Source organism: Amblyomma mixtum, chromosome 6 (assembly GCF_055824585.1).
Source record: "Amblyomma mixtum isolate Tamu chromosome 6, ASM5582458v1, whole genome shotgun sequence".
Taxonomy (NCBI): Eukaryota; Metazoa; Arthropoda; class Arachnida; order Ixodida; family Ixodidae; genus Amblyomma; species Amblyomma mixtum.
In genome coordinates this window covers 43,565,896-43,851,826 of record NC_143017.1, presented here as the reverse complement: position 1 = coordinate 43,851,826, position 285,931 = coordinate 43,565,896, and the positions used below count along the sequence as shown (strand labels likewise).

The 285,931-nt window shown below is 50.2% G+C and overlaps 6 protein-coding genes, 1 long non-coding RNA gene, 19 other non-coding genes and 1 pseudogene across 26 annotated transcripts; 18 read left to right on the top strand and 9 right to left on the bottom strand.

Annotated features, from left to right (window-relative positions):
- Positions 1–13,307: 13,307 nt before the first annotated feature.
- Positions 13,308–37,848, bottom strand: LOC149338884 (uncharacterized). Its single transcript, XM_089550823.1, has 4 exons — positions 37,654–37,848; positions 21,945–22,252; positions 16,304–16,652; positions 13,308–13,400 (listed from the first exon to the last, which is right to left on the bottom strand). The coding sequence occupies exons 1-4, from the start codon at positions 37,846–37,848 to the stop codon at positions 13,308–13,310; spliced, it is 945 nt and encodes a 314-aa protein (XP_089406949.1).
- Positions 30,536–30,619, bottom strand: TRNAL-CAG (transfer RNA leucine (anticodon CAG)). Its single transcript has one exon. It is a non-coding gene; the product is annotated as a tRNA-Leu (tRNA).
- Positions 37,849–42,797: 4,949 nt separating the features above from the next.
- On the bottom strand, positions 42,798–42,881 carry TRNAL-CAG (transfer RNA leucine (anticodon CAG)). Its single transcript has one exon. It is a non-coding gene; the product is annotated as a tRNA-Leu (tRNA).
- Positions 42,882–46,299: 3,418 nt separating this feature from the next.
- TRNAL-CAG (transfer RNA leucine (anticodon CAG)) lies at positions 46,300–46,383 on the bottom strand. The gene has a single exon. It is a non-coding gene; the product is annotated as a tRNA-Leu (tRNA).
- Positions 46,384–62,111: 15,728 nt separating this feature from the next.
- On the bottom strand, positions 62,112–205,844 carry LOC149338872 (uncharacterized). The gene is made up of 4 exons (XM_089550822.1): positions 205,832–205,844; positions 205,092–205,156; positions 184,110–184,417; positions 62,112–62,406 (listed from the first exon to the last, which is right to left on the bottom strand). Exons 1-4 carry the CDS (start codon positions 205,842–205,844, stop codon positions 62,112–62,114), a joined length of 681 nt encoding a protein of 226 aa, XP_089406948.1.
- On the top strand, positions 69,298–69,370 carry TRNAK-CUU (transfer RNA lysine (anticodon CUU)). Its single transcript has one exon. It is a non-coding gene; the product is annotated as a tRNA-Lys (tRNA).
- Positions 69,449–69,521, top strand: TRNAK-UUU (transfer RNA lysine (anticodon UUU)). Its single transcript has one exon. It is a non-coding gene; the product is annotated as a tRNA-Lys (tRNA).
- On the top strand, positions 69,601–69,673 carry TRNAK-UUU (transfer RNA lysine (anticodon UUU)). The gene has a single exon. It is a non-coding gene; the product is annotated as a tRNA-Lys (tRNA).
- Positions 69,752–69,824, top strand: TRNAK-UUU (transfer RNA lysine (anticodon UUU)). The gene has a single exon. It is a non-coding gene; the product is annotated as a tRNA-Lys (tRNA).
- On the top strand, positions 69,905–69,977 carry TRNAK-UUU (transfer RNA lysine (anticodon UUU)). The gene has a single exon. It is a non-coding gene; the product is annotated as a tRNA-Lys (tRNA).
- On the top strand, positions 73,511–74,699 carry LOC149338876 (uncharacterized). Its single transcript, XM_089549997.1, has 2 exons — positions 73,511–74,551; positions 74,677–74,699. Exons 1-2 carry the CDS (start codon positions 73,546–73,548, stop codon positions 74,697–74,699), a joined length of 1,029 nt encoding a protein of 342 aa, XP_089406123.1. The 5' UTR covers positions 73,511–73,545.
- On the top strand, positions 81,128–82,552 carry LOC149338875 (uncharacterized). Its single transcript, XR_016283768.1, has 3 exons — positions 81,128–81,222; positions 81,484–81,638; positions 82,134–82,552. It is a non-coding gene; the product is annotated as an uncharacterized LOC149338875 (long non-coding RNA).
- TRNAL-CAG (transfer RNA leucine (anticodon CAG)) lies at positions 195,773–195,856 on the bottom strand. The gene has a single exon. It is a non-coding gene; the product is annotated as a tRNA-Leu (tRNA).
- On the bottom strand, positions 199,228–199,311 carry TRNAL-CAG (transfer RNA leucine (anticodon CAG)). Its single transcript has one exon. It is a non-coding gene; the product is annotated as a tRNA-Leu (tRNA).
- A 598-nt stretch (positions 205,845–206,442) lies between the features above and the next one.
- Positions 206,443–211,255, bottom strand: LOC149338871 (uncharacterized). The gene is made up of 3 exons (XM_089550821.1): positions 211,223–211,255; positions 210,214–210,533; positions 206,443–207,060 (listed from the first exon to the last, which is right to left on the bottom strand). The coding sequence occupies exons 1-3, from the start codon at positions 211,253–211,255 to the stop codon at positions 206,766–206,768; spliced, it is 648 nt and encodes a 215-aa protein (XP_089406947.1). The 3' UTR covers positions 206,443–206,765.
- Positions 211,256–225,192: 13,937 nt separating this feature from the next.
- On the top strand, positions 225,193–225,265 carry TRNAK-UUU (transfer RNA lysine (anticodon UUU)). Its single transcript has one exon. It is a non-coding gene; the product is annotated as a tRNA-Lys (tRNA).
- A 1,391-nt stretch (positions 225,266–226,656) lies between these two features.
- TRNAK-UUU (transfer RNA lysine (anticodon UUU)) lies at positions 226,657–226,729 on the top strand. Its single transcript has one exon. It is a non-coding gene; the product is annotated as a tRNA-Lys (tRNA).
- A 503-nt stretch (positions 226,730–227,232) lies between these two features.
- TRNAR-UCU (transfer RNA arginine (anticodon UCU)) lies at positions 227,233–227,305 on the top strand. The gene has a single exon. It is a non-coding gene; the product is annotated as a tRNA-Arg (tRNA).
- Positions 227,306–227,383: 78 nt separating this feature from the next.
- TRNAK-UUU (transfer RNA lysine (anticodon UUU)) lies at positions 227,384–227,456 on the top strand. Its single transcript has one exon. It is a non-coding gene; the product is annotated as a tRNA-Lys (tRNA).
- A 76-nt stretch (positions 227,457–227,532) lies between these two features.
- On the top strand, positions 227,533–227,605 carry TRNAK-UUU (transfer RNA lysine (anticodon UUU)). The gene has a single exon. It is a non-coding gene; the product is annotated as a tRNA-Lys (tRNA).
- A 5,636-nt stretch (positions 227,606–233,241) lies between these two features.
- Positions 233,242–234,291, top strand: LOC149338865 (uncharacterized). The gene has a single exon (XM_089550374.1). The coding sequence runs from the start codon at positions 233,242–233,244 to the stop codon at positions 234,289–234,291; it is 1,050 nt and encodes a 349-aa protein (XP_089406500.1).
- Positions 234,292–234,372: 81 nt separating this feature from the next.
- Positions 234,373–234,445, top strand: TRNAK-UUU (transfer RNA lysine (anticodon UUU)). The gene has a single exon. It is a non-coding gene; the product is annotated as a tRNA-Lys (tRNA).
- Positions 234,446–234,522: 77 nt separating this feature from the next.
- TRNAK-UUU (transfer RNA lysine (anticodon UUU)) lies at positions 234,523–234,595 on the top strand. The gene has a single exon. It is a non-coding gene; the product is annotated as a tRNA-Lys (tRNA).
- A 79-nt stretch (positions 234,596–234,674) lies between these two features.
- TRNAK-UUU (transfer RNA lysine (anticodon UUU)) lies at positions 234,675–234,747 on the top strand. Its single transcript has one exon. It is a non-coding gene; the product is annotated as a tRNA-Lys (tRNA).
- Positions 234,748–238,635: 3,888 nt separating this feature from the next.
- LOC149338861 (uncharacterized) lies at positions 238,636–239,639 on the top strand (annotated as a pseudogene).
- Positions 239,640–239,735: 96 nt separating this feature from the next.
- On the top strand, positions 239,736–239,808 carry TRNAK-UUU (transfer RNA lysine (anticodon UUU)). The gene has a single exon. It is a non-coding gene; the product is annotated as a tRNA-Lys (tRNA).
- Positions 239,809–247,998: 8,190 nt separating this feature from the next.
- On the bottom strand, positions 247,999–274,805 carry LOC149338859 (uncharacterized). The gene is made up of 3 exons (XM_089550820.1): positions 274,064–274,805; positions 271,397–272,291; positions 247,999–248,024 (listed from the first exon to the last, which is right to left on the bottom strand). The coding sequence occupies exons 1-3, from the start codon at positions 274,790–274,792 to the stop codon at positions 247,999–248,001; spliced, it is 1,650 nt and encodes a 549-aa protein (XP_089406946.1). The 5' UTR covers positions 274,793–274,805.
- Positions 274,806–285,931: the final 11,126 nt, after the last annotated feature.

Below are 285,931 nucleotides of genomic sequence, written 5' to 3'. Positions count from 1 at the left end.
CTGGGTCGATGTGCTTCATGCGCCAGGGGTTGGGTATGCGTTCGTTTGGAGCAAGCGTAACGTGACCGACTGGCTGCGGGTTAATTTCTTATCCGGGAGGGGAAACGCTCGTCTGCCTAGATAAAAGTGTTTAGTGAGCTCGTTGTACGTGAATAAGTGATCCCTGAACTCGATATGTGGAGTAGCGGGGGAAACCGGAGGGACGCGGCCGATGAGCCCTCGCGCCGCCTCGTGTGCGATCTCGTTGAGATTCCGCAGGCCACCCTCTAAGCTACCCATGTGTGCCGGGAACCATACGATGGAGTGATCGGTGATGTTACTTCTGCCTAAGATTCGTAGCGTCGTCTTGTCTATTCCGCCCTTGGCGAAAGCTCGAGTGGCTGCTCTAGAGTCGCTGTACACAGTTGTGAAGCTCGAGTCTTTGAGAGCTAGTGCTATCGCTGCTTGTTCAGCTACCTCTGGTTTCTTCGTGAAAACTGTGAGCGAGTTACGCGTTCGCCTGTGTCCGTCGACTACTGCTACCGAGTAGGCATGCTTTCCCGGTATGTACGCTGCATCCACGAAAGCTGGAAACCTTGCCGCGTCCGCAGCGAGGGCTCTGGCGCGGGCGAGTCTTCTTCCTTCATTGTGGATCGGGTGTACGTTTCTTGGGAAGGGGAACACTTTAATTGCTTCTCGCACGACTTTAGGTAACTGCAGGACGTTGTCCCTTTCTGCTATGGTGTTCAGGCCGAGCTTGACGAGAATCTCTCTGCCCGCTTTAGTGCTTGATAGGCGTGCGATCTGTGCCGTGTGCTGTGCCTCGATGATTTCGGCAAGGGTATTGTGCACTCCTAGCTGTAAGAGAAGATCAGTGGAGGCATTATCGGGAAGCCCCAACGCTGTCTTGAAAGCTCGACGTATGTGTACTTCGAGCCTTTTCCGATGTACTTTTTTCCAGTTGAGCATCGCAGCCACGTATGTGATGTGACAGAGTACAAAAGCGCGGACCATTCTAATGGCGTTGTCCTCGCTCAATCCCCTGTGCCTATTCATGATGCGCCGAAACATCCGGATCGCGTTTGCAGTCTTGATCGTGATACTGTCCAACATTGCCGAGTTGGACCCGTTGCTTTCGATGATTAGTCCTAGAATTCGTATTTTGTCAACCGCAGGTATGCGATTTCCATCCCTGTCGTATAACTATGCATGGAGTGGGGTGTCTGCGCCAGTCGTTGGACGGGCGCGCTGGTCTTGGGGGGTGGTAAATGAGCAGCTCCGATTTTCTGGAAGAGCAGCGAAGTCCCATTGGGGCGCGATGGGCCTCGGTAACCGTGATGGCTTCTTGCATGCGAGCTTCCAATTCCGCATCGCTGCCACCGGTGCTCCAGATGGTGACATCGTCTGCGTATATGGTGTGCTCCACACCAGCAATTTCACCCAGTGCGCGAGAAAGCTTTGTCATCGCCAAGTTAAATAAGAATGGTGAAAGTACTGAGCCTTGTGGTGTTCCCTTATCGCCCAGTTCAAAGCTCTCCGAGACGTGCTCGCCTATCCGGAGAGTGGCCGTTCGATCCTCCAGAAATGCCTTGACGTAGCGGTAGAAGCGTGTTCCGAGATTGTGGTCAGATATGGCTTTGAGAATGGCTTGATTCTGGATGTTGTCAAAAGCTTGTTCCACGTCGAGTCCCAGCAGCGCCTTGGTGTCTCGTGTGGGGCGATCCAACATACTTTTCTTGATTCGTAGCATAGCGTCTTGCGTTGAGAGACCAGGCCTGTAGCCTATCATATTGGAGGGGAAGTACTCCGTTTCTTCTACGTATTCCGATAGTCTATTAAGTATGACGTGTTCGGCTAGCTTTCCTAGGCAGGACGTTAGTGGGATGGGCCTTAGGTTTTGTAGGCCCAGCGGCTTGCCTGGTTTTGGGATGAGGACCGTGTTTGCATGTTTCCATTCGGCAGGAAGATGGCCAGTTTTCCAGGCTTCGTTGATTTGTTGCGTTATGAACGTGACCGAGCTGTCCTCTACATTTCGGAGAGCCCGATTTGTGATACCATCAGGGCCTGCTGCAGAGTTACTGTTGAGTTCGTGAATTGCAAAGTGTACTTCGCTTTCTGTGAAGTCCGTATCTAGCTGCGAGTTTGGGGCACCGTCATAGTTCTCCCTTTCTAAGGTACTGGGTAGCCCCGATTTAAGCGGTAAGTACCGTTTGGCAAGGTCATCCACAAGGACTTCGGCAGCAGTGGTTTGCTTCGCGCAGTGTACTAATTTACTGAGCCTGGTCCGTTGCATAGTTTTGGACTTTGTTCCGTGTTCGTCGAGGAGGTGTTTTATAAGCCCCCACCCACTCCCTCTGCGTATTTGGCCGTTGAGGGAGTTACAGACTTCGTCCCATTGTTGTCTGGAGAGATCCACGCAGTATTCTTCAATGGTCTTGTTGAGTTCGGCAAGTTTCCTTTGTAGTCTTCTGTTGAAACGTTGCCCCTTCCACCTGGCTAGAATGGAATGGTTGGCTTCGAGAAGATTCGCTAATCGACTGTCCATTCTCTCTACCTTAACGTCCGTGGTGGTGGTGGTGAAAAACATTTATAATGCAATAAATATTTACAGAGAGGTGATTGGGGTAGGCCCTATTGGCCCTTTCCCCTAACAATACTAGGTGGAGCCATTATTCCGGGGCCCCATTGGCAAGCAACGCCGCCCGCGTCCGGTGAACCAAGGCCTTTTGGGTCTTTAGGTCCTGACAGCCGAGCAGTGCCGCCTCCCAGTCCTCTCTGGTGGGGTTGGGGTTGGGGGAGATAGATGGGTTTGACTGACACGCCCAAACCATGTGGAAGGTGTCAGCCACCTCCCCACAGAACTGGCACGCGCCATCAAAGGATGTATTGAAATGTTTAAGCACCGCCGGGCACAGTACAGTGTTAGTAAGAATTTTGATGAGGAGGCGCTCGTCAGCGCGATCCAGACCCTTACAAGGGGCCGGGTAGCGCCGGTGCTCCTCCTTGTAGTAATCGGTGATTTGTTTGAATGTAATGGCCAGATTGTCTGATTGGGAGTACCCTTCCAAGGACAGGGAGATAGCCCGGGGAGAGAGTGCGCGGGCGGCCTGATCGGCCTGTTCGTTTCCCTGGAGTCCCTGGTGACCGGGGGCCCAAATCAGGTTGCGTGGAGTTGGATCTTCAGATCGACAGCTATATTCCAGTATGCGCCAGGCAAGCGGGGGAGCCCAGCCCAACTCGTAGTTCCGACAGGCCCCTCGCGAGTCGGTGATGATGTGTTTCGACTTGGGAGTAGTGAGAGCAAGAGCAATGGCAATCTCCTCCGCGTGTGTTGCGCTGTAGGCTTTGAAAGTGAGCCCGTTGACTGTGTTTGTGTTGTGTACGACTGCGGCCGTGTACCACACCCCGTGGTGTGGGCCGGCAACGTCCACGTAATACACATGTTGTTGGTTACCATAGTATCGCGCCAACGCTTCCGCGCGCGCCTGGCGACGACCGCTATGGTCTTCTCTGGACATGTTGCGGGGAAGGGGTCGGACCCGGAGGGCGCGTCTCCAGGGTTCTGGCACTCTCTCCCTTTCCTCAATATGGTAGTCATGTTTGATGTGTAGCCGGTCCAAGAGGCGGCGACCGGACGTGGTCTGTGCAAGACGCGTGTATTGGTTGACTAAGTGGGCCTCTCGAAGCTCCCGAAATGTGTTCACCACGCCCAAGGCCAGAAGTCGCTGGTTGGACGTGGTGACCGGGAGGTCGAGAGCCCGCTTGATGACTTTCCGGTGGATGACCTCCAGTTGGTCATCATCATGTTTGCGCAGGTGCAAGTAGGGGGTTGAGTAGAGGATTCTACTCGTTACGAAAGCATGGGCAAGCCGCAGTGCATCCTTGCTTCGTAATCCGCCCCGCTTGTTGGAGACCCGGCGGACCATGCGGCCCACCTGGTCTCCCACCGTGCGAAGTTTGGCTAGGGTGGTGTCGACTCTGCGTTGGTGGTGTATGAAGAGACCAAGGACGCGGATCTCCTTGGACTCCCGGATCGGTCCCGAGGGGAGACTGATGCAAAGCGGTATTGTGTCCCGAGGGGAGGGACGTATGTGCACAAATTCTGATTTAGACGGGGCGCACTGGAGTCCGCAGTAGGCCGCGTAGTCGTCGGCTAGGGTCGCCGCGGCTTGCAGGCAGGATTCCATGTGGCCCAGGTTACCTTGCGTGGCCCAGATTGTAATGTCATCCGCATAAAGAGCGTGATGTATCCCGGGCAAAGAGGACAATTTGGAGGGAAGATGAAGCATTGCCAAATTGAAGAGGAGGGGAGACAGGACCGCGCCTTGAGGTGTTCCCCTCGAGCCGATGGTGTATGGCCCGTGTTCCGCATCTTGTATGCGTATGTAGGCTTGACGGTCTGTAAGAAATTGTTTTATGTAGTTGAATGTTTTGTGGCCACAGTTGGTGTTACTGAGGTGGTCCAGGATTACTTCGTGTTTGACGTTGTCGAATGCGCCTTTAAGATCCAAGGCCAGGACCACCTTGTCGTTGTGGGGACATTCGACAGGATCTAAGATGTCGTGGTGAAGCTGCAGAAGTATATCCTGTGCAGACTTGTGAGGGCGAAAACCGAACATGGTGTCCGCGAAAGTGTGCTGTGTTTCGAGAAAATCGGGCAGTCTGTCGCGCACCATCGTCTCCATCAGCTTGCCGACACAAGACGTGAGGGAGATGGGGCGAAGGTTCTCCACATCAATAGGTTTGCCGGCCTTCGGAATAAAGGTCACGAGAGCCGATTTCCAATCGAGAGGGAGAGGAGTCTCTCCGTCCCAAATGCTATTTGAGGAGCGCGGCGTAGGCTGCGTCGGGAAGGTTGGCCAAGAGCTTGACCGTAACCTTGTCGCGCCCGGGTGCAGTGCCCCGCTTCATTTTGCTCAAGGCCGCCCGGAGGTCGTGGAGCTGGAACGGCTTGTCCAGCTCCGTGTTCTCTTCGCCTGCATACGAATACGCCGCCTGCCGGGGGTCCTTAGTGGTGCACAGGTAGCGATCCCTGAGCGTGTGCGCTAGTTGTTTTGTCGTTCCTGTAAAGTTGTGCAAGGCCCTATGTAATTGGCGTTGGGTTTCCGTGCGTGTTTGTATTGGATCGATGAGAGCGCGGAACAGGCGCCACGTGTTGCGGCCAGACATCTGGCGAGCAGCCGCGTTGCACCGGTCCACCCAGTTAGTGTCGGCTAGCTGAGTAGCATATTCCGCTGCCCATTGTGTGAGTTCGAGGATGCGGTTCTTTAGGTGCCTGTTATGTTTCTGTTTCTTCCATCGCTTCGTGAGGCTGCGACGGGCCTCCCAAAGGTGGAGAAGGTGGTTGTCCACGTCTGTTTGTGTTTCTGTGAGCTGTATCTGCTGTTCGTGTTGTGTGAGTGTAGACGTGAGCGATCTGGACCAGGCGTTGTATCCCGACTGGAGGGGGTCTACAATAGGTAGAGAGGTGCGGAAAGTCGTCCAGTCAGGGATACGAGCTTGTTTTAGTGGGAGTTTCAGGGCACGCATGTAAATGGTTGTGTTGATTATACAGTGATCACTACCTAGAGTGTCCTCTGTATTCAGCCAGTCGGCATGTCGTATGTTGCGTGTAAATGTGAGGTCCGGGCAAGTATCTTGTTGAATGGAATTGCCGACACGTGTTGGGTTGGCGGGGTCAGTGTGCAGGGTGAGTCCAAGTGTGGAAAGAAGTTCCGCAAGCTTCCTCCCACGCCTGTCCTCCCGGGGGTATCCCCATACCCCGATTACGTCCGTGGTAATCGTTCGTTCTGAGGCTACGATATCGGCTTTGAGCTGCTTGGTCCAGCTCGTTATCGTTTGCTTTGTGGTTTCTCCGGATGAGTTGGATCGCTGCGTCCGTACTGCACGAAATTTGTCCCAATCGATTAGCTTCAACTCCCTTTGCCTCTTTCCTGGTATCTCTGCATCAATTCGGATAATATAGTGGTCACTGCCAAGGTCGATGCCCGAGTTGTGCCAAGCGCATTTCTCTAGGCCCCTGACGAAAGTGACGTCCGGTGTGGTGTCTCGGCATATGGAAGTGCCACATCTCGTTGGAGTTTCCGGGTCTGTGATCGCTGATTTTAGGTGGAGATTTCAACGCCCCACACTAGGCTTGGGGCTACGCGTATCCCTGCTCTCCATCTTCTTTCATATTAAGGCGAAAGCCACTAATGCCTCATCGTTGTCGACAGAAGGCTGTCAGCAGCAGCTTGCCAGCATGTCAGCAGAGGTCTCACGCTTTTGACTAGCGTCCACTGTGATATGTGAGACAGTTACTGCGTAATTTCCGTTCCTCAAATACAATTTTCGTTTTCTTCATTACGGCCCGTCTTTCTCTTTCTTCTTCCACTCCCACTTCCTCCCTTCCTGTACGGTGCGGTTCAGGTGTCCATCGAGATGACAGAGAATTGCTGTGCCATTTCCTTTCTTCAAAAAGCGTTGCGTTCAAAAGGCAAGGCATCACGCCGAACGGATAGTGGTGCTATTTGGACTCCTTGGCAGCGCTACAACACGCTGTGTCGTTCCACTCCTAAAGGCGAAGATTAAGCGTCATTAATTAGCAGTCTCTCATGCTCTCTGCAAAAATCAGAATTATTCGTCTATAACCCGAACTAACTCCGATGCAAGCACAACTGTAAATTTGACATTAAAATAGTGGGGAAAGCAGTTCCAAAGGTAGATCAAATCAGAATCTTAGGGATATTTATTCAGGATAATGGATATAACGATGGGGCCATCAAAATGCTCGAGGGATTTGCCACGCAAGCTCTTGGCATATTTAGAAGGGTCGCGCTGAAAGGACGAGGCCTGAAGGAAAGAAGCTTGCTTAAGCTAACCCAAGCATACGTAATAAGCCGCGTGAGTTCTGCCACACCTTTCTTAAACATTAGGGCGGAGGAGAGGAAGAAACTAGACTCATTCATTCGACGGCGCATAAAGAGGGCCCTGGGCTTACCGCTTTGCACCTCCACAGAGAAGCTCCTCTCTATGGGAGTGCACAATAGCTGGGACGAAATAGCGGAGGCTGTCAGAATTTCACAGCTCAAAAGATTAAGCCGAACAACCACTGGCAGAGCAATACTTGAAATTGTAGGCCGGCAAACAGATAGGGTGTGATGTGCACACCACATTGGTGAGGGATTTTTGGAACGCGGCGTGTCGGCAGTGGTGCGTCGGACAGCGGAGCGCCGTACGTGCCAGCCCCGCGTTGCGCGTGGGCGCGTGCGAGTGGTGTTCGCGAGGCAGGCACGTGTGGTGGTGTTAAACATTTATGTACAGGTATAATACAGGAGGTTATGCATGAGCTGACCCAGAGTGGCGGGCGTATTTGTTCTCGCTTCGGCGAGCACGGCTTCGGCCGCTTATCTGTTTTTTTTTGAGCAGCGTCCGCTTCGGCGGACGCAGTTGTTGCTGCGACGCGCGTCTTTCCTTTCCTCTCTCTCCTTCCTCTGATCTTTTAACTCTCCTCTATCTGCACGTGGCAGCGGTGGTGGCTTGGCTCGAGCCAGTAGCAGGCCCGTGCAATTTCCTTTTCATCCTTCTCTCAGTCACAACAACAACAACAACGAGCTGACCCAGAGGGGGCCAGCCCTTACAAATACTAGGTGGACGTCCCTAGTTCGGGACCCCAGTGGCATCGGCCGCCGCCCAGGCTCGCGCGACCAAGGCCCGTTGGGCCTGCAGGTCAGAGCAGCCGAGCAGGGTCGCCTCCCAGTCCTCCCGGGTTGGGTTGGGGTGAGGGGGGATAGCAGGGTTGGAGGGGCAGGCCCACACCATGTGGTAGATGTCCGAAGACTTCTCCGCACAGTGCGGACAGCTGCCCGAGAAAGAAGGGTCGAAGTGTTTCAGAGCTGCCGGGCACAGCAAAGTATTAGTATACAGGCGGAGCAGAAGCCGCTCCTCCGCCTTTGACAGACCTTTACACGGGCGGGGATAAAGACCATGGCCAGATTGATAGAGTAAAACGATGTCTTTGAAGGTGTAAGCTGGAATAAATTCGAGTTCCTGATCGTCAGGGTCGGAGGGGAATGTCCGGTGAGAGAGCGCGCGGGCGGCGGCGTCAGCTGCCTCATTTCCCTCAAGGCCCATGTGAGCGGGAGCCCAAACGATACGCCGGTGCGCGGGGTCACCGGTGTAGACGCTGTTTTGAAGAATGCGGTAGGCTAGATAGGGTACCCAGCCCTGCTCGACGTTCCGACATGCCCATTCGTGAGCAGCCGGATTTTATATTCGGCTCCCTACCTCCACCTACGCAAATGCGATGAGAATGCCTTAGAAGTAGTTCTCCGCAAGATTTATAAGAGAGCGCTCGACCTCCCCATAACGACGTCCAACAAGCGTCTCAGGAGAGCAAGCTGCCGGGCTAGTTGGTGAAGCATGTTAAATTGAATTCAGCGCAAAAATACAGACAAGGGACAAAGAGAGACACACTGAGACGTTCACGAGCGCTAACTACCAACTGTTTATTCATGCGGAAGTACAGGGGATATATAGGAAGGGAATGAAGAGCATGCGCGTAGCGAGGTACAGATAATGCACATCCGTCAAGCAATCGAGTTAATCAAAAAACGAATCTAAAAAAGCACATTCAGATGAGTATATGTGTACCGACGTGTCACTGACACAACGTTCGGACAGCTTTCTGATATAATAAGCTTCTAAAACGAGCCTTGCCTTATCATTACCGCTCTTGCCAAGAATCGTGGTCTTCTCTAATCCCGCCCTACATTTACACGAAGCAAGGTGCCGCACAAGATTCACATTCGTGTCGTTATTTTCTATGTTTTTGGCATGCTCCCGTAGCCGGTCATTAATACAGCGGCCAGTTTGGCCAACGTATGAAGCCCCACATGAGAGGGGAATGCAGTACACCACACCTATTGCACCTATTGCACCTATTGCACCTATTGCACGATTCTTGGCAAGAGCGGTAATGATAAGGCAAGGCTCGTTTTAGAAGCTTATTATATCAGAAAGCTGTCCGAACGTTGTGTCAGTGACACGTCGGTACACATATACTCATCTGAATGTGCTTTTTTAGATTCGTTTTTTGATTAACTCGATTGCTTGACGGATGTGCATTATCTGTACCTCGCTACGCGCATGCTCTTCATTCCCTTCCTATATATCCCCTGTACTTCCGCATGAATAAACAGTTGGTAGTTAGCGCTCGTGAACGTCTCAGTGTGTCTCTCTTTGTCCCTTGTCTGTATTTTTGCGCTGAATTCAATTTAACAAGCGTCTCCTCGGTCTGGGGATGACCAACACCTTTGGGGAGTTACGAGAAGCTCATCTTAACAATCAATACTTGCGCCTAAGCAAAACACCTGCGGGGAGCCGCCTTCTGACCCGCTTACACATATCCTACGCAACACATACAGAAGAACGGGTCCGCATCCCTGAAGCCTGGCGCTTTGCACTCCAGGTGCGACCCCTTCCGAAGAACATGACTGCAGACACCCATGATGGTCGCCGTCTCGCGCGGGCGGAGGCTATTTCTCAACAATATGGCCATAAGCCAGGTGTCTTCTATGTGGATGCGGCCGGCCCACACCATGGGGGTTGGTACACGGCGGCCGTCATCCACCAAAACACTACAGTTCAGGGCCTTACTTTCCGTGCCCCAAACATTACATTTGCGGAAAAGATCGCCATTGCACTGGCCGCCGCAGATCCAGAGTCCCGAGTCATTATTACGGACTCCAGGGGCGCCTGCCGCAATATTGAGCAAGGGTATATTCCAGACCGTGCTTTCAAAATTCTCCACGCATGCGAATACACAGGGTTTCCGACCCATCGTACCATCGTGTGGGCTCCGGCTCATGCGGGTCTTGAGGGGAACGAGGCAGCAGACGCTGCCGCCCGCGCGCTTACTCACCGGGCGTCGCCTCATCCGCAGCCTGATCCGGAATTCAATTTCAATCCGGCCATCACCTTTAAAGAGATCACCTCTCTTTATCAAAATTTTCATGGTCTCTATTCCCTGCCTTTCCCTCTCTCTCTCTCTCTCTCTCTCTCTCATGGTCTCTATACCCCTCCCTGTAAAGGCCTCACCAGGGTGGAGGAGCGCTGGCTTCTCCGCCTCTATACCAATACTGTACTGTGTCCGGCAGTACTTAAGCACTTCAATTCTTCTTTCTCGGGCGCGTGCCCACACTGTGAGGAGGAGTTTTCGGACACCTACCACATGGTGTGGGCATGCCCTTCCAATCCTGCCTACCCACCCCACCTCCACCCCACTCGAGAGGACTGGGAAGCTGCCCTGCGCGGCTGCTCCGAACTCCATGCCCAACAGGCATTGGTAGCCAGAGCCCGGGCCGCTGCGGAAGCTACAGGGATCCCGGACTAGGGATCCCTCCTAGTGTTTGTAAGGGGCGGGCCCTTCCGGCTCGCCCCATCGACCTCTCACTGTAAATAGAAATAAAAGTTTTCCTCCTCCTCCTCCTCCTCCTCGCGAGTCGGAAATAATTGTTTTTGAATTGGAATCAGATGCAGCCAACGCAATGGCGACCTCCTCCGCGTGTGTTATGTCACGGGCTCGGAAAGTAAGGCCGTTCACTGTTTTGGATTGGTGGACGACTGCGGCTGTGTACCATCCCCCATGGTGGGGGCCTGAGGCATCCACGTAGAATACGCCGGGTTTCCATCCATAGTGGCGGGCCAGGGCTTCCGCCCGCGCCAGGCGCCGGCCATTATGGTCCTCACGGTTCATGTTCGCGGGAAGAGGGCGCACGTGGAGGGCGCATCTCCACTGGGATGGAATACGTACGCGCTCTTCCATGAGAGTGGTATGTTGGATGTGTAGCCGGGCAAGGAGGCGGCGACCCGACGATGTCTTCGAGGGACGTGTGTATTGGTTAGTCAAGTGGGCTTCCCGGAGCTCCCGAAATGTGTTCACCATGCCTAGGCCCAGGAGGCGCTTGTTGGAGGTGGTCACGGGGAGGCCTAGAGCCCGCTTAATAATTTTGCGGAGGATGACTTCGAGTGAATCCTCGTCTTGCTTCCGCAGGTGTAGGTATGGAGTCGAATATAGAATTCGACTGGTTACAAATGCATGCGCCAGCCGCAAGGCGTCCTTACATCGTAACCCCCCGCGCTTGTTAGAAACCCGGCGAACCAAGCGGCCCACCTGGTCCCCCACCTGACGGAGTTTGGCCAATGTTGTTTCTGACCGTCTGTCTTGATGTATAAAGAGCCCCAGTACCCGGACTTCGATATTTTCAGGCAGGCACGAGGAGCGTAGAGCTACGTGTCAGCAAACCGAGGTGTTGAGGAAGACACCGTAGCACAAGTCTGGTCGTCTAAGCGTGGAAGTAGCAGCTGCCGGACGTTGGGTTCGAGGTGCCAGAGACCTTGGATCACCGACGCAAGACCATTAAGCCTCATTCAAGCATGGAGGTGGCAGCCGTCAGCCTTTGGGTCTGTGCTGCCGTGGACTCCTCTTGAATCTACGACGCAGGCTTACTGCGATCGCCACTTTGCTGCCACGGCTTCCTGGGATAGGCTGCACAAGCCTACGGTGTTTGCGGAACGCTGTCAACAGAACCTGGCTACAGTTTTCCTGCTGCAGCTGCTCAGTTCTTGGGGGCGGCTGACAGGAGTTCGTCAGCGTCTCCCGTATCCAGCTCCGTTCCTCATCTCCTGGCTCTCTACCATCGCCTTCCTGAACGCAACGCCAGCGACGCATCGCAATTCGCCAACCCGCGTCAGTAATACCTGCAAGGCATTCCCGCACCACCTGGGACACTTTGTAGCCGGTGAACTCTCTCCTTTTTATCTGTTGTGTTTTACGCGTGCCTAGTGTGTGTTTTCCTTAGTGTTTTCGCTTCTTCTATTGGCTCCCTTTCCTTTAAAATATAAACACGGCTTCGTTTTGCTTTGTTTGATTTCTTTGTTCCTTTCTTCGAATCTGCACGTGAAAGCTTGCCCCTTCACCAGTCGGGGACGCGTCACCCCGATTCGCGACATAATGCAAGAGGCGCCCGTGTGCTGTGCGATGTCAGTGCACGTTAAAGATCCCCAGGTGGTCGAAATTCTTCCGGAGACCTCCACTACGGCACCTCTTTCTCTCTCTCATCTTTCACTCCCACCTTCCTCCCTTCTCTTACGGCGCGGTTCAGGTGTCCGCCGAGATATGTGAGACAGATACTGCGCCATTTCCTTTCCTAAAAACAATTTACCAATTTACCAATTTATTTACTACGAGCCAAATCGAGCATTCGCAAAACTGCCTAGAAATTCTAATCATTCCTCCACTCCTTCGTAACATGCATCCCATATTCAACATTGAAAGGAGGGAGAAGAGAGCGGAAGCACTAATCAGACGCTTCAATCCGACGGACAGCAAGTCAGTTGCGTACGTGGACGCGGCAAGTCGGGTGCGGCGGTCGCCTCAGTGGTCGATGGCCGCGGTGCCCCCGTGTCGGCAGCCACCATTGGAAGCCACAACGAGGAAACAGCTGAAGAAGTTGCGATAGCGCTCGCTTGCGTTGGAACGGAAGCCAATTTTATAATTAGCCATAGCAAAACGGCCATCTATAATTCTGGAAAGGGTTGGGTCTCGCCGAAAGCGGCAAGGCTTCTGGCCAGTAGACGGCTAAGCATAAATATTAGCCTAATTTAGACTCCCGCCCACGCATCCGTTCCTGGCAACGACGCGGTTCACGAGTTAGACAGAGCTCTCTACTTCCGGGTATCTGTGGAGCCGCCCGACTGCCGGAACGTGGACGAGCGTCTGCAAAATTATACGGAGATTGTCAAAGCTATATACTAAAGAGGAGACTGTGGCCCCCACCGGATAAAAGTCTAAACAATAGGGAAGCAACCGCCTGGCGGTGCCTCCAAGCTGGGAACTTCGTAAACCCGGTCGGGGCATATCATGTTCAGAGAGATAACAAAGAAAACGATCAGTGCAAGCGCTGTGGGGCAGAGGGACCCTCGACCGCAAATCTGGGAATGCGCTAGCTCCCCAGTGGCTAAAGCAAATATAAATTCTAGATAAACCTGGGAAGCGCTGCTGCGGAGCGAGGCCCCTGTTCCACAGCAACAAGCAATCTGCCTGGCGGAAGAAGCCGCGAGGAATCAAGACCGCTTCGCCTGCATCTAATCGCACAGGTCCCGGCCCCCGTCACCCAGGTCTGCGTGTTGGGGACAGGGATTTGGGGGCCTCCTTATCTGGTTGAAAATAAAGATATCATCATCATCAGAGGCAGTCAAAGAGGTACGGAAAACGCTTTCGCCTCTACGCACATTGGACAGTCAAAGTGCCCCTTGAATTTTGCCTGGCGGATCTTTAACCCCGTAGGCTAGAGCTTCTCAATACTTGGAAGGAGCGCGAAACCCTGCTGCGCTCCGGGGACACTGTCGTGCAGACCATCTCTACTGACTGGGCTGCCAGCCTAATGGACCGCAGCAACACAAACGCTTGAGTCGAGTGGGGGCATGAGGAGGCCCCGGAGCCTCCGTACTCCCAACTCACCTGTTCGTTAATAAGTTTTTGACGACAACGACAACTCCACGGCCACGTGCTTGAAAGCGGGATTTAGGTGGGAACCGTACTAACCCAGGGAGCCAGTTATGCTCCTTTCTTTCCTCAAAACCAACGGAAGTGGGGGGGGGGGGGGATGGTTAGTTTGGCTACTGAGCCGCAGTATCCGAAGTGCCGGCCAGAGCGCGCGCTTGTCCGGCGGTAAGTGCTGTTGTTGTGACTGAGAGAAGGATGAAAAGGAAATTGCACGGGCCTGCCCACTGGGTCGAGCCAAGCCACCACCGCTGCCACGTGCAGATAGAGGAGAGGTAAAAGATCAGAGGAAAGAGAAAGAGGAAAGAAAAGACGCGCGTCGCAGCAACAACTGTGTCCGCCGGAGCGGACGCTGCTCAAAAAACAGATAAGCGGCCGAAGCCGCGCTCGCCGAAGCGAGGACAGATACAGCGTCAATGCCGCCTTTTATATTGCTTTATGGAGGGTCGACGCTTTCTTTTTTTCAAGGAGGGGGGGGGGGGGAGGGAAGGGAGGGGGGCCCACGTTAGCTGCGACACGCTCTTTGCTCGCCGCGCATCGGGTAGCGTGCGTTTTCCGAATGCGGAGACGAGTTTGCGCCGGATCGTTGTTCCTTATAGCCGAGGCGTGCGGCCACGGTTGTTGGTTTTATCTGAGGCGGAGTGCCGTAGCCCTAATATAAACTTTGACGGTAGGCTGCACAGCATTCGTATAAGTGCGGCTGTTATAAGTGGACTCGACTGTACAGTGGTGACTCCTGCGCTGAGATAGGGGCGAATACTAGCTTTTAACGCGATACCAAAATGAGTCTTGTTCAGCGGAAACTATGTCGTCATTGTCGTCCTCGGCGGCAGCGGCGGCGGCGAGAACGAAAAATTCCCAAAGCAGGTGGCCCATCTGCCCCATAGGTTATGTGACCTTGTGATATCGTCATAACCTGCCCACCGTAGCAGGTGGAAACCGGCCAGCTGGACTGTGAGAAAACTGCCCACCATGGCAGCTGGTAGCTATGTGATTGATTGGTTTCCGGCCAACGTGGGTCCCACAAGCCCCATATGTGGCTGTGTTTGAACCAGCCACCTGCCGGTGCATTGACCCATGCCTTAACTGCGGCGCCAGTAGTGGTACGAGGACTCTCGGCGATGTACGAATGCAGTTAAGAATCACCAAGTCAGCGTTTATGGGCATGCTGCCAGAACATCGGGGACAAAGGAGGAGGACTTGCATGGGAGGATTCTCTAACACTATCTCTCTGTACTCTTTGAGACAGGTCAAGTGTTATGTGATGGCGAAAGAGTGGACATCACCCTTATCTGCGAAGTGATACGCAAAATGGGACCGAAGCCCCTTAAGGAACCTGTTAACACTGTCACTTCATAACCTTAAGGCGGAGCTTAAGTGTCCCATCTAGGTTTTCTCTTTCGTTCATTACCGATCTTCACGTGCTTCAACCAGCTTTAGGCGAGAGCATAAGGTGCTCCTTTCCTGAACTCTCACAAATCGGAACAGCGCAAGAAAACACAACTGAGTAACCAAAAATTCAGAATCGGCAAATCCCTACGTTATTCTTCTTTCCATGTATGGCGTATATTGGCAGGTAGGGAAGCTGTCATGGCTCAAGCTGCTTCGCCAAAATGCACTGAAACCTATAAGGACGATCAGCACCACTAGACCTCCAAAACGCCCTCCACAAAAGGGAGAACGATATTACCTCGCCCTCATACCTCCCTCTTCGCGGCTGGCTAAAAAAAAGTAAGCTGGCACACCTAAGCAAGATAATTGCTAATACAGGATAGGAAGCTCGCATACATATGTGTGCACTACATGTGTTAGCAGGAAGTAGCGTAGCCATTATCAGGCTCCGCTGCGGAACGGAAGGATGGTGGTTAGAATCCTATCGTGCAGAAAGATTTTTTTTCTGATCTGACTAGAAATGCGTGACACCTCTGCTTACAACCTTCTGTCGACAATGATGAGGCATTAAAGGCTTTTGCCTTAAAATATTTTTGAAGAATGAATCTTTCCAATAACGGCTCGCCACTGGAATGCCCTAGCTGCTGATGCTGTTGAATGTGGAAGTGTGTCATCATTCTCCCGCGCGCTTTCTATGGAACGTGCTCACCCTATTGTTACTTGCTTAAATCTTAAAACGCTTAACACACTATATCATAGAGTAAAGAAATGCACGCTAGCGCCATCACATATAAATAAGGTAGTGCACTTATCAAAACCAAGAACCTCATTTATTTTACATTGCATATGAAACTCCGCAAGCAGTCTGAAATTTATTTTGTGCTCAAAAAGCTTTAGAATGTCAGCATGGCAGCAATAGCAGCAGTCCGTGTATGAAAGAAGATTTAGCCACAAACTACAACACATTGCTATTTATAAAATTGTCGTTGGACATAAGGTAGAAAAATAGTTCTAATGCCCAGCCTATCTATCGCCCACAGTCTCATCAGGCAAAATTTTTGATGCGTCGGCAATTTGTTCAAACCAAAGCCATATCGCCTCAAATATCTGGGAGCAAGCGAAGGGCTGAATTCTTCATCGGTGCTTCCCCTCCTTCAGCTACCATGTTTTTTCCGCATACTTGTCTTCCATCCTCGTCGTATCCGGAGAAGAGGTGAAAGTACCATTCATGCCGCTTTTCACCACAGGGGTTGACTTGTTCTGAAGTGGAGCAGAATGAACCCGCTGGCGACCTTCATCCTGTTTTGAAGCGAGGACCAGCCCGGAGAATGGAAAATATCCTGGTCGTCCAAGTCCGAAGCCTTCTTCGTTCCACCAGACAACACGTACCGGAATGGGAGCACGCGAACTAGCCAGCCCGCTTGCGTTGGCCAAAGGCCTGCGTTGTTCGTCGCTGTGGGCGATAGATACAGGCACCGCTTCTGCTTGTTGCGGATGGCCAGCTGTTCTGGACCTCAGCAAGTCATGGCGGTTTCCACTTGAAACTGTGGTACCACGGCCAGGAGTTGCAGCTTTCCTGTCGCTGGCAGTGCCGTGTTTACCAATGTCCGAGTAACGACCGTCAGTGCTTTCCTCGCTGCCTGTCTCCCCGGAATGCAGCGTGAACACCAGGGCCAAGACGCCGACTGCTGTGAGCGCCACAATGAGGATAGACAGTCTCACGAGCCACATGGGAGACCTGCGATGACGCAGTGGCCTGGATATAGCCTAAGCCAGAAAGAAACAAATGTGGCATGGGTTGTACCCCTTATATAGAGTAAATACTTCTACACCAATAGGTCACAAGAGTAACAGCCTTTACTCCGTGAAACTAGCTTCAAAGGCCCATAAGCCGCAGTTTGTCCCCACAAGAACAGTTGGACTCCGGCACTATGAGCTGTAGTTTGCAACACTCCATCCATTTTCTTGGCTGATAGCATGTATGCGCTTTGGCACTATTCTCAGTACCTAAGCTATTAGCATGCTACTGTCAGCAACGAATGAAACGCAAAGAAAACTGAGGTGGAAACACAAAAACACCAACTTATTAGCTCCTAGAAAAGAAATACAAGCTAGGTGAAATAACACTTCTGAAGAACAGTTTTCGCGCCTTCGAACTTAAAATAACCTGTGCTAGTATTGAGCTTCTCCTGGCTCAGAGCTTCTTGTATTGTTGTTAGTTGGTCAGTTTTCTCTTTCACGTTTCATTTCTTGCTGATAGTACAGTGTTGATGAGCTGCCGAGGTGGCCCAGTGGTTATGGTGCCGGGTTGCTGACGCGAAATACGCGGGTTAGATCCCGGCCCCGGTGGTCGCATTTCAATGAAGACGAAATTTTAAACGCTCGCGTACTATGCGATGTCAGTGCACGCTAAAGAACCCCCTATGGTTGAAATTTTCCGGAGCCCTCCACTACAGCGTCCCCCTGGACGTTAAACCCCATAAACCATAACAACCGGTACGGTGTGGACGGTATGGTGTAAGGAGTGATTCGGAGCAGAATGATACGGCATTACGGTATGGTATGGATGGCATGGTATGACATGCTAAGGAATGGAATGGTGGAGTATAGTACGATGCGGTGTCGTATGATATGGTATTACGGTATAGTAGGGTACGAATGATATGGCATGGAATGGTGTGGTAAGGTAAAATATGGTATGATATGGTAAGGTATGCTAAGTTTAACGTCCAAAATCTCTTTGGGAGGCCGTCCTCGAGGTCGCCGGATAAATTTCGGTCACCTGAGTTTCTTCAACGTTCACTGCCATGGCGAGAAAGAGAGAAAAAACTTTATTAAGGCAAGTGTGTTGACACCCCTTGGGTCCCTGGACCACCGCACGGTCCGCACTGTACTTCGAAACGTTCATTTGGTGTTTGTTCATGACCTCGGCACCCCGAATCACTGCAGCAAGCTCCGATGTCGGGTCCAGAGACGAGAGCACGACCTCGCAGTCCTCCCAACTTGATAACGCAGGCTGTCCCTGCGGGGGAGGATCAGCAGGGCAGCCGAAAAGGATGTGGGAGAGTGTGGCGTGAGGGTCGCCGCACAGGGAGCATGCAGGGGAAGAGCCACAGTAGTGAGATAGCAGCTGAGGGGATGAGAGAGAGGGGGTCTGGAGGCGTCTCCAGAGGATCTGTCGGGAGTGGGTAAGGGAGGGGTGTGGAGGAGGGTAAGACCGACGGTCCAAGCGGGGCATTTGCGTGAGCTCTGCAGAGGTGTGCGCCCGTTCTCTCGAGAATCCCGGATCGAGGCTGTGCTGAGCCAGGCAAATCAAACCCCGGGCCAATTTATCGGCAGGCTCGTTTCCTGGATTCCCTGAGTGAGCCGGCTCCCACTGGAGCTCTACCCTGCGTGGTAAGTTTTTGGCGAGATTGTTCAACAACTCCCAAGCAGGGGCTTGAATCCTGCCTCTCACGGCGTTGAACAGAGCCGTTTTCCAGTCGCTAAAGATGTAGTTTGCATTGGAATGTAGAAAGGCTAGGGCGATGGCGGTTTCCTCTGCCTCCTCAGGCGTAGAGCCCGAGGGAAGGCGGTGTGGGAGGAACTGTGCTAGGGCTAGATGGTAGCCAACTGCTACAGCTTCATGCGTTGTGCACGCGGCGTCTACCCAAATGGCGTCCTCGGCTTGTCCGTAATACTTGCGAAGGGCCATAGCGCGAGCAGTGCGACGAAGGATGTGGTATGGGGATGAACGTTCTGAGGAAGGGGTTTAACAACGAGGGGGTATGAATGTATCGAGGAATGGCGATAAGGGATGACTGATTAGCAGGAATCTTGATGCGAAGGTAAGCGAGTTTATGCCTACCAATTGCGCTCGCGGCAAGTCTGCGTCTGAAGGTGCGCGTCTACTAGTTGCTGAAAGATGTTATGCATGCCTGGCAAAGCACACACATCGGCGTGCTCGCAATATGTCGCCGTTGTAAAACGTCGACCTTGGGCTAAACAACGAAACACTACAGCCACCAAGCGACCGCGGCTGGCCTAAAGGTTTCTTCGGCCAGGAATGCAACTGTGGAATGAGACACAGAAGGTCCTAATTCACCTTGTATCCACCCTCCTCGCCCTATATCAATGTGAGTTCCAGGCACTTCATTTTGATGACCACTTTTGTCTCAGGTTCCTTGAAAAATCTGAGCAAGCTTCAAAAAGGTTTTGGCCAAAAAAAGACTCTGTTGCATAAAAGCAATGGAAAAGCTAGAACCTTAGCCAAAAATTGCGACCGAAAAGAAAGTAGCCTCACGATATCAATGAAATTCGCAGGTAGTCGTGGTGTACAGCTCAACTGCTCTTGCGGCGTTTCGCTGCCGATATCCCCCCCCCCCCCCCCGCTCTCAGAGAAAAAAAAAACATGCGTCGGCCTTTTCGTGTACGTTCAAAGCACAGCTCTCAGTTATGTCGAGACTCTTTAATGAGGCATATCGAAAAGCCCACTGCTTGGATGTAATGAGCAAAATTCTATAAAAATTATTTATTGCCATTGTAACAATTTTTATCCACTCCTGATTTGAAATCTAAAAGTAGGGCTTCCGATCAGAGCTTGTAAATGCCGACGCCTAACAGTTTTGTGAGCCATGCGGCTGCTTGCAATGTGTTACCCAGGGTTGGTTTCTTAATATGGTCTATTTTTACTCTTTTCAAACCAAATCAAATCACCTTTATTTTCAACATTTTTACAATGTTGACGGTCTCCCAGGAAAAAAGCTGTAGTAACAGCTTGACGAGGCCTGGAAGCCGGCGGCAGACAGCAGTGACAGCGGTACAATAAAAATTACACACAAGATACCGATTGCTATTACACACGGTCACACACATTTTATCACGGTCACATTTTATCACAGATTTACAAAAATAAGAGGTGAAGTAAATTAATCAAAAAAGATATTGAGATGTTATACAAAAGCCAGGGTTAACATGCACATAAAACTGCAAAAAAAAACGATAATTGCACATATGAGAGGTTAAACTACCATGTGTATGTTTTTATTGAGGAAGTTACCATTTTACGCCAGAAACAGCAAACACGGGTCACTCCAGAAACATTGAACGCAAAATCTTACGGGTTATTCGAGCGTTATTAAAACTAGATAGACTGATCTGATTTAGTAACACTGGCACTGTATAGCTTAATGACTGGAGAAGGTAATTAGCACGGTGGTGTGGAATCAACCATTTTTCAGGGGCACGTGTTTTCGAAATATTACAGCGCAACGTTGCACCTGAGAGTGAGAGAAGGAATTCTTTATACATTTCGTTAGCAAAATAAAAGTGGTAGAGGAGGCGGTAATTATAAAGAGACTCAATATTAATGACATGATGCTGACGAAATAGCGCGGCTGAAGGATGTAATATGGCACATTGTTTATGCAACGCGTGGCTTTTTTTTCTAGACGAAGAAGTGTACCGACGTTTTTTTTTTTTGTAGTCGTTCCCCATACTAGTGTGCAATAGTTAAGGTGTGAACGGAACAGTGCGTGGTAAACTTGTAGTCTAATGGACATCGGGAGGAGGTCACGGGTTCGAAATAAGGCACCTACAGCAGATGAGAGCTTTTTAGCCATTTGCTCAAGATGACTGCAATATGTCATCGTACTAGAGAATATGACACCAAGTATTTTATGTTCTTTAACGATATCTATTTCATTTCGTCCCAATTTTAGCTCACGACTAGAGGCCAAGCGTTTGTTCTTAGGCACAAATAAAATTGCTTATGTTTTCTTTCTCTATTATTTTTAAGCAAACCATGTTCTTGAAACCATGTTCTTTGTGTTTTAAAATAAGTACTTGTCTCATGAGCAGACAACGGATGGGAAAACAGGGGCTCGTTACGACATACATGACGAAAGCAAATAGTCACCGCAAACAAGAATAGAGGATGTTATTTTTTTCAACTTGTTGTGCTGATTAATTAAAAATATATGGCGTAAGTATTTGATACCTTATAAAAAAGTGAAAACAAAGCACAAGAAAAAACAACCACATTTCGCCGGTGGCCTCAGAAACCACGACCTCGGAATTTAGCGTCCAGTACTCTACCCACCGAACTACGGCGACGACTGCCCAATTTTCTGCTTTCGGGGGTATTTACGTGCGGTTTAACCGAACCTTGAGAATGTTCACCAACGCCACAGGCTTTCATAGCGGCGGACATAGTACGCCCTGTAATATCGCGAGTGCCACGTAGGCGGGTGATCGACCGGTAAGGGCGGAAGCTGTGCGAGAACCACCTTCTCATACCTTTGGCATCAAGAATGCCAGAATAGAGGCCCTCGTTAAGTACTGAGCACACAAGGCATGGGAAAAAGAGGGACTCGTTACGACATACATGACGGAAGCCAGCAGTCACCGAAAGTAAGAAGCATGTTGGATTTTTTGAAAATAATGTGGCGTTAATCAATGCGATAATAATACTGTAATTATTTGAAAGATACTTTATTAAAAATTCGAGGACCGAAGCAGTGCCGTCAAGGCTGCCAGATTCGAGGCAGTCGTTAAGCTATTCAGCAGAAAGGAAAGGCAAAATAGGTGTTCGTTAATACAGGATGCACTACACCCTCCCTCATAGACGAGAGTGGCGCTGATGAACACTCTCAAAGTTCGATTATTCTACGTGTAAATACCCCCGCCAGCAGAATATTGAACAGTCGTCGCCGTAGTTCGGTTCGTAGAGCACCAGACGGAAATTTGCACGTCGTGGATTCGGACCCTATGGGAGCCCCATGGTTGTTTTTTGTTCTGCTTTGCTATCCATTGTCTTTACGGCATCAAATCATCCCACTATTAATTTCTAATTAGTCAGCACAACAAATTGACAAAAAAACACATCCACTATGCTGCTTCGTTGCTATGACTATCGGCTTCCGGCGTGTTGTCTCATTAGATACTTTAAATTCGCTAAAGCGAATGCAAGGCTCCCATTCATCTTTAATCTACTTAACGTAGGGCCTAAAAATAATTCAAATCAATATATTTCGCTTGGATCCCGACTCACCAGCGCCGCCGCTTCGGATTTGCTGAAAGTCCACTCGTACTGCGCGAGAACGCGTGCGTGCAGTCGTCCGGGCTCAGACTGGGCGATGAAAAAGTGCGCGAAAGCTGACTTCTCCTTTCCTCAAGCTTGTTGGAAATCACCTCCGGCGAATCAGCTCGCCGATCCCCATAGATGGCGCCCGTAGCCGAAGGTTCGTCCTTTAGGACAAGGGCGGCTTCCGGGCTCTCGGTAAGCGGCATCTCTTCCTCGTCTCTAGCAGTCAGCGGTACGAGCTCGGAGGCCGTGGAGCGGCTCTTCTTGTTCTGCTGCTGCAGTAGCAAACAGAGAAATGAAAAGCTGCATCATCTATGTAGACAAATCGGGTAGACATAGAGATATCGTGTTCTACCATACTCTAGCGAATACCGTCAATCAGCTTCGACCTTGGAGCCTAAATCAAGTCGCAGCAAAACTACTACTTCCATAGCAATTCTAGGTACCACTTCTGTCAGAATATGTGACAACTATCACTATTACTTACATTACTCCCCGCCGCGATGGCTCAGTGGTTACGGCGCTCGGCTGCTGACCCGAAGGACGCGGGTTCGATCCCGGCCGCAGCGGCTGAATTTCGATGAAGGCAAAATTCTAGAAGCCCGTGTGCTGAGCGATGTGAGAGCACGTTAAAGAACCCCAGGCGGTCTAAATTTCCGGAGCCCTCCACTACGGCGTCCCTCATAGTCTGAGTTGCTTTGGGACGTTAAACCCCAATAAACCAACCAAACTTATATTACTCGTGCACCTTCGACACATTCGAAGCGGCATTCGTTCAGTAATTAATAAGGGCTACGTATAAGAGCTGAGTTTCAGAGAGAACGCTGGTGCATGGTAGCAGCTCTGTAGTTCGAGGCAACAAGCACCCTTAACTTGCCACTTGCAAACTCTGCTGTGATAGATCCATCGTGGCAGATAGTGTCACAACGAATAGCAGCAAATTGAGAAAGTAGATTGACTAACAGCCGCAGTTACTTTGCCGTAGCAATGTCACGTCCTTTATATCCCTCCTCTTCCCTCTTTCCATAACGCACTGTCTACCCCCGCTGATACCATTTATCACAGCTATGCTGGCAATTTGGATCCAGGCGGTGCCGTTCTTGCTTCGTAAAGACATTGAGAACAGCTGCAATTAATGTTAACAAATAAGTCTAATCACTGTGGCGTCATCAAAGGCGACGAAACATTTGCGCGCATTAAGCAATAATGTGACGGTACAAACGACTGCAGAATGTTTGACAAATGTTCACATGCTACCCTACAAGCCCATGTTATGCTGGGCCTTCAACTAGAAGCAAGTTCCAAATATATTCCTATTAGTGCAAGTCCGCTTCGAAGAAACGATTGACTGATAAAGGAGCTACCGCAGGGTGGCTGCTGCGGCAGCCAGACTTTCTATTTGGAGTACCTTACGGCCCAAATTAATACAGGCATATTCTGCAACATGACCAAGCATTTTGTCTCGACCACTCGAATATTGCGGCGAAGAAGTCTTACCATTCTGCGCTGTCTTCTACAGCTACCAGCACTGAGAGATGTGCTTAGAGAGCTGTTCTCGAGACGGCTGTGCCCCCGGAAAACGGCGCCCGGATGCGCCAGTGCTGCTTCTTTTTCTCACAGTTGCGCCACCTGGAGGGAGGAAAGCGATTTTAATCCTGCGCTCTGATCTGTAGGGGCATACCGCCACAGGAGACACTCTTATGTCGTAGTGTGAATATTTTTATTGACAACCTTGAACCTTTCTTGCATAAAAACCCATCAAGCATGGAAGAAATAAAAAGGAAACTATTCCGGTCTCATTTGGCCATCTTAACCTCCCGTTATATTTTTAAACTAAGTGGCTCCACAGATGCATTGCAGTAGCCTAATTTCCAATTCAGACGTCCAAAAGGCATATCGCCAGAATGTCTGCGTATGCGTAACAGTTTTCCCCAGAAACACCTACATGGTGATTTTCGTCAATAACCATCTGAGCATGATGCCTAAACCAAAACGCGCGCCTAAGAAGCGTTGTAAATAGTTGCCTCTGATTTTAGCGTAAAAAGGGTAGCAAAAGAGGAATAAATTGAGGATTCCCACTGCAGGCTGCGCGAAAGAAACGGAGGCTTATCTATTAAAACAAAACACTTTTCCAGGCATGTTATTTATTACAGTGCACCGATGTTCTATTTATAGAACCTTGTTTTTTACAGAATTTTTTGTATTTATAGAAGAAGTATTTATAGAACTCTATAAAGCAGCATCATATCAATCTGACTACAATGTTATGCCAAGAGTAGCCGCCTGGGGTTGATGCTAATGGAGCTCTTATCCGTTCTCATCAAACACCTAACTTTTTTACCTGGTTGAGGTCACATAACGGGAGGTTACGATAATCAAATCCGGCATGATAGAGTAGCTTGTGGCCGATACTGATTGGACCGCATCTGCAATATCCCGCATAAAGGCGCGATCATCCGCAAGGCCTCAGCGTTGCATGCAGATTTTACAGAGAGACGGTTATTTAGAAAGGAAAGCATAGAACTCCACCTGATTTATATTTATCGCTCTCGGGGTTTGTCATTATTTGTTCTCATCGAATGCTCGCTTTTTCGACTGGGTAAGATTACAGAACTGAAGGTCGACACGCTATGGGTTGAACCGGATAGCAGAAGACCTCACCTGCATCATCCCTCATGACAGTGCGAACAAGCCTTTGATTTGAACATGGCGTGGCGCTTGCGAAGAGAGGTTAATTTGGAAAAATGCATCATATCCCCCTGATATTATCACTTTTGTGGCTTAACCTTATCAGTGCTCACCAAATGCCTTCCTTCTGTAACTGTGTATTGTAATGTAACCGAAGTACTGGAGATTGGAGTCCCGTATAACAGGCCGTAGGTTGAGACGCATAACAGATGACTTCACCTGCACCATGTCGCAGAACAACACGACTATCAGCATGTTCCGAGCACAGCACGTAGCTTTTAAAGCAGACATGGAGTAGTTAATTGAATGCCATTCCATCCTAGTAGTTTTAATACTTTTGCTGAAATTTTTGACGTAATGAATTGCACTCCTGGTCTAGCAGTTTCCCAATCCGTGAATTAATTTTAAACGCTAACTTAATATGAGAAGCAAGAAATTGCTTTTTGAAACTACTTTCATAAAATGGACAGTTACTCTTCGTGTCGTAAAAGCTAACCTATCTTTTGTGCCGCGATAGGCCCAGGGAAAGCAGGAACGACGCACGGGGAGCCTAGGCCAGCGCAAGGGCAGCAGTGCACTTGTCACGAGTACCTACTAGGCAGCAGCGGCAGCTCGCGCATAGCTGTGTTACAGACGCTGTTATGCCGGGCCTCTGGCAAGTCTACGTGGTGTCACCGTTCACGGAAAGGATGCTGCTTGCCTCTGTTAATATGAAAACATTATATGGCCGTAAATTATTCATTTCTGTGAACTGTACTAATAGCTCCAACCTGCTATTCTTGGAGCCTCTGCCATGTCTCCTAATGCTTGGTCTCCAGCCTGCTTCTTTCCTACCTTGACATGGAAGTCACCCATCTGTACAGCGCCCAATGTTTTCGTTTTGCTCATTCAAAATTCCACGTCTTTATAGATGCTTTCTACGATTCCGAAGAGGAGACCAAAGATCTCATTGAGACACGTCAAAGATTGAAAGAAACAAATCCCAACTAACAGAGTATAACTGGCAGAGCTATAAAAGTTAATCAATAAGCGCAGGTTAATTGAGGTAAGAAAGTTTAATATGGATAGAATCGAGCATGCTGTAAAAAACAGAGGTAGCCTAAAAGCGGTAAAATGGAAACTAGGCACAGGCAAAAATCAGATATGTGCGTTAAGGGACAAACAGGGTGATGTCATTAGCAACAGAAAAAAGATAGTTAAAGTAGCCGAAAAGTTCTACATATTTTTGTACAGCAGCCGAGCGCCGTAACAACTGAGCCATCGCGGCGGGGAGTAATAAAAGTAACAGCGGTAGTTTATTTATTTATCTATTTATTTACAGATACCTTACAGGCCTCCAGGGAGGCATTGTGTAAGGGGGGAGCAATAAATATGTGCAACAGTAGATGGAAAAAAACAAAAATGCGTAGAAACAAACACTTTTACGTTCTAAAAGTTGATTACAAATTATCACGACAGTACAAAATACATGCAGAAAAACATTGGATAAAAAATAGAATATAAATACGACATAATAGTAACGCAAACAAAAAGAGCATGAGCAAATACACAGGAAGGCAAATGGGCTGATAAACAGGGTGTGACAAAAAAAAAAAAAACAGGCATGACTCGGGCAGAGAAGACCTGCTAGGTGTTATCGATATAATGTTTGACCAGATGATTATGAAACGTGCCGTGGTTGCGCTGCGATGCAATGCAGTGTGGAAGATCATTCCATAGACATATAGCACGTGGGAGCGGAGAAAAGTTAAAGGCGTGAGTACTGCCATAAATGCGCGTGTAGCTGAGGTTATTGTGCGATCTCGTTGATGAATAAGAGGGTCGTTGCAGGTGCGATAAAGGTGACTGAGTGGCATGGATTAATTTGTGCAAGACAAGACCTGTAACACCTGCCTCAAGGACATGAAGACCACGAGAAGCCTGCATAGCATGTACTTGCAGGCACGTGGGTCTATTTAAGGCGAAGGGGGGGGGGGGGGGGATATGGAGACGCGTCCCTGCTCCCTGTGGTTGGCTTCTCCGCGATGCACCCTTCCAAGCCTATTTAGTTACCTTAACTAACAAGGGAGGGCGCCGGTGTCGCCGGAACACAAGCACCACGGATGGCGTAATTGCTGCGCCCGCTGGGGAGACGGTCCTCTTCGGCTCGGGAACGGGGACGCGCGCTGACGTTCACGCGCGACGCTCCGCTCTTCGCCGGCGAAGTGAATGGCGAAGCCTCGTGGGAAGGAACGCTCTCCAGAATCTCCTCCCGCCCAACCGTGGAGTAGCCCCTGCCTTAGCGTGGGCGAACATTCGCTCGTAACCGTGCTCGTGTTGGTAACTGGCGTAGTTTGTTGGTAACGGGCGTTATTTTCGTTGTAGCAATAAATGCCTTGTTTGTGTCAGCCAGAGTGTCAATCCTTTGTTCCCACACAGGAAGGCCCGCCGTGGTCGGTGTGCGCTCGGTAGCGTACGCGATCATGAGGTGGGGTCCAGGCGGTTTTCAATTGGGTCAGGCGCGGTTAAGCGGGGAAAACGTATTTATCTCCCTCTTTTAAAAAGCTCACAGTAGTTATCGCGGTATGCTTTTTGTGTGACATTAAAACACCTGAAATGAGTGCTATTCAGTTATAAGTGGCCATACAGTAAATTGGTGCAAGCATAACAAAAACAAAACTTTCGTTCAATATTGAAGACATCTGGCATCTACGCTACAAACAGGAGTGGTTGAAAGTACACAAGGGTATGCTTCAACTTTTATACCGGTCTAAATTTCAATAATTCTCATGCTGTTTAATGATTTCCGGAATACACATGCTGCAGATCAGCTGCGCAGCAGCTTGGGGAACAGCAAGCAGAAATTGCCTGGCTGAAAAATGAGAATGAATCATTGAAAAGGCAGCTAGAAGCGGCCAAGAACATAGCTGGTGAGAATTCTGGGATGGCTTCACATTCAGTGTATTTAAATTTCTAATAGCGGCATGAAACATGCTCTTGCAAATAAATCTTTCAGAAGCGTGCATTTTTATCTGAACGTACTTTGAGTGGTTTTTTGCTCAGAGGCGTATGTGTGCACTGGAACAGTCTGCTGACTCTTGATCTATATACTTCACGGATACAACTGTTCTGTACCCTAAGCGTACGTTTGCATTGTTGCAGCACGTCTTTCGTTTGAGTTATTTGGTTGTAGCGTAGCATAATTTACTCAAAAGCGTACTGGCGCGAAAAGACGGAGACAAAAGCAACACAAATTCGCAAAAGTGGACTGCTTTTTCAGGATGAAACAGGCATTAGCTGTGATGACATTTTAACACTTTTAGAATTTTACCTTTCATCGACTCTCGTTTTATTCAACCATCAGTTTTATGTTCAGAGTCATGCCGTTTGCATTGGGTAGTCTCTTGCCCCTATTTTCAGTGACATATTTTTATCGTGTGTTGACAAACGTGTTAATGACCACCTTTGATTGATCTCAAAAGTTGGTATGATATTCAGGTAAGTAGATCACTATCTAATTGTGCTCAACAATCATGTATGTTCGAAAATAAGAACCATTCCTAAAAACATAGTCACCAATTGCAGCAGCGAATCTAATTGTATTTTTTTCAGGAAAGAAGTTCCCCACAATCATAGCCTGCAGTTTCTTGATTTGCAACTTCTTCTTAAGCAGGATGGCCATGTATGTCGGTTCTAAACCCCAGATCATGCGCACATTCCAAGCTAGTCAAGCGAGGAATCTTTGCGAGATGTCTGAATGCAGTCCTGAAAAAATCTTGTGATTATGAGATGGCACACAGCTTTGATGCGCAAACAAAACGCCTTCACCAAGCTGGGTACCCAAAACACCTTATCACAAGTATTTGTGAGAACCTTCTCAAGAAGCGCAAGCCAACGTTGAAGTGTGATCACGGTCAAAAGAACACAGAAAATCAAAAACAACCGATAGTTGTGATTTCGTGTATTCATCGGCTATCGCACAATTTGAAGAAATTGGCCAAGAAATATAAAATCGATGCAGTGCTATCTGTTTTCGTTGGTTGGTTTGTTTTATTGGGTTTAACGTCCCAAAGCAACTAAGGCTATGAGAGACGCCGTAGTGGAGGGCTCCGGAAATTTCGACCACCTGGGGTTCTTTAACGTGCACTGACATCGCACAGTACACGGGCCTCGAATTTCTCCTCCAAAGAAATTCAACCGCCGCGGCCGGGATCGAACCCGCGTCTTTCGGGACAGCAGCCGAGCACTGCTATCTGTTTTGTGCAAGCTGTCGCGTATTTGCACCTTTAAAAAAGAAAGCCGTGTTAAGCAATGCAAAAAGGATCACCACATTCTCGCCACTGAGTGCACAGCTGATATTGTGTGCGTGGTACTTCTAAGCTGCGGCCACAAATATATCGGCCGGACTGCTCAGTGCCTCAACGAAAGAGTCAGGCAGCACAAGATAACGATAAAAAATGATTACGGCAGTCATACGGCCACTAACAGCAAAAGATGCAAATGCTGTCCGTGTTTTGAAAACACATGATTCATTGCGAGGTACAAAGACAGATTAGAACATCAAATAATTGAAGCATATTACATCCAGCAAAGAGGGCCTATCTGCGTGAGTAAGCCATCTGGTTCGCTGCCAGAAGAAGATTAGTTTTTTTAGTGGATCATTGCAAACGTTGTACTGCTTCTGTTGTTTTGGCAAGTATATCTTTTCTTAAGCCACTTTTTATCTTTTTTTCTTGTACCGTTTTGCTTGTATCTTTGGCTCGCGTGGTTATGAACTAGCTTTTCCGAACAATTAACACGAAAGTTGGCGAAAGTCCTGTCTTGTGTGTGTTTGTCTCCGTCTTTTCGCGCCGGTACGCGTCTGCGCAAATTATGTTTCTTACAATATTCGTGCTTAGTGGATGTAATGTTTTCTCTCCTACAGCAGCGTATATTCTTTGGCTCCGACTGTCGGCACTGTGAGATCAAGGTCGTCTCTTTATAAGCACGCACCGCGCAGCATGTTTAGCACTGCCATTTCTATTGCTTAACACGTATATTTCCCTGCTTGAGTTTCCACACTTGTGTCTCTTTTTGATTACTGATTTCATTTGCCTATTGCTCATTTTGTGCTGGTCCAATTGGCTCTAGACTAATGCCTGCAGAGTAAAACCAATGCCAGGAACTGAAACTCAACTAGCTGCGGAGGCTTCTATCGTTGGGCAATTGAAATGTTTACAGTAAATGATTAGCCTTAGTCGCGATGTTAGCCTCGCTCATCGTGGCGCCTGAGATTAGCAGTAAGGTGTTACTAGCAGTTAATAGAGGTTAGCAGTAGCTGGTAAGAGTGCTCAAGCTCCTGACAGCACCTTCCTTGATGCTAAGTGAGTGTTGTTCTCACTACATGATTTGCCAGCTTGTTTTCTGAGGTGTGCTCATATACCACCATTTTAACAAGGTTGACACATGAATGAAATATTTTGCAAATAAATCTAAGAGTCATTTGCTAACATGTCATATGATATCGCGAGCGCCTTTCTGTTTGAAGAGCGGTATTCATAAAAGCCACGAAGCAGCAACTGAGACCTCTTTCAGAAACGAATCGCTTGTATGTGCCTTAATTTTGATCTTTCACGGCTTAGGTAAGAGGAGACAATGAACTCACAACACATGTGTTACCATTTCAGAGCAGGTCGCATGCGAGAGACGCATCTGTAAAACAATCTAAGACTTTATAAATTGAAGTGGAGAATGGAAAATCGCAGAATACTACATTCAGCGTGCAGTGAACGCTATCGCTTCTCCTCCTCGCCACAGCAAATGGCGTGGAATATGGGAGCGCTTTTCTAATGTTGCTATTGCGATGAAGTAGCGTTGCGGAAAATATTAAATGCAGGCAAATAAAAAAAATATGTCAGAAGTGGGATTCGAACCCACGCCCGGAAGACCGGACTGCGACCTGAACGCAGCGCCTTGGACCGCTCGGCCATCCTGACAGCACGGAGGGCGCGGAAATTTGGCACTATGTCAAGGTTGTGGTCTTTCAAAGAATACGGTTGCCTGGCTGAATAGTCACTGCAGGAATAAACAGACTGCTAACTCGAACGTAATGCTGGCTGCTCTAATGAAGGAAAGGCAGTAAGCGCGTTCGTGTATTCCACACATGACCGCCTGCTGTGACATGTACGGTGGTGGTGGTGGTGGTGTAAAACATTTATTTATACTATATACAGAGGTATTGCTTGGACCGTGCCTGAAGGGCCCGGCCATCACAATCACTAGGAGGGATCCCTAGTCCGGGACCCCTGTGGCCTCCGCTGCGGCCCGGGCTCTTGTCACCAGGGCTTGTTGGTCCTGGAAAGTTGAGCAGCCGAGCAGGGCAGCCTCCCAGTCCTCTCGGGTGGGGTGGGGGTGGGGTGGGAAAGCAGGATTGGCAGGGCATGCCCACACCATGTGATATGTGTCCGCAAACACTTCCCCACAGTGTGGACACTCGCCCGAAAAAGCCGAATTGAAATGTTTGAGCACTGCCGGGCACAGTACCGTGTTGGTGTAGAGGCGAAGTAGCCAACGCTCCTCTGCCTTATTGAGGCCTTTACAGGGGGGTGGGTATCGGCCGTGAGTGTTTTGATACAGGAGAGAGATCTCCCGAAAAGTAATAGCCGGATTAAAATCAGTAGCCGGATCAGGCGGCGAAAGAGGTGATGCCCGGTGGTTAAGCGCGCGGGCGGTAGTGTCCGCTACCTTATTTCCCTCTATCCCCGCATGTGCTGGGGCCCAGATGATGGTGCGCCGAGTTGGGAAATCCCGGTACTCACATCTGTGTAAAATTTGGAAAGCACGATCTGGAATTTGGCCCTGTTCAAAATTGCGGCAAGCTTCTCTTGAGTCGGTGATAATGACTCGGGACGCTGGATCCGCAGCTGCAAGTGCGATAGCAACTTCTTCCGCGAATGTAATGTTGGGGGCACGGAAGGTGAGGCCCTGAACTGGGTTGTTTTGGTGGACAACGGCAGCCGTGTACCAACCCCCATGGTGTGGACCTGCCGCTTCCGTGTAAAATACCCCTGGTCGAGCACCATACTGCTTGGAAATGGCCTCCGCTCGCGCGAGGCGGCGGCCATTATGGGCATCTTTTGTCATGTTATTGGTGTAGTCAGTAGCACGGTGCATCATCGCGGTGCCTGTGACGTCACGTGTGCGGTATCTTCAGGTGCGTGTGTGTGTATCTCGAGCAACACGGGGTCGTTCGAGCTCCGGGACGCGGGACCGTTCTAGCTTTCGGACCCGAGGGTGCTCCGGCTCCACGAGCAGCGGATGTCCCAGCTCGGAGTCCTGGTCAGACTGTCCCGGCTCCGGATACGACACTCGAGACCCAAAAACCCATTGGGCCCACCCGTGCGAAGACGGAACCCGAGCGAGGACGGTAAAGCGGTAAACTTCAATAACAATTATCAACATCTGCCTGACTACGCCCCCTGTGGGGCGAAGATCTTTTCCGTATCTCTCCAATTAACCCTGTCCTATGCCAGTTCCGGCCACCCCCTACCCGCCACGTTTTTGCTCTGATCAGCCAATCTAACTTTCTGTCGCCACCTGCTCCACTTGCCTTCTTTTGGAATCCATTACGTTACTCCTAAGGACCATTGGTTATCTTGCCTTCACATTACACGCCTTTACGAGCCCATTTCTCCCTCTTGTTTTCGGAATGAATGGCATTAACCCGCGTTTGTTTCCTGACAAACTCTGCCCTCTTCCTTTGTCTGAACGATACACCTATAATTTTTTCCATTGATCTCTGCGTTGTCCTTAAGCTGACGTAAGCCAACGCTAGTATTACTATGCTGCATAAAGCTTCGGTTTACAACAAGAACCCTATTTTTGGAAATTAGTAGCCGCCTTCCTTGAAACACCACTCATGGAGATGCAACATTACTTCTAATACTGTCGCATTCCACTCGTAAGGTAACCTAAGCACCCGCACAATTTTTTTTCATCTTTTTAAGGAAAAAAAAAAGTGTTGTGAGCGAGTTTCGATCCTTGTACATGCATTCCCTTCTTGGTCGTGTTTTGTTTTTCTTTGTGTATCTAAAACTATAATTTGAAGAAGACGGCAGTAATTCCCTATTGTAACAAGTTTCTGCAGCATTATGGAATAAAAACTGTCGGAACCACAGTTTCGCAGTTTTTCGTTGCTTCAAAGGTAACTCTTTCGTGCGTACAGAAACCTCTAGATTCAGCCGACAAAACTAAGAGAGATGTGATTTTGATACCCTTAGACCCGAAGCAACAACATATTTTCTTTGTACCCATCTAGACTAGCCCCACCGCTGTGGCTCAGTGGTTACGGCGCTCGGCTGCTGGCCCGAAAGACGCGGGTTCGATCCCGGCCGCGGCGGCTGAATTTCGATGGAGGCGAAATTCTAGAGGCCCGTGTACTGTGCGATGTCAATGCAGGTTAAAGAACCCCAGGTGGTCGAGATTTCCGGAGCCCTTCACTACGGCGTCCCTCATAGCCTCAGTCGCTTTGGGAAGTTAAACCCCAATAAACCAAACCATCCAGACAAGCTACGCGGCATGCCATTCCACAAGCAACATTGAGTTTCCAGGCTGTTATCATAGGAGCGATTCGTGCCGCTCCTGTTACGCTTTCCACTAATCACTCCGGCAGCGGTGGTGGCGGAGAGCAGTTCGTAACCTAGCTGCTTCTTACAACTAGTCGCAGGTTCGTCATGGGCACGCTCTTCTAATTCTGGTTTTCGCTCTCGCTACTGCCATCTCCGAAAGTGCAGGACACTGCGTTTTTCCTTCTTCACTGCCGCATTATAAGTTCCCACTAACCAATGCAGAAGTCAAAAAGGGAAAAACGAATGGATTACAATCAGTCAATAAATCAATCAAATTCTTTTTTTCTGTCTTTTACTCTTGCCGACCTGTCAACATTGAAGAAAAACGATTGGAAGGGGGAAGGGGGGAGGGGCGGAGGCTGGAGTAGAAAACTGCAGCAGACACCATTGGAGCACCAGCTGGAGCGTCGTAGCGCAGTCATGGCAACGGTATCGAGAAGAAAAAAAAAGCTTCATGCCCCAATGGGATTTGAACCGCTCCCAGCAAAAGTAAAGCCACTTCGTTTTCCGGTGCCTCAGGCAACTCGACAACCTCTGCTGTCCGTGGCTTGGATTGCAGGCACATGAATTGTTCATTTTTAGCCACCAGTTCCCCTCCAGTCACAAGGGTGTGCTGAAGTATTTCAAACAGAAACTAGCAGGAGTTTCCTACCCCTGGGGAAGCACCGGTCCGCCATCCAGCGTTTCGGCAAGGGATTTGTCTTCGTCTGGACATAGCGTTCATCACAATATACTAATCTCTGATTTCCGCTGGTCCTAGTGGCACTGGGCTTACGTCTGCTGTTTAAGACCAATGCCAGGAACTAGAACTCAACAAGCTGCCGGGACTTTTATCCGTAGGGCAAATGAAATGTTTAGAGCAACTGATAAGCATTAGTCGCTATGTTAGCCTCGCTCACCGCGGAGCCTGAGGTTAGCAGTTAGAGGCTGCCAGTAGTTTGTAGTAGTTGGAGAGAGTGCTCCGTTCTTGATACGAAATCAGTGTGGTTAACATCACTACTTGCTTTGCCAGCTTGTTTTCTGCGGTCCACTAATAAAACGCTCTTTTAACAAGGTTGATATATGAATTAAATATCTTACCAATGAACCCAAGAGGCATTCAAACCTCCACAGGCCGGTATATCCTAGACTCCCTCGGAATCATAATACCGGCCAACGACGCAACCTTCCTCGCCATCCCACGACCCCTAAACCGTTGGGGACTTCAATGCTCCAAGCCTACATTGGGGCTACCACTTTGAGAAGGCCAGAGGACGCAAGCTGGCGGAGCTCATCTCCACACTTCATCTTGCACTCCTCACGGATCCGTGTTGTCCCACACGTGTGGGCAACTCGGTTACGCGAGACACATGCCCTGACCTGACTCTCGTTACGAACACCAGAGATGCTACCTGGGAGAACCTGGGAGAGACTCTTGGTAGCGATCACTGCCTTCTCCGGGTTACTCTTCTGGCGAAGGCGGCTCGCAAAAAGTGGGGCCACACTAAATTCACCGATTGGCATAAGTTTCGAAGAAAAGAGATACCTCCCGTGCTCTTTTCCGGCGGATATGCGGAGTGGGCAAAGCAATTAGACACAATACAAAGACAACACGTCACGACACTTCAGACCACTGAAGAGATCGCTGCAGTGGACAATCACCTCCTGCACTTGTGGGAGGCTCGCCGGAGTCTTACCAAACGGTGGAAGAAGCAAAAGCTGAATCGCAAACTTAAGGCTCGCATTGTCGACCTCACGGAGCAGGCTGCGGCGTATGCTGCCCAGCTCACCGATTCAAACTGGATAGAGAAGTGTAATTCGGCAGCGCGTCAGATGAGCTCGAGAGGAACATGGCGCTTCTTTCGCAGTCTCATCGACCCCACTAAAATGAGAGGGGAGACGCAAAGACAGCTCCGGCGGGCTTTGCACGGGTACCAAGGTACGACGGCTCAACTCGCAGACACCCTGTGCGACAGATACCTCTGCCGCATAGAGGACCCAGTTGGGCCCGAGTACGAGTACGCGGGAAAGCCGAATCCCGACATTGATGCCCCTTTTGAGTTACACGACCTTAAGGCGGCTTTAGCTAAAATGCGGCGAGGTACGGCTCCGGGTAGGGATCGCATAACAGTCAATCTGTTGGCCAACCTCCCAGATTCGGCCTACCTCCACCTGCTAGTGTACATTAACCAGATTTGGGACGGGCGTCCACTCCCTCCCGAATGGAAGACCTCCTTGGTCACTTTCATCCCTAAGCCAGGCAAGGCAGTGAATACTGACAACCTGAGGCCCATCTCTCTAACCTCTTGTGTGGGCAAGCTTATGGAGACGATGGTTAGGGATCGCCTCTCTCCACACATAGAGACCAAGGGCCTCTTTGCAGACACTATGTTCGGGTTCCGACCGCATATGTCTGCGCAGGACGTCCTCCTCCAGTTACACCGCTACATAATACGACCAACTGCCATGCGCCACAACGACAAGGCCATCCTTGCCCTCGATCTTAAGGGGGCCTTTGACAATGTTCGTCATAGCAGCATCTTGGCTAACTTGAGTACCACTGATTGTGGGCGTAAGGCATTCACATATGTAAGAGACTTTCTCTCGAAGCGTCAGGCCTTCCTCAAGATTGAGGATGACGAATACGGACCATACACGATGGGTACACGTGGTACACCCCAAGGGGCGGCCTTATCGCCACTTCTTTTCAACATTGCCATTATGCAGCTTCCCCACCAATTGGCCCGGGTGGAAGGCATTCATCACGCACTATACGCGGATGACATAACAATTTGGACTACCGAAGGGAGCCTTGGGGAAATGGAGGACCGCCTTCAGCGGGCCGCCACCATAACCGATAGCTACGCTATCGGCTGTGGTCTCCAATGTGCTCCCGCAAAATCGGAACTTCTGCACATCAGATCCGATCCTAAAGACAACACGAGTTTGCAAATCTCTCTGACGGGAGGCCCTGTCAAAGAGGTCGGGGAGCTCCGCATACTAGGTCTGTTCATCCATAACAGGCTCAGCCCGGAATCCACTATTGCCAAACTCAAGCGCGTAGGCGAACAGGTCGGACGCATGATCCATCGCGTTTCTAACAAGCGCGGCGGGTTGCGAGGCAGGGACGCACTTCGGCTCGCCCATGCCTTCCTGACCAGCAGGATCCTCTACTCCGCTCCCTACCTTCGAACTACGAAACAACAAGAAATAAGAATAGACACCATCGTTAGAAAGGCTACAAAGCGAGCACTGGGCCTCCCAGTGGCCACCTCCAATGCTAAGTTGTCGGCGTTGGGGGTGATCAACTCCTACCAGGAGTTACGGGAGGCCCACCTCGTGAACCAATATACGCGACTCTCGCAGACGGCATCCGGGCGCCGCCTGCTAGACCGCTTGCACATCCAACACGAGTGCACTCCAGATGAGACGTGTCGGATTCCGGAGCTATGGCGTCACAAGCTCTGGGTCCCTCCACTCCCGCGCAACATGGACACACATACACACGAAGGCAGACGAGAGGCGCGCGCTCGGGCCCTCGAACACCAACACGGATCCAAACAGGGTGTATACTACGTTGACGTGGCAGGGCCGTCGCCCAATGGATTCTACACGGCCGCAGTAGTTCACCAGGATCAATGCGTTAACGGGCTGTCCTTTCGAGCTCGAAATTCAGCACAGGCTGAGGAAGTAGCCATTGCGCTAGCCGCCTCGGACTTGAATTCGAAGGTAATCGTGACAGATTCGCGTCGAGCCTGTCAACACTACCTGGCTGACGAGATTTCACCTTTAGCTTACAGTATATTAAAGCGCGCAGTGACGGAATCGGACCCTTCGCCCAAACGCATAGTTTGGACTCCAGGCCATCAGGACGTTAGAGGTAATGAGGCTGCGGACGCGGCTGCCCGAGCGCTTACCTACCGGGCACCTCACCCAGGCTCTTCCGGCTCGGAGATTGTGCAACCGCTTCTGCGGTTCAGAGAAATTCTGGACGACTATTGCGAACGCCATCGGCTTTTCCCGGTCCCTGCTAAGGGCCTGAGTAAAGCTGATGAGCAAACTCTGAGGCGCTTGCAGACCAACACTCTGTTGTGTCCTGCAATAGTGAAACATTTCGACCCCAAAATTGATGGGCGCTGCCCTCACTGTGGGGAAGTTTCCGATACCTTCCACATGGTTTGAGCCTGTCAAAAGAATCCTTCCCTTCCCCCCAATCCTTCCCCTTCCCGAGAGGCATGGGAGGCAGCCCTGCTCAACTGATCGGGGCTGGAGTCTCAAAGGGCTCTAGTCCAACGGGCGCGAGTAGCGGCCTCGTCCAGCGGGGTCCCGGACTAAGGACTCCACCTATTTAAAGGGCCATTTTTGGTCTGCAAACTCTCCTTTTGTTTATTAAAAAATTTTCACCACCACCACCACCGTCCCACCATGAGCAGCGCCGCAGAGCCCTTGCGAAGGCGCTCCATCGAGCGTACGGCTCCGAGCCGAACGCCGTATGGGAGGACGCTGCCTGCACGGGTGATAAAGCGAGAGCAGGCTGTGGTGGACTCCTCTTCATCCACCCTCCTCACACTTCCTCTCCCCACAGACACCTCTCCAGAGGCTGCAGAGGAAGCCGTCATTGCACTTGCTTTCACCCGCACGGAAGACTGGTACATTTTAACTGACTCTAAAACTGCGATTCTAAACTTTGCTCGAGGTCCAGTCCATGTCCCTATTTTTGGCATACTGGATTCGCCCGATGCACCCCCCCCCCCCCCCCCCCCCCATGTGGAGCTGATAGCGATGCCTCCGCACTACGGGAATCCCGGAAACGAGGCCGCCAACCTTTCAGCCCGAGGTTCTTTAAACCGGGCTCAGGTGGCCTCGGATCGAGGATTCACGAAGGAGCGAATGGACTCATTCAGCGAGCTGACGCAGGCATACAGAGCCTCACGCCAGCTCTACCACCCGTTCCACCCCTCCATAGATAGCAAACACGCAACACTCTGGCGCCGACCACAAACACACACTCTCTCCTCACCCCTTACCTTAGCTCACTATCATCCCTCCTTGCCCGTTCTTGCTAGCGACCTATGTCCAGAACACTTCGCCTTTTCCTTCCACATCCTTTCCCTGGGAAAGGGCCAATAAATTCCTACCCCAATCACCTTTCTGTAAAAATTTAATTGCCCATAAATGTTTTTCACCACCACCACCTGCCCGGCTGACCTTCCACCGCGGGACCTAGAGAACCTCAAGATCTGGGAGGAGTGGGAGACCCTGGTGCGCTCGGAGGACCCGGCCGAGCAGACAATCGGCACCGTCCAGGCTGCCAGTGTTATGGACCTTAGGAACATAAACGCTTGAGTACAGTGGGGTCGTGCGGGGACGCTGGGGCATGCCCCGAATTCCTCTTATAGTGAAGTTTTTTCTCTCTCTCTCACAAAGTAGTCGGGAGCCAGACAAGCGCAAAAATGGCATCGAAAGTATACTGCCTGCATTGCGGGCCTGAAAGAAGCTAGGCTACAACTATAAGACGAACAACTGGAAATAAAATAAATGCGTCACACTTTGCTGCATAACAAATGACCGTGTTTAATGTAGCCGCAAATAGACGCAACGGGGGGAAAACAACCAAAACTAAACATTGGACGTAGCAGCAGAGAAACCAAGCTGTAATCAAGTTTAACCGCACTCTTGTTACGTACAACCTGGTCTAGCTGAGCTAAGCCACTGCCATTTTTTTCTCATATAGATTATAAAAAAAAAAATTCAGGGGGGCACTTTGTTGACCAAAGTGCGGTGAGCGAAAGCCTTAAGCTCAGTGTTGCTGCTTGTGTCACTGATGTGTGGTTCTTGGAACGCTGCCAGGGAGTACACAGAACGCCACCGTCCATTCGGCTGCACACCTTTCTCGACGGTAAATTGGTTTTTGGGGAAAGGAAATGTATCTCTCTCTCGCATATCTCGGTGGACACCTGAACCTCGCTGTAAGGGAAGGGAGGAAGATGGGAGTGAACGAAGAGGCCGTATTAGCTAGACGCGCCTTTGTTCATCCCAAACCATCGAGGTGGCATGGCGGACTGGTTGGCGTGCTCGTCTCGCACTCCGGAGAGCCTGGTTCGATTCCCCAACTCGCCCAGTTTCCTACTCGGTTTTATTTATTTATGTGGTCCTAATTGGTCTATACCATTGTTCTAATGTCATCCATCAACTGCTCGCCCGAAACCTAACTGTAACGTCGTGGTCTGCCCCTGGAGGTTGGTCACCCCGCTCGCATCACTTCAACCTCTTGCTCCAACATCACATACCATTCGGCCTCCCCCGCGGTGATACTACGCTGTTGTGCCGCCTGTGGCTGGGAGTGGCGTTCACAAACGCCTATTCCCATCTGATCACAATGGCTGACTCTCCTGCGTGTGACCAGTGCGGTTGTGACGAAACGATCAGCCACCTCCTCTGTGACTGCCCTCGTTTTGAGCGAGAGCGCGGTGTCCTAAGTGTTTCTCTGCTCCGCTTGGACTCGCGTCCTTTAACAGAGTCTAACGTTCTGGGGCCTTGGACTCAACCTTCCAGACAACGGAAAGCGGTGAAAGCGCTCCTGACTTTCTTAAGGGACTCGGGGTTGCATTCCCGCCTATAATCTTTAAGTTTTCAGTGCGCGCCCTCTGTCCCTGTGACATGGTGGTCGCTGGACACTTAGAAAACTCATTTCCTTGCCGCTCTTTTTCCTTTTTTTCCCCTTTGTTCCCCTCCCCAAGGGAACAAACTTGGGGAACAGCAAGCAAAATTTGCCTGGCTGAAAAATGGGAATGAAACCTTGAACGGGCAGCTAGAAGCGGCCAAGAACATAGCTGGTGAGAATTCTGAGATGGCTTCACATTCATAGTATTTAAATTTCTAATAGCGGCATGAAACATGCTCTTGCAAATAAATCTTTCAGAAGCGTGCATTTTTATCTGAACGTACTTTGAGTGGTTTTTTGCTCAGAGGCATATGTGTGCACTGGAACAGTCTGCTGACTCTTGATCTATACTTAACGGATACAACTGTTCTGTGCCCTAAGCGTACGTTTGCATTGTTGCAGCACGTCTTTCGTTTGAGCTATTTGGTTGTAGCGTAGCATAATTTACTCAAAAGCGTACTGGCGCGAAAAGACGGAGAAAAACACACACAAAATTCGCAAAAGTGGACTCCTTTTTCAGGATGAAACAGGCATTAGCTGTGATGACATTTTAACACTTTTAGAATTTTACCTTTTATCGACTCTCGGTTTATTCAACCATCAGTTTTATGTTCAGAGTCATGCCGTTTGCATTGGGTAGTCTCTTGCCCCTATTTTTAGCGACATATTTTTATCGTGTGTTGACAAACGTGTTAATGACCGGCTTTGATTGATCTCAAACGTTAGTAGGATATTCAGGTAAGTAGACCACTGTCTAATTGTGCTTAACAATCATGTATGTTCGAAACTAAGAACCGTTCCTAAAGACATATAGTCACCGATTGCAGCAGCGAAACTAATTGCATTCTTTTCAGGAAAGAAGTTCCCCACAATCATAGCCTGCAGTTTCTTGATTTGCAACTCGTGATTAAACAGGATGGCCATGTATGTTGGTTTTAAACCCCAGATCATGCGCACATTCCAAGCTAGTCAAGCGAGGAATCTTTGCGACATGCCTGAATGCAGTCCTGAAAAAATCTTGTGATTATTAGATGGCTTTGATGCGCAAACAAAACGCATTCACCGAGCTGAGTACGCGAAACACCTTATCACAAGTATTTGTGAAAACCTTCTCAAGAAGCGCAAGCCAACGTTGAAGGGTGATCACGGTCAAAAGAACAAAGAAAATCAAAAACAACCGATAGTTGTGATTTCCTGTATCCATCGGCTATCGCACAATTTGAATAAATTGGCGAAGAAATATAAAATCAATGCAGTGCTATCTGTTTTGTGCAAGCAGTAGCGCATTTGCACCTTTAAAACAGAAAGGCGTGTTAAGCAATGCAAAAAGAATCACCACATTCTCGCCACTGAGTGCACAGCTGATATTGTGTGTTTGGTACGTCTAAGCTTCGGCCACGAATATATCGACCGGACTGCTCAGTGCCTCGACGAAAGAGTCAGGCAGCACAAGATAACGATAAAAAATGATTACGGCAGTCATACGGCTACTAACAGCAAAAGCTGCAAATGCTGTCCGTGTTTTGAAAACACATGATTCTTTGCGAGGTCCACAGACAGATTAGAACATCAAATAATTGAAGCATATTACATCCAGCAAAGAGGGCCTATCTGCGTGAGTAAGCTATCTGGTTCGCTGTCAGAAGAAGATTAGTTTTTTTAGTGGATCATTGCAAACGTTGTACTGCTTCTGTTGTTTTGGCAAGTATATCTTTTCTTAAGCCACTTTTTATCTTTTTTTCTTGTACCGTTTTGCTTGTATCTTTGACTCGCGTGGTTATAAACTAGCTTTTCCGAACAATTAACACGAAAGTTGGCGAAAGTCCTGTCTTGTGTGTGTTTGTCTCCGTCTTTTCGCGCCGGTACGCGTCTGCGCAAATTATGTTTCTTACAATATTCGTGCTTAGTGGATGTAATGTTTTCTCTCCTACAGCAGCGTATATTCTTTGGCTCCGACTGTCGGCACTGTGAGATCAAGGTCGTCTCTTTATAAGCACGCACCGCGCAGCATGTTTAGCATTGCCATTTCTATTGCTTAACACTTATATTTCCCTGCTTGAGTTTTCACACTTACGTCTATATTTGCTTACTGATTTCATTTGCCTATTGCTCCTTTTGTGCTGGTCCAATTGGCTCTAGACTAATGCCTGCAGAGTAAAACCAATGCCAGGAACTGAAACTGAACTAGCTGCGGAGGCTTCTATCGTTGGGCAATTGAAATGTTTACAGTAAATGATAAGCCTTAGTCGCGATGTTAGCCTCGCTCATCGTGGCGCCTGAGGTTAGCAGTAAGGTGTTACTAGCAGTTAATAGAGGTTAGCAGTAGCTGGTAAGAGTGCTCAAGCTCCTGACAGCACCGCCCTTGATGCGAAGTGAGTGTTGTTCTCACTACATGATTTGCCAGCTTGTTTTCTGAGGTGCGCTCATATACCACCATTTTAACAAGGTTGACACATGAATGAAATATCTTGCAAATAAATCTAAGAGTCATTTGCTAACATGTCATATGATTTCGCGAGCGCCTTTCTGTTTGAAGAGCAGTATTCATAAAAGCCACGAAGCGGCAACTGAGACCTCTTTCAGAAACGAATCGCTTGTATGTGCCTTAATTTTGATCTTTCACGGCTTAGGTAAGAGGAGACAGTGGACTCGCATCACATGTCTTACCATGTCAGGGCAGGTCACATGCCAGATACACATCTGTAAAAGAGTCTAAGACTTTATAATTTGAAGTGGAGAATGGAAAATCGCTGATTACTACATTCAGCGTGCAGTGAACATTATCGCTTCTCCTCCTCGCCACAGCAAATGACGTGCAATATGGTAACGTTTTTCTAATGTTGCTATTGCGATGAAGTAGCGTCGCGGAAAATATTAAATGCAGGCAAATAATAAAAAAAGAAATGTCAGAAGTGGGATTTGAACCCACGCCCGGAAGACCGGACTGCGACCTGAACGCAGCGCCTTGAACCGCTCGGCCATCCTGACAGCACGGAGGGCGCGGAAATTTGGCACTATGTCAAGATTGTCGTCTTTCAAAGAATGCGGTTGCCTGGCTGAATAGTCACTGCAGGAATAAACAGATTGCTAACTCGAACGTAATGCTGGCCGCTATATTGAAGGAAAGGCAGTAAGCGCGTTCGTGTATCCACACATGACCGCCTACTGTGACATGTACGGTAGTCATTAGCGCGGTGCACCATCACTGTGCCTGTGACGTCACGTGTGAATTATCTTCAGGTGTGCGGTGCATCTTCAGGTGCGTGTGTGTGTGTGCCTTGAGCAACCTGGGGTCGTTCGAGCTCCCGGACGCGGGACCATTTGAGCTCCGGGACCCGAGGGGGCTCCGGCTCCAGGAGCAGAGCGTGTCCCAGCTCGGAGTCCTGGACGGACTGTCCCAGCTCCGGATACGGCACTCGAGACCCCAAAGACCCATATGGCCCACCCGTGCGAAGATGCAGCCCGAGCGGCGAACGATAAAGCGGTAAGGTTCAGTAACAATTGCGAACATCTGCCTGACTACGCTCCATGCAGTGCGAAGACCTTTCCCATATCTTTCCAATTAACCCTGTCCTATGCCAGCTGCGGGCACACTCTACCTGCCACTTTCTTAACCTCATCAGCCACCTAACTTTCTGTCGCCACCTGCTCCGCTTCTTTTCTTTTGGAATCCATTACGTTACTCATAAGGACCATTGGTTATCTTGTCTTCTCATTACATGCCCTGACAAGCCCAGTTCTGCCTCTTGATTTCGGAACGGATGACATTAACCTGCGTTGATTTCCTAACACACTCTGCCCTCTTCCCCTCTTTTAATGGTACACCTATAATTTTTTTCCACAGCTCTCTGCATTGTCCTTAAGTTGACGTAAGCCAACACTATTATTACTATGCTGCATACAGCTTCGCTTTACAACAAAAACCCTATTTATAAATTAGAAGCCAGCTTCCCTGCAACACCAGGTATGGAGCAGCGACGTCGCTTCTAATACTGTCGCATTCCACTGGTAAGGTAACCTAAGCACCCCCACAATTTTAAGGAAAAAATAGTTTTGAGCGAGCTTCGATCTTTGTACATGAGTTTCCTTCTGGTCCGGTTTTTTTTTTGTGTGTGTGGATCTAAAACTATGATTTGACGAAGACGGCAACAATTCCCTGTTGTAACAAGTTTCTGCGGGATTGTGGAACAAAAACTGTCGGAACCACATTTCCGAATTCTTTCACGACCTCTTTTCGTTGCTTCAAAGGTCACTCTTTCGTGCTTACAGAAACCTCTACGATTTAGCCGACAAAAGTAAGAGAGATGTGATTTTGATACCCTGGGACCCGAAAAAAACAACAACATACTTTCTTCGGACCCATCGAGACTAGCTACGCGGCATGCAATTCCACAAGCAACATTGAGTACCCCGGCTCTTATCGTAGCAGCGATTCGTGCCGCTCCTGTGCTCCTGTTATGCCCTCTGCTTATCACTCTGGCAGCGTTGGTGGCGGAGAGCAGTTCGCAATCTAACTGCTTCTTACAACTAGCCGCAGGTTCGCCATGCGCACGCTCTTCTAATTCTGATTTTCAATCTCGCTACTGCCATCTCAGAAAGTGCAGGACACTGCGTTTTTTCATTTTGATTGCTGCGTTGGCAGTCCCCACTAAACAATGCGGCTGTCAAAAAGGGAAAAATGACTGGAGTACAATCAATCAATAAATAAATCAAACAAATTCTTTCTGTCTGTCTTTTACTCTTGTTGACCTGTCAAGATTAAACAACAAAAACGAATGGGAGGGGGGGGGGGGGAGCCAAGGGTAAGAAACTTCCACAGACACCATTGTCCAGCTAATCTAGACATCAGCGCCAATTCTTCCTCATAGCGGCCGGAGAAAAGCCAACTGGAGCGTCGTGGCGTTGTCATGGCAACGGTATCGAACAGAAAAAAAGCTTCATGCCCCAATGGGATTCGAACCACTGCCAGCAAAAACAGAGCAACTTCGCTTTCCGGTGCCTCAGACTACTTGACAACCTCTGCTGTCCGTGGCTTGGATTGCATGCACATGAATTGTTCATTTTTAGCCATCAGTTCCCCTCCAGTCACTAGGGTGGGCTGAAGTATTTAAAACAGAAACGACTATTCGTTTCCTACCCCTGGGGAAGCACCGGTCCGCTATCCAGCTTTTCGACAAGAGCACTTCTCTTCGTCTCGCTGTAGCGCTCATCATTGCCGGGATTTAAATAGGGCATTCACACCTAGGAGGAAGCTCGGGTGAGGTGGAGAATGCTGTCCTGTGTTAAGGGTGGTGGGGGGCTGTGCGGCGTGAACTTGGAGATGCTGCTCCCAATGCAAGATGTCTGCTAAATAGGATTACACTAGTTGGCCTGCAAAACTGTGATGAATAAATGCGCCAGCTCAGCAGGACGAAATCCGGCGGGTTGGGAGGCTGAAGAGACAGTGAACATGGCCTTGAAAGGCTGTCCATACATGGGGCGCTGCGGCATGTGTCAGATAAGACATGGCTGGCGCCAATGAATCTCGCCTAGCATCTGTCCACTATGGTTCACTAAATGTTTGAAAGATGGTGTTCAGCGTACCTGGGAAGAGTTGGTGATATATGTTAATAAGGAATCCTATAATAATCTCTGATTTCCGCTGGTCCTAGAGGCGCTGGCCTTATGCCGGATGTATAAGACCAATGCCAGGAAATAGAACTCAACAAGCTGCCGGGACTTGTATCCGTAGGGCAAATGAAATGTTAAGAGTAACTGATAAGCCTTAGTTGCGATTTAAGCCTCGCTCATTGCGGAGCCTGAGGTTCGCAGTAAGAGGCTGCCAGTAGTTAGTAGTAGTTGGTAAGAGTGCTCAAGCTCCCGAGAGCACCGTTCTAGACGTGAAACCAGTGTGGTTCCTATCACTACTTGCTTTGCCAGCTTGTTTTCTGGGGTCCACTAATAAAACGCCATTTTAGCAAGGTTGGTACATGAATGAAATATCTTGCCAATGAACCAAAGAGGCATTCGCTAACATGTACTATGATTTCGCGAGCGGCCTTCTGTTGCAAGAGCGTTATTCATAAAGTAGCAATTCAGGCCTCTCTCAGAAACGAATCGCTAGTTGTGCCTTAATTTTGGTCTTTCACGGTTGGGTTAAGAGGAGACACTGAACTCGCAACGCATGTCTTGCCATCTCAGAGCAGGTCGCATGCGAGAGGACACATCTGTAAAAAAAGAACTAAGGCTTTAAAATGTGAAGTAGAGAGAGTAAAATCGCTCAATAATACATTCAGCGTGCAGCTAACGGTATCGCTTCACCTCCTCGCCACAGCAAAAGGTGTGGAATATGGGAGCGTTTTCCTAATATCGGTCTTTCGACGAACCGGCGTCGCAGGAAATAGTAAATAAACGCAAGAAAAAAATATGTCGGAAGTGAGATTCGAACCCACGCCCGGAAGTCCGGACTGCGACCTGAACGCAGCGCCTTGGACCGCTCGGCCATCCTGACAGCACGGAATACGCTGAAATTTGGCAGCATATCAAGACTGTTTCTCTTGAAAGAATGCGGTTGCCTGGCTGAATATTCACTGTAGGAATAAACTAGCTCCAACGTAATGCTGGCCGCTCTGTTGAAGGAAAGCCAGTCTTCGCGTTCGTGTATTCCACACATGACCACCTACAGTGACACCTACGGAGGACTTCAGCCCGGTGCATCATCTTGCGCCTATGACGTCACGTGTGAGGTATCTTCAGGTGTGCAGAACGGGAAAGCGTCGACTTCGCGCTCTGAAGCACGGGCGAGGAGCAAAAATATGGCATGGCCACCTGGAGCACTATAGGCACATCCTAGAATGAGAACAAAACAATACTTTTAAGCGAATGAAGAGCCGCAAAGTTTGGTTTATTGGGGTTTAACGTCCCAAAGCAACTCAGTCTATGAAAGGCGCCGTAGTGTACGGCTCCGGAAATTTCGACCACCTGACATCTTTAACGTTCTTTAACGTGCACTGACATCGCACAGCACACGGGCCTCTAGAATTTCACCTTCATCGAAATTTGGCCGCCGCTGCCGGGATCGAACCCGCGTCTTCCGGGTCAGCAGCCGAGCGCCGCAACCACTGAGCCACCGCGGCGGGGAGAATAGCCGCAAAGGGCGAAATCCAGAAAGAAACGCTGTATGATAATTCAAGAGACAACGTTAATGGAACTAAACTTTAGTTCCATTAATGTTGTCAAGAGGCACGGCCCTCATTTTCTAGGCCTCACAAGGTTGCTAGAGGAGCAGGCAATGCAGAAGTATGAACAGGGAGATATTTGTACTGGTTAGGGTTGCAGTGGCAAAATCGTTATACATGTTCTGGTAGACTGCAAGGCTGAATATCCAGACACGGCCGCTCAATGGAGGCGCACTTGGTGCGGCCCGTCGCGTCGCGCCTCAATGGCTGGGGGAGCGCGTATTGGGAGAAGTTCAAGTTTCCGCCGTCATTCGCCGCGGGGGCGCCACCATCCGGGACAAGCCGCCGCCGACACGAACGGCCTGGAGACGCGGAAAGAGCGCGCTGGCTGTGTTGGCACGTGCACGGCACGTTTTTCCGCTCTAACTGCTCTGCATGACCACGTGGTTCTGCTAGTTCCGCGTGCTTGTCATCGGTGCCTGTGTCGACAGCGTCCTAAGCGCATGCGACACCATGCCACGCAACTGCTGCGTGCCGCTGTGCACCACAAACGTAAGAAAAGATCCGAAGATCGGTTACCACGAGTTCCCGTGCGATCCACATCGTCGAGCAGCGTGGCTCAAAAAACATATCTCGGGAAGGCTCGGGCGGAAAAGGAAGTAGGTGGGAGCCGAGTGACAAGTCACTGGTATGCTCCCTGCACTTTACAGATGACGACTACAGGAAGAACACAAAACTGAAGATTCTGCTTCCGTCAGCCATCCCCTCCGTGTTCCCGAACTACCCACGTTATATGCTACCAACAAGTTCGCAACGAAAGAAGAGACCTCAAGTTGACCGCTCTGCTGATGGCACAGTTAGAACAACTCCGGCTGAGTGCCACGGCTCGAGGGAAGACCCAAATGCGAGTGGATCTCGCGTTTCTGATGGCGACCATGATGTTGCTCCTGAAGTAAGCACGCAAATGAGCACCGAAAGTACCCTGTTGACGGAGGATGGAGGCCAGCCTTGGTTGGAAACCTGTAGCAAAAATGTTTTGCTGGTTGATGAGGCTTGTCAGACTGCGTTTGATCTCGCGAGCGTGATGGACGATGCAAAGAAGACCGAGAACAGGCTGAAATCGAAAATCGCTCGTCAAGGAAAAGCGCTGCAAAAACTGCAAGCCGAGCACGACAAAATGAAAGAGCGCTTGCAAGGTTATCAAGAAAACAAGGCGGTTCAGGATTTCATGAGGTTACTAAAATCAGCTGAAGCAGGTGACAAAACGGCTCTCTTCATCGAAAATCAAGTTGCCAACTGTTGCAAGCAAAAAACTGTGTACAGTGAACCTGTTCTGAGAGAGTGCGTACTTTGGAAAGCGTGCTCAAACAAAGGCTACGAGCACGTCCGATCAAGGGGTCTATTTAAGCTGCCGTGCCGAACCACCCTGCAGAAGTATGTAGGTCGGTCAACAGGAGAGATTGGAGTGACATCCCTCATCAAGGAACGTCTTCGTGTGGAGTATGAAAACCTGAGTGTGCCACAAGAGGCTTACTGTTCATTAATAATTGATGAAATGGCTATAGCGCAAAAAGTTATATATGACCGGCAAGTCGACAAAGTTTTCGGCCTCGTAGACATGGGCTCTGCAGAGCTCTCAACAACAATCCCTCAGGTGGCAAACCGTCTGTTGTGTTTTGTTTTGAGAGGCTTGTCAACGCCTTACATCATACCAGTAGGTTATTTTTTCACCCGCTGTCTCAAGAATGACAAGCTTCATTCAATGACCATGGAAGTCATGCAGTCAGTTGAAGAGGTTGGCTTTCGCGTCTCAAGAATTGTTACGGACAACCACCAAACCAATGTTGCCCTGTTCAAGAGCCTTTCAGAGGAAGATGCACTTGTACACGCGGTGCCTCACCCTTTCAATGAAAGTGACCCCCTTTTTTTGGCGTTTGACCCAAACCACCTGATTAAAAATCTCCGCACGAACTTCCTCGAAAGAGAATTGGTAGATGAGGGGCAGGCCATTCGAGGTGGATTTTACTTGAAGAAGGTTTTTGAAATTCAATCCCAACTTCTAGTTAAACCTGTTAAATTCCTCACACGGGCTCATGTTGAGCCAAACAACCTGGAAAAAATGAAGGTGCGCAGGGCAACAGATATATTCTCCCCGCCTACGATAGCTACCCTTCAGTTCCTCCAGGACAACCCGCAGTGCCATCCTGAAGCTTGTGCATTTCAAGATAGTTCCGCCACGATCACTTTTATGAGAATGATATCAAAATGGTATGCCTTGCACAACATCGCATCAGTGAAGCCGTGGAGACACCAAGAGGAGCCATTCTATCTGTCAGACGACGAGCGACTTTCTTGGTTAGAGCTGGACTTTCTTTGCTATGTCGAAGACATTCAGGCCCAAGGAGACACGTCGAAGCAAAGGCTAACCAAGGAAACGTACGAAGCAACAATCTTGACAACCAGATCAACAGTGGCACTAATTGAGTACCTCCTTGATCACATCAAGTAAGTATCTTTACAGCGATGTCTTCTGTGTGTCTTACACTAGTGCATTGCATTTAATCGAATCTTTTGTTTTCAGCTTCCGATACGTCCTAACGCAGGCCCTCAACAGCGATCCTGTGGAATCGCTTTTCAGCACCCTAAGGCAATTCAATGGCGGGAACGACAGAGTTGACCCAAGGGCTGCAGTTTTCACATCAGAGAAAATATTGAAGGTACCATTTCCGAAAAAAATAAAATAAACGGAGACGATTCACATTTCCGCATGCTTTGTGCAGGTTGGCACCTTGCAAGCATCAAAGTCCGCAAATGCACCTATCAACTCTGAGGCAAAGGCAGCTGTAAAACTTGGCACTCATGGTTGCGAAAGTCGTACCTTGCCGGCTGTCATCACGTCTGCTGCGAGGGAGCTTTCTAATGAGCTTGGTTTCATTCATGTGTGGTGTGAACCAGCAGCTGACATAGAGTTAGCACCGATTGCATACTTGGCTGGTTACCTTGCACGTGCATGTGAAGAGAAGGTATGAATATTTTTACGAAATTGCATGAAATATTTTTTATTTTGGCTGTTGTTTTCAGTGCCTACACTTATTTTCATTATTTTATATATAACCACAGTTTAAGTATATTCGAGTGCTTACTTTGCAGTGTCATTAATTTTATTTTGTGTCAGTCCCCGTCCCTTTCCTAACCGTTTGTTCTCGTTTTCAGGTGCCTTGTGATTCTTGCGAAACCCTGCTGCAGGAAACAAAGCCAACTGAAGCAATTTATGGATTTATCAAGAATCTTGACGATGGACGCCTGAAGTATCCGAAAATGGAAATAGTTGCCTTGTGCAAGCTAACATGCACCTTTGTTAGCAAAGTGATGAAGTGCGCAGAGGTCAGAAGAAGCAGCAAGCTATGCAACATGTTGGTTTCAGCCCTTCTTCCCTATTTTGAGCGATGCCCGCTGTTGATTTGCGAGAGGGAAGACCGCAGTCACACCAAGGACCTCTGCAAAGTATTTCTAAACAAGCTAATGCGACCACTGCTGACCAATTGGGCAGGAAACATTAATCTTACGGTGGAAAAAATCATACTAGCCCATAAACCTCTCTCGAGGAAAGTTCTTCGCTTTTAAAGTAGGCCTGAATTCCTTAGGTGCATCACGTGACTTCAAAATAAAACAAAAAGCATTGGCTAAGCCTGCTGGCGTCTAGTTAAACTGGCTTTCTTGTGTTCTTTCTTTTGCGACAGTTTGTGTCAGCATTATATTTACGTGGTGGTGCCCACTTGAAACTATTTCCAGCGAAAACGCAGCAACAGGCTGAACTATAATACTGAACGTTGCGATCACAAATGTAAGTTTACAAAAAGTGCATGTTGAATAAGTGGCCGAAACCTTGTCCCGAGTTGAAGATTGTAATATGCAATAAGTTATTACAGTGCTTGAAACGCCCGTAACCGAATGGATGACCGCTCGGCGAAGCGCACTTCTGCCTCGATTCTCGGTGTAAACGCACGTGCGATTTGAAAAGCGCAGTGATGGCAACATGCCGCTATCACGCTATCAATAGCAAACTGGCACGTGGCATCACCATAATGTGTGAAACGCAGCTCAGAAAGGCTAAAATTATAAAGCGCCTACCGCGCGGACGCCTAAACGAAAGCACTGCCTCGGCCGCTGCGCACAGCTCTCCGCCCGGACCCGTCCCGGAGCGGTGGCGCCGCAGCGGTGGCGGTGAGAACTAGGCGCAATACGGCTCTTTCGGGCGACGCGACGGGCCGCACCCAGTGCGCTCTCTCTATTGAGCGGCCGTGATCCAGATATCGAAGCAGGCAACGTGAGTCGTCCAATGATTTTCGGCTTTATTGACATTAAAAGGAAGATCAGCACTTATAAGCAGATAAGAGCAAAAGCAGAATGGTAAAATTGCCTGAATGTCACAGAAACAAAACACTATAATTTGGAACTATAAAAATAGCGTCGGTATCAAAAAAAATTTATAGGTTTCAAAGTAAAAAAAATAAAAGATGCAAAAAAATTAACAGTCCTTTGAACTATTTTATGGATTTAAAAATAAAAAAGGCTGAACTCAACACTTTCGCTTCAGTAGTAAACATCTTGCGAACTGTAAAAAAAGGTGTGTTTTGAATAGTTTTGGACCGGCAGCTGGTGGCCTAACACTTAATAAACAAGAGCAATGGGACACTAAGGTGGGGTGAGACTTTGAAATCGAGTTTCAAAATTTGGCTGTACAGCAGTAGTAATAAAAGCTATGGTCATTAAATTTGAAAGGAATATTAAAGATAGACGCAGCTTGCATTAGAGTTAAAAATTTGTTTTAAATTTTGAATCAGTATTTTTATTTTTGTTTTTTACTTTTTTATACGTTTGTACCCTGTCCTTTGCCAACGGCGGCCGCCATATTCCCGCAAATTTCTTAATCTCATCCGCCCACCTAATTTTCTGCCGCCCCCTGCTACGTTTGCCTTCTCTTGGAATCCACTCCGTTACCCTTAAGGACCAGCGGTTATTTTGCCTTCGCATTACATGCCCTGCCCAAGCCCACTTCTCCCTCTTAATTTCAACTAGGATATCATTAACGCGCGTTAGGGTTAATTGGAGAGACATGGGAGAGGCCTTTGCCCTGCAGTGGGCGTAGTCAGGCTGATGATGATGATGATGATGACGTTTGTACCTTTTCTTTAAGATCTACTATCCACAGAGTGTTCCAATTTTGTACAAAGGTAGCAACAAATGCTTCACACAGGTGGAACTAGAATTGTGTTCCTACAACAAAAACTAGGTTTGTTACGTTTTTTGCTTTTGCCGTTGCATGAAAATTGCCACTTATAACAGGAATTTTTCATGCTATAAAAAAAAAATGCACCTAGGCTATTGATTCTAGATCCAGTTATGTAACTGCCACTGATTAACAAATCAGAGAAATGTTGTTTGCTTATGCCCTATAGTTACCGAGAAAAAGGTACACAAACTTCCAAAAATGTTGTTTTGAGAAAAATGCCGGTAAAGTTTTTGAAAACATTTTTATTCTTCAAAAATTCCCTGGGCTGTAGTCTTTTGCAGTGGCAGCATCGCCATACCCTTTCTCTTTGTTTCTTCGGTCCTTTCTTTCCTGTTTCGCTTGAGATCTCAGCTTGAAATCATTTTTTTTTTTACCCTCCGCGTGTCTATAGATGCTATAGTCGGATACAACTTAAGTCTGCAGTGAAACTCCGCCCACATTCAACCTCCACGCACAGAATTTCTCCACGACAAAGAAGTAGTCCGCTGCTTAAACGTTTCCTGTTACGTAAACAAGAAGCTTAACACAAGAAAAAAATTAAAACTAGAATTTTGATACGTCGATTGTTCGATATAGTCAAAAATTAAAAAATTGGTTTCGTTTATAGTTCCGACTGGCCAGCGGAGTAATACAAGACACCGCGGACCACGGCCCAAGGGTTAGCAACTGCTGTTTTTATAAGTTTTATCCTACTCAGTGTTGTCGGTAACGCGTTACAAGTAACGGCGTTACCGATAACGCGTTAGTTTTTTCGGTAACTTAGTAACGTACTCGTTACCATTTTGGAACTGTAACGGGTAACGTACTTACGTTAACATTTTTTGGTAACGTGAGGTGCCACGTTACTATTTTACTTTTTATTTCAATTGTCCCCCTCCGCCTCTTTTTCAGAAACAAAAAAACCCCGAAAATGATGTTGCAAATAAACAAAACCTACGGGTGTTCTCGACGACCCTTGTTACGGCTCGCATGCATGCCAGAAAACACCGGCCCATGACGACGCACTCAACTAAAAAAAAAAGCACGAACACGCATTCACACACTTGTCTTCACCCCCAAACCACTCACACACACAACTATCTAAAGAGTGGACGCTTGCCGAGCCACCAATGGACCATTTGCAGAAATCTGTAAGTCAGTTTCTCCGTAAGCTTGTTTTCCAGACAAAAGGTCACGTTCCCAGGCGACACTCTCGCGTTCTTTGTGGAAGCAGTTCCCTCTTCTGAGTAAACTCAGGAATGTCGCCACTTTACTTCAAGATGACCCCAAGAGAGCCTTCGAAAGAGTACAATGGTACAGTACAGAAAAGGCGATTTCAGTGAACCGGCTGTAGCACCGAAGTAGAGGAAAAAAGGAAATGGGCCTTTGTTAATTCCTGTGCTGGCAGTAGTAAGCTACCTCATACTAAACTTTCAAAAAATTTTCTGCTGAACAACACTGTCGCTCCAATTTTCTCCCGTCATAGTCATAAACCCCCCGTCCGTTCTCCCCTAGCCAGAACAAGGAACAACCCACTTCTCACAGCACTGTGATTAAGGACGGCCTCCCTCCTTTTCCAGCCTAGATTCTGTTGCAAGCAGAGTGCGACCATCCGGAGTTTCCATTCGCTTGAAGGATATGAGCGTGTCGTCAGGGTTTGAGATTTTTTGGTTGGAAAACAAGCCTTGCAGTGAAGACAAGTTATAGGTTACATTTACAGCGAAGACGCACTGATTAAAATTTATGGCCACGGAGTAACGGCAAAGTAACGTGCGATACTGTTTTTCGGTAACGGAAAAGGTAACGCGTTACCTTTTTTTGTAGGTAACGCATGGCGGTAACGCATTCTTTTTTTCTTAGCGTAACGTGTAACGTATTTAGTTACTTTTTTTTCGGTAACGCCTACAACACTGATCCTACTATAGCGTTGACGCACACAGAGGTCCAGGGGTGGCTCCCAAATGTTTCAGCACTCTTACTCGTGCTACATTTCTATCATTATAGTATGCATTGGATCATCGACAGCTGTCTCAACCGTTTTGAGACTGACAAAGATGGGTTTAGGACACCTCACCCAAAATAGTTGTTAGTACATCGACAGCACAAGAGGACAGCGTCAAAGCTTAGCGCACAGCCATAAACAGAAGAGCAACAGGAGGAGCCCTAGTGGCTTAAAAATGTACTACTCACAAGAATAAATTCAAAACCGAAACCGAAACCTCCAGAGCATTGACCTTCTGCACGTATCGGAAACGAAGAGACTGCGCCGAGATAAACCAAAGCCACCCACTTTTCCTGTAAACGTGTCGAAGAAAAAGAACAAAAAAAATATTTTTGAAACCGCGAATACACAAGTGTTATATATTTTCTGAAAGATAAAGAAATTCTCTATCAGATGGTTGAAAAATCTCAAAACTGAATTTTTTGACCCAAGTCTCACCCCACCTTAATGCTCAGCGTGTACTGCAGTGTATGTTGCTAGTGTTTCTACAGTCAAGAAACGCAGCTTGTTTTCGAACTTGCTACATATAGCTAGCATCGTCGCTGCACGCTTTTCGTGTTTAACACGAAATTAACAAAATATCGCCGTCCTTTTTGCTGCCCGTCCGCTACCTGCACCTCCATTCTTGATTCATCTGTTATGGGCAAATTTATTTGTGGTGCCAAATTTTGCGATCTCTTTTCACTATCTAGTCTTCCTGACCCCGAGACTGCGTATGTTGTTATTACATCTTTATTTGCCTAAAGGAAAGAAACCGAATACAAAAGAAGGAAACAAAAACCCAGAAGGCACGCGGCAGCACGCGACACGGAATTTCCAGCCTAGGAGGACTTCACCTCTTTGCCCGTCTTCCAGCATCTTCTCTTTTAATGGCACAGTAAAAAATGGAGATCACGCAAGCTCTAGTTTTCACGCTTCTAAGTTGTAGCTTATCTCAATTAAACTTCAACCTACATAGGCCTGGTTTGGTGGTCTCGCAATTGTGCCACACTGCGCTGAAACCGAAAAGATAGATCATTGCTTGTTGACCTGCCACCGCTTCTCCTCTTTAAGGACACGCCTGCTAGAACGCCCTTTAAGAAAACTCGGTCTAAGTATATGTGCAGGAATGTGATGTACGCCCTTCAAAGTTTCCCTTTAGACACGAAACAGCTGCCATCTTAAGATATCTTTCTGCATTCCATCTTCTGGCTAATCATGTTCAAAATTCATCAGTAACCAAAACTCCCTAAGCACTGTACGTTTAGCCCCATTCCCATTTTCAGCCACCAATCTCACAGTGTTCAATTTGTTGTAAATTTAAATCACCAAATCTGCATTCCTTTTCTTTTAATTATTTTGAGCACCTGTTAGTGGCCGCTTGTGTCTTAGCCAATCTCCCGCGGTGGGTACGCGCCATTATCTTCTTGAGGATAACAACAACAACGACAGAGAAGAATCTTTTTAGCAGAGAGTGGTCGCGACTTCTTAGTCATGATCCCGTACTGGACTTCCAGCCCGGTGCTTGCAGGCACACGGAAATCCAGGAGCCCCGTCCCCGCTACGCGCCGTGGTCGCATTCGATCAGCCACGCTGCCTGGCCGTCTCCATCGACACCCGGACAGTTCGACCGCCAAGTGACTATCCCTTTGTGGGACAACATATATTTTTTGCAAGAATTATAAAAAAAATTTTATTACACTTGAAAATGAGGTGTACAGAAATGATTCTGAACAAATTTCACAATTTTATTATGTATAGTTAAAGAAAAAATGTGGGACGCATTTGTCCCATTGACACTAAATGGGAAAATGAAATGTTGGACGTATATATCCCATTGACCTACACGGGTGCCACACTAGGTTAGTTCTGACCAACCACTTCATGGAATGGTCCAAAACAGGTCACACAAAGCGGGACTGAGCATGCCTTGCACAAGAAACTTGTTCGCGCTTCTTTCCCCCTCGTGGAACACCAACGGCATCTGCGCCTATTTTCCACTTTCACAGGGTTGTGCTCTCTTCCCATGAACCGAACTTCATCCGATACGCCGACCATTTTGTGACCATTTTTTCTACCCTCCTTGTTCATTCTGAACGGCTTCCTCCTGCCGGTGGTTCTGAATGTCTGGCCATTGATGAGTTCCCGTCCAAGAACCAATCGAAACTATAAGTAGGTCATTGGATTCACAGCATTTACTTGAATGAACGCGTTGACGATGGCTGCATCGAGCAAGAAATAAAATATTCTGTACCAGGACTTTTTGGACCTCCTGTCAGCTCGGTATGCATTGCGCTTTTGGTCGAATTTGTCGACTCCTCCCATCCAAGTGTTGTAGTCGGATATAGCCTTTGGACACTGGACAGAAACCGAAGACCCATTTGCAAGCTTGCGGACAACTTCTTCTGTGTCCTTTGGGTGGTGAAAATTAGATAAAGCATGCACATTTTTAGTGTCACGCCACTGATACGCAACAATGCTTCCTTTTGATCGCCAGATATATTCTCCTTTCTGGAGTTTGTTGTCCATTTTCAATTCCTCAGGCAGATCCTTCCTGTTTGTCCGGACTGTACCAACAGCAAGAATTCCTTTCTGTGCAAGGACCTCCATGAGGCGAGTGGAAGTGAAGAAATTGTCAAAGTAGAGTTGCGTGCCAGGCTCAACGCCTTCTGCCAGAGACAATACGACGTACTCTCCAAGTGCTTGGTTGGCAGGACGCTTCGCATTTTTTCCTTCATACACCTGAAACGCAATCAGGTAGCCGGTTTCTGAATCGGCCCGGCACCACACCTTGCAGCCGCGTTTGATGGGCTTCATTGACATGTATTGTTTCAGAGATGATCTTCCTTTGAATAGGATCATACTCTCACCTATAGCTTGATGAGCCGATGGCGTGTACTCTTTCTGAAAACGTTTGTTCAGAGCATCGATGAAAGGGCGTACTCTTGCCAGCCGGTCATATCCATCTTCGCCTCTTTTTTTTTCTTTCGTGTTGTCACTCAAATGCAGGCAATTCATGATGGATTGGAATCGCTTGAACGACATGACTTTTGAGATTTCTGGTGCATTGAAAAAGTTATCGCTGCTCCAGTAAAGGTACAGCTGATGTCTCGGGTTTACGCTCATGAGAATCAGAATGCCGAAGAAAGCCCGAAGCTCATCTAACGTGATCGTTTTCCATTTTCGCCGGTTTTTCTGTTCTGCAAAGCGGTTTCTTTCCTCTACAAGGAGCTGCATTACTTCGTCGTAGAAGTAGAGTGAAAAAGATTCAATCGGTTTGGATGGCAACTTTTGTGACATCTCAGGATTCCATGTTTTTGGGATTTGCAGAACATGGTCTGGCTCGTCACAACCCCATGTGCCCGGCGTTTCTTCCTCATTTTCCACGACGTTGTCGCACAGGTCTAGCGATCTTTTCCGCCTCTTTGTTTTCTTTTTTGTATAGGTTGCCTTGCGTTTTGCCTGTCTGCTCGTTGACGCAGCCATTTCATCTGCACTGGCATCCTCATCAGTACTTGGAGGCGCAAGCTCGGGAATGACATTCTCGTCTGTGCTTTCACCATCCGAATCATTGGAGTCCGGATCGTCCGGTATGCTAAAATAGAGCTCGAGAGCTTCTTCTTGTGATAGAAATCGCTTCCCTGCTTTAGAAAGCAACGACAAGTACTAGATCAAATAATTCGAAAATTACCGCTCAAAATTCTGCCATTAGGCTTAGCAAAATGTGCAACTTTTTTCAGCATGGTATTGAAAATTTGCATTTATCTCATTATATGTCAGCTCAAATCTCAGAAACAAGAGCTGATTTTAATCCAGGGTTGTTTCTCTGAATGCAGAAAAAAGGAATTACTTACCAGGCATGTTGATTTTCTTTTCTGTCGGGTCGCATATAGTCGAAAACTTCCAATGGATCAGAAAAAAAGAACGAAGTTTCAAGTTCTGGACTCACTGTCTCATCTAGTGGAGGCTGCTGAAACTATATTTAAAAGAAGTACTGAAACCTCTTAATAGGTGGCAGCACATCACAAGAATAATTCAGGTTTCCTTCTGCTTCGTACGAGCCCTTTAGAGTGGAGCACTATGCGGGACGTATGCGTCCGACTGTCCCACAAAGGGCTATGGTGACCGCAAGCTCTCCTCTCCCGCTCCCCCAAACTGCCGGAGTACTTGGGTGTCTACGCGGTTGTGCGCGCAGCCTCCGAACGGCGGCCGGGGTCATCACCGTGCTCTTCAACCACTTCACGTAACTACTGTGGCTGCCGATGGCCGGCCGAGTAGTGGCGAGAACCCGCTTGGCTGAAGAGTCTCGTTCCTCACCGAGCAGGGGAAGAAAACAGTCCAGGGTGCAAACTGCACAGCCTTCGAGCTGCTCTTCAGCGGGGCCACCACATCCACTCTTCATGGCACGTGCGGGCAGCCGACCGACCGGCGGCAGCCGTTACCAAGACAGACAAATGAGCAAGGGTGCTCCGACGCTGTCATTATGACATGTTGAGAAATTTTACTCGGCCGGATAAAGGCAGACTTAAAAACCAGGTGCTAACTTATAATCTTAATGCAGCTCTCGAAATGAGGCTGTAGATCGGAACACAAACATGGGCTACTTTCAGTAAAGTGAGGCGAAACTCAGGCTCATAGCGGGCAGCCCACGTAGCCCATTTGCCCCGTGCTTACAAAGAAAATTTCGGTGGGTTGCTTAGGTCAGACTGGCATTGAAAAAAAAATAGTATATGATATTATGCCTTGAGGGTACAATGGGGGCGTTTGGAGCTGGGTCTGGCCCTAAAGCATACATATCGGCTGTGAGGACCATGTGGGTAGGCCCCAATTAGGCTTGCCCCCTTTAGAACCCGCATTGGTACCATGCCGATTTTTAGGGGCTAACTAAGATAAAAACCTAACGTTCATCCTCAGGGGCTGTCTACATAACACCAAAATAGGACCGATGGGGGAGCTCGGTGGGCTACCAACAATAAGACAATAAATGACGGAACCCAACAGTAATCGAAACCAAGCAGCATAGGGGATGTCTATTTTTTTTTTTGTAGTTTTTATCATCAATGAAAGCAGAAGAAAAAAATGGCCTGGCTTAGCTTATGGTTAAGCCTAGGATGCGAAGCATAGTTTTGCGGTCTGACGAGCCGCCCTCTCCCTGGCCGACATCTCGCTCAACTGACTCAACGAGTGCGTCGCCTTTTGCGTGACGTCAGTATCTCCTAGCGATAAAAGCGGGAGTTAGGCCGCCGGCGGAGGCTGCGCGTCCGCAAGCGAGCGCACGAGGCCCCAGCTTTCACAGCTGTTGTGACGTCATATCACATAGTCCAAGGTTCGACGGAACACCGTCTGGTCAGGGTGAAGCATTATTTATTCACAAAGGAAAATTGGGTCACTGACCAAGTCAAAAAATGAAAAATGACGTTTCGGGTCCCATACGGGGTCCTTGTTCACAATAAGGCTGTCACAGAAGAAGGGATGGTTATATACGCTTCAGAATCTTCAGCAAACTTTTCACGTAGATATGATGTAGCGTGCCCTGATTCTTGTTTAGCGTGTTGGCCGTTGACAACGGCCATTGTGAACAAGGACCCCCTATGGGACCCGAAACGTCATTTTTCATTTTTTGACTTGGTCAGTGACCCAATTTTCCTTTGTGAATAAATAACGTCATATCACGTGGTGCGCCGATGAAGGTCAAGTGGTAGCTACGCGGCCGTGCGCGGCGCAGCAAGGAAGAGCTCGGTTGTGCGAGTAATATGCTTCGCATAAAACTTTCGCACGCTGCCGGTAGGATCCGAACCAGCGAGCTCCGAAATTCACGTCCGGTGCTCTACCAGCTGAGCCACGGCGACGGCTGTCCAATAAGGTGCTTTCAGGGGTATATATGTGCAGTGTAAGCGAGCCTTGAGTGTGTTCACCAGCGCCACCCTCGTCCATGGCGGTGGGCGTAGCACGTCCTGTACTGCCACGAGTGCCACGTAGGAACGTGGTTGAACGGTGATGGTGAAGCTGTACGAGAACCTTCTTATCAGCCTACGACATCAAGACTGCCAGATTCGAGGCCCTCGATGAACACATTCAGCAGACAAGGGAATGGACAGAGTCTTTCGTTACGACATAAATGACGGAACCCAACAGCCATCGAAACCAAGAAGCATCGAGAAGCCTTTATTTAATTTTGTTTTTATCAAGGGAAATTCGGAAGGCGTGGGTTGGGATACCACCGGCGGCATCTGGTTGTTTTTTCTTATGCTTTTATATATCCCCCCTCTCCTAAAAGACATCCCCTATGCTGCTTGGCTCTTACCAGTCCCTTGTCTGCTGAACACATCTGGCAATCCAGGCCGAATGTGGGTGGCCCATATGGTCTACCTGCATAGGTCCCAAATGGGACCTATTGGGGCGTTTGAGGGCAACCCATTGTGGTTGACTGGGGCCCGCTTTGAAAACCACACATTTGTCCCACCGGGGATCACATGGGCTACCCGCATTAGACCTACAGGGGCCCTCATTTCATAGCTCATATATGCAATACAGGAAGCATCGTTACTCACTAAACACCAGTCCACTAATATTAACGTCTACACCGACCGCAGCGAAGCCTTATGCAGTATACAACACAGACAACTGGAAACCCACCTACATGAAATTCTCGTAGAATCCTATAACAGCAATCCAAACTTTATAATAACCCTGCGTTGGATACCTGGTCATACCGGGATCGAGGGAAATGAGCTGGTTCATCAACGGGCCCGCGAAACCAATATCCGGGAGCCTTCGATACCTTGGTCAAATGCAACATCAGTGAAAGAAGCCGCAACATACAGAGGAAATACCTGAATACTACAAGAACACCGCGGAAAATCGCACAATTTTACCACAACCTGAGCCGTCACTGAACACGGATAAGCATACGTCACTCGCAAAGTTCAAGCTAACACTCTCTTCATTCCACTAATGCTGTACAACTGCGAATGGCGTGACACAGCTCACTTTACCAACTGTCCATAGAACCAAGGGAGACAAAAAACAGATTCTAACTCACATAACACTGCCATTACCTCTCCTATTTCCCTAATCCTACCCCTGCATCATGCAGTGCTCGGCTTCACTCGGACTCGGCAAATGATCAGCCGGCCTTGGCGGAACAAGCGCTCGTCAAGTGTTGGCCCAAAATAAAGTTTTTTCCTTCCTTCCTTCCTTCCTAGCACACTTTCTGCTACATAGGGCACTTAAAAATTATTTTTATACTCACAAAAGCACTAGGATATCAATGCCACGCTGACGCCATACGCCCGTCGAGACACCGAGTCAGATGCGAGCCACGCCTTGCTGTTTTGTAGAAACTTCACCTGCACGCACATCAGTGAAAAACAGTTCATATGACCTACCTGTGTACTCTCCTGTGTTCCGTAAAGCCTAACTTTCGACACGTCGTGATTCAGTTCAAGGGAGCGTCAATTGAACTGTCAGGGATAAAGCTGAGGTCTCATTTATTGACCGGCGCCATCCTTTCAGCGCCTGCGATCCACGCTAATATATTCGCGCATTTGTCCTACATCCCGGTCACATCCAGACAAAATGTCATTCGCATCTCTTTTCACACCATGCGCTGGCTTGTCTCGAAGTGCAACAGCAGAATCACCACGCTGGCAGCCATCATCATCTTTTGAGACAAGGCCGAGCACAGAAAATGAAAAATATCCCGGTCGTACAAGTCCGGAGCCTTCTTCGTCCCACCACACAACTAGGTCCGGAAGGAAGCCCGAAAGGTAGTGTGCGCGGTTCCGAAGGCGAAGGCTCTGCCTTCTTCAGAACCGCAGTGAGGTGGATGCAGATGACCCGTCTGCTTGCTTCAGTCGATCGGCTGTCCTGGACCCAAAGAGGTCATGGTGATTTCGGCTTGTAAATTCGGTACCACGGCCACTAGTTGTACTGTTTCTGCCGCCGACACTGCCGTCTTCGCGAACATCCGAGTAGCGGACGGCATCATCGTTTTCCTGGCTGCCAGCCTCGCCGTAATGGAGCGTGAACACCAGGGCCAGGACAGCGACCACCGTTAGCGTCACGACGAGGACGGACAGCTGCACGAGCCACAGTGGAGTCCTGCGACGAGGCAAAATCCAGTACGCAAACGCTAAGCCAGAAATGGCTAAACGTGCCAGAGGCTGCACTCATTGGAAGACAAAAATGTGTTTTTACAAGCACTCGCCCAGAAAGGAGCATCGATGACTCCTGATACAAAAAGTCCGAAGGTCCATCAGCCTTGCGTATTCTCCCCGCGTAAAAACCGTTCATCGCTAGGACTATGTTCAGGTATTACACCCGTTTTATTCCACTTCCGGCTCTGAGAACCTTTGTGGCTTTACAGTCATTCGCAGAGCGTTGCTGTGCTATGCTTTAGTAGAGTAAGGTAAGGTATAGATGGTATGCTTTAATATGGTTCGTATAGTAGGGTACGGTATAGTATTCTATGGTATATGGTGTCATGTTCTATTTTAGGATATGTTATTGTAGGTTTAATGTCTCAAAGCTGCACATGGGTTATGAGCCCAAGCAACCACCGATATCCTTCGGACGGCCGACAGAGGTCTATTTCGGATGTTCTGTACGTCCGCTGAACATCCGCAAACAGCCGGTAGACGTCCGTCGGCCGTCCGAAAGGTGGCCAAAGGTATAGGGTTCGCCCGCCGACGGACGTCCAGTTGAGTACGTCCATTGGCCGATCTTTCTCGAATATTCGCATATATGGTGCATGCGTGCTTTTTTTCACTCCGCGCAATGCAATAAAACCAAAACAATTTGATGCATAGCACGCATATTTTATTGTGGTTGATGATACATCAGCAGAGCAATAGGTTACATTCAGAAAATTTCTTAAATGTGACTCTTCAAATGTGGCAAGCTTGGGACATACATCCGTAATCTTCCCACCCACAGGATTTCTGAAATAAAAAAGAACGCGGCAAACATCAGTCATGTGAAACAAATGGCACAATGCAGTAGCCCAAGTAAAAACATTGGAACCAACTAATAGAAGTGCTTAATGCTGCAAGTATAACAGACAATGCACTTTAACAAACACCTCAATAAGTATAAGGGAATAACAGCTCTCACTTTTCCACACCATATTTGACAATGTATCTGTTCTTTATTTATTTTCTTTGGCCTTAGGGCACTAACCTGCGCAGCACTGTACGCGACTGTGCACAGAAAGCCGCAAAGCTTCCGTTGCGAACCACTGCGACCTCACGTGCTTCCTATGGTCTGCCTTTCGCGCGTTGTCACTCTTTAGATAGGCACAGTGAACATAGCGATGCCTTAAAAATTAACAAGATGCGAAAACACTCCGTCCCGCAACTTTGAAGAGGAGTGGGAATTAGTCGCGCGAATTGAGGGCTCCCGCAGCTGTGTGATGTAGGCTCCCGAAAGTGTGAGAACAGCAGACACTTGGGGAAGCCATCTCCTCGCGCTTACTGCTCCCATTGTCCTGTGAACGAATGTTATATGAGCATGCTGCATTGTCCTAGAAGCAAAGTTCCAAGAAGTGTACTGGATACATACCTTCGTAGGCAATCACATGTGCGCTAAGCCTCCTTTACACCAAGGTCGACGCAGTACGGGATTCCGGTGTTCCAGAAGAGCTTCAGGCGCTTCCCGTATCTTTTGAATTGCTTCAGTTACATACAACTTTCGTCCACAGACCGAACAAAGCCACATTTTATAATAACAGAGCTATAAAGATCTGCGCGACAACACTACGCGACATATCAACAGCAGCGCTACGGAGCCGTACTGATGGATTGGATTGGTCTGACCGCGAACTGACATCTATGATGATGGTGATAGCAGAATGCACGGGGGTTTTGATGCTTACGAGGTTTCAATGGCAAGTTTAGCTAGCAAAACAGTGGACATGTCGCGCAACTCCTCTTATTTGGAGAAGGTTTATAAATATAAAACTAGTCATTGAAATATACCTGCGCTTAAAAGACACGGACTGAAAGATAGAGACACACACACATAGCGCTGGACTTACAACTGAATTTTTATTCGGGAAACACTGCTCTTTATGCACACCAGCAGCCTATAAAAAATGGAAGATGGTAACACCCGGATGATAAAAAATCGACAAACTGTCTCGTCACATGTCCAGTCCTACCTTCCCTTTTGCAAAAATGCCCTTTCCTTTGATAGTAGTGAAAGGGACGTGCTACTCACGCATGCATCCTCACTGTCCGCTATGCTCATGGCTTCAATTATTTCACGCGCCGTTTGGTCACGGTTCCTGCTTACTGTCTTCGTCTCGTTATAGGAAGGTACACATTTATACTCTTGACAATGAACCACCAAATTCCCATCGCCTTTCCGTTCCATGTTCTTCCGATGTTCACGGAGCCGCTCGTTCAAACATCGCCCCGTTTGGCCTACATATGCTTTGCCACATGTAAGCGGCAACCTGTATACCACTCCTTCTGCGCATGCGACCATGGGGACTTGGTGTTTCTTTTTACACCCCTTAGCTTTTATTTCTGGGTACGTTACTATTTTGCATAAGTTTTCCAATTTGTCCGGGGCTGAAAAAACGACCCTAGTTTTTACCTTCGAACCAATTCTTTTAAGATTATGGGACACCCCATGAATGTACGGAATCACCACCGTTTGTTCCTTTTGTTTTTCTGCCTCCTTGCTAGGCACCGTACCCTTTTTGCCAAATTTCTTGAGCATGCTTTTTGCCACCGACACTAAAACCTGATCCGGATAACCTGCTTCCCTTAGCCTCACCACCTGTTGCTCAAAACTTTCTTTGACTAATTCCGGGCAAAATTTCTTCAACGCATTTTGAAAACATAACCTCACGATTGCCCTCTTCACTAATTTCGAATGTGCAGAGCTGAACGGAAGCAAACCTTTGTTAGCCGCCGCGGTGGCTCAGCGGTTACGGTGCTCGGCTGCTGTCCCGAAAGACGCGGGTTCGATCCCGGCCGCGGCGGCTGGAATTTCTTTGGACGAGAAATTCTAGAGGCCCGTGTACTGTGCGATGTCAGTGCACATTAAAGAACCCCAGGTGGTCGAAATTTCCGGAGCCCTCCACTACGGCGTCTCTCATAGCCTTAGTCGCTTTGGGACGTTAAACCCCATAAACCAAACCAAACCTTTGTTACCTCTAGGCTGGTACATCCAAAATGTCCCATCAGGCGCCAGTGACAGCTTGATATCGAGGAAGCGTATCGTGCCTTCGTTCATTTCTTTATATGTGATTATTAGTGGGTTAAGGGTTTTACTAAAAACAGCACGTAGCTCTTGCACAGCAGAGTCGTAAATACCGTCCAGGTGATTAAAGACCACTAAAAAGTCATCCACAAACCGGAACACTTTAACGCCATCAACTTTGTTTTGATCTCGCAACAGGATAGCCAACTTTCTGTCACATTGGGCAAGGAAAATGTTACTTAGAACTGGCGCGATACACGACCCGATGCCAACTCCTTTCTTCTGCCGATAAACCACATCATTCCAAGTGACGCACGTGGCAGCCAAATAGAAGGACAACATTTCCAGAAAATTGCTCACGCACATTCCCGTTTCATTTTGGAATGCTACACTTCCAAACTGATCAATGCAATCAGCCACGCATTGAAGCAACTCCTGATGTGGCAAGGAATAATATAGATCCTTTATATCAAACGAGCACGCCATGGACCGACTGTCTTTGTGATTTTCCAGAAAAGTTATAATCTGTTGGGAATCCTTCACCAAAAACGGATCATCGATGCTCAGTAGGTTGAGCTTGCCTTTAAGAAATTCAGCAATTGACTTTTGCCATGTTCCCGACTCAGATACGATAACCCTTAGGGGTCAACCAGGCTTGTGGGTCTTAGCCGTAAACATAAATTTCAGACTATTGCATTCACTCTTGTCTATACTTGAAACGAGTCTAGTTAATTCCAGTTTTTCACATAGTTTCTTCCCCTTTGCTTTCAAGCTGCGTAAGGAATTACGGGGAAGTTTCTCAAAAACTGAATTCACAGCCTCCAAAGCATTTTTACCAATCATCTCTTTCGTTAAAACAACGAAACCACCGTCCTTGTCTGCAGTAAGTAAACATAAAGAGTCATCCCGCAGCACTGAAATAACCCGCCCTATTGGAAGACTGGTTTTCGCAGGCTTACATCTTGAAAGAACGTCCACTCCCTCTGATATGCATCGTTCACTCTCGGACGTTGGAGCGAACCTTGCAACCTGGCGCACGAGGGACAGCAGCACAGGCACAAGATGTAAGCCTGCGAAAACCAGTCTTCCAATAGGGCGGGTTATTTCAGTGCTGCGGGATGACTCTATGTTTACTTACTGCAGACAAGGACGGAAATCCGAGGGCACACCTTTGAAACCTTCACCGAAGCCGAAAAAACGAGCGGCACCTCATACATTTTCGCAACCTTCTTCATGTTATGCGACACTTTGTGTAGGTAGGGGGCAACTTCCGGCCGCAGGTTTCTGTCCCTCCCTTTTCTCTTAAGGTACGCTGTGCGTTCCTTCACTTTTTTCAGGCTAGCTTCTGCAACAAAAGTCACGACCGACAAGAGGTAGCCTGCTGACAAAATTCTTGCCAATTGGTTCTCAAAGCTAGACTGAATTTCATGGACGCACCATTTCTCAAACGCGGAATCCAGACACAAGCTAACTATGCCTCTCTTTATCACCTTCGAATGAGTGGAGTCGTAAGGCAAGAGGTGTTTCTGAAGGGTTCAGAAGCATCCAATAAACATGATCTCTGCCCAACTTCACCCGGATATCTGAAAACTGAAGTTTGTCGTTATCCGATGTCTCGTAAGTGAATGTTAGTCCCTTCCCATGCTTTCTAAAAGCATCTAAAATCCTGTTAACAATAGCGCAGTAGTGTAAAGGGCACTGCTTGTCTAAAAATATGAAAACATCATCATATCGGTACACTTTGACGAACTCGTCCGAGTTAAAAAAAAAGTGCTGAAAGCCTGGTGAATGCTGGCTAAAAAAAAGTCGCTTAATATGGACGCGACGCATGATCCAATGTAAATGCCTTTAAGCTGGAAAAATTCAGCTGGCATGTCTGTAGACAATTTTTTTACTCTATTAGGATTTTACCTCAAAGGTACATTTATCGCTTTTGACCTATTTACACCTATTTAAAGGCGAAAGGCATTTCCATTGAATCATGTGTCGCCCCATATTAAGCGACTTGGTGATATTACAAGGTGTACAGATGGCGCACGAAAACTGTGTTACGCGTATTATAGCGAACAAACAGCTTACTGAACCTGTGCCTGTCTGTTCTTCAGTCAGGGCTGCCCGCTCTCGCCTCTGCTGTTCGCGATCTATCTTGAGCCTTTTGTGTTATCGCTGTTACACAATGATGGGATCTGCGGTTTCACAATTCAGTGGGCGCAAGTAAAAGTGCTTGCTTACGCTGATGATATTGCTGTTTTTTGCGCGGACCAAAAAAGCGGTGAAGAAGTTGTGAAAGTTGCGGGGGGCTACTGCAAAAAGACCGAGTGCGAAGTTAACTGGGATAAGTGCATCGGATTCTGGCACGGTGATTTGGAGAGCACACCTGCAGCCCTGCTCAACTGCTCAGGGCTGGAGTCTCAAAGGTATATAGTCCAACGGGCGCGGGTAGCGGCCTCGTTCAGCGGCGTCCCGGACTAAGGACTCCACCTATGTAAAGGGCCATTTTTGGCCTGCGAACTCTCCTTTTGTTCATTAAAAAGTTGTCACCACCACCACCAGCAGTGTTTGCTAACATTCAGTGGACGACCTCCCGTGCGAAGTATTTGGGGGCACCCTTACAGCACTATAAGAACAGTACAGAGTTGTGAGGTGAGATAACGCAGAGTGCAAAGAAAAAAATCTGATGGATAGAAAGGACGGGACTTTTCTGTTTTCGCGCGTGCAAGTGTGTGTAATGTATTTTTAATAGTCAGAGTTTGCTATTTGTTGCAGTTCTTGCTCATCACCCAAGCAAACGTGCAGAAGCTGCATAGAGTGAAGTTTTTATTTTGAGCTCGAACTAGCAGCGAACTAGTCGACCTAATCTGTTCCTTCCGGTCAAAAGCGGTGGTCTTGGACTTTCCAATTTGTTTCTGAAACAAGTTGTCTCAAGATTTTTGTTTCTACGTGATCAAACCGATCCTCTGTTGCGCACAATGTTGCAGGTGCGCTTAGGCAGGGTGTTACCGGAATTTGTTGTGTCCAGTTTCCCAGCCACGAATCGTGCTGTAACTGGGTTTTTACGTGAAGTTGTGGTTGCATTTCACATTTTGAGCTCTCATTTTTCGACAGAGTATCTGACTTCTGTACCCAGGAAAAAATTGTACAAGGATTTGCTAGATAGCTTTATACCTGTACCCTTATACCGATCCTTTTACTGCGGAGGCCCAGGCAAAGATGTGCTAAATCGAGTCAAGAAGATGCCGGTAAGACCGAACGTCAAATCCTTTTTCTTTAAACTACACTCTGGTACCCTTCCGGTGAAAACATGGCTAAACGATAAAGGCATTTTCGTACCATGGAACGTCGACTGCACACTGTGCAAAAAACCCGAGACCATCGAACATGTGTTTATCGACTGCTGGGACCCTGTTTTCCACTGGGATATTTTGCAAAGAACGTTAAAAAAAGACCTACCTGTTACTCCTTACGGCATCCGGTTCCTACCTATAGAAAGTGACGAAGTTCCATACGACATGTTTATGCTACTGGGCCTCCACAGCATCTGGAAAACGAGGATTGCGGCTAGGCACGCCGATGCAAATGTGCGACCAGTCACGGAAAACTTTATAGAAAGTGTAGCCTCTCTGAGAGATGTTCTCCGCAGTCAACCTCAGCCATAGGACTGGGTGGCAGTTATGGACAAATTGATCGACCTGAAAATGTTTTAATCCGTCGCCTCAGCCAAAGTTTGGCTAGCGATTTTTATTCCTGCGCATGTATTGTTTACCGGCAAAGAAGGAAAAAAAAGCCTGGGTAGCTCAGTCGGTAGAGCGTTAGGCTCTTAGCCTAACGGTCCAGGGTTCGAGCCCCTGCCCGGGCGCGTGTCCTTTTTTTTCCTTTTCCAATGGTAGCCAACGATGGCGTCCAGGCAGACGATTCACTCCCTCCCGAAACAGCTGCCCGGGTAGCTCAGTCGGTAGAGCGTTAGGCTTTTAACCTAACGGTCCAGGGTTCGAGCCCCTGCCCGGGCGCGTTTTCTCTTTTTTTCCTTTTCCGATGGTAGCCAACGATGGCGTCCAGACAGGCGATTCACTCCCTCCCGAAACAGCTGCCCGGGTAGCTCAGTCGGTAGAGCGTTAGGCTTTTAACCTAACGGTCCAGGGTTCGAGGCCCTGCCCGGGCGCGTTTTCTTTTTTTCCCTTTTCCGATGGTAGCCAACGATGGCGTCCATACAGACGATTCACTCCCTCCCGAAACAGCTGCCCGGGTAGCTCAGTCGGTAGAGCGTTAGGCTTTTAACCTAACGGTCCAGGGTTCGAGCCCCTGCCCGGGCGCGTTTTCTTTTTTTTTTCCTTTTCCGATGGTAGCCAACGATGGCGTCCAGACAGGCGATTCACTCCCTCCGGAAACAACTGCCCGGGTAGCTCAGTCGGTAGAGCGTTAGGCTTTTAACCTAACGGTCCAGGGTTCGAGCCCCTGCCCGGGCGCGTGTCCTTTTTTTTTCCTTTTTCGATGAATGCCAACTATGGCGTCCAGACAGGCAATTCAATCTCTCCGACAAGCTGCCCGGGTCAGAAACTGATAACTGCGAAAGGTTTCTTTGGACACTACCAACAGCTCTTTTCTTGCCACAGTGTCAAGTTGGATCGATTTAAAGAATCCTTTCTTGAGGCGATGCCAAAAATTGACGTTGAGCAAAAAGCTAACCTTGAGCGGCCAATAAGTGAACAAGAAGTGCAGCAGGCAATTAATAACTAAAATCCGGGAAAATCACCCGGGCCCGATGGCCTGAGTGCAGCTTTCTACAAAGTATTCAAGGAACAGTTATCACCATTGCTGTGTGCCTTATTTAATGAGGCCTATGAACTGAAGTCGTTGCCAGCATCGTTCGGTTCGTCGCATACTGTGCTTATCCCAAAAACTGACCAACCAGATTAGCTGAAGTGGGTGTCGTCATACAGGCCCATTGCTCTGACGAACGTTGATTATAAGATTTTTATGAAGGTGCTTGCTGGCAGGCTACAAATAGTTATAGCCGAAATAGTTGGCCCCCACCAAACGTGTGGGATCAAAGGACGATCTATTTTTCAGAACATCCATAAAGCAAGATGTGTGCTTGAATGCTGTGATGCTACACGCGAACGTGTTGCATTACTGAAGTTGGACTTGGAAAAGGCTTTAGATTGCGTGTCACATAACATTCTGTTTAGTATCTTAGACTACATTAATGTTGGTACAGTTATTCGAGAGGGAGTGGCCTTGGCGTACCGTAACTGCACTATAAGATTAATTGTCAATAAGCCATTGGGGGCCCCCATCAGCGTACTACGTTCGGTGCGCCAAGGTTGCCCCCTCAGCCCTCTTTTGTTCTGTACTTATATTGAAGCTTTTTGTTTAAGCATTCTACAAAACAAAGGCATTGATGGTTTCCGACTGCAGTCTACTGAAATTAAACTACTGGCCTACGCAGATGATGTCGCGGTTTTTTGTGTAAATGAGGAAAGTATAAAGAGGACAGTCGATACTATGAAGCATTTTAGTGAAGTCACAGGAAGCCAAGTTAACTGGGGTAAGTGCCTGGGGTTTTGGCATGGAGAATGGCCGTCAACCCCCGAGACATTTGCTAATATGTCATGGGCTACAACGCCTGTCAAATACCTGGGAGTGCCCCTAGAGTTTTATAAGGATACCGAGCCATACTGGACACAGCAGATCCAAGAAACCCGCGAGAAAGCGGAGAAATGGAAAAACGCCCACTTTTCAATATTAGCAAGAGCAACAGTTTTTAAACTTTTTTTAAATAAGCAAGTTATGGTATGTGATGCAAGTGTTGCGTTGTTCTCGTGTTAATGTGCAGAAACTGCACCGAATTTTTGCCGTGTTCATTTGGGCCTCCAGTTGGGAGAGGTGCAGGAGGACAAATTTGTTTAGGCAGGTGAAGTATGGCGGGCTTGGGTTGGGCCATTTATTTGTACGCCAGATCATGAACCGGTTTCTTTTTTTTAGGGATGTAACAGACCCATTCCTGCGAGCTGTTTGCCAACAAAGGCTAGGTCGAGCGTTGCCTGATGTTGTGGTTCACACCCGATGTATGCGTGGCCGTATTTTTGGATTCTTTAGAGAGATTGTTCTAAGTGTGAAATTCCTTAAGGTACGTTTTTCGATGGAGTATTTGAGTAAAGTTGACAAGAAAACATTATACAAGAATCTTTGTGATGTAGTTTTCCCGGTGCCCTTGTACAGAGCCTTATACTCTGGAGGCAAAGGGAGTAATGTATTGAAACGTGTAAAGAAAATGAAAGTTTCAGCAGGAACAAAAACATTTTTCTTCATGTTACACACCGGTACATTGACTGTAAAATCATTTCTGGAGGAAAAGGGCTTGTTCCTTCCGTGGGGCGCCCACTGTCTCATTTGTAAACAGCCGGAGACAATAGATCATGTGTTTCTTCATTGCTGGGAGGGGGTGTATTTGTGGGATGTGCTTCAAAGGACACTTAAAAAAGAGTTGCCACTCGATACTCATGGGATTAGATACTTGACAACGGACAACCAGGATGACGTCCCATTAGACCAAGTTATGTTAATGTACCTCCACAGTATATGGCATCTCGAATGGCCGGTTATCAATGCGATTCGGATGCAAGACCGGCACGCATGTACTTCCGTGAAAGCGCACAGATATGGCTGGACACGGTGAAATTACAACCATGTGTTCCCGACTGGCTGTCAAGGCCGGAGCCCTTGACGGTACTCAAGGAATTTTAACATGACAATGCCTGCCCCTCTTGGGTACAGGCTGTTCGAACGCTGTGTATATATGTTCCCGTGTGTCACTGTTATTTTTGTGTCTAAGCCAGGCAATAAAGAAAAAAATGAACCTTTAGAGTAGAGTAGACCCAGTATTTCCTCGCTCTAGAAGGGAAAACAGGAATGTATGCCTAATTGTAAATGGTCATTCGTCAAACCTTGCGCCAATCGGCTCTTCTCTGAGACAAAGCTGCCTGATGTCCCCTCTGCTGTTTGCTCTTTATCTGGAACCGCTTTGTTTGAGTGTCCTGTGTAACAGTAATATCCATGGCTTCCCTGTTTTGGGTAATGAAGTCAGAGTACTTGCATATGCTGACATTCTTGCTTTTTTCTGCATTAACAAGCACAGCACCAGGAAAGTTGTATCACAATAGGTCAATATGGCATCATATCTAGGGTTCAGATGAATCGCTCTAAATGTTCTGGCCTGTGATTCAGTTCATGGGGCTCAAGGCCGCTTCGTTATAGAAGAATATAATGGTAATGTGTGCCGCCTAAATATACTGGCATTTCACTTCATGCATTTAAGTCAAGTGTACATTATTGGAAGGAGCGGGTGCTCAGAGGACGCTGAAGAAAGATTTTTTTGAAAACTAAAAGTGTCCCCCAGACAACACCAAACGTCCGCAGGACGTCCCAAAAATGTACGCACGTCCCACATCCCTAACGGGACGTCCCTGGGACATCTGTATGAAGTCCGCACTGGGATTATCACGGAAACAGTCGCGGCTCGAACGTTTTACGGACATGACGTCCGCATAAAAGCCGCGGTGGGATCATCCCGAAAGCAGTCGCAGATCGGGTGTTATAAGGAAGTGTTTATAATCAGAGGGTATGAATCGTGCATGTGGCCATACAATTCTCATGAGCGCTCGAGTGGCACGCTCCACTGTCCTTTTCCGACGTCTTTGGCTAGCGGGCTTGATACTAGCTGTTTGGAACAAGTAAACAATAATTCATGCGATGTATAAGCGCAAGATGTCACAAAGTAATACAAAACCCAGTACTTTGTAAGACAGGCCTTCGGCTCCCGAACCTTGGGCGGCTGGCGTAAGGAAGAAGAGGACGAAGACAACGGCGCCGATGCTCGTGCGTGTGCTCTGATCGCTGCCGCTGGGACTCATCGCTGCCTCAGGACTGAACCGAGGCGTACCGCTAGCCGTTCGCGACGCAGCGCCTTCGAAGACTACACTACACTACACTTGGTGGAGGTGCTGTCTGCTCTCCCCATCGGGATACGCCACGATGCCCAGGCTTCAAGGCTCTACCACGGTGCCCGACCCCCCGGCCCAACCTGTCCAGCCTGCTGGCCCTGCTGTCATCCGTTCTGGTGCCGTCCGTCAGCGCGACCCTACGATCTTCAGCGGCACGGATGACACCGATGTGGAGGACTGGTTGGCCTCCTATGAACGCGTAAGCGCTTATAACAAGTGGGACGACAGCGTCAAGCTTACCAACGTTATATTTTATTTGAGCGACGTTGCCAATCTATGGTTCCGCAACCACGAGGCGGACATCTCCAGCTGGGCGGATCTTAAAACTAGCCTCACGGAGGTCTTTGGCCGTCCCGCTGTGCGTAAGCTCCGTGCCGAGCAACGCTTGCGCAGCCGGGCACAACAAAGCGGCGAAAATTTTACAAGTTACATCGAAGATGTCGTCGACCTTTGTAAGCGCATCAACGCTTCCATGAGTGAGGCCGACAAGATAAAAAATATTATGAAAGGAATTGATGATGACGCCTTCCAGATGCTCGTGGCCAAAAATCCCCAATCTGTTTCCGACGTGATAGGCCACTGCCAAAGCTTCGATGAGCTGCGCAAACAGCGCCTTTCGACCAGCCGAGCCGGCTTTCAAGAGGCAAATATTTCCAGCTTGACTCTTCCCCAGGACGGTGCTCTGGACCATCAGTCGCTCCTCCAGCACATTAAGCAGTTCGTCCGTGAGGAAGTCGCCCGCCAGCTGTGCTTGTCGACCAGCCTACCTACTCCTGCGCCGCCTCTCACTCCCAACATCCAGCGTGTCATACAGGAGCAGGTCGCCGAGGTACTGCCCTCTCCTCCTCCACCTCCTCAGCAGCCACTGATCACGGCTCCATTAACTTACGCGGATGCTGTGGCGCGACCGCGGCCTTCGCCTGCTGCGCCTGCCTACGGGCCTTCCCATCACCTGTTAGAGCCCCAGCGACGTGCACCAACCGCTTATCGTCCGGTTGCCCGCCCAAGACAACAGCCGCAGCCTCTCAACCCCTGGCGTACGCAAGACAACCGCCCTATTTGCTACGCCTGCGGAGTCGCTGGCCACGTGGCTCGCTTGTGCCGCAGTCGCGACTATCGTCCGTATGTTTATAGGCGTGAGCCGACTTACGATCTATCCCAGACCTCCTCGCCTCTGTCACATGAGCCGCCTCCCGATCCGTCTTCGTCTAGCTACCGTTTCCGCTCTCACCGCTCGCCGTCCCCTGGCCGACGTTCCCGCTCTCCGATGCTCCGCCGCCCACCCGCTCCTCAAGCGGAAAACTAACGGCCGCAGTTCCGGAGGCAAGAACTGCGCCGCCAGCGACTCGCTCAAGACCTGTATCCGTGCCCGCCAACATCATCATCGTGTTCGTTGAGGGAGTCGCCGTCGAAGCACTTGTTGACACTGGCGCAGCCGTATCTGTTCTTAGCCACACCCTCTGTCGCAGACTCAAAAAAGTGACGACGCCTCTTCCTGCCGTTTCTCTCCGCACCGCCAGCGATCAGGACATTCGACCATTAGCCGCTTGCACCGCCCGCCTGCTTATCGCGAACGTCCCCTATACAATCGAGTTCATCGTCCTCGCCCGCTCATCTCACGACGTCATCCTTGGTTGGGACTTCCTTTCCACACATCACGCTGTTATTGACTGCGCCCGTGCTCAAATTGAGTTATCGCCATTCCGTGACGCTCCCTTAGACGTGCACGACGCTGCTGTCGCTACTGTGGTCGTCTCAGAGGACACTGACGTTCCGCCTTTTTCTTCAGTGCTCGTGCCTCTTTCTTGTGCTGCTCTCTCCGATGCCACTGTAACATATACGCCCTCTTTACGATGCGCTGACCAAAAATCTGTTTTGCTGCCTCATGCCGTGCTGACAATTATTTGTGGCTCAAGCGCTATTTATGTGTCCAATCCGTTCTCCTGCCCTACCACTTTGCTCCGGGGCCAATCGCTTGGCAGTGTTGCCGTGCTCGATCCCGCCTCAGCCTACCCCCTCGTCGATAGCACGGCCGGACTTCACGTGAGCGCCATTACGCCTGTTCCCATCGCCAATCCGTCCCCTCTCGATGTTTTTCACCGTTCCGTCGACGCCGCCCTGACGCCTACCCAACGGGCCCAACTTGTCGCCGTCCTGCACCGTTTTGCAGCTTCGTTTGACTACCAGAAAACTTCATTGGGCCGCGCAACCCCCGTCTCCCACTGTATTGACACTGGCACCCATGCCCCTTTGCGCCAACGTCCGTACCGCGTGTCAGCCGCTGAGCGCCGCATCATTGACGAACAGGTGACCGACATGCTCAAGCACCACGTGATACAGCCGTCGCAAAGCCCGTGGGCATCGCCGGTGGTACTTGTCAAGAAAAAAGACGGTTCCATCCGGTTCTGCGTCGACTACCGTCGTCTGAACAAGATTACACGCAAGGACGTTTACCCTCTCCCTCGTATCGACGACGCCCTCGACTGCCTGCAGGGCGCTGAGTTCTTCTCTTCATTGGACTTGCGCTCTGGTTACTGGCAGGTGCCGATGGCAGAGGCCGATCGCCCAAAAACTGCATTCGTTACACCCGACGGGCTCTATGAATTTAATGTCATGCCATTCGGCCTCTGCAATGCACCCGCCGCCACATTCGAGCGCATGATGGACAACCTACTCCGCGGGCTTAAGTGGCACATATGCCTTTGTTACTTAGATGACGTTGTGATCTTTTCGCCGGATTTTTCGTCTCACCTCCAGCGCCTTGAGACTGTTCTTCGCTGCCTGACCGACGCTGGCCTCCAACTCAATTTAAAAAAGTGCCGCTTCGGAGCTCGGCAGCTCACCATTCTCGGACATGTCGTGTCCAAGGATGGCGTTCTCCCGGACCCGGCAAAGTTGCGGGCTGTAGCAGAATTTCCGAAACCGACTTCTGTAAAAGACCTCCGCAGCTTCGTGGGCCTCTGCTCCTATTTCCGCCGCTTTGTCCGCAACTTCGCTACTATCATCGACCCTCTGACGAAGCTCCTTTCCGGCCATGACCTTTCGGCCTGGTCGCCAGCCTGTGATGACGCTTTTCTGACACTCCGTCGCCTCTTGACCACTCCGCCAATTCTGCGTCATTTTGACCCTCGTTCTCCGACGGAACTCCACACCGATGCCAGCGGCGTCGGCCTCGGTGCAGTCCTCGCGCAGCGCAAGCCTGGCTTTGACGAATATGTTGTCGCTTACGCCAGCCGGACACTAACAAAAGCTGAAGCGAACTATTCTGTCACCGAGAAGGAGTGTTTAGCCATCCTGTGGGCGATCGTCAAATTCCGCCCTTACTTGTACGGGCGCCCTTTTGACGTTGTCACCGATCACCACGCCCTCTGCTGGCTGTCCTCTTTGAAAGATCCCTCTGGTCGACTGGCGCGCTGGGCTCTGCGACTTCAAGAGTACGACATCCGCGTTGTCTATCGTTCCGGCCGTAAACATGCCGATGCTGATGCCCTCTCACGTTCCCCTCTGCCGTCCGAGACAGCGCCTTCTATATCCGCCCTGCATTCTTTGACGCTCGACTCCGCTGATATGGCTTCTGAGCAACGCAGAGACCCGTGGATCGCTTGCCTCTTGGATTTCTTATCTGGCCAATCGTCTCGACCTCCTTCCCGTGCTCTGCGTCGTCAGTCCCACCATTTCGCCATCAGAGACGAGCTTCTTTACCGCCGGAACTACCTTCCGGATGGTCGCAAGTGGCTGCTTGTCATTCCGACCCATCTCCGCTCCTCCATTTGCTCTTCCTACCACGATGATCCCCAATGTGCCCATGCCGGCTTCTTGAAGACCTTCACCCGCCTACGACATCGGTACTACTGGCGTGGGATGTACCGTTATGTGCGCAAGTTCGTTCAGTCCTGCACCGCATGCCAGCGCCGAAAAAACCCACCTCGCCGACCCGCCGCTCCTTTGCAACCGCTGCCTTGCCCAGCACAGCCCTTCGAGCGTGTTGGCATCGACCTCTACGGCCCTCTCCCCAGCACATCGGCCGGCAACCGCTGGATCATCGTCGCCATCGATCATCTTACCCGCTACGCCGAAACGTCGCCTTTACCATCTGGTACCGCCCACGACATTGCATCTTTTATCCTCCATCGTATCATTCTTCGCCATGGTGCTCCCAAAGAGTTGCTGAGTGATAGAGGTCCGGCCTTTCTGTCTGAAGTTGTCGAAGCTCTCCTTCAGGAATGCAACATCGTTCACCGCACCACCTCTGCCTACCATCCGCAGACAAATGGCCTGGTTGAGCGTTTTAACCGCACTCTTGGCGACATGCTGGCCATGTATGTGGCTTCCGATCACTGCAACTGGGACCGCGTTCTACCCTTCGTCACCTATGCTTATAACTCCGCTGCTCAAGCCACCACCGGATTCTCTCCATACTTTCTCCTCTACGGCCGTGAGCCTTCTTGTACTATGGACACCATTTTCCCTTACCGCCCTGATGCTTCTGAATTTACGACTCTTTCTCAAGCCGCCACTTATGCCGAAGAATGCCGCCAGCTTGCCCGGTCTTTCACTTCACACGCCCAGCAGCTGCAGAAAAGCACCCGTGATCCCTCTGACCTTCTTCCAACTTATCTTCCTGACTCTTTGGTCTGGCTCTGGGTTCCTTCCTCAAGTCCCGGCCTTTCTTCCAAACTTCTCAGCAAGTACCAGGGCCCCTACCGCATTCTTAAGCAGACATCCCCCGTCAATTACCTCATCGAACCCCTTACACCGTCTACTGATCATCGTCGCCGAGGCCGTGAAATTGTCCACACCGACCGCCTCAAACCATACTACGACCCCGCCATCGTCACATCACCCTAGGCCGCCAGGATGGCGCCTTTTCGCCCGGGGGCAGTTGTAAGACAGGCCTTCGGCTCCCGAACCTTGGGCGGCTGGCGTAAGGAAGAAGAGGACGAAGACAACGGCGCCGATGCTCGTGCGTGTGCTCTGATCGCTGCCGCTGGGACTCATCGCTGCCTCAGGACTGAACCGAGGCGTACCGCTAGCCGTTCGCGACGCAGCGCCTTCGAAGACTACACTACAACTTATTTTTTGAAAGAGCCAAAAAAAACCGTTAAAAGCAGGACGAAAATAAGCAATTCCAAAAGGGCCATTAGCTGAATACAGAAACCCTACACTTTAAAACTTCGAAATTAGGGAATGGCGACCTAATTACTCTAACTGAGCCTGGCTCAAATAGTCTAATTCCCGTTTTGTTACAGCTGTCGAGGGTGTGCTTACACAATCTTCTCCTCCAAGCTCACGACATAACCATCTTGACGCCAACTGTATTCCTGCCTTCCGACCATAACGAAGGTAGATATCCACCTTGCCATAACAGGCACTGACGACGACAGTGACGCCACAGCAAAAACAAATGGCCACCTGTTCATGCTCTTAGAGCAGTGATCATAAAAATTAATAACACAGATCCTCTTTTGCAGTTATTTTTTGTTTTATTTAGGATCACAGTTTTATTTTTGTCCAAGGTGCATGTTTCATAAAAAGGGCTCTTTGCTCATTAGCTCAATGGCACCACCATCGTCATCGCACTACTGAAACACTCTAGCACTCTACCTTGCCAACGACTATAGTGCCTAGAATATACCAGTATATTCTAGGCACTATACTATGACTGAAACATGGAAGTTATATTCGCTTAGCTTGGTGGTTTGGGGCGTGCATTAGCCAGTTTTCTGTTTTTTGGACCAAAATTTCAAATAATTATTGACGTTCCTACTGCATGTTGGTTGCTTAACGAGTGTATCAGGTTCCAGCGGCGGGAAACACGGATGGCACATGCGGCAAGTGAAAGTAAGTGGCAGTCGGTAGTCCTTGCCGGTGTGTGAGGCGTGTAGCGTGATTCCTAGCTTTTGAAGTAATTTTAGCGGCGGTATTAAAGTTCAGTGACTGATGCTGGCTCAACATGAGCAGAAGCTTACTGCGGGCCAGTATATTAATCTGGTGACAGCATAATGACTACGGTGCCGAGGAGTACTGCTTACAGGCGTGCACGCCGAGAGGCACGTCGTGATATTGAGGTAATAGCGTCGGCTGCTGGCGATGGTGTTGCATACGACCCTTCTTAATCTGATCCGTGTGCTGCTGCAAAGCCGCAAGAGCAACTAGATCCTAGCTCGTCGCATGTTCCGTGCCTTCAACATTCGACTGAATATGCGCCTAAAGTTCCTGTTTTAATTTTGATTTGGTTTACTGGTTTGTTCGGGTTGAACGTCCCAAAGCAACTCAGGCTCTCAGGGACGCCGTATTGAAGGGCTCCGGAAATTTCGACCACCTGGGGTTCTTTAACGGGCACTGACATCGCACAATACACGGGCCTCTAGAATTTCACCTCCAACGAAATTCGGCCGCTGCGGCGTGGATCGAACCCGCATCTTTCGGGATAGCAGCCGAGCGCAGTAACCACTGAGCCGGGGCGGGGCTGTTTTTATTTTGTATTCTGTTTATAATTGTTGCATGCGCACAGATTTTCTTTTATTAGTTTGTAATTATATATAGTATTGAAGAGAACTATTGCAATTTCATTTGAACTGTATGTGTTCTTTGGGCCTTTTGCATCCAAAAAATGAGGTCATGCATGTTTTTACATATGAATTTTTTTGCTGGCGAGGGTCAAATCTGCCCCTGTGTCATACGGAGGGCTCATAATGGAGGGCATATGCATGTTTAATTGTACCACCTAGGGATACCTCACTACAGCGTGCCAGCTGCCTTCAATATGATAAAAACTGTTTATAGCAATAGAGTTCCCCACTGTTAACTTGAGAAATTCTGATTTTATTTTCTTGGTCTGATGTCGAACCTAATTCTGTTTTGATCTAGATAAATCACATGACTGTGCAAGATGGAGACACTGCAAGAGAAAACACATCTTGCATTCGGCGAAGTATTCTAACATCTGAACTGGCTTCTAGCTACAGCTGGTATGGCGCCAAGGGAAGAACAGGCATTGTGAGCTGAATATATGTAAAATTATGTGCAGTAAGTATTATTTGGAGGAAGCTATTTCAAATCTTAAAAGAACACAGATATAAAATTTTAAACTCAAATAAGTGGTCCGATCTGTGTCCTGGGCACAAAGGATTTTACTATTCTAAATTCTCTGATTTCACTGATTCCACATGCTAAAAATCATTGACAGAGGAGCTGTTAGCCAGTGCTGACATCGATCATCTATATATGGACTGGTTGGCAGAGTCACTGGCAAAACATGGGGTAAGTCCTAACGATGCAGTCACATGATGCCATAATGGACTCCTGCACTGGCATTGACCTGACAGAGACCAAAAGTACTCATATTAAGCAAAACTAACTGTTCACACTGTGGACTATATATTTAAGCTCATTTCAATGATTAATAGGCTTTTACGTCTCATTAAAAGCAGAAAAATGAACACCCCAAAACACTGTGTCTGTATCCCTTTAAAACTTTGAATATAAATCAGATCACAGAATCAATATCTACATTAAGTGTTTATAATTGAATTTATAGGTCTTGGTAGGACTGCGTCAAGACCACTGATACTTCCTTCGAAAAAAAAAGCCAAATTTTCATTTATTTTCAGTCTGCACATTCACGCACTTCACAACTAGCCACATGGATTTTTGTTGTCATCTGGTTCATTGGCTCATTGCTGCAGTGCCATGAATGTTACCACAGGTTAGAACAAGCTAGAATTACAGCTTTCATAGTGTGCATTTGGGATTGTTTTCATACTGCCTGCACAGAAGGCATGGTCCAGCAATGGAATTGGTAATAAGATGTGTAGAAATATGCCATCCTTTGTTACTCAAGCCCATGCCCTTTGCCTGCTGGTTCAAAATTAAGGAAATGCAGTAAAGTTTGGCTACAAAAATTGTTAGGGGTGAGACATATTTTTCTATAAAAATACATAACATATACCCTCTCATTTGTATACAGGTTGCCTAACCGACCAGCAGACCTCAACTCAGGCACAGCAAACTACGCTGAAAGAAATCGAAAAGGCAGCCATGTCATGGTCTCGGCATGCAACTGAACGGGTAATGCGCAAGAAAACTGGCGAACAAAGCTGTGCTCCTGAGCAAAACTGAATGGTCAGTGTGTTGCTAGTGTGCTACATTTTTTGTTGATATTAACATCTTGGGTCGAGGATTTTTCATTCGAAACTGTTGATATTTTTCCTGTGACACTGTGCTGAGAGGTGATTGATTTTGAGAGAGCACAGAATTCAGTAGACTATTTCAATAGATACTGTGAAAACTTCTGCATATCAGCCTGTGTAGTTAGGTAGAATCATGAAATGTATCTTTAAGTTAACTTGGGTATTCGTAGCCTGCTAAGTCCTCACGCACCTCTCTTTACTTGGCCGTCTGTTTGTGGTGGTTTTACTCCTGGAAGTATGTACATTTACTTGTGCAAGGATTAATTCCTTGCCGCAAGTACCATTTGGTGCCAACACCATGTGAAGGTGCTGCAATTTGTATATTGTGCTGCAAGTTTTTTTTTTTTCAAATGCAGTCAGTGATTTAGAAAAAGGTGAATTGAAAGAAGTGTCTATATGTATTGGGTCTTTTTTGTCTTCCTTCCAGCAAGGCAGCCTATTTCAGCATTGGCCCAGGTGGCAGGATTTCTGCTTTACATGTATACATGACTCTTCTTTTCGATGACACTATAGCAGAACCGAAAAGAAGACTGCCTAGAATGAGAAGCCAAGCAATATCTTGAAAACGTGTCACTTTATTGATACCTAGCAGTTGTAGTTTACTTAAGTGTCTAGAAATGCGATGCTTTGTGCATGAACAATTTTTTTTTTCTCTGACCAAGCTGGGCATTTTGTTGCCCATCTAAAATTTGCTTGTATCGAGCTATACTTGCTGTTTTGGTCTCTAGTCCCACTATGCTTGTGTAAATTTGTTCCTGACTGCTACTACTAGAGTTATTTTTCACCCCCATAGTGCGTTTGCATTGCTGTTCCAGCAAAAAAAGAGGATATGTGGATTTTAATGACTTTTATGGTCTATGTAAGAGACGACTATAGTTCCTGTGGTTTGTAGCAGTCTTATAACTTGTTAATGTTAATATCATACTATATGCAGCTTGTTTCATATATATATCTTCTGGCCGTGCTAGTTCCCTTAAAGCCCCTCTACTCCTTATGCACACTTATGTGTGCTTTTTATTTCTAGTCCTGTGCTTGCTGAAATGTGATTCTGAATGGTAGTGCTTGCGTCAATATTTTAACCTCTGATCTGTGTGCATGTATTGCTGTTATAGCAAAAAAGGCTCATTTGTGATTTAATATTCTTTATTGTTTTGAGTGAGACAAGCATAGTTCCTGTACCTTGTAGCAGTCAGACAACCTGTCTTATTTTAGTCATTCCACATGCAGCTTGACTGAAGTGTTTATCTTCTGACCATGCTAATTGCCTTGGAGGCCACCTGCTACTTATGCACAGCTATATGCCTGCTTTTATCTCTAGATGCATACTTGCTGAAATTTGATCCTGACAGTTAGTGCTTATGCTTATGCCCGTCCACGATCACGCACCGTCACTTTTTCTAATTCCTTCTTTCCTCGTGCAGCCGCAGACTGGAACGGCCTTCCGAACAACGTTGCCATCATCACTTGCCCAAGACTTTTCACTGATAACGTAGAAACTTTCCTGTCATTGTGAATTTGTGCTTTTACTCTTGCCACCCCTTATGTAACACCCCTTTTAAGGGGCCTTTAAGGTAATAAAATGAAATGAAATGAAATCTGTGTAGTTGGGTTGTATTGCTGTTATAGCAAGAAAGGGTCATTTGTGTTTTAAGAACATTGATTATTCTAAATAAGACAATAGTTCCTATGCCTTATTGCAGCCACATAATTTGCCTCATTTTAGCTATGCTATGTGTGATCGATATTTTTTCACCTCTGCTGCGTATGCTTGTATTGTTGTTTCAGTAAAAAAATAGTTGCGCTTGTGTTTTTAGTTTTGTTTTTTTTTAGCTTTTTACATACCAAAGCGACCCAGGCTATAAGGGATGCCATAGTGGAGGGCTCCAGATAATTTCGACTACCTGGGGTTCTCTAGCATGCATTGACATCGCACAGTACATTGGCCTCTTAACTTTTCGCCTCCTTCGAAATGGGACTGCCATGGCTGGGATCGAACCCGCGTCTTTTGGGTGAGCAGCCGAGCACCATATGACCAATGAGGCACTGAGTGGCATATTTGTGTTTTGTTGCGTTCATTATTTATAAGACAGTCATAGAATATTTATGCCTTACAGTATGCCGCTACTGTTTGTTTCAATGTCATGCACTTTGCAGTGCAATTAATATTTTTTGTTCTGACCAAGATAATCATCCCGAAGCCTGTTTAGACCTTACATGACTTATATGTATATACCTGCTGTTTTAGCCGTATAGTTATTTTGCATCTCTATTTTGCAACTCTGCATCTGGGGTTGGCTTGGTTACTTATTGTATTGGAATCCTACTGCTTCAAGTTTGAAAACGTGATAATTTTGGCTCATACTAACCAGACAAGCTAAACAAAATTAATGAAGCCTATTACACACATTGCGAAGGAAGGTCTGTGTGCACACCGTCCATGACCTTGCTCTCAATAACGAGAAATGCCTGAGAGGAGCTGTTAAAGCTGTGTTAGTGCTTCCTGTATGTGAGTTGTTCTGTTTCTTGTGCTGTTATTAAAAAATAAAATTCAGCTGTGAATCAGCATTCGGCCTGATCATCAGCATGCCCCATATATTTGAATAAAACTATTTTAGCCAAATCTTTGTGTTTTAAATCACTGTGCAGCATAATCCAGGTCTGTGTTCTTTGTATCGTTTTTACTATAGCATCGCTCTCGGCGATATGCAATTAGCCGAAATGCCGGAAGCGGAAGCTGGTTCTGTTCTATGAGGCACTTCTTCTGCTTCTGGTATTTTGGTCAGTCGTGTGACCAGTAGCGACACTTTTGAAAAGGACACGAGGTTATATTGGGTCTGGGCCAAGGAAAAAATAAAAATAGTAACGTCCTATTGCAGTCCTGCGAAGGTCCTAAAAATGTACTCGTCAGACATCCGAAGGACTTCTTTCGGCGTTTCACTTCGGATGTTTTCAGGATTTTTTCGGGACATCCGCGGGATGTGCGTAAAGTCCTGCCGCGGACTTCCCAAGGACGTCCTTAGGATGTAGGTGTGTTGTCTGGGTCCGTTACCTTGCGGCCAATAATCTGATCACGAACCATATGACATGTTTTCCTCATTGGACTTCATAGCCTGTGTAAGACGCCCATGCTGGACCGCAACGCTGAACATCTTGTTTCAGCCAGAAGCCAATTTAGTGCACTGCACGGGCTCGGCCCGGCCCACGGGCCGGGCCGGGCCGGGACATGATTTGTTTTGCCGGGCCTGGGCCGGGCCCGGGCCTGAAGTTGCGGGCCCGGGCCGGGCTCGGGCTTAAAGCTGCGGACCGGAGCCGGCCTTCGGTCTGTACAGAAACGGCTGGTGTCTGACTATTCATTCACTATTGCAGAGTGAAGTACACAACTGCGGCATTGGAGCAGCGACAGGGACGAGCTATGGGTTATACTACGCGCTGAAAAAAAACTAAGCTTTATTCATTGACTTATTTATTTCCCTATTTCCGCGCCGCGGTGGCTTAGCGGTCATGTTTCTTGACTACTGAGCCGGTGAACCAGGGTTTGCTCCTAGCCTCGGCGGCCGCATTTCTATTTAGGCGGCAAGCATGACAGCCATGCACTTTGTAGTATCATTGCTCGTTGAAAAAACCCAGGCGGTCGAAATGATCCGGAGCCCTTTGCTTCGGTGTCTCTCACAGCCCCAAAACATAGCTTTTATTTTATAGCTATATTTTTCTCCTGAGAGTAAATTCACAAACTAAAGCGCGTTTGGTTTTCTTTTTGATCAGCTGACCGGAACATCTCGTAAATTAAATAGCCACAGAAGCTCGCGAAAGTTTGTAAATCTCATCTCATAACCATATCTATCGCTCCTCGCTTCTTCAGCCTGGTTGTCATGACCAGTGTTCTGCCCTATAAGTTATCACGTGGTTCGCGCGTTATCTTCTGCTCCACCAGTAAGAGTAAAATTCAACCTGCCTTAATTGGCCATTGATCGTTCGTCATCCCAAAACATATCTATACACTATTAGAAATGCATTCGGGAAGAACATATAAGTTTAGGACGCTAATAGTCTTCAGATACACACCGCGAATACTCAAGCCTTTTAGCTTTTCGTTTCTGCTGAAAGGCGACCAGTTCGGCTATGAGTTCAACCTGAGAGATCGCGTTCACTAAAAAAATGTCATTCGACTGCTTGCTAGGCAGCTTTAATGTTTATACTTCGCGGGCGGCAAAGTGTAACTGATTAAAATCATGGGGGAATGAAAAGTAGTCTATTACGCTCGTATGCAGCCCTTTTTATTTGGCTCTCGGAACTTCGGAGTTTATCTTTGCGCACGTACACGAGATCACTGTCCAAAAGAAGGGCCTGGCGAGCGCTACTCTTAATCACTTCCTTCTCGGTTAAAAAGAACCAACTTTCTTCAAGCCAAACTGTGGTTTCAGAACCTTTGTCGGCGAGTTCCTTATCGGTCTAGTCGCAGTGTGCTTGCCCAGAGTGAGCAGTATGCCTCAAGCGTTACTGTGATACGGGCCGGGCCGGGCCCGGGCTGGGCCTCACTCCGGGATTCACGGGCCGGGCCGGGCTAGCTAGAGCGATAATTTAGCGGGCCTGGGCCGGGCCCGGGCTTGAAGCCGCGGGCCTGGGCCGGGCTCGGGCTTCAGGTCTCGGGCCCGGGCCTGGCTTGGGCCTCAGATTGTGGCCCGTGCAGTGCTCTAGAAGCCATATCAGTCGAATGATGCTCCAACTCAGAGACATTTCTCATCAAAGCGAGTTTCAACCGGACTGGTTTCCGCTGTTGATGCGGTGTCTGTCTTTGCCTCCCTTTTAGCTGCGGTGTTTTCTGTCAAGCTAGTTCAGTGCATTCACTAGCTGCATGCTGTGTATAGCTGCATGCTTTCTAGATAATCTGTATATAGTCCCTTTCTGTACTTATACAGGGTGTTCCAGCTAACTTGGACCAAGATTTATAAAAAAAAACTCAGCGTTCTTCAGAACTGAAATTGCCTGGATGTTGTTAGCATTTATCTAAGGTTACAGTACCATTTTTTGCTTCGAGAATAAATAAACTAACGCTTTAAATATAGTTCGAAACCTTCAAGCGTCAATAGGAAAGCTGTGGAGCTCCACCAATATTGTCCAAACTAGGAACTCCCAACGAGATTGACTTTGCGAGGCCGTTTTTATTCAGCAAAAACTAAAGCCCGCGGTTTTTAAAAATTACCACGTGACAGCGCGCTCCGTGCGCCCGGATGCGCCGCGATTACAGCGCTCTCATCCGTGCTTTGTCAGAAACATCACTCGCTTCGCGCCTATCGTGCTGCCCAAGACAGGGCTTCGAGTTGTGCTTGGTTCCAAGATTAGCACCAGCGGGTTCGGGCGGCAATTGAAAGAAAGCGCGGCTCCTGCTTTTCACTGTAATTCACGCGACGTTATTAGGCTTGTTACATGCGTCTTTGCTTCTTGGGATCTTGCTCCCAAATTTAAACTCATGAGATTGTCAACGTTCGTCCGCATGCATTCTGCTAACATGAGAGCGCAATTATCGCCGCAGAAACGAGAGCCGTGCTTTCTTTCAACTGCCGCCCGTACACACTGACCCTTATGTTGGAATCAAGCACAACGCGAAGCTCTGTCTTGGGCAGCACGAAAGGCGCGAAGCGAGTGATGCTTCTTACAAAGCACGGATGAGAGCGCTGTAATCGCGGCACATTCTGGCGCACGGAGCGCGCTGTCATGTGGTATTTTTTTTAAACTCCGCGGGCTTTCGTTTCTGCCGAATAAAAACGGTCACGCTAAGTCTAACTCTCTGGAAGTGCCTGGGTTGGACAATATTTGTGGAGCTCCACAGCTTTTCTATTGACGCCTGAACGTGTCAAGCTATATGTATAAAAAGTTAATTTATCTCGGCTAAATATAGAAATAGGAGGAGCGAAAAAAATGGTAATGTAACTTTAGATAAACACTAACAACATCCACGCGACTTCAGTTCTGAAGAACGCTTAGTTAGTTTTTTTTTTTTTTTGAAATCTTGGTCCAAGTTAGCTAGGACACCTTGTATAACCTCGTGTAGCAAATACCATGTTGGAAAAAAATAGACAAAAGCAAGGGTAGCTCAGTAGGTGGAGCGTTAGGCTTTTAACCTAACGGTCCAGGTTTCCAGCCCTTGTCAGGCGCGTTTTTTATGCGTAGCATATTGCAATCACTCAGTTCAGCCCTTGGGCGCGGCCGGGCAGCCACCAAACCACGTGACGTGACGTCACGTGGTGACGTGACGCCACCAAACCACGTGAAAAAATAATAAAAAGAAAAGAAAAAATAATTAAAAAAGGAAAAAAAGAACGCCTGAGCATGGTGGCGGTTGCCACCGCCCGTTTCAAAGGGGGCACTCCTATCCATCCATCCATCCATCCATCCATACGTCACGGAGGAAAAGCTGCTGAGAAAATCGAGTGCCGCCAAGCAATACCTCGCGCAAAAAGACCGCGCAATATGCAACGCATTCTTGGCTTAACCAAGCTAAGCCTGGGCATCTTTTTTTTTTCCTTTTCCGATGGTAGCGAACGATGGCGTCCTGACAGGCGATTCCAGCAGCCTTCAACGTTCCAGCAGGGCAGGTAATGCATTTTCCCTCTTGTAATAAATGCCCGCAGGAAGGCATGCATCTATTCTTCAGAAACCTCTCCTTCCCGGCGCTTGTCGGCAACGCACCTATTTTTGTCCATTATTTTCAATTGCAGCTACTGCTGATTACCATGATGACGACATAACCGCGCTATTATTACAGGTGTGCCTTCGGTCTGCGTGCATCATAGAGTTTCTTAAACTCTATGGCGTGCATCCTCCAAGGCCTACACTTCGTTCTCCTTTTCTTGACGTCGAGCAGAAGCACGGAAGCGGTTCTTATTAAAGGGGCGCAGAACCAGATTTTCGAACGCAAAACAAACGATATGATTCGCTTCATGGTCATAAGGAGACGTCATCTAATAAGTTTAAGTCCGGTGCTGTGTGATGTCAGTGCACTTTGAAGATCCCTGTGTGGTCGAACTTATTGCGGAGCACTCCACTACGGCACCTCTTTCTCTCTTCTTTCACACTCACCTTCCTTCCTTTTATCACGGCTGAGTTCAGGTGTCCACCAAGAAGTTAGACAATTACTGAGCCATTTCACGTTTTTCAAAACCACTGATGTGTGCGCACATTAAAGATCCCCAAGTGATCAAAATTATTTAGAAGCCCTCCCCTACGACATCTCTTTCTGCCAATATTCTTTCGATCCCTCCTTCACCCCTTCCTTATGCGCGGTTGAGGTGTCCACCGAGTTGAGACAGTTAATGCGTCCTGTCCTTTTCTAAAAAAACTACCACCTTTGCGGTCAACGACCACCACGCCGGGTTTAATTGTTGATGACCGGTATATAGCTTTCGCATTAATAAACTCAACAAAGGTTACCCGGGTTTTGAAGACAACCGAAGTTGGAATCGAGAAACCTCAACCCACAGGAAATGCCTGAAGCGATACAAAAGCTTCTCTCTCGACGGGCACACAGACGCAAGATTGCCTATGAAGAAAACAATGATGGTTTGGTTTCGATTATGGGGTTTAACGTCCCAAAGCGACTAAGGCTATGAGAGACGCCGTAGTGGAGGGCTCCGGAAATTTCGACCATCTGGGGTTCTTTAATGTGCACTGACATCGTACAGTACACGGGCCTCTAGAATTTCTCCTCCAAAGAAATTCAACCGCCGCGGCCGGGATTGAACCCGCGTCTTTCGGGTCAGTAGCCGAACACCATAACCGCTGAGCCACCGCGGAGTAGCCTGTAGCAACAAAGAGGTTTGCAGAGGATGATGTCTTTTGTGTCCCTCTTCCCGTAACTTCTTAATTTATACTGTCTGTCATTACTCATGTCATTTACGACTACAATACTGAGAGTTTTTTTTTGTAAATTTACTGCTCCTCGTGCATTTGAATGCTTCGGCGAGCGTTCTAGCTAACGTCAGCAAAAAATCCTTACCCCAGTGGCGTCTTCAAATGCTTGAAATTCGCTTTTCCACTCCCGATTATCGCACATACTGTCAGGAGTGCAACGATGCAAGAGCTAATGGTAAATATTGGAACTGAAATTTCCTTCGGCGGAATGATTGATTAGTAAGGGATGCTTAACTACAACAAACTGTTGCAATAGCTATAGCTACAGAGCTTTAATTTGTAGAATCCTACTGAGCAAACAAAACGTAAACATAATATACAGGAGTACACAAAAGGTCCGTTCGATTCTCCTGCACTACGTGAGCTGGTTCGTGCGGTGCTGTACTTCGCCAACCGTTTCAGCGGTGCAACACGGTGCCCTTTGCATGAAGCCATTCCTCTCAGAAAGGTGAAGACGTCATGCAGTTCTGGTTCAGGAAAACTGCACCTGCTCAGTTGTCGGTGCGGAAATCATGCAGTTACAGAAGACATAGAAGCAGACGATGATCTGCACGATAAATGGGGTATAGACTCGACCTAATTATTCCGCTCGTCAGGGAGAACGGTTTCCCACTCGAGCCTGACTCGAACGGAACGTCATTGACTCCGCAACCGAGAAGGCGCCAACGGAGGAAGGGGTACAGTGGCCTTCACAGGCACCTTGCGCCTCTCGATGGACTCGTCCCCGGCGTTTATAACTTAGACCAATAAAGTTATAGCAATACTTGACACAGGGTATGTCAATTAAAAAGCAAACAAGTGCATGCAGCATGATGGACGTTGCTATAAAAACCGCGTAAGAGGTAATTCGGCGCGCATCTCAGATGTGTTCAATAAAAGAACATTCGTCAGTTTAACGTCAGCTGCTCCGAGGTTGCATCGATGCTGGTTCATGGAAACACTTCGCTGCGATGTGCTCTCTCAAAATTCCTGGAGTGGCTTGGTATATTGACGGCGGTTGAGGTGGGCGGCACACAGCCGGATGCAATCTACTGGCGACGCCAAGGCTAGCAAACGAACAAGGCCTGCTCTCGACCTTCCTTTATGGAAGCAGCCAGATCAAAGCTGTACTAAAACTGCCGCAAATGAGGCTGCACGCTCGCGGCACCACTGCAGAACTTTACAGAACTGGTGCACCGAGTGCAGGTGAATCAATTGAATCTAATAGTTTGTAGGTTTGATATAGTTCTACCATTTCACTAGCGGCTAAGACAGCTTACCATAGTCCGCTTTGTCGTCTCTCACGACCAGTACAAGGGACGGGTTGTGCTGAAGTAGCGCTTGTTTTCGTTGTGCTCTCAAAAAACTGCGCTTCGATACACGAATCCTCCTTCTTTTTCCTCACGTCATGCCATTTGCCGGCACAAAAGAGAGGTAACGTTAAGGTCAGTGTGGGCATACTGCAGCAAGAGGCTTACCAATTGTAATTATTTTTGGTACACTAGAAATAGATGCCTCGCCAGCGAAAAAGCCGTCCTGTCTGGGGATGAAGGCTCGGAGTAACTCGGTAAGCTACGAGGAGCCTCCCACCAGCTGCAGCCAATGGGAAGAGAGATGAAGAACAAGGAGATGAAGGTTAGCGGGTGTTGTTGTTGTTTGAAAAGATGGCACATACCCGATTCTTGGCCGATCCCCCAGTGTGGGTATGTGCCATCCTGTCAAAGGCTACATACAATAACAACAACAACAACATACCCACACTAGGGGATCGGCCAAGAATCGGGAAGCAAAGGTTGCTATTCACCTGTACATACTAAAGGCAAAAAAAAAAGAGTTCACGAGAGAGCAACACCAGGGTACTCTACCACAAGGAGGGCAGGGTATGAGAAGAGATGAGTGTTTAGATTAAAGAGAGAGAGAAAAAAAAGGAAGAAGTAATTAATTCAAAATGTAATAAATCATAAAAAAATAAAATATTATAACCTTTATCAAAGCAAGGCAGTCGATAAGATTCCAGCAAGGAATTTTTAACAGTGGCACAAGCAGACCTCTGTCCGGACCCAAGCGTGGTGGCGCCAAATCATAGCAAGAGTGGGCTGCTCAAACTAAGGCCAAGATGCTGTAAGGGCAACTCCAGCAAGAGGTGAAACGACGACAATGGAGCCAAAAATGATCGATAGATAGCAGGTGATCGAGAAACCATTAAGCCTGAGGACATCATCTTCATCGAGAAACGCAGTTGCGTGCACATGAAAATGACAGTAAAAAGAGACGAAGGATGAAATCGTTGCAGGATAGCGGAATGCCCCATCATATGGTGCTTTCTGCCGATGCCTTCGTCAGCTGCCAAAAAGCTGCAGTTGGCATCTTTTCGCAGGATTTGGCATGGAGCTACTCTGTCATCATCCCAGATTGTAGTCCTATATTCTTTGCGTAATTTTTGGCTCTTGGAATGGCCCTGCACAAAATTCCATGTCACGTGTCACGCGTTATCATCCTCGCTGATTGTTTGTCGGTTTTAGTCTCCCTAGAAACTTCACAAAACGATTTATTGAGCCGTTTCCGTGACCACGTTCGAGTGTAGTGAACTCTTTTTGTACCAGGGCATGATGCATACCAAAAGAAATGATTTTCGAAACCCCGCTCGGCTATAAGTATAGACCAGATTCTTTTACCCTCACATGCAGGCTGCTGGCGCGCCCCTACTCTCGACACGAGTCGCCATCTATCGGCGCGCGCGGCCCGAGGGACTGCGGGTTGCGGGTCGCGCCGGCGCCGCGCGTAGAATGCATGTTTACGTGTTCGCTTCTGTCGTTGTAGTGCTTCATCATAACGTATGAGGGTGCGTGCTGTGCGTCACTACTCACATTTTCCCTCTACCAGACAGTACTGCGGTTATCTTGCGCGCAGTTACTCGTTAACGTGACATCTCCGAGTTTTTATGCGAAGCATATTGCTAGAGCTATGCCCCACGCCGTCACCGTGGCTGTAGCGTCCAACCACGTGACACAATGACGTCACACCACGTGACACGATGACGTCATGACAGATGAGAAACAGGTCCCCCACCTCGCGCCGTCGCTCGGAGCTGTACGCGACCAACCACGTGACACGATGACGTCACACCACGTGACATGATGACGTCACACCACGTGACACGGTGACGTCATGACAGATGAGAAACAGGTCCTCCACCTCGCGCCGTCGCTCGGAGCTGTACGCGACCAACCACGTGACACAATGACGTCACGACAGATCGCCGTCACGCGCTGGGAGAGGGAGAACGATGCCATCGCACAGACGCCGGAATGTCCTCGAGCGGCATTCCCGCGCATTTCGAACGCGCGTTCACACTCGGTGTAGGTGAAACGCTCGCTCCACCGGGCAGGCGGACGCGGCTTCCGTGGCAATCCAGGCGCTCACCCAACGCGCGTCTCGGGGTTAGTCGGCGTTCCGCTGTAGCCATGCCGTTGTCTTCCCCCACGACGAATGCTTCTAGTGGTTGTATTAAAATGACCAAGTATTCAACCAAGGAAAGCCATGTATTACCAAGCCTAGCCATCAATATGCTTCGCATCTGACAAGGCTTAACCTTAGCTAAGCCTCAGCCATTTTTTTCGTTCATTTGGATGTGAGTAAGTGCGGCGAGGCAGTGCGCGTCTGTCTCGTTGTTTGTGCCCACCATGATGACATGATTAGCGCTCGTGTCCTGTCTTCACCTTTTCTGTGTCTCGTTTTTCGCGCTACGTTTTTCAATGATGATATTCTGCTGGCTCAGAATTCTAAACGCTGGCACCGCAGCGGCGACGCTGCTCCACCGAGCCGCTGGTGCGGCGGCGCTGCTCAAGGAAATTCTGGAATAGTGTTGCAAACAGCAAGGATTTTTCCCGCGCAGTAGTCGGCCAGGTAGCGTAAGGACTGGAAACCAGCACTTCTAAGCAAATTTCTGTGCTGGCGTGTCGTTTGTTGCCGTCTTTTACGTGCGCCGTCACCTATGATAATTTTAGGCACATGAATGTGGATTTATTGATTTGATTCAGTGGTGTAGTAACTGGATAGGCGAGCTGCAGACTGAAGGTTATCCCGACGAAGCGCGTGTTTTCGATCACCTCCTTGCGCTGAGCTTGCTCTAGTTCCCATTAAACACATTTCATGCACAGGATTGTAAGCACGACCGCTACCGATTTCAGTTGCTCTTTCCGCACGCATGTCATAGGGATCAAGGGGGGGGGGGGGGTTAAAGGGTTTACCGTTGCTATCTACCTTAATCATAGGAAAATATGAGCGATTTTAATACATTCATTCACACTTAGCCAAACGCCTACGCAACGCTGTCACACGCGGCGAGAGCTACCAAATAAAATGAACGCGACTTCGGACCTCAGAATTCGTGAAAGCTGGATTCGCTGCTAATATCTATTCAAGCTTTAATAATTTGAGCAAAAGTATGCACCAGGTTGCATAAACTATGACAAATTTTGTTTTTTGTTGGCGCTGCGACTCAATTAAGCTCACAGCGGTAATTTGTTGATAAACTGGCGCACCACGCATTCGACAAGAAAGGCCTGTTTGTGGGTGGTACTTTATGGCCGAAAGATTAAGAGTGCATGGGAATTGGAACTGCATGCTAGCCGCACACCTAATACTTGATATTGAACAAAACGTTTTTTTTTTTTTTGCAGTGGAGCACCAAGACGGTAGCGATATAAGCACGAGCGCGTTCTAAGCGTCAGCACAATTCACGTGAATGTCAAACTAAATGTCATTAAAACGCATCAATGTGCTCTCTTTGATAACGTGAATACTTCCTGTAACACAGCCACGCTGCGGAAGTATGCTCGGCAATGTTTTTTTAGCGCCCGAAGCGCGGCTATATGCAGGCGCGGCCGCGGAGCTGCCGCAGCCCCGCAGTCCCCAAAGAAACGCCCGCACCGCGGCGCACCAGTCGGCGGAAAATGGCCGCGCCCAGGAGCGGCTCTGGATTACAGTGCACTAGAAGGGGGCAGTGGGCTCACTCGCCGGCACATGCTATGCGGAGCGGTGGCTCCGCGAACGTCGACGATATGTGCTTCTCCGAGAGGCCGAGCGGCGGCGCTGGTGTCGGCTTCAATGTAGCAGATGGTAACAGCAGCGGCCCGCGCGCTCATTTCCCTCAGTTACCTCAGCTCCGCGCAGCTGCGTTTGTTTGCGGTGGACGTCGTCGCGTGGGTTTTTTCGTGCAGTGTTTTTGGCGAGCACAGCATGAAGTTATAAGTGTGCTTTTGCAGGGACTGGGCTGTGCCGCGACATCGGCAAAAACACTGTTACGCGCCTGGGTGCCAAGCGGGCTATGTTTATGTCAAGGGTGAACCGAAATTTTCTTTGTTTGGCGTCTTGAAGGGTGAAAACAGGCGGCAAGAGTGGGAGAAGAACCTCCACAGAGCCCCTGGACGACACGAGCGCAGTATGCGAGCTCCATTTCGAGCCGCGTTATAAGGGATTATGTACACGTAATCCAAGGCAAAGAGGTGAGGATAGCACGCGTGGAGCCGATTCTGCGCGCCGATGCCGTGTCATCCAGTCTTCCTAATTTGCCGACATACGTTACTAAGAAGCCGACACTGCCCGTGTGATAATGCTGCGGCCGTGCAGTCTTCTCGCACCGAGGACTCAGTTGATACGCAAGAAAACAGCTTCGATCACCAAGTCCTTTCGCGAACAAGCCGTCAAAAATACCCACCAGCGTGTACGTCTTCCGCTTGCGGTGTTTTAAATCAGTTTTATTTCAATTTAGAAATGCCATCAGTATACTGGAGCAAACATAGTTTTCCCGGCCACGCCGATGTCGTGTACTGCACGGCCGTGTTGACCTCCAATGCAGAAGTGCTCTCCGAGAAGGTCGGTTACAGTTCCCATGCTCCTTCCCTCACAGCAAAAATTATTAGTTTTTATGTTGTCACACGTCTGCATTTTTATGTGAAAGGAATTAAGAGCGACAAGGCAGGAGAGCGGCCGAGGGCCAAACAGCTCGAGTTGAGCCGTTGCACAAGATGCTGCGTGACTCATTGGCCGGCTGTTGAACTTCACTTATTTGAAATAAAAGCTTCGTGTAAGCAACAAACAGCCCTGTTATCTTTATTTTATTTACTCTTATATTGCTGTAGACAAGCATGTCACGATTGTAACTGCATGGTTGTTAACAAATGCAGAAGTATACTGTCACACGTGAAACAACGTAAGTTAAACAGTGAAATATTTAAGCTATATATGCAATTTCATTTTGGCAAACCAACCTCATAGCATGCCTGCTTTTCTTTTTGAGCTTGACTAGGAGGTATGACTACCAGACATAATCATCATACAAAATTATATTGGGTTAGTGCAACACGATATGAAACGGTATATTTCATCTCCCACACTATAATTCAAGATTTCTACTATATATATTTTTTTAATGGTTGCTTGATAATTTGGAACATTTTAAGGCCCTTTCTGCACAAGCAAAATCCGTCGGCGACGCCTTATTTGGTTAAAATGCCTCGCGGTTAGGATAAGCAGCAAGCCGATCGAGTTGCCCTCGTCCTTTTACGCAAGTTACTAAGGTGGGAAATATCATGTGGCCTAAAAAAATGCTCTGATTGCTAAGGAAATGTAAAGACTCTCAAGTGTTTTAAAATTAAAGTCAACAAGTCTGTCGACGGCTTGAATTGAAATAAACAGAACCGCCAGGAAATGAGAGCTCCAGGCAAAGTTCCCATTGAAGTTGCCTGTGGCGCCACCTCTCGGATGCGACGCTGACTGCGTCAGAGGAGCGGGTGAGTAAGCCCACTGCCCCCTTCTAGTGCACTGTATCTGGATTCTGGTCTATCCATAGCCACGTGACCATAGCCACGTGACTTGTGACCATAGCACGGTGCATAATTTTTCTCCCCATGCATGTTGCGTATCAAACGAAACTGTTTCCGAAACCCTGCTCGGCTACTAGTATGACAGGCTCACATGAGAGAGGCACTAAAGATTATGGTCACGTGACCACGCTCAACCAAACAGCAATCTTTTTACGACCGGGCTTAAAGGGACACTGAGGAGAAATTGAAGTTGACTTGCATCGACAGAATACCAGCTCCTGATTGCAAAAACGCCATTTATACTGACAACAAAGCTCTTGTAACATAGAAAAGAGCAAGAACCAAAATACAGGTATCGCCGCCACAGGCCAAACTCGCAAGTACAAGCTTCATGTCGTCACAGGACAAAACAGTGTTGCTAGAACCAATAGTTCCAGCAACACTACGACACGAGAAGCCACAAATCACTGAGGCGCAGCAAATGCATGCGCAAATCTCATTGACGTCGCCAGATGGCGCCACGTACCCAATAGCTAAGCGCGCTCCTGCAGCGCCGGGACCAATCAGCGCCCGCTCAGAGCGGTATGCGGGCTCCCGGTATTCCGCTAACGGTAACAAGGTACACGGTATGCTAAAGGTGTCTATTTGCGAGAACTTCGTTGACGACTTCGAGAACGGGATCCATTGTAACGCTGGCAAAACGCCGGTGCAAACGTAAACGAAGCGACGGCCGCAATAGCCGATAGTTGCCTTCATCGTGCGGCCGGCGGTAGCATTTCTTTTCGGCTGCTGCTGGTGGGCCGCACTGCTGGCGACCAGAAATCACGGAGTCTGCGTTACGTCTTGCGGACGTCATGTTTCACGTCACTTAGTCATGTGTCGTCATAGCAGAATCCCAAGTTTGAATCAGAGCGGCGGGAAAAACTTTTTCAACTTCGAATCCAAATTTCTTAGTAATATATGCATCTTTCGCAGCCGGCCAAGTGGCAACAAAGCCATGAAATGCCGAACTATCGGATTTTGCTATAAAAAAAATATTAATAGAGCTCTCCTCAGTGTCCCTTTAATGCATAGCAAAGGATATGCTTCTCAAATGCATCTTAGGCTATCTCTACAATGAGGGCACATGACCTAATCCTTAGTGATTATGGTCACACGACTAGGTTTGAGCACACATCCTTTTTTATGCGTTGCATATTGCAATCACTCAGTTCAGCCCTTGGGCGCGGCCGGGCAGCCACCAAACCACGTGACGTGACGTCACGACAGCCGGAGGAAAAGCTGGGCCCCAACCAAGGAGGATTCCTTGGCCCCAACTCGCGCGGTCGCGCGCGGCCGCAGCCACCACCTGACTCCCGCTCCTCCCGCTAGGGGCGCTGCGCCGGCGCGTGACGTCACGGAGGAAAAGCTGCTGAGAAAATCGAGTGCCGCCAAGCAATACCTCGCGCAAAAAGACCGCGCAATATGCAACACATTCTTGGCTTAACCAAGCTAAGCCTGGGCATCTTTTTGATGCGAAGCATACTGCTAGAGCTACCACTCACGCCGTCGCCGTGGGACCCCTAGCCGTGACACCACGTGACACCGTGACGTCACACCACGTGACATCGGATAAGAGAGCCGGCCTCCACCTCGCGCCGTCGCCGTGGGACCCCTAGCCGTCACGCCACGTGACGTCACACCACGTGACATCGGATGAGAGAGCCGGCCTCCACCTCGCGCCGTCGCCGTGGGACCCCTAGCCGTCACACCCGCGCATTCCCGCGCATTTCGAACGCGCGTTCACACTCGGTGTAGGTGAAACGCTCGCTCCACCGGGCAGGCGGACGCGGCTTCCGTGGCAATCCAGGCGCTCACCCAACGCGCGTCTCGGGGTTAGTCGGCGTTCCGCTGTAGCCATGCCGTTGTTTTCCCCCCGACGAAGGCTTCTAGTGGTTGTATTAAAATGACCAAGTATTCAACCAAGGAAAGCCATGTATTACCAAGCCTAGCCACTAATATGCTTCGCATTCCCCAGGCTTAGCCAAGCTGAGCCTCAGCAATTTTTTTTCTAACCACGCACGATATGTATCAAATGACACGCTTTTTAATGTCCTCTTTGGCTAATTATGACGAGCTGATGTGATGAAGTCACTAGTGATCCTGGTCATGTGGCCATGCTCGACATTTGACTCTCTCTCTCTCTCTCTCTCTGTGCTCAGGCAGGTTGCTTATCAAACGAGTTTGTTTTGGAAGCTCTGTTGGGATGCCACTTCGGTAAACTCAGACGACCATGTCACATGGCAACGTTCGAGCATAGCCCACTCTTTTTACTCACCCACCGCCGCCCTCGAGCCACTTCCGCCCACCTTCATTCTGCAGATAAAGTCTATTGAGTGTTTAAAGCTTTGACTGAGGGTAAAACTATTCATTAGAGTAAAACCACCGAATTAATCATTTTCAACTGTTTTCGCCTAATTATGACCTCATATCCCAGGTCAGTTTTACATAGATTGCGGAAGCGGAGCTCGGATCCGGTCTTCGAACCAAGCGCCTGCGACATCAGTTAGAGCTGTGGAGTTGGACCAAATGTGTTGAGTGGACAAGCACAAATGACCGGTTCTGACCTTTGACCGAGTCGGACGTGTTTTTTGACGCACCTTCGACTTCGGCCGGGCCTAGCTACGCCGTGCAACAACCGGGTTGGGCCCGCATCGCCTGCACGTACGACCCGCAGGCAACGGACCTGGACCTAGGATAACCACCTCCCGTGGCCCCCCGGCCATGGAGCCCCACCAGGAGGCCCGCGGCCGCGGACTGCGCAAGCCTAGGACTGTGCCGGACGGACCTCGTTCGCAGAGCGCACGCCGCGACCGGTCTATCGATTCATCTCCGCTGCTAGAGAGGTGGATAGAGTGCGTGCAACGCGCAACACAGCGCGCTGCCCTGACTCCGGAGACGGCGAAGCCAACGCTACGCACCTTGGCCCTCCCGCCACGTGCTGCTGCGATGGCGGCGCGCGCGGACCAACACGTGGGAGCCGCCATTGCCAGCCCGGTCCTGCAGCCACCACTCGGCGGCGGTTAAGGCCGATTCACACGACGGACCGTTCGCCCGCGGCCCGCGCACTACGTGTGCATACGTCAGCACTTTGAGGGGCGCGCTGTCGGCCGCCATCCATCCATGCATCCAGCGCGCCTCTCAAAGTGCTGACGTATGCACACGTAGTGCGCGGGCCGCGGGCGAACGATCCGTCGTGTGAATCGGCCTTTACATTCCGGCAGCGGTGGAAGCAGCTGTAGAAGAGCCAGAGGGGGACGACGCCATGGATCAAAGCACCCATCGCAAGCGGCGCCGGTCCACCCACTCTGAAGAGGGGGAGGGGAACAAAGGCAGCGGGGGCGAGGAATCTGCTGCTAAGCGCGAAGCGCTGCAGCTAACTGCACCTGTCTCATCTCCCCCTCCGCGTCCAGAGGGAGCGACCACAGGACTAAGAGCCAGGGAGGTGACAGCCGACAATGGCGTGTCTGCCAGTGCTGGCTGCTTTCCCCCTGCTCTCGCCGGAACGCAAGCCCCCACCCTGAGGGACCAGCTGCCGGTGACGACATCGGCTGACGCGGCGCAGAAGCCAGCAAACCCAGCACGTGACCCAGAGGCCGCAGCTGCGGCTCTCAGACGGAGCGCGGCGCACGCTGCCAGCGTGCCTGACAGCAACGAACGCCACGCCCCCCTGGCATCCTCATGCTCACTGGAGACCGCCAGCCTGATCCCCTGGCGCCAGGCTTCAACCCGAGCTCAGCGAAGGCGAAAGGCTCCCCTGCAGAGAGCTGCTGCTGCTGTGGCGGTCCATCAGGAGCTCCACTGGACAGTCCTGTTCCGGCCAGCGGAACGCGGCGTGGCCATAAGCAGGGAACAGGGCTGGGAGATTGCTGAGGAGCTGGGCCCGCGCCCTGGCGTGCTGGCGGTTCGCGTTAACACGCGGCGGAACGTCGTGGCGGTGGACACCGGCTGCGCAGCTACCTTCGGCTCGCTTCTGGCCACGACTGTCATCCGTGGCCTTGCTGTGTGCGCCAGGGAGCCAGCTCCTCGCAACCAGTCCAGTGGGCTCGTGTTCGGCGTGGACGCGCGCCGCTCAGCGGACCAGCTGCTTGCCGCAGTGGAGTCGGCGGTGGCAGTGACGTCGGCGTCGCTGTCAGGAAGCACGCTGCTTCTCCGATTTGCGGCGCCGATCCCGCCGCCGCATGTGTTCATTTACAGGCGGCGCCTCGCTGTCCAGCCCTGCCGCCCGCGCCCACTGCAGTGTTCACGCTGTTCCAGCCTGGGCCATGCCACCGAGGCCTGCAGAGCTGCTGCCCGCTGTGCCCGCTGCGGTGCACCACATGACACTGGAGCGTGCACCAGCGGAAAATCGCGCTGCTCAAACTGCGGCGGTCGACACCCTGCCACGGACCCTTCATGCCCCCACTGGCAACGAGAGAGGCATGTCGCCACGATTTTGGCTTCGTCAGAGGTGCCTCTCTCACGACGGGCCGTGCGCGCGGTTGTACGTGAAGAAACGGCGCCGCAGGCTGCACAGCACCAACCAAGCAAGCGCAGCTATGCGCAGGTTGCGGGCCACAGCGAGCAGCAGCAGCAGCCTTCTCAGCAGCTCCGGCCTCAGAAGCAGCGGGGACAGCATCCCAAGCAGCAGGCTGGTTCCCGCACCGCACCAGTGAGGCCCGCACCGACTACTTCCGGTGGCTCCCCTCTGGACGCACGCGACGCCTTAATCGAGCGCCTGCAGGCCGCGCTGCGAGCACTAAGCGTGCTCCTGCCAGGGGGCTCCGAGGGTCGCCGCATCTGTGAGGAAGCGACAGGCCCTCCTGCACTAAACAGCCAACAACATGGCTAGTCGCCGGGCAGCACCCCGCATTCCCACAGTCCTGCAATGGAACGTCCGCTCCCTTGCAGCGCGATACGCTGAGCTCCGCTCACGCATAACATCCGAACAACCAGAGGTGATCGCGCTGCAGGAAACTTACGTCCGGCTGCGGGATGGGGAGCCCCAAAGGCGGCTGCCCGGCTACATCGGTTACCATTCACCAACGAAGTGTGAGGAGGAGTCATGTGCATCAATCCCCTGCGGCGACCCAGCCCATCGACCCGGAAAATCGCGGGCCTCCATTTATGTGCGACGCGATGTCCAGCACGCGCTCGTCGGCACGGCGGCGGCGACGAGTGACGTTCAGGAGTGCGTGGCAGTGACAGTGCGCGTCGGGGGTGTTGACACGTCAGTGGCCAGTGTTTATGTGCGCCCAGCTGTGGCGTGGAACGCGCTGTGTTTTCGTGCAGTGTCGTCGTGTTGTGCCCCGCGCCAGCTCATAGTTGGTGACTTCAATGCCCATCATTGTGCGTGGGGCAGTGCGCGCAACGACCGGCGCGGCGATGACCTGCATGACACAGCAACGCAGCTGGGACTCACTCCCCTCAACACTGGCCAGCCCACCTTCCGACGGCGTGGATCGTCAGGCTCCTGCATCGACGTTGCGTTCGCGTCCAGCGGCATCGAGGCGACCTGGCGTCGTGCACTATCACTCTGGGGCTCGGATCACTTCTCCATCACCATAGAGCCAACTGCTAAAGAGGCGCGCCCCATGCGTACGTACGCAATCGTGAATTGGGGCCGCTTCCGCCAAGTGGTGGACGCCGCCGCTGCGTCCGGCGCCGATTACTTCACCAGTCTTGTCCGGAGCGCCCTCGCAGCCACGCGTCGCGCAGAGGTGCGGGCAGGTCAGCCAACACCCGACAATAAGCTGCTCGATCTGCGCAACAAAAGGGACAAGGCGGAGCGCAGGGCGCGACGGACGGACAAGCCAGAAGACTGGACGGTCTACAATCGGCTGGACGCAGCGGCAAGGCGTCACTCCAACAAGCTGTATCGACGGCAGTGGGCTTCTCTCTGCAACACGATGGAGAAGTATCGCAGCTCGCGGCGGCTCTTCACCACCCTGCGGCGCATCACTACACCTCAGGCGAACCCTCAGCCCCTGGCCGCTCTCGCCATCTCGAGCGGCCAAACAAACCAACAGCTGGCTGAGCAGTTCGCTGACCGATTTGCGCCACAGCGTCCCGCGAGCAGTGCAGTGACGACATCGGGCCCCAGTTTTGACGCCAGGTACTCTTCCCCCGCCCCGGATGACGGCCCGTGCAACGCGCTCTTCACAGCGGCGGAACTGAACGACGCGCTGCACCACTGCACCCGCCGCTCATCGCCCGGGCCAGACGGGGTTACGTACCAGATGCTGCGCAACCTGGACGCGGAACAACGTCAAGTCCTCCTGCGGCAGCTCAACCTGGTGTGGGAACGCGGGGTGCTACCTGAGGAGTGGCGCACAGCGGTCGTCTGCCCGATACCGAAGCCAGGCCGCCCACCCACGGAGCTCAGCGGATACCGGCCAGTGGCGCTAACGTCGGCGGCATGCAAGCTGATGGAGCATATGGCGCTCCAACGCCTGCATGCGCGGGCCGCGGAGCCGGACTTGTTCGACGAGCGTCAGACAGGGTTTCGCGGGATGCGCTGCGCGGCAGATTCAATCGCGGACGTTGTCTCCGCACTCGAGCACGCCGTGGCGGCGCGGCAGGTAGCACTGCTCTTGCTGCTCGACGTGTCGAGTGCGCTTGACAACGTCCACCGTGCGGTAATTCTTGCGAGGCTGGAAGAGGCGGGCGTGGCCGGCGTCTGTTGCGTTGTCTGCAGGGGTTCCTCAACGCGCGCACTATTCGCGTGCGCGTGGGAGCGGCTCTCTCTCAGCCCCGCCCGGTGGATCTAGGCGTGCCGCAAGGGTCGGTGTTGTCCCCGTTCCTGTACAATGTGGCGATGTCGGCGGTGCCGGGCTGTCTGCCCACAGGCAACCGGCACCGCGTGTACATCTCCATATACGCGGACGACGTCGCTCTGTGGTGCTTGGGACCTCCGGGCGAGGCTTCCCGCGTGAGAGACTGTCTCCAGGGGTCCCTTGACGCTATCGGCGACCGGTTGCGGGGCCTCGGCCTGGCGCTTTGCGCGGGGAAGACTGCAGCCATGGCCTGCGGAGCTCGCAGATGCGCCCGCCTGGCGCCGCTGACGTTGGCTGGGACGCCGCTGCCGTGGAAGAGCTCCGTGCGGTACCTCGGCCTGGAAATCGACCAGCGCCTCTCCTTCCGCCCCGCGGCGACCAGGGCCTGCCAGCAGATGAAGAGGACTTCAGCCGCTGTGCACAAGCTCACCGCCCGGGGCCAGGGGATTTCTCAGCAGGCTGCGCTGCGCCTCTACAACGCCGCAGCCTTAGGGGCGATACTCTACGCGCTGCCCCTCGTCACGGTGCGCAAACCATCATGGAAGGCACTGGAGGTGCAGCATCGCAAAGCGCTGCGGACCTGCCTCGGTCTACCCGGAAACTCGCAATGCGAGGCAACACTGGCCGAGGCGGGCGCGTGGCCGCTGCAGCTACAGGCCACGCAGCGCTCGCTGCATCACATTGACCGCCTTCACCGCGCACCAGACGGCGCGCAACTCCTGCAGCGCCTAGAGTCACTGGAAAAAATTTCAGAGTACCGCAAAGGTCGGAATTTGACTGGCAACACTGAGCGGCCACTGCCATTTACCTTCCAAGCCGACTGCGTCGCAGGAAGGTCGCCGTGTTGAAAGAGCTTGATATTCGGTGACATATCGGGTTGAGTGTTCACTGAAGCACAAATACTTCGTGCTCGGAGACAATGGTTACTCAGTAGAGAAAAAAATAGTTATTTTGTGCGAAGTAATGCAGCCGGCGGTTGTTTTACTCCGCGGTTGTGTTTACTGCAGGAACTGTACTATGAATGTGAGCAGCATCTTAGCGCTGCTATCGGGAGCTTGTGCACGCCTCTTTTTCCCCTTCCGCGGAGCAAGCTGCGAAGGAAACATTTCGCCACTCCGAGCAGCAAAGAGACAATAGGATAGGATAGGAAAACTTTTATTGTCCAACAGAAAGAGGGTAGCCAGAGGGCTACCCGCCTAGACGACGGCCGAAAGGTCTTGACTCTCGGCGGCGGCTTCGGCCAGTCGGACGAGTTGTAACTGAGTCGCCGGGTCGGAGCTCAGTAGCAAGGTCTCCCATTGATCTTTTGTGCTTATACCTCGTCCCTCCCGGGGAGCATGAGGACATTCTCATAGTATGTGGTCCAAGGTGGCCCTAAGTTCGCAGTTTGCGCATGTTTCTGAAAATTGCCCTGGGTACATAAGACTCCAGAGGGCCGGGTTTGGAAAGGTGTAAGTTTGTAACCGGCGCCAGTTGATGGCTTGGTATCTGGACAAGGATCTATCCGCTGGAGGAAGTCTAGCTCGTTGCAAACGATAGCGTTGTGTAATTTCTCTGTAGGTCACCATGCGATCCCTGTCTGTAAAGACCACCTCGCTCGGGTCCGCCCGGAAAGAAAAGCCTCGGGCGAACTCGTGGGCCGTCTCGTTACCAGGCAGGGATGCATGTGCTGGTGTCCAGACTAGTGTAATTTTCCGGTATATTACATAACGGCTTAGAATTGTATTTGTTAGAGGGGAGACCCGGCCCCTGCTGAAATTTAGTATGGCGACTTTGGAGTCACTGATGATGTATCGCGCTTTTGTGCCTACACAGGCCAGTGCTATGGCAGCTTCCTCTGCAGTCTCTGGGTTACCCGAGAGTATGGAGGCACTTATTTTGAGGAGTTGTTTATTATTGACGACCGCGACGGTCATCGTGTTCTTACCATACTAAGCGGCATCCACGTAGACCACGTCCTCGTCTTTGTAGGAGCAGAAGCGTTTCGCTAGCGCCTCTGCCCGCTTGGCCCGGCGCACTGAGTGATGAATAGGATGCATGTTCCTGGGTAATGGGGGTACAACTATATTGTCTCGAATTTTTCCGAGCATGTCAACTTTGGCGGTTGTTCTGTTATCTCGGCTCAGATTGAGTTTTTCTAGAATGGCCCTGCCGGTTGTGGTCCCGGCTAAGCGTTCGATTTGGGACGTTCTCACTGCTTCCGTAATTTCTTCCAGGGTATTATGCATTCCTAGCTCTAGGAGGCGGTGAGTTGATGTACGGACGGGCAATCCTAGAGCTTGTTTCGTGCATCGCCTGATAATTCCATTTATCTATTCCTTTTCTGAAACTTTAAGATCAAGGAAGGGGGCAACATACGAGATACGGCTTACTACGAATGCCTGTACCAGCCGTAGGAGATTCTGCTCTTTCATGCCGTGTCTTCTGTTGGCAATCCGCTGTATGAGCCGCATAGTTTGCTCGTGCTTTTGGGCAGTGAGCATCGTGGACCGCCATGGGACCGCCGTCTCGTTCAAGCAGGACGAAACTACTTGACATTAGCTTCTTCTTCCCATCCACTCTAGGCTTCTCGAAGTCTTCAGCGCAAAAGTGGTCCTGCAAATGTTTGTTGTACAGTTAGAAGAGTGATGCTGGTCACCCGAATGCTGGGCTGCCCAAGGAGGCTCTCAGGGCTTTTTCGAGTGAAGCCCTGTTTCAAACATGTGGAACAAGAAAAACATGGAAGATAGCTGTAATAATAAGCAGAAACACCCAAATAAAGAGGCGAAGAAAAAGAATACGTTTTAAAGGTTTCTAAGTTTACGCAGTGACACTTAAAATAGCTCATTTGAGATGTAAACACGCATGTCGCCGCAAACACTCAGTTTCAAGGATTGCTAACATTTGACCAATTTCTATTTTTCTACCAGTCCCAACACAACTGAACAGAAAGCGGCCGTTACGTGAACGTAAGACATGCCCAACCATGCTTTTATTGACTGCGATCGTGACGGTCTGCGAAAAACAAGTGCCATGGGTCGAAAGGCTCGAGGCGCGGAAAGATCGTGCGAGTGCTTGGGGCACGTTAGGACGCGGAATTCTGCCTTCGCGTGCCACAAGCACGGAATAGTCGGAAGAGCCGCGTGTGTTGAGTAACAAGCGCGTACACGTGTGCACGCGTCAAGCGGGCAAGCCGCGAACGATCCCTGCGCGACATGCGCGACGGTCTTGCTGTGAACACCTATTTTCTTAGCATCCTATCGCTAACACCGCGTGCACTGCGCTTACATACCTTCTAAAACAGCACCAAAAAGCAGAAGCAAGGTGCACTTACCTCGCACAAGCGTGTGTTTTTTGAAAGCTTGAAGTTCTCCCGGCCGATTCTGTGCAACTACGCAGAACGACGCTCTCGGTGATTTTTCCCGGTCGGAGTCGAGAAAAAAAGTCTTTCTGGACTCGGTTCGGTTGCTGCATCCGAAGCCGCAGCAGCCAGGCATGATTTCTTCAGTATCAAACACGAGAGCGACAGTTGCAACACGAGAAACGTCGGGAACCTGCGCTCTTCTCAGCCGGCCCGACCGGCGCTTGGAAGGTATATGGCACCCCAAGACCACGTGGTACGGTTGGGCCAATGACCGCGTCGGCGGCGCGGGGAAAAGAAATGCGGTACTCTGAAATTTTTTTCCAGTGACTCTAGCAGCGCCTTCGTCACTACCCGCACTCAAGAATGGGCGCAGCACTGCAGGAATATGACCAGCTGACGCGCGCCACGCCCCCCTACGGCCTCTGCTCCCCCTGGCCCCTCACGACGGAGGTACAGCGAGAGATCGTCGGCATCGCGGGAAAACGCAGCACACCACTATGTGCAGTGCAGCAGCTAGCTGGAGCCGTCATCTACGAGCAACTGCGCGACCATCTGCTTGTGTTCACTGACGGCTCCGTGGTGAGCGAGAACTGCTCGCTCGCCGCAGCGGCCACCATCCCCGCCCTGCAGCTGCACCGCCAGCATAGAGTGGCTTACCTGGGCTCTTCGACCACGGCGGAGCTACTGGGTCTTCGCCTGCACTCTTAGAAAAAAGGGTGTGAGAAAGGGGTAAAAAGGGCATAGCATAGACTTTTACACCCTTTAGAGGGCCCTAGGAATAACTTTACACCCGTTAAAAACACGCTCCCGATCACTTACCCCCTTTTAGAAAACTTGCACCCTACTTACACTCTCTACCAGTGTTGATAACTACGCGTCCGTTCATGCCCCTAAAACAACGGGAAGGCTATAGTTTGCTCGTGTGCCACGACGGGGCGCTCGTGCAGCATTTTGTGCGGAGTGCGTCTTCATAGAGTTGTCGTTTGTGTTCCTCGTTCTCCTGTATTGTCCCATTCGTGCTTTTCTGCAATGAACCAACTAGGCCACAAGAACGTTTTACTTCATAGAGGGACGGCGAAGAACGTATATAATGGTCAATTTTTATTGTGTGGCAAATACATCAAGTAAAAAGATTAAGGTGAGCAGTCTATGCTGAAAACGGAATGCAAATCCTTAGAGCTCTTTTTCTTATAGGCTATTTCTAGTACGACAAAAAATATTCGATGCTTTAATATGACATGATGCGACGATAAACTCACGTTCACGTTCTATGCGCATTTAATCTGTGTCCATTATCAAGAAAATGCAATATTTACATCTCGCGCTCAGCTGCACGTAACAACAAGATCGGCGGGTCTTGATTTAGTGTGATAATTACACTTACATCATAAGCTCACGTTTGTCTGTAGGACATTCGTGGTTTACGTATTGCATCAGTCGATGTTGCGAGTGCTTAAATAACCTAAACGCAGTTTGCACTTGACAACTTTGCTGTTAGGAGGACGGGGGCGGGGGTGAGCCTACGGTAATATTTTACATAGGAACAGAAGAAAAACATGATTTTTGGGAAGCAAGTTGAGTCCTCGGCCACTTTATCCTCCTCCCTAGCAGTGCAGGTTTTTTGTTTATTTCTCCACTAAATCTGAAAAGTTCTTTTGAATACTATGCGCCAGGAGAAAAACAGAGAGCAGAAATACTGCTTGTCATTAATTATTGTGTGATCAATGAATGAATGCTCAAACTTTGTTACATGCCATATTTCTCATGGCACACTCGCAAACAAATTTCTGTAGAAAGGGCTGTGTACGAAAGAGGGAAAGGAAGGCGCCTTCGGCCACGTATGACTGCAGCAAGTAGTCCGAATAGTTTTTTGTCGCGAGTCCACTACTCCGCATTTATAAACGACCAAAGGGAGCAAGAGCGCTTCGCTCGAAAACCGATGAAGCTCGCGGAAGGGCGCGCATTCGTCACTTAACCTGGCTTCCGTGTCTGCTGAATATATCATGATAAGAGCCTTCTGCATGGGCGTAGCTCGCTGTCCAGTGCAGTAGTTCCCTCGAAGTCAATGTTGTGGTCACAAGCCTCACTCACAGTGTCCGCCACTGCGCTTCGTTGCCTGTTCATTTGTTTGACATCGTTTTGTTCAGCGAAGTTTTTGGTCTCGCCATGACTGTAATCTCGCCGATGTACGATGCCGATCGCGCCGCCGCAGAAGGCTCTTACTTGAGTCATCAGACACACGCGGCGCAATGTAAACCACTCCCAAGAAACTCTTCCCCCCCTATTACATCCACGGTTTACGTTCAGTGACCCGGCGGATGACTAGCAGAATGCTTAAAAATGCAAGCTACAACTCGCCCACAGTCGCACGTGGTGAAAAAACCGAGTAGGTTCCGAAACGTGTTTTTTTTTTTTTTTTTTTTGGTTGGCGTTCTCTCCAATCAATTATATTTCAGTTGGAACCATTTTAATTGTAATCGGTTTGCTATTTTCTGTAAGGTGTACAAGACTGATTTATAACCGAGCTGTGTCAGCTGTGTCCTCATTTTCTGAGTAAGGAATGCGGTTTGTATCACTGTTCATAGTTTTCCTATGTACGAAAGAGGTGGGGGAAAAGGGTAAAAAAAATATTTTTTGTATTCATCTGTCTTTCCTCGGCTGTTCTGGGGGGAAACGGTAGAGGTGAAATACCAAGAAAGCAGACACGGGGGACACGCGGAAACCGGTTCAGAGAAGGAAAAGAAGAGAAGAAGCAAGAATCTGCCTGCAGGAGGAGGAAATAGTGAAGGGCATGAAGAAAGGTTGCAAGGGACACGTGGGTTCGCTCATTTGTCCTTCCGCGAATAGAGCGCGACCCGTCATTGTACTGCGTGTTACTGGCAGCTGCTGCCAGATGTGGTTTGGACTTGGCGCCTCTGGACCGTGCTTCTCATGTTGTCTGCTATGCGAACTCTGTGGTGTGCAGTCGCCGAAGGAATAACGCGTTTCGATAGCCTGCCAACAGGCTTACTTCGCGACGATGTCATCAATCCTGGTAAGTACTGTCGAACGTTTATCTGCTTGTATTCTGTAGAAGGGTGAGGAATTACTTATGCTCATGTACACTTTCACTAAAATAATTCAATTTCGTCACCGTTTTTCTATGCATCTTAGTATAAATATATGCAGACTAATCGTAATGGTGAAAATTGCACAGTGCAAACCTTATATCTCCAGCAATAAGTTTTGGACGCTCAGCTTTTACATGTTTTCGACGCAGTCGCCTTTCATGAGCTATTGACGGCGGATGTATGTTGTAAAATGCACGCAACTTCCAGCATGAGTGAAGCTATTAGGCCATTTAAGCTTCAGAGGTTGAGTCCTACTTTCATTTATGAACCTTGATTATTTCTCTGAATGGTTGAAATTAAAAAGAAAATAATTGAACTGGAGACCAACACTTTTTTTATTATGCGGCTCAGAGCCATTTGGCAATCTTTGTTCCAGACGCACGCGGTTCGGGTGGTCACCGTGATATGTGAGACACTTACTGCGTCATTCATTTCCTTTCCTCAAAACCAATTTTCAGTTCTTTCTCCAAGTCGCTATAGCCGTGCTCAAGCTTCACCCGCAAACATTTTTCTGTCGTTATTTCACGTCAATAAACCCTCACAACAGTTCACAACAATTGCAAAATTGCCGCTGACTTAGAAGATATTTTTTAACACAGCAGATTTTTTCCCCAGACTGCATTATCACTTCCTGCTCGGCCCACAAAAGGGGAAATGCGTCAGTCGATCCCGAAATAGATTAGGGGCTTCTCCCACCTTCCTTTTCTAGAAAGAATGCGAGACTGTTCTCTGTGAACGAGTGCTTTTGGTCAGAAACCATCCTTCTTGAGGATCTGACATATAATTTTGCAAGTTGTTGCAGAAAGAAACGCAAGATCTCAGTGCGCATGCGCTTTTGTGGAGGCTCTGTGGAGGCTTTGCTTTCGCTTTATTTTGTTTTTAGGTTTCCGTGAATAAATAGTTTCATTCGCAGATGATACATCCGCAAAATAAGGCCGCCGAAATAAAAATACGGGCGGACTGTTTGCTTCTACGGATTACTACGTATTACTCCGCCGATGGCAGAGCGGCAAGCCGCCACGGGACTGGGTGAAAGGCACTCCACGCGTTGGTCGACTCCGCCCTCCGTACGGGGGAGAATTAAAAAAAAAAGCGGGAGCCAGACGTTAATTCGATTTAATTATGGAAATCGGCCACAAAGGGCAATAAATCGAAGTTTCTTAGAATGCTCGGAACGTGTAGATTGAGTTCCCGTGGCAAAAGACGAGTTCAGATTCCTCTTCACTGCAACTTTAAATATGTGTACTTACCGGCATATTTCAACGATCTTTTTTTTTTTCTCACACAGGTTCGCTTGGAGAATGGATGCCATCACGACGTTGACAGAAGACTGCTGAGAATTATTTTGTTATTTTAAACTCAATACGAAATAAACCCTGTCGTGCGTGCTGGTGTACTGTCACTGGAGTGCAAAACTGCCCTGTGATGTGCTGCACGGCACGCCACAAATTTATCGCACTAACACAAACATAACCAGGATTGTGGAAGATAAAAACGTCTGTGAACTGCACGTAAATGAGGTAGTTATCCTGTCTTTTCAGCAAGCAGCTTTGCTCTGTAGGTGTATGATAACATACACACTTGCAGGGCAATGATATGCCCACTGATACGGTGCAAAGTTGCGCTTCGGGAGCGTCGTTATGAACTCATTAGGTAGGTTTAACTATAACCCTTGTGAGGGTAAGTTTACACTCTAAAAAAACCAGCCCAGAGGGGAGTAAAGACAATTTGAGTCCTCAAAAGGGCCCGCTAGTCCCTAAATTTGCACACGACACTCTTCTTGCCACAAATGCGCGCTGTGCGCAAACTTAACAGACTAACTGCCGAGAAAGAGACTAACGGGGGGCGAACCGCAGCATAGCAACACGCGAAAATCGCGCGAGAAGACTCCGACTGCAATAGTACTCGATTTTTGAAGCGCAGGGCGTGGTCTAAGGCCAGTGAGAGCACCGCCGTTGCCTGTGACGAAGCGGATAGCCTTTCGCGTGAGAAAAAGGCTTCGTGCAACCGAAACGGCTGGCAGCTGTGCAAGTGCATAAACAAATACTACGAGCTTCAATACGTGTCGAATGTGAGTAGTAAAGGTTAGGGTTGGGCAAGTACACGTAGTTTAATATCGTTGCCGTTTGTTTACGAGCTTATGTGATACTGTGCAAGTATCGGCGACACTTAGCGAACCGGAGAGTGGCAAGCAGTCAATTCCCTGATACCGCTGTCCGCCAGTAACAAAAAATGAGGTGAACCATCGCCTTCTATATTTGTTCTCAACAGGCTGTAATGTGCAGCTGGCAATTGCTAGAAGTAAGACCACCTTATAAGCAAAAAAAGAAACGAAAAGAAATCAACTGTTGTGGTTGTGAAGTACCGGCCGTAATGTACACACAGTTCAGCACCTCTTCTTTGGCCAAAACACGATTTAGACAGTTGTGCGTGCGCATTAAAGGTTACCGCAGGTTGTTCCAAAAGCATATGACTCAAAAATTACCATACTGTGCTCTAAACAGCAATATGTTTGATAACAGCTTGAGCGGTAAAGACAGACAATGTGTGTGTTTCGCATATAAGGCTTTTATTTTCTGCCTCAGACCATCTGTTGTGGTGGTGTAGTCGTATCCGCGCTCGGCTCGTAATCCAAAGGTTGTCGGTTCGAATCCTGGTGTTTTCATGTATGTTTATTTCTGTTTCCTTTATCGTTGTTATGTGTGTTAAGCTCTGTCGGTAACTCTCCCCCTCTTAATTACACTGGAAGTCACGTGTAGTTTGCTTTCATTAAACGTCTGCTCCCGGGGACTAACTGTAGCACCGTTTCCAGGGGACCAACAGTTACACCCTTTGCCCCCTGTTAGTCCTTTTTTTACCCTTTCTAACATGGTGTAAATGTGCACCTGAAAAGATCAAAACCATATGCTCTTGCAGAGCAATGTTACGCCCATTGATAAGGTGTAAAGTTGCACTTCAGGAGCGTTGTAGTAAGCTCATTTGATAGGCTTAATTGTAGCCCTTGCGAGGATAAGTTTACGCTTTGGGATAGAGCATAAGCTTATTCCGAGTGGATGCAAACATGCACCAGAAAGTAAAGCATATGTTTGCACTTTCATGGCCTAAGCGTTAGTCTTTCTTAGGAAGGGTAACGTTAGTCATCAAGGGCTTATACTTACACTTGTCCAAACGGAATAACATTAGTCCTATTGCAGCCTAAACATTACACCGTACGCACTTAGTCCCCCGACGAGGGTGCAAATTTGCACCAAAAGGGGCTCGCCACAGCGTCAGTGGATTTACCCCCTTAAAGGACTAAGATCACACCTTTTTTCTTAGAGTGTGGGCATGGACCTGGTGCTCACCCTTACTCCGCCGCCACCCAGGTGTGCTCTGCTGTGTGATTCCCGTGCCGCCCTCAGCCGCCTGCAGACTCCCGGCCGTGGCACCCCGTTGCTGTGCGCGTTACGCGAGCGCATTGAGCGCCTCGCGGAGCGCAGATGCAGTATTCGCGTGCAGTGGGTGCCCGGTCACTGCGGCATCCGCGGCAACGAGCAAGCCGACGAGCTCGCCACCGCCGCACATCAGCTTCCTCCCAGCGACGAACCGCTCGCCCTGGAAGACGTGCGTGCGGTGATCTACGACCACCTCCGTCAGCAACACCCGGACGCTCGCATCGCGCGAGGAGAGCGCATTTCTCTTGTCGGCGCGCGCTCACTGTCGCGCCTCCAGCGGGCGGTGATCATCCGAGTGCGCGTCGGCTGCGTGTGGCCCGGGGAAAGACGGGTGCGCCACGGACTTTCGTCGAGCGACGCGTGCGCTGACTGCGGCGCAGTGGAGACATTGGAGCACATGCTCCTTCGCTGTACCGCTTCTGCAGTGCCGCGTCGCGAGATGCTCGCGGCGTACAGGGCGCTGGGAATCATCCCGGACAGTCTCGAAGCGCTCCTGTGGCCGCGCGGCAGTGCGCGCACCCGTGACAGAACAATGGTGAGCCTCTGTGCGTTCATCGATCAGGCGGACTTGACTCCCCGCTTGCTCTACGCCAGGTAGTGCACGCGTGACACGAACGCTCCGTGGGTGGTACCTCGGACGGTATACGCGGCCGGGCGCCCCACCCCGGCCGCTAGTGTGCCGCGCGCGCGATTAGTCCGAGACAGGACGCTACGTGCGCGCGGCTATGTACATACAGTTTACTTCTTGTGTAAGTGATTGTGCGCAGTGGCCGCTCGCGCGCACTTATTTTCGGACAATGCTTGGACATTAGCGCGCGAGCGGTGCGAACCTGATTACTTTTCTATTTTGTAAATAGTGTACAAAGCTCTCCCCTGTCCTTTCTTGCTGTCGCTCCCCTCTATACTTCTCCTCACTATCCTCTCCCTTTCCCTTTCGTTTCCGCCGGCTGCAGCTCGGGTGCTTAAGATATTAGATAGCAATTGCCGCGGCCGGCAACACTCTTTTGCTTCACTTTTTATTTTATTTTTAAATAAACCACTACCACCACAAGCACAAATCAGAAAATATAATTGGTTACATATTTGTGATCTAGAATCATTTAACACCCCTTTCAAACTACTGGCATTAAAAATTGATTTAGCGCAGCGCATTTGGGTGAAAGTACAGCGCCTTTTTTGTTAAAAAAAATTATTCTCGTTCACGTTATTTTACAGTAGCGGGCAGCGGCTCTTATTTCATCCAATTTGAGTGAGGTCGATTCGTATTTTTTCCACTAGCTGCCGGCCTTGGATGGCCTGTGTAGGTCTTGCGATCTCGTGACTTCGTTGCATGCAGCTGCTCGCCTTTTTTTAAGCGCGAAAGTTAAGTGCTTGGTTCCTTTTTGTCGTCCTGCTACGATCTCGACGGCTACGTGTGACCGCCCATTTTTCGCTACATTGGGCACAATTGCATTCGTAGGTTTTGCCGCTGCTGCCTTCAAAAAGAAGATGCGCTCAGCACGCGAAGAGCTGATGTTCCGTTGGAAACTGTCAAAGCGCAAACTGCTCCGCGGGCCTAAGACTGCGACAGTAGGGTACTACTATCACTTTGGTATGCCGCTGTCATCGGGTGCATATAAAAACCAGAAACATGACTTCTGCCGCCTGCGTGGGAGGTTTGAGATGCGACTTTCTTTTCATTTGATTTGTGGAAAATGGATCTTAATACAGGAATGTCTCGCCGTAGTATTTGCGATCAATTTGCGAGCACTTTAACCGGACACTCGCCTAGATGATCAGTCAATACGTCTTCTCCGATCGCCACGACTGGGATCAATTCCTCCCGTTCGTGACGTCCGCATACAACTCATCCGAGTAAGGGACGATCGACTGGTTATTCTCCCTTTTTGTTTTGCTGTACGGTCATGAGCCAACATTGCCGATTGATGCGGCCCTAGGGGCAGTCCCTGGGGATACGATCGGTCCGACAAACGAGGTGACAGCGCGCCGATGGAATAACGCTAGAGACCTGGTGCTAGAGCAAGAACGAAGAGCACAAGAGGCAAATAAACTGAGGTACGATCAAACACACAGCACGCAGCCATTGACCGCTGGCCATACCTCGTCTATGTACAGTACGGTCCACTGTTAAAGGGAACATGCGATCGCGTGTCTTCCGCGCTTCGTGAAGCGCTGCCGCCCAGAACGCGCGAGAATTGACGGCACAAATTGCATGCGCAGTAAGCATGTCAGCTGGGCTTTTCGCGCATGTGCCTGAGGGCGCCCATTCTCGCGACATCTAGGCAACATGGCTTCGCGAAGCGCGGAGGCCACGCGATCGTATGTTCCCTTTAACAATGGACCGTACTGTACGTATGCCTACATCCAAGCGAGGCCGCACGTCAAAATTTCTACACCCCTACCATGGTCCCTTCCGCCTCGTGAGACGAACCGCGTAAAATTATTGGGAAGTAAAGAATCGCCGGGGACGTCGCGTCGTCGTGAACATTAATCGGATCAAGCCCGACGTTGACCGCGACGACAGCCCAGCCACCAACTCCGAAGAGCGCGCCACCACCGCTGCAGAGGATGCAACGGAGCCATACCCAGAAGCAAGCACAGGTGAGCTCCCATCTAATGATAGTGACGATGACGAATTCTTCGATGCAAGGGACATGGACCCATGCGACAACGATAAAACTGCCAGTGAATTGGACCTGTCGCCGTGACGACTTTGTCTACTATTAATCGACTTGCGTGTGTGTGCAGATTTGTGTGTGAAGTGCCATACGTTCATGTGTGAAGTGCCTTACGTGCGTGTGTGAGTGCATAAAAAATTCGCGAGAAAGCAAACCGCGGGAGCAGGAACCCCAACGACTTTTCGTGACATCATGCTAACTGGAACCATCACATTGTGTGCGCGTGCGTGCACGCGTTCGTGCTCCACGATGGAACAGTTGACTTCGACCTCACTCCCTATCCCCTGAAGCGCGCAGCATAGAGGAAGAAAAAGTTTTTTTTTGTCCTCCGTTCCGCACAGCGAACTTGCGAGCGCAGCGGCTGATCGTGAGTGAGACTGCGCCACTGCACGCTGTGGTACTTAGCAAAGGAAATGAAATTGCAAAGACTACCGCCATATGTAAAGTATATTGCAGCGTACCTTATCCCTGCGTTATCCCTGCGTTATTTTTGTGTCAAGAACCTCTGAGTGAGGACAGTGGCAAATTATTTGTACCGGGGAGAGATGATAGTGCAGTAGCGCCACCTGTACTCTTGATGAAGAAATAAAGAACGGGAACAGCCTGCGATCATCATCATCATTACATAAGGGGGGGGGGGGGAAGAAAGTATGGCCATGGTCATATTTATACAGACAAGAAAAACACAACGAGAAAGCAACGAGAAAGCGATGAGGTCCAACAGGGAAGCTGCGGTCACCTTTCACTCCCGTGGTGCATTCTGGCGGGTATAAAAGGGCAGTTGAGAGCGACAGGAGGCAGTAGTGTAGGCTGTGTAGCAGTATTCCCCCGAGCAATAACAAGAAAGTGTCGGCCCTGCCCCTCTCTTCCCTAGCTCGTCGCGGGCCGTCGATGTCAGCGTTGCGGTACTGGTAACCACCGGAAGCCCTCACTGATCCGATGGTTCCCGGCCGAGGCAGTGTGGTTACCCCACGCTCGGACCCGAGGACTTAGCGTTGCGGCACTGATTGCATACCAGAGCCCTTGTTACTTCCACGACCTCCGATCACTCTCTCTAATTGTTCGCGGCAGCGTCACGCTTCACCAGTTGTTCGTCCCTCCTCTGTCGGACACTCAAGTAGTAGTTCCGCTCTTAACAAGAGAAACCTCTGGTCTATTCCCTGGTCTACATAACCAACCCGTCGCAGTCAGGGACGCTCAAGTTACTCGCGACAGTAGTGTAGCTTTCGCTACAAAAAAAAAAGAAACGTTAGACGACAGTGGGTTCATGGTGGAAAAAAACAGCGCAAACAAAGACAGAGAACACAGAACAAGAGGGGAGACACTACAAGCGCTGTTTTTTGACTCGCAATTAAGGTTTATTAGAAAAACAGAACAAAATATATACAGTAACCACCCACGACTGCGTACGTCATAACCTCGGGGAAACAGATTACTTGCATGGCGTGAAAGAGATATCTAAACAAGAGCGGCGCGCGTCTGCACCCGGTTATTCAAATATCTAATTTCCAAATCTGACAAGGCCACTGAAGGTTCGCTGACGCTGTTTTTCCGCCATGAATTCACACGAAATAGCCCAAATGTCTGCTCTGCTACAGGACAGTGGGGATAGGAGTATTGCGAAAGCATTGACGCCTCTTCGCCGCCTCTAATTGGGCCTATTCGCCTCTAGTTGCTCCTCTTTGCCTCTGTGTCGATTGTGACGTCGCGTCTGACAATCGAATCACATTATTCAACTTAAACCACAGTTAACGCACCTTACTCTAAATTAATTTGCATTTAATTCACACTTAATTCACTTAAATCACAATTTTCACACAGTCAATTTAATTCACGCCTAATTTAGTTCAGAATTCATTCATTTAGTTCACACTTCATTCACAATTAATTCACCTCAATTCACTCTAATGCACCTTAATTCATTGTTATTTACTGCTGCCGTTTCTATAATTTGTTACTGTTGATTAGATTTAGATTAACTTTAAAGTCCCCACCATTTTACCTCGGTTTTCATTTCGGTCATTCAAATTTCGCGCCGCGCGTTGGCTCTGCCCACTTTTCCTACACGTAAACCAATCACGTGGTACATCACATGATGTGTCACGTGGCACCGCACTTTCGGCGATTCAAATTTTGCGCCACTCCCGGCCCGACAACGGCCACTTTTGGACACTTTTTTGGCTCAATTAATTAACTAATGATCCGATCGGCACCAAAATTTTTGCGCCGCATCCTCACATCATCCTCCTTCGACTGTAACCACTTTTGAGACGATATCTCTGTATAGTTTCCCACAATCGCTGCGCACGCGGTTTATATTACAGAAAGCCACCAACGTATCCCAGTAATGCTTTCGCATTAAAAAAAAAGGCTAATTTCTCAGCGGAGAAACGAGACGTTGAGAAATGGCACCACGGGCACTATTGCTGTGAAGTTTTTCGGTTTCGGTTCGTTGTCGCCGCAGACGATGGCAAGTACGCCACCACCACCACCACCACCACCACCTAAAGATAGTATAAAGCAAAAGTGACCATCAAATGGAACCTTTGTGCGAAATCTGAGCCCGAAACACCGTGGCCCGAATAAATGTGCTGTTAGGCCGAGTTATTTGTTTTTCTATTTTCTCTGATTGACGCAACAGTCAGTAGAGTATAAAATGCGATTGTTATCGGGTGCCGTTTCAAAATTGGCACACATGTATTTACTCATCCTATACTATGTACTCAAGACAAGCCATCGCATAGTCTGCAGCTCTCCACCCAATCACAGTGGGAGGCCGCGCTGCTCAGCTCGGACCCGGGTGTTCAACTTCGAGTCACAGAGCGAGCCGAAGACGTCGCCGAACCACATCGTCGGTCGGCCACTTGACGACCGGCTTAGAAGAGAAGCCCACCGCGGGGAGGGGAACATCACCCCAATCCGCGCCCAAGACCACTTCTTTAATAAAGTTTACCTCCTCCTCCTCATGCACGCATCAGTATACACAAATACACTTCACGAAGCCATAACGCATTCCATTTTTGTTCATTTCGAACCAACGAGCCTTCGTAGCATGTTGTGCGCATGAAAGTTTTGTGTTGGAGGTTCTCGTACGACTACCCCCACACCAGCTTTTCTGCGACACGATTCCCCTTAACGCTGTGGCGTATTAGAGCGCGCGGGTACGTGCACCCAAGGAGGTTATATATGTATAACCTCCTTGCGTGCACCGCAAGAAAAAGCACAGCGTTGGCGACGCTAGCGCAACGGGTCTACACTGAGTTGATTGAAAGGCTCAATACGTGTTGTGTTTAGCCATGGAGGAAGAATAAGTTTTTTTACCTCCATGTGTTTAGCAATGTGCTGTCGTCTGCTACAGTGTCGTCCCAACAAGATGCAAATGACTCTTCTGTTTGAAACTTGTTTCCAGGAGGCATTGCTATTCTCCCCATGCAGCTCACAGCTCAACAGGCCAGCATTGTCGTGTAAAGAGGCGAGAGAACGACGAAAACACGAAATGCCAAGTGAAAGGCAAAAACCGAAACTGAAAAACTGTGCTAGTGTTCCATTTGATGCACTGCCAAACAGTGGCTTCAAGGACAAGCCCGCTTACTTTTTATCTAAAAAACATTTCTTTTGTATGCTTCTAGCATAGCTCCTGGCTGGTAACTCATGTGTATAGTGTACCATGTGGTAACTTCACTTCCGAGCGCTCGACGCGCCGACCATCCCTCTAGCGGAGATCAGTGCTATCAAGTTCTAAAGCCGAAGCCGAAGCCATCCATAGCCGCGCCGTTTTTTGACACAAGTTTTTACTTGAGTTGCAGCACGTGCTTCGCTCGCTGTTGCGTTTGTTTGAACCACAGTCTAGGTCGTGGTTTGAACGCCTTTGCCAGCTCTCCGTTTCCTGTTGCGCAGTGGAGGCGCTGACATGTCATGCGAATTCGCCGCAGAGATTTCGCGGGGCTTCTTTGATTTCGTCAAAGACGTGGGGACCATGTGCGCCATGGACATGGAGGACTCAGCATGCGCGGATGTCAACTGCGCATTTGCCGACAACGCCGAGGAATGGGGCGGTAAGTAGGTGTTGATGCGTTCTATGCACTGCGTAGTCGAGTTCATGACCGTATTGACGGTTGCTCTTAAGCCGGGGAATTCTGCTCGGAGGAAACTGCAAGTGGCGTAGTTACTTCCTGGCGGAAGAGTAACCGCCACTTGTTTTGATAGCAGGATACACAGCGCTGTTGTGTCCCCTTCTTGTTCTGTGCCGTCTTTGCGTTGTAATAATGAATGTAGGTAACCAACTCGCCCAAAATTTTGTATTGTGATACAGAGTATGCTGCAGCCGAGTTAATTCACTACGCTGTCATAGCTACCTGTGCGGCAGTGCGTTTTTTGGCGGTGGTTTGGTGTGCCAGAGGGCATTTTGGCTCTGTGTGTACAGTCATGAAATTTATGAGCGTGAACACGGCCGCGCGTGGCAAATAGCCTCCAGCCCTACTTGTGGCGATACGCGGCGGCTGCTTTCCGCAACGTGGTGGAAAGGGTTACGCCGCGTTGCCAGCTTCCGGCAAGCCGAAGGACAGACCTCCCTTTCCACTTTGTTTACGAAAGCGGCCGCCGCGTATCGCCACGAGTAGGGCTCGAGGCTATCTTCCACGCGCTGCCGTGTTCGCGCTCATAAATTTCATGACTGTACATTAAAGGTGGCGATGCGGTGCATTGTGAGCTAAAGCCCTTTGATGTTTTTCCAAGTAGGAAGCTACAGTGTTCTATAGGAGGTATTCGCTGAGGCCGCGCTACCAGACGGCGCGAGCGTCGTCGCGGCAAGCGCGCCATGTTTGCGGTCGTTTCAGGCCAGCTCGCGCAGTGTCACGGTGCGCCGGGAGGTGCCCGGCCTGAACCGTTAGTGATCCTTAACATATTTGTATGTTGTTGAATACGTCAGCGACCACTTTTCTTTGTGGAGCGCGTATTGTGCATGAAGTTTGCAGCAGAATTCTTCTGCGCCGTGATATAGCCGAGCTGCCTCAACTCGGCAGCAAAACTGGCTGGCTGCGCTGCACGCAAGAATGTACACGACTTGCAGCTTTTAATATCAGTTGATAACTGTCAGCTACTCATGCAGGGCACATCGTGGATAAACAGCACGATTAATTACCGAAATTCCAAAACTGCCGCCGCAGAAATTAATAATTCAAACGCCTGTAGTCCGCGAACTGCTGATGCTTCTCAGACGGTCGTTCAGCAGAAAGGCAAAGCGTCATAGCTGCCTTATTTACACGACAGAACGGTCAAACAAATACTGTCATGCGCTCGCAGCACGAACGGCAGACACAGCGAGAATGTTGCAGTTTTGACTGTAGCTACTTAGCGCTGCTTCGTATGCACAAGACGTCTAGCGCTTTCGCAGCAACCCAGTGTGCAGCCATTCCGCTAGATTCAGTAGTAACACGTCACTTTCAGCAGATGGAGATGACAAATTAAGCTACAGCTAAGTGAACAGACCCTTCGAATTACTCACCTCTTCAAAAACGGCACTTCGGCCGTCGGCACCCTCAGCACGGCTCTTGGACTCACCCGCTGGTCAAGTAATTGCACCCTCTCATAGGTTTATATCCTTTAATTCCTTGTCATGCCAACAAACTTAAGCCGTGCACAAGGTGTTCCTCGATACCAGTGAATTCAACGCGCGGCAGCAGTCCTGTACGTCTCACACTGCGCCGGCGCCTCCGCTTTCTTACGGGCCGACCTTTTCACAAAGTGGAACCTTTTGAGCGTGGCCGCTCTTTTCTGCTTCGCGCAGTTCCCGGAACATCCGCTCAGTAACGCGGTGTTACGGGCCGGACAGTAATTATCTATGGCGAGACGCGAAATACACTCACATTTCACACATCACCGGCTATTTAACGCTGCGGCTGGCTGCGGCGGCCGCGCGCGCGACCACCAACATGGCGAATGCCGCGCCGGCCGCTAGCGCCCCTTGCGGATGACGCCATGTGAATACCTCCTATATCGGCTTGATCGTATTTAATATTTTCAACAATTACCAGGCAAACAGAGTGAGACTAGTTTCATGGATTCTTCTCAAGGTACGTATGATCCTAACGGAGGCTGGGGTAACAACATGTTGAAAGATCTGCAAGACCTGACTCATTAATGTCTTGATGTATTTGGTGACGGTCATTTCTACTACTGATGGTTCATCGCTCGAAGACCCTCTGTCAGCTAAGCTTCATGCAAGCTACATGTTACTTTCAGAAACGTTCAAGTACTAAGGATCTGTTTTCGTGGAGGTCATACAATTCTGTAATGACCTCTTTTAATGCAGTGAACAGCGAATTCGTTTCACGCAAGATTGATATCTCGCGGTGTCACGATCTGCGTTAATGGCTATCTTTAGAGCTGAGAGTGCTTCCTTCTCTTGGCCCCAAAGCTTTGTTGGTGACATCTTCCACTGCAATAGCTGCGCAGGGGATCTCCTTCAAGATTAACTGCGGCGTTTCTGTCGCCATATGTACCACATATGGTGAGAATAGTGAACACAAATCCTTTCCCTCACCAGCTAGACAATACGAGTGCTGACAGGACGGGGGTAGGGGAATAAATGTCTTTCAAGATATGCCCTGGAAGGTCACATGAGCCAGATGAGCCATCATGTGGGTGCTCAGAATATTTAAGCGCTCACTAACCGGCCAGTGTGATTCGAATAATAATTGCCAACCGACGCCCGTGTGGCTATCCTCTGAGCTCCACGTGGAGCAGATGAAATTTTGAACTCGTCCGTAGGATCACCTTGGCACCTAATGTGAAGTTGAAATAAAGTTACCCTCCTTCTGTGTATGTCCTCCTTCGCAGCCGGTAAAATTATTCGCAGGAACTCTCAAAATGGTAGTCAGATGGTGCACAAGACACGCGTTAATGGGGAGCCTCTGATTATTCATCATCAGGCGGCGAAAGGTGGAAGGCACTTCAAAACCGTGATAGTGCGCTTTTTGAGAATTCTTCGCCACAATAAAAGGCTAACCATCCGACAGAGTTTTTATTTTGTGTCAGTTTATGTGAAGTCACGTTTATCACAAACTGTTTTTAGTGACAAAACCAGTGTTCCAGACTTCCCACCTCTCGTTCCGGATCGATTTTACAGGAGTAAAAGAAAGAGATACGCCCATCACAAAGACGGCGGAATTCACCTGTCGCCCGCATCAACGGCCCAAATTTCACCACCCACTGATCTGTGAAGGTGAGCTCCGAACGCCATCAATCTTTGGCCCGACTGTGTTACCTGGAGCAGAACACAACACACACTGGGCAATGATCATTACATTATAAAAATCACTGTAACCTACAAACCACCCCGTCACGCAAATACAGCACACAAACTCATTAACTGGGATGCCCTTCGTGCTGCACGCACCGCCCTCCCAGACACTCCCATCGCAGAGCTCGAAGCATGGGTGCAATCATTCGAGCATGACGTTCAGCACAACACGCGATACATTGAAATTACAACAGAAACCCTTACCCTCGACGCACGCCTAACTTCTGGGAGGCTTATCACAGCCTCCTGGAACGCTGGAAAGGCAACAAACGTAACACGGCACTTAAAAAGCGGCTGGCCGCGCTGCAGACACAAATCCAACACCCTGAGGAGCTGTGCCGATCCAACTGGGGACAGATATGTGACACCGCCGCCGAAAAGCTGTCCAGCAAATGCGCATGGCAACTCCTCGGACAGCTCATTGACCCCACACGCACCAAATCAGCAACACAACACCACGTGACACGCCTCGTACACGAACATACTGACGATCCCGACACCCTCCTAGACACATTTTTAACCATGTACACCTCTCCAGGAAACCTCAGACATCCACCCACTACACAGGACAAGCCAATCCCACACTTGACACCGTCATCACGGAGACGGAAGTCAGAGAGGCCGTCCTGATTCTCCGCGCCAACTCCGCACCTGGTGCAGACCAAATCACAAACTCCATTCCCCATAATCTCGATGGCCAATCGAACACCCAGATTACGAAATTCTTCAAACAGTGCTGAGGGAGGGTAACCCCCCCCCCCCCTCCGGTCCTGCCGCCACGCGAAGTTAATATTAATACCCAACCCAACAAACCACTTACACTCCAAAGCCTTCACCCGTTTTCGCTAACCTCGTGCCTCGGGAAGCTATTTGGGCATGTTGTGTTAGCGAGACTCACAAGTCACATGGCGGACAATCTATACCCGCATAACATGGTGGGATTTCGCCCCCATCTATCCGCGCAGGACGCCATGCTTCAACTTTCACACGACATTTTCGGCCCGCTTCTTCCAGGTCACACCAAGGCACTGTTAGCTTTGAATCTCTTCAAAGCTTTTGGTCGCATTAATATCAGGCGATCATGACTGCCCTATCCCCATTGAATATTGAGTGCGCACGTACACCTACATTCAAGCATTCCTCACTGACCGCACAGCTGAGATACACTTCGGCTCTCTGTCATCCCCCTCTTACACGCTTCAGAGTATCGGTACCCCTCGAGACTCCGTCCTTTCCCCTTTCCTGTTTAACATTACCCTCGTCCCCCACGCCTGAAATTTGGCAACTGTTCCCCACCTGAATCACACTCTTTATGCCGACGATATCACCCTGTGGACCACTGACGGCAGTGACGGCGGCATCGAGAGCACCTTACAGGAAGCAGCCACCCTCAACCAAAATTACGCACGGACCATCGGAATGTCTTGCTCCCCAGAGAAGTCCGAACTGCTCCTCATCAGGCCTAAGAACCTCCGCTCCCCCATTGCCATTAAACTGAATGGTGACCCGGTACCTAATGTCGAGACCCTCCGTGTATTGGGCCTGCACATCCAGATTGATGGTACAAAACACCACCACTCTCAAGAAACTCAAGCAGGTTGTAGGCGCGATATTGCACCTCATCCGCAGGGTTTCGGGACATCATAGAGGCATGAAGGAGCGTGGCCTATGTCCCCTCATTCATGCCTTTGTCCTCAGCCGTGTGCTGTTCACTACCCCATACCTACAACTATTCAAACACGACATAAACGCTTTGGATGCTTTGATTCGCAAGGCATTCAAGGCAGCCCTTCATGTTCCCCTCAACGCGTCCACAGACAGGTTACTAGGCCCAGGCCTCCACAACACGATCGGGGAACTGGTGGAGACCCACCGATAGGCGCAATACATCAGGCTCACGCAAACCTCCACAGGCTGGTATATCCTGGACTCCCTCGGAATCAGAATACCGGCCAACGACGCAACCCTCCTCGCCTTCCCATGACCCCTTCACCGGGACCTTCTCCTCAGGCCGCTCCCGAGGAATATGCGCCCGTTCCACCATGAGCAGCGCTGCAGAGTCCCTGCGAAGGCACTTACTCCATCGAGCGTACGGCTCCAAGCCGGTTGCAGTAAGGGTGGACGCTGCCGCACGGGTGATGAAGCGACAGCAGCTGTGGGTGATGAAGCGACAGCAGCACTACCTCTTCCTCCAAACACCTCCCCAGAGACCGCAGAGGAAGTCGCCATTGCAGTTGATATCACCCGCACGGAAGTCTGGTACATTTTAACTGACTCTAAAACAGCGATTCTAAATTTTGCTCGAGACCGACTCCATGTCCCTGCTTTTGGCATACTGGAGAAGCCCGATGCACCCCCATCCCGCCAAGTAGAGCTGATAGGGGTGTCTGCGGACTCCGGGAATCCCGGGAACGAGGCCGGCAACCTTTTAGCCCGAGGTTCTTTAAACCAGGCTCAGGTGGCCTAGGATCCAGGATTCACGAAGGAGCGAATGCACTCATTCAGCGAGCTCACGAAGGAATACACAGCCTCACGTCAGCTCTATCCCCCGTTCCACCCCTCCCTAGGTAACAAACACGCAACACTTTGGCGCAGACTACAGACACACACTCTCCCCTCCCCCCTTAACCTAGCCCACTATCATCCCTCCTTCCCCACTCCGGCATGCGCCCTATGCCCAGAACCCTTCGCCTCTTCCCTTCACATCCTTTCCCTCTACCCGGCGCACCCTACCCCGCGGGACCTAGAGAACCTCAAGACCATGGAGGAGTGGGAGACCCTGTTGCGCTCGGAGGACCCGGCCATGCAGACCATCGCCACCGGCAGGGCTGCCAGTGTTATAGACCTTAGGAACATAAACGCTTGAGTGCAGAGGGGTCGTGCGGGGACCCTTGGGCCTGCCCCGAATTCCTCTTGTAGTAAAGTTTTTTATTGCGAAACCAATACTACGCTAGGTTTTGAGCCTTCAGCGTGGTCCCGGCGGTAGTCCCGGCGGTAGGTACGTTTGACCTTTCGACGGCCTCCAGTTTAATGACGCGTGGAGGCGCTCGCGTCTGTGACGTCATACCGAGGTGAAATCTGAGCTACCAAGTCGGTTCGTCGGCACGGTTCCAGCGGTAGCCACTAAGCGCCGCAGATCCCAGGCAGTAAGAGATAGAGAGAGAAACTTTATTTCAACAGGAATTCGGGGCACGTCCCAGGTTTCCCGCACGACCCCACAGAACTCAAGTGTTTATGTTCCTAAGGTCCATAACACTGGCAGCCCGGCCGGTGGCGATGGTCTGCACGGCCGGTTCCTCCGGGCGCAGCAGGGTCTCCCAGTCCTCACAGGTCTTGAGGTTCTCTAGGTCCCGCGGGCGAGGGTCCGCCGGGCAGAGAGAAAGTCAGTGGAGGGAAGAGGCGAAGGGTTCTGGGTATAGGGCGTATGCCGGAGTGTGAAAGAAGGGATGATAGTGGGCTAGGTTAAGGGGTGAGGGGAGACTGTGTGTCTGTAGTCTGCGCCAGAGTGTTGCGTGTTTGTTATCTAGGGAGGGGTGGGGCGGGGGTTAGAGCTGGTGGGAGGTTCTGTATGCCTGGGTCAGCTCACTGAATAGGTGCATGCGCGCCTTCGTGAATCCCCGATCCGAGGCCACCTGAGCCCGGTTTAGAAAACCTCGGGCTAAAAGGTTGGCGGGCTCGTTTCCGGGATTACCGGAGTGCGCAGGCACCCATATCAGCTCAACTTGGCGGGGCGGGGGTGCGTCAGGCGAGTCCAGTATGTCAAAATCAGGGACATGGACTCGGCCTCGACCAAAATTTAGAATCGCAGTTTTAGAGTCACCTAAAATATACCGGGCTTCCGTGCGACTGATAGCAAGTGCAATGGCGGCTTCCTCTGCAGCCTCTGGGGACGTGTCTGGAAGGAGAGTTAGTGTGAGGAGGATGGATGAAGAGGTGTCCACCGCAGCTGCTGTCGCTTCATCAACCGTGCAGGCAGCGTCGACCCATACGGCGTCCGGCTCGGAGCCGTACGCTCGATGGAGTGCCTTCGCACGGGCTTTGCGGCGCTGCTCATGGTGGGACGGATGCATATTCCTCGGGAGCGGCCTGATGAAAAGCTCCCGGTGAAGGGGTCGGGGGATGGCGAGGAGGGTTGGGTTGTTGGCCGGTATTCTGATTCCGAGGGAGTCCAGGATATACCGACCTGTGGAAGTTTGTGTGAGCCTGATGTATTGCGCCTGTCGATGGGCCTCCACCAGTTCCCCAATCGTGTTGTGGAGGCCCAGGCCTAATAATCAGTCTGTGGGTGTGTTGAGGGGAAGATGACGGGCTACCTTGAATGCCTTGCGAATCAAAGGATCCAAAGCGTTTGTCATATTTGCATAGTTGTAAGTATGGGGTAAGGTACAGCACACTACCCCATCATAGAGGCATCATAGAAACATGAAGGAGCGCGACATAAGTCGCGCTCTTTCATGCCTTTATGATGTCCTGAAACCCTGCGGATGAGGCGCGATACCGCGCCTACCACCTGCTTGAGTTTCTTGTGAGTAGTAGTGATTTTTCCATCGTTTTGGATGTGCATGCCCAATACACGGCGTGTGCCAACCTCAGGTACCGGTTCACCATTCAGTTCAATGGCAATTGGGGAGCGGGGACAGCGGTGGTTCTTAGGCCTGATGAGGAGCAGTTCGGACTTCTCTATGGAGCAAGACAGTCCGATGGTCGGTGTGTAATTTTGGGTGAGGGTGGCTGCTTCCTGTAAGGTGTTCTCTGTGTCGCCGTCTCTGCCGTGGGTGGTCCACAGGCTGATACCATCGGCATAAAGGCTGTGCTTCAGGTGGGGAATAGTTGCCTATTTTCGGGCGAGGAGGATGAGGGTAATGTTAAAGAGAAAGGGGGAAAGGACGGACCCTAGAGGGGTGCCGATGCTCTGAAGCGTGTAGGAGGGGGAAGACAGAGGGCCGAAGTGTATTTCAGGCAGTAAGAGACGGGACTGCATTTATTTCGAGAAAAGGAAAGGCATCTCACCAACTCTGTGCTTTAGTGGACACCTCAATAACACCTTAAGCTAATTCCGGCATTCATTGATGCGCTCTGACATAAACAGCGTTGTAGACTATTTGGAGGAAAGGAAAGGCGCCTTACCAACTCTGTGGTTTAGTGGACGCCTCAATAACACTTTTGAGCTAATTGGGGCGTTCATTGACGCGCTCTGTCATAGACAGCGTTGTAGACTGCGGTGATATGGAGGAAAGGAAAGGCGCCTTACCAACTCTGTGGTTTAGTGCACACCTAATTAGCACTTTAAGCTAATTCCGGCGTTCATTGATGCGCGCTGATATAGTCAGCATTATAGACTGCGTTGATTTGGAGGAAAGGAAAGGCGCCTTACCAACTCTGTAGTTTAGTGAACACCTCAATAGCACTTTTAACTAATTCCGGCGTTCCGTGCAGAACTCAGGTTTTCGCCTTTCCCTACTTTAGTCGCTAAAGTTGCTCCTAATTTGCTTTCGCAACCTTGCGGGCTTAACCAAGCTAAGCCTGTGCCAATTTTTCTCTCTCTCTCTCTCAAAGTAGTCAGGAGCCAGACAAGCGCGAAATGGCATCTAAAGTATACTGCCTGCACTGCAGACCTTAAAGAAGCCAGGCTACAACTACAAGACGAAGAACTGGAAATAAAAAAAAATTACCGAAGACACTTTGGAAATTCTAAAGTGTGCTGGGCGAAAGCCTTGCGGTCAACCCACCACCGCTTTCTCGAACCGCTCGGCCGTGGCGGGCTTCCCGCATGTGCGGTTTTTATTGTGTTTGGTGACTTCGGTCTCTATTTTGATTGCAGTGTTTTAGAGTGAGCACTTTGGCGCCCGTTTCGCGGCGTCGCCGTCCTGTTGTCCGTTCGGCGTTCATTGTGTTCATTGGCGTTGGCGTTGACGTTTTACGCTCCGATCATTTTAAGGAAAGGAAGCGCTCATAGCGGGCTCCTTGGTCAGTGGACGCCTGAATCGCGCTTTTGTGTTGTTGCTGCTGCTGCACTCCATTGAGCGTACGGCCCCCAGCCGGACGCCGTATGGGTGGACGCTGCCTGCACGGGTGATGAAGCGATAGCAGCTGTGGTGGACTCTTCATCCACCCACCTCACACTAACTCTCCTTCCAGACACGTCCCCAGAGGCTGCAGAGGAAGCCGCCATTGCACTTGCCATCACTCGCACGGAAGCCCGGTATATATTAAGTGACTCTAAAACTGCTATCTTAAATTTTGCTCGAGGCCGAGTTGATGTCCCTGCTTTTGGCATACTGGACTCGCCCGATGCATCCCCACCCCGCCATGTGGAGTTGTAGTGCCTGCGCACTCCGGGAATCCCGGAAACGAGGCTGCCAACCTTTTAGCCCGAGGTTCTTTAAACCGGGCTCAGGTGGCCTCGGATCGTGGATTCACGAAGGAGCGCTTGCACACATTCAGTGAGCTGACCCAGGCATACAGAGCCTCACGCCAGCTCTACCCCCCGCCCCACCCCTCCCTAGGTAACAAACACTCAACACTCTGGCGCAGACTACAGACACACACTCTCCCCTCACCCCTGAACCTAGCCCACTATCATCCATCCTTCCCCACTTCTGCATGTGCCCTATGCCCAGAACCCTTCGCTTCTTCCCTCCACATCCTTTCCCTCTGCCCGGCGGACCCTCCCCCACGGGACCTAGAGAGCCTCAAGACCTGGGAGGGCTGCGAGACCCTGCTGCGCTGGGAGGACCCGGCCGTGCAGACCAGCGCCACCGGCCGTGCTGCCAGTGTTTTGGACCTCAGGAACATAAACACTTGAGTGCAGTGGGGTCGTGCGGGTACCCTAGGGCGTGCCCCGAATTCCTCTGTAAATAAAGTTTTTCTCCCTCTCTCTCTCTGCTGCTGCAAGAGCCGTTGCCTAGCAACCGTCGCGGTGGACACCTGAACCGCACCGTACAGGAAAAGAGGCAGTGGGAGTGAAAGAAGAAAGACAAAGAGGTGCCGTAGTGAAGAAAATGAAAATTCTATTTGGGGAAAGGAAATTACGCAGTAACTGTCTCGCATCTCTCGGTGGACACCCGTCGTCCGTTTGCAGAGGTAGGGAGGAAGGAAGTGGGAGTGAAAGAAGGAACAGAAAGAGGGCCCGTAGTGAAGAAAATGAATTTGAGGAAAGGAAATTACGGAGGAGGTTGCGCCGCTGCGTGGAGGAGAGGCCACAGTTCGCACGATTCCAGCGCAAGGACGGACAGCGCGAGCATGGACGGATACCGCGAGCATGAGCCATTAAAGGCTTTCGACTTTATAACTGCGTCACACTTTGCTGCATAATAAATACCCGTCTTTAATGTAGCCGTAATTAGACGCAATGGGGGGGAAACAACCGAAGCTAAACATTGGACGTAGCAGGAGAGAAACCAAGCTAAACGGCAATATGTATTGAAGTTTAACCGCACTCTCGCTACGTATATCCTTTCTGATATAGATTATAAAGGAAGTAATACACGCTTCCTAGCGTACAAGGCCCGCCAGGAATACAATATCAAGTTGTTTAGAAAACTTTTTATTCACATATGTACACATGCCAAGGTTACTAGAATTCACATTTACAAGAACACATGACACATGTAAGGCGAGCCAATTAAAGAGGTACCATAAACATTTCTAAGTAACTAACAGGAATGGGCGATGTAAAATAGGAATGCATATATACCGATTGTCAGAAGAGCGAAAAGGCAATAACTGGACATTGAAACATTGAAAAAGATACTTTAGCGCCAGTTTGGCCTAAAAACCAAGACAAGACGACCGTTATTTACAGAAATAAATGGGCATGACCACTGTCGGAGAAACTCTTCCTCACCAAAGAAAAAGAGTTCCTCGGACAAAAAACTGATCAGCTCCCGTCGGAGACGGCCACACAGCGCGGCGTCGAAAGCCACTAGCGACCGCGGCGCATCGACTGCGCCATGAACTAAAAAGACCTGCAACTATTAACAGGCGAGCAAAACGGCCGCTGGGGAAGCGGCCGCGGGAGACGAAGCACGAAATGCCCTGCCCACGAAATCCCGCATGAACCGCGCGCCAAAAGACACGCTCTACAACACAGGTGACTGTAGCGTGGCGATTAGATTCCGGGAGCGGGCAATTCGGACAGGTACTGGAGCGTAACACACCCCACCGTTCTAACCGATCACAAGTAGGGAGCACTGCCCAGCCAAGTTTCCAGACAAAGTCACGTAGATGATCTGGGAGAGGTGTCGACGCTAAACGCGCCCACTGAACGCGGCGCACAGGTGAGCGGCGAGACGCCGGCACAACAGGTAACAATAGCGTGCCCATAACGTCCACCACACGGTCTGCAACGATGTTGACAGCAGGTGCTACTGCTCTAACATGCCTGTAAAAGGCCACTGATGAAGCGTAGAAAGCTGTAGGTTGCTCTGACTGGGGTCCATGATTAACAGGGGCCGCCGGATCCAAAAAGCGTAAAGAAGGGCCCAAAAAGTACCGAGCCAGGATTCGCGCCGGAGACGCGTTTCCTAGCAGGATACGCAAATACTCTTCAACGCTAACAGCGAGGACGTGACGGACAAATTTGGAAAGGCAAACCCTCCTCTCTCCCGTGGTTGTCCAAGAACAGCACGGGCCACAAGCTCGGTTCCGCCTGACCAAAATAACGAAAAAACTGTAGTCTGCACTCGCCTTATGACACGGAGGGGTGGTTTAACAGTGTAGCAGAGGTACCAGAAGGCACCGAGCATGACGGACTGAACCAGGTAGCGCCTCTCAAGCAGAGGCAAATCGAATGTCTGCGCCCTTCGACCACGAGCTGTAATGTCTTCGACGACCGAAGACCACACACCATTCCATATTCCAGCCCAGTCGTAGGTCACACCTAAAATGCGCATCTGCGCGCACCACTGCAAAGGTATTGAAGATGTAATACGAGTCTGGGTAGACCCCACAAAAAAGTAGCAACTCTTCGAGTAATTAAGAGCAGCCCCAGAAAAGGAGGCGTACTCACGGAAAACATTTAAAGTTTCAAGCAGGCTGCGTTCATCAGCTAAGTACAGAGTGATGTCGTCTGCATAAGCAGTGACGCGTACCGCTTCGCTGCATGGCAAAGCCAGACCTCTAATAAAGGAGTGGCGATTGACTGCCAAGAGGAAAGGCTCTAATGCTAAGACAAACAAAAGGGGGGAGAGCGGACAACCTTGACGGACGCCGCGGCGAACATCAAATGCGGTACTTTCCCGGCCATCGAGGAACAGAGTGCTTGAAATATCTCTGTACATCTCTTTAATGAGAAGCACGAAAGAAGGTGGGAAGCCGAAAGCATCCAGCATCCCGTAAATGTACTCGTGCTCTAAGAAGTCGAACGCCTTTTCCTGATCAAGGGAAACAAGAAGACCCTGTGCGCGCCGTCGTAAAGTATACGCTAGGATGTCTCGCGTTACAGAAGATAAACTGTGTATTTCACGGCCTGGGATGGAGCAAACCTGGTGGCAGGAAATAAGTGACGGGAGGAGAGCTCGTAGACGACGAACGAGTAATTTTGCTAATAGGTGTGGTTTATGGGGTTTAACGTCCCAAAGCGACTAAGGCTATGAGAGACGCCGTAGTGAAGGGCTCCGGAAATTTCGACCACCTGGGGTTTTTTAACGTGCACTGACATCGCACAGTACACGGGCCTCTAGAATTTCTCCTCCAAAGAAATTCTAGCCGCCGCGGCCGGGATCGAACCCGCGTCTTTTGGGCCAGCAGCCGAGCACCATAACCACTGAGCCACCGCGGCGGCTAATTTTGCTAATACTTTGTAATCTGAATTAAGCAGGGTGATAGGGCGCCAATCTGCCGGACATGTCGACATAGGAGACTTTTTAGGAATAAGGACAATGCGGCCTCTTTTGAATGATTCTGGAAATACGTGCTCAGTAAAGCATATTTTTAATACGTCCGAGAAAATAGGGCCCGCAATATCCCAAAATTCTAAATAGAACTCCACAGGAAGGCCGTCTGGACCAGGCGCTGAGCCTCGTTTCATGGAGTCCAACGCCTCCTTGATTTCATCTGTTGTTGGCACAGCCATAAGGCCGTCATGGAGTTCAGTTGAAACCTGCGGCAAGCATGCTAAAAATGGGGCTGCGGAAACGACATTGCGATCAACTAGAATGACCGACTGAGCAATACCCCTGAAATGGCTAAAAAACGCACTGAAATTCCTGCCACCTGGTTGGGACGTAGCCCCGGCGGAAGATGTAAACGCAGGGGCACCTTGAGTGTACAACAGCTCTTGGCGGGCCAACCGAAGCACCTCAGGATGAGCAGTTGGACTGCGTCGACAACGCCATGCAGCCGCTGTCAAAGAGGAGGCACGTAAAAGACGCTGTAGGCGCTCCGAAAGCTCCTCTTTCCATGCGCACATAAGCGACGAAGGCGACGGGGTGCGTTGAGCAATACGTAGCTTCGCCGTCACCACACGCACCTCATCTGACACGCGAGCCCTAAGGGCTCGACCAGATGCGGCGGTGGTGGTGGTGAAAACATTTATTACGAATGAGCAGGAGGTATGTTTGGATCAGCCCGTAAGGGACCGATCCTTACAAACACTAGGTGGAGGTCCCTAGTATGGGACCCCAGTGGCGGTTGCCGCCGCCCGGGCGCGCCCGACTAAGGCTTGTTGGGCCTGTAAGTCGTGGCAGCCGAGCAGGGTCGCCTCCCAGTCCTCCCGGATTGGGTTGGGGATAGGGGGAATAGCGGGGTTGGAGGGGCAGGCCCACACCATGTGATGAGTGTCAGAAGACACTGCACTACAGTGTGGGCAGCTGCCGCTAAAGGAGGGGTCAAAATGTTTTAGCGCTGCGGGGACAGCAATGTATTGGTGAGAAGGCGGAGAAGGAGCCGCTCATCCGCCTTCTTAAGGCCTTTACATGGGCTAGGGTAAAGGCGATGACAATTTTGATAATATGTTGTAATATCTTTGAATGTATAGACCGGATTAAAATCGGGTTCCTGATCGGACGGGGAGGAGAAAACAGCCCGGTGAGAGAGCGCGCGGGCGGCTGCGTCTGCTGCCTCGTTTCCTGCCAACCCCTGATGAGCAGGGGCCCATATGAGGTAACGGTGTGCGGGGTCCGTATCCCGTATGCAATTTTGGTATATTCGATAGGCTAGGAAGGGAGTGCAGCCTTGTTCGACGTTCCGACAGGCCCCTCGCGAGTCGGTGATTATGTATTTTGAATTCGAATGTGAGGCCGCGAGAGCAATCGCGACCTCTTCTGCTTGTGTTGCACTGCGGGCTCTGAAAGTTAGGCCGTTAACTGTGTTGCTGTTGTGAACTACCGCGGCCGTGTACCATCCCCCGTGGTGAGGGCCGGAGGCGTCCACGTAGTATACACCTGTTTTGCTGCCATAATATCGGGCTAGCGCTTCCGGTCGTGCCAGGCGCCGACCATTATGGTCTTCATGTGACATGTTTGCTGGAAGAGGCCGCACGTGGAGGGCACGTCTCCACAGTTCCGGGATGCGAAACCTGTCTTCCATTGGAGGGGTGTGTTGGATATGGAGTCGAGCAAGAAGGCGGCGACCCGACTCCGTTAGCGACAAGCGCGTGTACTGGTTTGTAAGGTGCGCCTCCCGGAGTTCCCGGAAAGTATTCACCACCCCAAGAGCCATAAGCCGGCTGTTTGAAGTAGTGATGGGGAGGTCAAGGGCACGTTTAACAATTTTGCGAAGGATGACCTCAAGGGCGTCCTCCTCTTGTTTCGGTAGGTGGAGATAAGGAGTCGAATAGAGAATTCGACTGGTTACAAAGGCGTTTGCCAGCCGCAAGGCATCCTTACTTCGTAACCCTCCGCGTTTGTTGGAAACCCGGCGGACCATGCGGCCCACCTGGTCCCCCAACTTACGGAGTTTGGCCAATGTAGTGTCTGGCCGCCTGTGTTTGTGGATGTAGAGTCCGAGTACCCGTATCTCATCACTTTCGCGTATGGGACCACTCTCAAGAGAGAGAAATATTTTAGTTGTGCACTTCTGTGAGGGGCGGAGGTGCACAAATTCCGATTTTTGAGGGGAACATTGAAGACCGCAGAGGCGGGCGTAGCGGTCTACTATCGTCGCCGCTGTTTGCAGGCTGGTTTCAATGTCTCCTGTGCTGCCCTGCGTGGCCCACAGTGTGATGTCATCGGCGTACAGGGCGTGCTGCACGCCGGCGACACCACTCAGCTGGGCCGGCAGGTGCATCATGGCCAGATTGAAGAGCAGCGGGGAAAGTACCGCGCCTTGTGGGGTTCCCCGCGTAATGGTGACGCCACTGCTCCTTCAGACGGTCCCAGTCACCAGGCACCGCCCCAACAACCGAAAAACGCAAGACCCGTGTGAGCCCCTCTTTAGTGCTGGCGTCGTGAAGTATGCGTACATCCAACCGCCATGGTCTATGGGGTGATACTGCAGGCGCCGGAACCGTGAGTGATAGAAGAAAAGGACGGTGGTCTGATATGTGCACCGGCGAGGATGGCAGCGTCAGTACATTAGCTACACACACTGACCGCGAAAGGCTCGCCGAAACGTATGTACTACGCCCTGTCTAGCCTACTCGACGATAACCCGCGACGCCAAGTCCACACAAAGACGTTGCCATAGAGGAGCTCATACGCGTCCGTGAGCATGAAATGGTTCACTAAGCGGCGCAACTCACGCGCATTCCAGCCTGGCCTACCCCTACCAGGGCCTTGCACATCGGCGACCGTATCGAGCACGCAGTTGAAATCGCCCAACATCACAACATTACGCCCTCCAAGAAAATACACATCTAAATCTTTAAAGAATGCGTTTACCAAATTGGAATGCGCAGGCGCATAAATACAAAGAATTCTCAGGTGAAGTGCGTTAAACGTGCAGTCGAACGCCAACACGCGTCCAAGCGCATCGTAGGTAACATGATGATCGCGCAACAGTGAGCGGTTCAACCCAAGAAGGAGACGCGCCTCAGCAGTCGGGAAGAGCGGACGTGTCTCACGTCGGCTCCGCCGAATTTTATGATCCTTTCCCGAAGCATTTGCCGAAGCGCTGCGACACCATCTGGCTACACTTCCAGAACAACGAGGAGACCACCCACCCTTGTTCAGGTGGGACCGTTTTCTCAAATCCTTCGAGAATTTGAAGACCAAGCGGATCGCGCGAGTTGCTAAGCCTAACAGTTAGGCCACGACTCAGCTGCCCGCCGCGGCTCCGCGGGCAAATTCTGCCGCAAACCATGACGACCCTGATGGGATACGACCCGGAGGGGATGCAGATTGTCACCATGCCGCAGGCGAAAACCCCAGTTTTCGACAAGGTTACGGAGGCGATTATCCAACGCAAGATAGAAGAGTGGGAACGCGCATCAGCCCGTGACAACCACTCGGCACGGCAAAAAGGTCGAACGCCAGATGGACGCGTCACCGCGGCAGGGGATACGCCGCTGCAGCAGACGCCCCGCACGCAAGTCAAGCGTTGGAAGCCTCCTCCGCAGCCGCGTCTGGACAAGCAAAATGCAGTGATCATAATCAAACCTAAAGGAACGCTGGATCTCAGCAAATTCAGGGGAAGCAACGCGGTCGGAAACGCCTTGCACATTGCTGCTGGCGTCGACAAGGGCTCAGCCGAGCTCAGCGTTTGGCCCATATGGGAACAGAACATCATCGTCGTCGGGGTGCGAGACGCCCAAATAATCAGAAAGATCCTGGCAATTCACGAAATTCAGCTTGGGGACAAGGCACAGGCAGTGTACTCCTACCTCCGCCCCTCCGACGACACTTGCAAAGGAGTAATACAAGTGGACCCGAGGGTTTCCAACGAAGACATCACGAACGCGCTTCGCTCCCCGGACGCACCAGTGGTGAGCGTGAGAAAATTAGGTTCCTCCAACGTGGCGGCCATCACGTTTGAAGGAAGAAAGGTTCCGTTTCACGTCTTCTACTACGGTGAAGCGGTTCCAGTACGCCTATACAAGAAAACAACGCCAGCCTGCGCACTGTGCGGGAAACTTGGACACCGGGCGGATGTTTGCCCTTGCCCTTCGAAGTCAAGATGTCCGCAGTGCGGTCAGCAAGATGTTCCAGAATCCCACGACTGCCAACCCAAGTGCACGGTCTGCGAAGGTCCACATCTCATGGGGTCGAATCAGTGCAAGTACAAGTACCGAACATCACAAAAAACCAAGCCCAAGACAGGAGAATTCAACCACCGGTCAAGATCCAGGCTTCGGAACCGGTCCGGCAGCAGAGGTCCATCGAGCAGCGGGGACCGACTGACCCACCAGGACCAGTCCAGCAACAACTCAGCACCACCCGGCTCACGCTCTTCAAGCAATGGACCTGGGACTACCGATAATGTGTCGCACAACAACGGCAGTCGTCCAGCCGAGAAGACAACAGGACCCCATAACAAGGAGCAGCGCAACGGCAGCAAGGTGAGCTGGGCAGATGTAGCTGCCTCCTCCCCCGAAGCGTTGGCTTACAAACGACTTAAAGCAGAGATTGAACAACTAAAATCAGAAAATAGCACACTGAAACAGCAGTTAGTCATCGCAGTCAATCCAAACAACACATTACCTTCATCGACGCAACAGGCATGTCCGATGGAAGAAGATAGGGCAGAGCTACACCCTCCGTCTCCACACCAGTTAGATGCTAGCACCCCCGAGAGGCAAGCAACTACACCAGACGCACCCCACCAGGCACCAACTCCGCAGGCACCACCATCGCAGGCACTAAAGCAGCAATATACAGAGCACCCCCAAACCCAGGAACGCATCACTCGCTTGGAAAAAACAATTCAAGACCTCATTGAAAATAAATTACAAATTATGATCGAGACGACAATCAAAAGTATGTTCGAATCAGTTATTAAACCCATGATGGAAAACCTCGAACCAGTTTTAATAAGGATGCAATCGCAGGAGATCAGAATTGACCGCAAACTTCAGGAATTATCAGATGGTTCTCACAACAGAGGCACAAAGCTGCAGGGTAAAATGGGAACTCGTCGTCTGCCAAGCACTCAGCCAGATCTACAACCTGAGGGCGCACCACATGATGAGGCACAAGTTTCTAGTGTTCAGCATGGCTCCACAACGTAGACATAAACTTACTATCCTACAGTGGAACTGCAGGGGACTAAAACGGAAGAGGGAAACATTACAGCAATACATAGACTGTCATCCCGATACGCCGCAAATAATAGCCCTGCAAGAAGTGAATATGGAGGCTAAGATCAGAGGATACTCAACACATCAAACAAATCCCTCGACATGCATCTTGGTCCACAAATCATGCACGGCAATTACTGTAGACCTTAATCTAGACAGCGACATTGAATATACCTTCATAAAAATACTGCCACAGCACAGAAACAGCAAGGGCACCTATATACTCAATATATATAGTCGCCCCAAACAGCACCGCGTAGCCTTCGACGTGATCTTTCTTAAAGCCCTAAGAGAAGCCCAAAAAGCTCCCCTAGCTATAGTTGGCGACTTTAATGCTTCTAGCCCCCTATGGGGATACCCCAGGGAAGACACGAAAGGCAGAAAACTAGCATCCGCCATCGCTGACATGGCCCTGACCCTACTCACGGACCCGCAGCACCCGACGCGAGTCGGCACCAGCGTAACGCGGGATACTTCTCCCGACCTCACGCTCGTCCGCAGTGCCCGCAACTATGAGTGGCTCAATACAGGAGAGACCCTAGGCAGCGATCACTACGTGCTGCAGACCATCTTCGAAAGCAACAAGCACAGCAAACCACGAGGGCAAGCCAGAATTACAGACTGGGAGACATTCAGAAAGGACACCAAACTAACCACATCCGAACAAATAACCAGCTACGAAGATTGGGCGGCTTCCATTCTCGACCTTAAAGAAAAGCTCACAAAGTCTCTTGCCACCACGGAGGACCACCCAGCTGTTGACAACCACCTCCTACACCTTTGGGAAGCAAGACGTAGTCTTATAAAACGGTGGAAAAAACAAAGACACAATCGGAAACTAAGACTTCGAATAGCCAAGCTTACTATTCAAGCAGACCAATACGCATGGGACCTCGCTCGCACCAATTGGCTAACGAAGTGCGAATCCCTCAAAGGCCGCCTAGACACCAAGGCTACATGGAACCTTCTGCGATGCCTAATTGACCCTCCGAAAGCGAAGAGTGAACAACACAGAAATTTGCATCGAGCCCTACACAGCTTTCAAGGCACGGATCATGAACTCGTGGATGAACTCACGCGTCGCTATATCTGCACCGCGCGAGACCCACAACCCTACAATAAGGAGTACCGTGGGGAACCGAACGAAGACCTAGACAGAGATTTCACTTCAGAGGAAATCATTGCAGCACTAGCAGATATGCGCCGAGGCACAGCCCCGGGACAAGACAAAATTACTGTCGGACTTCTGGCCAACCTCGGCACGGAGGCTCTGCAGCAACTCACGGATTACATAAACGAATGTTGGCGTACCGGCACCATTCCACAAGCATGGAAAACAGCCAATGTACACTTTATTCCCAAACCCGGCAAGAAAATCAGCATTGAAAACCTGCGCCCCATATCCCTCACGTCGTGTGCAGGCAAACTCATGGAAAAGGCAGTCCACACCCGTCTCTCCAATTATCTTGAGGACAATGAGCTACTGCCACACACGATGTTTGGATTTCGGGCACACTTGTCCACCCATGATGTGCTTCTGCAAATCAAACGTGAAGTCATTGATCCCGCACGCACAAACAGTAACCGAGCGCTTCTAACACTTGACCTCAAGGGAGCGTTTGACAATGTCAAACACTCCACAATCCTCAACAACCTCCACAGCATGAACTGCGGACAGCGAGCCTACTCGTACATCTGCGATTTCCTTACGGACAGAACCGTCAACATCAGCACCGGCTCAAAACACACAACGCAAGTGAAGATGGGCACGAGAGGCACTCCGCAAGGGGCAGTACTATCCCCACTTCTCTTCAACATTGCACTCCTAAATCTCCCACCTCTTCTCAATCAGGTACAGGGCATACGCCACGCCCTGTACGCTGATGATATAACCATCTGGACAACCACGGGAAGTATGGGAATGATTGAAGAACAACTACAAACCGCGGCGACAACAGTTCAAAATTATGCCCGGGCGTGTGGACTAACGTGCTCACCCGAAAAATCCGAACTGATAGTCTTCCGTCAACGCAAGAATCAAGACACCATCAATATCCGCGTAGACAACTCACCCATCAAGGAAGTTCAGACCATGAAGATACTGGGTCTGTACATAAATAACAACGGCAACAACCTTCTTGCCCTCCAGAAACTACGGCTCGTGAGCGAGCAAGTCGCCAGGATGATCGCCAGGATAACGACGCGCAAATCGGGGATGCGAGAAGACGATACTCTGCGACTGGTGCAGGCTTTCGTTGTAAGCCGCGTCGTCTACGTAGCGCCCTACCTCCGCCTTAAGAAGCGTGACATCAAAAACCTCGACATCATAATCAGAACTGCCTACAAGAAGGCCCTAGGACTCCCTCTTGCGACATCGACGGACCGGCTCTTGCGACTGGGTGTGCACAACACGATCGATGAGCTGATAGAGGCACACCTTACGGCGCAGGTGGTACGGCTCTCCACAACTCGAACTGGCCGACAAGTCCTGAGTGATTTAAACATCAATTGCCCCCGACAGCTAGACACCAAAACCGACATCCCAGCCTCATGGAGAGGACAACTCAAGGCAGCTCCACTACCCAGGAATATGCACCCTGATTTTCACCAGTCAAGACGACAAGCACGAGCCGAAGCCATGAAAAGACACTACGGCGGGCGCGAGGGCGTGTTCTATGTCGATGCTGCGGGTCCCGAGCAGGGAATGACGGCCGTCGCGGTAGTGCACCAAAATACAACAGTCGACGGACTAGTACTGGCTAGCCAGGACATACTGGCTGCGGAAGAAGTGGCGATTGCTCTAGCTGCAACACACACTAGCTCAATATACATTCTCACAGATTCACAGACAGCGTATCGCAATTACCTCAGGGGCAGGGTCGCACCGCTAGCAGCTAAAATCCTGCAAGATAGCTACATCCGTGGCTACCAACCCACACACAAACACTTAATATGGGTACCAGGTCACCAGGGCATCCCAGGGAACGAGAGCGCACATGCCTCAGCCCGAGCATTTCTCCCCCGGGCACCCAGTGCGGATGCCGTGGAACCTCCTACCCCACTACTAACTTACAATGACATACTTCAGCACTTAAGATTATCCCGTCGGGTCTACCCTCCGCCGGCTAAGACACTAGATAAAGGGGAGGAACAACACCTCCGAAAGCTACAGACCAACACTTACAACAACCCACGAAGACTACATGCCATAGACCCGGAGTCATTTGACTCACAATGCAAATTCTGCGGGGAGAAGGCGGACCTGTACCATATGGTATGGGCCTGCCAACGAAATCAGGCGATCACTGTTAATAACCAGCCAACGCAGGAGGGGTGGGAGGCAGCTCTGTCCAGCTCGGACGGAAAGAGTCAAAAGCAACTCATCGAAAGAGCCCGGACAGCAGCCTACGCCAATGGGGTTCCGGACTGAGAGCTCCAACCACGGCTACAACCTCCTAAACCATTTCATTAAAATATTTTCACCACCATCAACCCAAGAACGCCAACGCCGCTAGAACGCGTGCTGGCGTACGAAAAGAAGGCATCGACGCCAAGAGAGAGAGAGAGAAAACTTTATTTACAGAGGAATTCGGGGCACGCCCCAGGGTCCCCGCACGACCCCACTGCACTCAAGTGTTTATGTTCCGAAGGTCCATAACACTGGCAGCATGGCCGGTGGCGATGGTCTGCACGGCCGGGTCCTCCGAGCGCAGCAGGGCCTCCCAGTCCTCCCAGGTCTTGAGGTTCTCTAGGTCCCGCGGGGGAGGGTCCGCCGGGCAGAGGGAAATGATGTGGAGGGAAGAGGCGACGGGTTCTGGGCATAGAGTGCATGCTGGAGTGGGGAAGGAGGGATGATAATGGGCTAGGGTAAGGGGTGAAGGGAGTGTGTGTGTCTGTAGTCTGCGCCAGAGTGTTGCGTGTTTGTTATCTAGGGAGGGGTGGGGCGGGGGGTAGATCTGGCGTCATCGACGCCAAACCTACGCTTGAATTTCAACACGTCACTGAAACGAAAAAAAATTGGTTTCTTGCAGGCAGACGATATCGCAACCCGAGGAACGAGCGAATGCGACCACCGTTGCCTGCTTCAAAACACTGCGGAACCCCTGCACGTTAAGAGTAATAATTTGAAGGTTTGTCATTTTGGAAATGAAAAATGAAACCTGAACAGTCGTGATGCTTAGGCAATACAAAGCGCGCCGCGAACGGCGCTAAACCACCTCACTTTTTGCGGAGGGTCGGACCAGAGGAGGCACGAGGCCTCCTTGGCCGACCGGCAGAATTGTCCGAGTCCGTAGTCGACGCATGTGGACGCTTTAAGCTCGAACTTAAAGCGACCATCTCAATATCCGACGACTCTTCGCTAGAAGTGCTAGCACTGATCCTCGATGTTGAAGAGGACGGCGACTGCACAGGGTCAGCGTCTGGAGATGATCTTGGCTCTCGTACAAGCGATGACGAAGACGGCGATGGCGGCGTCAGGTCCTCCTCAGGCGTGATGACAGTCTCTTCAATGACGAGGTTGACTGAAGAGGCCGAGGACGTCAAGCTGCTGTCGTCACCGTCGGCCTCAGCTATGTCGGCGTCCCTGCTCAAACCGCAACGCTGGCCGCGGGCTCTAGCGCGGGCTCCGAGGGTGGCACGTTCTCAGCCTCAGATTTTTCCAGGGACACAGTAGGCTCGGCCCCTGTCTCATCAGGGACGCTCGGAGAGACAGAGGCTGACGCAGCAGGAACCTTTACTGTCTGCTCGCTTGGTGCAGCACTGGACGCATCAACAGAGAGAGAGAGAGAGAGAAAACTTTATTTACAAAGGAATTCGGGGCACGCCCCAGGGTCCCCGCACGACCCCACTGCACTCAAGTGTTTATGTTCCTGAGGTCCATAACACTGGCAGCACGGCCGGTGGCGATGGTCTGCACGGCCGGGTCCTCCGAATGCAGCAGGGTCTCCCAGTCCTCCCAGGTCTTGAGGTTCTCTAGGTCCCGCGGGGGAGGGTCCGCCGGGCAGGGGGAAAGGATGTGGAGGGAAGAAGCGAAGGGTTCTGGGCATAGGGCGCAAGCAGGAGTGGGGAAGGAGGGATGATAGTGGGTTAGGGTAAGGACGCATCAACAGCAGACTCCGGCTCTTCCACGCAGCGACGCTGAGACGCAGTGGAAGCACCCGTAACGGCGGCGGTGTTGGATCCGCCGGTTTCCTTGATGGCTTCAACCGCTCCCTGAGCGGCCTGCGGGGGCGCAGGGCGGGCCGCAGCCTCCGAGTACGAGGGCTTGATAGCGCACGCCACAGTAGCGTGCGGATCACCACAACGACGACATGGCAGCACGCAACCTTGGCCTTGGTGCCCAAAGACCCCACAGCGGGCGCAGAAAGGAGCCGTGCACTGTGCCCTGAAGTGCGCAGTGGACCCGCAACGCCGGCAAACGCGCTGCATGCCCTTGTAGTCGCACGTCACGCGGTGGCCCGCGACCTTGATGTAGTTGGGTACTGGTGACTGGTTTCATTTCAATCCGCACATAGCGGGTCCCGGTGGTGACAGTGGGACGCGATCCCATGACGCCGCGACTAATGTGCAGCACCTTGCCAAAAGGGGAGAGAGCCTTGGCAAGGGCGTCACTGGGTACACATGCGGGCAGAAAAAGAACAGTCACCTGGGTCACCTGCGGGCTCAGGGGAACGATGGCGACGCGTTCCTTGCCGATGGTGAGGCAGGAAGCTTCAACGATTTTAGCCATGGCGGCTTCACTTTTCACAGTGACTTGGTAGATGCGTCCACCGAAGTGCTGGACGCAGTACACTTCCTCCAATCCAACAACGGAGGCTGTCGCATCGACGACATCCTCCGGACTAGCCCCCTCAGGGACGACAACATCAAAGGCCACCTTTGTAGGTGGCTGGCTCACCATAATGAGGCGCCCGCCAGCCGAAGGACACCTTAACAAAACAGTACGTCGAAAGGTCACACACCGGCCACCGACGCAAGCCGGCGGCCGGAACACACACCGAAGCGTCCACCAACTACCGATGCAACCGTTCGAAGTTCGATGAACTGTCTCGGTGGACACTTTTCCAACGATAGCACGTTTATCAGCAAAACCAAGTTAACAATATAAAGTTAAGGACAGACTGTTCATAAACCGCGAAGAGACCCGGCTCCTCCGGGAACAGACCCGCCTGCTATCAATTAAAGCGCAAATAGTTCCACTGGTTTAGCATAAGAATGCTGATACTTTTTTGCTTGGTCATTCGTTCTTGCGAGTTGAGAAAGAAAGCTGGCACTGGTTTCTAAACATTCCGTAAATCTTTTAGTGGAACATTTAAAAAGGTTTTTTTACCAATTAAACAAAGAAAATAGTCTTTCATTTAAGCACAATTTAAGATATTGTGGTAGGAGGAGCTGACAGATTGTCGAATGCTCAGGAAGATTTCCCTCCCGTCATGCCAGCCGCCATATCCTAGTGGTTACCGACCTCAGTAGCTATGCCTAGGGATGCCGGCTGCGAGCTGACGGGCTGCACATGAGGTTGGGAACGCGGGGTACCCCTCAGGGAGCGGTGTTATCACCGCTCCTGTTCAACACAGCTATGATGCGCCTCTCAAGCCAACTGGCCCGGGTGGAAGGCATTCAACACGCGTTATATTCAGATGACATTACAATCTGGACCACTCAGGGGAGCCTTGGGGACATGGAGGACCGCCTTCAGCGGGCTACTTCCATACCCGATGCGTATGCTATTGACTGTGGGCTCTAATGTGCTGCAGTGAAATCGGAGCTTCTGCATGCCAGTGCGAAACCAAAGGATAGGACAGCAGTAAAGTTGTGCCGGTGGTGTTGGTGCGGTGGTTTCCAGCAATTGGATGCACCGCTTGAAGGGCGTCTCGATGAAGTGACTTCAAGGCGAAGCGATTCAGGGAGAAACGAAGGACTTTTATAGAGGCTATTTACAGATGGGTACAAGATTCAGCACGGCCAAACTATGCGCGGCCGGCCTAGCCGACCGCCTGCACAGAGGCGAGGGACACCACGTCCCAACAGTCGAACTGGCGCGCCTTGCACCAGCTCTCAACGGCCGCTGCCTCCGCGCTCGGCCAGACTGAGCGCCTGCCAGCTAGGAGTAGCTAGAGCCAAAAGCTCTCAGGCGCGGGTCTCTTCACGAGTTCACCGATCCACCGATGCCCCTTTGCGTATGGAAAGGGGCTTTCCATACGCAAAAAAAAAAGAACTGTGCTAGCGCTTCCCGCCTGACATCAGTTTTCACGAATAGGAAAGCTCAGAACTGATGTCAGGGTCTTTTTTCCTCACTCCGAAATTTCTCTTACGCGGTTGCGCAATCCTCCACCAAGTGCACAGGATGCACGCTAGACGTCTGGGGCGCTAACAGACACTGTCGGTTCCTTACCGTGCTGGCCTAGTACACAGCAAGTCGCGTAACGCGACGAAACCCAGACCTCTCTTGCTTGTTTATGGCCGGCGGCTTCTCCCTCACGGGAGACAGTATTCCGGGAAGCCGGGGGACAGGGGCCCATCGTTGATGCCGGCAGAGAGCCCCGCCGTCTGGAGTGGCAAGGGCAAACGCAAGACCGAACGGGGAGACCAACAGAAGAGCATGGGCGTTCGAACTTCCCCTCCCCTTCAAACTGCACGCACTAAAACAAAACAAAACAAAACGGGACGCGCGGTGGTGGTGGTGTAAACTTTATTGGCCACGACAAATTACAGGTGGGGAGCAGAGCCCCCCTCATGGCCTGCGGGAGTGGGCCACACAGTTGGTTCCTCCCTTACAAATGGTGTGCCAGACCCTGGAGGGCCAGCCTGTTAGAGGCACTGGTGATGGCGAGTCGTTGGTCTTGGAGTGCTGAACTGGACATCAGCTGTTCCCAGTAGGTGAGTGCCACCTCTGGGGGAGGGGGGTGCGGGTAAGTGGAACAGGTGAGCAGAACATACAGAAAGTCGCCTGGTTTGCCACATAGTCGACAGGAGGAGGAGAATAGGTCAGGGAAGCGTCCGTGCATGACTATCGGTTATGGGAGTGTGCGAGTTTGAAGCCTGCGCCAGAAAGTTGAATGCGTGGTTGATAGCGAAGGGTGAGGAGGTGCGTATATCTGTCTGTTGCAACGATAGTGTTGTAGGATGTCATTGAAATTTAACAGGCACTCCCCTTCGACGGAGGAGGCGGTGTGCTCACCCGCCCGGAGGGTAAGATCTCGGGCGAGGGCATGCGCCTCCTCGTTTCCGGGACGCGCAGCTTAGGCCGCTGCGTACCACACGTGCCACACGTACAAAAAGAGGCCGCAGCGTGCCGAACCCTACAACAGCAATACACATCTCTGTCAGGAGGTGCTATTAGAGAGTTGGAGGAGCTCCGTATTCTAGGCCTTTTCATTCACCACCGACTCAGACCGGAGTCTTTCTAGGGGGCCGTGGAGTATGGACGCACCCCACATCAGCTCCACACAAAAACGACGGAATTCACCATTCGCCAGCTTCATCGGCCCAGATTTCACCACCCACTGATCTGTGAAGGTGAGCGCCGCACGCTATCAGTTTTTGGCCCGACTACGCCATTTTTCGGGAACCCACGCCCCCCCCCTTCTTCCCTCTGTGACCGCTTCACCTGAGCTAGGCCTCGCTCCGCTGGGAGTTAGGCCTACTCCGACGGACGCTTCCGCCACCAACGCCAGCATGGAAGTGCAGGTGCAGGGAGAAGTTCTCAACCCCGGCGACTATGACCCAAGGGACTGGAATCACATCCTTGGCGTGGCTGCCCGCGCCAAGGAAGTTCGTTCAGCAACCCAAAGCCAGGAGGCCGCAGCCTCTGCTACCAGTACCCCCAAGCCTGCATGCCCTGACAAGTCGGCGCACATGAAAGCAACGCGCTCAGCTGCGCAGCGTTCGCGGCAGCAGCCCCCGCTTCCTGCTGCGGACTGCAAGGTCGTTTTTAGATCAAGAGGCGGGCTGCAGCTGGACCTGCTTCCACCCAGACTACTACGGGAAGCCATCCTCCAAGCGGCGTCCCAGCTTCACGAACCAGCGCGTACCCAAATTAGGGTACACCCGGTCACCAATACCTGCACCGTAAGCACGCCCCTAAAACATGACGCGCTCGCTCTGGTTCGAGTAACCACGATCACAATCCAGGGCAAGGTATTCGCCATCGCACCTTACATAGCACCGCCGGACGGAGCAGTACGCGGAGTCATCTCTTATGCGTACTGGAATGAGACCCCGACAGAGATCCTACAAGACCTGATCACCGGCAACCCAGACGCCCTCATCGTGGACGCCCGCCGAATGGGCTCCACGCGTTCCATCCTAATAACTTTCCGGGCTGGACCTGTCCCACGCGCCGTTCTGTATGGAGGAGCCCTCCACAGATGTACACCGTACCGAGGGCATATAGACGCCTGCACGAACTGTCGCGTCCCAGGCCACCGGGCGGATGTGTGTGTCCAGCCAAGATCAAATAAGTGCCCCCGCTGCGGTCAGTCCTATCCCAAAGAAGAAGTGCCCTCATGCACCCCCAGCTGCATTCTCTGCGGAGGCCTTCATATGACCGGCACCGGGAACTGCAAGGCACGGGGCCGCAAACTAGCGTCCACGAGGAACGCTCTCCCTCCTCCGGATACATCGCGGCTTTCCAGCTGCGATCAACCAAGAACAGCCAGCGGACGCAGCTCGACGGCTTCACGGTCGCCTTCCACAACCCGGCAGCATAGCAGCAAGAACGGCTCGCGTCTCACCTGGGCAGACCGCGTTTCCGGCAAAACCACCCGTCAAACCCCACCACCCCAGTCCTCCCAGGCAGATCCGAGCGACCAGGAACTCAAGGCCTTGCGTGACGAGGTAAGCCGCCTTTCCTCCCTTCTAATCACCCTCTCCCCCTCCATGCCCCCTCAACCTGCACCCCCTGTCATTAACCCGACTTCATCATCCACAGACACTTCGAGCACCCCTCCCGCAAAGAAGCAGCGCACCTCAGACGCCACACCCCTTCCGGTACCCTCAGAAATAGACGCTAAATTAGTAGCCCTAGAAGCCAAATTTGACAACAATCTCAAACAGCTAGACGCCCGCCTCGAGGCCAAATTCAATCACCTTGCCGCCACCCTCACCGAAAAAGTTGAGCAGCGCATGGACGCTATGCTTACCAAGAGGATGGAACTCTTGGAAAATAATCTTACCCATCGCTTCACCCAGCTTCAAACACCCTCCACTACCCCCATCCTACCTCCGCAAGCACAAGCCACCTTTCCTGAACAACACATACCAATTGACACACGTCTTACTACCATCCTCAATCCCCCCAACATCCAATATGGCGGGGGGGAACACTAATTATCTCCCCATTTTAACCTGGAACTGCCGCGGCTTCCGGGCAAAGTGCGCGCCTCTGCAGCTACTTCTTCCCACCACCACACCCATGCCCCACATACTACTTCTACAGGAGACTGCACACCGGGCAACCGTCCCCAGCTACACATCTACACATTCAGATACCACTAACACACCCAGGGCGTCCACACTCGTCCACCGCAGCCTCACCTACAAAACTCATCACGTCCCGTCTGGGACGCCCTGCGTGATCACAGAACTTATACATCACACACATTCACTTCCTTCTATATTTATAGCAAACATATACCACCCCCCCTCCCAGCCGATGGCCTCGCTAGAATCACTTCTGCGAAAGCTACACCATCTAGCAGGGAAACATCCCCTACTCATCGGTGGGGGCTTTAACAGTCAGCATACTGACTGGGGATACACAACCACGACACATCGAGGTCGCAGGCTCTGGCTGCTCCTGCACAACCTCCAACTCACTGTGCACAACACGTTTCAGACGACTACACGGATCGGCAACAGTGTCAGCATGGACACCAGTCCGGACCTGACGCTGAGCCGCTGTATCCGCGGCGTTACCTGGAACAGAACACAACATACACTGGGATGTGATCATTACATTATACAAATCACTGTCCCATACAAACCACCCCGTCACGCAAATACAACACACAAACTCATTAACTGGGATGCCTTTCGCGCTGTGCGCACCGCCCTCCCAGACACTCCCATCGCTGACATCGACGCATGGGTGCAATCACTCACGCATGACGTTCACCACAACACGCGACACATTGAAACTACAACCGAAACCCCTACACTCGACACACGCCTAGCCCACCTCTAGGAGGCTTATCACAGCCTCCTGGAACGCTGGAAAGGCAACAAACTTAACAGGGCACTTAAAAAGCGGCTGGCCGCGCTGCAGACACAAATTCAACAACACTCTGAGGAGCTCTGCCGGTCCAACTGGGGACAGATATGTGAATGAATCGCAGGAAACCTGTCCGGCAAACGCGCATGGCAACTCCTCCGATACCTCATTGACCCCACACACACCAAATAAGCGACAAAACACCACGTGACACGCCTCACACACGAACACATTGACGATCCCGACACCCTCCTAGACACACTTCAAACCATGTACACCTCTCCAGGCGCCCTCACACCTTTACCCCACTACACAGGACAAGCAAATCCCACACTCAACACCGACATCACGGAGACGGAACTCAGAGCGGCCCTCCTGATTCTCCGCGCCAACTCCGCCCTGGTGCAGACCAAATCACAAACTCCATGCTCCGATATCTGGACGACCGATCAATCACCCAGATTACGAAATACTTCAACCAGTGCTGGAGGGAGGGTAGCCTCCCGCAGTCGTGGCGCCACTCGAAGGTAATATTCAACCCCAAACACAACAAACCACTTACCATCCAAAACCTTCGCCCTATTTCGCTAACCTCATGTCTCGGGAAGCTCCTCGAGCATGTTGTGTTAGCGAGACTCACAAGTCACATGGCGGACTACAATCTTTACCCGCATAGCATGGTGGGATTCCGCCCCCATCTATCCGCACAGGACGCCATGCTGCAACTCACACACGACCTTTTTGACCCGCTTCTTCCAGGTCACACCAAGGCAGTCTTAGCTTTGGATCTTTCCAAAGCTTTTGATCGCATTGAACATCACGCGATCATGACTGCCCTATCCCCATTGAATGTGGGTGTGCGCACGTATGCCTACATTCAAGCATTCCTCACTGACCGCACAGGTGAGATACACTTCGGCCCCTTGTCTCCCCCTCCTACACACTTCAGAGTATCGGCACCCCTCAAGGGTCCGTCCTTTCCCCCTTTCTCTTTAACATTACTTTCATCCCCCTCGCCCGAAAATTGGCAACTATTCCCCACCTGAAGCACACTCTTTATGCCGACGATATCACCCTGTGGACCACCCACGGCAGTGACGGCGGCATAGAGAACACCTTACAGGAAGCAGCCACACTCACCCAAAATTATGCACGGACCATCGGACTGTCTTGCTTCCCAGAGAAGTCCGAACTGCTCGTCATCCGTCCTAAGAACCACCGCTGTCCCCGCTCCCCCATTGTCATTGAACTGAATGGTGACCGGGTACCTGAGGTTGGCACCCTCCGTGTATTGGGCCTCCACATCCAGAACGATGGAAAAAACACCACCACCCTCAAGAAACTCAAGCAGGTTGTAGTCGCGATATCGCACCTCATCCGAAGGGTTTCGGGACATCACAGAGGCATGAAGGAGCGCGACCTATGTCGCCTCATTCATGCCTTTTTCCTCAGCCGTGTGCTGTACACTACCCCATACTTACAACTATCCAAACGTGACATAAATGCTTTGGATGCTTTGATTCGCAAGGCATTCAAGGTAGCACTTCATCTTCTCCTCAACACACCCACAGAAAGATTACTAGGCCTGGGCCTCCACAACACGATCGGGGAACTGGTGCAGGCCCACCGACAGGCCCAATACATCAGGCTCACACAAACCTCCACAGGTCGGTATATCCTGGACTCCCTCGGAATCAGAATACCGGCCAACGACCCAACCCTCCTCGCCATCCCACGACCCCTTCACCAGGAGCTCCTCATCAGGCCGCTCCCGAGGAATATGCACCCGTCCCACCATGAGCAGCGCCGCAGAGCCCGTGCGAAGGCACTCCATCGAGCGCACGGCCCCGAGCCGGACGCCGTATGGGTGGACGCTGCCTGCACGGGTGATGAAGTGACAGCAGCTGTGGTGGACTCCTCTTTATCCGCCCTTCTCACGCTACCTCTCCCTCCAGACACCTCCCCAGAAGCTGCAGAGGAAGCCGCCATTGCACTTGCTATCACCCGCACGGAAGCCCGGTACATTTTAAGTGATTCTAAAACTGCGATTCTAAATTTTGCTCGAGGCCGAGTCCATGTCCCTGCTTTTGGCATACTAGACTCGCCCGATGCATCCCCGCCCCGCCAAGTGGAGCTGATATCGGTGCCCGCGCACTCCGGGAATCCCGGAAACGAGGCCGCCAACCTTTTAGCCCGAGGTTCATTAAACCGGGCTCAGGTGGCCTCGAATCGGGGATTCACGAAGGAGCGCATGCACTCATTCAGCGAGCTGACGCAGGCCGACAGAGCCTCACGCCAGCTCTACCCCCCGCCCCACCCCTCCCTAGATAACAAACACGCAACGCTCTGGCGCAGACTACAGACACACTCTCTTCCCTCACCCCTTACCCTGGCCCACTGTCATCCCTCCTTCCCCACTCCAGCATGCGCCCTATGCCCATAACCCTTCGCCTCTTCCCTCCACGTCCTTTTCCTCTGCCCGGCGGACCCTCCCCCGCGGGACCTAGAGAACCTCAAGACCTGGGAGTACTGGGAGACCCTGCTGCGCTCGGATAACCCGGCCGTGCAGACCATCGCAACCGGCCGGGCTGCCAGTGTTATGGACCTTAGGAACATAAACACTTGAGTGCAGTGGGGTCGTGCGGGGACCCTGGGGCGTGCCCCGAATTCCTTGTACAATAAAGTTTTTCTCTCTCTCTCTCTCTCTCTTTTTTTCAGCCAGCGTCCGCTTCGGCGGACGCGGTTGTTGCGACGGGCGTCGTTTCTCACTTTTTTTTTCCCATTATCTTTCAACTCTCTTCTATCCGCACCGGTGCTCCTCCTTGTAGTAATCGGTGATTTGTTTGAATGTAATGGCCAGATTGTCTGATTGGGAGTATCCTTCCAAGGACAGGGAGATAGCCCGGGGAGAGAGTGCGCGGGCGGCCTGATCGGCCTGTTCGTTTCCCTGGAGTCCGTGGTGACCGGGGGCCCAAATCAGGTTGCGTGCAGTTGGATCTTCACATCGCGTCTGGATCGCGCTGACGAGCGCCTCCTCATGAAAATTCTCTCTAACACTGTACTGTGCCCGGCGGTGCTCAAACATTTCAATACATCCTTTGATGACGCGTGCAAGTTCTGTGGGGAGGTGGCTGACACCTTCCACATGGTTTGGGCGTGTCAATCCAACGCATCTATCCCCCCCCAACCCCAACCCCACCAGAGAAGACTGAGAGGCGGCCGTGCTCGGCTGTCAAGACCTAAACACCCAGAAGGCCTTGGTTCAACGGACGCGGGCGGCGTTGCTTGCCAATGGGGCCCCGGAATAGGGGCTCCACCTAGTATTGTGAGGGGAAAGATCCAGTAGGGTGCTACCCCAATCAACTTTCTGTGTAAATTTTGTAGATGATGAATGTTTTTCACCGCCACCTTCTATGCGCACGTGGCAGCGGTGGTGGCTTGGCTCGAACCAGTCGGCAGGCCCGTGCACTTTCTTTTTCATTCTTCTCTCAGTCGCAACAACAACAACACCGCTACTGTGAAACTCAAGAGAGTAGGCGAACAGGTAGGGCGCATGATCCGCCGCGTTTCCAACAAGCTGGGTGGTGGTGGTAGTGAAAAGCATTTTTAATACTCAGAGAGAGTTTGGGGATCAGGAGACCCCGCTACATGGTCGGTATCCTTAGTCCGGGGCACCGCACGACGAGGCTTCGTCTCCCGCCCTCTTCACTACAGCCCTTTGGGATAGGATAGGATAGGAAAACTTTTAATGTCCAACAGAAAGAGGATAGCCAGAGGGCTACCCGCCTAGACGACGGCCGAAAGGTCTTGACTCTCGGTGGCGGCTTCGGCCAGTCGGACGAGTTGCAACTGAGTCGCCGGGTCGGAGCTCAGTAGTAAGGTCTCCCATTGATCTTTTGTGTTTATACCTCGTCCCTCCCGGGGAGCATGAGGACATTCCTTTGGGACTCCAGTGTGGAGCAGTTGAGGAGGGCAGTCTCCCATGCCTCTCGGGTGGAGTTGGGGGAAGGGATAGGATAGGAAAACTTTTAATGTCCAACAGAAAGAGGGTAGGCAGAGGGTTACCCGCCTAGACGACGGCCGAAAGGTCTTGACTCTCGGCGGCGGCTTCGGCCAGTCGGACGACTTGTAACTGAGTCGCCGGGTCGGAGCTCAGTAGTAAGGTCTCCCATTGATCTTTTGTGTTTATGCCTCGTCCCTCCCGGGGGGCATGAGGACATTCCCATAGTATGTGATCCAAGGTGGCCCTAAGTTCGCAGTTAGCGCATTTGTCTGAAAATTGCCCTGGGTACATAAGACTCCAGAGGGCCAGGTTTGGAAAGGTGTAAGTTTGTAACCGGCGCCAGTTGATGGCTTGGTATCTGGACTAGGATCTATCCGCTGGAGGAAGTCTAGCTCGTTGCAAACGATAGTCTTGTGTAATTTCTCTGTAAGTCATCATGCGATCCCTGTCTGTAAAGACCACCTCACTCGGGTCTGCCCGGAAGGAAAAGCCTCGTGCGAACTCGTGGGCCGTCTCATTACCAGGCAGGTATGCATGTGCTGGTGTCCAGACTAGTGTAATTTTCCTGTCTATTACATAACGGCTTAGAATTGTATTTGTTAGAGGGGAGACCCGGCCCCTGCGGAAATTTAGAATGGCAACTTTGGAGTCACTGATGATGTACCTCGCTTTTGTGCCTACACAAGCCAGTGCTATGGCAGCTTCCCCTGCAGTCTGTGAGTTACCCGAGAGTATGGAGGCACTTATTTTGAGGAGTTGTTTATTATTGACCACCGCGACGGTCATCGTGTTCTTACCATACTCAGCGGCATCCACGTAGACCACGTCCTCGTCTTTGTAGGAGCCGAAGCGTTTCTCTAGCGCCTCTGCCCGTTTGGCCCGGCGCACTGAGTGATGAATAGGATGCATATTTCTGGGTAATGGGGGTACAACTATATTGTCCCGAATTTCTCCGAGCATGTCAACTTTGGTGTTTGTTCTGTTATCTATGCTCAGATTGAGTTTTTCTAGAATGGCCCTGCCGGTTGTGGTCCCGGCAAAGTGTTCTATTTGGGACGTTCTCACTGCTTCCGTAATTTCTTCCAGGGTATTATGCATGCCTAGCTCTAGGAGGCGGAGAGTGGATGTACGGATGGGCAATCCTAGAGCTTGTTTCGTGCACCGCCTGATAATTTCATTTATCTTTTCCTTTTCTGAAACTTTAAGATCAAGGAAGGGGGCAGCATACGAGATACGGCTAACTACGGACGCCTGTACCAGCCGTAGGAGATTCTGCTCTTTCATGCCGTGTCTCCTGTTGGCAATCCGCTGTATGAGTCGCATCGTTTGTTCGGCGCAGTTTTCCATCTTAGTTATTGCATCACCGTTATACCCGTTGCTTTGTATAATCATTCCTAAAATTCTGATTTTTTCAACATGAGGAATCGCCGCCCCTTGAGTTGTAATTTGATGTTAGGGATTGTTCTAGTTTGGCTTTGATGCAAAGGTCGATAAAAAAGAAGTTCAGACTTCTGCGGCGAGTATTGCAAGCCCCTACGGCTGACATAGTTTTCTACCTCATTTATGGCCTTCTGTAGCGTACTTTCTATGTGCGCGTCGTGTCCACGGGTCATCCACATGGTGATGTCGTCCGCATACATGCAGAAATTCAAGCCATCTATCCCCTCTAGCCTCTTCGGGAGCCGTATCATGGCCACGTTGAAGAGAAGAGGGGAAAGTACCGAACCTTGAGGGGTGCCTATGCTGCCCAAGTGTTTGTCTTGAGATTGACTTTCACCAAAGTAGATGCGCGCTATCCTGCCCGAAAGGAAATTGGCAATGTAGTGATATGTGCGCTCCCCAACTTTTAAAAGAGCCAGGTTTTCTAGTATCGCCTCGTGTTTTACATTATCGAAAGCTTTATTGAGGTCAAGTCTCACTATTACTTTCACATTAGTGTCTAATATGTCATGTTTGAGCTGTATCATGACATCATGTGTGGACAAATGCGATCTAAAACCTATCATGGAATGGGGATATAAGTCGTTGTCTTCCATGAAATTGTTTAGTCGCGTTTGTATGACATGTTCCATCAGTTTTTCAACGCAAGATGTGAGGGATCTAGGCCTTAGATTTTCTAGATTGAGCGGCTTCTCTGGCTTAGGTATGAAAATTACCTTAGCGGTTTTCCACTGTTTGGGAATCTCACCCTTCTCCCAGCATTCTTGTATGAAATTGATCAGGGATGTTATAGATTTATCATCTAGGTTTCTAAGCATTTTGTTGGTTACACCATCGGGTCCGGGAGCTAATTTGGTTTCCAGATTTAGTATTTCTGCTCGAACCTCGAATTCGTGAATAGGGGCGTCTAGTTCCCTGTTGGATTTAACCTCATAGCGCGGTAAGGAAGTTGGGAAGGTGAGGGCTCTGCGTACATGCTCACACCATGTGAAAGATACCGCCGTTCTGTCCACAGTGCGGGCAGCGCCCATCTCTGTTCCGGTCGAAGTCTTTTGCTATGGCAGGACAGAGAAGAGTTCTTGTCTGCAGGCGCCGCAGAGTTCGCTCCTCCGCCTTACTCAGCCCCTTGGCAGGTGCTGGGCGTTCTGCGGGACAGGGACGCGCTTTGGCTCGTCTATGCCTTCGTGACTAGCCGGATCCTCTACGCCGTGCAACTCCGCACTACTAAGCAAGGCGAGGCGCGAATAGACGTCATCATCCGCAAGGCAAGTAAGCGAGCACTGAATCTCCCGGTGGCTACCTCTAGTGCCAAACTCAAGGAATTGAGGGTGCTAAACTCCTACCAGGAGCTACGGGAGGCCCACCTCGTGAAAAAATACACGCGGCTCATGCAGACGGGCCCCGGGTGCCGCCTGCTAAACCGCTTACACATCCAACACGACTGCACTCCAGAGGAGGCGGAGTGCATCGCAGAACTGTGGCGCCAGATGCTCTGGGCATCCCCGCTCCCCCGTAACATGGACACCGACATGCTCGAAAACAGACGACAAGCGCGGCCTCGGGCTCTTGAGATACAACACGGCTCCCGACCCGGTGTATATTATGTAAACGTAGCAGGGTCATCGCCCACGGGATTTTACACGGCCGCTGTCGTTCACCAGGAAATGCACGTTGATGGACTCTCCTTTCGAGCCCCGAATTCAATGCGAGCCGAGGAAGTAGCGATAGCGCTTGCTTCCGCCCACGCCAATTCGAGAATCATCATTACGGACTCCCGAAAAGCATGTGATCATTACTTGGCAGGGGAGATCTCCCCCTTAGCTGCTTGCATTCCAAGACGGACTGCCACTGATCCAACACCGAAAAGAATCATTTGGGCTCCTGGCCACCAGGGCTTACGAGGTAATGAGGCCGCTGACGCGGCTGCCCGAGCTCTTATTCACCGGGCTCCTCATCCCGGCTCTTCTGGATCGGAGACTAACCAGCCGCTGCTACGGTTCAGGGAAATAACGCATTATAGCGACAGCCATCGCCTTTTCCTGGCCCCTGCAAAGGGGCTGAGTAAGACGGAGGAGCGAAACTAAAAGGCGCCTGCAGACAGGTACTCGACTCTGTCCTGCAATCATAAAACATTACGATCCTAACACGGATAGGCGATGCCCGCACTGTGGGGAGACATGTGATATCTTACAAATGGTGTGGGCATGTACTCAAAATCCCCACCTTCCCCTACCCTTTCCCGAGAGGCATGGGAGACTGCCCTCCTCAACTGCTCCACTCTTGAGTCCCAAAGGGCTCTGGTGAAACGGCGAGAGACGGGACCTTGTCATGCGGTGTCCCGGACAAGGGACGCCGACCATATAGCGGGGCCACTTTGTAGCTCCCGAACTCTATTTTACCAAATAAAGGAGGAGGAAGAACATTTGTTTCCGCCGAATATGGCGCGGCAGCCACCTCCGGGTCAGCACGCAGGAGTCCGGGGAGGCAGTCTGTTGCACCGCGGCCGGAGGACATCCGATCCCGTCTAGGAGAAGAGGTCTTCAGCCTCGTCGGCCGCCAGGCGGACGGCGAAGCGCTGAGTTTTTTCGTCGGAGCTTCTCAGCGTGGTCACCCATTCAACGCTAGTTTTAATCGCGTTGCGCCCTGGAGCACGAACGCATCTCCGAATTGTGATCTTATGTTGCCACGTGGCCGCAAAATTTACAAATTTCGGTTTCTGCTCCGTTCCTCTCCCGCCCTCTGGCACCCGTCAACTCCTCCACAGTGGCGAGAAGAAAATTCGAGTTTGGAGTCTTCTGCAGTCGTACGACTCCTTTTTACTCAGGGATCTATCCGGTGGCGGATATATCCTCCGTTCTTTCTTCAGATTTTCGGTTACATCCCTAAACGTACCAATACTTTCTCTGCTTTGAGATGATGTTGTGGAGGCGTCCGCAGCACCCCGAGGTAGCGAGGAGCGGGCGAGCATGTGGGCAGCCTCGTTGCCGGCGAGACCGGCGTGCGCTGGGGTCCAGATTATAGTCACGCTTTCGGCGAGAGACGACTCGTTCAGAATATTGGCAGCAGGATTGCTGACTCTACCGTGGCTAAAATTCCTAACCGCCGCTTTGCTATCGCTGACGACGTCTTTCACGCCTGGTCTTGCAATGGCAATGGCTATTGCAATCTCCTCCGCCTCTACCGGCGGTAGATTTCGGTTTCTTTTGATTCCTACGACGATCCCGGTGTCTAATAGGGCGACTGAGGTTGCGTCACCTTCTTTCCCGATCGCTGCATCGGTGTAGGCGACCCATCCCGGCGGGAGTTTGTCCAATTTGTTAGCGAGGTGGTTAGCTCTGCTCTTCCTCCTCCCCTCGTCGTGTGCGGGGTGCATGTTCTTCGGTATGGGCGAGACGTATAGATGTCTTCTGATTTCTCGATCTATGCTTTCTCTGGCACTTTCGCCTTCCCCGGGTGCTAGTAGGTTTACCCAGTCGAGGATTTCTCTACCTGCCGTCGTTCCTGCGAGTCGCTCTCTCTGGGATATCGTGACCGCCTCAGCCAGCTCTTTCCACTCATTATCCAATCCCCTTATCTCTAGAATGTCGTCAGAAGTAGTTATGGGGAGCCCTAGACCACACTTCGTGCATCTCTTAATTATGGTGTTTATTTCCCGTTCTTCGCCCTTGTTGATATTTAGGAATGGAGTCGCGTAGCAGATTCTGCTCGTGACAAAAGCTAGTACGAATCTGAGTCTACTAGCCTCCGGGAGGCCACTCCTTCTGTTGGACGTCTTCTTAAAAACTCTGACTACGAGCTCCGCCTTGTCTTTTAATTTCTTAATCAGGCTTTTGTTACTACCCCTGCGGTTGATAATCATACGTAATATTCTAATTTCATCTACTTTCGGGACTTCGCTCCCGTTGAATTTAATTTTGATATCTGGAGTTATCTTCCCGCTACTGCTGGCCATTACCAGGAGCTACGATTTTTCTGGCGAACAGCATAGGCCTATGTCCTCTGCGTGGTTGCTGATTATATCTGCTGCCTCTTGGAGCCTGGATTTGATGTACGAGTCGCTACCTTCGCAGATCCAGACGGTCACATCGTCCGCGTAGATGCTTAGTTTTAAATCATCGAGATGCCCAAGCTTACAGGGGAGCTTCCTTATTGCGATGTTAAAAAGGAAGGGTGAGAGCACAGCCCCCTGCGGAGTGCCTGATGATCGCCGTCCTGTCTCGCAGGAATGATGTAATGTAGTTGTAGGTTCTTTCACCTACTCCTAGCTCAGCGAGCACGTCGAGAATGGCGTCGTGGCTGACGTTGTCGGAAACTTTCTTGAGATCGAAGCCTAGAATGGCTTTGGTATTTTTTTCCTGAAGTCGCTAACTACATCGTTATGTAGTCTGAGCACGGTGTCTTGAGCACAGAGGCCGTGCCTGAATCCGACCAATTCAGCCGGCCACGCATCATTCTCTTCGGTGTATGTCGTTAGCCTCATCTGAATGACTTTCTCTAGCAGTTTGCCTACGCACGAGGTTAGTGATATTGGGCGGTGGTGGTGGTGAAAACATTTATTAAGAATGAACATGAACAGGAGGTATGTTTGGATCAGCCCGTAAGGGACCGATCCTAACAAACACTAGGTGGAGGTCCCTAGTATGGGACACCAGTGGCGGTGGCCGCCGCCCGGGCGCACCCGACTTAGGCCCTCGTGGCAGAGCGCCCGCCTCGGCTTCGGAAGGTGGTGGGTTCGACTCCCGCCGCCGGCCGGGTACCCACCGGTTTTCTCAAAATTGGTACAAGCTATGCCCCGGCCTGGTGCTCGGCTTCACAGGGTTGCATTGCTTGGGAAAGGAGCCTGCGCCTTCAAATCCCGTCACGGTGGACACAGAGTCGTGTGATATTGGGCGGAGATTCTCTAAGGCGGGAAGCCTGGAAACGCCAGCGGAAATGCTGGCACGAACACCGCCGCGAATTTCGGCGGGAACGCTGGCGATCACGGCGCCGGGGAGAAGAAATCGACTGCCACTCAGAACAAGAGGCAAGACCCGAACATCCGAAAAAGGGCACCAATGCCGAAGCTCCCGGAGAGCGACTATAAAATAATCTTCAGGCCCAGAGGCTGGAACTTGAACGATTACGTGCCACGTCACCTATTGCAGGCCACCTGCGCGGCCGCGCAACTACCATACGCAGATGTCCTGGACGAAGACACTTCAAGAATCAACTCCGTGAACAACACGTACACGATAAGCACACCGAATCGTCAACGCGCGAGCACCTACGCGAGGATAAAGACGAAAGTTATCGGGGAGAAGACCCTCGCCATGGCACCCTACGTCGCGGCTCCCGACGACGCAATTAAGGGCGTGGTATACAACGCCTATGATATCGGAACAGCGGAAGAAGTCCGTCAAGGATTCATCAAACGCAACCCGGACATCGTAGTACTCAACGCCAGAAGAACTGGCAAGTCGAGATCTATTCTCATCACCTTTGGAGAGAAGAAGCTTCCCAGACAAGCCTTCTACTGGGGATCAGTGTTCATCGTCTACCCGTAGCGAGAGCGGGTAGAGACCTGCTACAACTGCAGGAAGACGGGGCACAGGACGGATGTGTGCTATAAGCCATGGGTAAAGCGTTGCCGCAGATGCGGCGAAGACCATCCAGACCCACCGGAGGGAGAACTGCCGACATGCAAGCCCGAATGCATCGTATGCGGGGGGCCCCACAACACCGGTAGCCGGAATTGCAAGTATCGGCTGGCAAAGAAAGAACCTTATAAAGCCAAGAACGACCTGGGGCAACTTGACTCCGGACACCAACCAAGACCGAAGACCAGGGACTACAGCGGCACCCGCCAAGGCCACCGGGGCAGAAGCAGATCGAGCTCCTTCCCACCATTACCGGGGACCGGAGGCGCCAGCTCGGGTCCTGACAGAGAGAGCAGCTCGAGCAGAGGAAGAGGCTCAAGCAAAGACAGAGACGCGGGCAAAAAGGTGAGCTGGCCAGATAAGGCCTCTTCTTGGGAAACACCTCGGGAGGAGGAACTGGTAGAGCAACTCGCTAAGAGAGACAGAGAGCTAGACACCATAAAGAAGGAAATGGCGGAGCTGAGGAAACTCATTAATGCTAACACAAAACAGCCGAAGGTGGTCGAAAAACCTCCTTTGCAACAATCACAAAACGCGAGTCAGGCGCCCCCGCGTGACACATATGAAGGGGGAGACATTCAAATCGCAATGGATACAGGCACCAGAGTCCCCTTGAAAAGGGAAAGAAAGGGAAACCCAAAGAGGGAAACACAGACGACAGTACTCCCAAAAAGGCGGCAGAAAGTCCTAACGAGGACGCATCGGATAAAACCCACATCAAGGTTAGGTCGGACATGAACACACTATTGAAGCGGGTTGACGCTCAAGACACTAGAATTGATGCCCTTACCGCTAGGGTAGACAAAATAGCCGAACGTGCTGACAATCTGACGGCGGAATTCGTCATGTTCAGGGAACGAATCATGGGTTGCTTCCAGCAAATTCTGGAACAACTAGCAAACATAGAAGCCAGGCCTCCCCCTGTTGCCGGCAACACCCGCCGAACAAAGGTGGCGCCAAAACTACACTGGGCCTAGACCTACATAAAGCCTTCGATAACGTCAAACACGAGGTCATACAAACTAATCTGGCGGAGATTGCCCCTGGAAAGCGGACCTACGATTACGTAAGAGACTTTCTAACCGGCAGAACCGCAGAAATAAATCTAGGAGACATCCAGTCAGAAACTATTAAGCTGGGAGACAAGGGAACTCCGCAGGGCTCAGTGCTCTCTCCTTTCTTGTTCAACCTGGCGTTGAAGAACCTACCGCCGCTATTTAAGACTGTCGAAGGTATAAACCATACGCTATATGCGGATGACATAACAATATGGACGCATACAGGAAACGATGGGGAAATAGAACAAAATCTCCAACACGCGGTCGATATTGTCCAGGATTACGCGGAATGGGCAGGACTAAAATGCCCGCCAAGCAAATTCGAACTTCTGGTGATCCGGGGGGCTAGCAAACGCGATACCAACGCAGGAGACATTCACGTACTGGTAAATGAGACTCCGGTAGCCAGAGTTGACAAAATCAGGGTCCTAGGACTTATAATGCAGGACAATAGAAAGAACACAGAGACAATAAACAGGCTTAAGTCCACAATTAACATGACAACCAGGCTCATAAGGCGAATAGCTAACAAAAGACGCGGAGTCAAAGAGAAAGATCTCTGCCGAATGGTTCCGGCTTTCGTGATAAGCAGAATAGTTTACGCCGTTCCCTACCTCAAGCTAGGGCTGGCGGAACAGAACAAAATAGATGGGATCATAAGGCAGGCATATAAAGCAGCACTGGGGCTGCCCCACTGCACTCCTACGGAAAGACTTCTTAAACTGGGGATCTACAACACCACCACGGAACTATGCGAGGCACATATATTTGCGCAATTAAGGAGGCTTGCGACCTCACCCCCGGGGAGAAAGATCCTGAGCAACCTAGGATTACATGATAGAATTCCGGAAAGAAACGCGCAGGCAATATTACAGACCAAAGTTAGAAAATTCCTCACTATTAAACCACTTCCAAAAAACATGCACCCTGCCTTTCACGAAGGCAGGAGGAGAGCCAGAGCAAAGGCCCTTGAAGCCAAGCTGGAAGGCTCGGAATACACAACCTATGTAGACACGGCGGAATACGAAGGAGGCTACTCCTTTGTGGTCGTGGCCGTGAACGACTCGGGTGAAACATTAACGGCCAGTTCGGTCAAAACAAAAAATTCAGGGACAGTGGAGGAGGCGGCTATCGCCATGGCAATGGTCAGCACCAAAGCAGTCACCATAATTAGCGACTCTAAGGTGGCTATCAACAATTTTGCGCGGGGTATGATCTCCCGGGAGGAAGAACGAATATTAAGACATAAAGACTGGGACCAAAGAGAGGTTTAACTAATATGGGTGCCGGCACACTCGGGGAACAGGGGAAACGAGTTGGCTCACAGTATAGCTCGAGGTTATGTCAGCCGAGCAGTGAGCCGGGTTGAGTCCCCAAATTTCACGAGAGATGCATTCATATCATTTCACGAATACACCAATCAGTTTAAACTGGAAAGGAGGATCTATCCGCCACCAGACAAAAAGCTCGACAAAAGCCAGGAGGTAACGTGGCGTCGGCTCCAGACGCGAGCCTTCTTTAGCCCGTCGAGACTAGCACACATGTATCCAACACAATACAACGCTACTTGCACACAATGCGGCGAGATAGCCGGATATGACCACATTTTATGGAGCTCCAAAAAGGCGCCGCCACCGGCGGACCTACTACCTGTCCCTTCTCTAGAGCGGTGGGAGGCTATACTGGCCAGCTCGGACCCGTTGACGCAAGTCCGGGCCACTGAGTGGGCTCACAAGGTCGCCAAGAGCCATGGGCTCGAAGCCACCTAGTATAATTCCCACTAGGGCTCAGTGCTGACAATAAACGTTTTCCAATCCAATCCAATCTAAGCCCGGTGGTTTTCCCTGCTTGTGGATTAGGGTGATCTTAGCCCTCTTCCACTCTTGGGGTACTTGACCACTCTCCCACACCTTATTTAAATATCTGGTTAGGGCACTGATCGATTCGTCGTCCAGATTGCCGAGCATCTTGTTATTAACGAGGTCCGGCCCGGGGGCCGATCGTCTCTTTAGGCCGTGCAGCTCCGCTCTGACTTCTGCCACTGTTATGGGCGCGTCAAGCTCGCTTTTCGCCGGTCCGTTGTAATCTTTGTAATGCGCTGTGGCGGGGGGAGCTACGTACGTGGACTTGAGCTTCTCAATGAGCTGTTTGTCCGCACCCTTAAAGTTATACCTCGCCTTGGCCTGTTCTATGTTGGCGGCCGTTTTGGACTTACTGGGGTCTATCAGGAACCTGAGCAGTTGCCAGGTTTTGGCCCCATTCGTGGTGGCCTCCATCTCGTCGCATTTGTTATCCCAACGCTGCGACTCGAGTTTCCGAGCGTATTTTTCTATTTCGGTGTTGTGTCTGACTATCTCTCTCGTGAGATTTCAGTTCCACTTTTGCTTTTTGAACTTCTTCGTTAACTCTTCTTTCTTTTCGAAGATGCCGAATAGCGTGCCATCCATCGCCTCAGGGAGAGCTTCTTTTCTAATTTCTTCAATGGCCTCGTTTACGTGGTTATTTGGGTGAACCAATTTTGAATGCACTCAATATCCCCAATTTCTTCCCGTTCTCTGATCTGTCTGAATTTATCCCAATCAACTTGGGTTTCCTTCCAATACACAGCGGGCCTAACGCTCACTTTCCTGCTTAGTTCTACCTCTAGCACGTAGTGGTCGCTATCGAGGTCCTTATGCTTGTTCGTCCACTTGACTATGCCAGTTCTATGGCAGAGAGTCAAGTCCGGGTTTGTGTCTACTGACACACTGTTGCCTACCCTCGTCAGGCATGTGATGTCCTTAGCGATGTAGAGGTTTGACTCATTGATGTCTTCCAACAGCGTTAGACCCTTCGGGCTGCTGGTCGTGTAACCCCATTCTCGATGCATGGCATTAAAATCGCCGCCTATTATTAGCGGGTTCTTACCTGCCAGGCTAATTGCTCTCTTAAATATCGGGCCAAACCTCGCCTTCGTGCACTTCGGGGAGCTGTACACATCGAGTAGAAATATGCTGCCTCTGTTCTTTTTACAGGTCAGGATCTCCACAAAGACCGTTTCGGTCTCCCTGTTGCCTGCTTTGTGCTGGACGACGGCGACGTTGCTTTTGACGTACGTCGCGACCTGGGTTTTACTTCCCTTCCCGCTATCGTAGCTTATGTACCCCGAAAGCTTCCATACACCTTGCTTTTCCTGCAGAGCCATTGTCAAAGGCTGCGTGTTCTGGCTAGCTACGTACTGTTGCAACAGCCATCGCTTCATTGACAACGACCGGCAATTCCATTGCCAAATCTTAGACGTTTTGGGATCCATTATGATTCTGATATTGTACACCCGATGCGTTGCAAAGGGCTTGAGCCATCGTTTCTATCACTCCAAATCTCGCCTCGAGTTTCTTCTTCAGGTTCAATTCGAAGTCTATGATTTCATCCTTGACCAATTTTCTAAATGCCACGCGCTTCCTGGCTTGTCCAATTACACTAGTGTCCTCTGTTTACATTTGTAATAAGGGAGTAATTACTCATTGACATCCACCCGAGCGCAGCCATCCGGCTACAAAGGAAAGCTATGCAGCTTTCTCAGAAAATTTGTAGTTAAAGAAAAATTCGTCCTGGTACGGGGTTCGAACCCGGGACCACCGCTTCACCGGAGCAGTCGCTCTACCAATTGAGCTAACCGGGACGGCAAGCTTATGGTAGGGCGAGAGCGAATTGATCAATGACTCGAAGTGGAAACAGTGTTGGTCAAATGTTTTGATCAACAGTGGAAACAGTGTTCACCAATACTGTTTCCACTTCGAGTTATTGATCAATTCGCTCTCGCCCTACCATAAGCTTGCCGTCCCGGTTAGCTCAATTGGTAGAGCGACTGCCCAGGTGAAGCGGTGGTCCCGGGTTCTAACCACGGCCCAGGACGAATTTTTCTTTAACTACAAAGTTTCTGAGAAAGCTGTATAGCTTTCCTTCGTAGCCGTATGGCTGCGCTCGGGTGGATGTCAATGAGTAATTACTCCCGTATTACAAATCTACTCCACCTTGGGGGATTCCCCTAAAACATTTGACCAACTCTGTTTACGTTTCGCGGGTCTAGCCTGATCGATGTTCATTTCATCTGAGTCGTCACTGTCTCCGCCACAATTGCTCTCACTTTCCCCTCCGGGGCCCCGTATGACAGGCGACCTGAGCATCGGAGGTGCCGGTGCAGGTATAGCTTTTGCCTCTTTTAACTCTTTAACTACCTCGACTAGGGATTTGAGGGACTCTTTAATCTCTTTGATGTCTTCTTTAATTATTCTGATTTCTTTGCTATGCTCGGCTTGAGTCTGTTGTAGTTCGGAAAGTTCCGAGTTTTTTTCTTCGGAGAACCCGCTAGCGAAGCTAACCGACTTGCCGCCCGCGTTGGCTTCTTCCTTCGTCTTTGCTTGTCCGGCCGGCGTCTCCCCGGCCTTCGGCCAATGTTTCTTGTCTTCCTTGGGTGGCGATGGTTGTGGCGGCCCCCTGCTCTTGCTCCTGGATCTGGGCTCATCTCTGGTGGTGGATGCGCTGGAGCCTCTCGCATGGCCCGTTGTACTCGCGGCGTCGGCTCTTCCTCTCGATCTTCGCCCTGCCAAGCTCCGGGGTCATAATTAGTAGGGTCTGATTATTCGGGTTGGCGATGAATCTGTCTACCCCGTTCAGGTCGAGGCCTGCTGCCGTAGTCAGGACCTGGCCTAGCTTCGGTCCCACTTTCCTCGTCAGCTGATCAGCGCCGTCGTGCGGTCGCAAGACTACGCGGAACTTCTCCTTCGGTATTTTCGATCTGACCTTGCCGACGGATCTCTCGGCGAGTGACATTCCTGTCGCTCTTTGCAGCAATTTGGCGCCCTCGGTCCCTTCGCCCCCCTTCACGGGTGCCTCCTTCTTCGCCTCGGACGCTGCGTCGCATTCCTTCACATATCTGCCGCCTTGCCGCCGGAACCATGAATTTTCTTCTAAGGCCTCAGTCGCCTCCATATCTCCATCCTTACAAGTGTCAGAGTTCGGCTGGCAGCTCGGATTTGCCTCGTCCTGCCAGTACATGCCGTCCACGCTCCGATGGTCTCCCCTCGAGGGCGGCTAGGCCGGACGCTAGGCTCGGGCGCTAAGCTTAACTTGGCGACGTGGTTGCTCCGAACTTCAAACTCTCGTAAAAACCAAACTGGTGGCCCCACCTTTTAGAGAGTTCGTTCCACTTGATCCTCGGGACTTCCGAAAATCGGTCTGAAGAGAGTTGCTGGGTGCACCGAAGCGCCGCCGAAAAAGGCCATTAACAGCAGAGCTCGACGTGGCAGCACCTTCACTCCTCGGCGCCACCTGGCGATGCCTGAAGCTTCACTACGCTAGTCCACCAAATAAAATTTTTCACCACATGAGGTCCTTCAAAGCGCACTGCGGCCAGAGATTTTGACCTGACGTTCTCGGGTTTGCATCATTGCTCTCCGGAAGATAAGACAACCAATATGACCCCAGCCAGTGGTCGCTAGCCCGCCCGGTCGGATTATATAGCGAAAGCTCTACTCCTCCCATACGAAGCTGCATGCAGGTCATGTGGCTGTGAAATATGACCTTAAAACCAGAGGGGCGGTGCTTTGGCTCTGACGTCATGCAACGTGACTCGCCAAGCGTGGCCAGAGGTGCGCGCGTTGATCCAATGGCGCTCGCTCACGCGCAACTATCGAATCAGGTGACTCGCTGCGACTCTCCACAGCTGCGTCTGCGGAGTCGACGGCACTCTCGCAACCACCGGAAATCGAATGATGCGCCGTTCACCGTATAAAAGCGTGTGGCGTGTTCAAGCGCGGGTACGGCCGCTTATCTGTTTTTTCAGCCAGTGTCCGCTTCGGCGGACGTGGTTGTTGCTGCGACGCGCTCTTTCCTCTTTCTCTTACCTCTGATCTTTTAACGCTCCTCTATCTGCACGTGGCAGCGGTGGTGGCTCGGCTGGAGCCAGTTGGCAGGCCCGTGCACTTTCCTTTTCATTCTTCTCTCAGTCGCAACAAGAATACGGGTTGCGGTATCGGTTGTTTCAGCCAGTAGTAGTAGAAAACTTTTATTTAGATCTTTTAAGAGATTCGCGGATTCGAAGCCTCCGTCGTCTTTCGTGGCGCCGGCGACTTGAGGCTTCTCTTCAGCAAGGTTGGGCCCCTAGTCCAGGGCTCCACTGAGTCGCGCTGCATCAGCCAGCGTCTTCGCTTTGGCGGACGCGGTTGTTGCGACGTGCGTCTCTTCTCTCACTCTTTCCTCTTATCTTTTAACTCTCTATCTGCACATGGCAGCCGTGGTGGCTTGGCTCGAGCCAGTCGGCAGGCCCGTGCACTTTCTTTTTCATCCTTCTCTCAGTCGCAACCACAACAACTCGCCTTTACACAATGCCATGGATAAACAACGTGCCGGAACTAGTGCTTCGACCAGGTTTCGTCGCCGTCCAAGCCGAATCTCTGATATACAGTAAAGTTTAATGAAATCAAAACCATGTCTAGCCATGCTCAGCAGAGCTTTCACTCGTCTTACTATAGGTGCAGCCGGATTGAGTCACAGCTAACTTTTTTTTCTCGGCCCTTTCTCTCCCTGGTGCACTGTTGAGCTAGGCCTACGTTTGGCCTAGCTTCAGAGGTCAGCCAGCCCGCACAGCCATAGAATATCAAGTAGAGGGTGCTGATATCGACTCCAACGAGGTTGAAACTGAAGAGTAGGAGACCGTCATTCGTCTCCGCCACTAAAACCGCCCGGAAACTGCAAGGAAACCCAAGGGCGGCGACGGCCACCCAACCGCCGGGAAATCCCGAGCTGCGACGTTGCAAGCACTGCAATACCAACCGCACATGTGCGTGCGCCTCTCCCGCGGCTGCCGCAGGAAGACCTCAACACCTTAGTCCAACCTCGCGGCTATTTCGACGTCACCAAGAAAACACCTTGCACTCTTGTCACAGTGGTGTGCAGTGTGACGAAATTTCCCTGCAGGAAACGCTCGCGCAGGACCGAGTACGGCTGCATGCAGCCAACAATACTTTCACGATCAGCACTCCAGTGGAGGTTCGAGCTCAGGCTTCTGCCTAAACCTCGCCCTTCCCCATGGGCCTGAGCTCAAATGCTGCCACGGCCTACCTCGCTGCGCCTAATGAAGTCGTGCGGGGCGTCTTCCATATGGCGCACAGTGGTGATTCACACGCCAATATCTTATAAGGACTATTCCCCTTCATTTCTGGGCTACCAATGATCGACGTTCGACCCTTTGGAAAAAAGCGGTCCATCATCATCAGTTTCGCTACCGGCCCTCTACCCAGACCTACCCGCGTTTGGGCGTGAATTCCCAAATGCTTTCCACATTGACCAAAACTGGAGACATGTTACAATTGCCGGTGTATCGAACACCGCCAGGATATTTGTCCCGCCCCAACCAGCGGACACTGCCAGGATGGCGGTGACAAGCATACGCCTGCGGAGCCTCCAATCTGCCCGCCCAAGTGCATCATGTGTGGGGCGCGCGTCATAAGAGAAACGCCCAGTGCAAGTACCGGTACGCCCGCCCACCGCTCCGCACTACCCCTCCAACCGCCGGACACCTGTCAAGATTCCGGGAGCAGCAGCCAGCTCTCTGAAAGTCATCGCTTATCAGTGTTTTCTTGTGCGAAATCTAAACCCTACGTTAGTTTATATGGTTTGGTTTGGATTAGGGGTCTGTCTGGAAGACTTTATTATTCTTAGATAATAGGGAGGAAGTTTCAGGTATCCCGGAAAGGGCCACCTGTCGCAATAACTAGGTGCGCTCCTCAGTACAGGAGCCCATTGGAGACCACTGCGGCTCGGGCGCGCTCAACCAGGGCCTTCTGGCTCACCAGGTCAGAGCAGCCGAGCAGGGCTCCCTCCCAGTCTCCCCGGGTGGGGTTGGGTTTTGGGGCGAGGTTCGAGGTTGACTGAGATGCCCGTACCATGTGGAAGATGTCCGAAGGCTTCTCCGCACAGTACAGAGACTTTCCTGTATATGCAGGATCAAAGCGCTTTAAAACTCCCCGGCACAGCAGTCTTTCTTGTAAAGACGGGTTTAACGTCCCAAAGCTACTCAGGCTATGAGGGACGCCATTGAAGGGTTCCGGAAATTTTGACCACCTGGAGTTTTTTAACGTACACTGACATCGCAGAGTACACGGGCCTCTAGAATTTCGCCTCCATCGAAATTGCATCACCGCGGCCGGAATCGAGCCCGAGTCTTTCGGGTCAGCAAGCGAGAATAATTTCGACTGCCTGGGGATCTGTAACGTGCACTGACATCGCACACCACATGGGCGCCTTTGCGCTTCGCCTGAATCGAAGCGCGGCCGCAGCGGCCGGGATATATCCCGGGAACTCCGGCTCAGCGACCGAGCGCCCTAGCCACTGAGCCACCGCGGCGGGTTGATAACGCTTTGCGCGGAACAAGTTTTAGAGCGAAAATCTCTGCTCCTCCCATGCTGAGCCCGAAGGTCATCTGGCTCTTCGATTTGGCCTCTAACGGCAGACGCGCCGCTCGTGCGAAATCACGCGTGACAGAAGTCTCGATCTTCTTGATCGACGCCATCGCTCCGCCCTTGGCAGTCACTGCACCACTGCGCTGGATGCTGCTCTGGACGCTCGCTCTGCACTTGTGGGATGTGAGGTATCACCTGATTTGTTCTCGCTGAAAGAAATTTCTCTCGCTGAAGTCTTTAATAAATAAAGTTGAACCAAGAGCTAAACCATGCCTAACCATAGTTAATAGAGGGAAGCCAACAGCCACAGAAACCAAGGGGCACAGGGGATTTTTTAATTTACTTATTTATTTTGTGGTGTTGATCAATTTAGAATATTACTGAATATGTTATCGCTTAAAGGTAATTGATTAGAAAAGCAGAAGAAAAAACAACCACATGCCGCCGGTGGGATCCGAACCCACGACCTCCGAATAGAGCTTACGCTCTGCCTATCCTAGCTCAAGTGAGTTGAGCGACAGCCACTTTTTTGCAGTAGGACTAAGGATTCACGAAGCACGCTCTTCACGAAGCAGGCAATTTTCCAGCAAGCTGACGCAGGCCTCGAAAACCTCGCGTCAGCTATGCACCCCACCCCATTAATCCCTAAGCAATAGACCGGCAACCCTTTGTGCAAATTATAAACACCCACTTTCCCCGGTCCTCTAAAGCTTTCTATCTTCTCATTTTGCTTACTTCGTAGTAGTAGTAGTAGCGGTTTTATTTAAAAGAATAATAAAAGGAAGAAAAATATTTTTGCTAGCCCCGGCATCTGCCATCGTTATGGGAAGCACGTGAGCTTGGCGAGCGGAAATGAAGTGATAGCAGGAAAACTGGAGAAATGAAATGAAACAGATGAGGGGAGGGGTTGAGGATAAGGGGACAGAGGTACAATCTACAAGTAATCTATTTACCTGTACATTACTTGTACACGTCGGGTGCGTGTGATGTCCTCAGTCAAAGCAGACTAAGAGCTCGCCCTGTACTTGCTTTCCCGAAGCTCTCCCTCCTGCTCTCCATGGTGGTGGTGGTAAAACTTTATTTCCCACAGTAGGGGTCCTGAAGGACACTCGGCTAGGCGCCAGGTGTAGAGGGCAGCTCCAACGTAGGCACAGAGAGCCCGAAGCTCTCCGCCGCCGCGCGGGCCTCCTGGACAGCCCGAAGCTGGTCGTGAAGTGAAGCACTCTTTACTTTGTCCCAATGTTCCTTGTTCTGGGCGTAGGCGTCACTTGATGCACAACCACACAGCATATAGGTCAAGTCTACACGTTCACTGCACTGGTCACACACATGTTGTCCGTCGTAGTCTGGGTCGATGTGCTTCATGCGCCAGGGGTTGGGGTATGCGTTCGTTTGGAGCAAGCGTAACGTGACCGACTGGCTGCGGGTTAATTTCTTATCCGGGAGGGGAAACGCTCGTCTGCCTAGATAAAAGTGTTTAGTGAGCTCGTTGTACGTGAATAAGTGATCCCTGAACTCGATATGTGGAGTAGCGGGGGAAACCGGAGGGACGCGGCCGATGAGCCCTCGCGCCGCCTCGTGTGCGATCTCGTTGAGATTCCGCAGGCCACCCTCTAAGCTACCCATGTGTGCCGGGAACCATACGATGGAGTGATCGGTGATGTTACTTCCGCCTAAGATTCGTAGCGTCGTCTTGTCTATTCCGCCCTTGGCGAAAGCTCGAGTGGCTGCTCTAGAGTCGCTGTACACAGTTGTGAAGCTCGAGTCTTTGAGAGCTAGTGCTATCGCTGCTTGTTCAGCTACCTCTGGTTTCTTCGTGAAAAGTGTGAGTGAGTTACGCGTTCGCCTGTGTCCGTCGACTACTGCTACCGAGTAGGCATGCTTTCCCGGTATGTACGCTGCATCCACGAAAGCTGGAAACCTTGCCGCGTCCGCAGCGAGGGCTCTGGCGCGGGCGAGTCTTCTTCCTTCATTGTGGATCGGGTGTACGTTTCTTGGGAAGGGGAACACTTTAATTGCTTCTCGCACGACTTTAGGTAACTGCAGGACGTTGTCCCTTTCTGCTATGGTGTTCAGGCCGAGCTTGACGAGAATCTCTCTGCCCGCTTTAGTGCTTGATAGGCGTGCGATCTGTGCCGTGTGCTGTGCCTCGATGATTTCGGCAAGGGTATTGTGCACTCCTAGCTGTAAGAGAAGATCAGTGGAGGCATTATCGGGAAGCCCCAACGCTGTCTTGAAAGCTCGACGTATGTGTACTTCGAGCCTTTTCCGATGTACTTTTTTCCAGTTGAGCTTCGCAGCCACGTATGTGATGTGACAGAGTACAAAAGCGCGGACCATTCTAATGGCGTTGTCCTCGCTCAATCCCCTGTGCCTATTCATGATGCGCCGAAACATCCGGATCGCGTTGCAGTCTTGATCGTGATACTGTCCAACATTGCCGAGTTGGACCCGTTGCTTTCGATGATTAGTCCTAGAATTCGTATTTTGTCAACCGCAGGTATGCGATTTCCATCCCTGTCGTATAACTCTATGCATGGAGTGGGGTGTCTGCGCCAGTCGTTGGACGGGCGCGCTGGTCATGGGGGGTGGTAAATGAGCAGCTCCGATTTTCTGGAAGAGCAGCGAAGTCCCATTGGGGCGCGATGGGCCTCGGTAACCGTGATGGCTTCTTGCATGCGAGCTTCAATTCCGCATCGCTGCCACCGGTGCTCCAGATGGTGACATCGTCTGCGTATATGGTGTGCTCCACACCAGCAATTTCACCCAGTGCGCGAGAAAGCTTTGTCATCGCCAAGTTAAATAAGAATGGTGAAAGTACTGAGCCTTGTGGTGTTCCCTTATCGCCCAGTTCAAAGCTCTCCGAGACGTGCTCGCCTATCCGGAGAGTGGCCGTTCGATCCTCCAGAAATGCCTTGACGTAGCGGTAGAAGCGTGTTCCGAGATTGTGGTCAGATATGGCTTTGAGAATGGCTTGATTCTGGATGTTGTCAACAGCTTGTTCCACGTCGAGTCCCAGCAGCGCCTTGGTGTCTCGTGTGGGGCGATCCAACATACTTTTCTTGATTCGTAGCATAGCGTCTTGCGTTGAGAGACCAGGCCTGTAGCCTATCATATTGGAGGGGAAGTACTCCTTTTCTTCTACGTATTCCGATAGTCTATTAAGTATGACGTGTTCGGCTAGCTTTCCTAGGCAGGACGTTAGTGGGATGGGCCTTAGGTTTTGTAGGCCCAGCGGCTTGCCTGGTTTTGGGATGAGGACCATGTTTGCATGTTTCCATTCGGCAGGAAGATGGCCAGTTTTCCAGGCTTCGTTGATTTGTTGCGTTAGGAACGTGACCGAGCTGTCCTCTAAATTTCGGAGAGCCCGATTTGTGATACCATCAAGGCCTGCTGCAGAGTTACTGTTGAGTTCGTGAATTGCAAAGTGTACTTCGCTTTCTGTGAAGTCCGTATCTAGCTGCGAGTTTGGGGCACCGTCATAGTTCTCCCTTTCTAAGGTACTGGGTAGCCCCGATTTAAGCGGTAAGTACCGTTTGTCAAGGTCATCCACAAGGACTTCGGCAGCAGTGGTTTGCTTCGCGCAGTGTACTAACTTACTGAGCCTGGTCCGTTGCATAGTTTTGGACTTTGTTCCGTGTTCGTCGAGGAGGTGTTTTATAAGCCCCCACCCACTCCCTCTGCGTATTTGGCCGTTGAGGGAGTTAGACTTCGTCCCATTGTTGTCTGGAGAGATCCACGCAGTATTCTTCAATGGTCTTGTTGAGTTCGGCAAGTTTCCTTTGTAGTCTTCTGTTGAAACGTTGCCCCTTCCACCTGGCTAGAATGGAATGTTTGGCTTCGAGAAGATTCGCTAATCGACTGTCCATTCTCTCTACCTTAACGTCCGTGGTGGTGGTGGTGAAAAACATTTATAATGCAATAAATAGTTACAGAGAGGTGATTGGGGTAGGCCCTATTGGCCCTTTCCCCTAACAATTCTAGGTGGAGCCCCTATTCCGGGGCCCCATTGGCAAGCAACGCCGCCCGCGTCCGGTGAACCAAGGCCTTTTGGGTCTTTAGGTCCTGACAGCCGAGCAGGGCCGCCTCCCAGTCCTCTCTGGTGGGGTTGGGGTTGGGGGGGATAGATGGGTTTGACTGACACGCCCAAACCATGTGGAAGGTGTCAGCCACCTCCCCAAAGAACTGGCACGCGCCATCAAAGGATGTATTGAAATGTTTAAGCACCGCCGGGCACAGTACAGTGTTAGTAAGAATTTTGATGAGGAGGCGCTCGTCAGCGCGATCCAGACCCTTACAAGGGGCCGGGTAGCGCCGGTGCTCCTCCTTGTAGTAATCGGTGATTTGTTTGAATGTAATGGCCAGATTGTCTGATTGGGAGTACCCTTCCAAGGACAGGGAGATAGCCCGGGGAGAGAGTGCGCGGGCGGCCTGATCAGCCTGTTCGTTTCCCTGGAGTCCCTGGTGACCGGGGGCCCAAATCAGGTTGCGTGGAGTTGGATCTTCAGATCGACAGCTATATTCCAGTATGCGCCAGGCAAGCGGGGGAGCCCAGCCCAACTCGTAGTTCCGACAGGCCCCTCGCGAGTCGGTGATGATGTGTTTCGACTTGGGAGTAGTGAGAGCAAGAGCAATGGCAATCTCCTCCGCGTGTGTTGCGCTGTAGGCTTTGAAAGTGAGCCCGTTGACTGTGTTTGTGTTGTGTACGACTGCGGCCGTGTACCACACCCCGTGGTGTGGGCCGGCAACGTCCACGTAATACACATGTTGTTGGTTACCGTAGTATCGCGCCAACGCTTCCGCGCGCGCCTGGCGACGACCGCTATGGTCTTCTCTGGACATGTTGCGGGGAAGGGGTCGGACCCGGAGGGCGCGTCTCCAGGGTTCTGGCACTCTCTCCCTTTCCTCAATATGGTAGTCATGTTTGATGTGTAGCCGGTCCAAGAGGCGGCAACCGGACGTGGTCTGTGCAAGACGCGTGTATTGGTTGACTAAGTGGAACTCTCGAAGCTCCCGAAATGTGTTCACCACGCCCAAGGCCAGAAGTCGCTGGTTGGACGTGGTGACCGGGAGGTCGAGAGCCCGCTTGATGACTTTCCGGTGGATGACCTCCAGTTGGTCATCATCATGTTTGCGCAGGTGCAAGTAGGGGGTTGAGTAGAGGATTCTACTCGTTACGAAAGCATGGGCAAGCCGCAGTGCATCCTTGCTTCGTAATCCGTCGCGCTTGTTGGAGACCCGGCGGACCATGCGGCCCACCTGGTCTCCCACCGTGCGAAGTTTGGCTAGGGTGGTGTCGACTCTGCGTTGGTGGTGTATGAAGAGACCAAGGACGCGGATCTCCTTGGACTCCCGGATCGGTCCCGAGGGGAGACTGATGCAAAGCGGTATTGTGTCCCGAGGGGAGGGACGTATGTGCACAAATTCTGATTTAGACGGGGCGCACTGGAGTCCGCAGTAGGCCGCGTAGTCGTCGACTAGGGTCGCCGCTGCTTGCAGGCAGGATTCCATGTGGCCCAGGTTACCTTGCGTGGCCCAGATTGTAATGTCATCTGCATAAAGAGCGTGATGTATCCCGGGCAAAGAGGACAATTTGGAGGGAAGATGAAGCATTGCCAAATTGAAGAGGAGGGGAGACAGGACCGCGCCTTGAGGTGTTCCCCTCGAGCCGATGGTGTATGGCCCGTGTTCCGCATCTTGTATGCGTATGTAGGCTTGACGGTCTGTAAGAAATTGTTTTATGTAGTTGAATGTTTTGTGGCCACAGTTGGTGTTACTGAGGTGGTCCAGGATTACTTCGTGTTTGACGTTGTCGAATGCGCCTTTAAGATCCAAGGCCAGGACCACCTTGTCGTTGTGGGGACATTCGACAGGATCTAAGATGTCGTGGTGAAGCTGCAGAAGTATATCCTGTGCAGACTTGTGAGGGCGAAAACCGAACATGGTGTCCGCGAAAGTGTGCTGTGTTTCGAGAAAATCGGAGAGTCTGTCGCGCACCATCGTCTCCATCAGCTTGCCGACACAAGACGTGAGGGAGATGGGGCGAAGGTTCTCCACATCAATAGGTTTGCCGGCCTTCGGAATAAAGGTCACGAGAGCCGATTTCCAATCGAGAGGGAGAGGAGTCTCTCCGTCCCAAATGCTATTGATGTATTTGAGGAGCGCGGCGTAGGCTGCGTCGGGAAGGTTGGCCGAGAGCTTGACCGTAACCTTGTCGCGCCCGGGTGCAGTGCCCCGCTTCATTTTGCTCAAGGCCGCCCGGAGGTCGTGGAGCTGGAACGGCTTGTCCAGCTCCGTGTTCTCTTCGCCTGCATACGAGTACGCCGCCTGCCGGGGGTCCTTAGTGGTGCACAGGTAGCGATCCCTGAGCGTGTGCGCTAGTTGTTTTGTCGTTCCTGTAAAGTTGTGCAAGGCCCTATGTAATTGGCGTTGGGTTTCCGTGCGTGTTTGTATTGGATCGATGAGAGCGCGGAACAGGCGCCACGTGTTGCGGCCAGACATCTGGCGAGCAGCCGCGTTGCACCGGTCCGCCCAGTTAGTGTCGGCTAGCTGAGTAGCATATTCCGCTGCCCGTTGTGTGAGTTCGAGGATGCGGTTCTTTAGGCGCCTGTTATGTTTCTGTTTCTTCCATCGCTTCGTGAGGCTGCGACGGGCCTCCCAAAGGTGGAGAAGGTGGTTGTCCACGTCTGTTTGTGTTTCTGTGAGCTGTATCTGCTGTTCGTGTTGTGTGATTGTAGACGTGAGCGATCTGGACCAGGCGTCGTATCCCGACTGGAGGGGGTCTACAATAGGTAGAGAGGTGCGGAAAGTCGTCCAGTCAGGGATACGAGCTTGTTTTAGTGGGCGTTTCAGGGGACGCATGTAAATGGTTGTGTTGATTATACAGTGATCACTACCTAGAATGTCCTCTGTATTCAGCCAGTCGGCATGTCGTATGTTGCGTGTAAATGTGAGGCCCGGGCAAGTATCTCGTTGAATGGAATTGCCGACACGTGTTGGGTTGGCGGGGTCAGTGTGCAGGGTGAGTCCAAGTGTGGAAAGAAGTTCCGCAAGCTTCCTCCCACGCCTGTCCTCCCGGGGGTATCCCCATACCCCGATTACGTCCGTGGTAATCGTTCGTTCTGAGGCTACGATATCGGCTTTGAGCTGCTTGGTCCAGCTCGTTATCGTTTGCTTTGTGGTTTCTCCGGATGAGTTGGATCGCTGCGTCCGTACTGCACGAAATTTGTCCCAATCGATTAGCTTCAACTCCCTTTGCCTCTTTCCTGGTATCTCTGCATCAATTCGGATAATATAGTGGTCACTGCCAAGGTCGATGCCCGAGTTGTGCCAAGCGCATTTCTCTAGGCCCCTGACGAAAGTGACGTCCGGTGTGGTGTCTTGGCATATGGAAGTGCCACATCTCGTTGGAGTTTCCGGGTCTGTGATCGCTGATTTTAGTGGAGATTTCAACGCCCCACACCAGGCTTGGGGCTACGCGTATCCCTGCTCTCCATCTTCTTTCATATTAAGGCGAAAGCCATTAATGCCTCATCGTTGTCGACAGAAGGCTGTCAGCAGCAGCTTGCCAGCATGTCAGCAGAGGTGTCACGCTTTTGACTAGCGTCCACTGTGATATGTGACAGTTACTGCGTAATTTCCGTTCCTCAAATACAATTTTCGTTTTCTTCATTACGGCCCCTCTTTCTCTTTCTTCTTCCACTCCCACTTCCTCCCTTCCTGTACGGTGCGGTTCAGGTGTCCATCGAGATGACAGAGAATTGCTGTGCCATTTCCTTTCCTCAAAATTCGTTGCGTTCAAAAGGCAAGGCATCGCGCCGAACGGGTAGTGGTGTTACTTGGACTCCCTGGCAGCGCTGCAACACGCTGTGTCGTTCCACTCCTAAAGGCGAAGATTAAGCGTCATTAATTAGCAGTCTCTCATGCTCTCTGCAAAAATCAGAATTATTCGTCTATAACCCGAAGTAACTCCGATGCAAGCACAACTGTAAATTTGACATTAAAATAGTGGGGAAAGCAGTTCCAAAGGTAGATCAAATCAGAATCTTAGGGATATTTATTCAGGATAATGGATATAACGATGGGGCCATCAAAATGCTCGAGGGATTTGCCACGCAAGCTCTTGGCATATTTAGAAGGGTCGCGCTGAAAGGACGAGGCCTGAAGGAAAGAAGCTTGCTTAAGCTAACCCAAGCATACGTAATAAGCCGCGTGAGTTCTGCCACACCTTTCTTAAACATTAGGGCGGAGGAGAGGAAGAAACTAGACTCATTCATTCGACGGCGCATAAAGAGGGCCCTGGGCTTACCGCTTTGCACCTCCACAGAGAAGCTCCTCTCTATGGGAGTGCACAATAGCTGGGACGAAATAGCGGAGGCTGTCAGAATTTCACAGCTCAAAAGATTAAGGCGAACAACCACTGGCAGAGCAATACTTGAAATTGTAGGCCGGCAAACAGATAGGGTGTGATGTGCACACCACATTGGTGAGGGATTTTTGGAACGCGGCGTGTCGGCAGTGGTGCGTCGGACAGCGGAGCGCCGTACGTGCCAGCCCCGCGTTGCGCGTGGGCGCGTGGGAGTGGTGTTCGCGAGGCAGGCACGAGGAGCGTAGAGCTACGTGTCAGCAAACCGAGGTGTTGAGGAAGACACCGTAGCACAAGTCTGGTCGTCTAAGCGTGGAAGTAGCAGCTGCCGGACGTTGGGTTCGAGGTGCCAGAGACTTCCCTTGGATCACCGACGCAAGACCATTAAGCCTCATTCAAGCATGGAGGTGGCAGCCGTCAGCCTTTGGGTCTGTGCTGCCGTGGACTCCTCTTGAATCTACGACGAAGGCTTACTGCGATCGCCACTTTGCTGCCACGGCTTCCTGGGATAGGCTGCACAAGCCTACGGTGTTTGCGGAACGCTGTCAACAGAACCTGGCTACAGTTTTCCTGCTGCAGCTGCTCAGTTCTTGGGGGCGGCTGACAGGAGTTCGTCAGCGTCTCCCGTATCCAGCTCCGTTCCTCATCTCCTGGCTCTCTACCATCGCCTTCCTGAACGCAACGCCAGCGACGCATCGCAACTCGCCAACCCGCGTCTGTGCTACCTGCAAGGCATTCCCGCACCACCTGGGACACTTTGTAGCCGGTGAACTCTCTCCTTTTTATCTGTTGTGTTTTACGCGTGCCTAGTGTGTTTTCCTTAGTGTTTGCGCTTCTTCTACTGGCTCCCTTTCCTTTAAAATATAAGCACGGCTTCGTTTTGTTTTGTTTGATTTCTTTGTTCCTTTCTTCGAACCTGCACGCGAAAGCGTTCCCCTTCACCAGTCTGGGACGCGTCACCCCGATTCGCGACATAGGGGACTACGAGCCAAATCGAGCATTCCCCAGAACTGCCTAGAAATTCTAATCATTCCCCACTCCTTCGTAACATGCATCCCATATTCAACATTGAAAGGAGGGAGAAGAGAGCAGACGCACTAATCAGACGCTTCAATCCCATGGACAGCAAGTCCGTTGCGTACATGGACGCGGCAAGTCGGGTGCGGCGGTCACCTCAGTGGTAGATGGCCGCGGTGCCCCCGTGTCGGCAGCCACCATTGGAAGCCACAACGCGGAAACAGCTGAAGAAGTTGCGATAGCGCTCGCTTGCGTTGGAACGGAAGCCAATTTTATAATTAGCCATAGCAAATGGCCATCTATAATTCTGGAAAGGGTAGGATCTCGCCGAAAGCGGCTAGGTTTCTGGCCAGTAGACGGCCAAATACAAATATTAGCCTAATTTAGACTCTCGCCCACGCATCCGTTCCTGGCAACGACGCGGTCCACGAGTTAGCACGAGCTCTCTACTTCCGGGAAGCTGTGGAGCCGCCCGACTGCCGGAACATGGACGAGCGTCTGCAAAATTATACGGCGATTGTTTAAAACTATAGGCTACAGAGGAGACTGAGGCTACCACCGGATAAAAATCTAACATGAGGGAAGCAACCGCCTGGCGGCGCCTACAAGCTGGGAACTTCGTAAACTCGGTCTGGGCATATCATGTTCAGAGAGATAACAAAGAAAACGATAAGTGGGGTGGTGGTGGTGGCGGTGGTGAAAAACATTTATCGTGCAATAACTTTTTACAGAGAGGTGATTGGGGTAGGCCCTATTGGCCTTTTCCCCTAACAATACTAGGTGGAGCCCCTATTCCGGGGCCCCATTGGCAAGCAACGCCGCCCGCGTCCGGTGAACCAAGGCCTTTTGGGTCTTTAGGTCAGAGGGACCCTCGACCACATAATCTTGGAATGCGCTAGCTCCCCAGGGGCTAAAGCAAATATAAATTATAGATAAAGCTAGGAAGCGCTGCTGCGGAGCGAGGTCCCTGCTCCACAGCAACAAGCAATCCGCCTGGCGGAAGAAGCCGCGAGGAAAAAAGACCGCTTCGCCTGCTTCTAATCGCGCAGGTCCCGGCCCCCGTCACCCAGGTCTGCGTGTTGGGGACGGGGATTTGGAGGCCTCCTTATCTGGTTGAAAATAAAGTTGATATCATCATCATCAGAGGCAGTCAAAGAGGTGCGGAAAACGCTTTCGCCTCTACGGACATTAGACAGTCAAAGTGCCCTTTGAATTTTGCCTGGCGGATCTTTAACCCCGTAGGCTAGAGCTTCTCAATTCTTGAAAGGAGCGCGAGACCCTGCTGCGATCCGAGGACACTCTCGTGCAGACCATCGCTACTGACCCGGCTGCCAGCTTAATGGACCGCAGCAGCACAAACGCTTGAGTCGAGTGGGGGCGTGAGGAGGCCTTGGAGCCTCCGTGCTCCAAACTCACCGGTTCGTTAATAAAGTTTTTGACGACGACTACGACTCCACGGCCACGGGCTTGAAAGCGTGATTGAGGTGCGCACACTACTAACCCAGGGAGCCAGTTATGCTCCTTTCTTTTCCTCAAAACCAACGGAAGGGGCGGGGGTGGGGGGGGTTAGATAACCTTAAGGCGGAGCTTAAGTGTCCCATCTAGGTTTTCTCTGTCGTTTATTACCGATCTTCACGTGCTTCAACCAGCTTTAGGCGAAAGCATACGGTGCTCCTTTCCTGAACTCTCACAAATCGGAACAGCGCAGGAAAACACAACTGAGTAACAAAAATTCAGAATCGGAAAATCCCTACGTTATTCTTCTTTCCACGTATGGCGTTTATTGGCAGGTAGGGAGGTTGTCATGGCTCAAGTTGCTTCGCCAAAATGCACTGAAACCTATAAGGACAATCAGCACCACTAGACCTCCAAAACGCCCTCCACAAAAGGGAGAACGATATTACCTCGCCCTCATACCTCCCTCTTCGTAGCTGGCTAAAAAAAAAAGTAAGCTGGCACACCTAGGCAAGACAATTGCTAATACAGGATAGGAAATTGGCATACATATGTGTGCACTACATATGTGTTGGCAGGAAGTAGCGTAGCCATTAGCAGGCTCCGCTGCGGAACGGAAGGATGGTGGTTAGAATCCCATCGTGCAGAAAGATTTTTTTTCTGGTCTGACTAAAAAAGCGTGACACATCTGCTGACAACCTTCTGTCGACAATGATGAGGCATTAAAGGCTTTTGCTTTAAAATATTTTTGAAGAATCAATCTTTCCAATAACGGCTCGCCACTGAAATGCCCTAGCTGCTGATGCTGTTGATTGTGGAAGTGTGTCATCATTCTCCCGCGCGCTTTCTTTAATGTGGAACGTGCTCACCCTATTGTTACTTGCTTAAATCTTAAAACGCTTAACACACTATATCATAAACAGTAAATAAATATACGCAAGCGCCATCACATATGAATAAGGCAGTGCGCTAATCAAAACCAAGAACCTCATTTACTTTACACTGCATATGAAACTCCGCAAGCAGTCTGAAATTTATTTTGTGCTCAAAAAGCTTTAGAATGTCAGCATGGCAGCAATAGCAGCAGTCCGTGTATGAAAGAATATTTAGCCACAAACCACAACATATTGCTATTTATAAAATTGCCGTTGGACACAAGGCAGAAAAATAGTTCTAATGCCCAGCCTATCTATCGCCCACAGTCTCATCGGGCAAAATTTTTGACGCGTCGGCAATTTGTTGAAACCAAAGCCATATCGCCTCAAATATCTGGGAGCAAGCGAAGGGCTGAATTCTTCATCGGTGCTTCACCTCCTTCAGCTACCATGTTTTTTCCGCATACTTGTCTTCCATCCTCGTCGTATCCGGAGAAGCGGTGAAAGTACCATTCATGCCGCTTTTCACCACAGGGGTTGACTTGTTCTGAAGTGCAGCAGAATGAACCCGCTGGCGACCTTCATCCTGTTTTGAAGCGAGGACCAGCCCGGAGAATGGAAAATATCGTGGTCGTCCAAGTCCGAAGCCTTCTTCGTTCCACCAGACAACACGTACCGGAATGGGAGCACGCGAACTAGCCTGCCCGCTTGCGTTGGCCAAAGGCCTGCGTTGTTCGTCGCTGTGGGCGATAGATACAGATACCGCTTCTGCTTGTTGCGGATCGCCAGCTAATCTGGATCTCGACAAGTCATGGCGGTTTCCACTTGAAACTGTGGTACCACGGCCAGGAGTTGCAGCTTTCCTATCGCTGGCAGTGCCGTGTTTACCAATGTCCGAGTAACGACCGTCAGGGCTTTCCTGACTGTCTCTCTCCCCGGAATGCAGCGTGAACACCAGGGCCAAGACGCCGACTACTGTGAGCGCCACGATGAGGATAGACAGTCTCACGAGCCACATGGGAGACCTGCGATGACGCAGTGGCCTGTATAAAGTCTAAGCCAGAAAGAAACAAATGTGGCATGGGTTGTACCCTTACACACAACTGAAAATAAAGCACAAGAAAACACAACCACATGCCGCTGGTCGAATCCGAACCCACGAGCTCCGAATTTCGAGTCCGGTGCACTACGAAGTGAGCTACGGCGACGACTGTCCAATATCCTGCTTTCAGATGTATATACGTCTGGTTTAACCGAACCTTGCGAGTAACCACCAGCGCCACCGGCTTTCATAGCGGCGGACATAGTACGTCCTCTATTATCGCGAGTGCCACGTAGGCGGGTGATCGACCGGTGAGGGTGGAAGCTGTGCGAGAACCATCTTCTCATACCTTTGGCACCAAGACTGCCAGAATAGAGGCCCTCGTTAAGTACTGAGCACACAAGGCATGGGAAAAGAGGGACTCGTTACGACTTACATGACGGAAGCCAGCAGTCACCGAAAGTAAGAAGCATGTTGGATTTTTTGAAAATAATGTGGCGTTAATCAATGCGATAATAATACTGTAATTATTTGAAAGATAATTTATTAAAAATTCGAGGACCGAAGCAGTGCGTGAAACCTCTTATATTGCCTATGGCGTCAAGGCTGCCAGATTCGAGGCAGTCGTTAAACTATTCAGCAGAAAGGAAAAGCAAAATAGGTGCTCGTTATGACAGGACGCACTACATCCTCCCTCATAGACGAAGGTGGCGCTGATGAACGCTCTGAAGGTTCGATTACTCTAGGTGTAAATACCCCCGCAAGCAAAAGATTGAACAGCTGTCGCCGTAGTTCGGTTGGTAGAGCACCAGACGGAAGTTTGCACGTCGTGGATTCGGACCCTATGGGAGCCCCATGGTTGTTTTTTGTTCTGCTTTGCCATCCATTGTCTTTACTGCATCAAATCATCCCTTTATTAATTTCTAATTAATGAGCACAACAAATTGACAAAAAAACACATCCCCTATGCTGCTTGGTTGCTGTGACTATAGGCTTCCGGCGTGTTGTCTCATTATTAAAACTTCCTGTTGGGCGAGTTGGTAGTTCATATTGAATTAGAAATATTATAGCGCAAACAAAGACACGGACAAAAAAGAGAGGAAACACACACACAAGCGCTTGTGTGTGTGTTTCCTCTCTTTTTTGTCCTTGTCTTTGTTTGCGCTATAATATTTCTAATTCAATATGTCTCATTACATACTTTAAATTCCCTAAAGCGAATGCAAGGCTCCCATTCATCTTTAATCTACTTAACGTAGGGCGTAAAAATAATTCAAATCAATATATTTCGCTTGGATCCCGACTCACCAGCGCAGCCGCTTCGGATTTGCGGAAAGTCCACTCGTACTGCGCGAGAACGCGTGCGTGCAGTCGTCCGGGCTCAGACTGGGCGATGAAAAAGTGCGCGAAAGCCGACTTCTCCTTTCCTCAAGCTTGTTGGAAATCACCTCCGGCGAATCAGCTCGCCGATCCCCATAGATGGCGCCCGTAGCCGAAGGTTCGTCCTTTAGGACAAGGGCGGCTTCCGGGCTCTCGGTAAGCGGCATCTCTTCCTCGTCTCTAGCAGTCAGCGGTACGAGCTCGGAGGCCGTGGAGCGGCTCTTCTTGTTCTGCTGCTGCAGTAGCAAACAGAGAAATGAAAAGCTGTATCATCTATGTATACAAATCGGGTAGACATGCAGAGATATCGTGTTCTACCATACTATAGCGAATACCGTCAATCAGCTTCGACCTTGGCGCCTAAATGAAGTCGCAGAAAAATTACTACTTCCATAGCAATTATAGGTACCACTGGGTGCGTTTCTGTATGTGGTGTATAGCGGCTTGTGAGTCCGAATAGACTGTGTACTCTTGGAGAGAGGGAAGGAGGGAAAATGACTGGAGGGCATGCGCAATGGCGAGGACCTCGAGGGACAATGCGTCTGGAGGGTGTAGATACGGCCCGCTGGTGTGGGTTTCAGGAGCAGGGAGGTGTGGATGGTACAGGGCGTAGCCGCAGGAACCTCGAGGAGCCACGAAGGAGGCATCCGTGTAAGCTACACCCTGGGTATCAAAGAGAGGGGAATGGTGCTGTGCGGCCGCTTGACGACGTCCGGCGTGCAGGACGGGGGACATGTTGGTCGGGAGGGGAAGGATACGAAGATTGGGGGCGGGGGTGGGAATAGGAGAGGTAAACGGGGAGATTGGAATGGGCGAGATACCCGCTTGAGTCAATAACCACTGACCCTGACGGGTAAGGGAAAGCCGCGCAAGCTGCGAGTCACGATGGAGACTGAGAAGAGAACGAAGAGGATGGAAGAGGCCTGTGGCAAAGAGCTTAATGGTAGAGGTAGTGATAGGGAGGTTGAGAGCTGCTTTGTAGAGGCCCACAAGGGCAGTCTCGAGAGCGTTAAGTTGAGTCTGAGTGAAGGAAGCGTAGGGTGCAAAGTACAAGACCTTGTTGAGGGCCAGCGCGTGGGCAACTCGGCACGCGTGAGCCTCGTGGAGACCTGAGCGTCGAGTGACCACGCGCCGCAGGAGGTGAGTTACAGAGTGGCAGGTGGTGACAGCGCGGTGAAGGCATTGCACATTCTTAGCCGCATGCAAAGGGAAGCCAAGAACTTTGCACTGTGTGACGACAGGAATGGGAGAGCCAGAAAGGTGGAGAGAGACGAAGTGGTTGTGTGAGCGCTGGTAGGAGGAATGGTTGAGAAGGAGAAGCTCGGATTTCTCAGGAGCAGGAGAGAGGCCAGCGGTGGTGAGAAAGGAGTCGATGAGATCTAGGCCACGTTTTAGGGTGTCCTGTACGTGACCGGGAGAGCCAGATGAACACCAGAGAGTGATGTCATCGGCGTAAAATATATGATGCAGGTCGGGAATTTCAGCTACCTTCTCTCCAACAGGAGGTCGAACGAGCGGTCTCCGCACTGCAGCCTTCCATCGTTTTCCTCCGCTGGGTCCCTGGGCATTCAGGGATTGACGGCAATGAGCTGGCCCATCAGCTCGCCCGCGACACACTTTTCCGGGCACCGTTGATCCCCTGGCCCAAGCCCTCGGAGGACGGTGGGAGACTCACCCTTCGCCGCACCATAAAAGAGGTCTACCTTGAGCTCCGCCTCGACAAACGCCTTTACCGTCCCCCTCATCCATCACTCACGGTGCCGGAGTCTCGCCTTCTTCGGCACATTCAGATGAATGCAGTTATCACCCCGTCCCGCCTCTTCCTCTATCGCTATCGATCGGACCCTTGCTGTCCCAACTGCCCCTGTATCTATGCGGACCTGGCCCATTGCCTCTTCTATTGCCCGGCTGCTCAGCAGTCGGGTTCCTTCCCCCCACCCTCTCTATCCATCACCACCTGGCTCGACTGGCTTGGCGCTGAAGGGGAAGAAGAACAGCGGCTTCTGGTCGCCCAGGCGGTCGAAATGCTCGGCCTGTAAATTATGGTCGATTAAAAGTCTTTTACTACTACTACTAGGTACCACTTCTGTCAGAATATGTGACAACTATCACTATTACTTATATTACTCCCCGCCGCGATGGCACAGTGGTTACGGCGCTCGGCTGCTGACCCGAAGGACGCGGGTTCGATTCCGGCCGCAGCGGCTGAATTTCGATGAAGGCAAAATTCTAGAAGCCCGTGTGCTGAGCGATGTGAGTGCACGTTAAAGAACCCCAAGTGGTCGAAATTTCCGGAGCCCTTCACTACGGCGTCCCTCATAGTCTGAGTTGCTTTGGGACGTTAAACCCCAATAAACCAACCAAACTTATATTACTCGTGCATCTTCGACACATTCGAAGCGACATTCGTTCAGTAATTAATAAGGGCTACATATAAGAGCTGAGTTTCAGAGAGAACGCTGGTGCATGGTTGCAGCTCTGTAGTTCGAGGCAACAAGCACCGTTAACTTCGTCTGCTTCAAGCCACTTGCCAACTCTGCTGTGATAGATGCATAGTGGCAGATAGTGTCACACCGAATAGCAGCAAATTGAGAAAGTAGATTGACTTACAGCCGCAGTTACTCTGCCGCAGCAATGTCACATCCTTTATATCCATCCTCTTCCCTCTTTCCATAACGTACTGTCTACCCCCGCTGATACCATTTATCACAGCTATGCTGGCAATTTGCATCCAGGCGCTGCCGTTCTTGCTTCGTAAAGACATTGAGAACTGCTGCAATTAATGCTAACAAATAAGTCTAATCACTGTGGCGTCATCAAAGGCGACGAAACATTTGCGCGCATTCAGCAATAATGTGACAGTACAAACAACTGCAGAATGTTTGACAAATGTTCACATGCTACCCTACAAGCCCATGTTATGCTGGGCCTTCAACTAGAAGCAAGTCCCAAATGTATTCCTATTAGTGCAAGTCCGCTTCCACGAAATGATTGAGTGATAAAGGAGCTACCGCAGGGTTGCTGCTGCGGCAGCCAGACTTTCTATTTGGAGTACCTTACGGCCCAAATTAATACAGGCATATTCTGCAACATGACCAAGCATTTTGTCTCGACCGCTCGAGCATTTTGTCTCGATCGGCGAAGAAGTCTTACCATTGTGCGTTGTCTTCTACAGCGACCACCACTGAGAGATGTGCTTAGAGAGCTGTTCTCGAGACGGCTGTGCCCCCGTAAAACGGCGCCCGGATGCGCCAGTACTGCTTCTTTTTCTCACAGTTACGCCACCTAGAGGCAGGAAAGCGATTGAAATCCTGCGCTGGGATCTGCAGGGGCATACCGCCACAGGATACACTCTTATGTCGTAGCGTGAATACTTTTATTGACAACCTTGAAACTTTCTTGTATAAAAACGCATCAAGCATGGAAGAAATAAAAAGGAAACTATTCCGGCCTCATTTGGCCATTTTAACCTCCCGTTATATTTTTAAACTATGTGGCTCCACAGAGGCATTGCAGTAGCCTAATTCCCAATTCAGACGTCCCAAAGGCATATCGCCAGAATGTCTGGGTATGCGTAACAGTTTTCCTCAGAAACACCTCCACGGTGATTTTATTTATTTATTTATTTATTTATTTATTTATTTATTTATTTATTTATTTCAAATACCCTCATGGCCCTGAGGGCATTATTGAGGGGAGTGGAACAAGCACAGATAACAAAAATGAATACGATCACGGGTTACAGGACTACATATTGTTCACTGCACTGAGTTATTACAAATTTCAACAATTCATGGAAGCCTAGACGAAGAAGGAAAAAAAACGAGAAAAGAGAACAAAACCCAACAAAAACAAAACTACAAATCAAGAACACAGAGTTCATGTCGCACTACTAACCTAAGGGCACACATGTCATGAGCAAGAAAAGCAGGCACTCAACTTTTTCTTAAAATGCTCGAGATCGTCGGTGAGTGCCACATCTGCTGGCAAGTGATTCCACTCGGATGATGTAGTTGGAATGAAAGAATTTTGGCGAGCAGTAGTGTGCCAATAACCATCTGAGCATGATGCCTAAACCAAAACGCGCGCCTAAAAAGCGTTGTAAAATGTTGCCTCTGATTCTAGCGTAAAAAGGGTAGCAAAAGAGGAATAAATTGAGGATTCCCACTGCAGGCTGCGCGAAGGAAATGGATACTTATCTACTAAAGCAAAATACGTTTCCAGGCATGTTATTTATTACAATGCACCAATGTTCTATTTATAGAACTTCTTTTTTTACAGAATTTTATTTATTTATAGAACAAGTATTTATAGATCTCTATAACGCAGCATCATATCAATCTCAGGACAATGTTACGCCAGAAGTAGCCGCCCAGGGTTGATGCTAATGGAGCTCTTATCCGTTTACATCCAACTCCTACTTTTTTACCTGGTTGAGGTCACATAACGAAGGGTTACAATAATCAAATCCCGCATGATAGACTAGCTTGAGGCCGATACTGATTGGACCGCATCTGCAATATTCCACATAAAGGAGCGATCATCCGCAAGGCCTCAGCGTAGCATGCCGATTTTACAGAGAGAGGTGTTTAGAAATTAGGCGCATAGCTGTGTTACAGACGCTGTTGTGCCGGGCCTCTGGCTAGTCTACGCGGCGTCACCGTTCACGGAAAGGATGCTGCTTGCCTCTGTTAATGCGAAAACATTATATGGCCGTAAATTATTCCTCTCTGTGAACTGTACTAATAACTCCAACCTGGTATTCTTGGAGCCTCTGCCATGTCTCCTAATGCTTGGTCTCCAGCCTGCTTCTTTCCTACTTTGACATGGAGGTCACCCATCTGTACAGTGCCCAATGTTTTCTCTTTGCTCATTACCAATTCCACCTCTTTACAGATGCTTTCTACGATTTCGAAGAGGATACCAAAGATCTCATTGAGAAACGTCAAAGAATGAAAGAAACAAATCCCAACTGACAGAGTATCACTGCCAGAGCTATAAAAGTTAATCAATAAGCGCAGGTTAACTGACGTAAGAAAGTTTAATATGGATAGAATCGAGCATGCTCTAAAAAATGGAGGTAGCCTAGAAGCGGTAAAATGGAAACTAGGCACAGGCAAAAATCAGATGTGTGCGCTAAGGGACGAACAGGTTGATGTCATTAGCAACAGGAAAAAGATAGTTAAAGTAGCTGAAAAGTTCTACATATTTTTATACAGCAGCCGAGCGCCGTAACCACTGAGCCATCGCGGCGGGGAGTAATATAAGCAATAGCGATATTTTTTATTTATTTATTTATTTACAGATACCTTACAGGCCTCCAGGGAGGCATTGTGTAAGGGGGAGCAATAAATATGTGCAACAGTAGCTAGAAAAAACCAAAAATGCGTAGAAACAAACACGGTTACGTTCTAAAAGTTGATTACAAATTATCACGACAGTACAAAATACATGCAGAAAAACATTGGATAAGAAAATAGAATATAAATACGACATAATAGTAACGAAAAAAAAAGAACATGAGCAAATACACAGGAAGGCAAATGGGCTGATAAACAGGGTGTGACAAAAAAAAAAAACAGGCATGACTCGGGCAGAGAAGACGTGCTAGGTGTTATCGATATAATGTTTGACCAGATGATTATGAAACGTGCTGCGGTTGCGCTGCAATGCAATGCAGTTTGGATGATCATTCCATACACATATAGCACGTGGGAGCGGAGAAAAGTTAAAGGCGTGAGTACTGCCATAAATGCGCGTGTAGCTGAGGTTATTCTGCGATCTGGTTGATGAATAAGAGGGTCGTTGCAGGTGCAATAAAGGTGACTGAGTGGCATGGATTAATTTGTGCAAGACCTGCAACACCTGCCTCAAGGACATGAAGACCAGGAGAAGCCTCCATAGCACGTACTTGCAGGCGCGTGGGTCTATTTAAGGCTGGGGGGGGGGGGGGGGGGTAGGGATATGGAGACGCGTCCCTACTCCCTGTGGTTGGCTTCTCCGCGATGCACCCTTCCAAGCCTATTTAGTTGCCTTAACTAGCAAGGGAGGGCGCCGGTGTCGCAGGAACACAAGCACCACGGATGGAGTAATAGACGATATGCGAAATTGCTTGGCGGTCTGGCAACACCGCGCCCACAACTTCCGGTTTCCATCTTGGCGCGGTCGAGCTCGTCGAGCTGGTGCATCGTTTGGTATGCGTACTTTCTTCTTGCGAGTGGAATTTCAACAGGCAAGCTTCAGCTGCTGCGTTGTTTTCACAGCTGATCTTCGACCAAATGTAGGTGCTTTCAATAAGCGCCAGCTTACTCCTACCGCATCCTCAGCCTCGCTTGAAGTCTGGCGCTGATGATCGCAATAATCCGCACTCGAAAGTGGGTTGGAAAGTCGAACCGTGACCGTGTGCTGTTGTCGTTTTAATGGTCGCATTAAAGCACCAGTTCAAGTATCACGCATTATCATGGCTATTTTATTCCCAGGTGGACGCGAATTCATCTGGTAGGGTAGCGAGCGGTTATTTTGCGGTGAGTGCGCACGTGTGTTGACAAACTTCTGTGACAGTGCGAACTTTCGTTCGCGCCGACGCCAGGAGCTTCGTGCATTGCAGTATAATCACACAAGACCCTCGACCAGCTGCGTAATTCGATTCCTTTAAGGCCGATTCACACGACGGACCGTTCGCCCGCGGCCCGCGCACTACGTGTGCATACGTCAGCACTTTGAGGGGCGCGCTGTCGGCCGCCATCCATCCATGCATCCAGCGCGCCTCTCAAAGTGCTGACGTATGCACACGTAGTGCGCGGGCCGCGGGCGAACGGTCCGTCGTGTGAATCGGCCTTTACTGTAATGTGCAATGCGCATCCGCGGTTTTCAACGTCACCGTTTCAGAGCCCGGCGTCGGTTGATTTTCGCCACAATTCGTTAAAACTGCGTCCTGCTTAAGACGCAGTCAGTCGGCATTAACAAGAGGAAACTAGGCATGCACATATAATTCAAAATATTGTAAGCAAAGACGCAGCTTTTTTTTTTTTCAGATAAGCACTGAGCCACCGCGGCGGCTTGATTAGAGAAAGATGTTACAGCTGTAGGTGCATACACGGACTCGATACGCTGGTCAAGTTGTGTGTGCAGGGGCGCAATTAGCCTGTTCGGTTGCTTCCGAAACTTAATTAGCTTACTCCCAAACTTGGACAAATGGCTTTGTTGCGAAGCAAGCTGTTGGAGCTTGCCACAACGATAATAAAATCTGATGGCCTGAAGCGTTTTCAGAACACTGTTGCACGTACTTTCTAGCTTAGACATGCGTCCCTCCTTCATAATAAAGTAGCTATATTATTCGCTTCTTTTTTTTTTAGATTTTCGTCGCCGCAGATATCGAAGGTATAGGAATCCTCAAGAAATAAACCATTCGCACCTGTTTTTACACGCTTCACAAAGACTCCTTAACGCGCATAACATATGCGTATGATCCAGAGAGTTTGCTCGCCCTTCTAAAACTAATTGGACACGGGAAAAACTTAACTGAACACGTAGCAAACTAAGCAGTAATCGGCATATGGTTCTTCGAGTGAACTTATTTCGCCATGGCACAAGCGATTGGCCCGCTCAAAAAAATTACCTTCTCTATTACGTTGTTCAAGTATGCGTCTAGATATATTCACGCCCGACCGGAGAGTTGATATATGCACGAAATCGGCTTCTAATTTTGATCAGAGACAACAAAGGCTGTGGTCCTTATCTTAATTTAAACGCAAATCACCTCGAGAGATTTGTCAAAAATCAGCGCAGAAAGCGAAAGCTGCGCACTGATCCGCGTGCTGACACATGATACCTCGCATGGCGTTTTGTGTTACTAAAACGTTGGGACGGAGTAAAAAAATAGAAAAGTGAAAAGCTTGAACGGACCTAGTTCTGGCACGCATCGTAGTGTCTTTTCACAGTGGAGAGGGTAGCGCAACACTTCATCGGCATTTTACTTTTCAAACGAAGCGCAGCCGTTTTAACCCAACGCTGGGCAGCGGTTTCGTTTTCTGTACCGTGCCAACATGGAGGACTTAGTTCTCGGAGCGCCGAGAGATGGCGCTGCGCATTTCGCATATCGTCTATTGCTCCGCGCGCGCGGGGGAGACGGCCCTCTTCGGCTCGGGAAGGGGGCCGCGCGCTGACGTTCACGCGCGTGGGGAGGAACGCTCTCCAGAATCTCCTCCCGTCCAACCGTGGAGTAGCCCCTACCTTAACGTGGGCGAACATTCGCTCGTAACCGTGCTCGCGTTGGTAACTGGCGTAGTTTGTTGGTAACGGGCGTTATTTTCGTTGTAGCAATAAATGCCTTGTTTGTGTGAGCCAGAGTGTCAATCTTTGGTTCCCACACAGGAAGGCTCGCCATGGTCGGCGTGCGCTCGGTAGCGTACGCGATCATGGGGTGGGGTCCAGGCGGTTTTCAATTGGGTCAGGCGCGGTTAAGCGGGAAAAACGTATTTATCTCCCTCTTTTAAGAAGCTCACAGTAGTTATCGCGGTATGCTTTTTGTGTGACATTAAAACACCTGAAATGAGTGCTATTCAGTTTTAAGTGGCCATACAGTAAATTGTTGTAAGCATAACAAAAACAAAACTTTCGTTCAATATTGAAGACATCTGGCATCTACGCTACAAACAGCAGTGTTGAAAGTACACAAGGGTATGCTTTAACTTTTATACCTGTCTAAATTTCAATAATTCTCGTGCTGTTTAATGATTTCCGGAATACACATGCTGCAGATCAACTGCGCAGCAGCTTGGGGAACAGCAAGCAAAATTTGCCTGGCTGAAAAATGAGAATGAAACCTTGAAGAAGCAGCTAGAAGCGGCCGAGAACATAGCTGGTGAGAATTCTGAGATGGCTTCACATTCAGTGTATTTAAATTTGTAATAGCGGTATGAAACATGCTCTTGCAAATAAATTTTTTCAGAAGCGTGCATTTTTATCTGAACGTACTTTGAGTGGTTTTTTGCTCAGAGGCATATGTGTGCACTGGAGCAGTCTGCTGACTCTTGATCGATACTTCACGGATACAACTGTTCTGTGCCCTAAGCGTACTTTTGCATTGTTGCAGCACGTCTTCCGTTTGAGTTATTTGGTTGTAGCGTAGCATAATTTACTCAAAAGCGTACTGGCGCGAAAAGACGGAGACAAAAGCACACACAAATTCGCAAAAGTGAACTGCTTTTTCAAGATGAAACAGGCATTAGCTGTGATGACATTTTAACACTTTTAGAATTTTACCTTTCATCGACTCTCGGTTTATTAAACCATCAGTTTTGTGTTCAGAGTCATGCCGTTTGCACTGGGTAGTCTCTTGCCCCTATTTTCAGTGACATATTTTTATCGTGTGTTGACAAACGTGTTAATGACCGGCTTTGATTGATCTCAAACGTTAGTATGATATTCAGGTAAGCAGATCACTATCTAATTGTGCTCAACAATCATGTATGTTCGAAATTAAGAACCATTCCTAAAGACACAGTCACCAATTGCAGCAGCGAATCTAATTGGATTCTTTTCAGGGAAGAAGTTCCCCGCAATCATAGCCTGCAGTTTGTTGATTTGCAACACGTGCTTAAGCAGGATGGCCATGTATGTTGGTTCTGAACCCCAGATCATGCGCACATTCCAAGCTAGTCAAGCGAGGAATCTTTGCGACATGCCTGAATGCAGTCCTGACAAAATCTTTTGATTATAAGATGGCACACAGCTTTGATGCGCAAACAAAACGCATTCACCAAGCTGGGTACCCAAAACACCATATCACAAGTACTTGTGAGAACCTTCTCAAGAAGCGCAAGCCAACGTTGGAGGGTGATCACGGTCAAAAGAACAAAGAAAATCAAAAACAACCGATAGTTGTGATTTCCTGTATTCATCGGCTATCGCACAATTTGAATAAATTGGCCAAGAAATATAAAATCAATGCAGTGCTATCTGTTTTGTGCAAGCAGTAGCGCATTTGCACCTTTAAAACAGAAAGGCGTGTTAAGCAATGCAAAAAGAAACCACATTCTCGCCACTTAGTGCACAGCTGATATTGTGTGTGTGGTACCTCTAAGCTGCGGCAACGAATATATCGGCCGGACTGCTCAGTGCCTCAACGAAAGAGTCAGGCAGCACAAGATAACGATAAAAAATGATTACGGCAGTCATACGGCCACTAACAGCAAAAGCTGCAAATGCTGTCCGTGTTTTGAAAACACATGATTCATTGCGAGATCCAAAGACAGATTAGAACATCAAATAATTGAAGCATATTACATCCAGCAAAGAGGGCCTATCTGCGTGAGTAAGCCATCTGGTTCGCTGTCAGAAGATTAGTTTTTTTAGTGGATCATTGCAAACGTACTGCTTCTGTTTTTTTTTTGGCAAGTATATCTTTTCTTAAGCCACTTTTTATCTTTTTTTCTTGTACCGTTTTGCTTGTATCTTTGGCTCGCGTGGTTATAAACTAGCTTTTTCGAACAATTAACACGAAAGTTGGCGAAAGTCCTGTCTTGTGTGTGTTTGTCTCCGTCTTTTCGCGCCGGTGCGCTTCTGCGCAAATTATGTTTTGTACAATATTCGTGCTTAGTGGATGTAATGTTTACTCTTCTACAGCAGCGTTTATTCTTTGGGTCCGACTGCCGGCGCTGTGAGATCAAGGTCGTCTCTTTATAAGCACGCATCGCGCAGCATGTTTAGCATTGCCATTTCTATTGCTTAACAAATATATTTCCCTGCTTGAGTTTTCACACTTACGTCTATATTTGCTTACTGATTTCATTTGCCTGTTGCTCATTTTGTGCTGGTCCAATTGGCTCTAGACTAATGCCTGCAGAGTAAAACCAATGCCAGGAACTGAAACTCAACTAGCTGCGGAGGCTTCTATCGTTGGGCAATTGAAATGTTTACAGTAAATGATAAGCCTTAGTCGCGATGTTAGCTTCGCTCATCGTGGCGCCTGAGGTTAGCAGTAAGGTGTTACTAGCAGTTAATAGAGGTTAGCAGTAGCTGGTAAGAGTGCTCAAGCTCCTGACAGCACCTTCCTTGATGCTAAGTGAGTGTTGTTCTCACTACATGATTTGCCAGCTTGTTTTCTGAGGTGCGCTCATATACCACTATTTTAACAAGGTTGACACATGAATGAAGTATCTTGCAAATAAATCTAAGAGTCATTTGCTAACATGTCATATGATTTCGCGAGCGCCTTTCTGTTTGTAGAGCAGTATTCATAAAAGCTACGAAGCAGCAACTGAGACCTCTTTCAGAAACGAATCGCTTGTATGTGCCTTAATTTTGGTCTTTCACGGCTTAGGTAAGAGGAGGCAATGGACTCGCATCACATGTCTTACCATTTCAGGGCAGGTCACATGTCAGATACACATCTGTAAAAGAATCTAAGACTTTATAATTTGAAGTGGAGAATGGAAAATCGCTGAATACTACATTCAGCGTGCAGTGAACGTTATCGCTTCTCCTCCTCGCCACAGCAAATGACGAGCAATATGGGAACGTTTTTCTAATGTTGCTATTGCGATGAAGTAGCGTCGCGGAAAATATAAATGCAGGCAAATAAAAAAAAATGTCAGAAGTGGGATTCGAACCCACGCCCGGAAGACCGGACTGCGACCTGAACGCAGCGCCTTGGACCGCTCGGCCATCCTGACAGCTCGGAGGGCGTTGAAATTTGGCAGTGTGTCAAGAGTGTCGTCTTTCAAAGAATGCGGTTGCCTGGCTGAATAGTCACTGTAGGAATAAACAGACTGTTAACTCGAACGCATTGCTGGCCGCTCTACTGAAGGAAAGGCAGTATGCGCGTTCGTGTATTCCACACATGACCACCTACTGTGCCATCTACGGTAGTCATTAGCTCAGTTCACCATCACTGTGCCTGTGACGTCATGTGTGAATTATCTTCAGGTGCGTGTGTGTGTGTGTGTGTGTCTTGAGCAACCTGGGGTCGTTCGAGGGGGCTCCGGCTCCAGGAGCAGAGCGTGTCCCAGCTCGGAGTCCTGGACGGACTGTCCCAGCTCCGGATACGGCACTCGAGACCCCAAAGACCTATATGGCCCACCCGTGCGAAGACGCAGCCCGAGTGGCGAACGATAAAGCGGTAAGCTTTAATAACAATTGCGAACATCTGCCTGACTACGCTCCATGCAGTGCGAAGACCTTTCCCATATCTCTCCAATTAACCCTGTCCTATGCCAGCTGCGGCCACACTCTACCTGCCACTTTCTTAACCTCATCAGCCACCTAACTTTCTGTCGCCACCAGCTCCGCTTCTTTTCTTTTGGAATCCATTACGTTACTCATAAGGACCATTGGTTATCTTGTCTTCTCATTGCATGCCTTGACAAGCCCAGTTCTGCCTCTTGATTTCGGAACGAATGACATTAATCTGCGTTGGTTTCCTGACCCACTCTGCCCTGTTCCCCTCTTTGAATGGTACACCTATAATTTTTTTCCACAGCTCTCTGCATTGTCCTTAAGTTGACGTAAGCCAACACTATTATTACTATGCTGCATACAGCTTCGCTTTGCAACAAAAACCCTATTTATAAATTAGAAGCCAGCTTCCCTGCAACACTTCGTATGGAGCAGCGACGTCGCTTCTAATACGATCGCATTCCACTGGTAAGGTAACCCAAGCACCCCCACAGTTTTTTTAACTTTTTAAGGATAAAATAGTTTGAGCGAGCTTCGTCCTTTGTACATGAGTTTCCTTCTGGTCCGGGGTTTTTTTTTTTGTGGATCTAAAACTACGATTTGACGAAGACGGCAATACTCTGTTGTAACAAGTTTCTGCGTGGTTATGAAACAAAAACTGTCGGAAACACAGTTTCGCAGTTTTTCACGACCTCTTTTCGTTGCTTCAACGGTCACTCTTTCGTGCTTACAGAAACCTCTACGATTTAGCCGACAAAACTAAGAGAGATGTGATTTTGATACCCGGGGACCCGAAAAAACAACAACATACTTTCTTCGGACCCATCGAGACTAGCTACGCGGCATGCAGTTCCACAAGCAACATTGAGTACCCCGGCTCTTATCGTAGCAGCCTATGGTAGCAGCGATTCGTGCCGCTCCTGTTAAGCTCTCTGCTTATCACTCTGGCAGCGTTGGTGGCGGAGAGCAGTTTGCAATCTAACTGCTTCTTACAACTAGTCGCAGGTTCGCCATGCGCACGCTCTTCTAATTCTGGTTTTCAATCTCGCTACTGCCACCTCAGGAAGTGCAGGACACTGCGTTTTTTCATTTTGATTGCCGCATTGGCAGTCCCCATTAACCAATGCGGCTGTCAAAAAGGGAAAAATGACTGGAGTACAATCAATAAATAAATAAATCAAATTCTTTCTGTCTGTCTTTTACTCTTGCTGAGCTGTCCAGATTAAACAACAAAAACGAATAGGGGGGGGGGGGGGGGAGCCAAGGGTAAGAAACTTCCACAGACACCATTGTCCAGCTAATCTAGACATCAGCGCCAATTCTTCCTCATAGCGGCTGGAGAAAAGCCAACTGGAGCGTCGTGGCGTTGTCATGGCAACGGTATCGAACAGAAAAAAAGCTTCATGCCCTAATGGTATTCGAACCACTGCCAGCAAAAACAGAGCCACTTCGTTTTCCGCTGCCTCAGACTACTTGACAACCTCTGCTCTCCGTGGCTTGGATTGCATGCACATGAATTGTTCATTTTTAGCCATCAGTTCCTCTCCAGTCACCAGGGTGGGCTGAAGTATTTCAAACAGAAGCGAGTAGGCGTTTCCTACCCCTGGGGAAGCATCGGTCCGCTATCCAGCTTTTCGACAAGAGCACTTCTCTTCGTCTTGGCATAGCGTTCATCATTGCCGGGATTTAAATAGGGCATTCACACCTAGGAGGAAGCTCGGGTGAGGGGGAGAATGCTGTCGTGTGTTATGGGTGGTGGGGGGCGGTGGGGCGTGAACTCGGAGATCCCTTCCCAAGGCTAAATGTCTGCTAAATAGGATTACACTAGTTGGCCTGCAAACCTGTGATGAAGAAATGCGCGAGCTCAGCAGGACGAAATCCGGCGGGTTGAGAGGCTGAAGAGACAGTGAACATGGCCTTGAAAGCATGTCTACACATGGGGCGCTGCAGCCTGTGTCAGATAAGACATGGCTGGCGCCAATGAATCTTGCCTAGCATCTGTCCACTATGGTTCACTACATGTTTGAAAGGTGGTGTTCAGCGTACCTGGGAAGAGTTGGTGATATATGTTAATAAGGAATCCTATAATAATCTCTGATTTCCGCTGGTCTAGTGGCGCTGGCCTTATGCCTGATGTATAAGACCAATGCTAGGAAATAGAACTCAACAAGCTGCCGAGACTTGTATCCGTAGGGCAAATGAAATGTTAAGAGTAACTGATAAGCCTTAGTTGCGATGTAAGCCTCGCTCATTGCGGAGCCTGAGGTTCGCAGTAAGAGGCTGCCAGAAGTTAGTAGTAGTTGGTAAGAGTGCTCCAGCTCCCGAGAGCACCGTACTTGACGTGAAACCAGTGTGGTTCCTATCACTACTTGCTTTGCCAGCTTGTTTTCTGAGGTCCACTAATAAAACGCCCTTTTAGCCAGGTTGGTACATTAATGAAATATCTTGACAATGAACCAAAGAGGCATTCGCTAACATGTACTATGATTTCGCGAGCGGCCCTCTGTTGCAGGAGTGTTATTCATAAAGTAGCAATTCAGGCCTCTCTCAGAAAGAAATCGCTAGTTGTGCCTTAATTTTGGTCTTTCACGGTTGAGTTAAGAGGAGACACTGAACTCGCAACGCATGTCTTCCCATCTCAGAGCAGGTCGCATGCGAGAGGACACATCTGTAAAAAAAGAACTAAGGCTTTAAAATGTGAAGTGGAGAGAGGAAAATCGCTCAATAATACATTCAGCGTGCAGCTAACGGTATCGCTTCACCTCCTCGCCACAGCAAAAGGTGTGGAATATGGGAGCGTTTTCCTAACATCGGTCTTTCGACGAACCGGCGTCGCAGGAAATAGTAAATAAACGCAAGAAAAAAAATATGTCAGAAGTGGGATTCGAACCCACGCCCGGAAGTCCGGACTGCGACCTGAACGCAGCGCCTTGGACCGCTCGGCCATCCTGACAGCACGGAATACGCTGAAATTTGGCAGCATGTCAAGACTGTTTCTCTTGAAAGAATGCGGTTGCCTGGCTGAATATTCACTGTAGGAATAAACTAGCTCGAACGTAATGCTGGCCGCTCTGTTGAAGGAAAGCCAGTCTTCGCGTTCGTGTATTCCACACATGACCACCTACAGTGACACCTACGGAGGACTTCAGCCCGGTGCATCATCTTGCGCCTGTGACGTCACGTGTGAGGTATCTTAAGGTGTGCAGAACGGGAAAGCGTCGACTTCGCGCTCTGAAGCACGGGCGAGGAGCAAAAATATGGCATGGCCACCTGGAGCACTATAGGCACATCCTAGAATGAGAACAAAACAATACTTTTAAGCGAATGAAGAGCCGCAAAGTTTGGTTTATTGGGGTTTAACGTCCCAAAGCAACTCAGTCTATGAAACGCGCCGTAGTGAACGGCTCCGGAAATTTCGACCACCTGGGGTTCTTTGAAGTGCACGGACATCGCACAGCACACGGGCCTCTAGAATTTCACCTTCATCGAAATTTGGCCGCCGCTGCCGGGATCGAACCCGCGTCTTCCGGGTCAGCAGCCGAGCGCCGCAACCACTGAGCCACCGCGGCGGGGAGAATAGCCGCAAAGGGCGAAATCCAGAAAGAAACGCTGTATGATAATTCAAGAGACAACGTTAATGGAACTAAACTTTAGTTCCATTAATGTTGTCAAGAGGCACGGCCCTCATTTTCTAGGCCTCACAAGGTTGCTAGAGGACCAGGCAATGCAGAAGTATGAACAGGGAGATATTTGTACTGGTTAGGGTTGCAGTGGCAAAATCGTTAGACATGTTCTGGTAGACTGCAAGGCTGAATATCCAGATAACGAAGCAGGCAACGTGAGTCGTCCAATGATTTTCGGCTTTATGGACATTAAAAGGAATATCAGCACTTATAAGCAGATAAGAGCAAAAGCAGAATGGTAAAATTGCCTGAACGTCACAGAAACAAAACACTATAATTTGGAACTATAAAAATAGCATCGGTATCAAAAAAAATTTATAGGGTTCAAAGTAAAAAAAATAAAAGATGCAAAAAAATTAACAGTCGTTTGAACTATTTTATGGATTTAAAAATAAAAAAGGCTGAACTCAACACTTTCGCTTCAGTAGTAAACATCTTGTGAACTGTAAAAAAAGGTGTGTTTTGAATAGTTTTGGACCGACAGCTGGTGGCCCTAACACTTAATAAACAAGAGCAATGGGACACTAAGGTGGGGTGAGACTGAAATCGAGTTTCAAAATTTCGCTGTACAGCAGTAGTAATAAAAGCTATGGTCATTAAATTTGAAAGGAATATTAAAGATAGACGCAGCTTGCATTAGAGTTAAAAATTTGTTTTAAATTTTGAATCAGTATTTTTATTTTTGTTTTTTTACTTTTTTATACGTTTGTACCCTGTCCTTTGCCAACCGCGGCCACCATATTCCCGCAAATTTCTTAATCTCATCCGCCCACCTAATTTTCTGCCGCCCCCTGCTACGTTTGCCTTCTCTTGGAATCCACCCCGTTACCCTTAAGGACCAGCGGTTATCTTGCCTTCGCATTACATGCCCTGCCCAAGCCCACTTCTCCCTCTTAATTTCAACTAGGATATCATTAACGCGCGTTCGGGTTAATTGGAGAGACATGGGAGAGGCCTTTGCTCTGCAGTGGGCGTAGTCAGGCTGATGATGATGATGACATTTGTACCTTTTCTTTAAGATCTACTATCCACAGAGTGTTCCAATTTTGTACAAAGGTAGCAACAAATGCTTCACACAGGTGGAACTAGAATTGTGTTCCTACAACAAAAACTAGGTTTGTTATGTTTTTTGCTTTTGCCGTTGCATGAAAATTGCCACTTATAACAGGTCCTTTTTCATGCTATAAAAAATAAAAATGCACCTAGGCTATTGATTCTAGATCCAGTTATGTAACTGCCACTGATTAACAAATCAGAGAAATGTTGTTTGCTTATGCCCTATAGTTCCCGAGAAAAAGGTACACAAACTTTCAAAAATGCTGTTTTGAGAGAAATGCCGGTAAAGTTTTTGAAAACATTTTTATTTTTCAAAAATTCCCTGGGCTGTAGTCTTTTGCAGTGGCAGCATCGCCATACCCTTTCTCTTTGTTTCTTCGGTCCTTTCTTTCCTGTTTCGCTTCAGATCTCAGCTTGAAATCATTTTTTTTTACCCTCCGCGTGTCTATAGATGCTATAGTCGGATACAACTTAAGTCTGCAGTGAAGCTCCGCCCACATTCAGCCTCTACGCACAGAATTCCTCCATGACAAAGAAGTAGTCTGTTGCTTAAACGTTTTTTGTCACGTAAACAAGAAGCTTAACACAAGTAAAAAATTGAAACTGTAGAATTTTGATACGTCGATTGTTTGACATAGTCAAACATTAAAAAATTGGTTTCGTATATAGTTTCGACTAGCCAGCGGAGTAATACAAGACACCGCGGACCACGGCCCAGTGTTAGCAACTGCTGTTTTTATAAGTTGTATCCTACTATAGCGTTGACGCACACAGAGGTCCAGAGGTGGCTCCCAAATGTTTGAGCACCCTTACTCGTGCTACATTTCTATCATTATAGCATGCATTGCATCATCGACAGCTGTCTGAACTGTTTGGAGACTGACAAAGATGGTTTTAGCACACCTCACCCAAAATAATTGTTTGTACATCGACAGCACAAGAGGACAGCGTCAAAGCTTAGCGCACAGCCATAAACAGAAGAGCTACAGGAGGATCCCTAGTGGCTTAAAAATGTACTGCTTACAAAACTAAATTCAAAACCGAAACCGAAACCTCCAGAGCATTCACTTTCTGCACGTATCTGAAACGAAGAGACTGCGTCGAGATAAACCCACTTTTCCTGTCAACGTGTCGAAGGAAAAGGACAAAAAAAACATTTTCTAAACCGCGAATACACAAGTGTTATATATTTTCTGAAAGATAAAGAAATTCTCGATCAGATGATTGAACAATCTCAAAACTGAATTTTTTGACCAAACAAAATCTCACCCCACTTAATGCTCAGCGTGTACTGCAGTGTATGTTGCTAGTGTTTCGACAATCAAGGGAGGCAGCTTGTTTTCGAACCTGCTACATATAGCTAGCATCGTCGCTGCACGCTTTTCTTGTTTAACACGAAATTAAAAACATATCGCCGTCCTTTCTGCTACCCGTCCGCTATCTGCACCTCCATTCTTGATTCATCTCTTATGGGCAAATTTATTTGTGGTGCCAAATTTTGCGATCTCTTTTCACTATCTAGTCTTCCTGATCTCGAGACTGCGTATGTTGTTATTACATTTTTATTTGCCTAAAGGAAAGAAACCGAATACAAAAGAAAGAAACAAAAACGCAGAAGGCACGCGGCAGCACGCGACACGGAATTTCCAGCCTAGGAGCACTTATCTCTACGCCCGTCTTCCAGCATCTTCTGTTTTAATGGTACAGTAAAAATGGAGATCACGCAAGCTCAAGTTGTTTTCACGCTTCTAAGCTGTAGCTTATCTCTATTAAACTTCTACCTAAATAGGTCTGGTTTGGTGGTCTCGCAATTGTGGCACACTGCGCTGAAACAGAAAAGATAGATCATTGCTCGTTGACCTGCCCCCGCGTCTCCTCTTTAAGGACACGCCTGCTAGAACGCCCGTTAAGAAAACTCGGTCTAAGTGTATGTGCAGGAATGTGCTGTACGCCCTTCAAAGTTTTCCTGTAGACACGAAACTGCTGCCATCCTAAGATCTTTCTGAATTCCATTATCTGGCTAATCATGTTCAAAATTCATCTGTAACCAAAACTCCCTAAACACTGTACGTTTAGCTCCATTCCCATTTTCAGCCACCAATCTCACAGTGTTCGATTTGTTGTAAATTTATATCACCAAATCTGCATTCCTTTTCTTTTAATTATTTTGAGCCCCTGCTAGTGGCCGCTTGTGTCTTAGCCAATCTGCCGCGGTGGGTACGCGACATTATCTTCTTGAGGACAACAACAACGACAGAGAATAAAAATCCTCGGCAGAGAACGGCCGCGACTTCACAGCCACGCTCCCGTACTGGACTTCCAGCCCGGTGCTTGCAGGCACACGGAAATCCAGGAGCCCCGTCCCCGCTACGCGCCGTGGTCGCATTCGATCAGCCACGCTGCCTAGCCGTCGCCTTCGACATTGGAGAGTTCGACCGCCAAGTGACTATGGTGACCACAAGCTCTCCTCTCCCGCTCCCCAAAACTGCCGGAGTACTTGGGTGTCTACGCTATTGCGGGCACAGCCTCCGAATGGCGGCCGGGGTCATCACCATGCTCTTCAACCACTTCACGTAACTACTGTGGCTGCCGATGGCCGGCCGAGTAGTGGCGAGAACCCGCTTGGCTGAAGAGTCTCGTACCTCACCGAGCACGGGAAGAAAACAGTCCAGGGTGCAAACTGCACAGCCTTCGAGCTGCTGTTCAGCGTGGCCACCATATCCACTCTTTATGGCACGTGCGGGCAGCCGACCGACCGGCGGCAGCCGGTACCAAGACAGACAAATGAGCAAGGGTGCTTCGATGCTGTCATTATGACATGTTGAGAAATTTTACTCGGCCGGGTAAAGGCAGACTTAAAAACCAGGTGCTAACATATCTTAAAGCAGCTCTCGAAATGAGGCTGTAGATCGTAACACAAACATAGGCTACTTCCAGTAAAGTGAGGTGCAACTCAGGCTCATAGCGGGAAGCCCACGTAGCCCATTTGCCCCATGCTTACATAGAAAATTTCGGTGGGTTGCTTAGGTCAGACTGGCATTGAAAAAAAAATAGTATATGATATTATGCCTTGAGGGTACAATGGGGGCGTTTGGGGCTGTGTCTGGCCCTAAAGCATACATATCGGCCCCCTGTGAGGACCATGTGGGTAGGCCCCAATTAGTCTTGCCCCCTTTAGAACCCGCATTGGTACCATGCCGATTTTTAGGGGCTAACTGAGATAAAAACCTAGCGTTCATCCTCAGGGGCTGTCCACATAACACCAAAATAGGACCGATGGGGGAGCTTGGTGGGCTACCAACAATAAGACAATAAATGACGGAACCCAACGGTAAATAACCGAAACCAAGCAGCATAGGGGATGTCTTTTTTTTGTAGTTTTTATCATCAATGAAAGCAGAAGAAAAAACTGTCGCACGCTGCCGGTAGGATCCCAACCAGCGAGCTCCGAAATTCACGTCCGGGGCTCTACCAGCTGAGCTACGGTGACGGCTGTCCAATAATGTGCTTTCAAGTGTATATATGTGCAGTGTAAGCGAGCCCTGAGTGCGTTCACCAGCGCCACCCTCGTCCATGGCGGCGGGCGTAGCACGTCCTGTATTGCCACGAGTGCCACGTAGGAACGTGGTTGAACGGTGATGGTGAAGCTGTACGAGAACCTTCTTATCAGCCTACGGCATCAAGACTGCCAGATTCGAGGTCCTCGATGAACACATTCAGCAGACAAGGGAATGGAAAGAGTCTTTCGTTATGACATAAATGACGGAACCCAACAGTCATCGAAACCAAGGAGCATCGAGAAGCCTTTTTAATTTCGTTGTTTTTTTTTATCAAGGGGAATTCGGAAGGCGTGGGTTGGGATACCACCGCCGGCATCTGGTTGTTTTTCCTTACGCTTTTATATATCCCCCCTCTCCTAAAAGACATCCCCTATGCTGATTGGCTTCGGCAACTGTTGGCTCCCGTCGTTTATGTCATGAAGAGCACCTCTTACCAGTCCCTTGTCTGCTGAACACATCTGGCAATCCAGGCCGAATGTGGGAGGCCCATATGGGCTACCTGCATAGGTCCCAAATGGGACCTATTGGGGCGTTTGAGGGCAGCCCATTGTGGTTGACTGGGGCCCGCTTTGAAAACCACACATTTGTCCCATCGGGGATCACATGGGCTACCCGCATTAGACCTACAGGGGCCCTCATTTCATAGCTCATATATGCAATACAGGAAGCATCGTTACTCACTAAACACCAGACCACTAATATCAACATCTACACCGACCGCAGCGAAGTCATATGCAGTATACAACACAGACAACTGGAAACCCACCTACATGAAATTCTCGTAAAATCCTATAACAGCAATCCAAACTTTATAATAACCCTGCGTTGGATACCTGGTCATACCGGGATCGAGGGAAATGAGCCAGTTCATCAACGGGCACGCGAAACCAATATCCGGGAGCCTTCGATACCATGGCCAAATGCAACACCAGTGAAAGGAGCCGCAACATACAGAGGAAATACCTGAATACTACAAGAACACCGCGGAAAATCGCACAATTTTACCCCAACCTGAGCCGTCACTGGACACTGAACAAGCATACGTCACTCGCAAAGTCCAAGCTAACACTCTCCTCATTCCACTAATGCTGTACAACTGCGGATGGCGTGACACAGCTCCCTTTACCAACTGTCCATAGAACCAAGGGAGACAAAAAACACATTCTCTACTCACGTAACACTGCCATTACCTCTCCTATTTCCCTTATCCTACCCCTTCATCATGCAGTGCTCGGCTTCACTCGGACTCGGCAAATGATCAGCCGGCCTTGGCGGAACAAGCACTAGTCAAGTGTTGGCCCAAAATAAAGTTTTTTCCTTCCTTCCTTCCTTCCTTCCTTCCTTCCTTCCTTCCTTCCTTCCTTCCTTCCTTCCTTCCTTCCTTCCTTCCTTCCTTCCTTCCTTCCTTCCTTCCTTCCTTCCTTCCTTCCTTCCTTCCTTCCTTCCTTCCTTCCTTCCTTCCTTCCTTCCTTCCTTCCTTCCTTCCTTCCTTCCTTCCTTCATAGCACACACTCTGCTACATAGGGCACTTCGAAATTAGTTTTATACTCACAAAAGCACAAGAATATCAGTGCCACGCTGACGCCATACGCCCGTCGAGACACCGAGTCAGATGCGAGCTACGCCTTGCTGTTATATAGAAATTTCCCCTGTACGCACAGCAGTGCAAAATAGTTCATATGACCTACCCGTGTGCCCTCCTGTGTCCCGTAAAGCCTAACTTTCGACGCGTCATGATTTCGTTCAAGGGAGCGTCAATTGAACTGTCAGGGATAAAGCGGAGGTCTCATTTATAGACCGGCGCCATCCTTTCAGCGCCTGCGATCCACACTAATATATTCGCGCATTTGTCCTACATCCCGGTCACATCCAGACAAAGTGCCCTTCGCATCTCTTTTCACACCATGCGTTGGCTTGTCTTGAAGTGAAAGAGCAGAATCACCGCGCTGGCAACAACCATCCTGTTTTGAGGCAATGCCGAGCACAGAAAATGAAAAATATCCCGGTCGTACAAGTCCGAAGCCTTCTTCGTCCCACCACACAACTCGGTCCGGAAGGGAGCCCGAAAGGTAGTGCGCGCGGTTCCGAAGGCGAAGGCTCTGCCTTCATCAGAACCGCGGTGAGGTGGATGCAGACGACCCGTCTGCTTGCTTCAGTCGATCGGCTGTCCTGGACCCAAAGAGGTCGTGGTGATTTGGGCTCGTATATTCGGTACCACGGCCACGAATTGTACTGTTTCTGCCGCCGACACTGCTGCCTTCGCCAACATCCGAGTAGCGGACGGCATCGTCGTTTTCCTGGCTGCCAGCCTCGCCGTAATGGAGTGTGAACACCAGGGCCAAGACGGCGACCACCGTTAGCGCCACGACGAGGACGGACAGCTGCACGAGCCACAGGGGAGTCCTGCGACGAGGCAAAATCCAGTACGCAAACGCTAAGCCAGAAATGGCTAAACGTGCCAGAGGCTGCACTCATTGGAAGACAAAAATGTGCTTTTACAAGCACTCGCCCCGAAAGGAGCACCCGTGACTCCCTGATACAAAAAGTCCAAAGGTCCAACAGCCTCAGGTATTCTCCCCGCGTAAAAACCGTTCATTGCAAGGACTATGTACCGGTATTACACCCGTTTTATCCACTTCCGGCTCTGAGCAGCTTTATGGCTTTACAGTCATTCGGAGAGCGTTACTGTGCTATGCTTTAGTAAAGTAAGGTAAGATATAGATGGTATACTTTATTATGGTTCGTATAGTAGGGTACGGTATAGTATTCTATGGTATAGGGTGTCATGTTCTATTTTAGGATATGTTAGTGTAAGTTTAACGTCTCAAGGCTGCACATGGGTTGTGAGCGACGCTGCAGTGCAAGACTACGGATTAATGTCGACCACGGTGAGTTCATTAACGTTCACTCACAGCGCACAGCACCCGTATGTTGTTACAATTCAGCCGCATAAAAATACGCATACCAATTCGGTTCCATGTCCTTGGGCACAGCAATCGAATGGCATAGCCGTTAAGCTTCCGCGGATGACTTAAAAATAGCTGTGATCATGAGTGAAACACTAGGCTGAGACAGAAAGCTCGCTAACTCGGCTGAAACACACTTACTCCGCTCGTAGTGATTTCAGCTGCAAACGCTGCATTTTCATCCACATTTCCCTCTCGTACGCTTTACAATATCCCGACCCGTCTGAACCATCGAACCGCAAAGCATTCTGGCGATGATATTGCGCATAGCGTATCCTAAACGCTATTTTAAACTGAATTGCATGTTATATATTCCCTCTTTGATATGAGTAAGCGATGCTAGCCGTCTTATGACGAAAATTGGCAGCTCAAGCGAACTTGACGCTCAAATGTTCATCGCCACAATTGCTCCTTCATACAACTTCCAAGTGCAGTATCATGTCAGTTTAAGAAATGCTATGCAGCCGTCGGCTATAGCAGTAACCAAATCAAATTTATGCAAGGACTCATGCATGTGAGTTCTTCCAGAGCACTGGTGATGCGTGAAGAAAGATGTGAAGAAAATGGGTGAATTTTGTCTTACAGAACGGATTGAAAAGCTAGAATTCGCAAGTGTGATTTGAGACTGAGAACGAAGTAGCTTCCCAGTACTCATTCATTTCACAGAATTCACTGATATTCATACGCAGTCATTCTGTTCAGGTCATGTATTTCCTAGCGCGGTGGCTCATGGTTATGGTTACGTGGCGGCCAGCTGAAGAATGAGGTGGGATTAACGATGAACAAGAGATGATTTAATGGCCGCTGGCCTAGCGCGAGCGCTCCATCCCGCACCACTGCCAGTTTCGTCTCAGTCACAATAGGACATTCGAGTCCTGAGTTCAACTATGCTTTTTCCATCACGATGAAGATGCCATGCAAAGGAAAATAAAAAAATATTGGCCGACCTTTATGCTTCTCGGTAATGAAATTTTTAAACACAGCTGCCGCGGAACCGTAGGCGACCACATACGGAACACGCAGTGCCGAACGGAGGCTCTTGTACTCGAGCAGCTCGCACAGCGCTTGCATCCGGTTTTGGTGGCCTCCAAACGCCGAAAAGCGTAATTATAAGCCTTATTTTATCATTTATTCTCGTATTTTACTTAAATAAATATAAATCTTATGCTTTTGAGCATTCCACTACATTTATTGCATTTTTTTGGAGTGAAAGAGCTACACTAGGCTAGCAGAAGCGCATTTCGCGGTGCTTGCCAAAGGCCACACTGCACAACGTTTAAAAAAGTATCTATAAACGTTGCTACTGCACGTGTGCCGTTACCATGGTAACCATGAAACCGCAGCCGCTGCGCCGCTCTGCGCATGCGCAGAGTGACGTCGCGCAGCTGGGATATAAGCCGGAAGCGATGCGCTCGGTTCTCAGACGCGCACCATGGAAGAAGGAGAGCGGCCATGCTCGCCACGGCAGCAGTACAGGCTGCGTGAAATTGAGTCTCCCGATCCAGAAGTCATCTTATGGTACAAGGCCGGCCGAAAGCGTGAAAACTAGGTGAGAAAGGCCAAGCGGGCGCCCGAAGAACAAGAGGAACGTCTCGCGAAGTGACGCCGCCAAGCTGCTGAACGGGAACTACGGCGTGTCGTATCGAAACGTCAGTAGACGAAACTTCTTCCGCTACGTATACCCTGGCTTAGCTGAGCTAAGCCTCCGCCAATTAAAAAAAAAAGTGCGCACGTGCGGCGTAGAAACTGTGGTACTACTGGTCACGTGGCAACGTCGGGCCGCCATTGGTTCGAAGAGGTACTGCCGCGCTGTCACAGAAAAAAATTTCCAACTTGCCCGAAACTCGCGTCTGCAGCCGCTGAAGCTGCTGCCACCGCTCGAGAGAGGGTGTATGCGCCTCGGCGTCGGGATTCGCGAGCGTTTAGCTTGCATGTGAGCCAGCCTTGAGAACTTCGCTCCAACAGGCCCGAGTAGTATATTTCGGTACACCCCAAAGAGGCACTAATTCCGGGGTCATCCTGAATGTCTCCTTCAGAAGAAAAAAATTGCGAGGGCACTTTGGCAACTAAAATGTTGAGAGGCAAAAGCCGTGGACACTATGCCGGGACTACTTCCGGTGGATGTGAGGTCATACCTTTCCCGTGGGTATATCGATGCCCAAATTATGCGTCTTCCGGAAATCTTAAGTGTTAATTAGGCTTAATTACACATTTTTCTATCTAATTTGAGGCAAATCCGGCGTTTTTCCGACCATTCTGTGACAATTTTCACTACGGTATGGTGACTCTATGCCGTGACGACATCTGTTGGATGTGACGTCATATCTTTTTCGTAGCTATATCGACGCCCGCGCTATTTCGACGCAATTTCGACATTTTTGTTGCCTATAATGAATTACCTAATTAATCTACAGTCATCAAACTTGTCTTCTAGGTTCATTTTTTTCGTCCTCTATCTTAGCAACCATTGGTTTTCTTCTACAGTTTTTAGTTCCCGAGTTAAACGCGTGTGACAGGCTTTGTTAACGGACGACAGTATGAGCCATTAAAGGCTTTCGCCTTAATAAATTTCCAGTGGAACTGTGCTCACCATCGCTGCTTGGCGTTTGCCGACAGACCACGAGTACTGCGCGAGAAAGAGTGCGTGCAGTCGTCCGGGCTTAGGCTGTCCGACGAAAAGCTGCGTGAAAGCTTCACCCGCCTTTCCTCACGCTTCATGGCATTGACCTCCTGTAAATCACTCTGCCGCTCTCCCTGGCAGCCCATGATCGAAGGCCCCTGTTGCACAACTCGTTCGTTCCAGCTGTGTTCGTCGGCTGCGGGTCTCTCTGTAAGCGGCATCTCATCCTCCTCCTCTCTGGAGGTCAGTGGAACGAGCTCGGAGGCCTGACAGCTGTTCTTCTTGTGCTGCTGCAATAGTAAGCGGTGAATTCAGACGCTGTATAAACCAGCCAGATATATCGTGTGAACCAGATATATCGCTCTGCCCGATCCTTGGCGCCTCCTCACATCTGTTTCGGCTAGCGCGTTTAAGTGAGGCCGAAATAACAAAAAACTATACACAATCAGGGCCCCGCCGCGGTCGCTCAGTGGTTACAGCGCTCGGCTGGTGACCCGAAAGACGCGGGTTCGATCCCTGCCGCGGCGGCTGAATTTCGACGGAGGCGAAATTCTAGAGGCCCGTGTACTGTGCGATGTCAGAGCACGTTGAAGAACCCCAGGTGGTCGAAATTTCCGGAGCCCTCCACTACGGCGTCCCTCATAGCCTGAGTCGCTCTGGGACTTTAAACCCCAGTAATCCAAACTATACACGATCAGTGCAGTCGATGCTTCATGTTTATGATTTCAGTCACATGACTGCTGCTATCCCACTACAAAGCGGAAAAAGAAAGATGGAATGTTACCTGTCCTGCGTAATGCTGTATGACACATAAAACGTAGATCACATTTTGTGCCCTTAAACAAGAAGCGAGGACTCCAGAGAACCAGGGACGAAAATGCCCTAAAAAGTGTTTTTACTGTGTGCCATCAATGTCACAAACCAGAAAAAAAAGTTTAAAACGCCAAAATTGACCGTGTTCAAACAATACGGCGCTCGCCTTTGGAAGCTGCTGCCACCGTACATCAATCATACTGTCGTGGTCGAACATCTGGTGGAACAAGCAGCAGCAATGGTGGTGAAAGCCAGTTAAGAAGTTTATCTGAGTAAAACAAGTTCTTGGGCAAGTTGGTACCATTCTTGATTCATACCGGCAGCGAAGAAGCACAAGCACAAAGCGAAGGAAAAAGCAAAAGCACGTACTAATGCTGCACTCACAACTGGATTATTGCGAAAAATCTCGGGCATAAAAAGGGCTTACGCACAGCAACCACGTGCCAAGGTGACACCGGAAAACATCTTATCATATTGCCGCGAAAAGGTTGAACTCCGAAGTGTACATAAAAACCGAAGCATTACTACTACAGCAATCTGCTCTTTTGTTTATATGAAAGGCCTCCAGGAGTTCGCGTGCCGTTTGATACTTGCTGCTGCCTAGAATTCTAACACTGTCGAAACGTGGCGAACATGTCATGCAATACTGGCAGTGTTTAACCAAGCGCAGATTTTCTTTGTTCTTTCCCCTAGCCTGTAATTGATACAACGCCCTGTTGGACCGATGTACACTTTTCCATATGAAAGTGGCAGCTCGTACACCACCTATGATGCACACTGCACCAAGGGCGTGGTGTGCTTTTTTCCACACCCGGTTCTTCTTGTCTCACCTCCGGAAATCCGAGGGCACAGGTTTAAAACCTTCACCGAAGCCGAAAAAACGAGCGGCACCCCATGCCTTTTCGCAACCTTCTTCACGTTATGCGACACTTTTGTAGGTACAGGCGCGGACAGAAGTAAACGAAGCACGCAACTGTCTTCGAATATTTTTCACGCGTCACCTAATTGAAATTCCCAGCAGTGGTACGAGCATGCTGGTAGCGGAGGTTGGTGGGCTTTCTTGTGGACAAACAACGCTTCTTCATTACCAATGGAGAAAGCGTGATTGCACTCCGAACGCAGCAGGGTGCTCCGTTTACTTATGGCCGCGCCTGTACGTGGCAACTTCCGGCCGCAGGTTTCTGTCCCTCTCTTTCGTCTTAGGGTACGCTGTGCGTTCCTTCACTTTTTCAGGGTAGCTTCTGCAACAAAAGTCACGACCGACAAGAGGTAACCTGCTGACAAAATTCTTGTCAATTTGTTCTCAAAGCTAGACTGCATTTCATGGACGCACGATTTCTCAAGCGCCGAATCCAGACACAAGCTAACTATGCCTATTTTTATCACCTTCGAATGAGTGGAGTCGTAAGGCAAGAGGTGCTTCTGAAGGGTTCAGAAGCATCCAACAAATATGATCTCTGCCCAACTTCACCCGGATATCTGAAAACTGAAGTTTGTCGTTATCCGCTGTCTCGTAAGTGAATGTAGCTCCCTTCCCATGCTTTCTAAAAGCATCTAAAATCCTGTTAACAATAGCGCAGTAGTGTAAAGGGCACTGCTTGTCTAAAAATATGAAAACATCATCATATCGGTACACTTTGACGAACTCGTCCGAGTTTAAAAAAAAGTGCTGAAAGCCTGGTGAATGCTGTCTAAAAAAAAAGTCGCTTAATATGGACGCGGCGCATGATCCAATGTAAATGCCTTTAAGCAGGAAAAATTCAGCTGGCATGTCTGTAAACAATTTTTTTACTCTATTAGCATTTTACCTTAAAGGTACGTTTATCGCTTTTGACCTATTTACATCTATTTAAAGGCGAAAGTCATTTGCATTGGATCATGTGTCTTACCCATATTAAGCGACTTTGTGATATTACAAGACGTACAGATGGCGCACGAAAACTGCGTTACACGTATTATAGCCAACAAACAGCTTACTGAACCTCTGCTTGTCTGTTCCTCGGTCAGGCAGGGCTGCCCGCTGTCGCCTCTGCTCTTTGCGATCTATCTTGAGCCTTTCCTGTTATCGCTGTTACACAATGATGGGATCTGCGGTTTCACTCTTCAGTCGGCGCAAGTAAAAGTGCTTGCTTACGCTGATGATATTGCTGTTTTTTGCGCGGACCAAGAAAGCGTTGAAGAAGTTGTGAAAGTTACGGGGTACTATTGCAAAAAGACTGGGTGTGAAGTTAACTGGGATAAGTGCATTGGATTCTGGCACGGTGATTTGGAGAGCACACCTGCAGCTCTGCTCAACTGCTCGGGGCTGGAGTCTCAAAGGTTTATAGTCCAACGGGCGCGGGTAGCGGCCTCGTTCAGCGGCGTCCCGGACTAAGGACTCCACCTATATAAAGGGCCATTTTTGGCCTGCGAACTCTCCTTTTGTTCATTAAAAAGTTGTCACCGCCACCACCAGCAGTGTTTGCTAACATTCAGTGGACGACCTCCGGTGCGAAGTATTTGGGGGCACCCTTACAGCACTAAGAACAGTACAGAGTTGTGAGGTGAGATAACGCAGAGTGCAAAGAAAAAAGCGGATGGATAGAAAGGACGGGACTTTTCTGTTTTCGCGCGTGCAAGTGTGTGTAATTTATTTTTAATAGCCAGAATTTGGTATCTTTTGCAGTTCTTGCTCATCACCCGAGCAAACGTGCAGAAGCTGCATAGAATGCTGTTTTTATTTTGAGCTCGAATTGGTAGCGAACTAGTCGAGCTAATCTGTTCCTTCCGGTCAAAAGGGGTGGCCTTGGACTTTCCAATCTCTTTCTGAAACAAGTTGTCTCAAGGTTTTTGTTTCTACGTGGTCAAACCGATCCTCTGTTGCGCACGATGTTGCAGGTGGGCTTAGGCAATGTGTTACCAAAATTTGCTGTGTCCAGCTTCCCATCCACGAATCGTTCTGTAGCAGGTTTTTTACGTGAAGTCGTGGCTGCCTTTCGCACTTTGAGCGCTCATTTTTCGACAGAGTATCTGAGTGTTGTACCCAGAAAAAAATTGTACAAGGCTTTGCTAGATATATTTATACCTGCTCCCTTATACCGATCCTTTTACTGCGGAGGCCCAGGCAAAATGTGCTAAATCGAGTTAGGAAGATGCCGGTGATGTGCTCGGGAATCGGGACCAGGGTCTTCACCGCGTTAGGACGAAGCAGGCAGACTACGGAGGGGAAGCAAGGAGACCAAAGTCAGAAAATAGGGGAGGATCCTCTGGCACACTGCAGATTGCTGCTTAAATGCAGTTCAGATTCCCCAGGCATCCAGCTAGGGAATCTGATCTCTGGTTGAGCGTCCAATGGGCTGCTAGCGTCTTCTTAGGCTCCGCCCTCCCCACGTGACGGCGCACACCGCACAGACATACACATACACGGGCAAGGAGGAACTTGGCGTCTCTGAGTCGCGAACTGTTTGACCAGGCCCAAAGGCCGTTGCTGCTGTCTGATGAGCTTGATCGATGGGGACGCGAGCGCTGACCGCTCACACCGGTGACCTCTTCAGTTCGGTGGAAGGGACAAATCAGCCGTGTCGCCCCTCGGCTTTGTCTGCTGCCCAGGGCGCACGCTGGCACTGAGCTGGCGGCGCCGTCGCCCCCGCCGTCGTCGCCACTGGGTCTCGTCCGTCGGTCCACGGGCAGTCCAGGAGAAGCGCCGCACTCAGCCTTCCCGGCGAAGGGGATTAGACGCCTTTGTGTACGCCGACGCCGTCGCCAGTAGCTGCCCCACGCAGTGTCTCTTGTCTTCCCCGAGCAGCAGCGCTTCGGCCGAAGTGGCCTGATGGCGCCCGGCTGGCTCGCCTGTTTCCGCTGCCAGTCCCCAGGAGGGCAGTCCGGCACCAGAGCCGCATTCAGCATCGCCGGCGAAGGGGATTAGAGTCTTTGTCCACGCCAACGCCGTCGCCAGAAGCCGCCCCCAGGCCAGCTTTTCCTTGCGTCTTCGAAAAACAGCAGCGCTTTTGGCCGCATACCTGACGGCGTCTGACTGGCTCGCCGTTCTCCGCTGGCTGGGCCTCCGATCATTACACCGGTAAGACGGACCGTCAAATACTTTTTTCTTTAAACTTCGTTCTGGTACCCTTCCGGTGAAAACATGGCTAAACGATAAAGGCATTAGAGAGTAGGGAGCTTTACTACAGGGTCACCCGATCGCTTTGGGTCATAGGTCAATAGTGGGATACTACTGCGCATGCGCAGAACGCTAACAGCCCTTGGCTGTTTGGGTGAGCGGGCGACGCTAACGCTAAATCGGCGAAATAGTGTGCGCCCCAAAGCCGCTTTTCGTTGGGTCAATATAGCGGCGCTTATCGAAGTGGGCCCTCTCGCTCCATCACCGATTCGTCGTTGCCGCTACTCTGTGCCTCACGCTCACGGTAAACTAAAGGCGCGCGAGGCTTTCGCTTTGGCTGAAGTAGCCTGATCCACAAAATTTTAACGATAAAACATGCCAAATTTTCACGTTCCTTCCCTGCTTACAGAGCTGCTAGGCTTAGCGAGTACGCGTCGATTGACGTCAGAAAGCACAGGAGGTTCGAACTACTCATCTCCACAAACAGGTTTGCAATTTTGGTCCCAAAAAGGCGTCACAAAGAATTGGCATCCCGGCTTTCGAAGCAGGCTTCCGTAAAGGGTACTCGACAACAGACCACATTCACACGATCAATCAGGTGATAAAGAAATGCGAAGATTATAACCAACCCCTATATATAGCCTTCATTGATTACGAGAAAGCATTTGACTCAGTGGAAACCACAGCTGTCATGCAGGCATTGCGGAATCAGGGTGTGGAAGAGTGTTACATGAATTTATTGGAAGATATTTATAAAGATATTACAGCTACTATAGTTCTCCATAAAGACAGCAATAAAATTCCAATACGGAAAGGTGTCAGGCAGGGAGACACGATCTCGCCAATGCTATTCAACGCCTGCTTACAGGAGGTATTCCGAGGCCTAAAATGGGAACTGTTGGGGATGAGAGTTAATGGAGAATACCTCAGTAATTTGCGATTCGCTGATGACATTGACTTGTTAAACCAATCAGGACAAGAACTACAAGGCATGATCAGTGAGTTAGACAGGCAGAGCAGAATGGTGGGGCTAAACATTAACATGCAGAAAACCAAAGTAATGTTCAACAACCTAGCAAGGGAACAGCAGTTCGCAGTTGGTAGCGAGGTGCTGGAAGTATTAACAGAATATGTCTGCTTAGGGCAGGTAGTGATCGCAGATCCGGATCATGAGAGGGAAATAACTAGAAGATAGAAGAAGGTTCTCTCAGATCATGAATGGCAGTTTACCAATATCCCTAAAGAGAAAAGTATACAACAGCTGTATCTTACAGGTACTCACCTATGGGGCAGAAACGTGGAGGCTAACAAAGAGGGTTCAGTTTAAGTTTAGGACAACGCAGCGAGCTATGGAAAGAAAAATGATAGGTGTAACGTTATGAGATCGGAAGAGGGCAGAGTGGGTGAGGGAACAAACGCGGGTTAATGACAGCTTAGTTGAAATCAAGAGGAAGAAATGGGCTTGGGCAGGGCATGTAATGCGAAGGCAAGATAACCGCTGGTCCTTAAGGGTAATAGAGTGGATTCCAAGAGAAAGCAAACCTAGCAGGGGACTGCAGAAAGTTAGGTGGGCGGATGAGATTAAGAAGTTGGCGGGGATACAGTGGCCGCAACTGGCAAAGGACAGGGTTAATTGGAAAGACATGAGAGAGGCCTTTGCCCTGCAGCGGGTGTAGTCAGGCTGATGATGATGATGATGATTTTATTCGCGCGGACGTATGCAAAACTGAAAATAATTACATTTGCGATTGTTACCATTGCGGGTTCCACCCGAGATTGCGCTGTACGAGCCAAACAATTAAAAAAAATGTGAAAAGCATTTCTTGTATAGCGAGAGAGAGAGAGGGCTCTTTAATGAAAAACAGAGAATTTAGCCGGCGTTTCATAATCGCTGGCATGCTACTCTGCGTAGGGAGGAGAATTTGGGAGATAGAGACTGAAGGAGAGCAGCGTGGAAGAGGTGGAAGAAAAAAAAAGAAACGAAGATAAAATGCGGCCATGAAATGGGTTCTAAGGATGCAATGGCGAGTATTGATGTGACCTATGGAATGATGGAGTGCATAGTCCGACAAATGGGCTGACGAAGTACACTGCATGAAGAATGCATGAAGGTAACGTGCAAGTGAATTTAGAGCTTATCGAGATGTCCAATGTCTTTTAAATATGTAAAAAGAAAGTTCATTGCAAGTCTCTGTTGCCTGGAGCAGGCTAAGGGACCTAAAACTTTGTCCATTGTTAGGGGCACTGGGCAGAGTTTCTGCATGCAATGTTCATAGTACACACGCTCGTTAGCATACGCAGGGCACTCAAGCAGGATATGTTCCACAGTTTCTATCGAGGCACAGTTGTCACAATGCGGACTGTTCATTTGTCCAAAACGGTATCGCAAGCCGTTTGTATATGCAGCATTCAGACGAAGTCGGTGATAAAGTGTTTCCAGTTGTCGAGGAATTCTGGGTGAGAGTCTTGATCTAAGATGTGGGTCGACTGAGTGAAGAAATTGGTACTGATGTGTCGGCAAACTCCAAAGCCGATACGTTTCTTCGTAAGCAAAATTTTTAGCCATTTGGGACGCATCAGATTTCGTCAAAAAACTTCGAATGTATCTCTGATGTTGATGGCTCTTACGGGCCGCTTCATCTGCTTTTTCATTAGCCAGAATGCCACAGTGAGCAGGTACCCACTGAAATGTTATGCAGTGGCCTGCGGCAACAGCTAAATGATGTATATACCCGATGTCCAGGGAAACTGGCTGGTGGTTCGTTTTCTTCAGCAGGTTGGCCAGGATCTGCAGAGATGCTTTTGAATCGGTGAAGATACCCCAACGGCGGGCGGTTCGGCGCAGGATGTAAGAAACAGCTTCCTTAATGCCGTGAAGCTCAGCTGATGTAGAGGATGTCCTCCGCTGCAGCCGGTAAGAAAGGGCATGGCCTGTTGAGGGCACATAAAGGCCACAAGAAGAGGTTTCTTTAGTAGTTGAACCATCGGTGAAGATATGGGTGTGCTGCGTATATTCTTCGATTAAGTAGGCGAGAGTAGCTTGCAGAAGCGCTGCCTGTGGCATGCGGCTCTTTGCATTCACACCTCGAACAGACTTCTTCACCTTTAGAGGAGAGAGTGTCCATGGAGGAAAGGCCAGAGGTAGTAGTTTCTGTGGCTGATTAATAGTAGGAAGGGGCAGGAGCTGCACTGCCTGGCCAAAGCTAGAGTTGCTGTGAGTTAGGTGGACACGGTGTAGGAAGTGCTTCTTCCCTTGCAGGACATGGCGGAGATGGGTACGCATAGTTTCCTGGGCGGCAATCACCTCTAGTGGGAGACATCCTACCTCCGCTACTGTTCCTGATGCAGAGGAACCCTTTGGGAGGCCAAGACATATTCGCAGGCAGTTGTTCCGTGCGGCATTGAGAGTCTTATTGCTTGATGTAGATAATCTTTGAAGCACTGGTAGACAGTAGCGCAAGATTCCTTCAACGTAGGCTTTTTCAAGCAGAAGCATAGATCGGCAGTTGCTACCCCACCTTTTTCCCGCCATGAACCTGAACACTTGCGATGCTAGCGCCAAAGCGAGCGCAGAACTTACGCACAAAATGAAGCAAGGCACGCTCACGGGGGCAAGCGGCTGTTAGCGGCGGCAACTTCCTGTGTGGATAGTATTGCATCGGAGTCAACATTTCCGCATAACAAAAAGCATTTGCATCATTTTTCGTATTTCCTAAGTAGAAATTGCTACTGCAACAGTTTGTGTGTCGTTTTATTTGCGCAATGAAAAATACAGCATATATATTAACTTATTTGTTCCGCAAGCTTCTCTTTCCCGCCGTCATGGCGCTGCCTTCAAGCAACGCAAAGCGACCATCCGCGACCCTATCTATGGACAGAAAATGTGAACCCGTTCCCCTAACGCTAAGCGCATGCGGATAGGTTTACCCCATTTGCCCCGACCCTATTCGAAAACTCTCTATGCCGTGCACCATCGACTGCATACTCTGCAAAAAACCCGAGACCATTGGAAATGTGTTTATCGACTGCTGGGACCCGGTTTTCCAATGGGATATCTTACAAAGAACTTCAAAAAAAAATTCTCTGCCTCTCCCGTAACCGAGAGTAGAGTAAGCATGAAATGTTTACGGGCCTAATGTCATCTCGGTGGACACCCGAACCGCACCGTACAGGAAGGGAGGAACGCCACCACCCGTTCAGCGCGATGCCTTGCAATTTGAACGGAAGGTTTTTTGAGGAAAGGAAATGGCGCAGTAATTCTCTGCCATCTCGGTGGACACCCGAACCGCGCCGTAATGGAAGGGAGGAACGCCACCACCCGTTCGGCGCGATGCCTTGCCCTTTGAACGCAGCACTTCTCCCCCAGATCACGTATGACAACGAAGTGTAACGTGGCATTTATGTGCTTTTTGCACGCGTTATTAGAAATCGGAAATTATAATTCCGTGCATTATCAAACCCACAGCTCCACTGATATCTTGATAAACATTGAGAAGGCACTGGCAGCAGTTATTTTTTGTCTCGTTTGGAGACCAACCGGCGCTTGCATGCCGGTCGCGTAGGAAGGCTTAGAGAGTCTCGTTAAATCTCGTTAAGTCTCGTACGGTGCCCGGATGTTCTCGTTTCAGAGCCCGGATGACTGGAATTCAGTGCCCGGATGAGTGGATTTCAGTGCCCGGATAACTGGAATTCAGTGCCCGGATGACTGGAATTCAGTGCCCGGATGAGTGGATTTCAGTGCCCGGATAACTGGAATTCAGTGCCCGGATGAGTGGATTTCAGTGCCCGGATGAGTGGATCTCGGTCTCGGCGTGACGTCACCACACTGCCGACAACGGGAGCTAAAAGCATTTCATGCTTAAAAAGAACTACCGGTTACTGCCTATGGCATCCGGTTTCTACCAGTAGAGAGTGACGAAGTTCCATACGACATGTTTATGTTACTTGGCCTCCACAGCATCTGGAAAACGAGGATGGCGGCTAGGCACGCAGACGCAAATGTGCGACCAATCTCGGAAAACATTATAGAAAGTAGTTTTTCTGAGAGATGCTCTTCGCAGTCAACCTCAGCCACCGGACTGGGGGGCAGTTATGGACGGCCAGCGATTTTTTTCCTGTGTATGTATTGTTCACCGGCAATGAAGAAAGAAAGCCCGGGTAGCTCAGGATTCTACTTCCGGCCACCGAGCGTGACGGACGTGTGTATCATGGGCTCCCAAGGAGCGGATTTAGCGGCCCAGCCGGGCCGCGGTATCAGGAGTACGATCAAACCGAACGAGGACTACCAGCTGATTTTGCCGCATTTGCCAACAGGTTGGAGCGTTTTGCATACTGTTTTTTTGCATGGCGACGTCCAAGCCAGGCCATACCGTGTTGAAAACTTTCGTGACGCTCTTGAGCGTCTGTCATTGCTGCCGGAAGTGGTTGCCCTCGGGGCATATCAGATGAATCATGTTTGGGCCGTGACATTCTGCAATGAAGAAGGAAAAAACAAAATGCTACAGGCGGAGGCGTTCAACGTCAAGGACCACCGGTGTGTGGTCATTGACCCATGCAACCAGGGCGTCAGGCTGAAGCTGTTCTGGCTGCTACACGGCGTGAAAGATGACGACGTGAAGGCAGCTCTGGCGGCTTTTGGAAAAGTGACCGACATAACTCGGGACAAGTGGAGAGTCAAAGGCTGCGTCGACAAGTCGTCTACTACGCGCTCAGTGACATTGAAGCTGAAGGTGGGCGTTACCATCGAGGACTTACCGCACCAGCTGCGTGTTGGAGAGGACGTCGCACTCGTCCACGTTCCTGGCAGAGCTCCGCTCTGCCTCCGGTGCCGCGGCACCGGACACATACGTCGGGAGTGCCGTGTGCCACGTTGCGGGCTCTGTCGTCGCTTCGGCCACGACGACGCCCAGTGTGTGCGAACATATGCTACCGTAGCTGGTCCTGGTCGTAGGGATACTACTGAGGAGCATATTATTGACGAAGTCGACGCAGTAGAGGCGACCCGTGAGAGTCGGGAAGACGCAGTACCGAAAAGCATAGCCTCAGAAAAAGCAACGCTTCCCACGGAACATGAGGCTGCCAACTCAGAAGAACCGCCTGTGCCTGACACCAGAACTGAGGCGGACGCGGGAAAAGCAGATGATGCTGCGGTAGGTGCAGCTGAGACGGTTTTGGAATCGACCGACGAGAAGGACGTTGACACGGAGATGCCCGCGGCGTCAACTTTGCCAGCGAAGAGGACGCACGACGAAGCTGATGACAAGGCGACGAGCTACGACGGGACGGACCATGAGGAACCTCTTCCCAAAGCGCCTCCTGTTCGACGTGCGGCCTACAAGCCCAAGCCGAACATCCCTCCTGATCGTAGGACTTCGACGGGTGTCCCTCCGCCTTAGCGGAGGTGCCTTGCAGGGTCTTCGTGTTGGTAACCCGGTCTTCGATCGGGTTCAGTGCTGACACCGCCGTACTTTGCAAGCTGGAAGGATTCTTGATGAGGTGAGCTGCAAACCGATGTCACTTTGAGAGCGGCGAATCCCAACCATTTAGATGGCGCCTCAACTAACAACTAGCTTGCATATTGCCACACTGAACGTGAGAGGTCTTTCTGCGCGAAGAAGGCAAAATCAGCTTAAACGTCTCTTGTTCGAAAACGAAATCGATCTGTTGGCTGTTCAAGAGACAAAAATTGAAAGCGAAGAGTTGACAGGTGCGATGGCAGAAATTTACCGTGCACAGTTCAGTGTTTGCGTGTGCCATGCAAAAGGAAAGTCGGGAGGGTGTCTGATTTTAACTCGAAACGGCAAAGTTGCTGTGGAAACTGTATTTTCCTGTGAAAGTGGCCGGATTGTAGCATGCGATTTTTACTTTTCTGGTGTAGAATGGAGAGCTGTGTGTGTATATGCACCTAATAGAATTCCCGAACGAGATGCCTTTTTTCGCCGTGTTCAACCTTTCCTGCTGACAGAAAAGCGTGTACTATTGCTTGGAGATTTCAACTGCGTGTGTAGACCTGAAGATAGAACAAGCAACAAAACCCTGCAGGACACGGGTGCCGGGCTACTGTCTGAGATGATTAATGAAGCAGAATTGGAAGATATTGGCATTATAATGCAAGGTTCAGAACAAGCACAGTACACGCATTTCCAAGGCGTTAGTCACGCAAGGCTGGACAGAATTTATGTTCCTTCTGAAGTTGTGCCCTTGTGTTCCCAGTACCAGACTGTGCACGTCAGCTTCAGTGATCATTCTCTAGTCGTCATCACACTTGGGGAGAGGAAAAGGACTGTCAAGTTTAGTTGGGAATTATGGAAATTTAATGACTCATTGTTGGAGGATGACGAGTTTAGCAAGAAACTAAAAGACTCAGTCAAAAGCTTGTTAGAAAAAGAGACAGACTTTATACAAACATGGGAACAATTTAAATGCGACGTGAAAGTGGCCGCTATAGAAAGAGCATGTGTTTTAAAGCGTAAAGAAAAACATCAAGAAAAGGAACTTCGTACCGAGCTTGTTTTCATGCTCAGCATGGAAGGCGTCAAGCCGGGGTTGTACAGACAAGAAATAAAAGAGACCAAAACTAAGCTTGAACTAATAGATGAAACGAAATATCGAGGTGCTGTGATAAGGGCACGCAGCGAAAGATTTTGGCTTGGGGAGACGCCCACAAAAAGGGCGCTCAGCGACGAAAAACAGTATGCAGTTTCGAAAGAGATAAAGGAAATTTGTTATCGCAATGACGTAACTTCCGAATCTGAGGTGATTGAAAGGGCGTTTCTGGAATATTACCAAAACTTGTTCAGCCTTAAAACGCCTGATGTTGAACATCACAAAACTGCATTCCTGTCGCTAATGCCAAGAGTCGAGGAGGACCTGGCGCAGGTACTTGAGGAGCCCATAACGGCAGCAGAAATCGAAGCTGCAATACAGCAGCTGAGCTTGAACAAGTCGCCCGGGCCGGACGGCCTCGGTGCCGCACTTTACAAGGCTTTGAAAACAGAAATGGCAATAGCATTACAGCGCGTAAAAAGCGAGTGTTACGAAAGAAAGTTAACTCCGCCGTCTTTTCGAACTTCCCACGTGGTGTTGATCCCAAAATCGGACGACCCGAGTAGGTTGCAGTCAGTTGAGTGTTACCGCCCAATAAGCTTAACTAACGTAGACTACAAAATTTATATGAAAGTGCTAGCCGGACGACTCCAAACAGTAATTAAAACCCTTGTTGGCCCACACCAGACCTGCGGCATAAAAGAAAGATCCATTTTTACTAACATACACGTAGCTAGAAGTGTCCTTGAATGCTGTGATGCAACGGAGGGTCGTGTCGCCATGATGCAACTGGACCTGCATAAGGCGTTTGATAAAGTTGTGCATGAAATTTTGTTTGTGCTTTTGGAACATGTGAATGTAGGATGTATCATCACTGATGGGGTGAAAATGGTTTATGATGGCTGTACATCAAGGTTCATAATTAATAACCGCCTGAGTAATAGTATTCCTGTCTTGTCGTCAGTGAGGCAGGGTTGCCCTCTTTCTCCACTGTTTTTGCACTTTACCTGGAGCACTTTTGTTTAAAGCTGTTAACTACGCAAAACATTCGAGGTTACGCCTTTTGTCATAATGAAGTGAAGGTATTGGCATATGCAAATGATATAGCAGTGTTCTGCAGAGACCAGGAAAGCGTGCAAGAAGTGGTGAGAGAAGCCGTAAATTTTTGTGATGCAAGTGGCTGCGCGATAAGCTGGCAGAAATGTTTTGGTTTTTGGCATGGAAAGTGGCAGGTCACGCCAGAAGTATTCTGTCGAATGAAGTGGGTAGACACGCCAGGAAAGTACCTCGGCGTGCCGCCAACCAACTACAGAGAAAGCAAAGAATATTGGGCCCATGAAACCGAACGAGTCAAAGCTCAGACAAGCAAATGGGGCGGTCACAACTTTTCCATGTTCGCAAGAGCTGCGGTGTGCAACATGTTTTTAGTAGCGAGGATTTTTTACGTTCTGCAAGCGTTAACTTTGCCAAGGACTTCAGTGCAAAGGTTGCACAGAGTGTTTGCAACATTTATTTGGGCGTCAACATGGGAACGTACCAGCCGATGCAATCTGTTCCACAAGGTGCGGAACGGGGGGCTAGGGTTGTCAAATTTATTTCTGAGACAGATAGTCACTAGATTCTTTTTCTTGCGTCAAGATAATGATTTTCTGCGAACTGTTATACAAGTGCGATTGTCAGAATCACTGCCTGATTATGTTGTGTCATCTATGTCAACAGGGCGGAGTGGGTTAAGTGCTTTTTTGCAAGAAGTTGTTGCAGCAGTCCGTATTCTTCGGTCAAAATTTTCCGATGAGTATCTAACCATTGTAACAAGGAAAAAGATGTACAAGGACCTGCTTGATGTGTTTCTGCCAGTGCCTGTTTATCGCAGTGCTTATCTTCTGGGTCCCGAAAGGGATGTGCTAAAAAGAGTCAAAAGAATGCCGGTGAAGCCTTCAGTGCGTTCTTTCTTTTTTCAATTGCATACTGGAACCCTCCCAGTGAAGCCATGGTTGCAAAGCAAAGGCCTTTTTTTACCTTGGTCAGTAGAGTGTCTTATTTGCAAGAAAGTGGAAACTATAGAACATATCTTTCTCGACTGTCATGACGCTGTTTTTCTTTGGGATGTGTTGAAGCGCACACTGAAAAAAGATTTCCCCCTGACTCCTTTTGGAATACGCTTCCTACCATGTGCAGAGCCAGGTGAAGTGCCTTGCGACCTGCTAATGTTGCTCTGCATGCACAGCCTATGGCGTACGCGAATGGATGTCAGGCATGAACATGTTGTTGTGAATCCGGCTCATCAGTATTTCATTGAGAGCATCATGTATACTCAGGAAGTTTTCGGAGAGCAAGCTCCTCAGCCTGAGTGGCTGCCTGTCCTCGACCAACTAAAATCATTTAACCCATTTTATCATCGTGCACTAGCTAGAAACTGACTTGTGCTTTTATTGTCATGTCATTGTATTTTTGTTTTGTTTGCCCGGCCAAGTCGGTAAAAAAGAAAAAAAAAAGCCCGGGTAGCTCAGTCGGTAGAGCATTAGGCTTTTAACCCAACGGTCCAGGATTCGAGCCCCTGCTCGGGCGCGTCTTTTTTTTCCTTTTCCAACGGTAGCCAACGATGGCGTCCAGACAGGCGATTCACTCTCTCCCGTAACAGCTGCCCGGGTAGCTCAGTCGCGGTAAATTGGTCTAAGTGCCTGGGTTTCTGGCACGGGGATTGGCCGGCGACACCAGCCACTTTTGGCAACATGACCTTTGTTAGAACTCCAGTCAAATACTTCGGAGTGCCCCTCGACTGTTACAAGGATAATGATTCGTACTGGAGGAGAGAAGTGGATAATCTTCGAGATAGAGCAAATAAGTGGAATGGGTGGAATTGGTCGATGTTTGCGAAAGCCACAATTTTTAACATATTTTTAGTTAGCAAAATCTGGTACACCCTCCAGGTCTTGCATTGCTCAAGGGTAAACATCCAAAAATTTCATCGCGTGTTCGCCGTTTTCATTTGGGCATCATCTTCGGAAAGAACAAGCCGCACTAATCTGTTTTTGCGACTTCAGAATGGAGGACTTGGTTTGGCGCATTTGTTTTTGAGACAAGTGGTCAATCGCTTCTTCTTATTCAGGGATGTGAATCATCCTTTCTTACGTACTATCTGTGAACTTCGCTTGGGGATGCAACTGCCTAATATGGTTGTGCCCGTCGGGAGTTTGCCTGGCTTTCTGCGTGAAGTCATGATTTCGTGCAGGTTTCTGTCAACACGTTTCTCACTTGCATATCTGAGCGAAGTCAATGGGAAAAAGCTCTATAAAGATCTCTGCGATGTGGTTCTGCCCGTACCGTTATATCGGTCTCTTTACAGAGCAGGCTTTGGGAAGAACGTTTTAAGGCGCGTGAAAGCAATGTCAATCTCAGCTGGTGCAAAGTCTTTCTTTTTTAAACTTCATACGGGAACTCTCACTGCAAAAACCGTGGATGGTCGAAAGGGTTTTTTTTTTTTGTTCCATGGGGTACGCACTGTATAATATGTAGAAAAGAAGAAACCATTCAGTATGTGTTCCTGCAGTGTTGGGATGCTGTGTTCCTCTGGGATGTGCTTCAGCGTTCCATCAAAAAAGATTTTCCGCTCGATGCCTTGGAATTCGTTACTTACCAGTAGAAAACGATGACGGAACCCCATTGGACTTGATTATGTTAAAGGGCCTGCATAGTATTTGGAAATGCAGAATGGCGGTTCGACATGCTGATCCTGATGTAAGACCCGCACGACTCCATTTTAGAGAAACTATCAGAAACTTTTTTGAGGAGCAAAAGTTGCAGGAATGTGTCCCAGAATGGCTGTCACGTTTGGAACCGTTATTGTCGATGAAGGACTTTTAAGTACGTCCGCACAAAGTGTGCGGTCGTTTTTAACTTAGTTGGTGATTGCGGTGATTGTTTTCTATGTATGTGTGAATACCGGAAATAAAAAAAAAGCCCGGGTAGCTCAGTCGGTAGAGCGTTAGGCTTTTAACCTAACGATCCAGGGTTTGAGCACCTGCTCGGGCGCGTGTCTATTTTTTTCCTTTCCCAACGGTAGCCAACAATGGCGTCCAGACAGGCGATTCACTCTTTCCCGAAACAGCTGCCCGGGTAGCTCATGACGCTGTTTTTCTTTGGGATGTGTTGAAGCGCACACTGAAAAAAGATTTCCCCCTGACTCCTTTTGGAATACGCTTCCTACCATGTGCAGAGCCAGGTGAAGTGCCTTGAGACCTGCTAATGTTGCTCTGCATGCACAGCCTATGGCGTACGCGAATGGATGTCAGGCATGAGCATGTTGTTGTGAATCCGGCTCATCAGTATTTCATTGAGAGCATCATGTATACTCAGGAAGTTTTCGGACAGCAAGCTCCTCAGCCTGAGTGGCTGCCTGTCCTCGACCAACTAAAATCATTTAACCCATTTTATCATCGTGCACTAGCTAGAAACTGACCTGTGCTTTTATTGTCATGTCATTGTATTTTTGTTTTGTTTGCCCGGCCAAGTCGGTAATAAAGAAAAAAAAAGCTGCCCGGGTAGCTCAGTCGGTAGAGCGTTAGGCTTCTAACCTAACGGTCCAGGTTTCGAGCCCCTGCTCGGGCGCGTGTCTATTTTTTTCCTTTTCCGATGGTAGCCAACGATGGCGTCCAGACGGGCGATTCACTCTCACCCGAAACAACTGCCCGGGTAGCACATTCGGTAGAGCGTTAGGCTTTTAACCTAACGGTCCAGGGTTCGAGCCCCTGCTCGGGCGCGTGTCCTTTTTTTCCTTTTCCGATGGTAGCCAACGATGGCGTCCAGACGGGCATTCACTCTCACCCGAAACAACTGCCCGGGTAGCTCAGTCGGTAGAGCGTTAGGCTTTTAACCTAACGGTCCAGGGTTCGAGCCCCTGCTCGGGCGCGTGTCGTTTTTTTCCTTTTGCTATGGTAGCCAACGATGGCGTCCAGACAGGCGATTCACTCTCACCCGAAACAGCTGCCCGGGTAGCTCAGTCGGATTCCATTTCCGGACGCCGAGGCGAACGGACGTGTGTGTCATGGGCTCCGTAGGAGCGGCTTCAGCGGCCCAGCAGGGCCGCGGTAACAGGATTTCTGGCTCTGATGACCGGGATTATCAAGTGCTTTTGCCTCAGCTACCTACAGGGCGAGTTGTTTTAAACACTTTTTTTGCATGCCGATGTGCGTGAAAGGCCATATCGTGTGGAAGACTTCCGTGACACACGGGCTAGCCTAGGCCTGCTGTCTGAAGTTATCGCCCTGGGGGCGTATCAGATGAGTCATGTATGGGCTGCAACCTTCAAAGACGGAGACGGCGTGCAAAAGCTTTTGGCTTTGAAGGAATTGATTGTGAAGGAAAGGCGGTGCGTTGTGATAGACCCTAACAACCAAGCCTTGCGTATCAAGCTTCACTGGATGCTTCACAACGTACAGCTGCAACGGAAAAAGAATGGCACAAGTGAATCATGACCGGAACGAAAAAATCGCGACACGCGGCGCTATTGTTGCCGAGTACGCCGAGAGCGAGAGTGCCAGGAACATTCCATTTCCTAAAGCGGGGGTGGCCGGCAGAAAGCAGCCCACCTAGACATTCGCCCATCAGAGATGCAACATCTTAAACTAACGCCTGTAGATGTCTTATCAGCCAAATCATGTGCTAAGGCGACTAAGCACATAATCTGTTTTTTTTTCTTTTGCGCTAGCGTGGCGATCGACGTTATCTTTATCACCGTTTTCCTTTAAAAATGTGCTGGGGATGCACTGTCAAAAGTAACGTGTGGCAGTGCCTGCTTTCGGATGGGCTGCTTTCTGTCGGCTACCCCTACTTTGGAAAGTGGAATGTGCCAGGCACTCTCGCTATCTGCGCATACGGCTACAATAGCGCCGCGTCTCGCAATTTTTCCGCTCCGGTGATGAGTAACTTGTACTGATCTTTTTCCGTTGCAGCTGTACTGGATGACGACATACGTGTGGCGCTCTTGCCGTACGGAAGAGTGACGGACGTCTCCCGGGAACGGTGGCGTGCTCAAGGTGTGCAAGACAATGAGTCCTCGACGCACTTGGTGGCCTTAAATTTGAAGACGGGCGTGACGGTGGACGACTTGCCACATCAGATCCGTGTTGCAGGTGAACTGACGCTTGTGGTGGTGCCCGGCAGGGCCCCGCTATGCTTGCGCTGTCGCAATACCGGCCACATTCGACGTGACTGCCGCGTGCCACGCTGCGCACTATGCCACCGATACGGCCACGGAGAAGAGCAGTGCGAGAAGACGTATGCCTCTGTCACGCAGAAAGCTACGAGGGAATTAGACGTCAACGACCTGTTGATGGATGAAGCCGAAGTTGAGGAATCTTTGAAAAGAGCAGAGGAGAACAGTGGCGAGGACGCGAAGACTCCAGAACAGAAGTCCGGAGATGACCACAAGGCTAAGGCCAGTGATTCTGCGTCTCCCACTACTTCTAAACCGGAACACGCTACGTCGAACGCGTTTACGGGTGCAAGCTCTCTCAGCTCGCACGGCGGGAAAATTCCAACAGACGATGCTGAGGCAATGGACGCGAGCGAGTAAGGCACAAGTGTGGTGGTGAAGAGAACTCATGATGAGTTAGCTACCCAGGATGGACAACCAAACGAGCCGAATAACGATGAACCCCCGCCAAAGACGCCGGGGGTGCGACGGGCGACGCTACGCCCGAAACCGAACATCCCGCCGGATAGAAGTTCGGCGGTGACGCCCACTTAGCGGACAAGCTTGGTGCCGTCGAAGGTGCTGGACTTCTTCTGATTCGAAATGGAAGAAACAACGGAAACTTCGAGCAACACATTCGAGGTACGGTTGAAGATTTCACTGGACTTGGTTATGCTATGTCATTTTGTGATTTTTCACCTTAGAATTGATAGAACAGTGTCAGGCATGTTTCTAATGACACCATTCGTATCTTTCTGCTTGATTTACTTGATTCAAAATGGCGAATAACTTAAATTCTTCATTCGCATAGCGACAAATAATGTCAGAGGCTTGGCTGCAAGATGATGGCAATACCAGCTTAGCCGCCTTTGCATGGAAAACGAGCTAGATCTAATTGCGGTACAAGAAACAAAGGTGGAAGAACAAGAGCAGACTGATCGTATGGTGTCACCATTCACAACGTGTTATAATGTCTGTGTATGCCATGCCGTAGCAAGATCTGCCGGCTGTGCTGTATTGATACGCAATAGTGTGGGGATTATTGAGGAAATGATTACTGTGTCTGAAAATGGTCGCCTCATCGTCTTGGACTTTTCGTTGACGGGGGAAAAGTGGTGTCTGGTTTGTCTATGCCCCCAACAATGTCAATGAGAGATGTGTTTTCTTTGAACAACTTAATCAGTATCTGCCTTGTGGAAGAAATGTTATTCTGCTGGGAGACTTTAATTGTGTTTGCTTTTCGGAGGATAGATCGAAAGTGGCATACGTACATGATCGAAGCGCCGACTTACTTAGGTCCTTGGTGGATGACTATAACTTGGAGGATGTAGGTCACACTATAACAAGCGGCGGGCGGCCACAATTCACTCACGCCCAGCAGGGTAGTCAAGCAAGGCTTGACAGAGTTTACGTGTCCTTAGCTCTAATCCCCCACTGCAATAGCTACAATGTTATACCTGTTTCATTCTCTGATCACAGCCTCGTAAGTTTCGTCATTGGCAATAAGCAAAAGCAGCCACGATTTAACTGGCACCTGTGGAAGTTGAACGCTAAATTGCTCAATGATGAACCCTTTGTTAAAGGAGGTGAAGGAAAATTAGGGCGGCTAGTGAATGATGAGCCCGAAAATTACTCGGCTGCCTGGGAACAATTTAAAAATGAAGTAAAAATGGCAGCGATTGAAAGAGCAAGCATCAAGCGTCGAAATGAGATGAAGAATGAGAAAGCTCTGCAGCGCAAGCTAGAATACTTGTTAAACGCTGTGCGTTTGGAGCCTGAAAAAGTGGTACACGAAATAAGAATAACCAAAAGTGAACTTGAGGTGATAGACAATGAAAGATATAAGCCAGCTATGATTCGTGCACGAGGCGAACGATTATGGCTTGAGGAAGCACCGAATAAACGCACTCTTACTGACGAGAAAAGGTATGCATCAAAAAATGAAATCAAACAGATCCGCTATAAGAACGAGGTGACGGGTGAGCAGAAAAAGATATAGCAGGCGTTCGTGCAATATTATCGCGAGTTGTTTAGCAACGTTACTCGTGTCAGCGACACTTTCATCACGGAATTCATGACTGGTATGCCAAAGATAGCAGATGACGTCAGACACAGTTTTGAGGAAGAGATAAGTGTCCGCGAAATCGAGGCCGCTATCGGCGAACTGCCGGCAGGAAAGTCCCCTGGACCAGATGGCTTAGGAGCCACATTTTACAAAGCGTTCGCTCATCAACTAGCGTATGTGTTGCATCGTGTTATCAATGAGGCGTATAAAACAAGGCGGGTGCCACCGTCCTTCAGAGCTGCTCATATCGTCTTGATTCCTAAGATGGATGATCGTGACAAGCTGCTGTCAGTAGGCTCATACAGGCCTATCAGCCTTACGAACACTGTAAGGGATCGGTAGTGCGTGCGGGGTCATTACTACCGCTAATTCGTTCTCAGTACCCCGCCGCTGCCGTCTTCAATGGACCCCCCCCCCCCCCCCCCCTCCCCTCGACGGGACGGGACGGGACGGTGGGGTGCGCTCGAAGGGAAGAATGACATTTCTTGGAAAGATGCGCGCGCGCGCGCGCGCGCAGGCGCCGGGCCGCTCGGGCGTCCATCGCCCTTTGGGGCTGCTTCGCGTCGGCTGGGCAGGGGAGCGGTGAAAGTTATGTGGCTGAAGGGCCGCCACACGTCGACCCCCCCTTGTCTTAATCCCCTCGTCTTAGCGGACACCAGATATGCACACAAGCTCGCGACGAACGTCTCGTTCGAAAAGTATGCAGGATTCCTGAGAGGATTAAGCACTGCCGGAAGGAACGGCGTCAGGGCGCCGTGACGAGGGGGCAAAAGAGATGAGGAATAGCCGGCGACAGCGCGTCTAGCCGCGAGCAGCGAAGGCCCGAGTTGGGTGACGCTACGGACACCGGAGAGGCGCCGACTAAACAGCCTCGGGAAGGCTAAGTCGCCTTGGAATGCAGGTCCGAGCTTGCAGTGGCAGTTACAGCGGTAACTACCCGTTTAAGCCCGATAATCCCTTAATCCGGGACGACGCCAAAGTCGAAGGTCATTGGGGAAACCGCCGTCACGTGCTCGCACGAGTGTGTTTTGTGTTTGTGTTTACTTTTATTTTGGAGGGAGAATGTTCTACCCCGCACATGCTGGCATTGGCTGGCACGACTGTGCGTTTGTTTGTTTTTATTTTTTTTTGCAAAGGAGAGGGTGTTTTGCCCTACGGAGGCTAGAGGGCTGGCCATGCTCTCGATGAGCCAATCGTATGAAGAGTGTAGCATGATTGGTGGCTACCAAATGTGGGCCGGGCCTTTAGGGTTTTAAAACCGGGCCCCGGAGCCGGAAAAAGGGTTCTGGGCTAAGGTCAGGTGCTATGCATCTTCGGCTACGCCGAGTAGGGGCCTCCTCTAGTGTTAGCCAGTTCCACCTTTTTGTTGTTTGTCTTTTTGCCGCTTAATATGTCTCCAGTGCCTTAACTTGTATATGCTGTAAATATCTGTACATAAACTTCAAGTATTCGCCTTATCAGTTATCCCTGCATCGTAACTCATAGCAAGACCGTCTCGGGCGGGGCACCTCTGGTGCAAGGAAAGAGAAGAACCTGAACTTTACTAACACCGATTACAAAGTGTTTATGAAAGTGCTCACGAAGCGGGTGCAAGGTGTGATCAAGCACTTAGTTGGGCCGCATCAAACATGCGGCATCAAAGGTCGAACAATCTTCACGAACACTCACGTAGCCATAAATGTGTTAGAATGCTGCGACGACATGGACGGCCAAGTTGCCATGTCGCAACTCGATTTGGCGAAAGCTTTCGACGGGTGTCACACGAGGTCCTCTTCTGCATATTGAAGCATGCAAATGTAGGCAGCACAATTTTAGACGGCGCAATGATGGCCTATCGCGATTGTTGTACCCAGCTCATAATAAATGTCACTAACGGAAAGGGTTCCAGTGCAATCTTCAGTAAGACAAGGATGTCCACTGTCTCCTCTCCTGTTTGCTATATATGTCGAACCTTTTTGTTTAGCAGTAATTCATCAAACAGCAATACGAGGTTTCAGAATGCATTCTACTGAGGTAAAACTGTTGACGTATGCTGACGACATAGCCGTATTCTGTCAAGATCGCGAGAGTGTGTTGGAAGTGGTCAACCTCGCTAAGGCTTTCTGTAAGCTGACGGGCTCAGAGATAAACTGGGAAAAAAGTGTTGGTATATGGAACGGTAACTGGGACATCAAGCCAGAAAGGTTTGCTTGTACGACATGGACAGGCACACCTACGACGTATCTTGGTGTGCCATTCTTGCACTATCAGGAACCCGCAAGGTACTGGAGTGATGCAACGGAGAGAATGAAGGAGAGGACGGGAAACTGGCAGGGTCGCGGCCTTTCAATGTTTGCGCGTGCCTCTGCTTGCAATTTGTTCTTGATAGCCAAAGTTTGGTATGTGTTGCAAGTGCTATGTATGACCCGCGCAAATGTGCAAAAAATGCATCGGGTTTTTGCTGTGTTCATATGGGGCTCAACTTGGGAGAGGGTGAGTCGTACCAACCTTTTCCGCTCAGTCCGCGATGGAGGCCTGGGTCTTTCTCATTTGTTTATTAGGCAGATTGTGTCACGTTTCTTTTTTCTGCGCGACCAAAGCGACAGTTTCTTGCGCACAGTCATACAAGTTCGACTTGCGAAAGCGCTTCCTGAATTTACTGTGACTACAAGTGATACAAGATGTCACCGTGTGACTGGTTACTTCCATGAAATTGTTGTTTCCCTCCGCATGTTGCATTCAAGGTTTTCAATGGATTACCTCTGCTCTGTTACAAAAAAGCAACTGTATGCAGACTTAATTGAAAATCTACTGCCGACACCAATGTACAGGTCTGTTTACTGTGGGGGCCCAGGAAAGGACGTTTTAAAACGGGTTAAAAAAGTGCCGCTAAGACCTTCAGTCAAATCCTTTTTCTTTAAGCTGCACACGAACACACTACCCGTAAAAGCATGGCTAGATCAGAAAGGGATATTTGTACCCCGGACAAGTAACTGCATACTCTGCAAAAAACCAGAAACTATTGAACACGTATTTATTGACTGTTGGGACCCTATATTCCATAGGGACATACTGCAGCGAACTCTAAAGAAACAACTTCCAATAACGCCATACGGGATCCGGTTTCTCCCAGTCAAGTGTGATGAAGGCATTCCCTTTGATATGTTCATGCTACTGGGCCTCCACGGTCTGTGGCAAACCAGAATGGCAGTCCGCCATGCAGATGTTAATGTTCGGTGTGTACGCAAAAATTTTATTCAGCATATGGTCTACATGCGAGAAGTCTATCAGACGTTACCCGAACCCCCTGAGTGGATTAATGTATTTGATGGAATGGTGGGTCTGAAGAACTTTTGACTGTATTCCGCCAACCGAAGTCAGGCTGGGGTGTTTTGTCTGTATATTGAGTGTCATGATACCGGTAATAAAGAAAAAAAAACCCGGGTAGCTCAGTCGGTAGAGCGTTAGGCTTTTAACCTAATGGTCCAGGGTTCGAGCTCCTGCTCGGGCGCGTGTCCTTTTTTTCCTTTTGCTATGGTAGCCAACGATGGCGTCCAGACAGGCGATTCACTCTCACCCGAAACAGCTGTCCGGGTAGCTCAGTCGGTAGAGCGTTAGGCTTTTAACCTAACGGTCCCGTGTTCGAGCTCCTGCTCGGGCGCGTGTCCTTTTTTTTTCCTTTTCTGATGGTAGCCAACGATGGCGTCCAGACAGGCGATTCACTCTCTCTCGAAACAGCTGTCCGGGTAGCTCAGTCGGTAGAGCGTTAGGCTTTTAACCTAACGGTCCAGGATTCGAGCCCCTGCTCGGGCGCGTGTCCTTTTTTCCTTTTGCGATGGTAGCCAACCATGGCTTCCAGACAGGCGATTCACTCTCAACCGAAACAGCTGCCCGGGTAGCTCAGTGGATTCTACTTCCGGACGCAGAAGTGAACGGACGTGTCTCGATGGGCTCCGTCGGAGCGGGTTCAGCGGCCCGGTAGGGCCGCGGTAACAGGATTTTGGACACTGCTGACCAGGATTATCAAGTGGTACTGCCGCAACTGCCATCGGGTCAGATTGTTTTGAACACAGTTTTTTTGCACGGCGATGTGAGAGCGCGGCCTTTCCGCGTCGAAGATTTCAGAGACGCCCTTGTTAATCTGGGAGCACTCCCAGATGCTATCGCCCAGGAGGCGTACCAAATGAACCATGTATGGGCGGTAACTTTCAAGACAGCGGAAGCGGTGAAGAGCATGCTCGCTAAAGGCGACATGCTGGTGAAGGAGCGTCGGTGTCTGGTTATAAACCCGAAAAACCAAGACGTCAGGCTCAAGCTTCACTGGCTCCTTCATGGAGTCAGCGACGATGATGTGCAGGCTGCGCTGGCAAATTATGGCAAGGTAACCGAAGTGACCAGGGAGAAGTGGCGTATCTACGGCATTACCGACAGGTTGTCGACGACGCGCCTCGTCGCCCTGAAGTTGAAGGCCGGTGTCAGTGTGGAAGACCTGCCCCATCAGGTGCGTGTGGGCGGTGAGCTGGCCTTAGTTGTGGTACCGAACCGGGCACCCTTGTGTTTGCGCTGCAACAGTAAGGGCCATATACGGCGTGATTACAAAGTCCCGCGCTGTTCCCGATGCCGGCGCTTTGGTCACAACGATACGGACTGCGTTAAAACCTACGCAACCATCACCGGCCAGCCGAAAAAGAACGATGTGACCGAGCTCGTTATGGATGACGAAGACGCTGAAGAGGCTTCCAGAGGGGCTGGGAATGTGCCCGTGCAGTCTCCAACGGGCGACAAGGCTGAAGCCGCCGAGGAGACTCAAGGCGCCGTCAGCAAAGGCGACCAACAAGATCAAGGCAACACCACACCCTCGGGGGCGGGGACTGCGAAGGAAGACTCCGGCAAGGAGTTGGAAGTAGTGTCGACGGGGGGCTGGTGGGATGGTGAGCAAACCGTGGACACCACAGGTTCAGTGCCAGGAAAAAGTGTGCACGAGGAAACAGTCGTCGCGGGCGACAACGCCGACGTGGAACCGCCTCCCAAGACGTCTGCTACTCGGCGTCCGAGTTTCAAGCCCAAGCCGAACATTCCGCCCGACCGCAGAGGGGGCGGCACGGAGCCCTCGTAGCAGCGTGGGCCAGTCTTGTTCCTGCCCACGAAACTGCAATTAGCGTGCGTCATGGAGCTGTATCAAGGGACAAAACAACGACGAGGACTACTATCTTGCTGCGGGGGCGGAAAAGTCGAGTGCCGCGGTTTTCAACGCCAGCGGCGTACCTCAGATTGTCGAGGTAAGCCCCGTGCGGTCCTTGTGTCCTAGCGTAAATATGGCTGCAAACTTTAAAAAATCCCTTCGTGTAGCAACATTGAATGTTCGGGGCTTGGCAAGTAGGCGAAGGCAGTGCCAGGTTAGTAGGCTACTTATCGAAAACGAGCTGGACATCGTTGCTGTCCAAGAAACGAAGGTCAGCAGCGAGGACCAAACGGACCGCATGGTGCAGCCCTTTAGAACTCATTTCAATGTTTGTATAGCTCATGCGGTTGGAACATCGGCGGGATGCGCGCTCTTTGTACGTAACAGTATTGGGATTTTGGAGGAACAAGTCATTGTTTGCGAAAGTGGCCGTTTTGTTATCCTGGATTTTTCATTCTGTGATTTATTGTGGCGTGTTGTGTGTCTTTATGCGCCTCACAAAGAAACCGACCGCAGAATTTTTTTTGAAAACCTCGAGCAGCATTTGAAAGCAGAAAGACATGTTATATTTTTGGGAGACTTCAATTGTGTTTGCAGGCCAGAGGACCGAGCTAAAGTCCGTACAATAAAGGATCAAAGTGTGCAGGTTCTGGATGAGCTCGTAGAGGAGTACGGCTTCATAGATGTTGGCTGCATGTTATCACCCGGCAGTCAGGCACAGTTTACTCATTTCCAGGGTGAAAGCCATGCCAGGCTCGATCGCATATACATATCGGTGCATCTGGCGCCGCTCTGCGAAAACTACGAAGTCATTCCAGTATCCTTCTCTGACCACCGCATGGTTTCCTTCACCTTAGGATCAAAATTAAAGGAGGTGAGATTTAATTCGGATTTTATGGAAATTTAATGCCAAACTTCTGGACGACAACAGCTTCGTTTGCGAGGTAAATAATTTACTGAAGTCATTGCATGTGTCTGGAGCCGAAAGCTGGTTGGACAGGTGGGAAGGTTTCAAAAATGACGTAAAAATGAAAGCCATTGAGAGAGCAAGCATACTAAGACGCGAAGAAAAACAGGAAGAAAAGGAATTGCACAGCCAGTTGAAACTATTGCTGAACATAGTCTGCGCAGCCTGGTTTATGCATGAACCAGATAAAGGAAGTTAAAAGAAAGCTAGAGCAGGCCAATGAAGATAAGTACCGAGGGGCCGTTGTGCAGGCACGCACTGAGCGATTATGGACGGGTGATGCGCCCACTAAGCGGTCACTGAGCGATGAAAAGAGCTATGCCTCGAAAAAATACAGAAAATAATGTACAGAAATGAAGAAACCACTGATCCAGAGAAAAAATGCGCCTTTTTTGAGCAATATCAAGCTTTGCTAGGACAGGAGCAAGTGAAAAAGGACGGCTTTGAACGTGACTATTTGCGATTAATGCCCAAATCAGATGAGAGTGAGAAGGAAAGACTTGAAGCTCCAATCAGTATGACAGAAATAGAGAAAGCGATTGACCAGTTAAATGCCGGGAAGTCCCCTGGGCCCGACGGCCTGGGTGTAGCTCTCTATAAAGCCTTTAAAGATGAACTAAGTCAGGTCCTGCATAGAGTAATCGAAGAAGCCTATGAAACAAAACGATTGCCGTCATCTTTCAAAGCTGCCCACGTTGTATTGATTCCGAAGTATGAGGATTCAGCAAGGCTGCTTTTGGTGGGGTCTTAACGGCCGATAAGCCTCACCAACGTAATTACAAAATCCTGATGAGTTTTGGCGAGAAGGACACAGAGCGTCATTAAAGACCTAGTGGGACCCCACCAAACTTGTGGAATACAAGGACGAAGTATTACGACCAATATACATGTGGCGAGAAGTGTTTTGGAGTGTTGCGATACTTTTGATGGACGAGTTGCGATGATGCAGCTCGACCTAGCAAAAGCTTTTGATCGAGTGTGCCATGGAGTGCTTTTTAATCTCCTAGAATTTGTGAACATAGGAAGTGTTATTACAGAGGGAGTCAAAATGGCTTACTCTGATTGTGCAGTGCGAATTATTATAAATAAGAATCTCACCGAAAGAGTGCCAGTGAAATCGTCTGCGAGGCAGGGCTGTCCATTATCCCCGTTGCTTTTTGCTTTATACCTAGAGCCGTTATGCTTGAGCATGATACAGAACGAAAGGATACGCGGTTTCGCGCTGGAAACAACTGAGGTAAAAATGCTTGCATACGCAGATTATGTCGCTATTTTTTGTAGAGACAAAGAAAGCGTTCAAGAAACTGTTAGAGTGGCGGCTGATTTCTGCGCTAAAACGGGGTGCCGTGCTAACTGGGAGAAATCATCTGGATTCTGGCACGGGTAGTGGGATCAAAAGCCTGAAGTGTTTGCCAATGTGCGATGGACAGCGCTTCCCTCAAAGTACTTGGGTGTACCACTTGACCAATACAATGACACTGACGAATACTGGAATAGGGAAACAGAGAATCTCAGAAGGAAAACGCAAGCATGGAACGGCCGGAACCTATCTATGTTCACACGAGCAACTGTTTGCAACCTTTTCTTGGTTGCAAAAGTGTGGTATGTCTTGCAGGTATTGTTCATGTCGCGCGTAACCGTACAAAAAATACATCGAATCTTTGCTGTTTTCGTGTGGGGAAGCACATGGGAACGTACGAGTCGGACAAATCTGTTTCTTTCGGTTCGAAAAGGGGGAGTAGGGCTTGTGCATTTGTTTATCAGACAGATTGTGCCGCGTTTTATTTTTCTGCGAGACCAGAATGATCCCTTTTTGTGTACTTTTGTGCAAGTGCGCCTGCGCAATGCTTTGCCTGAGTTTTTGGTGTCCTGTTCTGATAAAAGAACGACAGCCGTAAGAGGATTTTGGCGCGAAGTTGTCACGGCTTTTAACATGCTGAAAGTGCGCTTTTCTTTAGATTAAGTTATGTGTCGAGAAAGAAACTGTATAAAGATTTGTTGGTTGTCATGCTGCCTGCACCAGTGTATCGACAGCTTGGTTGCGGAGGCCCAGGGCAAGATGTTCTGAAAATGGTGAAACGTATGCCAGTAAATCCTAACGTGAAAAGTTTTTTCTTCAAACTCCATACTAACACTCTGCCAGTTAAAACCTGGCTAGAACAAAAGGGCATTTTTGTGCCATGGACGGTTAACTGTATGCTCTGCAAAAAGCCTGAGACAGTCGAGCATGTGTTTATAGAATGTTGGGATCCGGTATTCCATTGGGACATTCTACAAAGAACAATAAAGAAAGACCTGCCAATCACACCGTACGGAATCCGGTTCTTAGCGGTAGGCGATGACCGAGATGTTCCTTATGATCTCATCATGCTACTGGGCCTCCACAGCATATGGAAAACCAGGATGTCAGTGCGAAATGCCGATGTAAACATTCGACCTGTAAGAGAAAATTTCATTGAAAGTGTTGTGCGTGTGCGGGAATGTTACCGAGCCCAATCGGAGCTACCCGAATGGCTTGGCGTGCTGGATGAACTTGGAGCCCTCAAGAAGTTTTAAACAACCACGTTGACCGTAGGCCGGTTCACGTGTTTTAGCGGTTTGTTTGTGTGTTTGTTTGTTATCGTTGTCAAAACAGGCAATAAAGAAAAAAAAGCCCGGGTAGCTCAGTCGGTAGAGCGTTAGGCTTTTAACCTAACGGTCCAGGGTTCGAGCGCCTGCTCGGGCGCGTGTCCTTTTTTTTTTCCTTTTCCGGTGGTAGCCAACGATGGCGTCCAGACGGGCGATTCACTCTCTCCCGCAAGCTGCCCGGGTAGTTCAGTCGGTAGAGCCTTAGGGTTCTAAACTAATGGTCCAGCGTTCGAGCCCCTGCTCGGGCGCGCGTCTTTTTTCTTCCTTTTGCGATGGTAGCCAACGACGGCGTCCAGATGGGCTATTCACTCTCTCCCGCACGCTGCCCGGGTAGCTCAGTCGCCGAAATAGTTGGCCCCCACTAAACGTTTTGGACCAAAGGACGATCTATTTTTCAGAACATCCATAAAGATAGATGTGTGCTCGAATGCTATGATGCCACACGCGGACGTGTGGCATTGCTGCAGTTGGACTTGGAAAAGGCTTTCGATTGCGTGTCACATAACATTCTGTTTAGTATCTTAGACTACATTAATGTTGCTACATTTATTCGATAGGGAGTGGCCTTGGCGTACCGTAACTGCACTATAAGATTAATTGTCAATAAGCCATTGGGGGCCCCCATCAGCGTACTACGTTCGGTGCGCCAGGGTTGCCCCCTCAGCCCTCTTTTATTCTGTATTTATATTGAAGCTTTGTGTTTAAGCATTCTACAAAACAAAGGCATTGATGGTTTCCGACTGCAGTCTACTGAAATTAAACTGCTGGCCTACGCAGATGATGTCGCGGTTTTTTGTGTAAATGAGGAAAGTATAAAGAGGACAGTCGATACTGTGAAACATTTTAGTGAAGTCACAGGAAGCCGAGTTAACTGGGGTACGTGCCTAGGGTTTTGGCATGGAGAATGGCCGTCAACCCCCGAGACATTTTCTAATATGTCATGGGCTACAACGCCTGTCAAATACCTCGGAGTGCCTTTAGAGTTTTATAAGGATACCGAGCCATACTGGACACAGCAGATCCAAGAAACCGGCGAGAAAGCGGAGAAATGGAAAAACGCCCACTTGTCAATATTTGCAAGAGCAACAGTCTGTAACCTTTTTTTAATAAGCAAGTTATGGTACGTGACGCAAGTGTTGCATTGTTCTCGTGTTAATGTGCAAAAACTGCACCGAATTTTTGCCGTATTCATTTGGGCCTCCAGTTGGAAGAGGTGCAGGAGGACACATTTGTTTAGCCAGGTGAAGTATGGCGGGCTTGGGTTGGGCCATTTATTTGTACGCCAGATCGTGAACCGGTTTATTTTTTTTTAGGGATGTAAGAGACCCATTCCTGCGAGCTGTTTGCCAACAAAGGCTAGGTCGAGCGTTGCCTGATGTTGTGGTTCACACCCGATGTATGCCTGGCCGTATTTTTGGGTTCTTTAGAGAGATTGTTCTAAGTGTGAAATTCCTTAGCGTACGTTTTCGATGGAGTATTTCAGTAAAGTTGACAAGCAAACATTATACAAGAATCTTTGTGATGTAGTTTTCCCGGTGCCCTTGTACAGAGCCTTATACTCTGGAGGCAAAGGCAGTAATGTATTGAAACGTGTAAAGAAAATGAAAGTTTCAGCAGGAACAAAAACGTTTTTCTTCATGTTACACACCGGTACATTGACTGTAAAATCATTTCTGGAGGAAAAGGGCTTGTTCCTTGCGTGGGGCGCCCACTGTCTCATTTGTAAACAGCCGGAGACAATAGATCATGTGTTTCTTCATTGCTGGGAGGGGGTGTTTTTGTGGGATGTGCTTCAAAGGACACTTAAAAAAGAGTTGCCACTCGGTGCTCATGGGATTAGATACTTGCCAACGGGCAACCAGGATGACGTCCCATTAGACCAAGTTATGTTAATGTGCCTTCACAATATATGGCACTCTCGAATGGCCGGTTATCACTGCGATTTGGATACAAGACCGGCACGCATGTACTTCCGTGAAAGCGTACAGATATGGCTGGACACGGTAAAAATTACAACCATGTGTTCCCGACTGGCTGTCAAGGCCGGAGCCCTTGACGGTACTCAAGGAATTTTAACATGACAATGCCTGGCCCTCGTGGGTACAGGCTATTCGAACGCTGTGTATACGAGGTCTGTTAGAAAAGTATCCTACCTTTGGCCGAAGAAAAAAAACTGGCATAACGGGAGCGTTGGAAACCTAATAACCTTCAAAGTAGTCTCCTTGGGACTCCACACACTTCTCCCAGCGGTGCTGCCATTGCTGGAAGTATTCCGAAAAGGCCTCTTTCGGGATGGAGTTTAGCTCAGCTGTCGTTGCAGCCATAATGTCCTCTCTTGTTTGAAATCGCGCTCCTTTCAATGCCCTCTTGACTTTGGAAAGCAGCCAGAACTCGCAGGGGGCATATCAGGGGAGTACGTAGTCTGTTGAACTAGAGGAATCTGGTTTCTCGCCAAAAAGTCTGAATCAAGGGCGAGGAATGTGCAGGAGCATTGTCGTGATGGATGCGCCAATTTCCTGTTGACCTCAACTCCGGTCTCTCGGGCCGCACAGCACCACGTAGGCGAAGGTGGACGACCCTATAGTACTCTTTGGTCATTGTTTGACCCTGTAGGGTGCGTACTCGTGGTGTGCCACACAGAGGGAATCAAAGGAAGCTGTCAGCATTACTTTGACATTGCTGCACACTTGGCGGGCCTTCTTTGGTCTCGGTGACATGAAATGCTTCCACTGTGACGATTGGGATTTGGTTTCCGGGTCGTACCTGTACACCCAAGACTCGTCACCAGTGATTATGGTGTTTATGAAGTCAGGGTCACTGTTTGTGGAATCTAGCATGTCCTGCGAGACTTCAACACGAAGCTGCTTTTGCTCAGCCGTGAGCAGCTTCGGCACGAATTTCGCCGCAACTCTCTCCATTGCCAAATCTTCGGGGATAATGGAATGTGCAGAAAAATTGCTGATGTACACCTCTTCCACAATTTCTCGGATGGTCACACGACGGTCCCGCATCACCACAGCGTTCACTTCGGCAATGACCTGGCCATTTCGGCACGTTGATGGCCGACCGCAGCGTGGCTCGCTCTCCGCCGATGTGCGGCCATCTTTAAACCAATTGTACCACTGTTTAATTTTTGTGCTGCTCATAGCATCTTCATCGACAGCCGCACTGATTATTCCGAACAGTTTCCACTTGGTTGTCATCCCGTTTCTGGCAAAATTTGATGTAGTAGCGCTGCTCCTGTCACTCCGCCATTTTCCTTGTAATAAAAAACCGACGAGAGCACTGCGCACTGCCTCACTCAAACGCTGCGTCCCAGCGACTGACGCTATCGGCAGGCCCGAAAATATTCGTACACGCACACGGAGGTTCAAGGTCGGCTGGTGCAAGCGCGCTTGATTCATATCCGTCAGGTGTTCCCAACAAAAAAATAAAGTCGGATACTTTTCAAACAGACCTCGTACATGTTCCCGTGTGTCACTGTTATTTTTGTGTCTAAGCCAGGCAATAAAGAAAAAAAAAAGAACTTTTAGAGTAGAGTAGACCCAGTATTTCCTCGCTCTAGAAGGGAAAACAGGAGTGTATGCCTAATTGTAAATGGTCATTCGTCAAACCTTGCGCCAATCGGTTCTTCTCTGAGTCAAGGCTGCCTGATGTCCCCTCTGCTGTTTGCTCTTTATCTGGAACCGCTTTGTTTGAGTGTCCTGTGTAACAGTAATATTGCCACCTGGTGTTCTCAGGTGGCGCTGAAGTGTCTTCGAAGACGTTGAAGTGTCTCGCGCTGGCTGGCTGGCTGCTTGCTGTATTCTGCCGGTTAGCGACCTGTCGCCCTATTTTCCGTTACAATATCCATGGCTTCCCTGTTTTGGGTAATGAAGTCAGAGTACTTGCATATGCTGACATTCTTGCTTTTTTCTGCATTAGCAAGCACAGCACCAGGAAAGTTGAATCACAATAGGTCAATATGGCATCATATCTAGGGTTCGATCAATCGCTCTAAATGTTCTGGCCTGTGATTCAGTTCATGGGGCTCAAGGCCGCTTCGTTATAGAAGAATATAATGGTCATGTGTACCGCCTAAATACACTGGCGTTCCACTTCATGCATTTAAGTCAAGTGTACATTACTGGAAGGAGTACGTGGGTGTGCAGAGGACGCTATAGGAAGATTTTTTTTGAATTCCTACTGTGTGCGTTACCTTTCAGCCACTTAATCTGATTACGAACCATATGACATGTTTTTCCTCACTGGACTTCATAGCCTGTGTAAAACGCCCTTGCTGGCCGCAACGCTGGACCTCTTGTTTCAGCCAGAAGCCATATCAGTCGAATGATGCTCCAACTCAGGGACATTTCTCATCAAAGGGAGTTTCTACCGGACTGGTTTCCGCTGTTGATGCGGTGTCTGTCTTTGCCTCCCTTTTAGCTGTGTTGTTTTCTGTCAAGCTAGTTCAGTGCATTCACTAGCTGCATGCTGTGTATAGCTGCATGCTTTCTAGATAATCTGTATATAGCCCCTTTCTGTACTTATACAGGGTGTTCCAGCTAACTTGGACCAAGATTTATAAAAAAAAAACTAAGCGTTCTTCAGAACTGAAATTGCCTCGATGTTGTTAGCATTTATCTAAAGTTACAGTACCATTTTTTTGCTTCTCCTATTTGAATAATTAGTCGAGAATAAATAAACTAACTTTTTAAATATAGTTCGAAACCTTCAAGCGTCAATAGGAAAGTTGTGGAGCTCCACAAATATTGTCCAAACCAGGAACTCCCAACGAGATTGACTTAGCGAGGCCGTTTTTATTCAGCAAAAACGAAAGCCCGCGGTTTTTTAAAATTACCACGTGACAGCGCGCTCCGTGCGCCCGGATGCGCCGCGATTACAGTGCTCTCATCCGTGCTTTGTCAGAAACATCACTCGCTTCGCGCCTATCGTGCTGCCCAAGACAGGGCTTCGAGTTGTGCTTGGTTCCAAGATAAGCGCCAGCGGATTCGGGCGGCAATTGAAAGAAAGCGCGGCTCCTGCTTTTCACTGTAATTCACAGGACGTTATTAGGTTTGTTACATGCGTCTTTGCTTCTTGGGATCTTGCTCCCAAATTTAAACTCATGAGATTGTCAACGTTCCTCCGCATGCATTCTGCTAACATGAGAGCGCAATTATCGCCGCAGAAACGAGAGCCGTGCTTTCTTTCAACTGCCGCCCGTACACACTGGCCCTTATCTTGGAATTAAGCACAACGCGAAGCTCTGTCTTGGGCAGCACGAAAGGCGCGAAGCGAGTGATGCTTCTTACAAACCACGGATGAGAGCGCTGTAATCGCGGCGCATTCTGGCGCACGGAGCGCGCTGTCATGTGGTATATTTTTAAACTCCGCGGTCTTTCGTTTCTGCCGAATAAAAACGGTCACGCTAAGTCTAACTCTTTGGAAGTGCCTGGGTTGGACAATATTTGTGGAGCTCCACAACTTTTCTATTGACGCCTGAATGTGTCAAGCTATATGTTTAAAAAGTTAATTTATTTATCTCGACTAATTATAGAAATAGGAGGAGCGAAAAAAATGGTAATGTAACTTTAGAAAAACACTAACAACATCCACGCGATTTCAGTTCTGAAGAACGCTTAGTTTTTTTTTTAAATCTTGGTCCAAGTTAGCTGGGACACCTTGTATAACCTCGTGTAGTAAATACCATGTTGGAAAAAAATAGATAAAAGCCCGGGTAGCTCAGTAGGTGGAGCGTTAGGCTTTTAACCTAACGGTCCAGGTTTCGACCCCTTGTCAGGCGCGTCTTTTATGCGTAGCATATTGCAATCACTCAGTTCAGCCCTTGGGCGCGGCCGGGCAGCCACCAAACCACGTGACCTGACGTCACCAAACCACGTGAAAAAATAATAAAAAGAAAAGAAAAATAATAAAACAAAAGGAAAAAAAAAGAACGCCTGAGCATGGTGGCGGTTGCCACCGCCCCGTTTCAAAGGGGCGCTCCTATCCATCCATCCATCCATCCATCCATCCATCCATGCGTCACGGAGGAAAAGCTGAGAAAATCGAGTTCCGCCAAGCAATACCTCGCGCAAAAAGACCGCGCAATATGCAACGCATTCTTGGCTTAACCAAGCTAAGCCTGGGTATCTTTTTTTTTCCCCTTTTCCGATGGTAGCGAACGATGCCGTCCAGACAGGCGATTCCAGCAGCCTTCAACGTTCCAGCAGGGCAGGTAATGCATTTTCCCCCTTGTAATAAGTGCCCACAGAAAGACATGCATCTCTTCTTCCCGGCATTTGTCGGCCGCGCACCTATTTTTGTCCATTATTTTCAATTGCAGCTACTGCTGATTACCGTGATGACGACATAACTACGCTATTATTGCAGGTGCGCCTTCGTTCTGCGTGCATCCTCCAACGCCTAAACTTCGTTCTCCTTTTCTTGACGTCGAAACAGAAGCACGGAAGCGGTTCTTATTAAAGGGGCGCAGAACCAAAATTTCTAACGCAAAACAAACGATATGATTCGCTTCATGGTCATAAGGAGATGTCATCTAATAAGTTTAAGTCCGGTGCTGTGTGATGTAAGTGCACGTTTAAAATCCCTTTGTAGTCGAACTTATTACGGAGCACTCCACTATGGCACCTCTTTCTCTCTTTTTTCAGATTCACCTTCTTCCCTTTTATAACGGCTGACTTCGGGTGTCCAAGAAGAAGTTATACAATTACTAAGCCATTTTACGTTTCTCAAAGCCACTAATGTCTGCGCACGTAAAAGATCACCAGGTGATCAAAATTATTTAGAAGCCCTCCACTACGGCATCTCTTTATGCCAATATTATTTCGCTCCCTCCTTCACCACCTTCCTTGTGGCGCGGTTGAATTGTCCACCGAGTTGAGACAGTAAATGCGTGCTGCACTTCGCTATTCGTTTCAGCAATGCAACATGGCGACCTTTGCATGAAGCCACTCCTCTCAGAAAGGTGCGGATGTCGTGCAGGTCAGGTTCAGAGAAACTGTACCTGCTCAATGGTCGGTGCGGAAATCGTGTAGCGGCAGCCGACTTAGAAGCAGGCGATGCCTGGCACTATAAATGGGGAATATACTCGACCTAGTTATTCCGCTCGTCAGAGAGAACGGTGCCCCACTCGGGCCTGACTCGTACAGAACGTCATTGACTCCGCAACCGAGAAGAGGCCCTCACCGGCACCTTGCACCTCTCGACGGACTCGTCATAGGCGTTTATCTTTTAGACCAATAAAGCTATAGGAATACTTGTCAAAGCGTATGTCATTTAAAAAGCAAACACGTGCATGCAGCATGATGCACGTTGTTGTAAAAACCGCGTAGCATGTAACTGGGCGCGCGGATCTCGGATATGTTCAATAAAGAACACACGTCAGTTTAGCGTCAGCTGCCTCGAGGTTGCATCGATTCTGGTTCATAGAAACACTTCGCTGCGATGTGAGTGGCTCGGGATATTGACGGCAGTTGAGGTGGGCAGCACACAGCCGGATGCAATCAGCTGGTGACGGCAAGGCTAGCAAACAAACCAGGCCTGCTCTCGACGGTTCAGTATGGAAATAGCTAGAGCCAAGCTGTACCGAAACTGCCTCAAATGAGGCTGCTCGCTTGCGGCACCACTGCAGTACTTTGTAGAACTGGTGCAGCGAGTGCAGGCGAATCGATTGGATTTAATAGTTTGGAGGTTTGGTTTAGTGCTACCATTTCACTAGCGGCTAAGACAGCTTACCATAGTCCGCTTTGTCGCCTCTCACGGCCAGTACGAGGGACGGGTTGTGCTGAAGCAGCGGTTGACTTTGCTGTTGTGCTCTAAAAAAGCTGCGCTTCGATAAACGAATCCTGCTTCCTTTTCCTCACGTCATGCCATTTGCCGGCACAAAAGAGAGGTAATGTTAAGGTCGGTATGGGCATACTGCAGCAAGAGGCTTACCCCTTGTAATTATTTTTGGTGCACTAGAAATAGATGCCTCGCTAACGAAAAAGCCGTCCTGTCTGGGGATGAAGGCTCGGAGTAACTGAGTGAGCACGGAGGAGCCTCCCACCAGCTGCAGCCAATGGAAAGAGAGATGAAGAACAAGGAGATGAAGGTTAGCGGGTGTTGTTGTTGTTTGAAAAGATGGCACATACCCGATTCTTGGCCGATCCCCCAGTGTGGGTATGTGCCATCCTGTCAAAGGCTACAACAACAACAACAACAAACCCACACTAGGGGATCGGCCAAGAATCGGGAAGCAAAGGTTGCTATTCACCTGTACATACTAAAGGCAAAAAAAAAGAGTTCACGAGAGAGCAACACCCGGGTACTCTGCCACAAGGAGGGCAGGGTATGAAAAGAGATGAGTGTTTAGATTAAAAAAAAGAGAAAGAAAAAAGGAAGAAGTAATTCAAAATGTAATAAATCATAAAAAAAATAAAATATAACCTTTATCAAGGCAGTCGATGAGATTCCAGCAAGGATTTTTTAACAGTCGCACAAGCAGACCTGTGGCTGAACACAAGCGTGGTGGCGCTAAATCATAGCAAGCATGGGCTGCTCAAACTAAGGCCAAGGTGCTGTAAGGGCAACTCCAGCAGTCATTTCAAAGAGGTGAAACGACGAAAATGGAGCCAAAAATGATCGATAGATAGCAGGTGATCGAGAAACCATTAAGCCTGAGGACATCATCTTCATCGAGAAACGCAGTTGCGTACACATGAAAACGACAGTAAAAAGAGACGAAGGATGAAATCGTTGCAGGATAGCGGAATACCCCATCATATGGTGCTTTCTGCCAATGCCTTCGTCAGCTTCCAAAAAGCTGCAGTTGGCATATTTTCGCAGGATTTGGCATGGAGCTACTCTGTCATCATGCCAGATTATATTCCTATATTCTTTGCGGAATTTTTGGCTCTTGGAATGGCCCTGCACAGAATTCCATGTCACGTGTCACGCTTTATCATCCTCGCTGATTGTTTGTCGGTTTTAGTCTTCCTAGAAACTTCACAAAAAGATTTATTGAGCCGTTTCCGTGACCACGTTCGAGTGTAGTGAACTCTTTTTGTACCAGGGCATGATGCATACCAAAAGAAATGATTTTCGAAACCCCGCTCGGCTATAAGTATAAGAAGGCTACATGACCAAGTGACTTGTGACCATATGCACGTGACCATAGCCACGTGACTTGTGACCATAGCACAGTGCATAATTTTTCTCCCCATGCATGTTGCATATCAAACGAAACTGTTTCCGAAACCCTGCGCGGCTACTAGTATGACGGGCTCACATGACAGAGGCACTAAAGATTATGGTCACGTGACCACGGTCAACCGAACAGCAATCTTTTTACGACCGGACTTCATGCATAGCAAAGGATATGCTTCTCAAATGCATCTTAGGCTATCTCTACAATGAGGGCCCTTGCCGCTGCAGTGGCTCAGCGGTTATGGTGCTCGGCTGCTGACCCAAAAGACGCGGGTTCGATCCCGGCCGAGGCGGCTAGAATTTCTTTGGAGGAGAAATTCTAGAGGCCCGTGTACTGTGCGATGTCAGTGCACGTTGAAGAACCCCAGGTGGTCGAAATTTCCGGAGCCCTCCACTACGGCGTCTCTCATAGCCTTAGTCGCTTTGGGACGTTAAACCCCATAAACTAAACTAAACTAAACAATGAGGGCCCATGACCTAATCCTTAGTGATTATGGTCACACGACTTGGTTTGAGCACACATCCTTTTTTTTCTAACCACGCACGATATGTATCAAATGACACGCTTTTTAATGTTCTCTTTTGCTAATTACGACGAGCTGATGTGATGAAATCACTAGTGATCCTGGTCATGTGGCCATGCTCGACATTTGACTCTCTCTCTCTCTCTCTGTATCCAGGCAGGTTACTTATCAAACGAGTTTGTTTTGGAAGCTCTGTTCGGCTGCCACTTCGGTAAACTCAGACGGCCATGTCACGTGTCAGCGCTCGAGCATAGCCCACTGTTTTTACACTCACCCACCGCCGCCCTCGAGCCACTTCCGCCCACCTTCATTCTGCAGATAAAGTCTATTGAGTGTTTGAAGCTTTGACTGAGGGTAAAAATATTCATTAGAGTAAAACCACCGAACTAATCATTTTCAACTGTTTTCGCCTAATTATGACCTCAGATCCCAGGTCAGTTTACATAGATTGCGGAAGCGGAGCTCGGATCCGGTCTTAGAACCAAGCGCCTGCGACATCAGTTAGAGCTGTGGAGTTGGACCAAATGTGTTGAGTGGACAAGCACAAATCAGAAAAAATAATTGGTTACATATTTGTGATCTAGAATCATTTAACACCCCTTTCAAACTACTGGCATTAAAAAGTGATTTAGCGCAGCGCATTTGGGTGAAAGTACAGCGCCTTTTTCGTCAAAAAAAAATATTCTCGTTCACGTTATTTTACAGTAGCGGGCAGCGGCTCTTATTCCATCCAATTTGAGTGAGGTCGATTCGTATTTTTTCCACTAGCTGCCGGCCTTGGATGGCCTGTGTAGGTCTTGCGATCTCGTGACTTCGTTGCATGCAGCTGCTCGCCTTTTTTTAAGCGAGAAAGTTAAGTGCTTCGTTCCTTTTTGTCGTCCTGCTACGATCTCGACGGCTACGTGTGACCGCCCATTTTTCGCTACATTGGGCACAATTGCAGTCGTAGGTTTTGCCGCTGCTGCCTTCAAAAAGAAGATGCGCTACGCACGCGAAGAGCTGATGTTCCGTTGGAAACTGTCAAAGCGCAAACTGATCCGCGGGCCTAAGACTGCGACAGTAGGGTACTACTATCACTTTGGTATGCCGCTGTCATCGGGTGCATGTAAAAACCAGAAACATGACTTCTGCCGCCTGCGTGGGAGGTTTCAGATGCGACTTTCTTTTCATTTGATTTGCGGAAAATGGATCTTAATACAGGAATGTCTCGCCGTAGTATTTGCGATCAATTTGCGAGCGCTTTAACCGGACACTCGCCTAGATGATCAGTCAATACGTCTTCTACGATCGCCACGACTGGGATCAATTCCTCCCCTTCGTGACGTCCGCATACAACTCATCCGTGTAAGGGACGATCGACTGGTTATTCTCCCTTTTTTTTTGCTGTACGGTCATGAGCCAACATTGCCGATTGATGCGGCCCTAGGGGCAGTCCGTGGGGATACGATGGGTCCGACAAATGAGGAGACAGCGCGCCGATGGAGTAACGCGAGAGACCTGGTGCTAGAGCAAGAACGAAGAGCACAAGAGGCAAATAAGCTGCGGTACGATCAAACACACTGCACGCACCACTGACCGCTGGTCATATCTCGTCTATGTACGTATGCCTACATCCAAGCGAGGCCGCACGTCAAAATTTCTACACCCCTACCATGGTCCCTTCCACCTCGTGAGACAAACCGCGTAAAATGATTGGGAAGTAGAGAATCGCCGGGGGCGTCGCGACGTCGTCAACATTAATCGGACCAAGCCCGATATTGACCGCGACGACAGCACAGCCACAAACTCCGAAGAGCGCGCTATGCACCACCGGTGCAGAGGATGCAAAGGAACTATACCCAGAAGCAAGCACAGGTGAGCTGCCATCTAATGATGGTGTCGATGACGAATTCTTCGATGCAACGGACATGGTCCCATGCGACAACGCTAAAACTGCCAGTGAAAGGACCTGTCGCCGTGACGACTTTGTCTACTATTAATCGACTTGCGTGTGTGTGCAGATTTGTGTGTGAAGTGCCATACGTTCATGTGTGAAGTGCCATACGTTCATGTGTGAAGTGCCTTACGTGCGTGTGTGAGTGCATAAAAAATTCGCGAGAAATAACCGCGGGAGCAGGAACCCCAACGACATTTCGTGACATCATGCTAACTGGAACCACCACATTGTGTGCGCGTGCGTGCACGCGTTTGTGCTCCGCGATGGAACAGTTGACTTCGGCCTCACTCCCTACCCCCTGAAGTGCGCAGCATAGAGGAAGAAAAAGTTTTTTTTTGTCCTCCGTTGCGCACAGCGAACTTGCGAGCGCAGCGGCTGATCGTGAGTGAGACTGCGCCACTGCACGCTGTGGAACTTAGCAAAGGAAATGAAATTGCAAAGACTACCGCCATATGTAAAGTATATTGCAACGTTGTGTATTACCTTATCCCTGCAATTAGCGTTATTTTTGTGTCAAGAACCTGTGAGTGAGGACAGTGACAAATTATTTGTACCGGGGAGAGAACGTAGTGCAGTAGCGCCACCTGTACTCTTGATGAAGAAATAAAGAACGTGAACAGCCTGCGATGAGGTCCAACAGGGAAGCCACGGTCACCTTTCACTCCCATGGTGCAATCTGGCGGGTATAAAAGGGCAGTTGAGAGCGACAGGAGGCAGTAGTGTAGGCTGTGTAGCAGTAGTCCCCCGAGCTACAAGAAAGTGTCGGCCCTGCCCCTCTCTTCCCTAGCTCGCCGCGGGCTGTCGATGTCAGTGTTGCGGTACTGGTAACCACCGGAAGCTCTCACTGATCCGATGGTTCCCGGCCGAGGCAGTGTGGTTACGCCACGCTCGGACCCGAGGACTTAGCGTTGCGGCACTGATTGCATACCAGAGCCCTTGTTACTTCCACGACCTCCGATCACTCCCTCTAATCGTTCGCGGCAGCGTCACGCTTCACCAGTTGTTCGTCCCTCCTCTGTCGGACACTCAAGTAGTAGTTCCGCTCTTAACAAGAGAAACCCCTGGTCTATTCCCTGGTCTACATAACCAACCCGTCGCAGTCAGGGATGCTCAAGTTACTCTCGACAGTTGTGTAGCTTTCGCTACAAAAAAAAAAAGAAACGTTAGACGACAGTGGGTTCATGGTGGAAAAAAACAGCGCAAACAAGGACAGAGGACACAGAACAAGAGGGGAGACACTACAAGCGCTGTTTTTTGGCTCGCAATTAAGGTTTATTAGAAAAACAGAACAAAATATATACAGTAACCACCCACGACTGCGTACGTCATAACCTCGGGGAAACAGATTACTTGCATGGCGTGAAAGAGATATCTAAACAGGAGCGGCGCGCGCCTGCACCCGGTTATTCAAATATCTAATTTCCAAATCTGACAAGGCCACTGAAGGTTCGCTGACGCTGTTTTTCCGCCATGAATTCACACGAAATAGCCCAAATGTCTGCTCTGCTACAGGACAGTGGGGATAGGAGTATTGCGAAAGCATTGACGCCTCTTCGCCGCCTCTAATTGGGCCTCTTCGCCTCTAGTTGCTCCTCTTTGCCTCTGTGTCGACTGTGACGTCGCGTCTGACAATCGAATCACATTATTCAACTTAAACCACAGTTAACGCACCTTACTCTAAATTAATTAGCATTTAATTCACACTTAATTCACTTAAATCACAATTTTCACACAGTCAATTTAATTCACGCCTAATTTAGTTCAGAATTCATTCATTTAGTTCACACTTCATTCACAATTAATTCACCTCAATTCACTCTAATGCACCTTAATTCATTGTTATTTACTGCTGCAGTTTCTATAATTTGTTATTGTTGATTAGATTTAGATTAACTTTAAAGTCCCCACCATTTTACCTCGGTTTTCATTTCGGTCATTCAAATTTCGCGCCGCGCGTTGGCTCTGCCCACTTTTCCTGCACGTAAACCAATCACGTGGTACACCACATGGTGTGTCACGTGGCACCGCACTTTCGGCGATTCAAATTTTGCGCCACTCCCGGCCCGACAACGGCCACTTTTGGACACTTTTTTGGCTCAATTAATTAACTAATGATCCGATCGGCACCAAAAGTTTTGCGCCGCATCCTCACATCATCCTCCTTCCACTATAACCACTTTTGAGACGATATCTATTTATAGTTTCCCACAATCGCTGCGCACACGGTTTATATTACAGAAAGCCACCAACGTAGCCCAGTAATGCTTTCGCATTAAAAAAAAAAAAGGCTAATTTCTCAGCGGAGAAACGAAACGTTGAGATGGCGCCACGGGCACTATTGCTGTGAAGTTTTTCGGCTTCGGTTCGCCGTCGCCGCAGACGATGGCAAGTACGCCACCACCACCACCACCACCTAAAGATAGTATAAAGCAAAAGTGACCATCAAATGGAACCTTTGTGCGAAATCTGAGCCCGAAACACCGTGGCCCGAATAAATGTGCTGTTAGGCCGAGTGATTTTTTTTTCTATTTTCTCTGATTGACGCAACAGTCAGTAGAGTATAAAATGCGATTGTTGTCGGGTGCCGTTTCAAAATTGGCACACATATATTTACTCATCCTATACTCATGTACTCAAGACAAGCCATCGCATAGTCTGCAGCTCTCCAACCAAACACAGTGGGAGGCCGCGCTGCTCAGCTCGGACCCGGGGGTTCAACTTCGAGTCACAGAGCGAGCCGAAGACGTCGCCGAACCACATCGTCGGTCGGCCACTTGACGACCGGCCTAGAAGAGAAGCCCACCGCGGGGAGGGGAACATCACCCCAATCCGCGCCCAAGACCACTTCTTTAATAAAGTTTACCTCCTCCTCCTCATGCACGCATCAGTATACACAAATACACTTCACGAAGCCATAACGCATTCCATTTTTGTTCATTTCGAACCAACGAGCCTTCGTAGCATGTTCTGCGCATGCAAGTTTTGTGTTGGAGGTTCTCGTACGACTACCCCCACACCAGCTTTTCTGCGACACGATTCCCCTTAACGCTGTGGCGTATTAGAGCGCGCGGGTACGTGCACCCAAGGAGGTTATATATGTATAACCTCCTTGCGTGCACCGCAAGAAAAAGCACAGCGTTGGCGACGCTAGCGCAACGGGTCTACACTGAGTTGATTGAAAGGCTCCATACGTGTTGTGTTTAGCCATGGAGGAAGAAGAAGTTTTTTTACCTCCATGTGTTTAGCAATGTGCTGTCGTCTGCTACAGTGTCGTCCCAACAAGATGCAGATGACTCTTCTGTTTGAAACTTGCTTCCAGGAGGCATTGTTATTCTCCCCATGCAGCTCACAGCTCAACAGGCCAGGATTGTCGTGTAAAGAGGCGAGAGAACGACGAAAACACGAAATGCCAAGTGAAAGGCAAAAACCGAAACTGAAAAACCGTGCTAGTGTTCCATTTGATGCACTGCCAAACAGTGGCTTCAAGGACAAGCCCGCTTACTTTTTATCTAAAAAACATTTCTTTTGTATGCTTCTAGCATAGCTCCTGGCTGGTAACTCATGTGTATAGTGTACCATGTGGTAACTTCACTTCCAAGCGCTCGACGCGCCGACCATCCCTCTAGCGGAGATCAGTGCTATCAAGTTCTAAAGCCGAAGCCGAAGCCACCCATAGCCGCGCCGTTTTTTGACACAAGTTTTGACTTGAGTTGCAGCACGTGCTTCGCTCGCTGTTGCGTTTGTTTGAACCACAATCTAGGTCGTGGTTTGAACGCCTTTGCCAGCTCTCCGTTTCCTGTTGCGCAGTGGAGGCGCTGACATGTCATGCGAATTCGCCGCAGAGATTTCGCGGGGCTTCTTTGATTTCGTCAAAGACGTGGGGACCATGTGCGCCATGGACATGGAGGACTCAGCATGTACGGATGTCAACTGCGCATTTGCCGACAACGCCGAGGAATGGGGCGGTAAGTAGGTGTTGATGCGTTCTATGCACTGCGTGGTCGAGTTCATGACCGTATTGACGGTTGCTCTTAAGCCGGGGAATTCTGCTCGGAGGAAACTGCATGTAGCATAGTTACTTCCTGGCGGAAGAGTAACCGCCACTTGTTTTGATAGCAGGATACACAGCGCTGTTGTGTCCCCTTCTTGTTCTGTGCCGTCTTTGCGCTGTAATAATGAATGTAGGTAACCAACTCGCCCAAAATGTTGTATTGATACAGAGTATGCTGCAGCCGATTTAATTCACTACGCTGTCATAGCTACCTGTGCGGCACTGCGTTTTTTGGCGGTGGTTTGGTGTGCCAGAGGGCATTTTGGCTCTGTGTGTACAGTCATGAAATTTATGAGCGTGAACACGGCCGCGCGTGGCAAATAGCCTCCAGCCCTACTTGTGGCGATACGCGACGGCTGCTTTCCGCAACGTGGTGGAAAGGGTTACGCCGCGTTGCCAGCTTCCGGCAAGCCGAAGGACAGACCTCCCTTTGCAGTTTGTTTACGAAAGCGGCCGCCGCGTATCGCCACGAGTAGGGCTCGAGGCTATCTTCCACGCGCTGCCGTGTTCACGCTCATAAATTTCATGACTGTACATGAAAGGTGGCGATGCGGTGCATTGTGAGCTAAAGCCCTTTGATGTTTTTCCAAGTAGGAAGCTACAGTGTTCTATAGGAGGTATTCGCTGAGGCGGCGCTACCAGACGGCGCGAGCGTCGTCGCGGCAAGCGCGCCATGTTTGCGGTCGTTTCAGGCCAGCTCGCGCAGTGTCACGGTGCGCCGGGAGGTGCCCGGCCTGAACCGTTAGTGATCCGTAACATATTTGTATGTTGTTGAATACGTCAGCGACCACTTTTCTTTGTGGAGCGCGTATTGTGCATGAAGTTTGCAGCAGAATTCTTCTGCGCCGTGATATAACTGAGCTGCCTCAACTCGGCAGCAAAACTGGCTGGCTGCGCTGCACGCAAGAATGTACACGACTTGCAGCTTTTAATATCAGTTGATAACTGTCAGCTACTCATGCAGGGCACATCGTGGATAAACAGCACGATTAATTACCGAAATTCCAAAACTGCCGCCGCAGAAATTAATAATTCAAACGCCTGTAGTCCGCGAACTGCTGATGCTTCTCAGACGGTCGTTCAGCAGAAAGGCAAAGCGTCATAGCTGCCTTATTTACACGACAGAACGGTCAAACAAATACTGTCATGCGCTCGCAGCACGAACGGCAGACACAGCGAGAATGTTGCAGTTTTGACTGTAGCTACTTAGCGCTGCTTCGTATGCACAAGACGTCTAGCGCTTTCGCAGCAACCCAGTGTGCAGCCATTCCGCTAGATTCAGTAGTAACACGTCATTTTCAGCAGATGGAGATGACAAATTAAGCTACAGCTAAGTGAACAGACCCTTCGAATTACTCACCTCTTCAAAAACGGCACTTCGGCCGTCGGCACCCTCAGCACGGCTCTTGGACTCACCCGCTGGTCAAGTAATTGCACCCTCTCATAGGTTTATATCCTTTAATTCCTTGTCATGCCAACAAACTTAAGCCGTGCACTATGTGTTCCTCGATAAAAGTGAATTCAACGCGCGGCAGCAGTCCTGTATGTCTCACACTGCGCCGGCGCCTCCGCTTTCTTACGGGCCGACCTTTTCACAAAGTGGAACCTTTTGAGCGTGGCCGCTCTTTTCTGCTTCGCGCAGTTCCCGGAACACCCGCTCAGTAACGCGGTGTTACGGGCCGGAGAGTAATTATCTATGGCGAGACGCGAAATACACTCACATTTCACACATCACCGGCTATTTAACGCTGCGGCTGGCTGCGGCGGCCGCGCGCGCGACCACCAACATGGCGAATGCCGCGCCGGCCGCTAGCGCCCCTTGCGGATGACGTCATGTGAATACCTCCTATATAAGCTTGATCGTATTTAATATTTTCAACAATTACCAGGCAAACAGAGTGAGACTAGTTTCATGGATTCTTCTCAAGGTACGTATGATCCTAACGGAGGCTGGAGTAACATGTTGAAAGATCTGCAAGACCTGACTCATTAATGTCTTGATGTATTTGGTGACGGTCATTTCTACTACTGATGGTTCATCGCTCGAAGACCCTCTGTCAGCTAAGCTTCATGCAAGCTACATGTTACTTTCAGAAACGTTCAAGTAATAAGGATCTGTTTTCGTGGAGGTCATACAATTCTGTAATGACCTCTTTTAATGTAGTGAACAGCGAATTCGTTTCACGCAAGATTGATATCTCGCGGTGTCACGATCTGCGTTAATGGTTATCTTTAGAGCTGAGAGTGCTTCCTTCTCTTGGCCCCAAAGCTTTGTTGGTGACATCTTCTACTGCAGTACCTGCGCAGGGGAGCTCCTTCAAGATTAACTGCGGCGTTTCTGTCGCCATCTGTACCACATACGGTGCCTGTCGTGAACACAAATCCTTTCCCTCACCAGCTAGACAATAGGAGTGCTGACAGGACGGAGGTGGGGGAATAAATGTCTTTGAAGATATGCCCTGGAAGGTCACATGAGCCAGATGAGACATCATGTGGGTGCTCAGAATATTTAAGCGCTCACTAACCGGCCAGTGTGATTCGAATAATAATTGCCAACCGACGCCCGTGTGGCTATCCTCTGAGCTCCACGTGGAGCAGATGAAATTTTGAACTCGTCCGTAGGATCACCTTGGCACCTAATGTGAAGTTGAAATAAAGTTACCCTCCTTCTGTGTATGTCCTCCTTCGCAGCCGGTAAAATTATTCGCGGGAACTCTCAAATTGGTAGTAAGATGGTGCACAAGACACGCGTTAATGGGGAGCCTCTGATTATTCATCATCAGGCGGCGAAAGGTGGAAGGCACTTCAAAACCGTGATAGTGCGCTTTTTGAGAATTCTTCGCCACAATAAAAAGCTAACCATCCGACAGAGTTTTTATTTTGTGCCAGTTTATGTGAAGTCACGTTTATCACAAACTGTTTTTAGTGACAAAACCAGTGTTCCAGACTTCCCACCTCTCGTTCCGGATCGATTTTACAGGAGTAAAAGAAAGAGATACGCCCATCACAAAGCCGGCGGAATTCGCCTGTCGCCAGCATCAACGGCCCAAATTTCACCACCCACTGATCTGTGAAGGTGAGCGCCGAACGCCATCAATCTTTGGCCCGACTGTGTTACCTGGAGCAGAACACAACACACACTGGGCAATGATCATTACATTATAAAAATCACTGTAACCTACAAACCACCCCGTCACGCAAATACAGCACACAAACTCATTAACTGGGATGCCCTTCGTGCTGCACGCACCGCCCTCCCAGACACTCCCATCGCAGAGCTCGAAGCATGGGTGCAATCATTCAAGCATGACGTTCAGCACAACACGCGATACATTGAAATTACAACAGAAACCCTTACCCTCGACGCACGCCTAACTTCTGGGAGGCTTATCACAGCATCCTAGAACGCTGGAAAGGCAACAAACACAACAGAACGCTTAAGAAGCGGCTGGCCGCGCTGCAGACAACAATCCAACACCCTGAGGAGCTGTGCCGATCCAACTGGGGACAGATATGTCACACCGCCGCCGAAAACCTGTCCAGCAAACGCGCATGGCAACTCCTCGGACACCTCATTGACCCCACACGCACCAAATCAGCAACACAACACCACGTGACACGCCTCGTACACGAACATATTGACGATCCCGACACCCTCCTAGACACACTTTTAACCATGTACACCTCTCCAGGAAACCTCAGACATCCACCCACTACACAGGACAAGCCAATCCCACACTTGACACCGTCATCACGGAGACGGAAGTCAGAGAGGCCGTCCTGATTCTCCGCGCCAACTCCGCACCTGGTGCAGACCAAATCACAAACTCCATTCCCCATAATCTGGATGACCAATCGAACACCCAGATTACGAAATTCTTCAAACAGTGCTAAGGGAGGGTAACCCCCCCCCCCTCCGGTCCTGCCGCCACGCGAAGTTAATATTAATACCCAACCCAACAAACCACTTACACTCCAAAGCCTTCACCCGTTTTCACTAACCTCATGCCTCGGGAAGCTATTTGGGCATGTTGTGTTAGCGAGACTCACAAGTCACATGGCGGACAATCTATACCCGCATAACATGGTGGGATTTCGCCCCCATCTATCCGCGCAGGACGCCATGCTTCAACTTTCACACGACATTTTCGGCCCGCTTCTTCCAGGTCACACCAAGGCACTGTTAGCTTTGAATCTCTCCAAAGCTTTTGGTCGCATTAATATCAGGCGATCACGACTGCCCTATCCCCATTGAATATTGAGTGCGCACGTACACCTACATTCAAGCATTCCTCACTGACCGCACAGCTGAGATACACTTCGGCTCTCTGTCATCCCCCTCTTACACGCTTCAGAGTATCGGTACCCCTCGAGACTCCGTCCTTTCCCCTTTCCTGTTTAACATTACCCTCGTCCCCCACGCCTGAAATTTGGCAACTGTTCCCCACCTGAATCACACTCTTTATGCCGACGATATCACCCTGTGGACCACTGACGGCAGTGACGGCGGCATCGAGAGCACCTTACAGGAAGCAGCCACCCTCAACCAAAATTACGCACGGACCATCGGAATGTCTTGCTCCCCAGAGAAGTCCGAACTGCTCCTCATCAGGCCTAAGAACCTCCGCTCCCCCATTGCCATTAAACTGAATGGTGACCCGGTACCTGAGGTCGAGACCCTCCGTGTATTGGGCCTGCACATCCAGATTGATGGTACAAAACACCACCACTCTCAAGAAACTCAAGCAGGTTGTAGGCGCGATATTGCACCTCATCCGCAGGGTTTCGGGACATCATAGAGGCATGAAGGAGCGTGACCTATGTCCCCTCATTCATGCCTTTCTCCTCAGCCGTGTGCTGTTCACTACCCCCTACCTACAACTATTCAAACACGACATAAACGCTTTGGATGCTTTGATTCGCAAGGCATTCAAGGTAGCCCTTCATGTTCCCCTCAACGCGTCCACAGACAGGTTACTAGGCCCAGGCCTCCACAACACGATCGGGGAACTGGTGGAGACCCACCGATAGGCGCAATACATCAGGCTCACGCAAACCTCCACAGGCTGGTATATCCTGGACTCCCTCGGAATCAGAAAACCGGCCAACGACGCAACCCTCCTCGCCTTCCCATGACCCCTTCACCGGGACCTTCTCCTCAGGCCGCTCCCGAGGAATATGCGCCCGTTCCACCATGAGCAGCGCTGCAGAGTCCCTGCGAAGGCACTTACTCCATCGAGCGTACGGCTCCAAGCCGGTTGCAGTAAGGGTGGACGCTGCCGCACGGGTGATGAAGCGACAGCAGCTGTGGTGGACTCTTCTTTATCCAACCTCCCACTACCTCTTCCTCCAAACACCTCCCCAGAGGCCGCAGAGGAAGTCGCCATTGCAGTTGATATCACCCGCACGGAAGTCTGGTACATTTTAACTGACTCTAAAACAGCGATTCTAAATTTTGCTCGAGGCCGAGTCCGTGTCCCTGCTTTTGGCATATTGGAGAAGCCCGATGCACCCCCATCCCGCCAAGTAGAGCTGATAGGGGTGTCTGCGGACTCCGGGAATCCCGGGAACGAGGCCGGCAACCTTTTAGCCCGAGGTTCTTTAAACCGGGCTCAGGTGGCCTAGGATCCAGGATTCACGAAGGAGCGAATGCACTCATTCAGCGAGCTGACGAAGGAATACACAGCCTCACGTCAGCTCTATCCCCCGTTCCACCCCTCCCTAGGTAACAAACACGCAACACTTTGGCGCAGACTACAGACACACACTCTCCCCTCCCCCCTTAACCTAGCTCACTATCATCCCTCATTCCCCACTCCGGCATGCTCCCTATGCCCAGCACCCTTCGCCTCTTCCCTTCACATCCTTTCCCTCTACCCGGCGCACCCTACCCCGCGGGACCTAGAGAACCTCAAGACCTGGGAGGAGTGGGAGACCCTGTTGCGCTCGGAGGACCCGGCCATGCAGACCATCGCCACCGGCCGGGCTGCCAGTGTTATAGACCTTAGGAACATAAACGCTTGAGTGCAGAGGGGTCGTGCGGGGACCCTTGGGCCTGCCCCGAATTCCTCTTGTAGTAAAGATTTTATTGCGAAACCAATACTACGCTAGGTTTTGAGCCTTCAGCGTGGTCCCGGCGGTAGTCCCGGCGGTAGGTACGTTTGACCTTTCGACGGCCTCCAGTTTAATGACGCGTGGAGGCGCTCGCGTCTGTGACGTCATACCGAGGTGAAATCTGAGCTACCAAGTCGGTTCGTCGGCACGGTTCCAGCGGTAGCCACTAAGCGCCGCAGATCCCAGGCAGTAAGAGATAGAGAGAGAAACTTTATTTCAACAGGAATTCGGGGCACGTCCCAGGTTTCTCGCACGACCCCACAGCACTCAAGTGTTTATGTTCCTAAGGTCCATAACACTGGCAGCCCGGCCGGTGGCGATGGTCTGCACGGCCGGTTCCTCCGGGCGCAGCAGGGTCTCCCAGTCCTCCCAGGTCTTGAGGTTCTCTAGGTCCCGCGGGGGAGGGTCCGCCGGGCAGAGAGAAAGTCAGTGGAGGGAAGAGGCGAAGGGTTCTGGGTATAGGGCGTATGCCGGAGTGTGAAAGAAGGGATGATAGTGGGCTAGGTTAAGAGGTGAGGGGAGACTGTGTGTCTGTAGTCTGCGCCAGAGTGTTGCGTGTTTGTTATCTAGGGAGGGGTGGGGCGGGGGTTAGAGCTGGTGGGAGGTTCTGTATGCCTGGGTCAGCTCACTGAATAAGTGCATGCGCGCCTTCCTGAATCCCCGATCTGAGGCCCCCTGAGCCCGGTTTAGAAAACCTCGGGCTAAAATGTTGGCAGGCTCGTTTCCGGGATTACCGGAGTGCGCAGGCACCCATATCAGCTCAACTTGGCGGGGCGGGGTGCGTCAGGCGAGTCCAGAATGTCAAAATCAGGGACATGGACTCGGCCTCGACCAAAATTTAGAATCGCAGTTTTAGAGTCACCTAAAATATACCGGCCTTCCGTGCGAGTGATAGCAAGTGCAATGGCGGCTTCCTCTGCAGCCTCTGGGGACGTGTCTGGAGGGAGAGGTAGTGTGAGGAGGATGGATGAAGAGGTGTCCACCACAGCTGCTGTCGCTTCATCAACCGTGCAGGTGGTGGTGGTGGTGGTGAAAACATTTATTCAGAACAGGAGGTGTTTGGATCGGCCCGTAAGGGACCGATCCTTACAAACACTAGGTGGAGGTCCCTAGTTTGGGACCCCAGTGGCGGTAGCCGCCGCCCGGGCGCGCCCGACTAAGGCTTGTTGGGCCTGTAAGTCGTGGCAGCCGAGCAGGGTTGCCTCCCAGTCCTCCCGGGTTGGGTTGGGGATAGGGGGAATAGCCGGGTTGGAGGGGCAGGCCCACACCATGTGATAGGTGTCCGTAGACACCGCACCACAGTGCGGGCAGTTGCCGCTAAACGAGGGGTCAAAATGTTTTAGTGCTGCCGGGCACAGCAATGTATTCGTGAAGAGGCGGAGAAGAAGCCGCCCATCCGCCTTCTTGAGGCCTTTACATGGGCTAGGGTAAAGGCGATGGCTATCTTGAAAGTAGGTTGCGATATTTTTGAACGTATAAACCGGATTAAAATCGGGTTCCTGATCAAGTGGGGAGGAGAAAACAGCCCGGTGAGAGAGCGCGCGGGCGGATGCGTCTGCTGCCTCGTTTCCTGCCAACCCCTGATGAGCAGGGGCCCATATGAGGTGACGGTGTTCGGGGTCCGTATCCCGTATGCAATTTTGGTATATTCGGTTCCCCGCGTGCCGAGTAGGTAAGGACCATGCTCTCTATCTTGAATGCGGATGTAGGATTGACGATCCATTAAAAATTGGCATATGTATCTGAATGTGTTGAGGCCACAGTCGGTCTGACTTAGGTTAGTGAGTATGATCTCGTGTGTTACATTGTCAAATGCCCCTTTGAGATCCAAGGCGAGTACTACCCGGTCATTATGGGGGCATTCGAGGGGGTCAAGGACTTCCCGATTAAGTTGCAGGAGGACATCCTGTGCGGATCTGTGTGGGCGGAATCCGAACATGGTGCTCGCAAATACATGATTGTGTTCAAGATATGCAGATAACCGATCCCGCACCATCGTCTCCATGAGTTTGCCCACATAAGAGGTGAGAGAGATGGGACGGAGGTTATCTGTGTCAACTGGTTTGCCTGTTTTAGAGATGAAAGTGACCAGAGCGGTTTTCCAGTCAATTGGAAGGGGGGTGTCCCCGCGCCAAATTGCATTGATGTAGGCGAGGAGGGACTGGTATGCCAAGTCAGGCAGGTTCGTCAAAAGCTTGACGGTGACCTTATCCCGTCCTGGCGCAGTGCCCCGTTTCATTTTTGCCAGAGCCGCCCGCAGATCATGGAGCTGGAAAGGTTGATCCAGCTCCGTGTTCTCTCTGCCTGCATAAGAGTACGCAGATCCACGGGGGTCTTGGGCTGTACACAGATACTGGTCCCGAAGTTTCTGTGCCAGTTGAGTCGTGTTGCCAGGAAAAGCGTGCATAGCTCGCTGCAAATGTTTTTGTGTTTCGGTTCGTGTTTGGGTTGGGTCGATTAGGGCTCGAAAGATACGCCACGTGTTTCGGCTGGACATTTGTCGCGCGGCCGTGTTGCATCTATCTACCCAGTTGGAGTCGGCGAGTTGGGCCGCGTACTCTGCCGCTTTCTGGGTAAGCTCGGCAATTCGAGCTTTAAGCTTTCTATTGTGTTTCTGGCGTCGCCAACGGCGGACGAGGCTGCGACGGGCTTACCAGAGGTGTAGAACGTGGTTATCCACGTCCGTGACCGCCTCTGAGAGCTGGATGTGTGTTTCGTGCGAGGAAAGGTGTGCCAGCAGCTGTTGGGACCATGCTGTGTAGCCTTGCGCGGAAATGGGTGTATTATCAAGTGAGTTAAAATTTTGCCTGAAATTCGTCCAATCTGGGATATGGGCTTGTGTTCTGGGACGCTTGAGGGGGCGTGTGCGTAGTGTAGTGTTAATGATGCAGTGGTCGCTACCGAGGGTGTCCTCGGTGTTGAGCCAGTCTGCGTGTTGTATGTTGCGAGTGAAGGTTAAGTCCGGGCACGTATCCCGTGTCACGGAGTTTCCTAGCCGTGTTGGGTGGACGGGGTCCGTGTGGAGGGTGAGGCCCAACGTGGACGCAAGCTCCGCCAGCCTACGTCCGCGCGACTCCTCCTTGCGATACCCCCACAGCTTACTGGGAGCATTAAAGTCGCCCACAATCAGCAGGGGATCGCGGCCCGCTACTCTTAGCGCGCGGCTAAAGAGGTCCGCAAAAGTCACTCGCTTGAGTTTGGGAGCGCAGTACACGTTGAGTATATGCAACGGCGGGTCCCTGCGGCGGAGTGGTAGGATAGTCACCATTACATAGGAATACTCGAGCTTGAGGTCGAGATCCACTAGGTTGGCTGTGTAGTCTTTGTGAACGAGGACAAGACGCGGAGTCCTGTTGGAACGACGTGTAATTTGAAATTGTGGCGCCCAGGCCTGGCTCTTGGAGGGCAACCACGGCAGGTAAGGACCCGAAAGTTTCAAGGTAGAGGCGGAAATTGGCCCACTTAGTGCGGTCCTTAAAGCCTCTACAGTTCCACTGTGTTATTGATGTTGACATGGCCGAATTGGAGATGGCGGAACTCCTTTGATTAAGGTGTCTCGCCATGATTTAAAATTCTTGGGGGGGAGGAGGAGGGATTGGCTGCCTCAGAGCCAGCTACTTGCGCCATCAAGGGGGTGATGATGGAAGGAGCGGGGCAGCTGTCCTCATTGTCCGAATCAATAATCAGACGGTTGAATTTTGAAGGACGGGATACGTCCCTAATGGGCCCCGTCCGACGGAGGAGGCGGGGGTTGTCCAAGATGTGTTTTGATACTACCGCGGGGACGGCAGATTTGACCTTGGTCAAGATTTGGTCCATGGCGGTCTCGATCATAGATCGTAATTTAGAGGTTAAGCGCTCCTCCATCGCGGAGATGGCTGTCACGAGGGCAGGCGAGATCTCCGCGTCGCTCTCCATTGCGTCCGAGTTCTGCGGGCTCGGAGCGGCGGACGCCAATTTTGATTCTAAATTTTGAATTTTGTTGAGCAAAAGCTCCTTCTGTGCCCGGAGCACGTCGATCTGTTTTTTGTATTCCGCGTCGAGTGCGGAGAGGGTAACTGGGGAGGCGGGGGAATGGGAGGAGGAGGAGGCGATCTCAGCCCAGCTGCTCATCTGTTGTTTGCCGTGTTGAGACGCTGATGCCCGGGCGCCGGCAGCGCCATTTGTCTTGAGCGCAGGGGGGGTGGTGGTGAAAACATTTATTAAGAAAGGACATGAGGTATGCTTGGATCAGCCCGTAAGGGACCGATCCTTACAAACACTAGGTGGAGGTCCCTAGTATGGGACCCCAGTGGCGGTGGCCGCCGCCCGGGCGCGCCCGACTAAGGCTTGTTGGGCCTGTAAGTCGTGGCAGCCGAGCAGGGTCGCCTCCCAGTCCTCCCGGGTTGGGTTGGGGATGGGGGGAATAGCCGGGTTGGAGGGGCAGGCCCACACCATGTGATAGGTGTCAGAAGACACCGCACTACAGTGCGGGCAGCTGCCGTTACAGGAAGGGTCAAAATGCTTTAGTGCTGCCGGGCACAGTAATGTATTGGTGAGAAGGCGGAGAAGGAGCCGCTCATCCGCCTTCTTGAGGCCTTTACATGGGCTTGGGTAAAGGCGATGACTGTTTAGATAGTAGGCTGTAATTTCTTTGAATGTATACACCGGATTAAAATCGGGTTCCTGATCGGGTGGGGAGGAGAAAACAGCCCGGTGAGAGAGCGCGCGGGCGGCTGCGTCTGCTGCCTCGTTTCCTGCCAACCCCTGATGAGCAGGGGCCCATATAATGTAACGGTGTGCGGGGTCCGTATCCAGTATGCAATTTTGGTATATTCGATAGGCTAGGAAGGGAGTGCAGCCTTGTTCGACGTTCCGACAGGCCCCTCGCGAGTCGGTGATTATGTATTTTGAATCGGAATGTGAGGCCGCGAGAGCAATCGCGACCTCTTCTGCTTGTGTTGCACTTCTGGCTCTGAAGGTGAGGCCGTTAACTGTGTTGCTGTTGTGCAGGAGCGTTGCAGGAACTTGTCTGTATCTCTTATGAGAAAAAGAAAAAAAGAATATTATTCATCACTGGTGAAACAGGCGCATGGAAATACAAAAAAAATTTGGGATATAGTGAACGACGCAATCGGCTTGCGATCCAGTACAGCAACACTCCCTGAGACAGTTGACGAAGACACAGCAGAATCATTTAATACCTATTTTACCTCCATTGGGCCTACGGTTGCCGCGCAGGTTCATGCTGACGCACCTACGGCGAAGATGCCGGAACGTGTTAACAACAGTTTTGCTTTGCCTGACATAGACACAGAAGAAATAATCACTGCAGTCGGCAGCCTTTCAGCCGGCAAGGCGGCAGGACCTGATGCAATACCCGTTAGACTGATAAAAAACAACATTGATATACTAGCGATCCATCTACTACACATCTTTAACCATTCATTGGCAAATGGAATATATCCTGACGAGCTGAAGGTTGCAAGGGTTGTACCTATTTATAAAGGCGGTGAGCGATCTGATCCGCGAAACTACAGACCAATATCGGTATTAAATGCAATTAATACAGTTTTTGAAAAGGTTCTTTGTAAACGTATACAAAATTTTCTAAATAAATATAACATTATATGTCATAATCAGCATGGCTTCAGGCCCCAAAGGTCAACAACAACCGCAGTTCTTGTTCTTTCACAACTTATAAATTCTGCACTGCATAATAACAAGCTGGCCATAGTAGTATACTTAGACATATCAAAAGCTTTCGATACGGTTGATCACACAATACTACAACAGAAATTGGAAACCTACGGTTTAAGAGGGAAGATTTGTGATCTAATTAGAAGCTATTTTACAGGACGGAAACAATATGTTGTCGTGAACAATTTAGCCTCACTACCACAAAGCATTAATCTAGGTGTGCCTCAGGGCTCCGTGCTTGGGCCGCTATTCTTTTCCCTGTATATTAATGACCTTCCATCAATGCTGAAATATTCGAAAGCTGTAATATATGCCGATGACACTGCATTACTTTTTACAGGGGAAAATTTAGAGGCACTTAAATGTATAATTAATGAAGAGCTTAGTGAAGTTTCGCAGTGGTTTAAAAGTAATCGGCTAACCCTTAACACTGAGAAAATAAAGTACACCGTGTTTCACTCGCGCAGGAAGAACATGAACTACGAACATATATCTCTAACAATCGACAACACGACTCTGCTGAGGGTGCCTCAATACAAGTATCTTGGTGTCCTGTTCGCGTCTGATATGCACTGGAAAGAACAAATTAATAATATTTGCTCCAAATTAGCCTATGGTTGTCATATTTTACTAAAGGCCAGGGACTGCTTTGATCTTCCAATTCTACGCATTCTGTATTTCGCCTTTGTGCACAGTCAATTATCTTATTGCCTGGAAGCATGGGGTGGTACATATAAAACATACCTAGATCCTGTTTCTCGCCTTCAAAAACGAGCTATTCGTATGATAACTTATTCAAATAATACATACCCCAGCAGGCCACTCTTTCAGCAGCTTCGTATCTTACCCCTATCAATGGCATATAAACTGAAGATAGCAGAAATAGTAAACAATGTAATAAAATCTAACAACCCCCTGCCCCTTAGTTTATTTAGATTACCAATGAAACAAACAAGAGCTGCAACCAACAATCTATTTAATTTACCACCTTGTTACAATATGTACGGCCGGAGACTCCTAGAATACAACGGAGCCCATCTGTGGAATGAAATCCCTAATGAATTTAAAGAAAAAAATAACTTTTCGGCATCTTTAAAACACTATTTAATTTCCATGGAAATGTAGGAATGAATTCAATTGTGTGTGTTAATCTTGAAGTTTTTTTTTTATTTTACACGTTCTGCAGTAATATTGTACTTGTTTTGTATTTGGACCCCTCACTAGCCGTAAAGGCTATGGGTCCAAACAACAGTTTGTGTACTGTTTCTGAGAATAAATAAAGAAAAAATTCAAAAAAAAAACTACCGCGGCCGTGTACCATCCCCCGTGGTGAGGACCGGAGGCGTCCACGTAGTATACACCTGTTTTGTTGCCATAATGTCGGGCTAGCGCTTCCGCTCGTGCCAGGCGCCGACCATTATGGTCTTCGTGTGACATGTTTGCTGGAAGAGGCCGCACGTGGAGGGCACGTCTCCACAGTTCTGGGATGCGAAACCTGTCTTCCATTGGAGGGGTGTGTTGGATATGGAGTCGAGCAAGAAGGCGGCGACCCGACTCTGTTAGCGACAAGCGCGTGTACTGGTTTGTAAGGTGCGCCTCCCGGAGCTCCCGGAAAGTATTCACCACCCCAAGAGCCATAAGCCGGCTGTTTGAAGTAGTGATGGGGAGGTCAAGGGCACGCTTAATAATTTTGCGAAGGATGACCTCAAGCGCATCCTCCTCTTGTTTCCGCAGGTGGAGGTATGGAGTCGAATATAGAATTCGACTGGTTACAAAGGCGTTTGCCAGCCGCAAGGCATCCTTACTTCGTAACCCCCCGCGTTTGTTGGAAACCCGGCGGACCATACGGCCCACCTGGTCCCCCACCTTTCGGAGTTTGGCCAATGTAGTGTCTGGCCGTCTGTGTTTGTGGATGTAGAGTCTTAGTACCCGTATCTCGTCACTTTCGCGTATGGGACCACTCTCAAGAGAAAGAGAGATTTTAGTTGCGCACTTCTGTGAGGGGCGGAGGTGCACAACTTCCGATTTTTGAGGGGAACATTGAAGACCGCAGCGGCGGGCGTAGCGGTCTACTATCGTCGCCGCTGTTTGCAGGCTGGTTTCAATGTCTCCTGTGCTGCCCTGCGTGGCCCATATAGTTATGTCATCGGCGTACAGGGCGTGCTGCACGCCGGCGACACCATCCAGTTGTGCCGGCAGGTGCATCATAGCCAGATTGAAGAGGAGCGGGGAAAGTACCGCCCCTTGGGGGGTTCCCCGCGTGCCGAGTAGGTAAGGACCATGCTCTCTATCTTGAATGCGGATGTAGGATTGACGATCCATTAAAAATTGGCATATGTATCTGAATGTGTTGAGGCCACAGTCGGTCTGACTTAGGTTAGTGAGTATGATCTCGTGTGTTACATTGTCAAATGCCCCTTTGAGATCCAAGGCGAGTACTACCCGGTCATTATGGGGGCATTCGAGGGGGTCAAGGACTTCCCGATTAAGTTGCAGGAGGACATCCTGTGCGGATCTGTGTGGGCGGAATCCGAACATGGTGCTCGCAAATACATGTTTGTGTTCAAGATATGCAGATAACCGATCCCGCACCATCGTCTCCATGAGTTTGCCCACACAAGAGGTGAGAGAGATGGGACGGAGGTTATCTGTGTCAACTGGTTTGCCTGTTTTAGAGATGAAAGTGACCAGAGCCGTTTTCCAGTCAATTGGAAGGGGGGTGTCCCCGCGCCAAATTGCATTGATGTAGGCGAGGAGGGACTGGTATGCCAAGTCAGGCAGGTTCGTCAAAAGCTTGACGGTGACCTTATCCCTCCTTGGCGCAGTGCCCCGTTTCATTTTGGCGAGGGCCGCCCGCAGATCATGGAGCTGAAAAGGTTGATCCAGCTCCGTGTTCTCCTTGCCGGCATAAGAGTACGCAGATCCACGGGCGTCTTGGGCTGTACACAGATACTGGTCCCGAAGTTTCTGTGCCAGTTGAGTTGTGTTGCCAGGGAAAGCATGCATGGCTCGCTGCAAATGTTTTTGTGTTTCTGTTCGTGTTTGGGTTGGGTCGATTAGGGCTCGAAAGAGACGCCACGTGTTGCGGCTGGACATTTGTCGCGCGGCCGTGTTACATCTATCCACCCAGTTGGAGTCGGCGAGTTGGGCCGCGTACTCTGCCGCTTTCTGGGTAAGCTCGGCAATTCGAGCTTTAAGCTTTCTGTTATGTTTCTGGCGCCGCCAACGGCGGACGAGGCTGCGACGGGCTTCCCAGAGGTGTAGAAGGTGGTTATCTACGTCCGTGACCGCCTCTGAGAGCTGGATCTGAGTTTCATGCGAGCAAAGGTGTGTCAGCAGCTGTTGGGACCATGCGTGGTATCCTTGCTCCGAAATGGGTGTATTATCAAGTGTGTGAAAATTTTGCCTGAATTTCGTCCAATCTGGGATACGGGCTTGTGTTCTGGGACGCTTGAGGGGTCGTGTGCGTAGTGTAGTGTTAAGGATGCAGTGGTCGCTACCGAGGGTCTCCTCGGTGTTGAGCCAGTCTGCGTGTCGTATGTTGCGAGTGAACGTTAAGTCCGGACACGTATCCCGTGTCACAGAATTCCCTAGCCGTGTTGGGTGGACGGGGTCCGTGTGGAGGGTGAGGCCCAACGTGGACGCAAGTTCCGCCAACTTACTTCCGCGCGACTCCTCCTTGCGATACCCCCACAGCTGACTGGGAGCGTTAAAGTCGCTCACAATCAGCAGAGGATCGCGACCCGCAACTCTTAGCGCACGGCTAAAGAGGTCCGAAAAAGTCACTCGCTTAAGTTTGGGAGAGCAGTACACGTTGAGTATATGCAACGGCGGGTCCTTGCGGCGGAGTGGTAGGATAGTCACCATTACATAAGAATACTCGAGCTGGAGATCGAGATCTACTAAGTTGGCTGTGTAGGCTTTGTGAACGAGATGACAAGACGCGGGATCCTGTTGGAACGTCGTGTAATTTGAAAGTGTGGCGCCCAGGCCTGGCTCCTGGAGGGCAACCACGGCTGGTAGGGACTCGAAGGTTTCAAGGTAGAGGCGGAAATTGGCCCGCTTAGTGCGGTCTTTAAAGCCTCTACAGTTCCATTGTGTTATTGAAGTGGACACGGCCGAATTGGTGATGGCGGAACTCCTTTGATTAAGGTGTCTCGCCATGATTTAAAATTTTTGGGCCCCGTCCGACGGAGGAGGCGGGGGTTGTCCAAGATGTGTTTTGAGACCAGTGCGGGGATGGCAGATTTGACCTTGGTTAAGATCTGGTCCATGGCGGTCTCGATCATAGATCGTAATTTAGAGGTTGAGCGTTCCTCCATCGCGGAGATGGCTGTCACGAGGACAGGCGAGATTTCCGCGTCGCTCTCCATTGCGTCCGAGTTCGGTGGGCTCGGAACGGCGGACGCCAATTTTGATTCTAAATTTTGAATTTTGGTGAGCAAAAGCTCATTCTGTGCCCGGAGCACGTCTATCTGTTTTTTGTATTCCGCATCTAGTGTGGAGGCGGTAACTGGGGGGGAGGAGGGATGGGAGGAGGAGGAGGCGATCTCAGCCCAGCTGCTCACCTGTTGTTTGCCGTGTTGAGGCGCTGATGCCCGGGCGCCGGTAGTGCCATTTGTCTTGAGGGCCGGGAAGTGGCCAGTGTCCCTGCCGCTGGGCGGTGGAGGCGGCGTCTTCTTCCCGGGCGCTGACTTAACCGATGATTGCAAAGCCGACGACACTTTGTCGTCGGTGCCGAGAGCACCACGCGGCGTTCCGGCACTGGCACCTGAATTTGGGTGACTTGGAGGCTTGCCAGGTCGCTGGTTTCCTCGGAGCACTGTGCGTTTGGCCTTGGGGCCGGGCACCTTGGGCTGCCGGAATTTTTCGGTGCAGTCTCGGGAGTTGGTAGCGTGGGCTTGTCCACAGACTGCACATGTTGGAGTGCATTGATGAGGTGTCTTGACCCCGTCGACGGTTTTCACCATTTGGCCACAGAGGCCGCACTTTTCGTCCGGGCAGGGGCATGTGTCCGCACGGTGGCCCACAGTGCCGCACAGCACGCAGGCCGGGATGGTTTTTTTGTAGGGCCGCACAAGGGTCACCTCTGAATTATAGTGAACTGTGAGGTGGTGCAAGCCACTCACCGCCTAGAACAGCCAAACTCATAAGTGGCCTGGCAACCCTGACTGTCTCCGCGCGTTCCCTCTCGAAGTGCCGAGTCGGGGAGAGAGCCTTCAGCCGCGAGCGGAGACGCTGCCGTCTGTATTTGAAGCCTTTTGTTTGTAACTGTTCGACGTAGAATAAATGCATCCGTGCTCACATATGGCGCAGTCGACGTCCCGAACCTCGGTGTAGCCGCCCATTCGAAGCCGCAAGCCACTTCACCGAAAGCCAGAGTCAACGTGTGTCGAGCACCAGCAGCCAAAGCCCAACGCCCGTCTCACCGCCGCCGCCGCCGCCATGCCGCTCATAAACTGGGAGGAAGCCACCGCCTCGGACCTCGCTGGTTTTACAGTGGACTTCTTGCGAGATGAACTATCGCAACGCAATTTGGACAATACTGGTTCCAAGGACGAACTTATTTCTCGCATCCTTGCTGACACTGCCGCAAAACGAGTCCTGCTACCGGAAACAACTGGATCAGTCACCGAGACGCAGCCCGCTCCAACTCAAGGTGACCAGTTTTTCCAGCCTATGCCAGTGTTCAGCGCCGACCCCGTACAGAATATGCAGATTTTGACCGCCTACCTTCAAAATCAACTAGCTTTGTCACTGTCACAAGCCTCTACGAGAGCAGTGCACGTAACAACTTTGCCGGACTTGTCATCAACGCTTCCGACGTTCAGTGGCGACGGAGGGTTATCCGTAACCCGATGGATAGACGATCTCGAGCGCACCCAACAGCTTGCCTCTTGGGAACCCGCTACCCTGCTAGCCATCGCCCTCTCAAAACTTCGTGGCCCAGCCGCTGACTGGAAGGAAATCACTGGCCACCAGCTAAAAACTTGGTCAGAGTGGAAGGAAGCGCTTATAGCGCAGTTCGGCGAGCGACTGTCGCTTATACAGTGGCAGGAACTTGTCGGTGCGCGTGAGCAAAGCCCCGGTGAGAGCCTGGTTACCTATACTCTCGCCAAGCTCAAGATAATTGGAAGGTGCCCACTTTCATTGACTGACAAAGAGCGCATCGAATATTTAATTCAGGGCATCCGTGATGAGCAAGTGGCTACAGCGATCGTCGTTCAACGCCCGAAGACTGTCCAGGATTTCGTCAGCATCGCTTCAGAAGTTGATCGTGCCATGGACCACTCTCGCATGACTAGACTGACAAAGCCATCCGCGCCAATTTCAAGTCGACAGCCGCGTCCTGTCACCTCCAGTGCTACAGCCACGACCGAGAGCACTGCAGACATCCGCCAGCCTTCCCAACCTATAAATAGCACCTACCAGCAACCAAACCGTGCAAGGCTGCCGCCCTCAAGAATATCCAACCTGCCACCTGCTGACCAAGAACATCGGTACGAGGCAATCTCTTCCAAGTATGGTGCACCTGCCTACAGACGAGGGCAAGACCTAAGCGAAGCAGTATGTTATAGCTGCAAGGAAAAGGGCCATCTGGCTAGCAACTGCACTGAGAAAGGACAGCCCTCCCGAGACAAGACGCAAACAATCCCTAAAACGCCAACAGCTTGTGTTGGCCGCACTGAGGACCCTTTGCTTGGATCCATGCTCAGGTGTGCGGTTATCACTGCTCACGTCAAGGGCCTTGGAGAGATCAATGCCTTCCCAGACAGTGGTTCCAACGTCACTATCCTCCCACAGTGCCGCACAGCACGCAGGCCGGGATGGTTTTTTTGTAGGGCCGCACAAGGGTCACCTCTGAATTATAGTGAACATATCGCGGCACCACTTTGCCCACAAAGGTGAGCGCCGCGACGTCTGATTTTCCAAGCTTGCGGATATCGGCAAGCTCTCCAGCACGCCACTGGATCTTGTTTTGGAGCGACTCACTGGTCTCGTGCTTGGCCACGGTGATGACGCCGCGGCACACGTCGCCAGTGAGTTTCAGCTGCCCGTACATGGAGAGCGAGCCCTTCGATGTTGTAAGTTCGAATTCCCGCAGAAGCTTGTCCGCGACGTGCGGCTCCCGGGTGCCTGCGACGATCAGGTTTTGCTCCCATGTGGGGAGCAGGCTGAGGGATGCTGCGGCCTTGGCGCCCAGGTAGGCCGCGAACGCTGCTCCCAGCTCGCCATGTTGATACACATCCCTGAGAGCGACGGCCGCCCGGGGCTTCAGGATGATGACTATGTCTTCGGCATGAAGCCGCGGAAGCGGCTTTGGCTTCCAGGAGGGCCCGGTCTTAGATTGGGGCCGGCCATGAAGCGCTGCAGCGCGCGTAGCAGCGTTCTGCCGTGTTGACCGTCCTGCCACATCGGCGTCCGTTTTAGCGTTCCGCTTGCGGGACCGGCGTTCGACGCGCTTGAAAAGCTTCATGTTTTCGATCGGCGCAGAATCCGGGTTGTCAGGCGTTGGAGTTGCCGGAACCTCGGACCAGGCCATGGTGTCCGGGTCATAGCCACGTTGTACAGCATTATCTGAAGCCATCTTGGTGCGGGTGGGCGACTCACTCACGGCCGGGCGCCGGCGTAGGCGTCAGGCCTAGCACCGTTGCCACGATACGCGTGAGGATCGGCCCTAAAAGGTCTAAATGTAGGCTCACCTGGGTGCGAGTGGTATCCCCAGGTGGCTGTCAGGTTCACAATGACAGACGCAGCTGTATTGAAGGGGTTCCGGGCGAAATTTCGTGGCTCCAGCCAAAAGTTGGCGGAGACGATGCACTGCACGTCCTCTCGCTTCGCGCGCTCACAGCGCCCCCCAGCGCAGGGAAGTGGCCAGCGTCCCTGCCGCTGGGCGGTGGCGGTGGGGGCGTAGTCTTGTTCCCGGGCGGTGACTTCACCGAGGATGATGATGATGACGTTTTGTTGTCGATGCCGTCAGGCCCACGCGGCGTTCCGCCACCGGCACCTGAATTGGGATGACTGGGCTGCCGGCCAGGTCGCTGTTTTCCAGGGAACTCGGAGCGCCTAGCCTTGCGGCCGGGCACCTTGAGCTGCCTGAATTTCCCCGTGCATTCCCGGGAGTTGGTGGCGTGGGCTTGCCCACAGACTGCACAGGACGGAGTGCACTCATGCGGTGTCTCCACCCCGTCGACGGTCGACACCGCACTGCCACAAAGGCCACACTTTTGATCCGGGCAGGGGCATGTGTCCGCTCGGTGTCCCACGGTACCGCACCGCACGCAGGCCGGGACCGTTTTCTTATAGGCACGCACAAGGGTGACTTCTGAGTTGTAATGAACGTATCGCGGCACCACTTTGCCCACAATGGTGAGCGCCGCGACGTCTGATTTTCCAAGCTTGCGGATATCGGCAAGCTCTCCAGCACGCCACTGGATCTTGTTTTGCAGAGACTCACTGGTCTCGTGCTTGGCCACGGTGATGACGCCGCGGCACACGTCACCAGTGAGCTTCAACTGGCCGTACATAGAGAGCTGGCCTTTCGGTGTTGTTAGTTCGAAGTCCCGCAATAGCTTGTCTGCGACGTGCGGCTCTCGGGTGCCTGCCACGATCATGTTTTGCTCCCATGTGGGGAGCAGGCTGAGCGATGCTGCGGCCTTGGCGCCCAGGTAGGCCGCGAACGCTGCTCCCAGCTCACCATGTTGAAAGACATCCTTCAGAGCGACGGTCACCCGGGGCTTCAGGATGATAACGATGTCTTCGGGATGAAGCCGCGGAAGCCGCTTTGGTTTCCAAGCAGGTCCCTGGGGCCCACCGTGAAGCGCTGCAGCGCGCGCAGCAGCGCTGTGCCGTGTTGAGCGGCCTGGCGACGTGGCGTCCGCTTTCTTGGAGTTAGCGTTCCGCTTGCGGGAGCGGCGTTCCACTAGCTTGAATAACTTCAAGTTCTCGATGGGCGCAGAATCCGGGCTATCAGGCGCTGGATTTGCTGGAACCTCGGACCAGGCCATGGCGTCCCGGTCGTAGCCACGTTGTAAGCTTGGCGAAGCCATCTTGCCGCGGGTGGGCGACTCACTCGACTAGACGTGGGCGACTAGACGTTAGGCCTAGCGCCGCCGCCACGATACCCAAGTGAAGATCGGCCTTAAATGGCCTAAATTTTGCCCCACCTGTGTGCGAGAGGTATGCACAGGTAGCTGTCGTCTTCGGGAAGCCAGACGCGGCTGTGTTGACGGGGTTGCGGTCGAAGATCCGTGGCTCCAGCCAAAACTTGGCGGAGCCGATGCACTGACGTCCTCTCGCTCCGCGCGCTCACCTCGAACCCCCGTGCAGGCAGCGTCGACCCATACGGCGTCCGGCTCGGAGCCGTACGCTCGATGGAGTGCCTTCGCACGGGCTTTGCGGCGCTGCTCATGGTGGGACGGGTGCATATTCCTCGGGAGCGGCCTGATGAAAAGCTCCCGGTGAAGGGGTCGAGTGATGGCGAGGAGGGTTGGGTCGTTGGCCGGTATTCTGATTCCGAGGGAGTCCAGGATATACCGACCTGTGGAAGTTTGTGTGAGCCTGATGTATTGCGCCTGTCGATGGGCCTCCACCAGTTCCCCAATCGTGTTGTGGAGGCCCAGGCCTAATAATCAGTGCAGGCAGCGTCGACCCATACGGCGTCCGGCTCGGAGCCGTACGCTCGATGGAGTGCCTTCGCACGGGCTTTGCGGCGCTGCTCATGGTGGGACGGGTGCATATTCCTCGGGAGCGGCCTGATGAAAAGCTCCCGGTGAAGCGGTCGAGGGATGGCGAGGAGGGTTGGGTCGTTGGCCGGTATTCTGATTCCGAGGGAGTCCAGGATATACCGACCTGTGGAAGTTTGTGTGAGCCTGATGTATTGCGCCTGTCGATGGGCCTCCACCAGTTCCCCAATCGTGTTGTGGAGGCCCAGGCCTAATAATCAGTCTGTGGGTGTGTTGAGGGGAAGATGACGGGCTACCTTGAATGCTTTGCGAATCAAAGGATCCAAAGCGTCTGTCATATTTGCATAGTTGTAAGTATGGGGTAGTGTACAGCACACTACCCCATCATAGAGGCATCATAGAAACATGAAGGAGCGCGACATAAGTCGCGCTCTTTCATGCCTTTATGATGTCCTGAAACCCTGCGGATGAGGCGCGATACCGCGCCTACCACCTGCTTGAGTTTCTTGTGAGTAGTAGTGCTTTTTCCATCGTTTTGGATGTGCATGCCCAATACACGGAGGGTGCCAACCTCAGGTACCGGTTCACCATTCAGTTCAATGGCAATTGGGGAGCGGGGACAGCGGTGGTTCTTAGGCCTGATGAGGAGCAGTTCGGACTTCTCTATGGAGCAAGACAGTCCGATGGTCGGTGTGTAATTTTGGGTGAGGGTGGCTGCTTCCTGTAAGGTATTCTCTGTGTCGCCGTCACTGCCGTGGGTGGTCCACAGGCTGATACCATCGGCATAAAGACTGTGCTTCAGGTGGGGAATAGTTGCCTATTTTCGGGCGAGGGGGATGAGGGTAATGTTAAAGAGAAAGGGGGAAAGGACGGACCCTAGAGGGGTGCCGATGCTCTGAAGCGTGTAGGAGGGGGAAGACAGAGGGCCGAAGTGTATTTCAGGCAGTAAGAGAGGGGACTGCATTTATTTCCACACAACACTCGCCAAGCTCCGGCAGGTGGGGGACCAGGTGGGCCGCATGGTCCGCCGGGTTTCCAACAAGCGCGGTGGGTTACGATGCAAAGACGCCTTGCGGCTGGCGAACGCATTCGTGACCAGTCGAATCTTGCATTCGACTCCCTACCTCCACCTGCGGAAACAGGAGGAGGATTCCCTCGAGGTCATCCTCCGCAAAATCATGAAACGAGCGCTGGACCTCCCAGTTTCTACCTCTACCAGCCGCCTTATGGCACTGGGAATGGTGAACACTTTTAGGGAGCTTCGGGAGGCCCACCTCAACAACCAATACACTCGTCTCACAAAGACAGGGTCGGGTCGCCGCCTTTTAGCCCGACTACACATCCAGCACACTCAATTCACAGAGGAGAGATGCCGCCTTCCCGTACACTGGAGACGCGCCCTCCACGTGCGGCCTCTCCCCACCAATATGTCCAAAGAGGATCATAATGGCAGGCGCCTGGCGCGGGCGGAAGCCTTGGACCGCCATTTTCGGAGCAAACCAGGAGTCTTCTACGTGGACGCGTCCGGCCCGGACTCTAGGGGATGGTACACGGCCGCGGTCGTCCACGAGGGTAAAACAGTAGACGCCCTTACTTTCAAGGCCCAGTCAGCAATTCACGCAGAAGAGGTTGCCATCGCTTTGGCAGCCTCTTACACCTCCTCCAAATACATAATCACCGACTCACGAGGGGCTTGTCGAAACGTCACGCAAGGGTGGGTTACTCCCCTAGCTTATCGTATTTACCAAAATTGTAGCCGAGCCTCGGATCCCGCGCACCGATCTATCGTTTGGGCTCCAGGTCACCAAGGCGTCCACGGAAATGAGGCAGCCGACGCCGCCGCCCGCGCGCTCTCTCTCCGGGCATTTCCCACGGGACCCGACGCCGACCAGGACTTCCATTTTAATCCGATTTACACTTTTAAGGAAATATGCGATTATTACAAATCCACGCACCAAACTCTTCCCACCCCATGCAAAGGGCTGGGGAAGGACAACGAGCGGGTACTCCTGCGCCTGCTCACCAACACGATGTTGTGCCCGGCAATTCTAAAGCATTTCGATCCTAAATTCGACGGGCGGTGCTCACACTGTGGGGAGGTGTCTGACACCTACCACATGGTGTGGGCCTGCCAGCAGAACCCATCCCTACCCCCTATCCCGAACCCCACCCGAGAGGACTGGGAGGCGACCCTGTCCGGTTGCTGCACCCTCGAGGCCCAAAGGGCCTTAACGCAGCGCGCCCGGGCTGCGGCAAACGCCAATGGTGTGCCTGACTAGGCATCCCACCTAGTGGTTGTAAGGGCGTGACCCTTCAGGTCACGACCCCCAACACCTCTCTCTATGATTAATAAATGTTTTCACCACCACCACCACCATTTATTTCCAGAAAAAGAAAGGCATCTCACCAACTCTGTGCTTTAGTGGACACCTCAATAACACCTTAAGCTAATTCCGGCATTCATTGATGCCCTCTGACATAGACAGCGTTGTAGACTATTTGGAGGAAAGGAAAGGCGCCTTACCAACTCTGTGGTTTAGTGGACGCCTCAATAACACTTTTGAGCTAATTGGGGCGTTCATTGATGCGCTCTGTCATAGACAGCGTTGTAGACTGCGGTGATATGGAGGAAAGGAAAGGCGCCTTACCAACTCTGTGGTTTAGTGGACACCTAATTAGCACTTTAAGCTAATTCCGGCGTTCATTGATGCGCTCTGATATAGTCAGCATTGTAGACTGCGTTGATTTGGAGGAAAGGAAAGGCGCCTTACCAACTCTGTAGTTTAGTGAACACCTCAATAGCACTTTTAACTAATTCCGGCGTTCCGTGCAGAACTCAGGTTTTCGCCTTTCCCTACTTTAGTCGCTAAAGTTGCTCCTAATTTGCTTTCGCAACCTTGCGGGCTTAACCAAGCTAAGCCTGTGCCAATTTTTTTCTCTCTCTCTTTCTCTCTCTCTCTCTCTCTCAAAGTAGTCGGGAGCCAGACAAGCGCGAAATGGCATCTAAAGTATACTGCCTGCACTGCAGACCTTAAAGAAGCCAGGCTACAACTACAAGACGAAGAACTGGAAATAAAAAAAATTACCGAAGACACTTTGGAAATTCTAAAGTGTGCTGGGCGAAAGCCTTGCGGTCAACCCACCACCGCTTTCTCGAACCGCTCGGCCGTGGCGGGCTTCCCGCATGTGCGGTTTTTATTGTGTTTGGTGACTTCGGTCTCTATTTTGATTGCAGTGTTTTAGAGCGAGCACTTTGGCGCCCGTTTCGCGGCGTCGCCGTCCTGTTGTCCGTTCGGCGCTCATTGTGTTCATTGGCGTTGGCGTTGGCGTTGACGTTTTACGCTCCGATCATTTTTAGGAAAGGAAGCGCTCATAACGGGCTCCTTGGTCAGTGGACGCCTGAATCGCGCTTTTGTGTTGTTGCTGCTGCTGCACTCCATCGAGCGTACGGCCCCGAGCCGGACGCCGTAAGGGTGGACGCTGCCTGCACGGGTGATGAAGCGATAGCAGCTGTGGTGGACTCTTCATCCACCCACCTCACACTAACTCTCCTTCCAGACACGTCCCCAGAGGCTGCAGAGGAAGCCGCCATTGCACTTGCCATCACTCGCACGGAAGCCCGGTATATATTAAGTGACTCTAAAACTGCTATCTTAAATTTTGCTCGAGGCCGAGTTGATGTCCCTGCTTTTGGCATACTGGACTCGCCCGATGCACCCCCGCCCCGCCATGTGGAGTTGATATGAGTGCCTGCGCACTCCGGGAATCCCGGAAACGAGGCTGCCAACCTTTTAGCCCGAGGTTCTTTAAACCGGGCTCAGGTGGCCTCGGATCGGGGATTCACGAAGGAGCGCTTGCACACATTCAGTGAGCTGACCCAGGCATACAGAGCCTCATGCCAGCTCTACCCCCCGCCCCACCCCTCCCTAGGTAACAAACACGCAACACTCTGGCGCAGACTACAGACACACACTCTCCCCTCACCCTTGAACCTAGCCCACTATCATCCATCCTTCCCCACTTCTGCATGTGCCCTATGCCCAGAACCCTTCGCTTCTTCCCTCCACATCCTTTCCCTCTGCCCGGTGGTCTCTCCCCCACGGGACCTAGAGAGCCTCAAGACCTGGGAGGGCTGGGAGACCCTGCTGCGCTCGGAGGACCCGGCCGTGCAGACCATCGCCACCGGCCGTGCTGCCAGTGTTATGGACCTCAGGAATATAAACACGAGTGCAGTGGGCTCGTGCGGGGACCCTAGGGCGTGCCCCGAATTCCTCTGTAAATAAAGTTTTTCTCCCTCTCTCTCGCTCTCTCCTGCTGCAAGAGCCGTTGCCTAGCAACCGTCGCGGTGGACACCCGAACCGCTCCGTACAGGAAAAGAGGCAGTGGGAGTGAAAGAAGAAAGCCAAAGAGGAGCCGTAGTGAAGAAAATGAAAATTCTATTTGGGGAAAGGAAATTACGCAGTAACTGTCTCGCATCTCTCGGTGGACACCCGTCGTCCGTTTGCAGAGGTAGGGAGGAAGGAAGTGGGAGTGAAAGAAGGAACAGAAAGAGGGCCCGTAGTGAAGAAAATGAATTTGAGGAAATGAAATTACGGAGGAGGTTGCGCCGCTGCGTGGAGGAGAGGCCACAGTTCGCACGATTCCAGCGCAAGGACGGACAGCGCGAGCATGGACGGATACCGCGAGCATGAGCCATTAAAGGCTTTCGACTTAATAACTGCGTCACACTTTGCTGCATAATAAATACCCGTCTTTAATGTAGCCGTAATTAGACGCAATGGGGGGAAAACAACCGAAGCTAAACATTGGACATAGCAGGAGAGAAACCAAGCTAAACGGCAATATGTATTGAAGTTTAACCGCACTCTCGCTACGTATATCCTTTCTGATATAGATTATAAAGGAAGTAATACACGCTTCCTAGCGTACAAGGCCCGCCAGGAATACAATATCAAGTTGTTTAGAAAAAATTTTATTTACATATGTACACATGCCAAGGTTACTAGAATTCACATTTACAAGAATGTAAAAGAATGTAAACGCTGCATGGCAAAGCCAGACCTCTAATAAAGGAGTGGCGATTGACTGCCAAGAGGAAAGGCTCTAATGCTAAGACAAACAAAAGGGGGGAGAGCGGACAACCTTGACGGACGCCGCGGCGAACATCAAATGCGGTACTTTCCCGGCCATCGAGGAACAGAGTGCTTGAAATATCTCTGTACATCTCTTTAATGAGAAGCACGAAAGAAGGTGGGAAGCCGAAAGCATCCAGCATCCCGTAAATGTACTCGTGCTCTAAGTCGAACGCCTTTTCCTGATCAAGGGAAACAAGAAGACCCTGTGCGCGCCGTCGTAAAGTATACGCTAGGATGTCTCGCGTTACAGAAGATAAACTGTGTATTTCACGGCCTGGGATGGAGCAAACCTGGTGGCAGGAAATAAGTGACGGGAGGAGAGCTCGTAGACGACGAACGAGTAATTTTGCTAATAGGTTTGGTTTATGGGGTTTAACGTCCCAAAGCGACTAAGGCTATGAGAGACGCCGTAGTGAAGGGCTCCGGAAATTTCGACCACCTGGGGTTCTTTAACGTGCACTGACATCGCACAGTACACGGGCCTCTAGAATTTCTCCTCCAAAGAAATTCTAGCCGCCGCGGCCGGGATCGAACCCGCGTCTTTTGGGCCAGCAGCCGAGCACCATAACCACTGAGCCACCGCGGCGGCTAATTTTGCTAATACTTTGTAATCTGAATTTAGCAGGGTGATAGGGCGCCAATCTGCCGGACATGTCGACATAGGAGACTTTTTAGGAATAAGGACAATGCGGCCTCTTTTGAATGATTCTGGAAATACGTGCTCAGTAAAGCATATTTTTAATACGTCCGAGAAAATAGGGCCCACAATATCCCAAAATTCTAAATAGAACTCCACAGGAAGGCCGTCTGGACCAGGCGCTGAGCCTCGTTTCATGGAGTCCAACGCCTCCTTGATTTCATCTGTTTTTGGCACAGCCATAAGGCCGTCATGGAGTTCAGTTGAAACCTGCGGCAAGCCTGCTAAAAATGGGGCTGCGGAAACGACATTGCGATCAACTAGAATGACCGACTGAGCAATACCCCTGAAATGGCTAAAAAACGCACTGAAATTCCTGCCACCTGGTTGGGACGTAGCCCCGGCGGAAGATGTAAACGCAGGGGAACCTTGAGTGTACAACAGCTCTTGGCGGGCCAACCGAAGCACCTCAGGATGAGCAGTTGGACTGCGTCGACAACGCCATGCAGCCGCTGTCAAAGAGGAGGCACGTAAAAGACGCTGTAGGCGCTCCGAAAGCTCTTCTTTCCATGCGCACATAAGCGACGAAGGCGACGGGGTGCGTTGAGCAATACGTAGCTTCGCCGTCACCACACGCACCTCATCTGACACGCGAGCCCTAAGGGCTCGACCAGATGCGGCGCAATGGTGATGCCACTGCTCCTTCAGACGGTCCCAGTCACCAGGCACCGCCCCAACAACCGAAAAACGCAAGACCCGTGTGAGCCCCTCTTTAGTGCTGGCGTCGTGAAGTATGCGTACATCCAACCGCCATGGTCTATGGGGTGATGCTGCAGGCGCCGGAACCGTGAGTGATAGAAGAAAAGGGCGGTGGTCTGATATGTGCACCGGCGAGGATGGCAGCGTCAGTACATTAGCTACACACACTGAGCGCGAAAGGCTCGCCGGAACGTAGTACGCCCTGTCTAGCCTACTCGACGATAACCCGCGACGCCAAGTCCACACAAAGACGTTGCCATAGAGGAGCTCATACGCGTCCGTGAGCATGAAATGGTTCACTAAGCGGCGCAACTCACGCGCATTCCAGCCTGGCCTACCCCTACCAGGGCCTTGCACATCGGCGACCGTATCGAGCACGCAGTTGAAATCGCCCAACATCACAACATTACGCCCTCCAAGAAAATACACATCTAAATCTTTAAAGAATGCGTTTACCAAATTGGAATGCGCAGGCGCATAAATACAAAGAATTCTCAGGTGAAGTGCGTTAAACGTGCAGTCGAACGCCAACACGCGTCCAAGCGCATCGTAGGTAACATGATGATCGCGCAACAGTGAGCGGTTCAAAACAAGAACGCCAACGCCGCTAGAACGCGTGCTGGCGTACGAAAAGAAGGCATCGACGCCAAACCTACGCTTGAATTTCAACACGTCACTGAGACGAAAAAAATTGGTTTCTTGCAGGCAGACGATATCGCAACCCGAGGAACGAGCGAATGCGACCACCGTTGCCTGCTTCAAAACACTGCGGAACCCCTGCACGTTAAGAGTAATAATTTGAAGGTTTGTCATTTTGGAAATGAAAAATGAAACCTGAACAGTCGTGATGCTTAGGCAATACAAAGCGCGCCGCGAACGGCGCTAAACCACCTCACTTTTTGCGGAGGGTCGGACCAGAGGAGGCACGAGGCCTCCTTGGCCGACCGGCAGAATTGTCCGAGTCCGTAGTCGACGCATGTGGACGCTTTAAGCTCGAACTTAAAGCGACCATCTCAATGTCCGACGACTCTTCGCTAGAAGTGCTAGCGCTGATCCTCGATGTTGAAGAGGACGGCGACTGCACAGGGTCAGCGTCTGGAGATTATCTTGGCTCTCGTACAAGCGATGACGAAGACGGCGATGGCGGCGTCGGGTCCTCCTCAGGCGTGATGACAGTCTCTTCAATGACGAGGTTGACTGAAGAGGCCGAGGACGTCAAGCTGCTGTCGTCACCGTCGACCTCAGCTATGTCGGCGTCCCTGCTCAAAACCGCAACGCTGGCCGCGGGCTCTAGCGCGGGCTCCGAGGGTGGCACGTTCTCAGCCTCAGATTTTTCCAGGGACACAGTAGGCTCGGCCCCTGTCTCATCAGGGACGCTCGGAGAGACAGAGGCTGACGCAGCAGGAACCTTTACTGTCTGCTCGCTTGGTGCAGCACTGGACGCATCAACAGCAGACTCCGGCTCTTCCACGCAGCGACGCTGAGACGCAGTGGAAGCACCCGTAACGGCGGCGGTGTTGGATCCGCCGGTCTCCTTGATGGCTTCAACCGCTCCCTGAGCGGCCTGCGGGGGCGCAGGGCCGGCCGCCGCCTACGAGTACGAGGGCTTGATAGCGCACGCCACAGTAGCGTGCGGATCACCACAACGACGACATGGCAGCACGCAACCCTGGCCTTGGTGCCCAAAGACCCCACAGCGGGCGCAGAAAGGAGCCGTGCACTGTGCCCTGAAGTGCGCAGTGGACCTGCAACGCCGGCAAACGCGCTGCATGCCCTTGTAGTCGCACGTCACGCGGTGGCCCGCGACCTTGATGTAGTTGGGTACGGGTGACTCTGGTTTCATTTCAATCCGCACATAGCGGGTCCCGGTGGTGACAGTGGGACGCGATCCCATGACGCCGCGACTAATGTGCAGCACCTTGCCAAAAGGGGAGAGAGCCTTGGCAAGGGCGTCACTGGGTACACGTGCGGGCAGAAAAAGAACAGTCACCTGGGTCACCTGCGGGCTCAGGTGAACGATGGCGACGCGTTCCTTGCCGATGGTGAGGCAGGAAGCTTCAACGATTTTAGCCATGGCGGCTTCACTTTTCACAGTGACTTGGTAGTTGCGTCCACCGAAGTGCTGGACGCAGTACACTTCCTCCAATCCAACAACGGAGGCTGTCGCATCGACGACATCCTCCGGACTAGCCCCCTCAGGGACGACAACATCAAAGGTTAGAGCCTTTGTAGGTGGCTGGCTCACCATAATGAGGCGCCCGCCAGCCGAAGGACACCTTAACAAAACAGTACGTCGAAAGGTCACACACCGGCCACCGACGCAAGCCGGCGGCCGGAACACACACCGAAGCGTCCACCAGCTACCGATGCAACCGTTCGAAGTTCGATGAACTGTCTCGGTGGACACTTTTCCAACGACAGCACGTTTATCAGCAAAACCAAGTTAACAATATCAAGTTAAGGACAGACTGTTCATACACCGCGAAGAGACCCGGCTCTTCCGGGAACAG

What these genes read in the sequence shown, in the direction of transcription:
- LOC149338876 (XM_089549997.1), top strand. Translation starts at nt 73,546, where the DNA reads ATGCCCAGGCTTCAAGGCTCTACCACGGTGCCCGACCCCCCGGCCCAA. An exon ending in GCAGCCTCTCAACCCCTGGC is followed by an intron (nt 74,552 to 74,676) that starts GTACGCAAGACA and finishes GATCTATCCCAG; the next exon opens with ACCTCCTCGCCTCTGTCACA.
- LOC149338872 (XM_089550822.1), bottom strand. An exon ending in GTTCAGCAGACAAGGGACTG is followed by an intron (nt 184,418 to 205,091) that starts GTAAGAGGTGCT and finishes TTGCTACTGCAG; the next exon opens with CAGCAGAACAAGAAGAGCCG. An exon ending in AATCCGAAGCGGCTGCGCTG is followed by an intron (nt 62,407 to 184,109) that starts GTGAGTCGGGAT and finishes GCCTCGTCGCAG; the next exon opens with GACTCCACTGTGGCTCGTGC.
- LOC149338859 (XM_089550820.1), bottom strand. Translation starts at nt 274,792, where the DNA reads ATGGCTTCAGATAATGCTGTACAACGTGGCTATGACCCGGACACCATG. An exon ending in ATGTTCACTATAATTCAGAG is followed by an intron (nt 272,292 to 274,063) that starts GTGACCCTTGTG and finishes TATAATTCAGAG; the next exon opens with GTGACCCTTGTGCGGCCCTA. An exon ending in GGACAACCCCCGCCTCCTCC is followed by an intron (nt 248,025 to 271,396) that starts GTCGGACGGGGC and finishes TCCTTGTGGCAG; the next exon opens with AGTACCCGGGTGTTGCTCTC.
- LOC149338865 (XM_089550374.1), top strand. Translation starts at nt 233,242, where the DNA reads ATGAAGGAGAGGACGGGAAACTGGCAGGGTCGCGGCCTTTCAATGTTT.
- LOC149338871 (XM_089550821.1), bottom strand. Translation starts at nt 211,255, where the DNA reads ATGATTGATGTACGGTGGCAGCAGCTTCCAAAG. An exon ending in GGTGGCAGCAGCTTCCAAAG is followed by an intron (nt 210,534 to 211,222) that starts GCGAGCGCCGTA and finishes TTACTATTGCAG; the next exon opens with CAGCACAAGAAGAACAGCTG. An exon ending in GCAAACGCCAAGCAGCGATG is followed by an intron (nt 207,061 to 210,213) that starts GTGAGCACAGTT and finishes GCCTCGTCGCAG; the next exon opens with GACTCCCCTGTGGCTCGTGC.
- LOC149338884 (XM_089550823.1), bottom strand. Translation starts at nt 37,848, where the DNA reads ATGACGGCTTCCTCTGCAGCCTCTGGAGAGGTGTCTGTGGGGAGAGGA. An exon ending in GCTCTGCGGCGCTGCTCATG is followed by an intron (nt 22,253 to 37,653) that starts GTGGGACGGTGG and finishes TTGCTACTGCAG; the next exon opens with CAGCAGAACAAGAAGAGCCG. An exon ending in AATCCGAAGCGGCGGCGCTG is followed by an intron (nt 16,653 to 21,944) that starts GTGAGTCGGGAT and finishes GCGTCATCGCAG; the next exon opens with GTCTCCCATGTGGCTCGTGA.